We start from the raw sequence: 245,928 nt of genomic DNA on the forward strand, positions 1-245,928 counted from the left end.
GACTCCTTCAGGTAGAGAAAAGTGGCACCTAAGAACCAACTGTTCTTCTTCTTCAGTAATATTAGGGCTTTCTCAGCCTCTCCTCCCTCACAGGGTGTCTGTTGTCGGGAGAGGAAAGGGAAAGCGATTGGAAGCCTCTTTGAGACTCCTTCGGGTAGAGAAAGGTGGAGCATAAAAAACAATTCTTCTTCTTCTTCAACCCAAGTGACATACAGCTCTGGATTCTGCTGTGATTATTTAGTAGCTGAGCATTTCCTAGCAAACACGCGCCGTACGCAGCAACAGTATTGGAAGGGATGTTCCTTTTTGGCATGGGGACTACAGGAGAGGTGGGAAAGTTGTCATCTGCTGGGGGTTCCCTGCTCAGCAGGCCAGGTGTGCAGGCCAGGTATGCTGAACTCTACAGCAAGTTTCATCTAAGTTGCTCAGGGAGGCCTTCTAATAGTAACAAAATAGCCAGCATTTGCACCTGGCAGCTATATAGCATCCAAAGAACGAGCTAATGAAATGCTTAATAACCCTTTGGAGGAAATAAAGCTGTCCTATATTAAATTCCTGCTGTGTCTATGCACTATGGTAATATTGTCAGTTCTTCAATTTATTTATTTTCCTCATTACTTTCTCCACTTCTTCCCTCCCTCCCACCCTTCCTTTCTGTCTTTTCTTCCCTCCCTTTCTCTTTTTCTTTGTTTTCCTCCCTCCCTCCCTCCCTCCCTCCCTCCCTCCCTCCCTCCCTCCCTCCCTCTCTCTCTCTCTCTCTCTCTCTCTCTCTTTCTTTCTTTCTTTCTTTCTTTCTTTCACTCCCTCCTTCCCTTTCTCCAGCTTGGTATAGTGGTTAAGAGCAGCAGCTTCCAATCTAGAGAACTGGGCTTGATTCTCCACTTCTCTGCATGCAGCCAGCTGGGTGACCTTGGGACAGTCACAGTTCTGTTAGGGCTGTTCTCACAGAGCAGGTCTGTCTAAGCTCTCTCAGCCCCACTTACTTCACAGCGTGTCTGTTGTGGGGAGAGGAAGGGAAGGGGATTGTAAGCCAATCTGAGACTCCTTTGGGTACTGAAAAATTGAGTATTAAATCGAATTCTCTCTCTCCTTCCTTCCTTCCTTCCTTCCTTCCTTCCTTCCTTCCTTCCTTCCTTCCTTCCTTCCTTCCTTCCTTCCTTCCTTCCTTCCTAACATTTCACTAGCTTGGCAAATGAGAACCTGAGTGTCTTGGATTCAATTAATTCTATAATTGGCCTAATTCCATTTACCCGCTGTTTTGACCCCATGTACATGGAGCCTTTGAACTTTTGTTCATTTCACTGGGAGAGCTTTTTAATTAGTCCATGCTTTGAAAAGAAAGAGACTGTTCCCCATGTTTTCACGGATCATCTACTGGACATATCGCCGAGGCAACCGCACAACTAGCTGCGTCTTCATTGGGTTTTGTCCGACACTTTCTTTAAAAAAGAAATCAGGAACTCACATTTAATGTTCATCATTCTCAGGAGCTTCTGAAGTAGGTTCCGTCAAATGGGGGTGTTGTTTTCTGGCAGAGAAAAGGTTCCGGATGGTGTGTTCTTTAGAACCAGTGTAGTCAACCCATGGTCCTCCAGATGTTCATGGACTATGCTGGCAGGGGCTCATGGGAATTGTAGTCCATGAACATCTGGAGGAGCACAGGTTGACTACCCCTGCTTTAGAATGTGCCTTATAACTCTGACCAGCAATGGTCAATTCCTTTCATGTTGATTGGCTGAAATCTCTCCAATCAAATCCAAGGTGTTAATAAACTTAAACCAGGGATTCTGGTGGCAGAGGAGGCTTACTCCTTGCTCCATCTTGGCAACTTTCTCAACTATTGGCACTGCGACATCCAATCCTAGAAGAGATCACGTGCTCATTGGTGTAGGTCATGTCCTAATAGAAAGGCAGAGTGGTGTCGGGGGTTAAGTGGGGCGACCTCTAATCTGGAGAACCAGGTTCGATTCCCCACTCCTCCATGTGCAGCCAGCTGGATGACCTTGGGCTAGTCCCAGTTCTCTCTGAGGTCTCTCGATTTTATGAAAGATGCTTGTCATTGATGCTTGAAGCTGATCCTGCATTGAGCAGAAGGTTGGACGAGATGGCCTCTTCCAGCCCTAGGATTCTAACTGGGTGACACTGGGCTAGTCACAGTTCTCTCAGAGTTCTCTCAGCCCCACCGGCCTCAAACAAGGTCTGTTGTGGGGAGCGGATGGGAAGGTGATCGACAGCCACTCTGAGATGCCTTTGGGTAGAGAAAAGTGGGGTATCAAAACCCACACTTCTACTTGTAGCCACCATCTGTGGTGGTATAGTCCAGAGAGGGAGGATATGGCCCATTTGATTTTATGTGCTTGCTCCTACCTCAGCCTTATGCCCCTACATGCCCCTAAGCTCCCACCAGTGGCTTCCCCATTGTCTCCCAGCAGCGAGGAGAATTTCCCCTTCTTTGCTTACTTGTTTTGCTTTTCTTGCTGCTTATTTTCTTCACCTCGGGCTTTTAATGATAACCTGTTGCTCATCGCGATGGAAAGAGGGTGTGCGTGTGCAGGGAACCTTAATTGCCATTTTGGTTTCTCATTAGCAGTGCCCAAATGGAAACCATCTGCCTTTGTGCTCAGGAAGCGGCTCTTTAAGGCACAGTTACATCAATTAATGAGTTACATATGAGTAACATGATTTCCCCCCCTTCCCCCCTCCCCACCCGTGGGGCTCACAGGTGCATCTCTTCCTTGTGCCAGGAATATATTAGCAAAGTTTATTTATCCCGTGCATTTTATGTGCCAGACCTAAATGGGTTTTGAATGACTAGTTTGCTTTAGGAAGAAAAAAGGAAGAGATAGCCCTGTCATTTATTTTGCATTAGCTTAATTAATAATCCTATATCCATTCTTATTTAAATGGTCTTCGACCAAAATACAAGAGTAGAAGAAAGGAAAAAAATGTGTAGTACTTTAGGATGAAGGATCAGTCAATAGGAGTGTTAAATTTTAAACTGAAAAAGGTATTATTTTAAAATATTAAAAAGAAACATTATGAATTTTAAAGAGGTTCAAGGATCAGTTTTGGGAACTTTGTGCATGTATCCCAGGCTTTCTCAGCCAGGGTTTTGTTAAACCCAGGGGTTTCTTGACAGCCCTGGAAGGGTTGCCCAAATGGATGGGTGTTAATTAATTATTTATGTATTTTTTAAAAATTTGTTAAACATCTATTGGGTGATATGACCATATATGGTCATGGCAAACCCCCCCCCCCCACACACACACACACACACCATCCCAGAATAGCCAGTGATGGGCTTGGAGGGGGTGGAAACTTCAGTCCCATCCAAAAAAACTCCATCCGGACAACTGAGGCAAGACCTGGCACCCCTCAGCTGTTTAGGGAGGGAAAGAAAGAAATCTTTTCTCCCTCCATACAAGTAGATGACTTCTGCTATTGCCAATAAAAAAACAATCAGCAGTAAGCCAAAAGAGGTCACAGAGGTGGACATATGCAGAACAAGGGGGGAAATCCCCATGAGAAATATAGTAATCCAGAGGTAGTTACCTAAGGTTTCCAAATATCAGTGCAAGGACTGAGTTTACATTATTAAATACAAAGCCATCAGATTAAAAGACCCTGGATTAAGTATCAAGTATTAAAACATTGCTCAAACAATCAGGAACCACTAAAGGCTGAAAGCATAATCTTATCTCCGGAACAACTCTAGTGTAAAAGCACAAAATCAACTACTTAATTGCACTTTTTAAGCTGAAACACGTCTATCGTTATAATATTTGTTCAAATACTTGTACACGGTTTTGATACAGTCTGCCCAGGTTCCTGTTGCGACAATATCCTGCTAGGTTCAGTTTTTAATTTTTACAGTGTCCCAACTGGCAAAAAAAAATGATGGGTTTTGTGTTATTCTTTTCGTATTTATCCTATGTTTTGTATTTAATCGTGTAAACTCAGTCTCTGTACTGATATCTGAAAACTTTAGGCAGCCTTTCTTACCATTGAGAAACCCCCTGAAACATTCTTCAGGCTTCAAAATAAATCCGGAAGTGGCACCAAAATGCAGAATATGGTTGGGAAGCAGAGCTGTGTCCATGACCACCCGGGGCCCCTCCTCTTCCCCCACCAGGTCGGTCATTGGCCCCTGGGGGAGAGTGTCAACATGACCATATCACCAAATAAATGTGTATATATATATAAATTATTGTGACATGATCATATATGGTCATGTTAACTTGCACCTCTCCCCCAATAAAAATGGCCAGTGATAGCCAATGATGGGGGTGGGAAGGGACTCTGGGTGGGCATGTGCACAGCTATGCTTCCCAACCATATTCTGCCTGATCACGTTTCAGGGTAAGAAAGTTGAGAAAGGATGTACTAGGCCTATGGTTGAGGCCAGAAGAAAAACATCTGGGCTTCCCCGCTGAAAAATCCACCCAAAGATTATTTTTTTAAAACCCTCCAAGCTCTGTGCAACCCCCATAGAGACAAAAAAGGAAGGCTTTATTGTTGTTAACTGCCCCGAGCACACTACTATGCCACAGTGGGCTCCAGGGCCAAGAGCCTGTGCAAGGTGAGCGAGAGCTCACCACTCCTGATGGCTCCTGAAGCCACCACTGTGAACCACTGGCCTCCAGCAGCCTGAAATGGAGGGGACCTGTAGCTGCCAACAAGAGCCCCCCCCCCCCATGGATTGGTGGGAGCCATGGCAACCCTGCTCCTTCCCTTCTATCTGTTGGGGGGTGGGCATGACAGGGCCAGGGCATAGCCCCTTTTGTTTCCCAGTCCACCCCTGAGCAGAATTCAATCAGAAAGGTGTACCCAGGATCCCTTGCAGGGTTCTAGGAGCTGCACAACCAAATGTCATCTCAGCACTGAAGAAGAAGAGTTGGTTCTTATATGCCACTTTTCTCTACCAGAAGGAGTCTTAAAGCGGCTTCCATTCACCTTCCCTTCCTCTTCCCACAACATGCACCCTGTCAGATAGAAGAAGGAAAAGAGTTGGTTTTATACCCTGCTTTTCTCTACCCAAAGGAGTCTTAAAGTGGCTTACAAGTGCCTTCCCTTCCTCTCCCCACACCAATAAAATCTTTGATTTTATTGTGCTACTTCAGACCAACATGGCTACTCATTTGAATTTCCCCACAACAGATTTCCCTGACAGATAGAAGAAGGAGAAGAGCTTTTATACCCTGCTTTTCTCTACCAGAAGGAGTCTCAAAGCGGCTTACAGTAGCCTTCCCTTCCAACAACAGGTGCCCTGTGAGGTAGGTGGGGCTGAGAGAGCCCTGATGCTCTGTGAGAACAGCACTATCAGGGCTGTGATGAGCCCAAGGTCATCCAGATGGCTGCATGTGGAGGAGCAGGGAATCAAAACCGGCTCACCAGATTGGAAGCCCCATCTCTTAACCACTACAGCACACTGGGCCTCTGGGCCATGTCTCTTAGATCACGCATTACAGCCATTCAGTTTAACAAATTATCTGCAGCAAATTCTGGCTAAAGTCATTTTCGGGCTTCCTTTTTTTCTTTTTTCTTTTTTTTTTTGGTACTTGGATTTGTACTTTCCTTTTTTATTCCTTTAAAAAAAAAAAACCTTCTATCTTCTCGGGATGACTGTATCTTCTCTTCCTGCTTTGAGGTTCCAAGAAGTTCAGCAAAAACCATTTATTAAAGAACTCATTTATTACAGCGCAGATAGCAAAGCGATTGTATCTTCTGAGGAATTCATTTAAGTCTCTCTTTTTTAGCTTTCCCTTTTTTCATTTCAGTTAAACTTGTATTATCAAAGGGATCCAGGCACACAGAAAATGTCTTGCTCCCTTTTTGTCATGTGCTCCCTTCTGGAAAGGTACTTATAACTGACAAAGTACAATGCGGGTCTATAATTTGTGAAACCAGACATTCTCGCTCGGAATATTGTCTCATCTTGGCTGGGGAACGCTTTAGCATTTTAAATTAATTTTAAAACATGAACCAAGTTCCTAAGAATGAAAGAGGGGACGAACTTCCAAATGCATTTTTAAAACATCCTACTGATGTTCTTTATTGTTAAGGAAGTTATTTGTGTTAGGGTTGCCAGCGCTGCGTTAGGAAATAACTGGAGACTTTGGGGGCAGAGCCAGGACTGGGTGGGATTTGGGACAGGGAAGGAACTTGGTGTCGTATAATGCTATGGCGTCGACCTTCCAAAGCAGCCCTTTTCTCCAGTGGAACTGAGCTCTTTCGCCTGGAGATGACCTGTAATTCTGGAGGACTCCCAGCTAACAGCCGTGGACTGGATGGCTCAGCCTAGCTTGATCTTGTCAGATCTCAGAAGCTAAACTGGGTCATACCCGGTTAATACTTGGATGGGAAACCACCAAAGAAGTCCTATGCAAAGTCCGGCAGTGACAAACCACCTCTGTATGGCATTCTTCCTGACCTGGATGGCCCAGGCTGGCCAGTCTCATGAGATCTTGGAAGCTCAACAAGGCTGGTTGATACTTGAATGGAAGATCACCAAGGAAGTCTTGGCAATGGCAAGCCATCTTCCAAACCTTATGAGATCACCATGAGTTGGCTGAGACTTAATGGCCCTTTCCCCCCTTCGACAACAGCCATGACTTCCCACAGAATAATAGGAAGAATCTTCATTTGGCCAAAGCATGCTGCTGGTGAGTCTGCATCAGATCCTTCATCCCTCCTCCTCCTCCTCCTCCTGAGGACCAAGCATGGCCTGGTCTACAAGAAGGCATCAAACCACCTGCCAAGCACAGGAAGCTATATTTATGGCTGAAAGCCGTTGTTTTCATTTCCCACTAATTTTCACTGGTGCTAAACATTTCAGGCTTGCGAGACTCTAAAAGTAAGTAAGTGAGACATGGAGGAGAATAGAAGAGCCAAGGGCTAAGTTTATTCTCCCTCTCCTGGGTGAACTTCATGACTGCTCAGAGGAGGCTGGCTTGGACAAACTATTAAATGGTCTTTTTCAAGCCAAGAGGCCAAATTCTGTGCTTATTTGTGCAGAGCCCAACATAAGATAATGGATTATAATAGTGGCTAGAGCAGGGATAGTCAACCTGTGGTCCTCCAGATGTGCATGGACTACAATTCCCATGAGCCCCTGCCAGCAAACGCTGGCAGGGGCTCATGGGAATTGTAGTCCATGCACATCTGGAGGACCACAGGCTGACTACCCCTGGGCTAGGGCACATTAAGATGTTTTATGCTTACGTTTCATATTCTTTTAGGTGATTTTAGTTTATTCAGATGGCTTTTTACTGTTTTTATCTGTAATTGATATTTGACGGTCCACGGCCACAATAAAAAAAAGTGCCACTAAGTGAGACGTCACACATTTCAACCCAGATGTATTCCCACATCGCTCGTGAGTCACATGCTAACGTGGTCCCCCGTTTGCCTCTTCCTCTTTCAGCATCCAACCTTCCGAAGGCTCAGGTGAAGACAGCATCCCTCGGGCTCGCCGGAAAGGCCAGATCCCCTCTGCTACCTGTCTCAGTGCCGACAGCTCCAGAAGCCTCAGAAGAGGGTCACAAACCAGCAGAGGATTCAGCTAATGTAAGGGCAAGTTGACTTCTGTTCTGGGCATGAGATGCTGGCAAGGCAAAAATGGCATTGCAAAAAATACATCCTGGCAAGCACTAGCAACTAAGTCACACCAGAAGAAAGACCTTTCCTCTATGCACCTTGTATGTCTGTGGAAGATCTTCCAGATGTTCTGTTCTAGTTGGAGAGGAATGGGAAGGCGACTGCAAGCCGCTTTGAGCCTCCTTCGGGTAGGGAAAAGCGGCATATAAGAACCAACTCTTCTTCTTCTTCTTCTTCTTCTTCTTCTTCTTCTTCTTCTTCTTCTTCTTCTTCTTCTTCTTCTTCTTCTTCTTCTTCTTCTTCTGTTATGGGGAACCCAACCATGCATATCTGGCGGTGCAAGCTGCCCATGAGGCTTCTGGTTGGCACCGTTCACATCTTGTCTGTTCTATGGAAACAGGCATGTTTTCAGTATACACAAACTGACAAATACATTATTTCAGGGACTGGTTTGTCCATGGCAAAGGCGAAAAGCCCCGCCTGTTGTCCTATTTGGGCAAAATGGAGACCACATGGAACAGGAGCTTCATGGGTTACTTGCCTGGTTGGATTACCCCAGCTGTATCGTCTGACATCCAATTAAGGTTTTCATTTAAACCTGAAAGTATCAGAGTTTCTAAGCTGTAAATATAAAACAAATCTCTTTCCTTAAGACTTTGTCTTTTGAAACCTTTCCACAATTCAGAATTCCTTATTTTTTAAAAGAAGCTTCAAAGAGAAGAACAAGAGGAGAGCTGATTTTTGTATTTTTAAAAAACCCTTTTCTCTACCTGGAGTATCAAAGTGTCTTATAATCGCCTTCCTTTCTCCCCACCCTGAGTAATAGGTGGGGCTGAGAGAGCTCTAACAGAACTGTGGATGTCCCAAGGTCACCCAGGTGGGTGGGTGTGTAATAGGAGCAGGGAATCAAATCCGGTTCTCCGGATCAGAGGCCACCGCACTACACCATGCTGGCTCTCTCAGAGAAATGGTGGACGAGCAGGGGCTGCATATTCCCAAAGCAAGCCGATTCCAGACCTTGAGTTTCATGCAAGGTATTTTGCCCTACGGAAGTCTTTGTAGCACCCTCTGCATGAAGGGTGTTAGATTTTAATCATCATCACCACCACCACCACCATCATCATCATCATCATCATCACCACCCTCATTTGGTTTCTAGGCCCCCTCTCTCCCATGGGGCTTGAGGCGGTTCGCAGCATATTAAAACATATACTTACACATCAAAATGCTAACATTCCAAACACTAAGAACACTAAAACACTAAAATAATAAACTCTCTGTCAAGTAGCAAATATAACTAGCTAGCTATCCCCTGCACCCTTAATATTTCCGCCATCGTTTTGTTCCCCACCTGTTGGACGCGGCAGGGACCTCTGTAGCACTGAGGAAAGTAGTTGGGGAGAACTGTAAGGATCATAGGGAGGCCCTTCCGTCGATCACCCTGGCCTCAGCCATTGGCCCAGTGGAAGAGCACCGCCTTACAGGCCCCGCAGAGCAGCCATAGCTCCATCCGGGCCCCGGTCTCATGCACTCCCGTGCTCCGCAAGCTTCACTGTCGATGTTGCTTTCTTTCCCACTCTGGCTCCAGCCTTCATCCGCCAGAGCCTTCACTCAACAAGTGTCATGCCAGCTCCGTGATTTGGAGGCCACCTCCTGCAAAGCAGCACCGCGGACTGAAACAAATGATAATTGACAAGAGCGGGAAGCACAAAAGGCGGGCTCACCTGTGGGCAAAATCCATTCCGACACAATGGCGTCCCTGGGCGGCCTGTGGATTATCGCCAGTCCTCCTTTGCCTCTGAAAGCTTTCCAAGCCTCAGCGGCTGAGCTGCAGGGAGAAGATAAGGCACTGCAGCCCTGTGCAGTTGGGAAGGGAGCAAGGAAATGAAAATGACCGCTTTGGCGGAGATGACGGGCACAAAGAGCCATTGACTGCGGAACGGCTTCAGCTCCGAATGTCTTACTTTAGAGCAGCGGGGCAAATTATTTCCCAAGTGGGCCGCGTTTTAGGCACTGCGGGTGGGGGAGCACTTAGAAGAGATAATGGCAGGGGAGCCAATGCAGCTCTTCAGGGGATCGGAAACCAGACTCTCAGTTGCGCTCACGGTCTAGACGTCGGAGAGTTAACTCTGTCAATCCCCTGTCCTCAAGTCTGGTCCTTTCATGCATGTTTCCCATTCCAAAGGTCCCTAAAGAAATACGTTATTTGTAGGATGTCCTTCTCACATCCTCCTGGCTGACATTACTGTTGCTGTATGCCATGGTTTCTCAATTGTTTTCCCAGTGAGAACCGCTGAAACGTTCTTTGGGCTTCGAGAAACCCTAGCAGTGGCACAATCATGCAGGATATGGTTGAGAAGCATAGCTGTGTACACGCCCACCCAATTCCCCTCCCCTTCCCACCCCCCAGGTCCATCATTGGCCATTTGGGGGGAGAGAGAGAGAGAGAGGTGGGCATAACCATATATGGTCATACCACCTGATAGAAACCCTTCCAGGGCCATCGAGAAACCCCAGGGTTTCCCAAACCCTGCTTAAGAAAGCCTGATGTCCACACATTCAATGCCATCATATTTTGAAGGTCTAAGGAACTCCATCTGGTCCAAAATGTGGAAGTGTGGGGCCTCATGGGGGCCCAGTGGATGGCACACATGACACAGATGCATTGGCTCCAGACTGATGACTGAATCAGGTTCAATTCCTATAAAGCAGGAATTCCCAATTTGCAGGAGCTCCAGAGAGGCTCCGTGGCCTTTCCCCTCCTATCTTAGTGGACATGGCCATAAGCTAGGGAACTGGCCATTTCCATTGGTTCCCCTCCCACATCCCAAATATGAGTTCTCTCATGGTTTCTGCACCTGGGAGGATGAGCCTGCATACCTCCTCCCACTTTAAACTGTCTCCTGACTCTCCCCTCTTGAGTCTGCCTGTTGACACATGTGATGATGTATCTTCCAGTGACATGTCACTTCCAGGAGGCATGGCAGGGAGGCGTAGCCAGCTGACATTACTTCCAGGGTTCCTCAAAGCCTGAACAATTATTTCCAGGGCTTCTTCATGGTCTGGGTCCCATTGCGATGAATGGGAACTCTGTTACTGGCACCTGGCAGTGTCTTATCTGAGAGACAGCTTGGTGTAGTGGTTAAGAGTTGCAACCTCTCATCTGGAGAACTGGGTTTGATTCCACATTTATTCACATGCAGCCAGCTGAGTGACCTTTGTTTAGTCACAGTTCTCAGAGCCCTCTCAGCCTCTCCTACCTCACAGAGTGTTTGTCGTGAGGAGAGGAAGGGTAGATGGTTGTAAGCTGCTTTGAGACTCCTTCGGGAAATAAAAAGTGGGGTACAAAATACAGCTCTTCTTCTTCCTTGTCAGGGAGTTTCTCTGGGGCCACCACCAGGAAATCCCTGTTGTTTGCTCCATAAAACTAAGCAAAAGGCCTTACTGTGAGGAATATTATCACCGAACTTTATCTTTTATTTACAGTATATTATTATTATTTATTGAATTTATAGTCCGCTTTCCTCCAGGGACTCAAGGTGGATTACAATAGCAATCTAAACCCCATAAATACCCCCAATCCTTAAAACAAAGCTGGAAGTCTCACAATTATGTTAAGTATCAGATGGCTATGAGAAACCTCCTACCTCTCCACATTCATCCACCAGGGGTTTTGCACATTGGTATAGCACAGCTACAAGAGCCTCTTGTGGCGCAGAGTGGTAAGGCAGCCATCTGAAAACTTTGCCCATGAGGCTGGGAGTTCAATCCCAGTAGCCGGCTCAAGATTGACTCAGCCTTCCATCCTTCCGAGGTCAGTAAAATGAGTACCCAGCTTGCTGGGGGGGTAAACGGTAATGACTGGGGAAGGCACTGGCAAACCACCCCGTATTGAGTCTGCCATGAAAACGCTGGAGGGCATCATCCCAAGGGTCAGAAATGACTCGGTGCCTTGCACAGGGGATACCTTTACCTTTACCTTTATAGCACAGCTGGGGGGGGGGGTATTGAACTTAAGAACCTGGCCTCAACGAATGTTTGAATTGTTACCCACCCCAATCCTTTTGAACTGAAAGTCATACCCAAATTCAAATGTATAAAATGAACTGAATGATTATTTCTTCACAGGTATACGAACAGGACGATCTGAGTGAACAAATGGCTAGTTTGGAGGGGCTAATGAAGCAGCTTAATGCTATCACTGGCTCAGCCTTCTGAAAGATATGGAAGAGAAGACCAAGGGAGCAACCCAGGAACATTGCAGCATACCAGCATTTCACATGTACCACCACCTGACACCTGTTTCAACCACAAAGCCAACTACTGCATCATCCAGTCCCATTCAACACAGCGATCTCAGCATCCCAACAGGACTGTTGTTCATTCCAATGGATCATGCCACAAACCTCAAGCAGAGATGAAAGGGCACCCACAGAAGCTAGAAGGAAGACATCTTCACAGCAGAATGGAGGAGAGTGCCTCTTGGTAGTTGATAGTGCTCTACCGATGAGCCAAGCCCACCGACTCGACTGAAGTTCAGGCCCAAGTCATAACAAGCTCACCCGCTGCACCAATTCTGCCACTATTCCCTCACCAATGCAGGATTCCACTTCCCCTTTTGTGAGGGATGGGGAACCTAGAAGTTATGGAAGCCTTGCAGCAGCAGGAAATGCCTCATCTTTAAGGTCTGGCTGTTTCCACAGAGCACCAGGAAGCCTTTGAAATGGAGTTCCGAATAACTCCTGGTTCATAAGACTCAATGGGAGCGTCCTCTCCCTCACTCCCTCTACATTAATCATTCATCCTTACTAGCATAGCATCTAGACCAGGGGTAGTCAAACTGCGGCCCTCCAGATGTCCATGGACTACAATTCCCATGAGCCCCTGCCAGCATTCGCTGGCAGGGCCTCATGGGAATTGTAGTCCATGGACATCTGGAGGGCCGCAGTTTGACTACCCCTGATCTAGACCTTACAGAAGATGCGTCCACTGCTGCCTGCACTCTCCACCAATCCTTACTGTTGTCACCTCTTTCCAAAGACTAATTTTGGGGATCCATGAAAAGGGTGGAGGGAATTCCGACAGGAGTGCCAATCAGGTGCCACCAGACTCTGAGTGAACTAGGGAAAAAAGATGTCTTTATCTGAGAGTTCACAAAAGTTTGGGAAGAGCAAGTAAAGTCCAGGGTAAGCGGAGGGGATCTGTACCATCACTCTTTGTGACTAGATTTCCCCTAAATTTAAACAGGCATTCCCAGAGACATTGCTTTTGGGGGTTCTGCATATCACTAATGCATACCCCCAACATTGTTTGAGCCATGCTGATTTTAACTCTCTTGTGGCAAAAATAAATCTGAGCCATTTGGGTGTGGCCTCACACAAGGTTGTAACCTTGTGCAGGCAGGACCCAAGTGGCACCGACTCCAAGCCACAATGATGTCATGTGTAAAATGGGCCTATGATCACACATTTGACTTACTAGAGAGGTTTGCAGGGTGTTCTATGAGTGTGTGTCTGTGTGAGTGTAGACCATCAAAGAACATCTTGATACATGTTACATGCCACTGTCAAGTTAAGAATCCCTCTTATTTCTTAATCACTGCAATGCAAAAGCATTACCACATAGCACCAAAGGGTCAGAAATATCGTAAACAGCACAAAATACGGGGAAAATATTATTGACAATACTCATGTTTTGGAAAAAAATATATATCATTTCAAGCACTCATCACATTGCACAAATGGTGGAAAAGAGCCATTTGCTGGCAATGTGCAACGATTTGTTGGTAGAATATAGCAAGTATTTGCTAATCCTTCTGTTGTTAAATGTCTGGCTAATCAGAGCAAAAGAAGAGTTTAATTTGCAATCAGGGTATATCACCAACTTCTAGGTCCTTCGGAAATTGGAATCTGCAATGACATCATTTTGTTCATAAGCTAACACAGAGGCAATTCTAAATATGTGCACTTTTCCGTATAACGATAAACTATTTTCCGCCTAGTGGGAAAGGAATCCCACTGTGAACTCCTGACACCCCACAAGGCTGCAGAGTGCCATAAACACAACTGCCGAAGACGATCAATTCATGCACAGGGGGTGCTGCTGAGCTTGGTCACCCACAAACCGATCCCTCCTTCCTGAGAAGAGCTGGCTTTGGGTAATGATGAAGGTAGCCTATGTTCTAAGGCACAGCCAGCCAGCCGAGAGGAAGAAGCAGCAGCCTGCACCTGAGATTTTCTGCCATGCCAAAGGATACATTTACGGCACCAAGCAACTGAGCTGGCTACGCATCGCCGACTTTGGCATTTTGTGAGCGCTGTGGAAGTCTTACTCCGTGTGCAAATGTTTACAAGCCAGTTTCTGGATTTTCTCTTAAATAAAAGAAGACATTTTGTTACAATCTTCAAAATGGCAAATGTCAGTCAGTAGAAGCAGAGTTGGTTATTATACCCTGCTTTTCACTACCCGAAGGAGTCTCAAAGTGTCTTGCAATCGCCTTCCCTTTCTTCTCCCCACAACAGACACCTTGCGAGGTAGGTAGGGCTGAGAAAGCCCTGATGTTACTGCTCTGTGACAGCCGCACTATCAGGGCTGTGACCATCCCAAGGTCACCCAGCAGGCTGCATGTGGAGGAGCAGGGAATCAAACCGGGCTCTCCAAATTAGAAACCGCCACTCTTAACCCGTACGCTGAGCTGACATTAAAATTAAGCCGGAACAGTTGCCCTCATTTCCATCAGGAGGCTCGCTGTGAACCTAAATGACGCGTTTTTAAGTCTTTCCTCCCCATTCCAGGATTTCATCTTTTCTTTTTTTGTTGTTACATTGTTTAGTGACATCCCAAACCGGTGACATGAACCGAGAGTCGTGTGCACTTTTCACATGACCCAACTTTTGGCATTCATTCATAGCTAATCCCTGTTTTCACAGGCAAATCACCAAAAGGGAACTACATTTGCATATTTATCAGTTATGAGGCTGCAAAAAAAAAAAACCCAATGAGAAGGTTTCGGCTGAGTTACTGCATTCAGCACTGCCTTTGATTTCAAGCTTGAGTAGGTCATAATTTTAAAAGAGCAGGGAAAGGAGAAGGAGATCTTTACATCCTAATAGCTCTTTTTATTAGGAAGGTAATTATATGTGAATTCCTGAATAAAATATTTGGAGTAAAATGGCGCGGTATCAAAAGTAATAATTCAGAAAGCTTTTTTTTTTTTTTTGGACAAAAAAGAAAGTCTCACGCTGAGGTTGAAGAGAGAACTCAAATGCTTTTTTTTTTTAAATGCTGGTGTCGCAGAGAAAGCATCCCCCCAAATAATGCTCTTTATTCAATTTAGCCCAAATGCAAATGCTTTCTAATAACTAGGAAGTCCCGCTTAGTATGAAAGGCTGACTTTTGAGAAATGTTCTAACTCGGTTTCCGGTGGGCACCCGACTGCATCTAGTTTTGGATGCTGCACAAGTCTACGTCTTGCTTCAACAACAGTCAGACGGGAAAGATTGCATTCCCACCTGACGGAGTGCAGAAACTCTCTGAATTTTGAACAGGTTTGCAAGGCTAGTTTTGCTTGTTACTTTCCCAGGAGAATTTCTTTTCCTAGATTTTTCAGCTACCCAGCATTTCAGTTATGGCTAGATTGTTAAATAGGATGCGTTCTTCCTCGGTCTTCAGGGTCTCTGTGCATCTCACGACTGAATTCATTGTTTCGTTATTTAGCCAAGTTAATGATACCCCTGTTCATTCATGACATCTGAACTCGTTCATAACACCTAAACTTTCTGGAGCTTGAAACATGGAAATGGCACTCGTGCCCCGGTGGGCAGTCTGAATTTTTCTTTTTTCACATACTTTGAGGACCAGAGCCTTCCGGTTCAGTTCTGACCACTGTGGACGGAACGTTAGTGAGAACTTTTATGGATGATCTCTCTCACTTCTGCATTCCTTTGTTTCTTCTCTTCCTTTTTTCGTAGTTTTCCTCTGGCCCATCTTACTCAACAACCCATGTGCCAATGACAAAACAGGTTCTCTTTGTAACAGTGCTGCACATTAACAGGGAATGCCTACTTCAGATGAACAAGACCATTGTCTGGTCTCTTTTAATAAAAAATTACACTGTAGTTACGGCTAAAATTCACTAATCGAGCCTAAAGGAATCAAGAGCCATGACACATGTCCTCTTTCCCACAAGGCATCCTATATCCAGTTATGGAATCATAGAGTCATAGAGTTGGAAGGGGCCATACAGGCCATCTAGTCCCACCCACTGCTCAATGTAGGCTCAACCTAAAGCATCCGTGAAAAATATCTGTCCAGTCATTGCTTAAAGACTGCCAGTTGTGTGGCATTCCTTGATGGACTCAGAAGCATTTCAGATAGCCAGTTGTCACCAAAGTTCATGCAGTACCATTCCTCAGCCTTATATGACTATCTTTTCTTCTGGAGGATTGCTTCAGAAAATGAACTTTTTTCTAGGCAAGGAAGGTCCTGATTCCATTCCTATGCGTGAGCATTAATACAAATTCAAGTCCCATTTCTTCAGTGACCCCTGTAAAAGGTACATTCAGGCTCATCCTGAATCTCTGGGTTGTCCAAACATTTATGTGCCCCAAAGCTGGGATGGCCTTTCTCACTGATAGTCCATTTCCCAACGAACTTCATAGATCCAGATCCCTAGATCTCATGTGCCCATCCAAATACAATGCTACTGATTCCTTCACTTAGCCATCAGGACAAATGCTAGCAGCATCAGGTTCTATCATTCATATTCTCCATGGCACCAGGTGTTCTCACAACATATGGCAGCCATAGGTGAAATTCTCCATTGAATGGATCTATCCATGTTTATGGGTCTCAATGGCTTGGCTTTACATAGGGGTTTGATATTGGGTTGTACAGATGGGTATTCATTCTACTCTGTGACTGCATTAGTCTATATCTATATGGATAAATCACAAGGCATTCCATCAGTATACTGAATCCTTTATTGATGTGCTTCACCTCCAGGCTTTTTAATTTTGGGACTGAATAGCTAGAACCATAGTTCTTCCATGCTGCTTTGTCAGCATGCAATACAAAAGGCTGTTTGGATCCAGCAACTCCTTGGATTCATGTTTTCGGTCTCCTTTCCCATCAAGCAGAAGAGTTGTTTTTTATACCCCACACACATTTGAAGGAGTCTCAAAGTGGCTTATGATCAGCTTCCCTTCCTCTGCCCACAACAGACACCCTGTGAGGTTGGTGTATTGCCAGCTTGGTATAGTGGTTAGGAGTGCAGAATTCTAATCTGGCAAGCCAAATGTGATTCCCCGCTCTCCCACATGCAGCTAGATGGGTGACCCTGGACCCACCATGGCCCTAATAAAGGTGTTCTGACCAAGCAGTAAAGGGAAGACAGTTGTAAGCTACTTTGAGACTCCTTCTGGTAGAGAAAAGTGGCATGTAAGGGCCAGATCAGAAGCCACCACTCTTAACTACTACGGCAAACTGAATCTCTTATCTCCACATGAAATGACCCATCTAGTAATCCCATCGCCACATGACATGACCGTAACTAGGGTTTTCTTCTCGGTTCCAACAGCACCAAGACCAAGCATTCTCACCAACACCCTCAGCTCACGACAGTGGTGGTTATTTAATATCCTTACTCTTCAAGCAGTATAGGTCAACCTTTCAATCAGCCAGTATTACTCTTGCAACCAAAAACACTTGTGTAGAGCTGGAGCTGGCAGGGCTATGCCATTAATGTGATACGCCATGCTCTGACAGCACATATCATTGTAGTTTAAGTAAACATGGTATAATGAGGACTGGTGCCTTTTCAACCTCTGATGAGGAAGAGAATTGTCCTGATGTCAACATACAGTATTGTTACCAAGTTCCTGGGTAACTGTCCATGGTGCTGATGTTGAAAAACAATCAGCAGATACTTCGGCCAACTCCAAGAGGCTGTAGACCGACCCTCTGTCAAGAATGGTCAAATTGTGGCTCTCCAGATGTACATGGACTACAATTTCTAGCTGGCTCATGGGAATTGTAGTCCATGGGCATCTCGAGAGCCACAGTTTAGCCACCCCTGCCCTATGTAGTATATGTATGTCCCCACCATGTTCTGGATGTCCCTGATAGATTTTTCACACTGTGAGTATCATCAGATACAGAAAATTGTGCTCCAAGATATGCAGAAGTAGGTTGTCTAGGGGATAATGATTGCTTTTGTATGAATTCCCCCATGCCTCTTATACCTCGAGTACCTTACAAAATTATAAGCAGAGCTATTTGTATTTACATAGAACCATGGTGGCCCCATGCCAACTGTGCTTCACCAAGCCTAATCCATCCTGAAGAAGTTTTATAGAACTGTGTGTGAGACCAGACCTTGTCTCTCAGTGCCAGGAAAGGATACAGCTAAATCTTTCAGCAACCTGACAATACCAGACCTGTTTTTTGACTTTATTAGGTCGTGGCTTATAAAAAAAGTATGAAAGTCCACCATTAGATGACTTGGCAGCATCAAGTCATCTAATGGTGGGTTTATTTCTACTTTTTTTTTTTGCACGGGCCTCTGTCCACATCAGGGATCTATTCACTATCTCAGTTGCAGACTTTTTGGGGTATGCTGTTTAGTTTTGCTATGACAGACTATCCCTGTATCTTTAATTCTGGTTGACATTTCAGCAGTTCTTCCATATATTCCACAATAGAGGAACATCATACCTTATCTCATCAAGCTCTTCTGGAAGGGATGGCCTACAACCTTAGTTCTTCTTCAATCTGCACCTTCTTCCTGGCTTTAACTCCAGGTATGGGCAACCCACTTGAACCAATGTCCACATGCAGTCCGTACTTCCTTTCCTTTAAGGCTACATTTGTAGTGGAAACAATCTCTGAATGCAAAGCAAAGAAGCTGTCACCTTCCTTTTGCTGATGCACAGGGAAGGCACAGTACTTTCACCTGACATTACCTTTCTCCCTAAGGTGGTATCTCAGTTGCACTTGTGACAGGTTATAAAACTCCCCAACTTATCTCCAGAACCTTGAGATGACAGTCGACACACTTTATTTACCCTGGATGCCCAGAAGATCCTAGCTTTCTGTCCTCATCAAGCTGCAAAGATTTGAACAGACAATAAAAACCTGTTCAGGTATTATTCTTTCATCTAAAGGGCAACGGGGTGACTACATCCTGCTTGTTTTCATTTTTGTCAGCCGGCAAAGCAACTTTCTTCTTATCACTGTAAAGAGTTATTCTATCCGAGGATCTGTTATCATCAGGTTGCTCTGGCAGTTCCCCTACCTGAGTTGCTCAAAACATCCATGTGGAATTACCTGCATCCATCATGTAGTAGGCTCTTGAAGGGTTGCCACTACCTTTCAGTACAGCAGTCATACAGAAAAGATTTCATTGATAAACTTCATGTATGCTAGTCCCACAGTTATGGGACTATACACAGACAGACACTTGCCCCAAAAGAAGAAGGATATATTGCTTTTCTTTGACTGGTGTTCTTCAAATGGACATCTGTGCCGTCGCACAACCCATCTTCCTCTTCTTACTCACTGGCAGTCTTCAAGCAAAGGTTGGATACACACTTTTCTTGGATGCTTTAGGATGCTTAGGGCTAATCCTGCTTTGAGCAGGGGGCTGGACTAGATGGCCTGTATGGCCCCTTCCAACTCTATGATTCTATGATTCTATGATTCATTTTGTGGCTTTGCAGAAGGAACTGAGCAAGAAGGCATTCACTCCACCTTTTGGTATGTAGTAGAGATGGGTAGATGGGATTGCTTCTGTGTAGCTGAGGAAAGGGCCTGTTCACTAGCTTCCTAACCAGAACTCTGGAAAGTTTCAGATCTGCTCTGCATGGTACGTTGGCACAGTTGACCATAAGGACCACTTGTAAGCTTATTTGTGGTCATAGAACACCGAAGGTCAAGTGTCTGGCATCTGGAAAATCAAAAATTAGCTTGCGCTGGTCTGGATCTTCTTGTTGATCTCCCATAATCTCTTGTGATTAAGCATCCCTTCCCTATATGTCATCCCTAAGTATTGTAGGGTGTTAAATTTTGGCTACTCTGCGTTCACACCTCATTCTTACAAGTGGGAATGCACTGAATTCCCATGGCAGCAAAAAATGACGCACACTCTTGAATATGGATGGTGGTGAATTTGGAGGAGGAAGTCCCGAAATGGACCGCAGCTTAGTACCACAGGCTTCTTACAAGCTCAGACTAACTTCTGTTGAGTTCAGGCCTAGATTGTGATGGTCCTAGACCCGCATCAGCCCTCCTCATTAGACCTGTCCTCTTTCACACTCAAACGTATTGGGCAGCTCTAATAGGATCACATTACACTGGTACCGATATTAGACCTTCTATGATGTCACAGCAGCATTCCAGATACAATCAGGAAATAAGCAGTTCCCATACATTCGAACAACCTCATAGGATCCTCGGGATCTTGAATTGCAAGTGCACAAAAACCAACAGTTTCCCATGGTTTCTCCTAAATTTACTGGGATGTCAGGATCTAAGAAATCACAGAGCATCTTGAACAGGGGAGATATTGAGAGGCCTCATTGCTGCCAGTTCAGTTTTGAGGAAGGGCAAGGAGATGGTGGTTGGATTTGCCACACCTGGCTCTTACCCCTGTCTACTAGGGTAGATGGGATTGGTACTAGGGGTTTTTAAGAAGTGGAAAGGGAGCAGCTAGGACTTTTTGCCCAGCAGGGCTTTTGGTTTACTATTGGAGTCTTGATTGGCTGTTTAGATTTGTGTAAAACATTGCTTTAGCAACACAAGGATATGCATTCTTTTAATGAAATTAAAGCACAGCAATCTTGTTGTGGCTGACTCTGCCTACTCTGGCCGCCATTTTGTTGCTGGACCCACCATGCCACATCTGAATCCCAAATATGTCCACGTGCTCAGAAAGGTTGGAGACCCTTAGGCAGTTAACTTCTGATTATAGAGTCGGTGACTCTAATATGTGCTCCTTTCCCTCTGGGAAGAGAATCAGAAGCCCTTGTCATTACTGGAACTGGATTGTTGCCAATGTAATTAGTTCCTGAATATCTCATCTTACCAAGCTTTCCTATTCTTACGGATCTTCCCTAGTCCACACTCTTCAGAAGGTTCAGGAGTTTAAATGTAGACTGCAGCCCGAAAATTGCTCAGTTTTTCTTCCGCCATCTTGCATGCAGTGCTTCAGTAAATACATCTCCATGTCAACTCACCCCCTTATATTCAGTTGGTCATCTTTTGCAAGCCCCTGACCACCACCCCTTAAGTGTCCTGCTGCAAATGTTCTATCAAACCACAATGAGGTCCATCAGCAAAGCCAAAGCTCTTGTCGCTCTGCTGGGTGTAGGAACAACTTTGGGCATGACCTGTACATTGATGCACACACTGGAAAGGGAGCAGAAACCCACAGGTCAAGTGTCTGTTTTTTGGAAAATCCAAAATTAGTTTCTACTGATCTGGATCAGCTTGTTGATTTCCCATGCATGTTCATCGAGATGAATGTTTCACAGTGACATTGGGTGAGACATTACTTATCCACAGTTGCCCCTCCCCTTCCTTCCTCATGCTATAAAACGATTCAGGCAAGGTAGACCAGTCTCTGAAATGGCATCTTTGGTATCCCTATTAGCCAGTTGTCTTGTTCCATTCCGGACACAATTCTATACTCTGAGTTTGCGTAGCGTTCCTGTTCCTACGTCAGCAGACATTTTGCAGCGGTTTGCTCTTTCTTTGTTTTCCCTGCCTCTTTGCCGATATCCGCGATCACCAGAAAGGTTAAAAAATACGCCACAAGTTGCCCAAGCCAATGTGATCTCAGTGTATGCTGTACATGTCTTTTGATAAAGATGGAGGAAGCGAAGCCGGTAGTCGGAAGGAACAATACTGTTTTTATTATTGTAAAATAGCCCTGGCAATTCCCACCTTTGTGAATTGTCATCCTGTTTGGGGGAGGGGAGGGGAGGGAGGGAAGAGGGTACTTTTTTATAAGTAATATTTAATTTATTATTTAGAGTGGTTTCTTTGGGATAATTTATGGTTGGAAAACAAAAGGGATACCTGGTTGGAGACCTGGAGCAGGATGTTAAAGTTGTGGTGTGTTCTCATGTTCTTGTTGTTGGCCTTTAGAGCTGAAATGCATACCTCTGATTTGGAACCCCATCATCGCTGTAGCTATCTGCAGGATAAGAAAGAGACCTTCCTTGGCGATATTCTCGATATTCTTGGCGACATTCTTGGCGATCTTCTGGCCAAGTTCAAATGGGCCATTTAATGAAAGCTTCACTGATGTGAGCTTCAGGTTTTTAATTAAATCGTTATGGGGAACGCCTTTGGGCACGACCCAGCTGAAGTGAAGCCTATTTCAGCCCAAGATGTTTACATGAAAGGGGTTCAAAATGCTATGGATGGTTGACATTTGCATTGATTGTACCCGTAGTAAGGGCGGGCACCATGTAAGGGGAGGCCCCCATCCTGAAAGTCTCTCATTTAACACCTCTCAGGAACTTCGGTGGGAATTCCTTTACCCAAATTCTGCAAGGAGAAATGAATTCACAAATGAATGTTGTGTGCGCATCTCCCCTAGTTTGTAAAAACTTACCCAAGACACAAGTGGTACAGTTAAACTCAGAAAGATCTCCTTGCAGTTCAAGGAGATCACCATTAAGCCCTCTAGTCTTTATCCCTTTTGTCCCTAAGCCAACTGAAGATCTTTTGACCGGGGCTCCATACCTCCAGTTTATATATCTGGCTTTTTAAGAAGCTAAAAGGAAACCCATCTAAGGTCAGTAAAAACACTTAGCCACATCTTCTTGCTGTATTGTGATAGATCCCTTTTTATTTTTTGATATATATAATTATTTCCAGCTCAGTTATGTCCAGCTTCACCTACCTTCCAGGGCATGCTGGAACTAAATGAATTGGAAATAACTGTATATATCCCAAAATAAAAAGGGATATACCACAACGGAGCAAGAAGATGTGTCTAAGTTTTTTTCATTGACCTTACATGGGTTTTTTTTTCCTCCTCTTTCTTATATAATTGTTACCATGTACTCCTCCTGTTTCTGTCCCCCCCCCCAAGAAACTGGGCATAGGGCCATGTGCGCCTCTCATTAGATCATGACTTCCATATTCTTCACTACCCACTGAAAAGGTTCATGATCACAACTGACTCTGAACATCTTTCATGCTGTCCCATGCGCTTCTGAACATATAAACACCACGTTGCAGGATCTAAATGCTTGGGCACAATGTTGCTGATGTCTCTGGTGGAGCTTTGTTAGAAAGCCTGAGCCATGAGCCTGCCAAAGAGAAGTGCTCTTCAGTATCACTGACTTTATCCGAAGCAAAAAGTGTGCACTTAATGACTAGTTCTTGGCCCACTTAATGGACAGTAAGGCTAATTGAAGGCTGATTAAACAGCTCCCCCATTACGATCAAACATGATACTTAAGGCTGTTTAACTAGGCTAGGTCATGGCCCATCATTTTGATGGTGTGGATGAGAAAGGATAAATCCAGTTCCTATATTAGCATATTTATCCTGTTCCAACGAGTCCAAGCTTGTATCCATGAGATATTCTCATGTTTATCTTCCTGAGGACCTTATGGAGGGAGGGAAGGCAGCATGGGATAGCTCAATGTCACCAGACTTCAGAAGCTAAGCAGGGTTAACACCTGGATGGGAGCTCACCAAGGAAGGCTCCGTGGAGAAAGGCAGTAGCAAGCCATTTCCTCTTCTCATTTGTCTTGAAAGACCCTTGTTGAGGATGTCATAGGTTGCTTGCGACTTAACCACACATATGGTAAGGACCTTATGATGTGAGTCAGGCTATAAGACAATGAGCAATCCAAAGGCACCCATTTGTGGCTCTGCAGGAACAGGCATTCAGGTTTCTTCAGCCCACATACCGCACTCTGCACAACACATGGCTTGTCTGGACTCACTATGTCTGTTCTGCTTATGGAGCATACCTTGACAGGTATGCACATGGAAATCCATGTGGTGTTCTGGTCAGGCTTCCACCATTTACATGGCAGTTGGCCCAGTGAGGCATTCTTAGGTCCCTTTGAACATACTATGAGTTCCAACTCAACACGTAATTCTCATCCATTTCAACAGGGTTCAAGCACTGCTATGTAATTCTGGATTGTGCTTGTTGAGAACGCAAGAGGAAAAAGAAACTACAAATCCAGAACCTTTTCTCTGAGCAAAGATTTCAGCTACTTCCCATAGCTCCAAGTCACCATCTCTGTGTCCTTACAGTTCTTGCTGCCAGCTCTGTTGTCTTAGTATGAGAATGTCACATCAAAGAGCTTTTTGGCACCTGACCTGGTAGCAGAGCTCTGAGATCTCCCTGGTCATACATTTTATGAGACCCATCTTTAGCTCATTCCCCCATTGCATTTGTAGGCATACCCTTTAAATGAGATGTCAGTCAAACTCTAGACACTGGAGTGCAATTGTGTGCTATATGTATGTTACCAATACCATCACATGCATTGTGCCCAATTTCCCAATCGTTCTTTTGTGATCTCAGCATCTGGCTTGCATAGTTGCAGTTTGGGAGATGGTTTTAGAATCGATTCCCAGAGCCCTAGATTTCAACAGGAGAGGATTCTGGGATTGGTTTCTGAAATTCTCAGTTTCGTGCACAATATCCAGTGATCTTTCTTAACCAGCCTCATTTTGATTTGCACTGCATAAAATTAATTAGTAAGGCCAGGTTGCTCCAAGTCATCCGACAAGAACCCCACACTGAAGGAGGAGATATGTAGTGCTTTGCACAGATTTCATTTCAGCTGGGTGTGTCCAGAGGACTTTGAGAATGGACTGAACCCATTCATGTAAAATTTCCGGTAACTACGTGATACACGAAGTTTCGTTCCATTGCCTTCCAATGGCACACGGTAAACAGAGGGAGAAAATTGAGTAGATTGTGCCCTTGTGCACATTGCAGGATTCGGCCCTGGATGCATTCCTCTGTTATTAAACTTAAGTTGTTTTTTTCCTCCAAAGATCTTTGAGAGAAAATCCATACGAGTCCTTAACCTACAGGGGATGCATTTATCAAGAAGGAGTCACACCACAGCTTTAACGAACCTTAAGGGAGAGACAAAAATAATCTTGTTGTTACAAAAAGCCTAAAATTAGGCATTTTGTGCCTACAAAGGTTTCCTTTGAATTGTGGGACTCTAGCATTGTTAACCAAATTAGACTAGTGATTGCAATATTTAAGTGTAAATCTTGTTCTACGAGGAAGAGAACTTGCTTAGGGTTTGGAAATAAATGACTGTTTCTACACACAATCTTGTATTCTGCTACATGATGGGGAGGGAAGGGGGTTTTGTAATGTACTGTAGAACAGTCTCATATTCATTTTTTTATAGAAATGGTATTCCAATGGTGCATTTTTTGTTTAATAAATAAAGTTTTGATACAAAATTTCTCTCTCTCACTCTCTCTGTCTGTCTGCTGGTGGCTTCAGATGTCAATTAGATGTTCATGCGGTGATACTACAGGAGGTCACTTCTAGAAGGGCATAGGTTGAAAAGGGTGGCCACCAAGTATCCTGTGGAATGTTCTTGCTTCATTCATTCATTCATTCATTCATTCATTCATTCATTCAGTTTCACTCCCAGCCTTTCTACCACACTCATTGCAATACATGCATTAATAAGAGAACACACCATTGAAATCTTGGCAGTCTTTGGAACAGAGCTAATGGCTGACATCTTCATGCATTCATTGATTGAATTTGGTATATTACAGCTCTTACTCTGGAGCTTTTATTGACTGCTATATATATTTCATACAAGCCTCTTGTGGTGCAGGGTGGTAAGCCAGCCAACATACTATCTGAAGCTCTGACCATGAGGCTGGGAGTTTGATCCCAGCAGCTAGCTCAAAGTTGACTCAGTCTTCCATCCTTCCAAGGTCGGTAAAATGAGTACTCAGCTTGTTGGGGGGTAAACGGTAATGACTGGGGAAGGGAATGTCAAACCACCCCGTATTGAGTCTGCCAAGATAAACGCTAGAGGGCGTCACCCCAAGGCTCAGACATGACTTGGTGCTTGCACAGGGGATACCTTTACCTTTACCTTTATATATATTTTATATATGTAAGGCCATGCATGAGTAATTTACCATTCTGACATTGACACAGCATCAGGGAGAGCATGCAGAAGGTCCCAAGTTCAATCCCCAGCATTTCCAGTTCAAAGGGTCAGGCAGTAGTTGGAGTGGAAGAACTCTGCCTGAGACCCTGGAGAGCCGCTGCCCGTCTGAGTTGACAATACTCAATCTTGTTTGCTTTACAGAGCTGGAGGCAGCATACAGGCAGTGTCCAGGAGGTCTCCGATCCAAATACTAAAGAGCCCCAGATCTGTTGGCCTTCAGCCAGGCTGCCTTTATCACGAAACCAATCTAAACTTATGGAGACAGCAAATTTCCACAGCAATCATGTTTGACTGTTGAATTTATTTCTTTAATTTATTCAGTTGATAGAGTTTCTATTTGCTACGCACCCAGAGGGTCTCACGGCAACTTCCAGCACTTCACACATGGAGAATGCCTCAGAGCGCAAGCTACAGCAAATAGAACGTGTATCAAAAGTAATATTTTTTTTACTATAGAGTGTACACAATAATGTAATTAAAAACATAGGGCCTGAATACCAGGCTGCATGTGAAGTCATCGAGAATCAGTTTGACATGAGCTATTATAAATTTGGCTGCAAAGGCCTTCTTCGATGCTCAATAGTACAAGAAGTAGTAGTAGTTCTGGTTTTTGTCCCCTGCTTTTTACTACCCAAAGGATTCCCAAAGCAGCTTACAATCCCCTATGCTTCCTCTCCCCACAACAGACACCCAGTGAAGTAGGTGGGGCTGTGAGAGCTCTGGTAGAACTGAGACTGGCCCAAGGTCACCCAACTGGCTGCATGTGGAGGAGGAGTGGGGAATCAAACCCGGTTCCCCAGATTAGAGGCTGCTGCTCTTAACCACTACACCAAGTTGGTTTTTACTCACACATCCAGAAAGTAAGCACTATATATTAACCCTGACCAGGTGAACACCTATTTAGTGTGGTTTGATGTTATCTTATAAAGCAAGTCCTGTTATATGGTAGCCAAGCTCACACACATATCTTTCATTGATTCTATAATCTGGCACAGAATTTCAAGTCTTTCCAGATGCCCATGTCGTTAGCAATGAACTACAGCGGTGATGGGACCCATGGTTCACTTTATAAACTAACACCAATGTGTTATAAACTAACACCAACCCAACGATCTGCACTTCCATTTTATTTCACAGACCATGCCCAAGTCCTGCCTTCTTGCTCACTGTCCCACGGCATTGCGTGACAAAGTGCTTATATCTCATGGAGTCCTTCCAAACCAAAGAGTGATAAGAATCATGTCAACTAGACTAGGAGCAAATCTTTTATGACCTAAAGGTCAAGGCTTGGAAGGAAGGAGACTGTAGAGAGCAGGGGTGGCCAAACTGTGACTTTCCAGATGTCCATGGACTACAATTCCCATGAGCCCCTGACAGGGGCTCAGGGGAACTGTAGTCCATGGACATCTGGAGAGCCGCAGTTTGGCCATCCCTGTTATAGAGCTACCTACAACTCAAAAGACCCAGAGTCAATCAGTTTCTCCCCTCAACCGGAAAGGTCCTTGCATGGGACACAGCGAAATACTTCTCTATTGTATAGCAGCCAGATGATGAGGGTGGAGAAGGTGGCTGTTATGCAGTTGCAAAGCTGCCATTGTTGATCATTGTCTGTGGCAGTGGCATGCATTCTGCAGCTAACATGGAGCGACATGCACCATTGCCATCAACCCATTCCTGGCATGTGTCCTAGAAGGGCACTTCAGCTGGCGAGTTTCTCAAGTGCTTCTGTAGTCTTTATTTTTACACGCCACCTCTCAAAGGCAATCCCTGTAGTCTTCTTCCAGCATTGGCAAATAAGCAATCTAGCTGCATCAAAAAGATAATTAATAAGCATTCTCTGTTTACATTGGGAGTTTTCATTAAGATTAAGAGCAGGGCCAATTCAGCAGTTGGTTGTATTCAGCAGTTGGTTGTATTTGCTCCTGGGTGATTTTAACGATCTCTGTAAATACCAATTTCCAAAATTGGACGATAATTGGACAGGACCACCACATATGCATACATTCATTCCTCTGACTCAGATGGACAGCAATGTGTTAGTTCTGCAACACAAATATTAACCCCAAGTATTCCCAGAGAGCCCTGCCTTAAATGGCCCATACTAACCTCTTCTTGCCAAATCTCAGAAGCTAAGCAGAATTGGCCCTGGTCAGTCTTTGAATGGGAGACCACCAAGGAAGGCTAGAGCTGCAGAGGAAGGCAAGGATCAGCCACAGCTGAACGCCTCTTGCCTTGAAATTCCCATGTATTTATTTATCTTTGGATTTCTATACTCGCAGTGGTTTACAAAAAAAAACAATAAAATAGAATAAATTCCTGAAAACCCCTTAATAGATTAACATTAAAACATTTAAAAGATGGCGATACCGTCAGAGTTCTAAATTTATGATTCAACTTATATTCTGCCACTCCTGAGAAACCAGCTCATGCTGGCTAGCAATGTATGAAACCCCTCCTTAAACCCCACCATAAAATCCCTTACATCTAAAACATAACCAGTTCAAGACAGCAGCAGCCAACACTCCCTCCCCCAGCTCATACAGAGGGATAACACCTCATGGGGGAGATTAAAGGGAGCCACACCAATCTATTTTGCTCAAGGGGAGGAGCCCAGATGTTAACCGCCCTGGACTCAACCCAAGCCCTGGTGGAAGAACTCCATCTTAAAGGCCTTCCAGAATTTTGAAAGCTCCATCAGGGTCCTCAGCTCAGCTGGGAGTTCATTCCACCAGGTTGGGGCCAGGACTGAGAAAGCCCTTGCCTGGGTTGAGTCCAGGTCCACTTCCCTCAGGCCAGGGACAACCAGTAAATTAGCCCCCACAGAGAGAAGAGATCTGTGAGGGACATAAGCAGGCAAGTGGTCCCTCAGAAAAGTAGGACCCTGACCATGGATGGCCTTAAAGGTTAGTACCAGAACCTCAGAATCACAGAATCATAGAGTTGGAAGGGATCTCCAGGGTCATCTAGTCCAACCCACTGGACAATGTAGAAACTCACAACTACCTGTTTACCCACAGTGACCTTGAACCTGATCCAGCCGCAACTGGCAACCAATGCAGCTTCCTCAGCACAGGCTGGATATGGGCCCTCCAAGACGTACCAGTGAGGACCCTAGCAGCTGCATTTTGCACCAGTTGCAATTCCCGGGTCAAGGACAAGGGTAGGCCTGCATAGAGCGACTGACAAAAGTCCAGACGGTAGGTGAGGGCTCGCCATACATTGGCTGCATTTTGATGGCACTTCACATACCAGGGTTGGCTCTGGACAGACTTTTGATGGGAGACCACCAAGGAAGACCAGGGCTGCAGAGGAAAGCAGTGCCCAGCCACGGTTAAATATCTCTTGAGGACTCACCATACACTGGCTACATCTTGATGGTGCTTTACATGCAAACGTCCAATGAATTAAGTTATGGAACCAGAGTTTGTTCTCCCTTCAGAGGTTATTTCTTTGGCTCTTCTTAATTAAAAGCCACCATGTTTGTGATCTGTTTCTCTTTTGCTGCCCACTGGGAATTCTGTCACATCTCTTCCTTGGCCTGAATTTAATACCTCTCTGCTTTGTAGTCCATTGTGCCTGTTTCTTTTTACCCCATGCCAGGGCAATATTTTAATTCCTGACTCTCCCAAAATGTTTTTGTAGCCGCCAAAGCTTTTCAACTTCAGAATCAGACAAGGACCGCGGGACGCGTCAGCAGATGCCTGGACGGTTCTGGCAGCTGAAAGTCTGATCTCCCTTCCGTCCATCTGGCACATGGCTTGAGCTCTCAGTACAGTTTTCTTTCCCCTTCTTCTGCCTTCCAAAAATGCATTTAGACGTCTCGCCGAAAACAGAACGTAATCCTAGCGTTCAGCGCTACATGCAAATCCAATGTTCCTTTCTCCTGCTGACAAGATTCTCTTTTAGGAATGCTCCAATGAGTTACCGTGTTTGATGTTTTCTTCCTGACGAGAGACCAAAATCCCCTGCAGAACAAAGAAGCCACCTCCGTGTAAAGTAAGGGAAGTGTGCTATTGAATCAGAACTGACACCTGGCCCCCAGTCAAGTCCCACCTCCTGGGGCTCTCAAGGCAAGAGATGGACAGAACTTCGTTTGGCCATTGCCTCATTTGGCAAAGCCACCTGGGCTGAATCTGCACAGAGCTTTTATTCCAATCCCAGGTCAATTCAATCCCTGCCATCTACACTGAATGCAATTTCCATTTTGATTTTGAGCAATTTAAATTTTCCCTCTGCAACAAGCAGGATTGATCTGGAGTGACATGACCGGTTCCTCGCAATATCCTGGAGTGGATATAACCCTCGATATTTGAATAATCGCCATCAGTAAGTATGCAGCTGTCTGCTTTCCCCGCAATAACTTGCTGCCGAGCCTCCAACGCTGTTGAAAAGCCCTGATTGGCCAGGATGTCAGTTCAAAGGCTTCCTTGTTCCCAGGTTGCAAAGCTTCCCTTAAAGAAGAAGCCCTAACTTCTCTCGGCAGAAGCTCCAGAAGGCCTAACTTCTCTCTGCAAAGATTTTCCTCTTGGATTTATTCCCCCTCTTCTGCTGTCTCCAATCCTCTCACCCCCCTCCCTTCAAGAAAAGAAAGAGGATCCTGCTGCACTTGGCTCCCCCCCCCTTCTGAGCTTCCCTAATTACATGCAGAACACTTTTCTGTTTCAATGGGGAGGGGGGATAGAGGAAGACCCAAGTTCAAAACGATCTGAATTCTGCAGGATCCACAATGAATAAACAAAGTAAGTGCAGAATTAGCCCTGTCTTATTGGGTGACTCCATCCAAGTATTCCTTAGTGTCTGTGCTTTGAGAGGTCAAGGTAGGGTGGGCTAGTAGGACTGTTACCAAATTTGTATGTGTGTGTGTGGGGGGGGGGTGGATCACATTCTTGCCTTCTCTCCTACACCTAGAATACCTGCACCTTTAATATCCATATTCCCATTGCCAGCTCAACCCTGTGAAGCTGGCAATTAGAAAAAAGAAGAAGGGTTGGGTTTTCAGACCCTGCTTTTTGCTGCTAAGTCTCAAAGCGGCAGCCATGAATTCTTGGCAGCTAAGCATCCCAGTGAGCCACACTGAGTGCGGGAAGTCTTGTTGACTTGCTGCCATGTTGGCAGGGGCTCCTGGTAATTGTAGTCTACGGACTGGCAGTCTTCAAGCAAAGGTTGGATACACACTTTTCTTGGATGCTTTAGAATGCTTAGGGCTGATCCTGCGTTGAGCAGGGGGTTGGACTAGATGGCCTGTATGGCCCCTTCCAACTCTATGATTCTATGATTCTATGGCCTGTATGGCCCCTTCCAACTCTATGATTCTATGATTCTATGGCCTGTATGGCCCCTTCCAACTCTATGATTCTATGATTCTATGGCCTGTATGGCCCCTTCCAACTCTATGATTCTATGATTCTATGGCCTGTATGGCCCCTTCCAACTCTATGATTCTGTGATTCTATGACTTCTGGAGAGCCACAGTTTGGCCCCCCCTTGCTATAGATCATATCCTTTTGCATTGTCCTGAATTCTCAGATTTGAGAGCTAAATTCATTCCCTCCACCTTTCTCTAAGTGGAACTCAGTCTCCTTAGAAGCCAATCTTCCTGGTTCCTAAGAGATGAACATAAACAAGTAACCTTGTATGTGGCTAAAGTGTTGGCAACCGTAGCCTAAACCAAGCTGCAATTCAAGGAGCCCATCTTAGGCTTCCTTTGTATTGTGGAATGGCTCACTGCTACGACTCTGCTGCAAAAACAGAGATTAAGAAGATAATATTGCTGCACAACCTCCGGCTTAAATCATGTCCTACTGATGAAGGATTATACACCAAAGCACCCCATAGGAGCTGACCCCCTTTTTTTGTTGTTGATGATGATGTTAGCTATTCAATCATATCCAAAACTTGGCGGTCCTAGGGGTCAACTGTTGCCAAGTTTCTTAATTTTGCACTGCTTCTTTTAGTTGCATAATGCTCCAACCGGTGTCCATTTGAATCGTACCTAACCATTGTGTTATTTGTCAGCCCGGTTTCCTTTTACCCCTGATCAGTCATAGAATCATAGAATCATAGAATCATAGAGTTGGAAGGGGCCATACAGGCCATCTAGTCTAACCCCCTGCTCAACGCAGGATTAGCCCTAAGCATCCTAAAGCATCCAAGAATAGTGTGTATCCAACCTTTGCTTGAAGACTTCCAGTGAGGGGGAGCTCACCACCTCCTTACGCAGCCTATTCCACTGCTGAACTACTCTGACTGTGAAAAACTTTTTCCTGATATCTAGCCTATATCGTTGTACTTGAAGTTTAAACCCATTACTGCGTGTCCTCTCCTCTGCAGCCAGCAGAAACAGCATCCTGCCCTCCTCCAAGTGACAACCTTTCAAATACTTAAAGAGGGCTATCATGTCCCCTCTCAACCTCCTTTTCTCCAGGCTGAACATTCCCAAGTCCCTCAACCTATCTTCATAGGGCTTGGTCCCTTGGCCCCAGATCATCCTCATCGCTCTCCTCTGTACCCTTTCAATTTTATCGATGTCCTTCTTGAAGTGAGGCCTCCAGAACTGCATGTAGTACTCCAGGTGTGGTCTGACCAGCGCCGTATACAATGGGACTATGACATCTTGTGATTTTGATGTGTCCCCCTTTAAGAGAACCCCCCCCCAAAAAAAAGGAACCTTTGAAACTTTCCCTCAAGCAGAGAGATAAGCCTCGCTTGCCAATTCTGGGTGCAGGAACAAAGCTTACCAAAAAGTAGCCAATGTAAAGCAAGGAAGGTCCTTCGCTCCCCACCCCCACCCCCACCCCTAGGGATAATTTAGAATCATCACAGCTGTCTGTTGGTGTGATTCTGCCTTTCATCCCCAAATCAGTCCGTGGCATCAGAGAGCTCATTGAAGTGGGAGAAAGGGGCTGATCTCCCCCTACGTCCCCGTGTGTGCGCACACACCCACGCCTTTGTTGCAAATTGGGCTGTTTGTGAGAATAATGCTCTGACATGGCAGGGCTAAGTTAACAAAAGGGGCTCGCTGTTGGGAAGAGCATCAAATGAGGAAGAGGCCTTGCTTTGGAAATGATTGTCTTTGCTTTGCCTTTGATGTTTGGATCTATGACTTCCTTGCCGTGGATCCCATTAAAGAGGACTGTGAATTTTTCATCCCTGTTATTTTGACTTTGAAAGAGAAATCCTCACTTGAGTCTTCCTTCTCCTTTATATAAATCTTGTGATCGCTTATTTTCAAGCTGACTTCTGTGCCCTTGATCCCATGTTCTCCGGAGCATGTACACATGGAAAGCCCGTGTGGTGTTGCGGTGAACAGCGGCGGCCTCTGATCTGGAGAACCAGGCTTGATTCCCCGTTCCTGATCTCCAGAGAACAGAATTCAGTTCACTGGGGGAAATGGCTGCTCTGGGAGGTGGATTCGATGACATTCTACTCTGTGGAAGTCCCTCTCCTCCTCGAACCCTCCCCTCCATAGGCTCCGCCCCCTAGTTCCGGCGGCCCTGATTAAATAGCATAAGTTGTACTTACAACCAGCACATCGAAAATCCAATGAACATGCATGCGCAATGAAATAAATCCACCAAACAATCAGCAAGATTGTCATCTGTGGAGCTCTGTAGAGCCATAGGCTGGCCGCAGAGTTGTCATGGAAAGAGACAAACAGAGGTGGTTTTCCATTGCTTAGCTCTTTGTAGTAGCCCTGGACTGCATTGGACTGTTTCCGCACTAGGGATATCATTTGGGTTTGCATTTTTTAAGTGTTGAGTTTTTGGTGGTCTCCCATCCATGTACAAACCAGGACCAACCCTGGCTAGCTTCCAAGATCTGACAGGATCAGGCAAGCCTGGGTCATCCAGGGCCCATTCTGCACATGCTAGGTAATGCACTTTCGACGTAGGTAATGCACTTTAGAAATCCAGCTGCAAAAGCACACTGAAAGTGCATTATCCACTGTGTGTGGAATGGGCCCAGGCCTGAGCAGGTCGGTCTCTGAAGGACTCCTAAAAAGGAAAACATTAAACTTTGCAAGCATTAAAAACTCTGTGGATCGGCTGAAATGTGAGATGCACGAAACAGCCCCGTATCCAAGTGGATGTCCAAGAAGATCTGTCTTTCAGGAGGACGAGGTGTGATCTCCTGTGAGATGATCGAAAGAAAAAAAAAATCTGTGAAAGATGGCCCAGGTGCAAATCTGCTCTGGAATTTTTTTCTATCTGTGTTGTTGGAGTCCTTGAAAAATTCTATTTGGGGATGTCAGAAGGGATTAATAGACGCCGATTCCATTATATCACATTTAAGCATAGAGAAAAATGACTGTGGGGTAAACCGATCCATGATGAATGGTCTACGTGTTGAGGTTTTCATTTTGAATGGAAAATGGCGGGACTCTAATAAATTTATCATGGTTCAGTATATTATCGGGCAAGAGGGAATATTTTACTCAGTAAACAACAAAGATCCTGTCCTCCCTCGGGCCTCGTAAATTAAACCCCCCTTTGAATTTCTCAGGTAACAAAATAACGTGAGACCCAGCCATCAATCTGCAGGGACTTTGCAAAGGAGCGAGAGGGGGGGGGGGAGATTCGCTACAAGGTGTTTTTGCACCGGGAAAGTCAACCTGATGGTTTCAGAAATGTGCTTCAGTCGGACGACCTTTGTGTTTAATATTTCTGCCAGCAGTGATTTATTCAAATGGAAATAAAAGCTCACGGTTTGATCACCGCTGTTGAGGTTGGGTGAATCGACACGGATTGAAGTGTTGTGTACTTTTCCCCATGACAATATTGCCAGGAATATGGGGACAAAAGTCCAATAGAATCTTGAAATCCCAGCATCGGAATCCTAGAGTTGGAAGCGGCCTCCAGGGTCGTCTAGTCCAACCCCTGGCAGAAGCAAGAAATCTACAATTACTTGCCCACCCACAGTGACCCCAGTTTCTTGCCCAGATGATGCCTCCCAACCAGAATCCCTGGCCAGTCTGGCCTGGAGGACATTCACCTCCCAACTTCAAAGTGGCAATGGGCATTTCCCTGGGCATGCCAGGAAGGGCCACAAGAGACGAACCTTGGCACAGCCCTTCCTGCCCACCCACTCACAATCGGCCTAAGTTCATAAAAACTAGCATTTCTGTCAGATGACTATCTAGCCTCTGCTTCAAAACTTCCAAAGAAGGAGAACCCACCACCTCCAGAGGAAGCCTGTTCCACCAAGGAACTGCTCTAACTGCCAGGAACTTCTTCCGGATGTTTAGCTAAACATCTTTTGGAATCAATTTCAACCTACTGGTTTTGATCTGACCCACTGGGGCAACAGAAAACAACTCTGTCCCATCCTCTATGTCAGGGGTAGTCAACCTGTGGTCCTCCAGATGTCCATGGACTACAACTCCCATGAGCCCCTGCCAGCGTTTGCTGGCAGGTCCTCATGGGAATTGTAGTCCATGAACATCTGGAGGACCACAGGTTGACTACCCCTGTTCTATGTGATAGCTCCTTCAAGAACTTGAAGACGACTATCGTATCACCTCTTTGTCATCAATGTGATCACGGTTGCCAACCTTCAGGTTGCACCTTGAGATCTGCTAATACAATTGATCTTTCGATGGCCGAGATAAGTTCTCCTGGAGAAAATGACTGCTCCGTAGCATTACACCCTCCTCTTCCTGAACCCCACCCTGAAAATCTCCGGTGTTTTCCAAGCCAGAGCTGGCAACTCAAAGTCTTTGCCCCAGAATCATTGCCCACGGAGCCCCCTCCACCGCCCCCCTGCCAGGGCCAAGCAGCATTCCTATTGCAGACCCTCCAAAACGATCTTTGCAGCTGACAAGACTCAGACCCAATGAATGATCTCGCTCCAGAAATAGACGGTAACTAGTCCTTTGTCCTAATGGGAGCAGAGGGGGGAATTATATGTTCCACTAGAATAGACCAGGTGTCCTGCCAGCCTCGCAGGGTGGAACTGGAGGTCCATTACCGAGTTATTTTTAAAGTTCCCTGGGTAAATACTTCTATGGCGCTGGGGGACGGGGGAATTAGTGAGGAGTCATTATGACCTGAATCCTAATGGGATTTCTTTGTCCCTAAAGCTTCGGTTTTTCACTGATTGGAGCAGAATTGTTAGGTCGTTGCCTGAATGAATGATGGTTATAGACTTCAACAGTGCCGAAGAATAGAACATTGAGCGTTCAATTGGCCATCTATCCCCCCCCCCCTTGTGCAAAAGTCTTCATTATTCATGTGTGCCGGGAAAATAATGACTCAGACGTTTTGCTGGCATGTTTGGGGAGGGGGGCTTGCACAAGCAGAGCATAACGAATTAGTCCTGGATTATCTCTCATCAATTTTATATGGAGCTTTCCAGGAGAAATGCTTCTCTTTGCATGCTGGGCTCTGTTCATTTATAACCGTCCGAGGCAGCTGGGTTTGTAAGCACGCGGAAACCATTTTGTCACGCCGAGATCAAGGGGTTTCTGTCGCGAGGACTCTGGTTTACCTGGCTCGCGGAAGAGGTTCCAAGGAAAGTTCTGTAGCTCCTTCAGAGCATCTGGCTCACTTCATCTCTGTTAGCAAAGAAGCTAATTTAAAAGAAAAATGGGTTGCGAATAACAGGGACAAAAAAAAACCCCACAACTTTTAACAGGGACATGTGCTCCGCTTCTAAATACCAAAGCCAGGCAAAGCCAATATATACGTTCCATGGTGCTTATTTTCCTGGAGCTTCCGTGGGTGGACAATATAATAACACTATGCCCCCTTGAAGGATGGGCACTGCAAAATGGTTATATTGAAAAGAACAAGCCTGCAGGCTTGAAAATCTTAAAAGCAGAGAGCGATTTGGTAGGAGGGAAAAGACGCAAGAGGAAGAGAGCAGTTGAAGAACGGATGAGACGTCCCAGCCTTTTCCTCAGAGCTGCTTAAGCAGATTCAACAATGGAAAGCAACCAACATGGCATGAGACGGTGGAGAAAAAGGGGGCAGTGCTAGAGGCTGAGCATTGGTTTCAGGAGGGGCGGGGCTCAGTGAAAGATTATCTGCTTTGCATACAGAAGGTCCCAAGTTCAGTCCCCGCCATCTCCACTTAAAAGGACCAGGCAGGAGGTGATGGGAAGGACCTCTATCTAAGATTATGGAGAGCTACTGCCAGTCTGACTCAACCAGGGGTGTCAAATATACAGCCCCGGGGCCAAAACTGGCCCTTGCAGGGCTCTTTTCAAGTCTGTGGACAACTGGTGTGGGTGGCCAGAGGCCGCTGAAGGGAAGGGGAGCAGGCAAGCAGGTACCCAAAGTCAATCTACTGCCACAAAGCTCTCTGGATGACCTAGGCCCACTCGAACTAGCATCAAGTAGCTTGTCTCCCATCGTTGATGCGAGGCTAGGATGGGACACGTGAATTGAGTATCTTGCTCTGAGCTTATTAAAACATCACAAGTGTAGTTAAGGTATTTCTGTTCTGTTTTTCTCCCGATCGACAGGATCACGAATGGCTTGGCAATTTAAAAAGCAAATACAATATTGCACTGCTGAAAAACGTACCAAGGGAGAAGCAGCCCACACCTTACCTAGCTCACCAAAGCCATGAGGAACCCAGGGGGCTGAACCAGGATCCTGCTCTGTGGGCATGGATTGAACATGCAAATTCATCACATGTTGGCAGCCTCAGGGTATAATTTTATGGGCCCAAGTCACAGGGTTGCCAACCTCAAGGTGGGGCCTGCAGATCTCCTAGAATTATAATAGGCCTCCAAGCTGCAGAGATCAGTTCCCTGAAGAACATGGCTGCAATGGAGGGGGGCCTCTATGGACCCTGGCAGCCGCATTCTGGACCAATTGCAGTTTCCGGATCAAGGATAAGGCCTTCTGAGATCCCGCCCCTTCGTAAACCCTGGACTCCTCAGATTTTACCAGAAACTTCCAGAAATTTCCCAACTCAGAGCTGGCAATCCTATCAAATAAAGGCAGCGGTATTCCTTGGGTGTCCTTCACTTGCTCATCCTCCAATTAAAAATATGCCCTCATGCGTGAACAATTTATTTATTTACAAAATTCAGACCCTGCCTTTCGGCCCTCAGAAGGGCCAGAGAAGTGACTGACAATTTAAAACATTTTTTTTAATCATAGTTATAACCATTAAAAATGTTATTCAAATCATTCAAAACAGAGCAAAAATACATACCCCGAAGTTAAAACGTTGGGTGAGGATGGGAGGGGTCCTAGAAGGATTGCGAAATGAAACCAAACAAAGTTGTCATGTGTTGGAGGGAGGCAGCAAGAGATAGGACAGGCAGAAGAAGAAGAAGAAGAAGAAGAAGAAGAAGAAGAAGAAGAAGAAGAAGAAGAAGAAGAGTTGGTTCTTATATGCCGCTTTTCCCTACCTGATGGAGGCTCAAAGCGGCTTACAGTCGCCTTTCCTTTCCTCTCCTCACAACAGACACCCTGTGGGGTGGGTGAGGCTGAGAGAGCCCTGATATTACTGAAGAAGAAGAAGAGTTGGTTCTTAGATGCCGCTTTTCTCTACCCGAAGGAGTCTCAAAGCGGCTTACAATCGCCTTCCCTTTCCTCTCCCCACAACAGACACCCTGTGGGGTGGGTGAGGCTGAGAGAGCCCTGATATTACTGAAGAAGAAGAAGAGTTGGTTCTTAGATGCCGCTTTTCTCTACCCGAAGGAGTCTCAAAGCGGCTTACAATCGCCTTCCCTTTCCTCTCCCCACAACAGACACCCTGTGGGGTGGGTGAGGCTGAGAGAGCCCTGATATCACTGCTCCGTCAGAACAGTTTTATCAGTGCCGTGGCAAGCCCAAGGTCACCCAGCTGGCTCCATGTGGGGGAGTGGGGAATCGAACCTGGCTCGCCAGATTAGAAGTCTGCAGTCCTAACCACTACACCAAACTGACTCTCAAAACTTCCTGAGGAGAGAGTTTCAGAGTTTGGGTGCCACAACCAAAAAGGTTCTCTCCTGGGCTTCCACCGTCTTAGTCTCAAAAGGTAGGAAGAAGCACTACAGGGTAACGTGAAAACAATATAGCAAGGCAAAAGAAACAACGAATCGTGTGGCCGACTATATCTTCGGAGCACAAAGAAAAAAGGATGAAAATAAAGTCTCTTTATAGTGTTTCCTTCAAGCAATTAAGACAGTTGATGCTCAGAGCCAGTTTGGTGTAGTGGTTAGGAGTGCGGACTTCTAATCTGGCTTGCCAGGTTCGATTCTGCGCTCCCCCACATGCAACCAGCTGGGTGACCTTGGGATCGCCACGGCACTGATAAAACTGTTCTGACCGAGCAGGAATATCAGGGCTCTCTCAGCCTCACACACCCCACAGGGTGTCTGTTGTGGGGAGAGGAAAGGGAAGGCGACTGTAAGCCGCTTTGAGCCTCCTTTGGGTAGAGAAAAGCGGCATATAAGAACCAACTCTTCTTCTTCAGTAATATCAGGGCTCTCTCAGCCTCACCCACCTCACAGGGTGTCTGTTGTGGGGAGAGGAATGGGAAGGCGACTGTAAGCCGCTTTGAGCCTCCTTTGGGTAGAGAAAAGCGGCATATAAGAACCAACTCTTCTTCTTCTTCAAAGCTGAGCTGAACGAGGTTCCGATATATCCTTGTTTCAACTGTATTCATCAACAGCAAAAGCCTACACAGCATAGAAAACAGCTGTAGAGCATCTGTCCTCTAGGCTGCAGCACCTTAATCCAGGGGTAGCCAACCTGTGGTCCTCCAGATGTCCATGGACTACAATTCCCATGAGCCCCTGCCAGTGTTTGCTGGCAAGGGCTCATGGGAATTGTAGTCCATGGACATCTGGAGGACCACAGGTTGACTACCCCTGAATCTGATCGCTCAAGCAAGGCAAGCTAACACAGCCACTGAGAATTTCGAAAGGTGATGGCACCTGAATTAGGGCTTTCCAGAGAGGCCGCAATAGACCTTGTACCCACTACTTTGGACAAACAGTAAGAACATAACAAAATCCCTGCTGGGTCAAACAATGGTCCATCCCGTCCAACAGCTTGTCTCACGCAGTAGCCAAGCAGTTCTTTTAGACAGTCAACAGCAGGACATAGTGGTGGAGTCATTCATAAAAACATCAGGAGAGCCCTGCTGGATCAGACCAGAGGTCCATCTAGTCCTGCATCCTGCCTCACACAGTGGCCAGCCAGTTCCCCTGGAGGGCCAACAACAGGGCATAGTAGCTGAGACCTTCATAAGAACATTAGAAGAGCCCTGCTGGATCAGACCAGTGGTCCATCTAGTCCTGCAACCTGTCTCACACAGGGGCCAACCAGCAAACAGGATGTAGACCAAGACCCTCCCTTGACATTGCCTCCTGACTCTGGGATTCGGCGGATTAATGCCTCTGAGTATGAAGGCTCCTCTCAGCCACCATAGCTAGTAACTATCAATAGACTCATCATCCAGGAATCCATCTAATCCCCCTTTAAAGCAATTTATTCCTGTGGCCATCACTACACCCTCTGGCAGGAAATGCCACACTTGACTTGCTATATAAAGAAGTATTTCCTTTTGTCTGTTCCGAACCTATTGCCCATTGGCTTCATTAAATTCCCTTGAGTTCTAGAATTTTCATAGAATCATAGAATCATAGAGTTGGAAGGGGCCACACAGGCCATCTAGTCCAACCCCCTGCTCAACGCAGGATCAGCCCTAAGCATCCTAAAGCATCCAAGAAAAGTGTGTATCCAACTTTTGCTTGAAGACTGCCAGTGAGGGGGAGCTCACCACCTCCTTAGGTAGCCTATTCCACTGCTGAACTACTCTGACTTTTTTTTCCTGATATCTAGCCTATATCGTTGTACTTGAAGTTTAAACCCATTACTGCGTGTCCTCTCCTCTGCAGCCAACGGAAAAAGCATCCTGCCCTCCTCCAAGTGACAACCTTTCAAATACTTAAAGAGGGCTATCATGTCCCCTCTCTCTCTTTTAAGACAGGGAGAATTTTGGGACAGGCATCCACCCCATGCCTAATGTTATAACCCTTGTCTATGTCCTCCCTTAGTTATCTCTTTAAAACCCCAAACCCTTTGGCCTTTCCTCCATCCCTATGCACAGGAATAAACAGTAAAAATCAGACAGTAAAAATTGCAGTGTTCAGAAACCAGGGTGGGGGTGGGGGTGTTATGTGAACAATTTCATCTTCCTGGAACATGCTGTTGCTGATCTGAAGGTGACTGTTCTCCTACCAAAATCTCCAAAGGGAGAATCCAATTACTTGACAATGGGAAAACACAGAGCCTTCAGGGGGGGAAGAGAACTCTTTTTCCTTTCGGTTTGGTGACAGATCAACAGAATATTCACTTTCACTGCAAAACTACAAGCCTGTCAAATAGCAATGCTGATGTTACCAAGACGACATTCCCAGGGAGGGGGGAAAAAAGGTAAATAGCTTTAGGTACAAGGCTGGTATTATTGAAAAACAGAAAGCCTTCTTCCTGTACTGTTTCCAGACTCATTCCACATAATCCCTCCCTCCTCTTATCCCCTGTGGAAAATCATACTCAGTGAAGTATTTTTTAGCATAGCACAGTGTTCTTGATATTCTCATGGATCGGTGCTCAAGTCAGCCTGGCTAGGATTTTCCACTCCAAGAGGTATTCTGCATGGAGCCAAATAAAACAGTTTTATAAACAACCAGTTTAGACCGCTTTATTATATTACAATCATTGTTCTGCATTGAATATAGTCTGTTGAAAAACTACGTTGCAATGCTCTCTGCATGGAACAATTAATAGCCCTGCTCCCCTGTAGTTTTGCCAACTCCGCTTGGTTCTCTAATGCAGTGGTCCCCAACCTTTTTGAGGCTGGGGACCGGCAGGGAAACTGCCCGCCCGCGCAAGCCGCGCATGCGCGGCTGGTCCCGCACATCGCGCGTGTGCGGCCCGGCCGCGCATGCGCACATGCTCCATGCGCGGCCAAAATCACGCATGCGCGGCCCTGATTCCCTCTCCCCCCCTCCCGCAGTAAGAAGCTTCCCGGGCCGCAAGCTTGCGGCCTGGGAAGTTTTTTACTGCGGGGGGGTGGGGAGAGGGAGCCGCGGCCCGGTGCCAAGGCCTTTGCGGCCCGGCACTGGGCCGCGGCCCGCGGGTTGGAGACCACTGCTCTAATGCAGTCACTAATCTGCATAACTAAAGAGCTTCTCTGCATGGCTAATAGGCCTTCTCACGAAAAGAAAGGGATGGTTCAAAATTATTGTAACAGAAGAAGAAGAACCTATCCCGGGCTATATTAAACAATTTAACAATAAATACAAATAAACGTTTTTTATCTCTTCTTATATTTTTATGTGTATAAGCACAACCAAGAAGAGATAAGAAACGTTTATTTGTATTTATTGTTAAATTGTTTAATAGGCCTTCTCAGGCAGGCAGGAGAGAAATGAATCGGTGAAAAGCATCTTTCAGAAACAACACTTAAAAGACGTTTAAAGCACTGAAGAGGCAGTTCACCATGCAGAGCAAAATCAGTTTTGCGGAGTAAATTAACTCTTCTGTGCAGAGATCAGAAAAACAACGAGGTATTTAGTGAGTTCATCAGCTTATCCATCATGCAGAAGAGGCCCAGGGCAACTGGCCAGTCCTGAGGCTTCCTAGCTGATGTGGCCTCCAGAATAGCCTTTGATACCACCCACATTATAGCCACGATTCCAAGAGGCCTAGCCTGTGAGAGCCATTTGACTGCTTTTATGGATTCCATGTAAGGAAGGGGTAGAGAAATACCTGGAAATTGGGAGGGGGGGAGCCCAGGGAGGGCAGGGGTTGAGGAGATACCCCAGTGGGAGGGTTTGTGCATATGTCCCTCTTCCTTGGCAGCAGAGAGCATCTGCCTTGATGGTCCACTGGTCCATTAGGCGCAAGCCTCATGGCTCCAGATCCCTAAATAGGCCAATCTCTAGGCCAAGGATCAACATCCCTATAAATGCACCCTGACTGCAAAGAGTTTTACATCTGGTTGGCCACTGTGTCAAACAGTATAGTAAACAAGGTGGATCACTCATCTGATCTGCCAAGGAACTTTCAATTTTCTCATCATAGGTCATTTTGACATGGATTATCTGGCCCAGCTTCAATGGTACTGGAAAGTACCCATGGCATCATGGTGCATTCATGTACCTCCTATGGCAGGTTTCTCAATCAGGGCTTTGTGAAACCCTGTGGTTTCTTGACAGCCCTGGAAGGGTTTCCCAAATGGGTAAGAGTTAATTAATTTTTATATTTTTTTAAAAAATTTATCAAGTGATATGACTGTATATGTTCATATTGACCCCCCCTTCCAAAATGGCCAATGATGGGCCCGGAGGGGGTGGGAAGGGGAGGGACCCCAAGTGGGCATGTCCCAGCTGTGCTTCCCAACCACATTCTGCACAATCACGCCACTTCTGCAATTTCTCGAAGCCTGAAGAATGTTTCAGGGGTTTCTCAAAGGTTAAAAAAAATGGGAAAGGCTCTCCTAGTGTTTCCCCAGCTTTTTTACAATCTTCCTCTTCTTTTAAGGAGGGGCAGAGCATCTACTTGGCATGCCAAAGGCTCCGGTTTCAACCCCTAGTCAAAAGATCTGGTTGTCAGTGAAAATCTCAGCCTGAGACCCTGGAGAGCAGCTGCAGTTTGTGTAGACAATGTTGGCTGTAATGGATCAATGGCCTGGCTCAATATGAGGCAGCTTCATGCTATATGTTATATGCTCAAATCTGCTTTACTCTGAAGCTTTGGGAAAGATGCCATTCAAACTTGGGTTACTTCTGTGTGGGTGGCGGGGAAATCAGGGTTTCCTTCCCACTTGGTTCCATATTCCTTGATACAATCCCATCTTTGTGTGGCAATTAATACAATTACAATGAAACCATAATTTCCATGTGATGGAGAAGAGGTCCATCCGTGGTTATCACCCACAAGGTCTACATGGGGCTTGGATGTTCTGTGTTCTTGGTGCTTGAGGGAGGTCTGCTAGAGTTCTGACCCAGTTGGTGGATGTCCTGGTGGCGCCATGGTTTTGGCCACTGTGTGACAGAGTACTGGACTGGATGGACCATTGGCCTGAACCAACATGCCTTCTCTTATGATCTTATATGGAGCAGAGGTCCATGAATGGCTATTAACTCCAAGGTCTACATGGAACAGTCTGTCTGTGCTTTTGATGCTTGGAGTGGTAAAAGTTGAAGGGCTTTTGGAGTTCCAGTCTGGCTGGTGGACCTCCTGATGACCTTGGGTTTTGGCCATTGACTGGCAAAGAGTGTTGGACTGGATGGGCCACTGGCCTGATCCAACATGTCTTCTTTTCTGTTCTAGATGTCTGACCCAACCCTACTATACACAAACACTGACCAGAGATCCTTCCGGTACCTCCCCTGCCAAGTCGAGCCCTAACTCTCCCTTCCCTCTTACCCCATCATCACAGCAAGTCAGGTTTCCCTCCATTTCCCAAATGCATCAATGTAAACGTTTTCCTTTTCCATACCCTCGGGCTTTCAAGAACAGAGTCAGATTAACCTTGAGCAATTTTGCCTCTTTCCGATGAAAGTGAGTGGTGTAATTGGGGCCCTCCTGGAAAAGCCGCAACCTTCATTTCCAAATTAATTTCTTCCCCTCCATTTCACTAGGCGAGATGTTCGCATCATAGGAAAAAAGGTTCTTTTGTGCCTCTTAAAGGAGGGAGGGGGGAATCTTTGAGGGAGGAAAAGCTGTAGTGGCAAAAAACGTGATAGATGGCTCTCTCCTGACAGTGTGAGGAATTACTTCCACTTTGACTGGGCTTGCATACAGATGATGACAATATGCATTTATTTACAATGAATCAGCGTGGAAGAGATCAGGCCTGTATTTAGTAGTGTAACAGACAGGAGGCGAACGGCAGGCAGGCTGGAGCCCGGAGGCTGCCTCTGGTCCCTGCGATCCTTCTTGGGTTATTTAGACGGGGAAGTACAAGCAATGGCAGCGGTTTTGCGTCTGGAAATGAGGCTCATTGCCAAATAAAGTAGGGTTGGGAACCAATTTCCAGAGGAGGAGCAGTCTGCAGTAGGATCACCAGGTTCACCTGGCCAACATTAGGGGATGGGGACAGTGTGGCCCAGATTCAGGTTTGGAGCCCAGGGAGGACAAGGACTTCAGTGGGGTACAATGCATCCATCCCCTCCAGTACAGAGATACAGGACGGGTTTATCCATGCAGCACAGGTAGTGCGTGCTACAAGCCACTACTTCCAGGGGCCCTGCACTGTGCCTTTTCCCATGGATCAGGTCCATAGCCTCTCTCTTCCTCCATTTCCCCTCATTAAGAACCCCTGTCTACTGTGGGGGGCCCTCCACCACTCCCCGTCTGGCCTCTCCCACTGCAATTGTACTCTGCTAGGGTCCCGCAAATCCTTAAACCACTCCTCTGGAGCCAGTTTGGTGTAGTGGTTAGGAGTGCGGACTTCTAATCTAGTATGCCACATTCAATTTTGCACTCCCCAACATGCAGCCAGCTGGGTGACCTTGGGCTTGCCATGGCACTGATAAAACTGTTCTGACCGAGCAGGAATATCAGGGCTCTCTCAGCCTCACCCACCCCACAGGGTGTCTGTTGTGGGGAGAGGAAAGAGAAGGCGAATGTAAGGGCATTTAGTCCATCTTGGGGTGTCAGTTTTTGTTTGGGAAATAACAGGAGTTTTTTTGGGGTAGAAACTGGACAGGGTGGAGTTTGGGGAGAGGAAGGATCGTACCAGGGGAAAGCACCAAAGGGTCCACCCTTCAAAGCAGCCATTTGCTCTTGGGGAACTGATCTTGGTTACCTAGAGATCAATTGTAACAGCAGGAGATCTCCAAGTATCAACTAGAGGTTGGCAGCCCTATATCAGTCCCTGGAGTGGGGGATGCGAGAGGAACAGGGATGGTGGTTGCATTTTTAAGCACTGAGATTTGCACTTACTCGGTTGCCTCCTGGTTTACTCAAGAGTCGACCCACAAGCCTCAACATCCATTTGGGTCCAGTGGTTCCACATGTTTTCCTGCCCCGGCATTTTCACAGCTGTGGAGTGAGATGATTTCCTTCCCCACTCCTCCACATGTAGCCTGCTGGGTGATTTTTGGGCCAGGCACAGTTCTCTTAGAGGTGTTCTCACAGAGCAGTTCTATCTGAGCTCTCTTGGCCCTACGTACCTCACAGGGTGTCTGTTGTGGGGAGAGGAAGGGAAAGGTGACTGCAAGCCTCTTTGAGATTCCTTCAGGTAGTGAAAAGCAGAGTATTTAAAACAGCTCTTCTTCCCCCCTCCTCCTCCTTTTTCTTCCTCTTCCTCTTCCTCTTCCAGTCTGCCTCCTCAGCAGCACGGCTGGAAATTATTTTGCTGAATATCGCCACTGACACTTCACCTTGTCCTTCTAAGGTGGGCAGAAGGCACAAGCCATGGTCTGTCTTGGTGACACTTGATTTCTGGTGCCATTTCCGTGAAGTTGTTATAATGAGGCCTTCCCTTCTTACTGCCAGACCCGCCCGAATGAAGCTGGAAGGAGGCTGGTGAATGCAAACAGCGCACGGAGCATATGCTCCTCCGCATAATGTTCCTCCTGCTGCGGCTGCATCTGTTTGCTCTCGTGGATGCTTTCAGGCTGAAAAGGGGAATCCACAGAAGCCATACCCCTGAGTTGCTTTTTCCCCCATTGGCAAACATAAAATGGTGACTTTTTTCCCGAGGGAAAATGCTGTCCTGAAGTTGCTGCACGCTTGGCACAGCCCCAAGCAGATGGGCACTTTGTCTCAGCAAGTCAGTGGGCGTAATTCTGCCACCCACCTTGGACAAATCATACTGGCCTAAGCAGAAGGGGAAGGTGGCTCTCCTGGGCAGGTGAGGCATTGGACCAGGAACTGGCTGAGACCCAAATGAACGTTCAGGTTTGGGCATATTGATGGGACGGCCATCTGCAATCTCCCTGAGGAAAAGGAGACGGAGTTGCAAAAGCAGAACACTGGAATCAGAGAAAAGGAGAAGGGCCGGCATCTCACCCCCAAGCATTACATTAGGCCTCGTCGCAAGAACTTCGGGGGATGCATACAGAATGCACAAGGAAGGTCGCTGGGTCTTCCCAGCCATCAGTGAGAGATAGATCCAGGTTGGGAAAGTCCGCAAGATTTGCGGTTGGAGCCTGGGGAGGACAAGGCCTCGGTGGGCTACAATATCTACATTCCAAAGCATCCATATTCTCCAAGGGAACTTTATTTTCGTGATTTTTTGACCTTTGTTTCAGTATTTTGTGTGTGTAAAATGCAAGTGTGGTGTAGTGCTTAGGAGTGCAGACTTCTAATCTGGCATGCCGGGTTTGATTACCCGCTCCCCCACATGCAGCCTGCTGGGCGACCTTGGGCTCGCCACGGCACTGATAAAGCTGTTCTGACTGAGCAGTAATCTCAGGGCTCTCTCAGGCTCACCCACCTCACAGGGTGTCTGTTGTGGGGAGAGGAAAGGGAAGGCAACCGTAAGCCGCTTTGAGCCTCCTTCGGGTAGAGAAAAGCAGCATATAAGAACCGACTCTTCTTCTTCTTCAGTAATCTCAAGGCTCTCTCAGCCTCACCTCCCTCACAGGGTGTCTGTTGTGGGGAGAGGAAAGGGAAGGCGATTGGAAGCCACTTTGAGCCTCCTTCAGGTAGAGAAAAGCGGCATATAAGAACCAACTCTTCCTCTTCCTTTCTTCATCAAGGTCCAATCCACCCATGGAGACCCCAATGGTTCTCAATCTGGGAGTCGGGACCCCTTTGGGGGTCAAATGACTCTTTCACAGGGGTTGTGGCAGGGCAAACAGTTTGGCCTGGGGGGGGGCACCACCACTGTTCTCACACCTTCTGAAGGTGCCTGCCAATTTACATACAATTTATATACAATCATGAACAATGGATCTTCACGCCATTAGTCAGTCTTGGTTCTGAAGGGCCTGCAAAATTGTGCTGTTCCACCAGGTATATGTCTGTGGCCAACCTAAACATAAGAACACCTGAGCTGGCTTCCCGCCTCTCTTCTCCCCTGCCGCAAGACGTCAACTGGCAATGTGGTGCTATTAATATGCTCCTATTTTTAGTAAATTCATAGAAGCATAGTTGGATGGGGTTTCTAGGGTCCTCTAGTCCAACCCCCTGCACAATGCAGGAACTCACAACTACTTGCCCAACCACAGTGACCCCAATTTCATGCCCAAGTGATCCCTCCCCCAAAAATCTCCAGAAGCCAGCCTGGCCTGGAGGAAATTCACCTACAATCACACAGTGGTGATCAGCAATTCCCTGGGTATGCAAGGAAGGGCCACAAGAGACAAACACCAGCACATCCCTTCCTGCCCACCCACTCACAATCTGACTACGTTCATAAAATCAGTATTTCTATCCGATGATTATCTAGCCTCTGGTTAAAAACTTCCAGAGAAGGAAAACCCACCACCTCCCGAGGAAGCCTGTTCCACTGAGGAATTGCTCTATCAGGAACTTCTTTTGGTGTTTAGCCGAAAATTCTTTTGAATTAATTTCAACCCATTGGTTCTGGTCAGACCCTCTGGGGCAATAAAAAACAACTCTGCTCCATTTTCTCCAGACTAAACAGACCAAGCTCCCTCACAACCTTTCCTCATACGTCTTGGTCTCCAAACCCCTCACCATCTTTGTTGCCCTCCTCTGGACATGCTCCAGTTTCTCTACATCTCTACATCTTTCTTCAGTTGTGGTGCCTGAAACTGAACACGGTACTCCATGTGAAGTCTAACCAGTGCGGAATAAAGCAGTAATATCACTTTTTGTCATCTGGACACTATACTTCTTTTAATTCAGCCCAAAATCCTGTTTGCCTTTTTAGCTACCGAGTTACACTGCTGACTCATGTTCAGGGTCTGGTCTACCAAAAACCCCAGATCCTTTTTAAATGTCCTAGTGCCAAAACAAGTCTCAGACATCCTGTATTGATCCATATGATTTTTTTCTACCTAAATAAAGAGCTTTACATTTATCACTATTGAAATTCATTTTAGCCTAGTTTTCTAGCCTGTCAAGAACATCATCCTGATTCTGTCTTCTGGTGTTTGCTACCCCTCCCAGCATAGTGTCATCTGCAAATTTAATAAGGACCTCCTTTATTCCTTCATCCAAATCATTTATGAATATGTTGAACAACATAGGACAGAAACCTGAGGCATTCCACTCATCACTCCTCTCCAAGAATATGATGAACCATTTACAAACACCCTTTGGGTGTGATCTGTCACCCAGTTCTCACTTCGCCTAACTGTAATAGGATCCATACTGCATTTTACCAACTTGTTAACAAGAATTTCATGTGGAACCTTATCAAATGGCTTGCTGAAATCAAGGTAAACTATGTCCACAGCATTCCCCTGATCTAGCATGGTAGAAACTTTATTTTAAAAAGAGATTATGTTAGTCTGACATGACTTGTTCTTGTAAAAGCCATGCTGACTCTTAGCCATCTGCTCTAGCTGCTCAAGGACCAACTGTCTGATGATTTGTTCTAAAATTTTTGCCAGCTATAGACGTCAAGCTGATAGTTTGTTAGTTACCTGGAACCTCCTTTTTCCCCTGCTTGTAGATGGGGACAACATTTGCCTGCCTCCAATTTTCTGGCACCACACCTGTTCTCCATGAATTGTCATAAATAATGGACAGAGGCTCAGAAATTACATCTGCAAGTTCTTTAGATACCCTTGGATACAATTCATCTGGCCCAGAAGATCTGGTTTCATTTAAAGACATATAGCCTTGCTTCACAATGAAGCAAGGCTATATGTCTCTTTTTATATGTTGGAAACTGCTTCAAGACTGTGACCAGATAGGTCCATCTATCAAATAATAAATCAAATTAAATAAAGATAAATGTGCATACTGAAGCAGTCGGTGCAAACTTAAATGGACTCCAGGGAATGGTAGAGGACAGGAAGGCCTGGAGGATCATTGTCCATGGGGTTGCAGTGGGTTGGACACGACTTCACGCCTAACAACAACAAAAATGTGCATAAATGCAGATGACTGGAAAACCTTGTAAAGAAGGCAACTCGCTGTCCTGTTGCCCCTGGCTCATGCCATATCTTCCTTGACCAAAGTCCCAGAACCCCTCTTAGGGCTGGCCTCAGATAGCTTCTGAGATCTGATTAGATCAGATTAGCCTGATCCATCCATGTCAGGTGAAAAATTATGTACATAAGTGCTGGCATATCTCCGTCAACTTACAGTAACTTCAGCACATGGCTTTCAAAGCAAGTGAGAGGCTGAGGAGATCTGCCATGGCCTTCCTCTGCAAAGTCTTCCATGGTGGTCCCTCATCCCTCAATGAGTCGTTGCCAAGAGTGGCAGGCTACAAATCAAATAATAATAAATAAATAAATAAAATCCAAGAATTGGCCCTGCTTGGCTTCTGAGAGCTGATGAGCTTGGGCGACACCATGCCGCCTTCTCTTCCTCCTTTCAGCATTTTGCAGATGTGTTATTTTAGTCACTTGGCCTCTTGCTTAAGGGAATTGGCCAGTTGTGAACAAAAATGCAAGGTCCTTTAACCTGGGGGATCTTGGTTGGTGCCAATTTCCCAGTGTGTCATCTGCTGCTTTAAAACTTATCGGGAAATTCAGCATCAGCTTGACCGTTTATGCACTGGGAACTTCACTGCCCCGGCTCCTGTGCAAGAGCACAAATCGGGGGCGGATGAGGTGCACCAGGCCAAATGCTCCCCCATGCAGGTGCAGGAAGAGGTGGGGCAACCTGCCACAACTAAATCTCCAGCCTGCAGCCCGGCATGAAACCTCCAGTGCGTAAACGGTCCTTGTGATACAAGATGGGTCTTCTGGGCTCAAGATTTCTAGGATCTCCTTAAACCAGCTTTTGCCTACTAGATAGAGCTTAGCTGAGACACGATCTCAAGAGGGGACTTTCTGACCCCCCATTCCATCTCTCAGCCAGTCTGCACCCTCATTCTCTGCTCGAGCTCTTAATAACTCTGAGGCATGAGATAATCTTATGTGAGGACCCCTCCTTCACCTGGGAACTCATTAACATTTGGATGCTACATGCCAGGAATATATTATGCACGACCCTGGAGAAAAACCTCTTAAAACATTCTGTAAAACCTCCTGTTTAACACCCGAGGCTTCCAAATGGCACCTCTTGATGGTGTTCACACATCTCTGCCTACAGCCTGGCCTTTTCATTCAGGACCCAAGGCTGTCAGTCATTTCTGATTTGCACCTCCTACTTGGTTTTCCAACTGCAGAATCTCTGCCTGGTTTATTCTGGGCATTGAATTCGCCACACTGGCTTAGATGCTCCACAAGCCTTTCTGTATATACACTCATGGAGGACAGCTTAAGAACATCAGAAGAGCCTTGCTGGATCAGACCTGTGGTCAACCTAGTCCTGCATCAAGTCCCACATAGAGGCCAACCAGTTCCTCTGGAGGACTAAAACAGGACATCCATGAGAACACCAGAAGAGCCCTGCTGGTTCAGACCACTGGTCCATCTAGTCCAACATCCTGTCTCCCACAGTGGCCAACGAATTCCTTTGGAAGTCCAAAAAACATAGTATAGAGGCCAAGGCCTTAAATGAACATAAGAAGTGCCCTTCTGGATCAGACCATTTGTCCATCTAGTCCAACATCTGGTCTTACACAGAGGCCAACAAGTTCCTATTTCCCACCTCCCTTTGGAGGGGGGGGGATGCTCCCAGGAACAAGATTTCAGGACCATTTCAGGATGTTCTGGGATGTGACAATGCAAGAAAATTGGATTCCGAGAGCCATGTCCTTTTGAAAACAGAAATATAGTGCTTATGAATGTCTTCCAAACATCCTAAAGTTAAAAGCTTTGCTCAAGGCTTGCACACTGAGGGCTATGATTTCCTTCAGTCTAGCTCGTGTTCGGTCTCTCACCCTCCAGACCACCTATTTTCAACCTTTTGACCATGGAGGATTACAACAGAAAGCAACGGGGTTCCAATTCTTGGAAATTTGCAGAGTGAGCTATGGGAAACACCTGGAAATTCAGGGTGGTGAACTCTGGGGATAGTGGGGTTTGTATCCTCAGCAGGATACAAAGTCATATAATCTATACTTCAAAACATTTGTTTGCCCCCAAAGGAACTGGTCTCTGTCACGTAGAGATCAGAACTAATTCTGGGAGGTCTCCAGTCCCCACCTGGAGGTCGACAACTCTAGAAGGGAACACTCTGCTATGTGCCACCAGTGTGCATGAATCTATGAGAGATTTTCTTTGCTGTAGCATAGGCCCTGTTACTTCCCTGGGAAGATGCATACTGCATTCTCAGGCTGCACTTGGAATTTGCAAGGCATTAATACATGGCCAAAGAAATGCCTCATGCAAACATCAATCTTCTAATATATATCTGGTGTGCAAGCCTTGACATACCTTCCATTTATAAGCAAAATCCTTTTAAAATAAGTATCTGATAAGGAAAGGGACTATTACATGGAGACCTATTATGCACGGGTGTTTTCCCTTGCTTTCACCGTGCGTGTCTGCCAGGTTTCCTTTAGCGTTCAGCATAGATTTTCCTCCCTTCAGTGCACTGTTTGCTTTCTGGTCACCGCTCCCTGATCGCTGTTTTCTGAGACTGCTTTTGTGCCAATTTCCCTCTTGCTTTGCTTCCAAGTTGAAGGGCATTCAAAAGGATATAGATTTCCTTGGATTCCCCACTGCCCTTTTCCTGCTCCTTGAAGGTGATGCCCCTACCTGAATTAAGGTTGTCCCACCCACTCTCCACTCTCATCCCCCCATCTATGTACAATCTCTGTTCCACCCCTGTTTTTAATTTTCTTTGCAAGCAACATGAGTTTAGCAATATGAGACTATCGCTAGTCTCAGATACTGAATTAAAAAATTTAAATGACGGGGGGGGGAGTTTAAAACGAACTGCGTGAGATTTAGTTTCCTTCTGGTATTGACTTGAAAGGGAGAGGAGGCAAAGACAGCATCCCCAGTGCAAAAAGGGAGGGGAGATTTCACTGCTGCTTGCGAACAAAATAAAGGGGGGGGGGTGAATCATCAGAATAGAATCAAATTGACCTAAGATGTAAAGAGACACATACTGGGATGGGAAGCCTAAAGCTAAATATGTTTCTTTGTCATGCTTTAGTGAAGAAAGTTTTTTTTAATGGGGGGGGACCATTTTGGCAATCTCTGGAAGCCTAAAATCAAAATGGCGGCTGAGCCACATGGACCTTCTGTAAACCGCTTAGCTTAAGAATCAATCCATCATTTGGAATCAAACCATTTGGAGGACAGAATGCAACCTACACAGGATTGGCTCTAAAAAGCTGCCAATATTAGTACCAGTGTGCAGGATCATATCAGAGAATCACAAAAAAGGGAAACCATACAAATTTACAGGGGGAAAGCTTGAAATTAGAATCACTAATGCAGCTCCACTAGGACATTGGCAAAAATACCCTCCCCCCCCCCCAATTTTGTTTCAGTTCAGTGGGACAAGACGGAAAAAGCTCTCCAGAACTTCTGCCAGAGCACTCACCCCCCCATGCAAATTGCAGCCCTATGCAAGGTGTGTTGGAACTGCAGCCAAATGCACACACAAATGCACACTTTGTGAACTCTTGCAGCTTGTAATGCCAGAGTCAGTGAGTTCTACCATGCATTCTGTACACCCAACATGTTCCGCCATATTTTGAGAGGAGGTGGCTCTTTCCTGTTTTTCACAGTGGCTGATAGCACAGCAGAGAATTCCCCTAGTGCTCTGCAATAATAAATGAGATGAATAAAACGGACGGGTTTCCTTAGATGCAGAAGGCACGCTCTGATCATATGCTAACAGAATGAAAGGTTCCGCACTGAAACAATCTTTCAGATGTATGCAAATAATCCAGAATTTATGTTAATGCCGTTCCTTTCAAACAGCTTAATTCTGTTCTGCTCCCCCTTCCTCCATGTATTTAAATTGTATTTGCAAAGTTTATAGACTTAACAGCAGGAATATATTTGGAAACAGCCAATGTATTCATTTAGCTGTTGTAATGCCCTAGCCCATTATGCATGCACATTTTCCCACAGAGTTTCAGAGCAGTAAACTGTGGCATCATCCATGTCTTGTCCACACTGACTCCTCAATGAACCAGGCTTGGCATGTCAGCAAAAGCAGTTTACTGATAAAGTGAAACGGAGCTCATGACAGTTCTTGTTGAAACTGAATTGTTAGGTACATACAGATCAATATATTCCCTCTCGCCCCACCCCCAATGTCATGCCAACATGCCCAAACTTGGAAAAGGTGAGTTCACTACTTTCCCACGAGAACCAATGGCTACTTTGAACACCTAAGACCGAGTTGCAGATTACAAGCCAGCTTTCTCCGTCTTCCTTCACTATCCTGTCCAGGTAACCTTATCAATCAACCATGTCAACGTAACCTTTGGCTCTTGCAGTCCTGTCTTGCATGCCCAGGGAAATGCCTATTGCCACTTTGGGATTGGGAGACCAATTTCCTCCAGGCCAGACTGGCCACGGATTCTGGTTTGGGACGGGTCATCATCTGGGCATGGAATTGGGGGCACTGTGGGTGGGAAGGCAGTTGCGAATTTCTCGCATTCTGCAGGGGGTTGCAATAGATGACCCTAGGGGTCCCTTCCAACTCTATGATTCTATTATTCTAATTAGTCTATATCAGGGGTAGTCAACCTGTGGTCCTCCAGATGTTCACTAACTACAATTCCCATGAGCCCCTGCCAGAAAATGTTGGCAGGGCTCATGGGAATTGTAGTCTATGGACATCTGGAGGGCCACAGGTTGACTACCCCTGGTCTATACAACAGATCAAAGGCACCGCACAAAAATGAAGCCACACAAATGACCCAAAGTCTTGAGCAATGGAACTCCCCACACACTGAAACCATGACAGGATCCTGCTATACTCACAGATCCTTGACAATCCAGCATAATAAAATCAGAGGCCAGTAGCACCTTTAAGACCAACAAAGATTCATTTAAGGCGTGAGCTTTCGAGTGCAAGCCCTCTTCCTCAGACTATGAACTTCCATCATGACAGTGGGAACATGAAGCCAAGGTTAATTCTATTAAATCACAACATCCAAATACAGGCACATGATAATTCTTTGCTAAAACAGCCAATCAGCCCCCTCAAATTCAGTTGTAGTTCACAAAAGCACAGGCTGTAGGTCCTTAATAATGTGTTGAACTGGTTTGAGTTGTGGGATGCAGGGGAGAGGTCAGTAGTTTTCTATTGGCATATAACTTTCCATGTCAAGTTTTAAAGGTTCCATGTAAATCGCCCAGAGCTGTAAAGAATGGGCGGTATAAAAATCCAAATAAATAAACAAACAAATAAATAAAGACCAATTTTCCTCCTCCTCCTCCTCCTCCTCCTCCTTCTCCTCCTCCTCCTCCTCCTTTTCCTTCTCCTTCTCCTCCTCCTCCTTCTCCTTCTCCCCTTTCTCCTCCTTCTCCTCCTTCTCCTCTTCCTTCTCCTCCTCCTTCTCCTCCTCCTCCTTCTCCTTCTCCCCTTTCTCCTCCTTCTCCTCCTCCTCCTCCTCCTCCTCCTCCTCCTCCTTCTCCTTCTCCCCTTTCTCCTCCTCCTCCTCCTCCTCCTTCTCCTCCTCCTCCTCCTCCTTCTCCTTCTCCACTTTCTCCTCCTTCTCCTCCTCCTTAGCAATGGCAAACCACTTTTAACATGAAAACCCAACACTTTCCACCACCCCCAGAGCAGGGGGAGGGAGAGTATAGGTTTTCCCAATCCACTGGGACTGAGAGCACCAGACGGGTCATTTCTGATTGGTTAATAGTAAGGGAGGAAGCGTTAACGCCCTCTTCCCTAGCGTTTCCTCCAGGTTGCTTTTAAGGCTCAAACAACACCTGAAGCTTTCCATTTAGAGAATTCCAGCTTCATATGTTTCTTGGTCCTCTCGAACTTGAGAAGCTGAGCGCCAGACGTTCTTTCAAGGGCTTTGTGGCTCAGGGCTGCAGGTACCCGATGCGTTCTTCCTTCCCAGACGGGCTTTTGTTAAAATGCTACATTCTTTTTGAGAGAATAAATGAAATCTCTCTGATGCTCTCGCTCCGCTTCCCCTTGCTAAGCCGTTCGGAAATTAATAGCCTAAGGAGAACGTGTTTTATATGTATGAATCGTCGCCGGCCTCTGTCTCCATGTGAATCGCATAAAAACCATTCAGTGGGAGGTTTAGGGCAGGGGCTCATGGGAATTGTAGTCCATGCACATCTGGAGGACCACAGGTTGACTAACCCTGGGCTAGGGCATATTATAATGTTTTATGCTTAAGTTTCATATTCTTTTAGGTGATTTTAGTTTATTCAGATGGCTTTTTAATGTTTAGGGCAGGGGTAGTCAACCTGTGGTCCTCCAGATGTCCATGGACTACAATTCCCATGAGCCCCTGCCAGCAAATGCTGGCAGAGCATCATGGGAATTGTAGTCCATGGACATCTGGAGGACCACAGGTTGACTACCCCTGGTTTAGGGAATAGATTCCCAAGCAGGAGGCATGGTTCTTTGGAAAACTGAGACAGGGATACACTCATTAGCTGCCATCCAATTTCCCCCAAACTGATCTTTGTAGAGAACAAGGGTCATCTCCAGCCCTCAAAGCGGAATTGGAAATCCAGGCGGGAAATCTTTTTAACGCACAGCGGACCTTCATCTCCTGCTTAATTTTTCCCCCCAAGATTAAAAAAATAACAGATATTTCAGATAAATACGATGTTCAACGGCAGAGAAGTGATTCTGTGCTGTGTTATGATCATTGTTAGGTTTTGAGGGGAGGGGATGCCAATTTTGAGATTTAGATGGCCCTATAATTAATCTGCAAGGGCCCACCCGTGGCGAGAAAAGAGCTGTTTTTTTGTACCCCGCTTTTTACTACCTGACGGAGTCTCGAGGCGGCTTACAATCGCCTCTCCTTCCTCTCCCCATAACAGAGACCCTGTGAGGTAAGTGGGGCTGAGAGAGCTCTTAGAGAACGGGCCTCGCCCAAGGTCGCCCAGCTGGCTGCCTGTGGAGGAGGAGTGGGGAATCGAACCCAGTTCTCCAGATTAGAGAATGCTGCTCTTAACCACTACACCACGCTTACTGTCTACAGTGAGAGGTAGTTACCAGCTCAGGTTTGAGAAATATCTGGAGATTTAGGGAGGAAAGCTTGGGGAAGGTGGGGTCTGGGGAGGGGAGAGACTACAAAAAGATACAAGGCTACAGAGCCCACCTTCTAAAACAGCAATTTTCTCCAGATCTTGGTCATCTGGAAATCAATTGTAATAGTGAGAGATCTCCAGGAGGGTGGCAAGCTTGGTGTGTTGGCCTAATGGATCTTGTCCCCTCCCCCTATTGCCTTTTCAAGTTTTGAGAAAGCTGGTTTGGTCCTTTAGAATCATAGAATCATAGAACTCATAGGAACTTGAGATCCAGTGTGGTGAAGGGGTTAAAATGTGGCAGTTGACTTTCCATCTCATGCAATGTTTGCAATTTGTCTCCACAGTTTAAAGTTAATACAAGGACTACCAAGGGATTTGTGTTTCCTGCCTAAAAGGGAAAGCCATTGTTGTCTCTTGATCAGGAAAACGCTAAGTACAGCCTACAACCGGCGTCATTTCAAATTTGCAACCTTGTAGGGGCATTCTCTGTTCTGTAGCCAGCGGCAACTTCAAGATCGACAACACTACCCACGCTAACTTGGCAGTGAGCACCCCTGAACTTACTGGCAGACATGCTTGGGATCGTAGCAAACACAGAGCCATGTGGCAGAACAAGCTGGGTCAATGAAACATAACAGGAACAAAGACCGGGTCCAGGGGGCTCCTTTAAGGCCAACAACAGTTTATTCAAGGGAGAAGCTTTTATGTGCATGCACGCTTCATGAGCTATGGAAAGAATGGTTTGCTTTTCAGCACAAGAGGAGGTGCTTTTGCATGAAGCTAAATCCTCCCGTTCTTTCTTTTATAATCTCATGGGGAGGGGAAGGCAATAGGTCTCTGTACTCACAGGAGCACAAGTTATTTATTGCAACCCAACTCCAACCGACATAGGAGCAGAAAGCTAAGGAAGAAGAACAAATTCACAGGATGGAATTGTCCTCCACTCCTAATCAGGTTCCATTTAACTCTCTCCTATCTATTTATCTGATTACTCTTTGACCGTTTACATACTGGGAACTTCACTGTCCCAGCTCTTGTGCAGGAGCACAAATCGGGGGTGGATGAGGCACACCGGGCCAAATGCTCCCCATTGTGGGTGCAGGAAGAGGTGGGGCAACCTGCCATGACTAAAACTCCAGCCTGCAGCCCGGCATGAAACCTCCAGTGCATAAACGGTCTTTCTTTTGCTGGTTCAGAGGGAAACACTGGACAAAAGCACACTTTAAGGAAATTCTTCAACACAAACAGTGATCATTGAAACAAATGCCATGGAGGGGCACTTATCCTGCCCTCAACCCCCAGCACTTGAGCATACCACTTTTGTTCAGTCCCTAGATGCAGTCATTAGTATTTACTGCTGGAATAGAGAGCAGAGCACTACAAGGGAAGTGAGATGAGACAGCAGCACCCGAAGGAAGACACATGCTCATGAGGAGACCTCTGGACTTCTTGCTTTCAAAGCCACAATAGAGATTACTGGTGTTGAGGAAGGTGTCTGGGATGCAGGTAGCCATCTTGGGGCTCTTGTTATTGATCCCCAGGAGAGTGCAAATGATAAATGTGTGTGTGTGCACATGCACTCACACGTACTCTACTGTCTCCAAGCAGGCATGAGCTGGGGGTTGGGAAGGAAGGGAAAGAGTGTGCATCAGAGGAATGAAGACTGGTGCCTCTGAAATCTCCATCTCACAGCAACAACAAGGCTGAGAAGCCTCACTCCTCAGCTACCACATTCAATCAGGTGTTGAAGGTAGTAATGCAGGCCATGTCTTTCCGCACACATCAGGATAATGCAGTTTAGATGCACTTCAGAAGTAGATTTTCCTGTTTCGCACAGGAAAATCCAGTCGCAATAGCACATCGAAAGTGCATTATCCAACTTTTTGCCAGTTTTGCAGAAGGACAAAAGCAATCAGATAGCCCTCTTGATTAATCTTCTCTCCAGAGAGAAGGCTAAGGAGAGCAACCTAAATATGCACCGAGTCTGGTCACAGACAGAGATGCCAGCACTGGTGACATTGGAGGTTGTGGGGGAAGGAAGTCAAATGACACTTTCCTATGAGAATTTAGCATGTGATACTCTTATCATGTGCCAGCTTGCCCCTCCGGATGCGAGCTTTGCTCACATGATAAGAGGGCCGTAAGCCACGATTCATAAGTTATCTTGATGGAGTGGAGAGCTGAGCTGGGAGCAGCAAGCAAAGATTCCAGCCAAGATGTATTGAAACTGCTGCACCCGGTAAAGCACCACCAAAAGCCTCAGTGGGTGGCTGGAGATAAGCAGGTCAGCCCATGGGCGTGTTCCTGGGGAGGTGCTACGTATGCTACCCATGGTGTGCTAACCCAGGCCACAATGCAAATGAAGGAGGGCAAAATGGCCAATCAGTGTTTTTGGCTGGAGTTTGGACTTAATAAAGAGCTGACAATTCTTGAAGAACTGTGTCTTGGTCTACCGAACCCACAGATGTCATAGGAAGACAGGAGAACTGGGAGGGTTTGAAGCCCAACCCATAACCAAGTGAAATCAAAGGGACTTTAACGGGTATGTGGCCCGGTTGTCAGAATGGGCCCTGTTTTCGTTCAGCTTGCATTCAATTAGAATGTTAGCAGTTGTGTGCTTGTTTTTAAATTTTTTAAAAATTCCTTTCAATTTCAAAAGCTTGACTCACTATGGTGATGTTTGTTTGTGTGTGTATAAAGGGCCGTCGAGTCAAAGCAGACTCACGGCAACTCAATAGGATGTTGGGGACAAGAGAAATTCAGAGGTGTGGATGGATGGATGGATGGATGGATGGATGGATGGATGGATGGATGGATGGATGGATGGATGGGTGGATGGGTGGATGGGTGGATGGGTGGATGGGTGGATGGGTGGATGGATGGATGGATGGGTGGGTGGGTGGATGGGTGGATGGATGGATGGATGGATGGATGGATGGATGGATGGATGGGTGGATGGATGGATGGATGGATGGATGGATGGGTGGATGGGTGGATGGGTGGATGGGTGGATGGGTGGATGGGTGGATGGGTGGGTGGATGGGTGGATGGGTGGGTGGATGGGTGGATGGGTGGGTGGGTGGGTGGATGGGTGGATGGGTGGGTGGGTGGGTGGATGGGTGGATGGGTGGATGGGTGGATGGGTGGGTGGATGGATGGATGGATGGATGGGTGGGTGGGTGGACGGACGGACGGATTGGGTTGGACTGGATTTCCTCACCACACCCTTCCTGCAAGCAGGCTCGGGGCAATTCACAACAATATTAACATTTAAAACCAACTCTATGTAAAATACAAAAATACAATAAAATTATTGAAAAACATTATCATTTTAAAAAATACTCCTCCTTCTAGCCTTCCCTCATTTTATTCAGACCACCATTGTCTTGCTGGTGATTTTTGCCATGGTCTACCTTTGTGTAGCGACCCTGGGCTTCCTTAGGGGTATCTTGCCTAAGTACTAACTGGGGCTGAACCTGCTTAGCTCCCAAGATCTCATGAGATCAAGCTAGCCTGGGTCCTCCAGGTCAGCATTTTGTTGTGGATTTTCCAGTGAAAATAACAAAGAGGGCTTTTTTTTGATGAATTGTCAAAAGCATTCACGGCTGGAGTCACCTGGATTACGGTTTGTGAAGATGCCAGCCACAGTTACTGGTGAAATGTCAGGGACTAAAACTACCAGATTGCAGCCACCAAGCCCAGGAAATCCACATTCACCAGGGCTTTTATGGCTCATGTTTCCATGGGCTTGGAAATGAATCTGCCTCCCAATTCTTGCCTTTTCCAAGATCTGTTTGACTTTGAGGACTGGAAAACTCCCTGTCAGTTTTATGGCATCTCCTGCTCTCCAACTCTTTCCCTCTTCCTCTAACTTCTTTGAGCTCCCCAAACCAGTCTGCCTTTGATGCTTATTTTTCCTTTTGCTATCAGCCTGAAATATAAGGGACGGGTCTTTGGGGATGGCTTGTTTTTCATTAGTTTGGAAACAAATACTCCTGCCTAGAGGCTAATAGTTGTAAAATAAACCATTGTGAATTACACAAACGGAAGGGAAGAGAATGAAGCCGAAATAAACCAACATGATTCTTTTTTTTGGGGGGGGGCATGATTAATGACCCAGCAATGGGACACAGGAGCACCAAAGGTTTGCAAAACAAACAAAACCCCAGCTAATCTATCCATTGACTAAATAATCCTACAGCATAGCCGTCTTTGGGCTGTACCACGTTAGGCTGCAAAGAGGGGGCTGTGTGTTCTTAATGCTTCTCTGCTTATTGATTTTAGTCATTTTGCAAGTCTTGAGTGGAAAGGAGGTGCTCCGGCCTGGAGGGCCCATGCTAGCCTGAGATTATCAGATCTCCGAAGGCAACAGCTAACCACTTCTGTCCTCTCCGGCCCTGAAAACTCTATGGGCTTGGCCCAAGTTGGTTGCAACTCCAGGGCCCTCTCCACAAACACTTAAGCAAGCGTGGAAGAGGGTGTTGAATTAATTCTGTCTTGTGCAAATTGAAACCACCCCCTCAAGACTTCCTGTTGTTGGCTGGCATAAAGAAGAAGAGCTGGCTTTTATAGCCTGCTTGTCTCGACCTGAAGGAGTCTCAGAGTGGCTGACCATCATCTTCAGCTCCCTCTCCCCACAACAGGCACCTGAGGCAGGTGATTTCTGAGAGAGAGCCCAAGGTCACCCAATAGGCCGCAGTGTCTTAAGACAGCTTACAATTGCCTTGCCTTCCTCTCCTCACAAGAGACACCTTGACCGCTTATGCACTGGAGGTTTCATGCCAGGCTGCAGGCTGGAGTTTTAATTGTGGCAGGCTGCCCCCATCTCTTCCTGCACCCACACGAGGGAGCATTTGGCCCGGTGCACCTCATCCGCCCCCAATTTGTGCCCCTGCATGGGAGCTGGGGCAGTGAAGTTCCCAGTGCATAAATGGTCCTTGTGAGGCAGGTAGGGTTGAGAGATTTCTGAGAGAACTGGGACTGGCCCAAGGACACCCAGCAGGCTCCATGTGGAGAAGTGGGTAATCAAACCCAGTTCTGCAGACTACAGTCCACTGTTCTTCGCCACTACGTCCCCCTGGAAAGAGGGAAGGGAAGTAACGCCCCTGCCAGGGCAGCTTTGATCAGCATTTTAGAAACGGGACAAAAAAAAGATCTCACTGTGAACTTCCAAGCGGCTTGCCTGTAAGAGTGAACTCCACGTGCCACAGCAGCGAAAAGAGAATCAGTGCAAAGAATGATTAGGAAACAGGTCAACGGTCACTGAGCAAGGACGGCCATCCCGCTTTAGAACAAAGCACATCCAAAAGAACTGTGTCTTTCTTTCCATCCCCGCCTCCAATTTGGAGTTTAAAAGCCACTGACATCTAGAAGAACAGGTTCCATTGCCAAAGTATTTGCACAGTATTTTTAGGAAGAGATTTGGGCGCCCCTGAATGCCTTCTGCATGTGTTACTCACCCGACATCCGAGGGACCTTTACGCCCAGGTATTCGTCAACTTGCGGGGTGAAGACCTTGGGGTCTGCAGTTAACCTTTATGAACAAAGAAGATGCAGCGGGACTGTTTTTCAGGCCTGCAAAATTTCACAGGGTTCCAGAGGGCAAGGCGCATAATGTTGTGCCAGAGAAACTAAGAAGCCTTTCCATGTTCCCCATGTTCAGCGGGGAACACTTTTCAAAGGTCAATGAAAGAGGCACTCGGAAAAGTGAAGTGAAATCCTTCCGCCACATTAGTCAGGAGCTGAAAACGGGAGGGCTCAGCAAAACTGCTGGGCACCTGATATACCTGCTGCTGTCCTCCCGCCCTTGGTGTAGTGCTTAGGAATGCAGGCTTCTGATCTGGTGAGACAGGTTTGATTCCACGCTTCTCCTCCACATGCAGCCAGCTGGGTGGCCTTGGGCTAGTCACAGCACTGATGAAGCTGTTCTGACCGAGCAGTAATCTCAGGGCTCTCTCAGCCTCTCCTCCCTCACAGGGTGTCTGTTGTGGGGAGAGGAAGGGAAGGTGACTGTCAGCCGCTTTGAGACTCCTTCGGGTAGAGAAAAGTGGCATATAAGAACCTTCTTCTTCTTCAGTAATATCAGGGCTCTCTCAGCCTCTCCTCCCTCACAGGGTGTCTGTTGTGGGGAGAGGAAGGGAAGGTGAATGCAAGCCACTTTGAGACTCCTTAGGGTAGAGAAAAGCAGCATCTAAGAATCAACTCTTCTTCTTCTTCAGTAATCTCAGGACTCTCTCAGCCTGTCAGAGTAGACAACACTGACCTTGATGAACCAGGGGTCTGATTTGTTATCGGGCAGCGTCCTGAGTTTACCCAAAGGACTTTGAAAGCAGAGAGCCAGCATGGTGTGGTGGTGAAGAACAGTGGCTTATGATCTGGCAAGCTGGGTTTGATACCCTCCTCCTCTGCATGCAGTCAGCTGAGCAACCTTGGGCCAGTCACAGTCCTAGATCTGCTCTCCCAGAGCAGTTCTGTTAGAGCTCTCTCAGTCTCACCTCCCTCACAGGGTGTCTGTTGTGGGGAGAGGAAGGGAAGGCAATTGGAAGCCGCTTTGAGCCTCCTTCGGATAGAGAACAGCAGCATATAAGAACTTCTGCATCTTAAAGGACACTGCCTCTTCTCTCATCCAAGCATCACACTTGCCCTGACTCATGGGCACATGAGTATTCAGGCTACATTCTGAATGACAGGGTAAAAGTATGTTCACAGTCATCTGTAGGAAGCTACCGGCAGACGATATATCATTTGAAGGATACTTGTGTCTTCTCTCATCCAAGAATCACACTTGCCCTGACTCATGGGCACATGAGTATTCTGATGTTCCTTATATGTACCAGTTCTTCTCCTTCTCCTCTTTCTATCATGCCAGTGTTGGGCAAGGAATACCATTGCCAGCTCTGGGTGGGGAAAAACCTGGAGATCTGGGGAGTGGAGCCAGCAGTGGGCAGGGTGTGTGGTGGGGAAGGACCTCCACAAGATATATCACCATTCCTCCCAAAGCAGCCATTTTCTCTTGGGGAACTGATTTTGGCCCTTGGTCCAGGAGAACTGATCTTGGTTCTCCAGTTGCCACCTGGAGGCCGACAGTCCTAGTGAGGAGAGGGCTAGACATGAACATGGAATTCAAGGCCTGGCTGTCTGATGGTGTCTGCGGCTGCCCTGGGAACCAGCAGGCAGTTTTAAAAATATCGAGCACAAAACTCACTGTGCAAAATGTGCTGATGTCTTCTGCTGAATTTCTCCCAAAGTCTTCAGAGATGGTCATAAATGACCAGCACTGACCGCATTCTTGCCCTTTCCTATAACATGTACATTTTGTAGTATAGTATCGAAAATGTCAATTAAACCCTCTCCAGTACCCGGCCAAAATCGATGCCTCTTGGTTGTTTTGCATTTAGCAAGCTGCAGAATGTTCAGCCGGGCCAGGAATCTATGCAACTCAATGATGTTTTTTTCCCCCCTCCAGGATTTGTCCAGAGCTGAACCAATAACAGAACGGTTGGGCTATTAAGAAGCTTTGCACCTTGTCTTATTGTCTGCAGATTCACATCCAGAATGATGTAAAACAACTCGGTTATGATGCTAATGGAGCTCAAGTTGGAAATACAAGCGGCTCTTCTCAGAATTTTCCAGCCACAACTATGTACTTAACATTTGCATAGAGTGATTCTCTGGACGCTTGGGCTGTTTAAATACTTCAGAGATGGTTTCTGGCGTACTGCTCATATTCTCCCCTTCATTTTAAGGTTTGTCAATGGTCTCTTTACCTGGAAGTAATGCACTTGCAATGAAAGCAATCAGACCTTGGCCCTATGAGAGGCCAGATAAGTCAAGGAGGAGGAGGAGGAGGAGAAAAAGAACAGTTTTTATACCCTGCTTTTCACTACCTGAAGGAGTCTCAGACCAGCTTATAATTGCCTTCCCTTCCTCTCGCCACAACAGACAACCTGTGACAGAGCTCTGACAAAACTGCACTGAGGGAACAGCCCTAAAAGAACTGTGACTGGTCCAAGGTCACACAGGAGGCTTAGGGCTTAATAGGAGTGGGTAATCAAACATGGTTCTCCAGATTATAGTATGCCACTCTCAGCCTTGACACTGGATTGAGCAGCAACCTTTTCCAACAAGACGTACCCACACATTATTCTGAGGAACTGGTTGGCTGCTGTGTGAGACAGGATGCTGGGCTAGATAGACCACTGGTCTGAACTAGCAGGGCTATTCTGATGATCTTTGAAGGCCACGGGCTCCATGCCCTGTTGTTGGCCGTCCAGAGGAACAGGTTGGCCACTGCATGAGACCAGATGCTGGACTAGATGGAGCACTAGTCTGATCTAACTCACTCTTCTGAAGACCTTTGAAGATCATGTTGGGATCAGATGATGATCCATTAGGTTCCAAATATGTGACCCCATGGTGGACTTGCAGTAATTTCCTAACAATGTTCAAGAATAGTAACTCGTGGCCATTTTTATGACTATGTCAGGAAGCTATCATGCCACACCAAAACATGGGCAAGGTGCTGCCATACAGAAGTGGGCAAACTAGCACAACAAGCAAAGCTGAATATTCCTGTAGACACCCCAAGGAAGGCAGATATTCAAGAATGATGCTGCAGACCAGTCTTCCAATGCAACATATATAAGGCTGAGCCTATCAACTGGTAGTAGTGTGGGAGAAGGGTTCACCATTGGCTGTGTTTCGATGTCACTTCTGGGGAAAATCCAGAGGTCAAATGGAATAGCTCTAGGAATCATTAGGAACTCTATGGTATACTATAGAGTTTCATGTGATTCCTAGAGGTACCCCACATCAAAGCTCTTCCTGGAAGTAATATAGTAATGCAGCTGATGTCTCTGTTTTATCTCACTACTTCTCTGAGTGGTGGCAGATAACTAGGTCTGGCAGCAAGAGGCCTCCCACCACAGCAGGAAGCCTAGCAGTCCAAATCCTGTCATAGAATCATAGAACCATAGAGTTGGAAGGGACCTCCTGGGTCATCTAGTCCAACCCCCTGCACTATGCAGGACACTCACAACCCTCTCGCTCATCCACTGTAACCTGCCACCCCCTTGAGCCTTCACAGATCAGCCTGTCATTGGGCCTACAAATTCCCTGATGTAGGGACACCATCAAAGATCAGTTCCCCTGGAGAAAATGGCTGCTTCGGAGGGTAGACTCCATAACATTATACTCCACTGAGGTCCCTGGCCTCCCCAAACCCCACCCAGTCTCAGCTCTACCCCCAAAGTCTCCAGGTATTTCCCAAGCCAGTGGTGGCAAAGCCTTCCTTCCAGACCTCCTGCAAGATTCCTCTGAGGATATGTCGACAGCTGCCCTATTCTTTGCTGGCAGCACAAAGCAAGGAGAGTGGTGTTTGTAAAGAAGTTCTGGGCTCAGAAGGCAGAACATTTCTTTTAAAAGCCCAGGGCTTTTGAGCTGCCTAAAGTGCTGACAGAAGTAGGCCAGAAGCACTGGTGCATTACAAGAGGGAGACCATCTCTTTCTCCAATCACTCACTCACTTAACCACAAGTAATCTCTGTGTCACAGCGATGTTCCCAAAGAACTTCCCTGACCCGGGCTTCAAGGTCTCGTTCAATGAAACGGAGTCTCCTTATTATATGGTCCATTGTTTTTATAGCCCCGGCTACAAATGGCCACATAAAATACCTTGACTGCCGTGGCCAAGCACGGAGTGCCCTCCCCTCCCTCAGCTCTAATGCAACGCTTCCCTTGGAGATTTCCAACAATCCAGAGGAAGGCAGGCCTCGTTATAGCCTCTCCTAGCAACATCCACATGAACACGGGCAGAAGGCCCACTTCCGTTCTTAAATGAGCAGCTGGTGAAGAAGAAGAAGAAGAAGAAGAAGAAGAAGAAGAAGAAGAAGAAGAAGAAGAAGAAGAAGAAGAAGAAGAAGAAGAGCTGGTTCTTATATGCTGCTTTCCTCTACCTGAGGGAGTCTTAGAGCGGCTTACAGTCACCTTCCCTTTCCTCTCCCCACAACAGACACCCTGTGAGGTGGATGAGGCTGAGAGAGGCCTGAGATTACTGAAGAAGAAGAAGAGTTGGTTCTTAAATGCCACTTTTCTCTACCCTAAGGAGTCTCAAAGTGGCTTACAATTGCCTTCCCTTTGTATATAAGACTTGGTAGCCTACCTGAAGCACATCCTTTATATGACTCCATTGGGTCAAAATGCATCTTGCTTTACGATGCTTTGGGCTGATCCTGCATTGAGCAGGGAGTTGGACTAGATGGCCTGTATGTCCCCTTCCAACTCTATGATTCTATGATTAACATTATCTGAGATTTCTGGCAGGGACAAGGATCCTGTGGTGTTTCTTTCAGCAGAGTTTTCCCATCTGTTACCTGAAAAGTTACCAGTTTTATGTTCTCTTCTGTAATTATTAGGAAAAGATTTGATTCCAGTGTTACCGACGACTTCCATTAACTGCCTCTACCTAATTTTGAGCTAAGGTTAACTCCCGCTTCTATTTTATGTGCTTCAATGTCATATTTTAATACTTTGTAGATGATATATGCTTCTGGACATTCATTTTGTTTGTTTTTATGGTTGTTATGGTGTATGGTTTGAACATTAAACCTATACTACTATGACATGGTAACACAGTTGGAAAGACTGTGGAAAGTTTAAGTAAGGCTTCACAGAGACATGTAGGATGTGTGTCCTGATTCCTCATCAACATAAAGGGGCTGGGTGCTTATTTGAAGAAATAAAACGGATGTGGGCTAGCACCCATTGCCTTCCTGGGTGCAATGAACTTAGTCCCTAGTTGTTAATAAAATTAATTGGCTACGTTAATATCGTCAGAGGAGAGAACATTTTCTCTGGTAGATGGATGAAACCATTAGCACCCCAATATCTGCACCCTCTTCAATTTCTGTTTTATTCTGCAGAAATGTTCAATGTGTGTGTGTGTTTTCCAAAATAGTTAGCTCTTCTTTTACTTTGTTTTACAAGGAGCTCAGAGCACTGAGAGCGAATGACAGGGTCAAGATCAAGCAATCAAGTTGCCAGCCTCTAGGTATTTAATGAGTTCTTCAACAAGGACAATGAAATTATTCTAAAAGACTAACTTCCTATGTTTGTTGGAATTTATTACCTCTCACGAAATTCAAAGTTTTTTGAAATAATAATTTCATTTTCCTTGTTGAAGAACCCATCAGATACTTCCAAGCATATCTTGTTTCTTGACTCAAACAGTTTTTCCGTTGCTTCAACCTGTCTGTCCTGTTTGGCCATTGTTTTCTTATGGACTCCAGGTATTAGCTGAAGATCTCCCAGCATAAAAACTGATCCTCAGTCAACAGACATCAATTCACCAGGAGGAAAGGCGGATTGTATGTCAATATAACCCCCACTTGCCTTCCCTCCCCAGAACAGACACCCTGTGTGGTAGGTGGGGCTGAGAGAGCTCTAACAGAATGGCTCTGCAAGGACAGTTCTAAAATAAAAAGTGTGACTATCAGCTCTTCTTCTGGCAGTCTTCACTGGCAGTCTGGCAGTCTTCAAGCAAAGGTTGGATACACACTTTTCTTGGATGCTTTAGGATGCTTTGGGCTGATCCTGCGTTGAGCAGGGGGTTGGACTAGATGGCCTGTATGGCCCCTTCCAACTCTATGATTCTATGATTCTCAACTCAAGAGGTTCAGTTAATTTGACAGGTGTTCAACCACCTTGTATTCCATGTTATGCTTTCTTCTCTCCCAGGCTTTCTTCTCCTCAGACTTAGAGACAGTCAAATGTCAGCATTATAAACACATCTCAGACCGTGTGTGTGTGTTTAAGGGCCAGAGATATATTGTTTGTTTGTTTATTATTTAAACTTATTACCCGCCATTCCTGAATCTGTCACCTGAATTGCTTGGACACGTGTCCTAGGACAGGGGTAGTCAACCTGTGGTCCTCCAGATGTCCATGGACTACAATTCCCATGAGCCCCTGCCAGCAAATGCTGGCAGGGACTCATGGGAATTGTAGTCCATGGACATCTGGAGGACCACAGGTTGACTATCCCTGTCCTAGAACACGTGTCTTAGCGCTTGTGGGGAAGTTAGCTCAATTGTAGTGAGAGGTGGGTAACTAGCGTCAGGATCGCTGCCTGATTATTTAAATGTATTACCCACCACTCCCGAACCGGCTCATGGCGGATCACAATCTCTCCATAAAAAACCCAGTAAAAACCCCATTAAAACAAATGCAGGCATACATATACATACAATAAAATACTCCTAAAAAATCATGGCGGTCTTCAGTCCCACCAATCCCCCAAAAAATCTGCATAAGGGAGAGGAGTGGGAAGAGGGAGCATAGATAACCTAGCGAGAAAAACCCGACATGATGATGAAATGTCTTAAGCTAGGTCCTTTTTAATCAATTCAGATTACATGATTTCCTCTGCTCTGTATTTACCTCATCTGTACTCTTGCATTTCCTTCATCATCCCCCCCTGGTGCAATAAAAGGGAGCTGATGGCTCCAGGAAAGGGTCTCTGACCCTGCCTCAGCAAGTGATGGGAGATATTGAGGCCAGTGCTGAGGAAAGGCGGGGCTTGAAAAGGACATGACATCACTTCTGGCTAAAGACCACAGATTCATGAGGAAATTCCTAGAGAGTCACTAGGGAGGCCATTTTCTAGCCATTTATTCTCTTGCCCCTGAATTTCTTGAGGCAGGGGGATTGGGTTTGTGGGCAGGATAATCACCAAACCTGATCAGGGTTTTTATTTATTTATTTATTTATTTATTTATTTATTTATTTATTTATTTATTTATTTATTTATTTATTTGTGTGTTCATTCATTCGTTCGTTCAATCGTTCATTCGTTTATTTATTTATTCCTCACCTCTCTCTGGATGACCGAGGCAAGTTACAGCCATATAAAACCCCCACTAAAACCATACAATAAAAAGATATTAAACGTATCATATACAAATCCCCACATAGTAAAACAAGATGTGGCAAAAACACAGCTCATATCTACCCTACCCCTTAGTAACCCATTATAGACGGGGGGGGGGAGGACAGAGGGTGCCACATGGGCCGCGCTACTGCCGCCGTAAGGGGGGCCAGATTGTCCATGCGGAAAATCCACATATGGTCATATCGCCCTATAAATGTTTAACAAATTTTAAAAAATCAAAAATAATTAACTTCCACCCATTCAGGAATGCCTTCAGGGCTGTCAAGAAACCATAACATTTCACAAAACCCTGGTTGAGAAAACCCTAACTCTAATCACTACACCAAATAGTTCACCTTCACAACACACTGTCTTGTGGAACTTTACTGCACCCCCCAATTGGAATCCTTGAGCGTCAAACTCTACAAGACTCAAGATCACTGTTTACTGGAATTGGCTGGTTTTCAATGTCGACAGAAATCATTGCCAAGGAAACACATGTAGGTCAGTGTATTATCCACGATGCCTCTTCACATGGACAAAGGTATAATTACGTGCACCAAAGAAACAGCTGTGGATGTGGGGGAGGCCATTTTACAGTTTGAAAATACCGAGGGCAAGATGCCCTGGGCAACAGCTGTTTCATCCAGACCGGTGATAGCAAATGAATTCTCCGAAGGTTTGGCGTGCACACTGTGATCCAACTCCCAAGGAACACCTGCTGGCAGCTCAGAAACGAGACCTTACCTCTGCCACAATTCTTCCGTCTAAGGCTTGGAACGCAGCTAGCCACGGACACAACAAAGGATGTCGAATCTCCTTTCCTGGCACCCGCTGAATACGAACTAAGATGGATCTTTTACTGGAGGAAACAAGTTGAGAAACTAATTTTGACCGAACACACATCCAGACGTCGTGATGCTGAACGGCTTGCAAAATTGCACCGAAAGCGCGGAATATTTGGCCGGTCATTTGGGAGTGGGTAAAAAGCTTGGCCGTGCCAAGAACAAGACTGGAGATGAGATTAAAGGCCATCTGGTGGGGAACGGAACAGAAAGGTGCAGACTACAAAGGAAGAAATTCTTCACTCGACACACAATTTCACTTTCAGGATTTTCTGTTGCGAGGAGTGAAGACGGCCTTTTGGCTTTCGTTCTCTCCTGTTCTTCTTTGGGCCCATTTTCACTCCTAAGGGTTTCCGAATCATTTATTTCTTTGGAGCCGTTTCATCTAACGTAGACTCATTTTTACACCATTTTACACCGCTGATATAAAGGTAAAGGTATCCCCTGTGCAAGCACCGGGTCATGTCTGACCCTTGGGGTGACGCCCTCTAGCGTTTTCATGGCAGACTCAATACGGGGTGGTTTCCCATTCCCTTCCCCTGTCATTACCGTTTACCCCCCAGCAAGCAAGCTGGGTCTTCATTTTACCGACCTCGGAAGGATGGAAGGCTGAGTCGACCTTGAGCCAGCTGCTGGGATTGAACTCCCAGCCTCATGGGCAGAGCTCCAGACTGCATGTCTGCTGCCTTACCACTCTGCGCCACAAGAGGAAATATCAAAGTCTACTAGAGTCTATTAGACCAGCTCCCACTCACTCCTAGTGGAAGAAGACTCGGCCTCCATCTGTACCATCTGAACAAGGTGGGATGGGATAGATTATTGGTGTTTTTGGCCCCTTGCTTGCTTTATTGTAAATTGGGGTTTGATGGGGTTTTATTGTATTTTAATGTTTTATTCTGTGAACTGCCTAGGAAACGCGGGTTCCTAGGAAACGCGGTGGTATATAAATTGAAATAGTAAATAAATAAATAATTACACAACAGAAAATTGCATAACAGGGGAGATTTGAAGAAGAGCTGGCTTTTGTACCCCACTTTTCCTTACCCGAAGGAGTCTCAAAACAATCACCATTCCTCCCTCTCCTCACAACAGACACCCTGTGAGGTGGATGCAGCTGAGAGTGTGTTGAGACAATTGTGACTGGCCCACGGTCCCTCAGCTGGCTGCATGTGGCGGAGGAGCGGGGAAGCAAACCCAGTTCTCCTTATTAGAGTTCACCACTCTTCACCACTAGGCCAAACATGGCAGGCGGAAAGAGACATGCCTTTGATTCCCACAAGAGAAAAGTGAAAAGGAACGAAACATTCATGATTAAAAGATCTGACAACTGCCGTTGTTTTATGTGGCTTTACATGACTCTAAGATAAATCCATGTGTCCTGAATGTCAGATTCTACCGACTTCTTTGATCTCAAGTGAATCCCCTATGGCAGGGCTAGTCAACCTGTGGTCCTCCAGATGTCCATGGACGACAATTCCCATGAGCCCCTGCCAGCAAACGCTGGCAGGGGCTCATGGGAATTGTCGTCCATGGACATCTGGAGGACCACAGGTTGACTAGCCCTGCCCTATTGCAGTGGTTCTCACCCTGGGGGTTGGGACCCCTTTGGGGGTCGAATGACCTTTTCACAGAGGTCGCAGCAGGGTGAGGGGGCACTGCTGGTGGGGGGGGCACTGCCACTGTTGCTGCTTTTCCTGCAGGTGCCCGTCCTCATCTGCCAGCTGCTCCAGCTTGAATCCTGTTTACTTTAATGGGTTCACCCCTTGTCCTCTTCTGCATAACATTTTCATCTCCCACCACCGTCCCCTGCTTTAGCCCTCTTCTTCCTCCATTATTATTCCTCTTGCTTTTAGAAAACGAGGACTCCATGAGCTCTTTGTTCTCTGTTCCGTCCACGTCTCGTCTGTAATTTAGATAATTTCTCACGCTTGGCTTCATAATGACCAGTTGTGTACATGGCCTTATTTTTCCCCGACCCCTCCAACAACACCAAAGAGGTTAAAATAAATAAAGCGTTCCCCCTGGTCTTTTTTTTTTTTAAGGAGGAGGCTTGGGTATTTCTTGAGTGGCTTTCCTAAATAAACTCTCAGCTTTGCAGAGCAGAAGGCCGAAAGGTGAGGTGAGCATTTATAAGAATAAGAACTGACTTTCCAAATGGGTTGCTCCTGAAACAGAAGCATGCTGGGAATAAGCGAAAGACAGGGCAGACGCAGTCATGCAATTTAATCTCCTAAAGAGTGCAGCGGGACTCCGAGGCTCAAGTTTCAAGTGAAGAAGCCAAGGTGCCTTTTACCGAGTTTCTTGAGAGCTGCAATTGCATTGAGACAGGGAATGAACTAGTAAGGCCTGTATGGACTTTTCCAATTCTATGATTCTATGAATTGTCTCCAGAACTGGCAGAGGTGTTCTATGGGTCTCAAGGACCGTTTACGCACTGGGAACTTCACTGCCCCAGCTCCCGTGCAGGAGCACAAATTGGGGGCAGATGAGGCTCCCCTATGTGGGTGCAGGAAGAGGTGGGGCAACCTGCCGTGACTAAAACTCCAGCCTGCAGCCTGGCATGAAACCTCCAGTGCAGAAACAGTCAAGCAGAGCTTTTTCTCAGCACCTGCAGCTGGATCCATTGAACCGAAGCGGCTGGGTCTATTTCCCCAACCCAGTGTGAAGAGCTGCCCCAGGCACAGATTTGTATACGGTTAGCATAAAGGTAAAAGGTAAAGGTATCCCCTGTGCAAGCACCGAGTCATGTCTGACCCTTGGGGTGACGCCCTCCAGCGTTTTCATGGCAGACTCAATACGGGGTGGTTTGCCAGTGCCTTCCCCAGTCATTACCGCTTACCCCCCAGCAAGCTGGGTACTCATTTTACCGACCTCGGAAGGATGGAAGGCTGAGTCAACCTTGAGCCGGCTGCTGGGATTGAACTCCCAGCCTCATGGACAAAGCTTTCAGACAGCTGCCTTACCACTCTGCGCCACAAGAGGCTCACGGTTAGCATAACACAGCCCAAATCAGGTTATTATCTAATCAGCGGCTCCTGTACAATCACAAATAAGCATCACCCATTCAGCTCAAGGTAGATCGATGGCCAGGAGCTAGACCTGGCATTATGTTATTCCCTTGTCTTGGGTCTCCTGTCTTAAGCACATGCTGCCAGCCTTACTCTGTACAATGCTATAGAATGGGCCAGGATACCTGCGGACATCTTACTCTGTACAAGGGTCAGTCTTCAGGAGCTCTTGCTCTGTACAGAGGTTTGGCTGGCCTGTTTCCACCTGCGGGACAGCTGGGCTTCAATGGGCAGTGGCCAAAATTGCTAGGAGGCCTGCCATAAATGGGTACCAGTCAAGCCAAGTTAGTTCCTGAACGGTGCACTGACATGGATAGTCCAGGCAAGCCTGATCCCAGCACATCTCAGAAGCTCAGCTGATTAGTACTTGGATGGGAGATCTCCAAGAATGTGGGTGTTAGTTGCTCCAAAGAACACCAGGGGTCATGACATGGAAGCAGGAAGTGGCAAACCACCTCCAAACCTCCTTTGCCTGGCTGCCAGAGGGACTACACTACACTACACATGCCAGGCAATAAATAAACAGTCCTAATTGTAGAGGTAGAAGAGTTGTTTGGTATACCCTGCTTTTAACTACCTGGTGGAGTCTCAAAGTGGCTTACGCTTTCCGTCCTTCTCCCCACAACAGACTCCTTGTGAGGGAGGTGAAGCTGAGCATGCTCTGGGGGAATTGTGACTGGTCCAGGGTCACCCAACAGGCCTCATGTGTCTTAAAGTGGTTTCCAATCACCTTCCCTTTCCCACCCCAAAACAGACAGCCTTTTGACTAAGAGCAGTCTTTTGACTAAACATCCCCATACCTTTGGGCTAAAGGCCAATATATATTGTTAAAACAGAAGTAGAGAATAATAGACTATAGAATCTGTGAAGAATTTGATCCTTGTTACATATTAGTTGGATACCTATTGGAACAATAACATTTGATTACTCTATGCACTTAACTACAAAGTGGGAATTACTGTATACCTGTTCTATTTGTATAATTAACTTGATATTTGACATTCCATTGTGGTGAGTTTATTTATTCCTTGTTAAATTTGCTACAAGGTTCCCTGCTCTTTTTTGTTACTTCTTGACAGAAGCCAGACAGCTCATGGACCAGGGACCTTCAACAAGATGAAGATCGGATGAGATGGGGAGGATTTTAAGACCATCAGAAGAGCCCTGCTGGATCAGACCAATAGTCCCTCTAGTCCAGCCTCCTGCCTCTCACAGTGGCCAACCAGTTCCTCTGGAGAGATAACAATGGGGCATGAAGGTCAAGGCCTTCCCCTAATGTTGCCTCCTGGCTCTGGGGATCATAGTGCTTCCAAACATGGAGCTCAATCACCATGGATAGACTTCTCCTCCACAAATCTATGAAATCTCCTTTGAAAGCTGCTTCTTTCTGTGCTGGGAGAAGTGGTCCTGTAGGGATCCAGCTATCTGGTGTTGGGGGCCGATGGGAAGGATCATAGGTAAAGGTAAAGGTATCCCCTGTGCAAGCACCGAGTCATGTCTGACCCTTGGGATGACGCCCTCCAGCATTTTCTTGGCAGACTCAATACGGAAGGATGGAAGGCTGAGTCAACCTTGAGCCAGCTGCTGGGATCGAACTCCCAGCCTCATGGGCAGAGCTTTCAAACAACATTTCTGCTGCCTTACCACTTTGCACCACGAGGCTCTTCCAGGAAGGATCATACTGGGTCCCTAAAGAATCTAACTCTCTGCTAATTAGAAGCCTGCTGACTGCCATGGGATGCAGAGATACTTTTTAGTTATTCTGGCTAACGCGACCACCCCAAAGCCGCGGAGTCTTTTCTGCGAGTCCCCTACGTTAGTCGCCTTGCATTCCACCAGTTAATTATGCATTGGTGTTTGGACAATAACGAAAAAATATTGCCTTGGAGCAGGGTGGGGGAAGGGACTGGTTATCTGGAGCAGTGGTGAGCCTGAGAATCAATTCTTCCCTTCAGAAGTTCTTACTCCACTGAAAAGGGAGCTTGTGAAAACAAGCTGTCGGATTGCTTTGTCAATAAAGGGCATGGGGAGGTAACATACATTAGCACCAGGCTTATTATATTATTTCTTTTGTGTTTTCTCCCATTCTGCAATCTATTTATTTCGGCACTTTACGCCTGGGGTTTTTTTTTATTAGTTGTTAGCACCACTGGCGGGAGAGAGTTTTTTTTAATAAAAAAAAATTCTGTGTAATAGCATCTGGCGTCCGCGTGGGGCCATTTCTAGATTGATGGTTTACTCTGTAGCATGCTGACTTCTAAACCTCGGCAGGGTCTCCCGAATGCCCCCCCCTCTTTCCTCTGTCTGTTCCTCTCCCTTCCTTTTGGTGTTTTGTTTTAATCAGGCTCCACCGTGGCTTCTGTTCCCGGCTATTCATCATTGCCTGTGAATCCGCATGCGGTAGCTTTTCTTTTCTGTTGAGTGAACAGTGGCCCATTATCTCTCTTGCTTCCCAGGAGAAAATACAGTAATGAGTGAGCTGGTGAGCTTTCCAGGGGAGAGTTCGTGGGTGGGAAGGGGCTTAGCCATCTCGCCACTACCAAGATCTAGCGTGGAGTAGTAGTGGCGAGAGGCAGACTGTAGTCTGGAGAACTGGGATTGAGTCCTCACTGCTTCTCCACATCAGGCCTTCTGGGTGACTGTGGAAGAGTCATGGTTTTCTCACTGGATGGTCTCAGCTCATTGGCTGTGTTGTTGGCTCCTCCAGAGCAACTGGTGGGCCACTGTGTAAGACCAGATGCTGGACCAGATAGACCACTTGTCTGATCCAGCAGGGCTCTTCTAATGATCTTTGAAGGCCTAAAGCTCCATGCCCTGTTGTTGGCCCTCCAAAAGAACAGATTGGCCACCGTGAGAGACAGGATGCTGGACTAGAGGGACCACTGGTGTGATCCAGCAGGGTTCTTCTAATGATCTTTGAAGACCTCAAGCTCCATGCCCTCCAGAGGAACAGGTTGGTCACTGCATGAGATCAAATGCTGGACGAGATGGACCACTGGTCTGTCCAGCTCACTCTTCTGATGACCTTTGAAGGTATCCGTCTCTGTGCCCTGTTGCTGGCCTCTCCAGAGGAACTGGTTGGCCACTGCGTGAGACCAGATGCTGGACTAGATAGACCACAGGTCTGATCCAGCAGGGCTTTTCTCATGATGTTTGAAGGTCTTGGCATCTATGTCCTGTTGTTGGTTCTCCAGAGAGACTGGTTGGCCACTGCGTGAGACCAGATGCTGGACTAGATAGACCACAGGTCTGATCCAGCAGGGCTTTTCTCATGATGTTTGAAGGCCTTGGCATCTATGTCCTGTCGTTGGTTCTCCAGAGAGACTGGTTGACCACTGGGTGAGACAGGATGCTGAGCTAAATTAACCACTTGTCTGGGGTTGGACTAGATGACCCAGGAGGTCCCTTCTATGATTCTATGACCTCTCAAGGACAAGCCTTTAGTATGAAACAGGTGTTTCCTCTGCTGACACACTAAACCGTGCACAGTCAGCTGGATTTCTCAACTGGGCCCATCTGGACCTTATAAAGATGATATAAACTCTCCCCACCACCACCACCACCTTGAGAGTTTGAGCAGCAGCATGCAGGTTGTGATTTTACAGACCCCAATGTTAACAACATTGCATTCTGCACTTCCACCTGCCAGTTTTGGGCTGATGCTGTTCTTAAATTAAAATGAAAATTTGCAGCCTGAAGCAAGGCGCGGCAGATCTGACAGCTGTTTGCAGGGTGTTTACAGCCTGGTGTTGGGGACTAAGGGCATGCGCATTGCAGAATTTGTACATATCCCAGGGAGGAAAGCATGCAAACAGCCTGGGTTTTATACCAGGGGTGCATTCTGTCAATTTCAGCAGAAGAGGTGAGAATTTTGCATGACGTTATCTCTAGCGCTTCTCTCCCCACATACCTCCGGTGCGTAATTACCTGGGAGGGATTTTAAAGAGACATCTCAAAGATGTCCGACAATGAAAATGTTTCTCGGATCAATCGTGCATCAGTTTCTTGGTCCTTTTCTTGCAGAGGATTGCTGTGTTGGATTGCAGCCGATCAGTAAGATAGGAGTCCATTAGCAGCTTAGGGGCCAACAAGAGTTTCAGGTATAACCCTTTGAGAGTCAAAGCTCTCTTTGTCAGACGTTTCTACTGTACTGTGCCTGACAAAGGAAGCTTTGACTCTCAAAAGGTTATACCTGAAACTCTCTAAGGTATTACTGGACACAAATCTAACGGGTTCCTTAATGAGTGTCAGAACACCACTGGACTTTTGTCATCCTTTGCCTCTCTTGGTGTTGATCGAATGGATCCCTTCAGTAGGAGGAAGGAGGAGGAGGAGGAGGAGGAGGAAGAAGAAGAAGAAGAAGAAGAAGAAGAAGAAGAAGAAGAAGAAGAAGAAGAAGAAGAAGAAGAAGAAGAAGAAGAAGAAGAAGAAGAAGAAGAAGAAGAAAAACTTGGTTTCTATGCCCCACTTTGCAGTAACTGAAGGAGCCTCAAAGCAGCTTACAATTGCCTTCCCTTCCTCTCCCCACAACAGATTCCAGTATAGAGGAGAGATTGAGCCATGTTTGTCTGAAGCAGCAGAACAAAGTTTGAGTCCAGTGGCACCTTTAAAACTAACAAAGTTTTATTCAAGGTACAAGCTTTTGTCTCTGAAGAACTATACATGCACACAAAAGCTTACACTTTGAATAAAACTTGGTTGAAGGTGCCACTGGACGACAGCTGTATAGAAGGAGAGACAGAGGAACTGTATTTTACCCGTTTCTTTTGAATCCCTTTCTCAATTTAGTGTTGTGCTAAAAGTATGCTTGTGAATACTTTCTCTTAAATAAATACTTTGTAATGTTTTAGCCTGGTAGCGGTTCTCTGTGCCATATAGACCTCCACCATCCTGCACAGGCTGTTTTAAAAGGAGTGCCGGGAGGGAGAGAAGGGCAGTCATTTGACAAATAGCTGCTCCCAGTGGCACACAAGGCAGTAATCTGTCCCCATGGTAACTAGGTACTAGGTAGTGCAGGGGTAGTCAAACTGCGGCCCTCCAGATGTCCATGGACTACAATTCCCAGGAGCCCCTGCCAGCATTCGCTGGCAGGGGCTCCTGGGAATTGTAGTCCATGGACATCTGGAGGGCCGCAGTTTGACTACCCCTGAGGTAGTGGGAAATGCCCCGGAACTTGGAAAGGAAGCTGGAAACTCTGACCCTCCAAGTGAGCAATTCCTAGAAAGGTCAGGTGGTGGCAGTACTTGAACTGAGAAACAGAAAAGCCCTTCCAGGCAGGGGAAAACCCAGGAGAAATGGGACCTGCAGTCCAGAGGAGGACTGTTCTGCCACATATGTAAACCAAAGAAATAGATGGGACTTCATTTCATTTGTACAACAAAAACCCAGTTTGGTTGTCAGCATTAGACATATTGCTTTCCTCAGAAAACTTTCGCGATCACTTGGCACACTTGCTCATTTGTCTTTCGGTCCTGTTGAGATCAGCCTTAATTACCTTTCAGAGTTGTCTCCCCCCCCCCCCCTCTGTGTTCAAAAAAGTTACTCGTTCTTTGGTTCTGCATGACAGTTTCTCTGGCATGGCTCTGCAGGCCATAATTCCAAAGGGGATATCGATCCCCAGAACTCATCCAAGCTATAAATTCACTTCTCGGTGATCTCAACCTAATTGCGATTCAGAATTACAGCTTCTGGTGTTAGTCCCTTGACCTGGTTAGCCCACGTCAAAATGAGGACTGGGAAACAAACAGAAAGTGTGGTTTAATGGCTTGTTTTTTTTTCTTTGTGCAACGTATCTCAGAATTATAGAGTTGGAAGGGATCTCCAGGGTCATCTAGTCCACCCCCCTGCAGAATGCACATTCTTGAAAGACAGAGAGAGCACTAAGACTGATGGGTAATAATGATAGATCCAGCACCCACATTTCTTTCAATTTGGATCCAGGACCGTTCATCCCTTGAGCTTGATCATGTATGGTCAGCTTTTTCTTCAACACCTCGAAACACTGAATTGACGTCTTAAAATCTAACAACGCATTGGAACAGCTGCTTCTGCAAATCAGAGTAAACTCGATTAGAAGTATAGTTACTTGTCACAAACCACAGCTACTCTCTCATAAGATACAAGACGACTGAGACATTCTTCATAAAAAAGAGTTCAGAGTTGTTTTGCTATATCCATGAGGGCACATCTGAAGGGGTCGATATAGAAGTCTCTTGCCAGTTTGGTGTAGTGGTTAGGAGTGCGAATGGTGGATTTCGCTTTGTTCTAGCTGTACTTTGAAGATAAAAGCCTTTCTGCCATGGGCATAGCTAAAGGCAGGGAAAATGGTGTATTGGCAGGGGAAAGGGGGATGTCCATATGTACTTCAAAACTGCCAATGTCAGTTGTTCGAAGAAGAAGAAGAAGAAGAGTTGGTTCTTATATGCTGCTTTTCTCTAACCAAAGGAGTCTCCAAGCGGCTTACAGTCGCATTCCCTTTCCTCTCCCCACAACAGACACCCTGTAAGGTAGGTGAGGTTGAGAGAGCCCTGATATTGCTGCTTGAACAGCTCTATCAGTGCTGTGGCGAGCCCAAGGTCACCTAGCTGGCTGCATGTCAGGAGTGGGGAATCAAAAGCTTTTGACTCACTGGCTTGCTGGTGCAGGGATGTAAGGGACAGCCTTACAGTGACTGACCTCCTTTCTCTAAGGTTGTGGACAGAGGGTTGCTATTGGGGAGAATCAATTGCATCACTGTGAACTCCTTTTCATTTAAACCCTTATTTTCGGCTCTTCACACACACACAAAAACAGCTGCACGGCTCCGAGCCATTTGAACTAGTGCCTTCTCCTTCCCATGAAATATCATGGTGAAAAGAAAGCAGAAGTTTAAATGGCTCTGAGCCATTTCACCCCTTGATTTCTTTTCACTATTAACAGTGGTGGCAAGAAGAAAGCAGAGAGTAAAATAGCTTAGAACCATTTAACCCCCTGCTTTCTGCTCCCTACCGGTTTCAGTAAGGAGTAGAAAGCAAGGGGTTAAAAAGGCTCGTCCAAACCGGTTCAATTTGCAAACTGCGTATTTCTTTGTGGTTAAGTTTGTCGTTCATCCAGGAACCATGAATTTAACCAGACCACAATATTACAGTTCATGCACATCCCTATGGGGCATATTGATTATAGAACAGTTGGAAGGGGCCATCCAGGCCATCGAGCCCCACCCCCTGCTCAATGCAGGATTAGGCTATTTTATAGGCTTATTCTAAGAAATACCAGCTTAGAATAAGCCACCTCAGAGAATGAGGTGGCTGGATGGAGTCACTGAAGCAGTCGGTGCAAACTTAAATGGACTCCGGGGAATGGTAGAGGACAGGAAGGCCTGGAGGATCATTGTCCATGGGGTCACGATGGGTCGGACACGACTTCACACCTAACAACCACAACAAAGAAATGCCCTTACAATATGCAAAAATTTGCAATTCATTATTAGGTTGCTTTGGCCAACTAATGAAGAAAAAAATATTAACTTTAGCCCAAAAGCAATTTAGTAGATCAAATGTTCCAGGGAAGTTTATGCTCCGGTACAGATAAGCCACATAAAGAAGCTTGACTATAGGTTTAAATGAACTCGAATTGTTTGTTTTTGATGTGAATAAGAACCTCTGGCACATTTAAATGCAAAGATCCAAAAATAAAAACCCCACCCCTTTTTATTTCCAAAAAAAGCTTCACTCCAATGCATGGCTGTAAAACATCCTATATCCCAAATACCCAAAACAACACGGGTCCTTTTCTGATTCAAACTGCTGCCTCCTTGGATTGCAGCTCCGTACATACATAATAAAAATTCCGCACGCACGAGGCTCCGATTCATTTCCCCCGCTTGCTTGTTTGAGGACTGTGTATTTTAATTGGACGCCGACGATAAATCCTATTTAAGAGCTCTAAAATAATGTTTTCACAAGCCTACAGCAGCCAATATTTTATTCCGAGCAAATGAACAAATCAATTGGCCTATTCTCTCCCCCCCCCCATTTTCTCCCCCCCTCCCCCAGTAATGTCTTTCCCTCGGTCTGCCTTTCAACGTTGTTGCCTGAATCAACATTTCGACAAAAGCCAATTCATGTAAATTGCACATTGAACTGGACCGGCCTTCGCGATAATTTTCTGTGGGACTAAAGATGAAGCGACCCGGTGGTCTTGTTCATGGGGGGCTGATTCGTGACCTTTCTTGCATTCATCCAAGAGTCCTCTGATATTTGAGAATGCATGTCGTGTAACAGATCAATCTTCTGCTCCATCGGCTGAAATCAGTAGGTCCCTTCTATTTTTAGAGGACCCGAAGGAAGAGACCCGAAACAACCATCTTGGACGAGAAGACCGCGTCAGGAGACGCGGATGAACTTTGCCGCTGGTTGGAGCAACTGACGAAGAAGGACAACTGTCAGATACGGTTGGGTGCAAATGTTCCTTCTTCCATGCGGAACGAGATTATTTTCTCCCCAATTGATTGCATTTTCCATCGGATGCAAAATAATGCTTGAGAGCTTAAATATGGTGTAGTTCTTATTGACGTGGTAAAACCAGGGGGTGGGGCTGGACTGGATGGCACTCTGCAATCTTTTCCAGCCGTGTGTGATTCTGATCCCATCCGACTGCTATAGACAAGCCCTGATGACTTGGGCATCTCTTCCATGTCCTTAGGAATGGCTGTTATGTTTCTAGAAACAGGTTTCTTGGTCTAGTGATGAAAGACATGGGGACTCTAATCTGGCAAGCCGGGTTTGATTCCCCACTCCTTTGCATTCAGCCAGCTGGGGGACCTTGGACTGGTCACAGTCCTATTGGAGCAGTTCTCTCACAGCAGTTCTATCAGAACTTTATCAGCCCCACCTACCTACAGAGTAATTGTTGTGGGGTGAGGCAGGGAAAGTGATTTTAAGCTGCCCTGAGATGCCTTTGAGTAGTGAGAAGTGGGATATAAAAACCAACTCTTCTTCTTCTTCTATGATGTTCATTATTATTATTATTATTATTATTATTGTTGTTGTTGTTGTTGTTGTTGTTGTTGTTGTTGTTGTTGTTGTTATCGTTATTATTTCTTACCTGCCACTCTCAGCATGCCAGCTCATGGAGGGTTACAACATAAAATTCCCCCAACAATGTTGTTGCTGTTGTTAGGTGCGAAGTGGTGTCCAACCCATCGCGACCCCATGGACAATGATCCTCCAGGCCTTCTTGTCCTCTGCCATTCCCTGGAGTCCATTAAAGTTCACTCTGACTGCTTCAGTGTTTCCATCCAGCCACCTCATTCTCTGTCGTCCCCTTCTTCTTTTGCCCTCAATCGCGCCCAGCATTAGGCTCTTCTCCAGGGAGTCCTTCTTTCTCATGAGGTGGCCAAAGTATTTGAGTTTCATCTTCAGGATCTGGCCTTCTAAGGAGCAGTCAGGGCTGATCTTCTCTAGGACTGACCGGTTTGTTCGCCTCGCAGTCCAAGGGCCTCGCAAGAGTCTTCTCCAGCACCAGAGTTCAAAAGCCTCAATTCTTTGACGCTCGGCCTTCCTTATGGTCCAACTTCCACAGCCATACATTGCAACTGGGAATAGCAAAGCCTTGACTGCTTTAGGATGCTTTGGGCTGATCCTGCGTTGAGCAGGAGGTTGGACTACTTGGCCTGTATGGCCCCTTCCAACTCTATGATTCTGTGATTAGACGCACTTTTGTTGGCAACAATAAAACCCCATTAAAACAAAACAGAAAGTGTAGCAGTTCTCCATGGTGGGCAAAAGGTGTCCCTATCTAAGACAAGGAGATAATTTTTGTTCTTTTTCTTTTGCAAAAGATCCCTGCAAAAGAAATTTGCTACAATGAAAAATAATGACCCATGCTCCTATTGAGCATGCCTCAATTGGCAGTGGCTGATCAAGAAAGAGAGCTTGGGGTTACGGTGGACTGATGAATGAAAATGAACTTCGTGTACTGCTGTGCTGAAATCTCATGCCTCTGCATGTGTGCAGAGGGGAGGCAGTCCCTTTATGGTGTACAATCTGCTTTCCATGCAGAAGAGCCCTGGTTTAAATCCCAGCCTCCCCAGTTTCAAAGGATTCAAAGTGACATGAAAGATTTCCAGCTGAGATCCTGGAGAGCAACTGCCAATGACAGTATACAGTTCTGGCACATAATGTGATTTCCAATCCAAATCCTGGCCAAACTAGGAAGCTTTCAATTGTGATCTGTGCACAGAAAGAAGTAACAGAGGAGAGGGAGAATGCAAGCTTTGCAAACTAGCTTTCGTCCTGCCCATAAGCAGAAATTTGCTGTGACGCCCGAATGACTCACATTACAGGCTGTCACTCAGATATACACAGATCAAAGTGCACAAACGTTTGTACTTTGAATAAAACGTTGTTGGTCTTAAAAGTGACACCGGTCTCAGACTTCGTCTTGCTGCTTCAGCCCAACACGGTGACTCACCTGGACCTATCAGATATAAGCAGTTATTGGTATGGTTGACAAGAATACAGTGTCGTCCCCACCCACCCACCCCTTTGCACAAACCATTCGTATCTCTGCTGGCTAAATCTAGATATTTTTAAGTGCAGAAATTCAAACCCAGCACAGTATACGTTCTAAAGGCCAGTGATTATCAGGAAAGGAAGTGAAATTGGAGTGGCTTTTAGCCTAGTCTGATCTCATCAGATCCTGGACACTAAACAGGGCAAGCCCTGGTTACACCTGGATTGGAGACCACCAAGGAAATTCAAGGTTACTACACAGAGGTAAGTCCTTCCAAACCTCCCCTGAATGTCTCTTGCCTTGAAAACTTAATAAAGTATTTGTAAGTTGGCTGTGGCTTAGAATCCTAGAACCCTAGGGCTGGAAGGGACCATACAGGCCATACAGGCCAGTGATTCCACTGCTGAACTACTCTGCCTGTGATAAAATGTTCTCCCGATATCTAGCCGGTATGATTCTACATGTGGTTTAAACCTGTTAAACATAGTTGAAAGCCATGCGGTTGTCTGGCCGTATGGTACAGCAGTGTGAGGAATACCATCTTGGAGTGTGTCACACAGAAAGAAGAGGAGAGGTGTATTGTTTCCAAGCGGATATCGTAGAGCTGGGGAAAAGACAGAAAGGAGCTGCCCAGGTAATCCTGGGTTGCAGCACCTTCCCTGGGAAGAAAGAAACAAAAGCATGGGAGATTTTGAAAGTTAGCAAACAGAGGACTTGTGGAAGGGGAGAACATGCCAGAGGTTTACCAAAGTATGCATGGCATCGGGGCAAGGGGATAAGGAGAGCTTTTTTCCTCTTTACCCCCAAATCCTAGAACTCACAGACACAGAACTATAGTGATAGTAGGTTCAGGAGAGGGAAAAGCAAATATTTTTCACAATGCATAGATCACAGCACCAAAGAATAGAGTTCTGGAGAGTCATTGAGATGGTTTAAACAGGAATGTTCACAGTGGATAGATTCATCGCTGGCTGTTTGTTTGTTTGTTTACTTATGTATGTTTTAATCAATCATTAATCATTAATTAATTTGTTGTCAGCCCTATTTGGGGGAACACGGGGTGGATTACATTTTATAGTTCAATACAATACCCAAGTCAAAGTCAACATTAATTCGGATTAAAACAGCCACCCGAAAACATTTAGTTAAAAATCTTATACATTAAAAAAAAACAAACAAAATCAGCCAGAGTAGCCAAGGCGATGTCAAACCAGAGGATCAGAGCAAACCGCATCATGCAACGAAGGCAAGGCCAAAGAGCCAATTTCACACCTTTGACTCCAAGCCCAATCAGCCTTATAAGCTGCTACCAAGCCCTGGGAAGAAGAGAATAACACAGACACACAGTAAAATTAAAGAAAAGCGATCTTAACATCCTTGCCCCCAATATTCCCAGTTATTCCCAAATAGTGGCAGAATTTCTCAGGACCAATTTACGGGAATCTCAACAAATCCCAGATCCCACCCTAGACACCCAGATATATCCAAAAAGCATTAATAAGATCTTTTTCAGATAGATATTTGGACTGGAAATATCCAAATGCTTGTCCCTAGTTATGGGAAACTCGCCTATTAAAATGGCTTGCAATACAATTTAGAATAATTTGACAACTTAATATAAAGCCAGTTTTTTAAACTGTGCTGTGTCATCCATGAATGTGTCATCCAACCCTAGTTTTTTTTATTTTTTATTTAAAAAAAAAAAACATATAACCTGCAGACTCTTTAAGATAGCGATCCCCAACCTGTGGGCTGCGGACCACATGTGGTCCGTTGACTAATTGGAGGTGGGCCGCGAAGGACACCTTTCCCCCCCCCCGGCCCTTTACTTCATCCCCCCAGCCCTTTACAACACACTTTGGGTATCATTGTCTCCCATCACTCCCAGATGGGACTATCTCGCTGCAGAGAAACAATCTCAGGGTTCCCATTGATTTGTCATTGTCATGAGTTAAAATTTCCATGAAAATAAAATGTTCCTTATGTTCATTGTTGTGGCGTGTCTGTGTCTTATTTTGAAGGGATGTTTAAACGTTACCATAGCGATCAGAGAGCGTTAGGGCAGTGGTTGAGAGTAGAGGAGTAAACTACCCCCCCTCCCCACCGGGCCTCAGTAAAATTGTCAAGCGTTGAGTGGTCCCCGGTGATAAAAAGGTTGGGGACCACTGCTTTAAGAGACAATGAAGACCAAAAGCAGGGAAGAACTCGATTCCGTATACAGATGCGAATTAACCAGCCAATTACTTGGTTGCTGGCTTTCAGCACAACACATAATGATGGAGGAAGGGCATGTTTTCCCATTTAATCTCACTGCTCCCAAGTTTTAATTTGGCGTGATTAAAAGGGGGACAAAATAGGAGGGAACAGTTTCCGAGCCCCATCCTACTCAAGAGCGTGTGGCTGCCCATCCCATTCTTCTTAGCCTTGCTAATGATCAATAACTCATTAGCTGACACCACTTTGCCTTCAGCATACCTTATAATTAATATCACCAGAATGGGGAGCCTCCACACTCGCTCATTAACAGCAGCAAGTTCTCTGAGTCGCAGAAGCCAACAGAGGGAGTCAACTTCTGGAACAATTTGCAAAAGGTTGAATTCTCCTACTGCTGTTCGTACTGAAAGCAGAAGAAGAAGAGTTGGGTTTTATACCCTGCTTTTCATTCCCACAAAGAGCCTCAAAGCAGCTTGCAATCGCCTTCCCTTCCTTACCCCACAACAGACACCCTGTGAGGGAGGTGGGGCTGAGAAAGCTCTGGCAGGTCTGGTCTGTGAAAACAGCTCTAAAGAGAACTGTGACTAGCCCAAGGTCATCCAGCATGCAGAGGAGCAGGGAATCAAACCCAGCTCTCCAGATTAGAGGCCGCCACTTTTAACCACCACACCGAGGGTGTGAGAGAGCATCACAACCTGAATCCACCCCTTCCAAGGTTCTTCTATAGAGCAAAAGGGTATCAGGAGCTCCAACTCTGTATGGGCATTTATTTATTTCAAAGATTTAGACCCACGTCATAGAATCGTAGAATCATAGAATCATAGAATCATAGAATCATAGAATCATAGAATCATAGAGTTGGAAGGGGCCATACAGGCCATCTAGTCCAACCCCCTGTTCAACGCAGGATCAGCCCAGCATCCTAAAGCATCCAAGAAAAGTGTGTATCCAACCTTTGATTGAAGACTGCCAGTGAGGGGGAGCTCACCACCTCCTTAGGCAGCCTATTCCACTGCTGAACTACTCTGACTGTGAAAAATTTTTTTCCTGATATCTAGCCTATATCGTTGTACTTGTAGTTTAAACACATTACTGTGTGTCCTCTCCTCTGCAGCCAATGGGAACAGCATCCTGCCCTCCTCCAAATGACAACCTTTCAAATACTTAGAGGGCTATCATGTCCCCTCTCAACCTCCTTTTCTCCATTTGGTATTCAAAATGGATCACAACATAAAACAATCCACATTTTCAGTACAGAATAATAAGGAATAAAAACAACACCCATACCTAAACTGATATTTGACAACCAGCACTTTCTCCTAAAATAATGTTGCCCAATTAACATCCAAGTTGGGTTGCTAGGCCAACTTGCAGGAGGAGCTTAGAGAGTGAGAACACAGGTGTGTTGTGTTCTTGTGGCAAAAAATTGTAAGTGACATCAGGTCAGTCTAGGAATCACCATAAACTCTATGGTGATTCCATACAGCTTCTACCAATCACTGGAGCAATGTGGTCTCACCTATAGGTTTCCCTGGAAGTGACATCACACTGCATGTGAGATCCGTGGGTTCAGAGGCCAGGGCACTGAGAGTTCATAAAGTCATAGAACCATAGAGTTGGAAGGGCTCTCCAGGGTCATGTAGTTCATGCAGGAACCCACAACTACCTGCCTACCCACAGTGACCCCAATTTCATGCCCAAGTGATCCCTCCACCAAAATTCTCAAGAATCCAGGCCGGTTCATTTCAGCTCTTTATTGTGATCTCATTTCCAAGGTACAAGAGGCAAAACTGAACACAAGAACCCACCAAAACCCCAACTTATATACATGCACAAACTAAGGTGATCTTTCTGCCACGGTGTGCTATAGGTCAGTTTAAATTGACTGGATCCTGCAGTCAGGATCTAGCCACACGTTGGCAGCCATAATTGCAGAGTTCCAATCTTGCCTTGGACTTCAAGATCGGTCCCTTAGCACAGTGGTCCCCAACCTTTTTATCACCGGGGACCGGTCAATGCTTGACCATTTTCCTGAGGCCCAGGGGGGTATTCTTTTGCCAAGGGACGGCGCCGCCTAAGCCCCTGCTCCACTTGCTTTCCCACCAGCACCCCTGACTTCCTGCCACCCACTGGGGGGTGCAGCCAGCAGCAGCTGTGCAGTGCCACGCCGAGGGGGAGCCCCAGCCATGGCGGCCGCTGGAGAGCACCAAAGGTGAGCTGGCAGCAGAGTGGCAGGGCAGCCCCCGAGGCAGCAGCCAGGGAGGAGGATGAGGAGGAGGAGCCAAGGAGGAGGACGAGGAGGAGCCGTGGCCCAGTACCGACTGATTCACAGACCGGTACCAGTCACAGGACCGGGGGTTGAGGACAGCTGCCTTAGCAGGTCTATAGACCCAACAATGACATCATGAGGTTGAGGTCAAAATGTGCAACAGAACATCTCCTCTCCTCTCCTCTCCTCTCCTCTCCTCTCCTCTCCTCTCCTCTCCTCTCCTCTCCTCTCCTCTCCTCTCCTCTCCTCTCCTCTCCTCTCCTCATTTCTGCCAAGGGAAACTAGAATTGGAAACACCAATTTAAATGATGGAGCTCAATGCCGATCTGTTATTAATAACCACGACTGGTCGATGCATTGTTTTTATGATCATGTTTTATGATTTGTGCAAATGTTATGTTGTAAGCTGCCTTGAGGTGTGCAGGGAGGGGCGGCTTAGAAATTAATTAAATAATAAAAAGTATAGGATGCTGGAGTTTTTAATTCACACACACAGACACACACTGTTCACTGACACAGTGGTAGGCCTGATGTCCCTAATCTGAGCTCATCTGCATCCTTCATACCTACACCATTATATAACCCCACAAATCCTCTGGAAGTTTAATATCCCATGCAGGTTGACCCTGATTTTTTTGATTCGCCTGCAGTCTAAATGCGTTGCCAGGCATGCTCCAGAGACCTCTGCTCTTAAAAGGTACAAGAAACCTAAAAGATGTGAAACCTCCAAAAAGCAATTCCAGAAGAAATGGAAAGCGACCAGAGCTTTGAACCCAATTGGATCCTGAAATCCCACAGTGAGCTTTCTTGGATTCACAGCCAAATCATTAATCTAAACCCATCGTTAATCTAAGCCTTTCGGAGCACCGGCTCCATGTCGCTGTCATTAGAACAGCGCAAGAAATGCTCTTACATTGCCCAATTAACCTTGATAAAAACGCCCTGCAAAATCCACCAACTCAGTGACTCCCTCCCCCCCCCACACACACACACACAAGCATTTTTATCGTCTCCGCTCCAGTGTGCATTTCCCCCTCGCCCATCACTTTGAACTGTGACAGATTCCCTTTGGTCTCTCATTAATCTGCCGGTCTGTTTGCTTAATCATTTCCTGCCTGTTGGGGGAGGCGGGGGGGGGGGGAAGCACCAGTCCTGACAGTTGTTTTAGGTCCATTTCTAATGGCAAGCCTAATAGGCACGAGTGAGGCCGTGATGGAGAGCACAGCAGGGTGACAAACGGCAGACAGGGTGCCAACGTGGCAATGCTGATGAGCAATTAGCCGCAGCTCTCTTTCAATCAAGCAGTGGAAGGGCGAATCTCAGGTTGAATGGGGAGCTCCCGGGGACGGCTGAGACAATTGACCGTGGGGAGCTCCGAAGGGAACAGGAAGATGGGCTGGGAGCTTGGTTTTCAGGATGCTTCTATATAGCCAGCTTGGTGTAGTGCAGGGGGGGGTGTGGCAAAAGCTGGCTCTCCAGAGGTCCATGGACTACAATTCCCATGAGCCCCTGCCAGCATGGTGCTAGGTCACCTTGGGCCAGTCAGAGCCATCTCAGAGCTCCCTCAGCCCTACCATCTCACAGGATGTCTGTTGCAGGGAGAGGATGTATTCAGTGATATCTTCTGTTGGGTCTCTCCTGGTTAGATCATCACTGGGTTAGACCATCGCCTGGTAGTAGACTGCTGGCACCCATGGAGTACTCCCATGATGCACTGAGAGGGAGCTAGTTGATCTGCAGGTGGGGCAGGATAGGTCTTTGCCACCGGGATATATCATTTTAAAGGGAGGATTAATAATATTACTGTATTTTATGTGGGGTTTTATTATTATGTAACCCGCAGCAAGATGGCTATGATGATAGGTTGGATACACACTTTTCTTGGATGCTTTAGGGTGCTTAGGGCTGATCCTGCGTAGAGCAGGGGGTTGGACTAGATGGCCTGTATGGCCCCTTCCAACTCTATGATTCTATGATTCTATAGCGGCGGGTAATAAATCTTATCATCATCATCATTATCTCCGGATCTCCCTCTGTTTGAGTTTGGCATGTGTCATCATTCCAGCCAGGAAAGAGATAAACTGCTGTTTTGTTGTTTAGCTCATTAGCCTAGGGCCTGGTAGGCATAGAGTAGAAATTTCCAGCCAGGAAAGGGAAGTCCTATTCATCATGAGATCCTTTTAGGGTTCACCATTGGGTGATCAGTGCATTGGGCACTGATAGCATGAGTTTGGTCATGTGCACAGGTGCAATTTCCAGTGTCTTTGTTCTTGCTCATGGTCTCCAAGAAGAAGTCAACATGGTCTGGGATTAGCTAGCCAGGATGTTATTTTCTTCTATCCTTCAGGTAACCCTTCCTGAAGTTCTCTTTGTAAACTCTTTTATAGAAGTCAACGCACATGTCTTCCATGATCATTTATGTGCACCCCAACACCTTCCCATCCACAAACTCCATCCTCACCAAATATTGCTCTCAGATCTCTACGTATCTTGCAAGGTGCAGATAGAGCTCCCTTCCTGCTCTGAAGCCACCCCCAGATAGAGTCACCAACTTCCAAGGAGGGACCTGGAGATCTCCTGGAATTATCACTGATCTCCAGACTACAGATATCTGTTCCCATGTCTGCTTTGAAGGACAGACCTGGGTGGACCAGTCCCACAGGGCCCTGATCTCTTTCAGCAGAGCATTCCACCAGGGGGAGGGGGCCAAGGCTGCAAAGGCCCTGGTGCTGCTCGAAGCCAATATCACCTCCTGCGGTGTTGGAGGAGAAGGTTACGGAGATCACGGACTGCCAAAAAAGTCAAATAAGCGGACTTTAGATCAAATGCAGACGGAAGTCTCCCTAGAACAACTAAACAAAGGCTATTGCATTTTGATCGCATTTGGAGAAGAGTCACTGGGAAAGAGAATTATGGTGAGGAAAGTGGAAGGCAGCAGGAAAATAGAAAGACCCAACATGAGACGGATGGACTCAATCAAGGAAGCCGCAGTTGTCAATCTGCATGACCTGAGTGAGACTTTTAATAATAAGCCGTTTTGGAGGTCATTTTGTTGGTCAAACTGCCATAAGTCAGAGGCGACCGGATGGCCCTTCACACAGGTCCGTGATTGCTGCAAGATTTCACCCGCTTGCACAGAAGCCGACAAAATGATGCCCTGCTGCCCCAGGAGATCCGATTAGGTCCTGTCCTTTTGGGACAATGGCGGATGATCTCATTAGAGAGCAGCGAGGAAACAAACATGTCACACATAAGAGGACGCTTTCTTCTCTCGTCTCCGTGCAAAGAGCCATAACCGCGGAAGCCCAAATTGAGATGGCTCCGGCAGAAGCCAAAATAATGAGCTTTGAAACGACCGGCACAGAGAGGAGACCCTCTGCCAGAAGGGAAAACAACAGACCAACCAGAGACCGGACTTCAGAGACAGATCTGCCTTCGTCTCTTGGCAGGGGGGGGGGGGGAGACTTCAATGCAGAAACAAGCTTATAGGGGGGAAGTGAGCAAACAGCCACAAATCCAGCGAGTTCAAAGTTCGGCAGAAACAGGCTTCCTTAATGGCTCCGCACAACATCCAGCTAGCGCCACGAGACGTCCAGTGCAATTACTGCCAAAAAAGGCTAGGTGCGTTGCTACAAAAGAGTCTTGCGGGACCTTAGAAAGGAACATGCCCATGATGGAAGCTTTCAATGGGCTACAGTCCAGTCCATCAAAAGCAAGATAATTTGATTTCGGTTGATGTAGGCAGAGCCAAGATAAGGACTCCTGGAGACCATAGCACCAGACCTGGTTTAAGGATTTGAAGGCCTGAATAGAGCACAGCTGTGGTAGGAGCAACCAGACTGAGGGCAGAGGTGGAAGGGGGTGTCACTCTGAGCGTCCTTAAAGACCTCCATCAGCCAAGCTCGCTTTTTAAGAAAGCCCCTTGCTAAGTGTGTGTTGGAAGGGGGGGGCTCTGACTCATCTGCTGCTGCCTCCTTTGCGATCCCGGCCAGGAGTGGGGAGGCAGTGGAGGCAACATGAGTGCAGGGCATAGAGCAGTGGTGGCAGCATGGTGGCAGCAGGCAAGAAAGGGACTGGGCATGGATGGAGGAGGACAAAGTGGGCTTTTTCTTCTTGGAAGGGACCTCATGGATCATCTAGTCCAACCCCTCCTGCACTATGCAGGACACTCACAACCCTATCGCTCATCCACTGTAACCTGCCACCCCCTTGAACCTTGACAGAATCAGCCTCTCTGTGAGATGTCTATCCAGCCTCTGTTTTAAAATTTCCAAAGATGGAGAACCCACCACCTCCTGAGGAAGCCTGTTCCACTGAGAAACTGCACTAACTGTCACGAACTTCTTCCAGAGGTTTCAATGGAATTTCTTTTGAATTAATTTCATTCCATGGGTTCTGGTCCGTTCCTCCGGGGCAAGAGAGAACAACTGTGCTCCATCCTCAATATGGCAGCTTTTTAATACTTGAAGATGGCTATCAGATCCCCTCTCAGTTGTCTCCTCTCCAGGCTAAGCAAACCAAGTTCCCCCAACCTTTCTTCATGTGTCTTGGTCTCCAAACCCCTCACCACCTATGTTGCCCTCCTCTGGACACGCTCCAGTTTGTCTACATCCTTCTTCAACTGGGGTGTTCCTTCCGAAAATGGCATGATGCAGGAATTTAAAAGCAGACTTTCAAAAAGAGTTTGTTTTGACCCCTTGTCCCCTCCATACAATATTCAAAAAGCAAAAGCGATTAGTTTTAATTCCACATGTTCAGGAGGTGAGTCATTCTGGACTTGAAAAATGCAACTTCATAGCAGAGGCCAGGGTCTGTGATTTCATCTGTTTTATACTAACAGGAAGGCTGTGGCAATACTTATGTTTAATTTTGAATAAGGACCCCGAGATACCTTTAAATAGAGCAACTGTTATTTAGAAGTGGGTTTCTTTTTAGTTGCTCAGCAACTTGATGGGGAGGAGTGATGTACTGCTGGAGGGCTTTTATTTTTTGCAGCTGTAAGAAACTTGAACATCATTATTTTTTTGTTTAAAGCACAACATTATTTGAAGCCAGGAAATGAGGCTACAAAACAAAGTAGGAGGGAAGGAGGGAAATGATCATTTTGGGGGGTAGATTTTAGTTCATTTGGCAGCAGTAGAAAATAATCTCATAAAAGCTCCGGATACAGGCAGTCATCTTGAATTTAGGGTTGCCAGCCAAATGAAGGGGAAAATCAGCCTGTTTTGGATTTACTTTGGAATTGTGTTTATTTTGCAACAAGCTTTTTCAACCAGGGTTCCATGAAATCCTGGGGTTTCTTGATGGCCCTGGAAGGGTTTCCCGAATGGGGAGTTAATAAAATTTTAATATATATTTTAAATTTGTTAAACTTGTATCAGGATGATATGACCATGTATGGTCCTGTTGACTTGCCCCTTCCCCAAAATGGCTAATGATGGGCCTGAAGGTTGTGAGAAGGGGAGGGGCCCCAAATGGTCACGTACATGGCTATGCTTCCCAACCATATTCTGCATGATCATGGCCCTTCTACAGTTTCTTGAAGGCTGAAGAATATTTCAGGGGTTTCTCAATTGTAAAAAAAAGTTGAAAAAGGCTTTTTTACAGGGAGATGAACTAGGAGCTACAGTATGAGGCCCCAAGGTTAGAACCATATTGTCGGTCCTGAGCCTTCGGGGAGGGCAGTATATAAATGTGAGTGAATGAATGAATGAATGAATGAATGAATGAATGAATGAATGAATGAATGAATGAATGAATGAATAAATAAATAAATAAATAAATAAATAAATAAATAAATAAATAAATAAAAAGTCCATCTGAATTTAACAGCTCTTCTGGGTCAGACCAGTGGTCCATCTAGCCCACCATTTTGCTTCAGACAATGGCCAGCCAGTTGCCCTGGAGAGCCAACAAACTCTGATGTTGCCCCCTAGCTAGGGTTGATGACTCTGCATTGAGAACTTCCTATAATTTGAGGGTCTGGACTCGGAAGGGTGGAGTTTGGAAAGGGGAGAGATCTCAGCAAAGATGTGATACCATGGAGAACACCCCCCTGAAGCAGCCATTTTTATCCAGGGCAACTGATCACTATGTCCAGAAACCAGTTACAATTCTAAGAAAATCTCAGAATCATATGAAAGCTGGCAGCCCTACTCCTAACTACTCAGCCTGGAGAAAAGGAGGTTGAGAGGGGACATGATAGCCCTCTTTAATTATTTGAAAGGTTGTCATTTGGAAGAGGGCAGGATGCTGTTCCCATTGGCTGCAGAGGAGAGAACACGCAGTAATGGGTTCAAACTACAAGTACAACGATATAGGCTAGATATCAGGGGGGGAAATTTCACAATCAGAGTAGTTCAGCAGTGGAATAGGCTGCCTAAGGAGGTGGTGAGCTCCCCCTCACTGGCAGTCTTCAAGCAAAGGTTGGATACACACTTTTCTTGGATGCTTTAGGATGCTTAGAGCTGATCCTGCGTTGAGCAGGGGGTTGGACTAGATGGCCTGTATGGCCCCTTCCAACTCTATGATTTCTATGATTCTATGCTTTGGGCTGATCCTGCGTTGAGCAGGGGGTTGGACTAGATGGCCTGTATGGCCCCTTCCAACTCTATGATTCTATGATTCTAACACCAGTACTCTGAGGTCTGTTGCCTTTATATGTGTTGGTTCCCTTTAATCCCCTTAGGCAGTGTGTAGCTCTGGATGGATCTTTGCTCCATAAGAACCTGCGGGCAAACAGAACACCAATTGACAAGGAAAGCTATGTGCATTCCTGCTTCAAGTGCCTCCCTGCTAGGAGCTGACACCAAAAGTTGGAAGTTGCCTCACTGAACTGGAATATAACCAGTTAAAGGTAAAGGTCAAGGTATCCCCTGTGCAAGCACCGAGTCATGCCTGACCCTTGGGGTGACGCCCTCTAGCGTTTTCATGGCAGACTCGGTACGGGGTGGTTTGCCAGTGCCTTCTCTAGTCATTACCGTTTACCCCCCAGCAAGCAAGCTGGGTACTCATTTTACCGACCTCGGAAGGATGGAAGGCTGAGTCAACCTTGAGCCGGCTGCTGGGATTGAACTCCCAACCTCATGGGCAGAGCTTTCAGGCGGCTGCCTTACCACTCTGCGCCACAAGAGGCTCTTATAACCAGTTAGGCTCTCCTATTTTTCCACTAGGGTCTTTTTCAGCACACTGAATTTTCATCACACCGAATATTCCGCAGTCACAGCAGTTGGTTGATGCTCGTTCTAAACCCATTTCACAGAAATAGCATTTAACAGATCAATCATATAAAGCGGGTATAATTCTACAGGGGTGTCACAAAAGGTACAAAAAGAATCTTCTGCGAAGACAAAGGAAATGAGCCAAACACTCCGCGAAATGACGAAATGCAAAGGGCCACATGGGCTTAGCCCAAATCCCTGTTGAAAGCTGAAATAGACGGCTGATGCCAACTGAAAAAACAACAACAAAACCCCAAAAGCACACAGCCCGCTCCTGAGTTTTGCTTTCGTATTCACAACTCTTTCGTGCAGCTTTGATGTTAACACCCTAATAGAAAAGCGTGATACAAGTTGAACGAATGTTATGGACTTGGATAAAGACAGGAAGCTTTCCCCCTTCCCCTCCAGCTAAATGACAGTTTGAGGGAGATCAACGTGTGGGCAAAGCGTAACCTCTCCGACGTACCACAGCCCCAACCTAAATCTTCTCCCGGTCTGATAAACCCAACCCAAAACTGAAATAGATCTGAATACAAGCCACTGGGTAACCCGCTGTTTGGCCATAAGCTCACCTTTAATCCCATTTTAACAAGAAAGCTGTGGTTCAAGGGGGTAAATGAGGGGCATTTTTTCTTCTCTGTTTTGAAAACGATCAGCAGACAGGGAAGTGGAATCGGAGAAGGCATAACCCTGAGCCGATAATGACCAGAGAGGGATTAAAATTCAGCCTCCATTTCCTGGAAGAGAAAGGAGAGGGGGGGGGGGCATCTTTCGGCTGGTCTCCCAGCCTGTACACAATATGAGTTGGCATTAAAAATCCATAGCAGACTCACTGTCTGATGATGAAGCATCTTGGGCAAGAGAAAATATCCTGCTGCCTTCTCCGTGAGAGGCAGAATGTGCCTGGCTTTCACATTAGCTCTCCATTCCTGAAGAAAGGAGAGGAGGGAGGGATTGTTCAGCAGCCTCCGAGCTGTCATCTCCAATGAGGGATATCCTTGTCCCTTCTAATCAGAGATTCCCACCCATTTTTCACTTAGGCAACGAACAGACAGAGCGAGCATTTATAGGGGCATGTTTTACAGCCGGAGAGGTGTACCCGGTCATTTTTTAAAAAGCCATTCTGCACCCCTCGTCCTGCAGCCTGCCAAAAAAATAATAATCAGGGAACAAGAAGTTCTCCTCGACACCCCTCCGATACCAATCTTGGGAAATTGCAGACAAGTGCAGGCTGCCCGAAAATATTTTCGGCGCTGCTTCTCAGCGGCCGTCGTAGCGAGATAGAGTGGGCCACGAGGTTGAAAGGAAAGCGAAATGATGGATTTGTAGCACTTTGTTGAAAAGGAAGTCGGTGGTGCGGTGGGCAGGCACAGAGAGCTTGTCACTTACCGGTTTAGAAGGTCCCAGGTTCGATCCCCAGCATCCCCATTTCACAAAACTCAGGTATCAGAATGGGGGGGGGGGCATTGCAAATGGGTTCGTCTAACATTGAGGAGTCATGGCTCAGTGGGAAAGCTGTGCTTCTCATCCAAGGTCCCAGGTTCTGGACCCTGAATCTGTCAAGACGCTATCCTCAAGTTCACATGTTCTTGCCGTGAGCTGGTTTTTGTGTTCTGTATTGACCTGTGATTTTGATCTGTCTCTTTGGTTCTGTCACATGATGCATGACCCCAATTAGCTTTGGAGTGATTCTCCACCAGTCCTTTCTTCCCTGTTATCTCTCTGCTCTGCCCTTGAGAAGCTGGAGGAATGGTTTCAGAATGTTTTGCAGACTAGGACCGATTTCCATAGGCCATTTGATGTGGGGACACAATTAACTCTTTATACACTTTTAATTCTTTTTATTGTCCTTGAGCCCCGAGATTTGATTGGAGGGGCTGGGGGGAAAGGGCAGCGTTATAGCTTTGCTGGCTTTGCTGTAATTCAATTTCAGCAAGAAAACTCCTTGCACCTGTACATCTGTTTCTACAATAAAGACAAGAAGTTAGTTTTTATACCTTGCTTCTCACAGCCTGAAGGAATCACAAAGCTGCTTACAGTTGCCTCCCAGCTTGGTGTAGTGGTTAGGAGTGCGGAATTCTAATCTGGCGAGCCGGGTTTGATTCTACACCCTCCCACATGCAGCCAGCTGGGCAACCTTGGGCTCGCCACAGCACTGAGAAAACTGCTCGGACCAAGCAGTAATATCAGGGCTCTCTCGGTCTCATCCACCTCACAGGGTGTCTGTTGTGGAGAGAGGAAGGGAAGGTGATTGTAAGCCGCTTTGAGACTCCTTAGGGTAGAGAAAAGCGGCATATAAGAACCAACTCTTCTTCTTCCCTTCCTCTCACCTCAACAGACATCCCTGCCTCAGGTTATAGAATCATAGAATCATAGAGTTGAAAGGGAACTCCTGGGTCATCTATAGTCCAACCCCCTGCACTATGCAGGACGCTCACAACCCTCTTGCTCATCCACTGTAAACTGCCACCCCCTTGAGCCTTCACAGAATCAGCCTCTCCGTCAGATGGCTATCCAGCCTGTTTAAAAATTTCCAAAGATGGAGAACCCACCACCTCCTAAGGAAGCCTGTTCCACTGAGAAACCACTCTGTCAGGAAATTCTTACGCATGTTGAGACGGAATTTCTTTTGAATTAATTTCATCTCATTGGATCAGGTCCATCCCTCTGGTTCCCTTCTAATGTGAGTATAAAGTGAAACATGCAGAATAGATTTTGCTGAAATGGATAGAATAGATTTTGCTGGAATGTATTGTTGGGTCACCACTAGAAATGGCAGGGAAGGATGGCATCAGGATACTTCACCACCACAACTGTAGGAGTTTATTTTACTGTTGGGCAACACGAAACAGCCACAGCGACACGTGGTGGTAAAGAATGGTGAATTTGAATCGGGAGAACTGGGTTTGACTCTTCACTCTTCCACATGAAGCCTGCTAGGCGACCTTGGGTAAGTCCCAACTCTCTCACAGTGCTCTTAGCCCCACCTACCACACAAAGTTCTGGGGAGGGGAAGGGAGAGAAAAGCAGTGCATAAAATCATCTTCTTCTTCTTCCCTCTTCCTCTTCCTCTTCCTCCTCCTCCTCCTCCTCCTCCTCCACCTGAAGCCTGTTGAGTGACCTTGGGCCAGTCACTTTGCTCTCAGAACTCTCTTAGACCACCTGCTTCACAGTGAAAGGGAAGGTGATTGTAAACTGCTTTGAGACTCAAAGCAAGGTATAAAGACCTCTTCTTCTTTTAGGGACTCAAGGGAGTCTCAAGTCTTGAACTGTGGTTCACGTCACATGATCCTTCCGTCTTCAACCGAACTGCTACAATTAAAGCTACAATTAAAACCCTCCTAGCTTAAGAAGCCTCTGCTCTGATTTTGGTTCTGTTGTGATGTCCATAGCAAGACAACCTTAACAGACTGAAGATTGTTTCTCTCCCTTCAATCGGTATTCTGACTGGGAAAGAAACTAATGCAATGTCAGGGTTCCCTTACTCAGCTGTCATGGCACATAGAAATAAGATTTTAAAGACTTCCTAAACCAGGATGTCTTCAGTTGTGGTTGGTTCTGAGTTGTGCCTCATTCACAGCACAAACAAATGGTGGTTATTAGTTTAGAACAGGGGTAGTCAAACTGCGGCCCTCCAGATGTCCATGGACTACAATTCCCAGGAGCCCCCTGCCAGCGAATGCTGGCATTCGCTGGCAGGGGGCTCCTGGGAATTGTAGTCCATGGACATCTGGAGGGCCGCAGTTTGACTACCCCTGGTTTAGAATTTCTGAACGCAGCCTAAAGGAAGCAAATAGTATTTTACTCAACCTCTTGTTCCTACATCCAGAGTCAATACTAGCCTGCTGTCTACAAAAATGAGAAAGTTAAAATCACTGGATGGGGATTTTCCATATTTATTCCTTTATTAGGGAAAAAGCCCATTGCATTCAGGAATACAATGGGCGCTAGATTGGGAGGGGGGGAGGAAGAACTCTGCAGATGGCCTCCCCCTCCCCCAAGGACCTGGAATGGCTGCAGGCGGGAGGCCTCTGGGAAGGGAACTCACCGGCAGGGGCAGCTCTCATGCGGAAGGGATCTGCAGCCTCCGAGCCTCGGCGGGAAGTGGAAGGAGGAGGGGGTGGTCAGGGATGGAGGACAGAAGGCGATTGGCTGGCCACTGGACAGACAGGCAAGCTGGTTGGAGGAGGAGGTACTCAGGGGCATGACAACTATGCTGAGTGGATGTTAAGCACTGAGTGGCACTTAAGCCATGAGACCAGCTCCTCCTCCTGGGCTTTATCAGGAATATTAAGTGAAACAGATCTTTTGATTTATAATTTGACACTTATAACGACCGTCCCTGCAAGCAGGCTTGGGGTGGCTGACAGTAATAGTACATCCACAGTGTTAAAAGCATAATAACCCCATTAAAACGTGATAAAATCAAATATAAAACCACCCTTCCTGCCATCAGCACCGATCCTGCCCACCAATAAAGTCATCAACGTAATAAATATGCCCCCATGAGAAGAAGGGGGGGACAGGGATGTAACATGAAGATTGTAATTTGGAGAAAAACATTATGACAGAAATTTATTACATTTCGGGAAGAAATGCCATGGGAATCTGTGACCTTCTGGATCAAAAGCAACGGTCATCAAACAAGCAACCGATCTCAAGAAATGTCCCCAGATTTCTTTACAGACCCACAAGATTTCTGAAGCAGAAGAGACAAGGGTTTTGACTCTCAAAATGTTGTACATTTAAAATATTGTAAGTCTCCAAGGTGCTCCTGGGTTTGAAGCTCGGTGTTCTGTTGCTGACCAACACAGCTATTTGATTCGGGGAAAAATATATTCCAGGGGATTCAGCCAGTGAACAAATCTGTAGATTATTTCGTCCTCCCCTTCCACTCTGCAAGCAAGTGGTTCAGTGCTACAGGATTTCCATTAACGTTATTCAATTTCTCTATTAACTTTACTCCAGCAACATAATTTAAAAGCAATTAATTCCAATCAACATTCCGAAGAGAATACTAAATTAAATCAGAACAGAACCATTTTATACAGCAAGAAATTCCCAAAAGGAAGAGGGGGGAAAAAAAGAACAACGTATCAGAAAACTACCCATAGGCTAATAGAATTCATAGTTTTAAAGGAGCTCAGGTCTGGGGTGGTGTCAAACAAAGCAATTGAATGGGCTGCATTTCAGTTCAGAGGCTTTAATTTATTTTGTTTGGAAATAAGTTTATGAGCTGGACTGAGTGAACCCAGGAAGCTACCATATACGGAATTAGATCCTTGGTCCGGCAAAGTCAGTATAGAATCATAGAATTACAAAGTTGGAAGGGATCTTCAGGGTCATCTAGTCCAACCCCCTGCCTAACCACACTGGTCCCAATTCCAAGCCCAGATGATGCCCCCCCCCCAAAAAAAAACCCAGAATATCTGGCCAGTCTGGCCTGGAGGAAAGTTGCCTCCCGACCCCAAAGGGATGATTGGCATGCAAGAAAGAGTGAAGCATGGACATAATTCCAGCCACTTACAATCTGCCTAAATTCACAGAATCAGCATTTCTGTGAGGTGGCTATCTATCCTCTGTTTTAAAAATTCCATGGAAGGAGAACCCACCACCTCCCAAGGAAGCCTCTTCCACTGAGGAACCACTCTGTCAGAAACTTCTTCCGGATGTTTCGCCAAAAATTCTTTTGAATTAATTTCATCCCATGGGTTCTGATCCAGCCCTCTGGAGCAACAGAAAACAACTCTGCTCCATCCTCTATGTGACAGCCCTTCAAGTACTTGAAGATGGCTATCATAGCACTTATTGCTGTCCGCTCAAACCAATAGTGGTTCTCCCGGGTCTCAGGCAAAGGTCTTTCACATCATTGATATTGATAACCAGATCCTTAACTGGAGATGCCTGGGATTGAACCTTGGGCCTTCTGCTTGCCAAGCAGAGGCCTTTCCACTGCGCCACAGCTCCTCCATAAGACAATCAATATTCCAGGCAAGGGAGTCTTAACCTCAAAGAGTTAATCGTTCCATTTTCCAGTGGTGAGGCTAGCATTTCATAGGACCATTACCATAAGCCAGATGGAAAAGCTCTGTCTTGCAGGCCCTACAGAATTGATTGAGTTCACACAGAGCCCTGATCTTCTTCAGGAATGTGTTTCACCAGGCTGGGGCCAGGGTCAAAAAGGCCCTGCACCTGGTCAAGGCCAATCTCACCTCGTTTGGTCCAGGGATCCTGAGCAGCTGTTGTTCTGAAGATCTAATACTCTTGGGGGAATATAAGGGAAGAGACGTTCCTACAGATATGCCAGCCCCAAACCATTTAGGCTTTGAAGGTTAGCACCAAGACCTTGAACCTAATTCAGTCTCCAATCTGGAGCCAATGCCGCTGGGAGATCACCTGTGTCATATGTGCCTAATGCACCATGCCACCAACAGGCACCAATTTGGGGACCACTGCTATACAGTGACAAAAATAGACCGCCTAACACCAGCAGCCAGGAAAATCATCCACAGAACAACAAGGTCCATATTCCTTCTCCCCTCTTCACCAGAGTGTAGCTGGAACTGCTGAAAGTTTCTTGTCCAAACAAAAGAATACACCCTCTTGAGACCTGTCCTGACCCCACCTCAGTGTAGGAGGGAGACACTTCTCACATCAAGGTGTGGTCAGGTCAGGTTTAGATGCTCCCCATGGACAGACAAGACAAACACAACACACATGATAACCATCTGGTGATCTTTCTCTCAGCGTGTAAAGTCACAGCTGGCTTAGGACAACCCCAGCAAGGGCCTTTCAAGGCAAATGAGAAAGGGATGATTGGCCATGACCTTCCTCTTCAGAGACTTCCTTGGTAGTCCCCCTCCCAAGTACTGATCCTGCTTAGCTTCCAACTTAAGCTGACCCCAGCAATGGGCTTTCAAGGCAAGTGAGAAGCAGGGGTGGTTGGCCATCGCATTCCTGTGTAGGTCTCCCTTCCAAGTACTGACCCTGCTTAGCTTCTGAGATCCCATGAGATCTGTTCCATGCAGCCTTCCCTTCAGTAGTCTTTTTACTTTGTTGTTGTTTTTGTTGTTAGTTGCAAAGTTGTGTCTGACCCATACAACCCCATGGACAATGATCCTCCCAGCCTTCCTGTCCACTACTATTCCCCGGAGTCCATTTAAGCTTGCACCAACTGCTTCATTAACTTCACCCAGCCACCTCATTCTCTGTCGTCCCCTTCTTCTTTTGCCCTCGATCGCTCCCAGCATTAGGCTCTTCTCCAGGGAGTCCTTCCTTCTCATGAGGTGGCCAAAGTATTTGAGCTTCATCTTCAGGATCTGGCCTTCTAAGGAGCAGTCAAGACTGATCTCCTCTAGGACTGACCGGTTTGTTCGCCTTGCAGTCCAAAGGACTCGCAAGAGTCTTCTCCAGCACCAGAGTTCAAAAGCCTCAATTCTTTGACGCTCGGCCTTCCTTATGGTCCAACTTTCACAGCCATACATTGCAACTGGGAAGACCATAGTCTTGACTAGATCTTTTTAAAGGTGAAGAAAAACCTGATATTTTGATTCTCTATGGGAAATTCTGGAGCAGAAGGGTTACACTGACATAAAAGGCACATTACGTGTGCTAGTGAAATGTTTTGGACATATTTTCATATTTGAATCATTGGACTCCGACTGCTGATTTCTTCAGAGTTTAATTATTACTTGCAACTGGCGTTTTGAAGTCTGGGTGTCTCCAGCATCGCTGCAGCTGTTCAAAATAACTTTTCAAGTTGCAATTTTTTTTTTATTTGCCTTGAACTGATTTTTTGAGAGCGGAACATCAACAAAAATCAAATTATAAATGACAAGGTGTCATCTGAGATCTGTTACTTGACCTTGCTTTGCAAAAAAGCTCCTTGGGACTAACGCACATCTTCACACCCACCGTATTAGAAATCACTGAACTACTCAAAAAACCAAGAGTTCCTTTTGTCTCTTTGTCCCATGTCCTTTTCTGTCGAGGTTGTCTTTATTATTATTATTATTATTATTATTATTATTATTATTATTATTATTATTATTATTAGATTTATATCCCGCCACTCCCTTGCGGCTCGTGGCGGGAAACAATATCACAAATCCTCATTAAAACCCCATAAAAACAATAATAACATTGCCAATATTACCGGCACGGCAAGAACGGCAGCTCAACTTCCCCCCTCCCTCCCACTACTAGCGGGTGGAGAGGAGGTCCTGATTATGTTTTGCTTCGGGTCCGGAACCCGAGTCCCTGGGGGGGCATAGATCTATTATCAGCCCCGGCCTCAACCATAAACCTGGCGGAAGAGCTCCGTCTTGCAGACCCTGTGGAACGTTGAAAGATCCCGCAGGGCCCGCAGCTCTCCTGGGAGCTCATTCCACCAGGTCGGGGCCAGGACCGAAAAGGCCTTGGCCCTGGTCGAGGCCAGGCGTGCTTCCCTAGGGCCGGGAACGACCAACAGATTTTCACCCGCAGAGCGGAAGGCCCATTCCAGTCTCTGTCATTCTAGATAGACTTTCTCAACCAGGGTTTTGTGAAACCCTGGGGTTCCTTGAGGGTCCTGGAAGTGTTTCCTCATCCAGCTTCCAACACTGTGGGTTGAACCTGGGACCTTCTGCCTCCAAAGCAGACACTCTACTACTGAGCCATGGCACTCTCCACAAATATGCCCTCCTCAGTTTCTTCAATGGTGTACCTCGAAGAAGGGAAGCCCAAGAAGGAAGGGCCCCCTTCCCGCCAACCCCCCCCCCACCGGCACCTGGGTGCAGTGTTAGACTGTGCCGGGAGCCTTACGCCATTCTTATCTCCCAACCATAACTCCATTGGCACCAAGACTGATACTCCGGAATGTAGGGAGGGTTTTCTCTTAAGTCATATGAGATACCGCCATTTTGTGTGTTATTAAGGACTGTTTTTAAGGGTTTATTAATTACATGTTTTTATTGGATGTCATAATGTCTTTCTTTTGTGAGCTGCCATCAGCCACATTGCTGGGAACAGTGGTATAAAAATGTAAACATAAATAAATTTAAAAACCCCTAATAAATAGATAAAAATCTAATAAATAAGATACATTTCCATGTGCGGAAGAAGAATGTATGCCTTTTAATACTGTTTAGCTGTACTGAAGTCAAAGAGCACCTTAGAGACCAACAAGACTCGGGGATATGAGTTTTCTCTAGGGCACTAGAGGACTCAAATCAAGCACTTCTGCTTCAAACCAACATGGCTGCCCTCTGAAAATACATAAGAATATAAGAGAAGCTATGTTGGATCAAGCCAATGGTCCAACCCCCTATGACATACAGTGGCCAAAACCAGGGAGCTATCAGGACAGGGCCCGAACTCCAGAAACCATTTCATTGTTGCCCCACAAGCACCAAGAATACAGAGCATCACTGCCCCCAGGCACAAGAACATAAGAGAAGCCATGTTGGATCAGATCATTGGCCAATCCAGTCCAACCCCCTATGACATACAGTGGCCAAAACCAGGGAGCTATCAGGACAGGGCCCGAACTCCAGAAACCATCTCATTGTTGCCCCACAAGCACCAAGAATACAGAGCATCACTGCCCCCAGACACAAGAACATAAGAGAGGCCATGTTGGATCAGGCCAATGGCCCATCCAGTCTAACCCTCTGTGTCATACAGTGGCCAAAACCCGGGTGCCATCAGAAGGTCCACCAGAAGCCCTCTCACTGTTGCCTCCCAAGCACCAAGAATACAGAGTAGCCCCAGGTTGGATTTCCCACTCCTCTAAGCTGCCGAGTGGTTGAAACGTTCAGGGTGCTACATTTCTGTGCCACGCAGTGAATTGCAGACTTGCATACCATCGCGAAAGTCTCGCTACCGGCCTCCTAACTGCGCAACAGGGCCAGAGGCCTAATAGGATTTTGCGAAACAAATTGCCTTCCTGTGCAAGCAACACTGCCTTTCTAGTCCTGCATAATACCCTGTGCTTCCTTTTGTCACCGGAGTGACCTTTGGTGATACTGTAAATTACGGCAATCGGAACAAGACAGAACGATGCAGCAAGCTGTATTTCACAGGGCCTCCTCCCTGAATCAGCTGTGTGCATTTCCAGGCTATGATTCCAGGGAGCATAAAGCAGTCTTGAGACAGCAAAATAAGTTGTTTTATGGCACGCGCCAGTGAAACGACCCGAAATGGTAGTATATATTTCAGCCGGTACTGAAAATAGCAAATAAATAAATTCCTTTCTTCGCAGCTTCGCGAGGAGCCAAGAAGCATTCTGAGAGCTCAGTGGCAGAAACGTCTGGAAATGAGCAAAGGAGGGTGGTCTCAGAGTTCACCTTCTTAATTGGGATTGCATTTCCATCCCGTGTTTGCCCAGAGTGCTAGATCTGCACGCTGCAAAACCAGTCCCTACAGAACAAGATGGAGAAGTTGTTCCAGGAGGAGAGATGCCCGGGCTCCCCCTGAACAGGCAGCTGCTATAGGCTTCTATAGTCAAATCTGTTTCATTTATTAGTGCAATTACCTGTCTAATTGAAGTCCAATGAAACCTATACTTAAAATTGTAAGCTGCCTTTGGGGGTATAAATGTAAAATAAACATGTTGTTGTTGTTAGTTCAAAGTCGTGTCCGACTCATTGCGACCCCATTAGACAATGATCCTCCAGGCCTTCCTGTCCTCTACCATTCCCCGGAGTCCATATAAGTTTGCACCGACTGCTTCAGTGACTCCATCCAGCCACCTCATTCTCTGTCATCCCCTTCTTCTTTTGCCCTCAATCACTCCCAGCATTAATAAAATCATAGAATCATAGAGTTGGAAGGGGCTATACAGGCCATCTAGTCCAACCCCCTGCTCAATGCAGGATCAGCCCAGAGCATCCTAAAGCATCCAAGAAAAGTGTGTATCCAACCTTTGCTTGAAGACTGCCAGTGAGGGGGAGCTCACCACCTCCTTAGGCAGCCTATTCCACTGCCTAAATAAAATATTTATTTTATTTCCACAACATAAATAAGTAGAGTGCTTATTTTCTCCAGGTGAACTATCCTGTATTGCCTGTAGTGACAGCAGGTGATCTCCAGCCTAAAGACTGACTGCCCCTGAATGTGGAGGATCCTTTATTATGTACAATGATCTACATTTACCAGTCCTCATTCTGGAACCCCAGAAAAGCTTCCAAAGAACTCCAGGGAGGGAAAAACAATGCAAAATATCTTGATGACCATGAATGATTCGCAGGCCCAAGCAAAAGAAAAAGAAAAGGGCAGAATAAAGAGAAAAGCAGCATCTAGTTATTTGCTTCCTTAAAAAAGGCAAACGAATGAGTTTATTAACACCTTTGATGTTTGAAATATATGTCGGCACGAAATGTCACACACCTTCCCCGACAATCAGGCGACAGCAGTCGCAAGGCAGCTCCCTTATTTATTTATTTTTATAGGTTGCCTTTTTCCGTAATCAAGAATTACAGTAGAAGGAACTGATTTCCTGAAGCATGAAATGGATATATAAATACAATTCTGTGACCTGTAACATCCAATTTCAGAGTCCTTTGTCGAGGAGCGACTATCTGACGGGGAAACTAAAGATTCTCTCTTCTTGGACAGTCAGATGTAAATATTCAAACGGCATTAATCATGCCATGTGAATTCGGGAAGCAGACTTCTGCTGAGGCTTAAAAGGGGGAGGACTCCAAGCCATAAATTCTTTTCAAAACCCTGCTTTTTATAGAGGCTTTCTAAACGTCCCCTCCCTGCGGAGCCCTAAATTTCCATTATGGTAGTCGAAACTAAAGAACACCATTTTAAAACTGTGTTTCAGCCAGATCTATCAATGTTTACTCAGACCTAAGTGCCTGATTTCAGGAGAACAGGAGTAGGTAGGTATAGGCTAAATTCCAGTAATCATAGGGTAATACTGGAAAGATGGTTCTCAACCTGGGGGTCAGGACCGCTTTGGAGGTCGAACGACCCTTTCGCAGGGGTCGCAGCAGGGCAAGCAGCTTGGCCGGGGGGGGGCACCATCCACACAACAGCCTTGCGGGGTAGATCGAGATAGAGCGTTCGTCTGTCTGGAGCAGTGGAAAAGAGCAAGATCGGCATGGTGAGACAAGAGGCAGAACTGAACTGAGGAACCCTGGAAAAAATGTTTATACACAATCATGAACAATGGATCTTCAACGCCATGGATCTTCACGCCACAACGATACAATGTCACCCTTGAAAGTAGCTGTTTCCTCCGGGGGGGCTGATCTCTGTAGTCTGGAGATGAGCAAGGATTCCTCAAGTCCCACCAGGTGGGTGGCTGGGTGGCTTGGTGACTGGGTGGGTGGGCTGCCTGCCTGCCTGCCTGCCTCCCTCCCTTTCTGTCTTTCACTTGCTTGCTTGCTTGCTTCCTTGCTTCCTTTCTTCCTTTGGATTTATATCACCATTCCTCCCGGCAAGCTGGCTTGGGGCAGTTAACAACAGAATAATTGAATATAAAATAGAATTCAGAACAATGAAAAATCATGAATTAAAGCCATTTAAAAATCATTTAAAATACCTCACAGTTCCGCTACCGTGAATGCAATCCCAATGAAAGAGAACAACTGCAAATCTGTTCCACTTAATTTTTCTGGTAAGGCCTTGGTCTCATGGCTTAAATGCCACTTAGAGTTTAACACACATTCATGGCACCTATCCCACCCCTGAGTGCCTCCTCCTCCAACCAGCTTGCCTGTCTGTCCAGCTACCAGCCAATCGCATTCCGTCCCCCACCCCCGGCCACCCCCTCCTCCTTCCATTTCCCTCTGAGGCTCGGAGGCTGCAAATCCCTGCTGCATGAGAGCTGCCCCTGCTGGAGAGTTCCCTAACAGCTGCCTGCAGCCTTTCCAGGTCCTGGGGGGAGGGAGAGGCCATCGCAGAGTTCTCCTACCCACCCACCCGCCAATCTAGCACCCATCGTATTCCTGAATGCAACGCGCTTTGTCCCTACTAAAATGAATAAATGCAGTTATTTTAAATGTTGAATCAAGAAGAGATTGATATGTTCCTACCACATGGATGCTGTTAAAAAAAATCCAGAATCATAAAGACGCCACCCTGAAGTGTCCATAATATAGACACCGTAGTCTTCTATGCAATTGAAAATTTAGGATGCTTAGGGCTGATCCTGCGTTGAACAGGGGGTTGGACTAGATGGCCTGTATGGCCCCTTCCAACTCTATGATTCTATGAAAATTTGGTGCCCCCTCCAGGAAAGTTCTAAGTAGCAGCTGGCCATCTCAGAATTTTCAAAGCCCACCAGTTACTGAGTCTTCGTGGTTTTTGTAGATCTCTGTAAAACACCTTTTTAAAGGCCTCGTTTAATTATCCTTAAAAAAAAAAAAACAAGCACCCAGTCATGCTTCCGATAATTGAAATGTAAATTCCGAGTTGTATATCACTTGCATGCCATATATATTGTAATCGAGTCTCCTCTAAAGTCAAACTCGGGTGCCAGATACTAATGACATTTCCTTTTTTGTGCAAGGTCGTTGGCAAAGCATTGGGACAAGGCGGATCTTTGCTGAACTGCACACATTCCTCAGATAATAAGCTGACCTGTCATATGAGGTTTAATCTCATCGGCAGGGAGAAATTGGGTCAATACTACAATACGATTATGTTAAAGGGGAATGGACTTTTCATCCATGGCAATTAACTTCATTTCCTCAAGACGGTTCACCATGGGTATGAATCCACGTTCAAGACCAGGTGTCTAAGCTGGCCAGCTTCCTAGAATCATAGAGTTGGAAGGGGCCACACAGGCCATCTAGTCCAACCCCCTGCTCAACGCAGGATCAACCCTAAGCATCCTAAAGCATCCAAGAAAAGCGTGTACCCAACCTTTGCTTGAAGACTTCCTGTAAATAGGTAGGGAGGGTGAAGTTTAGGGAGGGGGTGGGACTTCAGAAGGGTATGATGGCATTCTGCCCACCCCCCAATGTAGCCATGTTCTCCAGGGGGACTGCTCTGTCATTTAATTAATTATTTTAAAAATCGGAAGTCAGCTGTAATTCTGGGAGAACTCCAGGTCCCACCTGGAGAATGGTGGCCTTGCATGGATCCCATCTCCATTCCTGGATGCAAACATCCACCTACGTTTGAACACATTTACATTTTCAGACCCAAATCTCATATACATGTGTGTCATGCCCTGTCCTCACTACCTTGTTCTGATTCTGAAGAAGTGAGCAGTTACTCATGAAAACTCACACGCTGCCACAAATTTTGTTGGTCTTTAAAATGCACCTGGGCTCTTGCTCTTTTGCTCTTGTCTTTGCTACTTATTTTGATGGTGTTGTTATTTCGTAGAGTCATAGAGTTGGAAGGAGCTATCCAGGCTATCTAGTCCCACCCCCTGGTCAATGCAGGATCAGCCTAAGGCAACCATGAGAAGTCTCTGTCCAGCCACTGCTTGAAGACAACCAGTGAGGGGGAGCTCACCACCTCTTTAGGCAGCCCATTCCACTGCTGAACTACTCTGACAATGTGTTTCCTGATATCTAGCTGGTACCATTTTACATATAGTTTAAACCCATTACTGTGGGTCCTACACTCTACTGCCAACAAGAATCACTCCCTGACGTCCTCCAGGTGATAATCTTTCAGATACTTCAAGAGAGCAATCATATCCCTTCTCAACCTCCTCTTCTCCGGGCTGAACATTCCCCAGTCCCTCAGCCTTTCCTCACAGGGCTTGGTCCCCAGGCCCTGGATCATCCTCATCATTCTCCTCTGCCCCCTTACAATTATGTCCACATCCTTTTTGAAGTGAGGCCTCCAGAACTGCACACAGTACTCCAAACAGGGTCTGACCAATTCAGTATACTGTTCCTCCAGAGGGTTCCTAGCAGCTTACATGGTTCTCTTTTCCAAACTTTTATCTTTACAACAACCCCCGTGAGAATGTTTGGGCTGATAATGAATGGCTGGCTCGTTAGGGAGTAAATTTGTTAATGCCCGTGGAGTTGAATTGATTTACTACTGAAGCCTAGAACAGTGGTCCCCAACCTTTTTATCACCGGGGACCAGTCAACGCTTGACAATTTTACTGAGGCCCGGGGGGGGGGGTAGTCTTTTGCCAAGGGACATCACCATCGCTGCCTGAGCCTCTGCTCCACTTGCTTTCCTGCTGGCACCTCTGACTTCCCACCGTCCACTAGGGGGGCACTGCCATTAGCAACTGTGCAGTGCCATGCCAAGGGGGAGCCCCAGCCATGGCAGCTGCCGGAGAGCACCAAAGGTGAGCCGGCAGCAAAGTGGCAGGGCGGCCCCCAAGACAACAGCTGGGGAGGAGGACAAGGAGGAGCTGCGGCCCGGTACTGACTGATCTACGGACCGGTCCCGGTCCCCGGACCGGGGGTTGGGGACCACTGGCCTAGAAGACCTGAAGCCAGCAAGGACTTGGTGCACCATTGACCAGAACTCTCCATCATGTCCTGGGGAATTATCTCTTTTTTTAGTCGTATTACTATCCGAATACTTAGATTGTTACTCTGTTTGTAATGTTTGGAAACCCTTTGCCATAGTTCTGTGCTAATCCCAGAAAGGCCAGCTACCTTGCTTGCTTCGAAACGAAGATAGTCCTGAATGTGGGAAAGCTTCTCCCATGATTCTCAAGGCCTCATATGTCTCAGGGAATCACTGTTTGTACTAAATGTGAGAATGCTGTATTCATTTGCATAAATGGTGCACAAGCTGTTTTGCTCCACCTTAACACCCTGATGTAGCCATGACGTACATCTTAGTTAATTGACCTGTGCTTGAGGTGGCGTCTGCTATAGCAGGGGTAGTCAACCTGTGGTCCTCCAGATGTTCATGGACTACAATTCCCATGAGCCCCTGCCAGCATTTGCTGGCAGGGGCTCATGGGAATTGTAGTCCATGAACATCTGGAGGACCACAGGTTGACTACCCCTGTGCTATAATATAAAAACCTCATGTAAGGGCGTATACCCTTGACTCTGACATCCACCCCCTGCTCGTGTATACTCATCTAGCTCCAGTGTGGATTTACAATAAAGCTTAAATTTGGATTTTTCACAATCTCCTTGGCTTCGTGGGGTTTAGCCATCCTGAGCGCTAGTTATGAAACATGACACTTCCTTAACTGAGTCCATCCATCTCATCTTGGGTCTTCCCTCTTTCCCTGCTGCCTTGCTTTCCCCCCTACTACAAATAACTCATGAGACTCATACAGCAGTATCTTAGACTTATTCTAATCCTTAAGGTCCATTGATCATGGAGCTCAGAAAAGCAAAACCCCAGAACGGTTCTACTTCCCCTTTTTTCCTTGTCAGGTCACAGTCGATATATGGTGACCCCATAAGGATTTCACAACAAGAGTTATTCAGAATTGGATTAGGCCATTCTTTGCTTCCATGTCATGACCCTGATATTCCTTGGTGGACTTCCAACCACATCAAGCCCTGCTTAGCTCCCAAGATCCAACAAAATCAGCCTAGCCAGGGTTCCCTAGGTCAGGGGTAGTCGACCTGTGGTCCTCCAGATGTCCATGGACTACAATTCCCATGAGCCCCTGCAGGCAAATGCTGGCAGGGGCTCATGGGAATTGTAGCCCATGGACATCTGGAGGACCACAGGTTGACTACCCCTGCCCTAGGTCACGTCATCGCTTCCTTGGATCATTATCCCGCCAACTTCTGTGAAGTGCCAGAGGAATTCTGGTCCATAAACAAGGCACTCTCGCCATACCAAACTTCCTGGCTTAACTTGGCTCCTCTGAAACCATCATTGTCGCTTTCTTGTTAAAATTTCATTTTAGTGAACGTTCAGTTCTTGGCTGCAGGTACGATTCTGTCGGTGTGTGCTCTTCAGCAATTGGGCTCCAGAGAGAGAAACGCACCAGCTGCGCACAGACTGGCTCAGCAACGAAGCGACTCCAGACCCGTAAGTGGCAGCTGCAGGACCCCGATGGAACATCCGGTTCATGAGAGGGAAGGGAACTGGTAATGCATGCATGAGCAACACCTGTTCCGGGGGGCAAGAGAGCTTTCCTAGCATGAGATTGGGAAGTGGGGAAGCATCTGTTCTTCTGCTGTTCCGGTTGAAGAGAATCAGGCGGGTAACTATTAGGAGGAGTTCGTATCCGGAAATCAGAACTAAACTACATTTTGAGAACCGTGATATGGTAATGGTAGGAACTGTGTGGTTATATATGCACCCATTTGAGGAAAATCTGTTCCCATAGATAGACATCTTGATAGCTAGCATGGTTAAGAGCGGCAGACTCTAATCGAGAGAACCAGGTTTGATCCTCCATTCCCCCACATGAGGCCTGCTGGGTAATCTTGGGCCAGTCACAGTGGTCTCAAAGCTCTCTCAGCCCCACCTGCCTTGCAAGGTGCCTGTCGTGGGGAGAGGAAGGGAAGGTGATTGTAAGATGCTTTGAGACACATGAGGCCTGCTGGGTGATCTTGGGTCAGTCGAAGTTCTCTCAGAAGACTCTCAGCCTCACCTACCCGACAAGGTGCATGTCGTGGGAAGACGAAGGGAGGGTGATTGTAAGCTGCTTGAAGACACCTTAGGATAGAGAAAAGCAGGGCATAAAAACCAACTCTCCTTCCCTTTCTAGGTATTAGGGAGAAGGTAAGATGAAGTCGTTCCTCTGTGGCATTCCTCATTTGACCTCACCAAGTGCTTCCTGAGGCAAGGATCATCTCCAGAAGGTGTAGATCAATTCCCACCAACCAGAGATTTAGGGAGTACTGCTAAGCAGCTCTACTTGGAAGAAAGTTGCATATTATTCTCTGGGACATATTCCCTGGAAAGCATTCTTAGGACTGCAATTTATGTCTACGGATACTGAAAATGAAACCAAAAGACTGCTGGGTTGTTGAGCACCACTCGAAGATTTTGAAGACTATTTAAGGCTGTCCCAGATTTGAACACAAAGCAAAATGGTACAGTGATTGCCTGGCTTGTTTAAGCATTGCAAAGAGACCCATGACAAATTTGCTCTGGTCTCCACTCATTAGGGTGGGGGTGGTGCTGTCAAGTTGCAGGCAACTTAGAGAGACCCCATGCCATCATGTTGTAGCAAAGCTACATGAATGAGCAGCCTCCGCTGACGAACTGCCCATGACTGGCAGGGATTTTTCTGCCATGGTGATCAACTGGCCGCCATGGATAATAGTCGTGGTAGGAGAAAAGGGGGCAGGAAACAGCATCCATCACATAACCCTTCCCGGACCATCAACAAATCCTAGGGTTTCACAAAAACCTGGCTGAGAAAGCCTAGTCTAGCTAATTAACCATATGAATGTCTCCAGCTCCAGGCACCCTGCTTCAAAATGCAATGTGTCTCAGCGATCTTGTGAAACATGTCAACCATCTCAAATTTGTGGGGGGGGGGAGAGGAAGAAAACTTTTTAAACAGTTGGGCCACCTTCTGATCATGAGCAGTTCATTTTGCTACTCTTTTGTTGTTGTTGTTATGTGCGAAGTCGTGTCCGACCCATCGCGACCCCATGGACAATGATCCTCCAGGCCTTCCTGTCCTCTACCATTCCCCAGAGTCCATTTAAGTTTGCACCTACTGCTTCAGTGACTCCATCCAGCCACCTCATTCTCTGTCGTCCCCTTCTTCTTTTGCCCTCGATCGCTCCCAGCATTAGGCTCTTCTCCAGGGAGTCCTTCCTTCTCATCAGGTGGCCAAAGTATTTGAGTTTCATCTTCAGGATCTGGCCTTCTAAAGAGCAGTCAGGGTTGATCTCCTCTAGGACTGATCGGTTTGTTCGCCTTGCAGTCCAAGGGACTCGCAAGAGTCTTCTCCAGCACCAGAGTTCAAAAGCCTCAATTCTTTGACGCTCGGCCTTCCTTATGGTCCAACTTTCGCAGCCATACATTGCAACTGGGATTACCATAGCCTTGACTAAACGCACTTTCGTTGGCAGGGTGATGTCTCTGCTTTTTAGGATGCTGTCTAGATTTGCCATAGCTTTCCTCCCCAGGAGCAAGCGTCTTTTAATTTCTTTGCTGCAGTCCCCATCTGCAGTGATCTTGGAGCCCAGGAAAATAAAATCTGTTACTATCTCCATTTCTTCCCCATCTATTTGCCATGAATTGAGAGGGCCAGATGCCATGATCTTCGTTTTCTTGATGTTGAGTTTCAAGCCAACTTTTGCACTCTCCTCCTTCACCCGCATCAACAGGCTCTTTAGTTCCTCTTTACTTTCTGCCATTAGAGTGGTATCATCTGCATATCTGAGGTTGTTGATATTTCTCCCTGCAATCTTGATCCCAATTTGTGACTCCTCTAATCCCGCATTTCTCATGATGTGCTCTGCATACAAGTTAAATAGGCAAGGCGACAGTATACAGCCTTGCCGAACTCCTTTCTCAATTTTGAACCAGTTAGTGATTCCATGTTCAGTTCTCACTGTTGCTTCTTGACCTGCATATAAATTTCTCAAGAGACAAATAAGATGCTCTGGTATTCCCATCTCTTTAAGAACTTGCCACAATTTGTTGTGCTCCACACAATCAAAGGCTTTAGCATAGTCAATGAAGCAGAAGTAGACATTCTTCTGGTACTCCCTAGCTTTCTCCATGATCCAGCGTATGTTGGCAATTTGATCTCTAGTTCCTCTGCCTCTTCGAAATCCTGCCTGTACTTCTGGAAGTTCTCGGTCCACATATTGCTGGAGCCTAGCTTGTAGGATTTTGAGCATAACTTTGCTAGCATGAGAAATTAGTGCAATGGTGCGGTAGTTTGAACATTCTTTGGCATTGCCCTTCTTTGGGATTGGAATGTAAACTGACCTTTTCCAATCCTGTGGCCATTGTTGAGTTTTCCAAATTTGCTGGCATATTGAGTGTAGCACTTTTACCGCATCGTCCTTTAAGATTTTGAATAGTTCAACTGGAATGCTGTCACCACCACTAGCTTTATTGTTGCTCAGACTTCCTAAGGCCCATTTGACTTCACATTCCAGGATGTCTGGCTCCAGGTCAGTAACTACCCCATTGTGGTCATCAGGGATGTTAACCTCACTCTTGTATAGTTCTTCTGTATAATTTTGCCACCTTTGTTTAATCTCTTCTGCTTCTGTGAGGTCCCTACCATTTTGGTCCCTTATTATACCCATCTTTGCATGAAACGTTCTCTTCATATCTCCAATTTTCTTGAAAAGATCTCTGGTCCTCCCCATTCTATTGTTTTCTTCTATTTGTTTGCACTGTTCATTTAAGAAGGCATTCTTATCTCTTCTAGCTTTTCTCTGGAATTTTGCATTCAATTGGGTGTATCTTTCTCTTTCTCCCTTGCCTTTCACTTCCCTTCTCTCCTTAGCTATTTGTAAAGCTTCCTCAGACAGCCATTTTGATTTCTTGCATTTCTTTTTCTTTGGGATGGTTTTAGTTGCTACCTCTTGTACAATGTTGCGAACCTCCATCCATAGTTCTTCAGGCACTCTGTCTATCAGATCTAATTCCTTAAATCTATTTGTCACCTCTACTGTGTATTCGTTGGGGATATGATTTAGTTCATACCTGAGTGGCCTAGTGCTTTTCCCTACTTTCTTCAATTTAAGCCTAAATTTTGCAACAAGAAGCTCATGATCTGAACCACAATCAGCTCCTGGTCTTGTTTTTATTGACTGGATAGAACTTTTCCATCTTTGGCTGCAGAGCACATAGTCAATCTGATTTCTGTGTTGACCGTCTGGTGATGTCCATGTGTAGAGTCGTCTCTTGGGTTGTTGGAAAAGAGTGTTTGCTATGACCATTGTATTCTCTTGACAAAATTCTACCAGCCTGTGCCCTGCTTCATTTTGTACTCCAAGGCCAAACTTGCCTGTTATCCCGGTTATCTTTTGGCTTCCTACTTTAGCACTCCAATCCCCCATGATGATAAGTACATCATTTTTTGGCGTTGCTTCTAGAAGGTGTTGTAGGGCTTCATAGAACTGATCAACTTCATCCTCTTCAGCAGCAGTGGTTGGGGCATAGACCTGGATCACTGTGATGTTGAATGGTTTGCCTTGGATTCGAACTGAGATCATTCTGTCATTTTGGGGATTGTATCCCAAGACTGCTTTTCCTACTCTCTTATTGATTATGAAGGCTACTCCATTTCTTCTGCGAGATTCTTGTCCACAGTAGTATACCTGATGGTCATCTGAATTAAATTCACCCATTCCTGTCCATTTTAGTTCACTGATTCCTAAAATGTCGATGTTCAGTCTTCTCATTTCTTGTTTGACCACGTCCAGCTTACCTTGATTCATGGATCTGACGTTCCAGGTTCCTATGGAATAAAAATCTTTACAGCATCGGACTGTCTTTTCGCCACCAGTTACTTCCACAACTGAGCGTCCTTTCGGCTTTGGCCCAGTCGCTTCATTCATTCTGGCGCTACTCGTACTAGCCGTCTGCTCATCCCCAGTAGCATATTGGACACCTTCCGACCTGAGGGGCTCATCTTCCGGCGTCATATCGTTATGCCTATTGGAACTGTCCATAGAGTTTTCATGGCAAAGATACTGGAGTGGTTTGCCATTTCCTTCTCCAGTGGATCACCTTTTGTCAGAGCTCTCAGCTACTCTTTTACTTCCCCTCAATCCTTGCTAATCAAAAAGCAATCAAAAGATTAATTACCAGTCAGATAAGCAGAGGAAGGATCATAGATTACACTGGAATTAGCATCTTTCAAAATTCTTAACTTCAAGGCAACTTTCCCATCACTCCTGGCCTTGGGAGTGTTGATGGGCCCTCCAGATGGGTCCTTTCCCCCCTGGCCCATTTAGACCCAACCAAAACATTCAAGGTTGTAATGAGAAAACACTATTCACCACCAGTCACAGCCATTGATGTCATATTGGATCCCATTTTCTTGCTCTAGGATTGACCAGCCCTGCTTTGTAGACAGATCAGGAAAATATTGATGGGCTTCAAAAAATCAAAATGGCAACCACCAAGCATGCATTGCACTGGTTTCTCCATCTCTGTTTTAATTGCCACATTCTGATTCTGAACATCGCTGTGAACTTGGTATTCCACCCCCTCCTTGCATGGCTAAGTGAATCTTCAAAAATAATCTGTGTACATGTGAGGTGCTGTCGAGTTGCCTCCAATTCATGGTGACCCTATGAATCCATGTCCTCCAATGTGTCCTATGGTCAAGAAGACTTGCTCAGATCTTGCCGAAGGAGAGCTGTGTCTTCCTTAATTGAGTCGATCCACCTCATGCTTGGTCTTCCTCTTTTCCTGCTGCCTTCCACTAGAATGTTTGTCATTTCCAGTGACTCCTGTCTTCTCACTAGGTGACCAAAGGACAACATCCTCAGTTTAGTCATTTTAACTTCTAGAGAAAGATCAGACTTGATTTGCTCTAAGGTACTGTCTGCACGCATTTTTTTTTCTGCTGTTGGTCCCGGCGAATTCTGACCGATCTCAACCTAGATCTTGCAACAGATCTGCAACATTCCTTTTTCCTGACTGAAAACAGCTTTTACTAAGTCGCTGCCTTCTGCACAGGAATCGTTCCAATTGTCAGTCTCCTCTCTCCTTCCTGCTCGATGGAGGGGAAGGAGAAGCCATGTGCACTTTCGTCTCCCTTTCCAGCCAACTCTGAAGCTGGAGTAGGGAGGGAGGGAGCTCAAGCCAGCATTCAAGGAGCACAAGGCTGGAGAGGGCTTTATTTCCAGCCTTTTGTCTCCCAACTCTACAACCACAGCAAACCGGGGGAGGGGGGGGGAGGGGGAAGTGTCCTACAGTCTTTGAACTGACACCCTGACCAATCAGTGATGGACTACTGTGCTACATCAGCAGTGAAGTTGCGAGGAAGAGAGTGGAACTGGAAAAAACGCAGACATCTACATTTGCAATACTAATCTTTCAGAGCGCATTTCTCAGATTTAGCAGATAATATCTGTTCCCGGATAGCCTGGAGAAAAGGTGGTGTCACTGTGAAGTCAATCACAGATGTTGTAGATGGAAAACTTAAAGGGAACAAAATCAAAATAGAAATCAGTAAAAGGTACAGATTGCTTTTTAAATCCAGGCTGATAGAGGATAAAAAGCCCAGTGCAGATAAGACCAGGGGGGGGGAGGAACCTAATAGAACCTTTTCAGCTGCCTGCTTCATGCAATAGGTGTCATCAGCTGAGCAACAACACAAACCCAGATCTCCCCAGTTCAAGTCAACACATCAGCTTCTCCACCCGAGAACTGCTATAGACTGACGTTGTTCTATGAGGATTTCAATTTCCATGTCCTTCACCAAACTGAAAGGAAATTTACCTGTGCTTTTTTGTGACATTTTTTTTCCAGTTCACATCACCGCTATGGCAACTCTATAGTGTTTCCAAAGCAAGAGCCATTCGGAGGTAGTTTGCTGTTGCCTGCCTCTGCATAGAGACCCCAGGATCTTTTGGTAGTCTCCCATGGAAATACTAATCTGGACCAACCCTGCTTAGCTTCCAAAATCCAGGTCAGGGCCTCATGCAGGCATGGTGGAAAGGGCCACTAAGTCTCAAGCAGGTTATGGTGACCCCATAGAGTTTTCAAGGCAAGAGATGTTCAGAGGTGATTTGCTGTTGCCCATCTTTGTGTCGTGATCTTGGTGGCCTCCCCTCCGAATACTGGTCTCCGCTGACCCTGCTTAGCTTCTGAGATTCGATTCGGAGATGTGACTCACTCGGACATTCTAAATCCAGGCGTTCAGATCATCCGCTGGCAAAAATGGGCCTGGCACTGTTCAAAGTTGAGATCCGCTAATGATTTACACCCATGCCCAGACAAATCCTTGCCCATACAAAATGAAAAATGATTGCATGGGATGGCTGGATGAACAAATCAAGCGAAGTCTTCATTTTCTCTGATTCCTGGTGTGTTTATGATCAATGTCCTCCATTCTGAAAATGATTCATAGCCCCACTCATTACCTTTTGTGGATGGAATTGTGGACGTATCCGAGCATGAGCCAGCTTCTGCTGTCTCATTGGGTGGCAGCTTTTGAAGAATGGTGACTTGTACAGGGACGATTCTGACCTTTTCAACAACCTGCTCTAGGACTCCTCACGGTTCATCTTTTGTCCTTTTAGTGAATGCAGTTTCCTTCACCCAAGGGCAGGTTGACTCTTTCTTCATCTTCCTTTCTGCCACCTAAAAACAGATGACCGAAGAAAGAACCTTCTCTGGGATTCAGAAGAAAAAGGCGTTCATTATATACAGGGTGGAGGAACCATGTTTTTTTTTTTAATGTTCTTTTCATGCTAACAGCCATGGCAATCTGGTGATGTTGCCTTCCTCGGCACGTTCAGGACAGACAAAAGGAGATATTACTTTATATGGAGCATGACTGAAATGTGGAATTCGCTGCCAGAGGCTGTCACGATAGCCCATAGGTATAAACAGCTTCAGAAGAAGAAGAATTTGCTTTTACACACTTTTTTTCACTGCCCAAAGGAGTCTCAAAGCAGCTTACAATTGCCTCCCTCCCTCCACAACAAACACCCTGTGAAGTAGATGGGGCTGAGAGAGCCCTGGAAGAACTGCTGTGTGAGAACTCCTCTATCAGGACTGTGACTAGCTCAAGGTCATCTAGCTGACTGCATATGGAAGAATGGGGAATCAAATCTGGCTCACCAGATTAGAAGCTGCCAGTCTTAACCAATACACCAAGCTGGGTGTTAGATAGATTCATGGAGGATAAGTCTTTCAGTGGCTACTCGCCATGGTGACTGAGGGGAACCTCCATATTCAGAGGCACTAATTCTCTGAGTCCAAGAGCCAGGTAGCAGCATCAGGGGAAGGCCTTGGCCTCTATGCCCTGCTCTTGGCCCTCCAGAGAGAGAGGCTGATTCTGTGAAGGTTCAAGGGGGTGGCAGGTTACAGTGGATGAGCGATAGGGTTGTGAGTGTCCTGCATAGTGCAGGGGGTTGGACTAGATGACCCATGAGGTCCCTTCTGACTCTATGATTCTATGCTTCTATGATTCTATGAACTGGATGGCTGCTGTGTGAGACAGGATGCTGGACTAGATGGACTACAGGTCTGATTCAACAGGACTCTTCAACAGGCAACCCTAAATCATGGTTTTTGCCTTGACTGAGAGACCCTTTTCCAGACCTTTCCATGCTGGTCCCCCATTCTGCTTCTGTCCCTCTCGAACAGGCAGCACTCTGCTTTTGAAGGCCTCTTTTGGAAAGACAAAGGTGACTCCCATCTTTTCTCAGAACAGGTTAAATGCTAGAGTGCTTGACACAAGTGGGTTTTAATAGTCTAATAAAAAGATTCCGCTCTGCAGAGGTAAATCTCTCCAGGTGTTGAGCTGGCAGGGAAAGGCACTGCCAGGAAGGGGCCGTTTGCTCAGGAGAAATGTCTTCAGAACTGTGCAGCAGGCGAGAAAAGCAAACTAGGCGAAACAAACTGCAGGTTCAAAGGGGTAAGAGTCACTGTGCACACATTTGCCAATGCACACCACGTCCAGTTAGGGCACTGGTTCTCAACCGGGGGTTGTGATCCCTTTGGGGGTCAAACGACCCTTTCACAGGGGTCGCCGCAGGGCAAGCAGCTTGGCCGGTGGGCGCCATCTACACAACAGCCTTGCGGGGTAGATCGAGATAGAGCGTTCGTCTGTCTGGAGCAGCAGAAAAGAGCGAAATTGGCATGGTGGGACAAGAGGCAGAACTGAACAGAGAAACCCCGGGGGGGAAACAGTTTATATACCATCATGAACAATGGATCTTCATGCCATGGGTCAGTTTCTGTTTAATTTCTCTGAAAGAACGCTTGCATAATGTTATGGTTGGGGGTCACCACAACATGAGGAACTGTATTAAAGGGTCGTGGCATTAGGAAGGTTGAGAACTACTGCGTTAGGGAATTCAATACTCATTGGCAACATTGGGAACAAGGTGGGAAGGGTGGGCATCATACCTGGGCATCATTCCTGTATTCCTTGCTTGCTGCCTTTGTGATGAAGGTGCATTTTTGATCTTCTGTCTGGAAGCACCTTTTGACCCATAGTGGGTCTGCAAAGGGATATGACTAGGGCTGTGAGGTCTGGGTTGAGAACTGAAGACCTCGCTTCAAAAAGGACGTGGACCAAACTTAGAGGGTGTGGAGGAGACTGACAAGGATGATGCAGGGACTGGGGACCAAGCCCTAGGAGGAAAAGCTGAGGGACTCGGGAATGTTCAGCCTGGAGAAGAGGAGGTTGAGAGGGGACATGAAGCATTTGAAAGGCCGTCATTTAGAGAAGGGCAGGGTGAGGTTCCTGTTGGCAGCAGAGCATAGGACCCACAGTAATGACTTTAAACTACATGTAGCACGATACCGGTAGATATCGGGGTGGGAGGGAATCACAGTCAGAGTAGTTCAGCAGTGGAGTTGGCTGCCTAAGGAGGCGGTGAGCTCCCCTTCACTGGCCGTCTTCAAGCAGCAGCTAGACACATACTGATCCTGGATGCCTTAGGTTGATCCTCCTTGAGCGGGGGGGGGGGGTAGACTAGGTGACCTCAATGGGCCCTTCCGACTCTAGGATTCTATGATAAATCCCTGGAAATGTTGTGGGTGCAGCCTGAGGAGGGCAGGATTAAGGAAGGGGAGGGACCTCAGTGGGGTATACTGCCATGGAGTCCACCTTCCAAAATGACCATTTTCCCCAGGCATTGATCTCGGTCATCTGGAGATCCATTGTAATCCCAGGAGTTCTCCAGCCACAATCTGGAGGTTGGCAACTCACGGTCATACATCTTAGAAAGGTGTCTACCATATGATTTTTTGTGAAGTGTGCTCTTAGAAGCAGGGCCTCCCCTCTGCTACCCAGGCAAACCCATGGGCCTCTGCTGTAGACACCACAATGGAAGCAAGGCCTTAGACCTGCAAGGCACCCACTCCTCTGAAAAGAAGTTTAAGTCAAGGTGGGAGCATTCAGGGGTATGCTGCACAATGACACGGAAACCACCAGGCTACATATAGCACCATGTGGTCTGGTGGTTTCTCTTTCACTTTGTCCTGCTGCTTCAGACCAGTGCAGCTTCCTACCTGAACCTCACGCCTCTGAAATGATCCCCTTCAGCTCAGGGATAGAAAGGGCGGGGCCGGATTATTCATGAAATACATGTAGTACATGCTACGGGCCCCTCACTTCCAAGGGCCCCCACGCAGTGCCTTCCTCCCCATGGATCAGGGCCATAGCTTCTCTCTTCTCCCTTTTCCCTCTTTAAGGACACTTGGAATGCCACCCCTATCCACTGAGGAGCCCCTCTGCCACCAAGCGAGCTGCCCCCACTGCAACTGTACTCCACTGGGACCCCCCATGAATCCTTAAAAGGTTCTGGTGTTTTGTTGCTGTTGTTAGGTGCGAAGTCGTGTCCGACCCATCGCGACCCCACGGACAATGATCCTCCAGGCCTTCCTGTCCTCCACCATTCCCCGGAGTCCATTTGAGCTCACACCGAATTTAAGCTCTGGTGTTTACAGGCCTGCAAATCCTTAAATCCCCCCTGAGGAGGGGCCCTCGGTTTCCTCCTGTCACTCTCTCCTCTGACCCATCCCTGTATCCTTGTTGCCAGGCCAGCTCAACCCAAACTGTGTTCAAAGAGCTCTCCTTGGCCTCAACAGCATGGTTTCTAGAACAAACACCTCTCCATCGCACAGGACACCAAGCAACATGGAGGGAGGCAGGATGCCTTTGGCATGGAGGGAGTAAACACACACACACACACACACACTGAGCTTCCCAAATTTTACGCATTGGCTGCAGCTCTCGAGGACTGAAAGTCGGAGCTTTTTTTGGAATCCGTTCAGCTGAGTTCATTTCGGTATTCAACAGCCCGTGTCATTTTTATTTCCCAAGCAAAGCTGGCAAGGCTCAGAGACCGTCCCCCCCCCCACCACACACACACACACACACACACCTCCTTCCCCCTCCCTTAGCTCGGAGCATTCCAAATGCAGCTAAATCAACAAAGCGACACACAAATCGTTGTCACTTTCTCAGAGTCGTTTATCACCCTCAAAATAAATGAATATTCCGGTCGGTTTGGAATGACATGCATTAGAGATAATGGCCCTTCTTAAAAATTATATATATATATATATATATATATTTAAAAAATCAGGTATGCAACTGAACCACTCTCACTGCCTGAGAAAGGACTTTGATTTTGCTGTCCATCACAACCGAGGAGACAATTCCTCCAGGGATTTGCTAATAAGTTTTGGGGGCTTTTTTTTTGGGGGGGGGGAAAGAAACTGATTAAGCAGAAGAATTGGATGCCATTCTAAAAGTCTTCTCCCCATGGTAGCAAATGAGTTGCAAACAGATTGGCCTTCTCTCTCCACGAGAACCTGCAGACATCCAAAATTAATTCAAAGAGGTGGAATTCCAAATAAGCCAATCTATCCAGAGGGAGAGGAGGAGGGGGTGGCTGGTAGATCCCAGGAGATCTGGCTTCGGCGGAGCAAGATGAAGGAGAATGGAGGTGGCCGGAGAGCCCAATTGTTAGAGGGCTTTCACTCTAAACTTTCACTTGCAGGAGAATATTTGGTGATCCGGGGTGCAATAGAGCAGGGGTAGTCAACCTGTGGTCCTCCAGATGTTCATGGACTACAATTCCCGTGAGCCCCTGCCAGCAAACGCTGACAGGGGCTCACGGGAATTGAAGTCCATGAACATCTGGAGGACCACAGGTTGACTACCCCTGCAATAGAGGGTGAGCCAGTATGTTTAGTGAGTTTAAGGAGTTGGCACAACCCACCTACATTTTTCTGAAGGGATGGTGTGAGTTCCTTCCTCTCCCCCCTCCCCAGGTAAAAAAGGGGAACATCATAAATCTGTGATTCTGTGAAGGTTCAAGGGGGTGGCAGGTTACAGTAGATGAGCGATAGGGTTGTGAGTGTCCTGCATAGTGCAGGGGGTTGGACTAGATGACCCAGGAGGTACCTTCCAACTCGATGATTCTATGTCCAGAAACAAACCTATGTATGTGTACTAGAGTTAGGGTTGCCAGCTCTCAGTCCAGAAATTCCTAGAGATTTCGGTAGTGGAAACTGACAAGGAACTTTTAATGCCATAAAATCCACCACCAAAGCAGCCATTTTATCCAGAGGAGCCGATCTCTGTAGTTTGGAGGTCACTTGTAATTCTAGGAGATCTGCAGGCTCCACCTGAAGGTTGGCAACCCAAGTTGTCATTCAAGTACAACAGAAGAAGAAGAAGAAGAAGTGGGAGACTCAGGGGAAGATAGAGAAGTGCAAATCACCAATGTCATGTCCCTTATGAACCCAGACGTGATGTCATTGCATTGAGGTGACAATCTAGGATTCCAATGAAACTCCATGGGACCATAGGGTTGGTATCGGAACTGATGGCACACCATGGAAATGCTGGCTATTTTCACTGCCTGTTTCCCTCACCCTCCTCCTGAGTGGCACTTGGGGATCTTGGGGCTGCCATCCAGAGTAGCTGGCATGCCTGATATTGAGGAGGATTGTCTCACATTCATACTCAGCTTCCTTTTCAGTACATAGGTGGTTCTTATTATCCTGGATTTACATTCAACTTTTGGAGTCTCAGTATTGCACCTTGACTCAGACTGATGTCGTCCTCATGACAGAGGCCGCCATCTTGAAAACACTTTCCTGTGAGTAAGTCCCATTGGGGGGAAAAATGGCATTGACTTCTAAGCAAACTGCTTAGGCTTTCTTCCGACTTGCTAGATCTTGACATCCTAGGTACATAGAGAGGACAACCTGGGTCTGTGTTTGGAACACAGGTCACTTAGAGCAGGGGTAGTCAACCTGTGGTCCTCCAGATGTTCATGGACTACAATTCCCATGAGCCCCTGCCAGTAAACACATTCTGCCTTTTATGTCCTAAATTGGGGCAGTTGCTTGGACGGTGAGCAACATTGCTGCAAGGAGGGGCTGGAGGGCCAAATTAGATGCAACCTAAAGGTCCATGTATTATCACTAAGTGGTATTAAAGGCAAAACATCATGCCATAAGTGGGAAAAAGTAAAAAATGGCCGTCGGGAAAGAGAGCATTGACATAATTTCAAATGCATTCCAGATGCAAAATCCTCCCTTCTGTGTCCTAAATTGGGCCAGTTATTTATGACATTGATTAAACCAGGAATATTCTGGTTGTGATTGACCTCCAGACATGGGCATTATGCCAACAGTATGTAGAATTGCCCTTGCGGTACCAAGTTCCCAGTATATGCCATCCATCAGACCCCGTAGCGTGCCACCCTGAGGAGCCTGTCTGACTCAGAACGCCAAGCCAGTCATGGAGAGATGAATGGGTTTTTCAACTCAAACTAGAAAGGGAGGAACATGTCACACCAGTGTACTCCTTTCACCTTGATAATGGCCAGATGGTTGGTGTAAGCCCCACCATGACCTTAAGAACATCAGAACATAGAAAAGCCATGTTGGATCAGGTTGATGGCCCATCCACCTCAACACTCTTGTGTCATACAGCAGTCAACACCAGGGGCTATCAGGAGGTCCACTAGTGGGGCCAGAACTCTAGAACCCCTCCTACCCTTGCCCCCCAAGCACTAAGAATACAGAGCACCACTGCCCCAGGTAGAGTGTTCCATCTGTACCTTGTCCAGGCATGGACCTCTGCTCTTAAGAACATAAGAGAAGCCATGTTGGATTAGGCTAATGGCCCATCCAGCCTAACTCTTGGTGTCACACAGTGACCAAAATCATGATGCCATCAGGAGGTCCACCAGCAGGGCTAAAACACTTCAAACACATATTGCGTGGTGGGTTGCCAGATCTATAGATGTAAAGGCTAGGAACTCATCCTAGGGAACTACACATCCTAGAAACACAGAAATCTCACTCTGGAAGGGATCCCAAGGGTCATCTACTGCAACTGCCTTTGCACTGCAGGAATTTCTCAACTACCTCAACACTCCCAAAAGAAGGTGAAACATTTCTAGGATTCCTGGGCCAATCATTCTCCTCTTCTATCAAAAATTATCCCACCGGGCGCCCTCTCTACATATGTGTGGCCCAACACAACAACCCTGAAGGGCTTCTTCCATCACAGACCTAATGGCACCAACAGGACAGCCATCTTGCTTAACACCACAACACACAAAATGCTTGCGCAAAGAGTCCGTTCATACATTCCCCTTGCCAGTCATCAATGGCGCAAGAAAGAGCGCATAGAAAAATGGTTCTATTTGAGTCCAGTAGCTCCAGAGAGACCAGCAGGAGTTTCAGGGTATAATCTCTCAAGAAGCAAAGCTCCCTTTGTCACATGACAAACGGCGAGATTTGAGCCCAGTGGCACCGCTGAGACCAACAAGAGTTTCAGGTTATGAGCTTATATGCTGAAATTCTTGTTGATCTCAAAGGTGCCATTGGGCTGAAATCTAGCTGTTCTAATGCACACCCTGCACAGCTACCCTCTGAAACTACAGAAAAATGATGCAAATGCATCTGGGAACCAGCCTTCTGGTTGACTATACTTAGAATCATAGTGCTTGAAGGGGCCACACTGGCCATCCAGTCCCACCCCCTGCTCAATGCAGGATCAGCCTCAAGCATCCAGGACAAGGATCTGTCCAGCTGCTGCTTGAAAACCACCAGTGAGGGGGAGCTCCCCACCTCCTTAGGCAGCCCATTCCACTGCTGAACTACTTGGACAGGGAATTTTTTTCCCTGATGCTGATCTGGTACACCTAGTTTTAAGCCATTACTGTGAGTTCTCTCCTCTGCTGCCAAGAGAAACTTTTCCCTACCCTCCTCCAAGTGATCATCTTTCCAATACTCAAAGAGAGCCATCATGTCCCCTCTCAACCGCCTCTTCTCCAGGCTGAAACCCCCAAGTCCCTCAGCCTTTTCTTGTAGGGCTTGGTCCTCACAGGCCCTGGACCATCCTCATCTCACTCCTCTGCACCCTCTCCATTTTGTCCGCATCCTTTTTCAAGCGAGGCCTCCAGAACTCCACACCGGACTCCGAGTGTGGTCTGACCAATGCAGTTCGCAGCAGGACGATGGCATCTTGTGATTGTGAAGGCACGCCTCTGCTGTTACAGCCCATGATTGCACGAAACATACTTGTCCCAAGTGCTTTTCAAGTGTATCTCCAATCCCTTCCTGTAGTAGCTGGCAGATCAGAGCAGGATAACCATTTTAAAAGGCCAGGCAAGGACGTTACCTAGATCCAAGTGTCTCTACTACTGATGCTTATTCAGAGTCAGACGGAACTCGACTCTTGGTTCTTCAGCCTCGCTGAACAGTGACTCTTGAGACGCTCAACTGTTTTGGCAACCTCTCCACTTTCTCAGGTCTGTTGCCGGGCAAAAGCAAAGCGAGATCTTGTACAGCACAGGTCTCCTTCCTGATGAATTCCCCGCACTACCAAAACCAGAGGAAAGGGATAGTCACGAGAAGCAGCGAGGGTTGCAAATGGTCTAATGTGCATCTATGCCGTTTCCGGAAAAAGGAACGCAAGCCATCGGAGAGACTGGAAGGTAGCTTGGATTGCCGCTAGGCATGTTGCAGAACTGGGTGTGTATGGCATAGACAATGTTCTCCCAAACATCTCGTATTACGTAAATGTCATTGCCCATTATGACTTTCCGTCAGCTGGTTGCCTAAATATTTCAGCGGCTCCCTTGTATTTCCGCGTGCGCTCGGCTTCTTTACCATGACACTTCCAGTCACTGCCTTGGCTGGCCCAGAAAGACTCGTCCCATCAGGTCCTCAGGAACAGGGTTGCCAGCTCGGGGTCGGGAAATACCTGGAGACTTTGGGGTGGGTGGGATTTGGGGCACGGCGGGAGCTCGGTGTAGTCTGATGCTATGGAGTTTTCTCCAGGGGAACTGATCTATTTCGCCTGGAGAGGAGATGTAAAACTGGGGGATTCCCCAGGTCCTAGCTGGAGATTGGCACCCCTACTCTAGAAGGATCACAGCAACGGCTCAAGGAACACTGCAGTCCACAGGTAACAGTTGAGCGACTGGAAATGAGTATGAAGGTTTATGAGATCAATTATCCTGCATTTCCCTGCAGCTCTCTTCTAGAACATCAGAAACATAGCTAGAAGGGTCCTCAAGGGTCATCTAGTCCAACCCCCTGCATCATGCAGGAAAGTCACAGCTATCCCCCTCCTCCAGTGATCCCTGCCCTATGCCCAGAGGAAGGCAAAACACCTCCAGGATCCAATCTGGCCTGGAGGAAAATTCCTTCCTGACTCCCAAAGTGGCAATGGGCATTGCTCTGGGCATGTATGAAGGGGCCACGAGAGCTGAGCACTGGTGTCATGGGCAAAAGATCTTCACAAGTCTATTAATGGGCTGGATATCATGAATCTGTTCTGCCAGCTGAGATGCTTTCCTGCAGTGGAAGGAGTCTTCCCCTACTGTAAGAGCTTTTGACTATCTGAGCATTCTGCACCAGGGAAAGCTCCTTATCAAGAAGAAGAGTTGGTTCTTATATGCCGCTTTTCTCTAGCCAAAGGAGTCTCAAAGTGGCTTCCAATCGCTTTCCCTTTCCTCTCCCCACAACAGACACCCTGTGAGGGAGGTGAGCCTGAGAGAGCCCTGATATTACTGAAGAAGAAGAAGAAGAGTTGGTTCTTATATGCTGCTTTTCTCTAGCCAAAGGAGTCTCAAAGTGACTTCCAATCGCCTTCCCTTTCCTCTCCCCTTTCCTCTCCCCTGTGAGGTGGGTGAGGCTGAGAGAGCGCTGATATCCCTTCTTGGTCAAAACAGCCCTATCAGGGCTGTGACTAGCCCAAGGTCACCCAGCTGGTTGCATGTGGGGGAGCACGGAATCAAACCTGGCTCTCCAAATTAGAAGTTCAGACTCCTAGCCACTACACCAAGCTGGCTCCCTCTACACCTGCCAAGGGAAAGCTGGTGGAATGGGGCTATGGAATCCAACCCAATGTTTTTCACAGTGTCACCTATATCGCATGGGGGGGGGCATGTGAATGTCAGTCATATGGCGGCCTCCTTTGGAAACAACTGACACCATCTGGTCTGGCAACTTTGCGGTGAACAATGGCATGAGACTGGCTCTCTGTAGGACTGAATTTCAGGAACCTAGCTAAACTGCAGTGAACACGTCCATACAAGACAAGGAGGAGTAGGAGGATGGGTTTTATATCCTACTTTTCACCTCCTGAAGGAATCTCAAAGCGGCTTCCAATCGCCTTCTCTTCCTCTCCCCACAATAGACACCCTGCAAGGTAGGTGGGGTTGAGGGAGCTCTGACAGGACTGCTCTATGAGAACAGCTCTAAGAGGACTGTGACTAGCCTAAAGTCATGGAGCTGGTTGGCTGTGGAGGAGCAGGGAATCAAACCCAGCTCTCCAGATCAGAGGTCACCACTCTTAACCATGACACCACAGTGACTCTCTTGAGTCCCGCTAGATTAGACCAGTGGTCCATCCAGTTTAGCATCATGACTCACACGGCGGTCAACCAGTCTCTGGAGGTTCGACAGCAGAATACAAAGGTCACGGCCTTCCCCTGACATGGCCTTGTGGCACTGGGATTCAGAAGCTGATTGCCTCTGAATGTGGAAGATGGAATTACCTGCTGTTCAACCAGGAGGAGATCTGCTCCTGACCTCCCATTATCTCCAGTCAAGCTCCACAACATCTGGCACATGAATTTAGGTACGTATAAGACTGTATAGAGCCTCTTGTGGCGCAGAGTGGTAAGGCAGCCATCTGAAAGCTTTGCCCATGAGGCTGGGAGTTCGATCCCAGCAGCCGGCTCAAGGTTGACTCAGCCTTCCATCCCTCCGAGGTCGGTAAAATGAGGACCCAGCTTGCTGGGGGATAAACGGTAATGACTGGGGAAGGCACTGGCAAACCATCCCATATTGAGTCTGCCACGAAAACTCTAGAGGGCGTCACCCCAAGGGTCAGACATGATTCGGTGCTTGCACAGGGGAAACCTTTACCTTTACCTTAAGACTGTATAGAAATGCAGCCCAGGGCCTTAACCAGCTGCCCATTTTCTACGATAACACTTAGGATCCTTATCAAGCACCGCTGAAATCTCCTCTCCGGTGCTTCACGGTGCAAGCTCGCTGATGGCCCATCGAGTGTGACAGCCAGCGTACCCGAGTGTAAAGAGACACTCTGTTCCAGGGCGACGCCGCTGACACAAATAAGGGAATTTAAATGCCACTAGCATTTTGTCAGGTTGCCTTGGTGGCACAGGCATAATTCACATCCCCAGACAATGGCAGGCGGCTTATCGGAGGGAAATCATCAGGGGGCAACCTACAGCGAACGTATCGGCCAGCGAGAGGACAGCGCTTCGGTTCCAAAACCCGCTAATTTTGCAGGGCTCGGTGACATTCACTCAAGCTCTTATTCCCAGAAAGAAAGGCTTGCCATCACCGTTCAAGATCAGGTAAGCATCTGACGTTGCCATGGCAATGTAGGATCTGCCCAGTTAAGGAAGGGAGGAGAAAGTTTAAGTGAGAGCTTGGGAAATATTCCCCAAGTGCATAATATGAGAACCCAGATCCTGCAGGCTTATTGGGATTTGGGGGTTTCTTTTTATTTGACCGTGGTTCTCTTAAGGATGAATGAACCACAGGGGCCATGCAAGCCATCTAGTCCAACTCTCTGCTCAATGCAGGATCAGCCTCTAGCAACCATGAGAAGTCTCTGTACAGCCATTGGTTAACAGGTACTTATCATGGATGCCTGAGGTCAGGCTTTCTCAACCAGGGTTTTGTGAAATCCTGGAGTTTCTTGATGGCTCTGGAATGGTTCCCCGAATGGGTGGAAGCTGGTCTCTCAAGGACAGCATTGTCTACTCAGAATGGCAACCACTCTCCAAGACTCAGATCCGGATCTTTCACATCATCTGATCTCTTTACCTGGATGTGCCCAGGACAGAACCCAGGACCTTCTGCATGCCAGATGTTCAACCAAGTCACGGCCCATCCTCTAAAGGTAAAGGTATCCCCTGTTCAAGGACCAGGTCATGTCTGACTCTTGGGATGACACCCTCTAGCGTTTTCATGGCAGACTCAATAGGGGGTGGTTTGCCAGTCATTACCGTTTACCCCCCAGTAAGCTGGGTACTCATTTTACTGACCTCAGAAGGATGGAAGGCTGAGTCAACCTTGAGCCAGCTGCTGGGATCGAACTCCCAGCCTCATGGGCAGAGCTTTCAGACTGCATGTCTGCTGCCTTACCACTCTGCGCCGCAAGAGGCTCTAAAAACATGTAAAAACAAATTGGACGATCTTGCCACAACAGAGGAAAGTAATTACCTTTCCCCCCCCCCACTGGTATCATAGTTTTACTACTACATGTTACTGTGATAGCCACTAACTTGGGTGCCATTAAAAGGGATCAGACCAACCCATTGACAGGAATGGGTTCCTCAGTGGCTATTGGCCATGATGGATAACTGGAACATCCATGAACGGAGACAATCACCCTCTCAATAAAAATGGCGGAGTGCATCAACAGTGGGTTGGGACTCTGTGTTTGTTTAATGGTTTTAAAGAACGTAAATAATTAACTTTGTTAGAAATTTGCCAAAAACTCTCATGGCAGCCTGAAAGATCCCTTCATTTATCGTATGGCCTGTGCTCAAGAGACCCTAGGATGGTCTGCCAGCCCAACAAGAGACGCTTGGAGGTAGTTTGCTATTGCCTGCCATTGACCCCCAGTGTTCTTGGATGCTTTAGGCCACGTGTAGTCAATCTGTGGTCCTCCAGTTGTTCATGGACTACAATTCCCATGAGCCCCTGCCAGTTTTGCTGGAGGTCCACAGGTTCATCTGGAGGTCCACAGGTTTGGTGTAGTGGTGTAGTGGTTAAGAGTGGTTAGGAGAGCCAGTTTGGTGTAGTGGTTAGGAGTGCGGACTTCTAATCTGGCATGCCAGGTTCAATTCTGCACTCCCCCACATGCATCCAGCTGGGTGACCTTGGGCTCACCACAGCACTGATAAAACAGTTCTGACCGAGCAGTGGTATCAGGGCTCTCTCAGCCTCACCCACCCCACAGGGTGTCTGTTGTGGAGAGAGGAATGGGAAGGCGACTGTAAGCCACTTTGAGCCTCCTTCGGGTAGGGAAAAGCGGCATATAAGAACCAACTCTTCTTCTTTACTACCCCTGCTTTAGGCTGATCCTGCATTGAGTGGAGGCTGGACTAGATGGCCTCTGCAGCCCTCTCCAACTCTATGGTTCTATGATTCTATAATGCAAAAGAGAGAACTGGGAGCAATAATTTTAAATGCATTAGCAAAGGTGAGTGCTGACCTGGCTAGCCCAGGCTAGCTTGATCTTCTCAGATCTTGGAAGCTAAGGTGGGCTGGGCCTGGTTAGTATTGGGATCGGAGACTGCCAAGAAATTAAAGGACGGCTATTCAGAGAAAGGCATTGGCAAACAGCATCTGGATGTCCCTTGCCTCAAAATCTCCCAGGTTTCCCATGAGTCACTTGTGACTTGATAGGAAAAAAAATGTAAAGACGTATTCCCAACAGAATAACGTGCCGTAGCAGAGATGGGAAACTCCGGAATTCACCGTCCTGTTTAACCACATACTCTAGAGCAATGAAAACATGGAATATTTTGAACAGCTGTGTGGTTGCAGATGGTAAGAGTTGAAAATGTAACAACAGAATGAAGCACCAGCCAAGAGGCAAGAGAGAAGAGGCAGAGGCAGATGGACTCCTTGTTTGAGGAGCCAAGCAAACAAATATGGGGGAACATCTGCCAAGGAGAGCATTGCCGATAACCTGACATCTTGTCTGGTGCTAAATGGCTTCAGTAATTTCACAGGGATTCTCCTGTTCGAAATAGGATCCAAGATCTTTGGCAATGCCAGGTGGGGCGTGCGGTCATCCCTGGCCACTGGCTCTGCTGCTGTGAGGTCACAGAAATTCGACATGTCCAAAAGAGAACAGGGCTAAATGAATAATTTTGACAATGATATTGGGCTGTATCAACAGGAGCATCACATCAAAATCGCAAAATGTCATAGTCCTGCTGTATACCGCATTGGTCAGACCCCACCTGGACTCCTGTGTGCAATTCTGGAGACCTCGCTTCAAAAAAGATGTGGACAAAATTGAGAGGGTCCGGAGGAGAGCGACCCACTGCAATGGGTTTGAACTGTATGTAGAATGGTACCAGCTAGATATTGGAGAAGGGGGATTTTTCCCAGGCAGAGGAGTTCCGCAGTGAAATCAACTGCCTAAGGAGGTGGGGAGCTCCCCCTCACTGGCGGTCTTCAAACAGCGGCTGGACATATACTCATCCTGGATGCTTGAGGCTGATCTTGCACTGAGCAGGGGGTGGGACTAGATGGCCTGCATGACCCCTTCCCACTCTAGGATTCTAGGAGTCTAGTTCAGCAGTGGAATGGGCTGCCTAAGGAGGTGGGGAGCTCCCCCTCACTGGCGGTCTTCAAGCAGCGGCTGGACAGAAACTTCTCATGGGTGCTTGAGGCTGATCCTGCATTGAGCAGGAGGTTGGACATGTGATGCAAACGGGAAAGTCTAGTTGAAACTCTGTCCCACTGGGAGGAAAGGAAACATGACGTAGGGATTGCGTATCATAAATAGAGGATAAAAAGACTGCTCTGTCCTTGGAGACAGTTGTTCTCCCCATCGGGAAACTGACTCCTTTGATTTGCAAATAGAATCACCTTTCTTCTTTCACCCATTTGTACTCAAGCCTCTTGTCCGAGGTGTTCCGGACTTAGACTTAGAGAGTTGCAACAGAGAATTAGTCCACTGAGCCAGGACATTTCCAACAATTCGACAGGACCAAGATGAAGAAGAAGAGTTGGTTCCTATATGCCATTTTTCTCAACCCAAAGAAATCTCAAAGCGGCTTACATTCGCTTTCCCCACAACAGACATCCTGTGAGGTGGGTGAGGATGAGAGAGCCCTGATATCACTGCTCGGTCAGAACAGCTTTATCAGTGCTGTGGGGAGCCCAAGGTCACCCAGCTGGCTGCATGTGGGGGAGCAGGAAATCAAACCTGGCTGACCAGATTAGAAGTCCACACTCCTAACCACTACACCATACTGGCTCACCAGCCAGAAATCGATGCCAGCCAGAATACTGCACAGCTGAGGGAGGCGGTGCAGGATCGGGGATCATGGCGGCAGCTGTGCCATGGCATCGCCAGCCGTCGGACATGGCTGACTGGCTGACGACGACAACAACAACAATATAAAATCACGGCGGTTTTTACCCTGCTTTAAGTTAACATTTATTGAAATCAATGTTAAGCTGAATTGCCTCTGATGTTATTGTCTATTTTGCATCTTTCCACACTGCCTCGAGGGCGGCCTAGAAATGTAATAAACATAAGCATACCCACCAGGAGGTTGGCCTCAGTAAGGGAAGTTTGACATGGAAGGTTAAGGACACCGCCGATTTCTTAATGGCCTTGCGCTAAGCTAACGTTTGAGGCATAGTTACAGGAGCCAGAGCAACAGTTGGCAGCCCTCTCTGGCAGGTGCATGATAACTACCTTGCATAATAAACATGTGATTAAAAAAAAAAACACACACACAGATGGAAATTGGCCCTATTCAAAAGCCTTCCCTATAAATTGGCCTATTTTAAAAGGTGCTCCGAGGCCTTGAACCCAATTCTCAAGGAATTAGTATTCTTCCCCCCCCCCTTTTTTTAAATGCTTAATCACCGCAACGTTCATTTGAAATCCCTTCATTAATCTAGCCCGCTAATTTGCAGGTTGATCTAAATGTCAAAAAGTAAAAGATAGAAATCCCTGATTAGCTAAGCACCTAAAGTGGCTGCTTGCCTTTTGCATAGAACGAGTCAAGCAAACGAATGTGCCACGGCGAGGACGATATATCCTCCCGGAGCCAAGAACGCTTGTAGGGACGAGATAAATAGGCAATTACAACTGGGAGAGGAAACGGCATGTTTAGGCTTCTTCTGAAAAAGGAGACAGGGAAGCCCCTGGGGACTATTGACTTCTCACCAGCTTCCTTTTTTCCCCCCAGTGAATCCTTGTTGTTGCTGCTGCCTTAATTTGTGGAGCGTCTATGGCAGGGGTGGCCAAACGGAGGCTCTCCAGATGTCCATGGACTACGATTCCCATGAGCCCTGCTGGCAGGATGTCGTGGGAACTGTAGTCCATGGACATCTGGAGAGCCACCGTTTGGCCATCCCTGGTCTATAGGGAAGCCACTGCCAGGTCTCCTACTCTGGCAGGAGTCCTCCAGTCCAGCAGTCTCCATGCCCAGAAGAAGAAGAAGAAGAAGAAGAAGAAGAAGAAGAAGAGTTGGTTCTTACACGCCGCTTTTCTCTACCCGAAGGAGTCTCAAATGTCTTCCAAATGCCTTCCCTTCCTCTTCCCACAACAGACACCCTGTGAGGGAGGTGAGGGATGAGAGAGCTCTGATATTATTGCTCTATCAGAACAGATTTATCAGTGCTGTGGCGAGCCCAAGGCGGCTTATCGGAGGGAAATCATCAGGGGGCAACCTACAGCGAACGCATCGAGCCAGCGAGAGGACAGTGCTTTGGTTCGAAAACCCGCTAATTTTGCAGGGCTCGGGGAGTGCGGAATCAAACCTGGCTCGCCAGATTAGAAGTCCGCAGTCCTAACCATTACTCCAAGCTGGCTACACCAACCACCACACCAAGAGCAGGGGAAGGCAACATGGGGGAGAAAAGTCCATAATCCTAGCATTGCTCCAATCTGCAGTGTCACTTCTGGCACAAATCTGGAAGCGACATCATGGTTTCAAGGCTACGTCTTGGATTCCATTGTTTCAATGCCTAGAGGACAGTTCCAGATAGCATGGCGTTGAGGACTCCAGAAGTCACTGGGACTAGACTGGCAACCCCAAGGGCCGCTAATACACATGGGGCTGTACTGTGTAATCTAAGAAAAGACAGGGCCTTGATTCACAGAGCTTGAACTGTGCATCATCTGGGCATGGAATTGAGGTCACTGTGGGGGGGTGGGTAGTTGTGAATTTCCAGCATTCTGCAGGGAATTGGACATGGTGACCCTGGAGGTCCCTTCCAACTCTAGGATTCTCTGTTGCTATGCTCAGAATGTCAAGTCCTCCTACAAGGCTCACCAACCTCCAGGTGGGGCTTGGAGGTCTTCTGAAATTACAACTGACCTCCACCCTAGAGAGATCGACTCCCCTGGAGGAAATGGCTGCTTTGCAGGGTGGACTTTATGGCTTGACCCTGCTGAGGTCCCTCATCCTTCTCAACCCTCCCCCCTCCCCTGGCTCCACTTCCAAATTTCCAAGGATTTACCAAACCAGAGTTGGCAACCAAGTTTCCCTCTTTTGTGGTCTCCCCTCCACTTCTGCGACACTTTTCTGTTGTATTTGGTGAAGGACAAAACACCCCTGGAGGGGCTTTCCCTCCTCCTCCTCCTCGTGTTCGGCAAACACGAGCCCTCCAATGTTTGCTGTTTTCAACCCAGAGCCTGGTGGAAACTCCACATTGAAATGAGATAAATCTTTGAATTTGATTTCCAGCACCCTTAGGCCACCGGGGCAGGAGTGCTTGTTTTTAAATTACCGCCCACCCATAATGGATTCCGCTTTCTCGTGCTGCGGCAAACAACAGGGAGCAAAGCGTACACGATCAAAGCCCCGAATCTCCAAATCTCTGAAAACTAGTTAATTAAACTTTAACCCAGAAGATATTGGGGAGAAAAGAAAAGTTAAGAGTGTCTTTAAAAGAGCAGACGTTAATCTTCTGATCTAATTTGCGGGCCTTTCTGTTGTCGGGATTTTTTTTAAAAGAACACAGAGAAGTGAGAGTTGAACCGGGAAAAATGAAAATGTTTTGCCGCTTGTTGGTTCAAAGGCAAACTCCCCCACCCCCTCCCCTGCTTGGACTTCTCCCATTGCAGTTAATGGAAAGTGCTTCACCGCTAGGCATGCAGAAGGCTCCAGGTTAAAATCCCCGGTTTAAAGAATCAATAGGTGACAGGACAGACCTGCCTAAGACCCTGGAGAATCATAGAATCACAGAATCATAGAGCTGGAAGGGGCCATACAGACCATCTAGTCCAACCCCCTGCTCAACGCAGGATCAGCCCTAAGCATCCTAAAGCATCCAAGAAAAGTGTGTATCCAACCTTTGCTGGAAGATTGCCAGTGAGGGGGAGCTCACCACCTCCTTAGGCAGCCTATTCCACTGTTGAACTACGGTGACTGTGAAAAATCTTTTCCTGATATCTAGCCTCTATCGTTGTACTTGTAGTTTAAACCCATTACTGCTCGTCCTTTCCTCTGCAGCCAACAGAAACAGCATCCTGCCCTCCTCCAAGTGACAACCTTTCAAATACTTAAAGAGGGCTATCATGTCCCCTCTCAACCTCCTTTTCTCCAGGCTGAACATTCCCAAGGCCCTCAACCTGTCTTCATAGGGCTTGGTGTAGTGGTTAAGAGCATCGGCTTCTAAATCTAGTGAGCCGGGTTTGATTCCCCACTCCCCCACATGCAGCCATCTGAGTGACCTTGGGCTAGTCACAGCCCTGATAGGTCTGTTCTCACAGAGCAATAATATCAGGGCTCTCTCAGCCCTACCTACCCCACAGGGTGCATGTTGTGGGGAGAGGAAAGGGAAGGCAAATGGAAGCCACTTTGAGACTCCTGGTAGACACTTTCTTCTTTTTCTAATACTTTTTCTAAGGCTGGAGTAGACAGCAGAAACTTTGATTGACCAATGATCTGATTCCGTATAAGGGAGTTTCATGTGTCCTTGTGTCACAGGACCTGTCCCTGTGTTGCTAGATCATGCCCACAGTACAGAAAATGAACATCTGCAACACTTGGCAAAAGTATTGTATGTTTTTTTTTGTTTTTGAAAGACATGGTTCTGCCTGTTGAATAAAGGGAATCATTTTGTTGAAAGGGGCCGTACAGGTCATCGAATCCAACCCCCTACTTAATGCAGGATTCGCCTCAAGCATCCAGAATAAGCTTTTGTCTAGCCCTGGCTTGAAGACCACCAGTGAGGGGGATCCCACCACCTCCTTGGGCAGCTGATTCCATTCCTGAACTATTCTGATGGTGATTCCCCCCCCCCCCCCGATATCTAGCTCATACTGTTCTACATGTAACTTAAACCAGTTACTGCAAGTCCTCTCCATTACTGCCTATAGCAGGGGTAGTCAAACTGCGGCCCTCCAGATGTCCATGGACTACAATTCCCAGGAGCCCCCTGCCAGCATTTGCTGGCAGGGGGTTCCTGGGAATTGTAGTCCATGGACACCTGGAGGGCCCCAGTTTGACTACCCCTGGCCTATAGGAACCTTTCCCTGCCCTCCTCCAAGTGACAACCTTTCAGAGACTCCAAGAGAGCCATCCTGTCCCCTCTCAGCCTCCTCTTCTCCCTGCTGAACATTCCTAAATACCTCAAAGGGCTTTCAGTTACGCTTCTTTCTTGCCTCTTGACTGCAGCCTGAATGTGAACTGGAGACTTTGGGGGTGGAGCCTGAAGTGGGTGGGATTTGTGGGAGGGAGGGACCTCAATGGAGCATAAGGATATAGACTCCACCCTCCAAAGCAGCCATTTTCTCCTGGGGAATCGATCCCTGTCACCTGGAGATGAGCTGCAAAACTGGGGGATCCCCAGGTCCCACCTAGGCTGGGCATCCTTAAGGAGCAAGGTAACATGGGTGGGATTTTGCCTGCCAATAGCTGTCAAACGGCTGCTCTAATTTTACTGGAGATTGACCAAAGTGAGATTTTATTGGATCCCACTTGGCACCAATCACTGACAGGACCGTTCCCCCCTCCCCTCATCGGCTCCCCCTAACACTGGCTGGCTCTCAATTCTATCGTGTCGGCAAGACGGAGCATCTGGCCTTGCGCTGGAAACATTTCTCAGCCCGATTGGCCACAATTTATGAGCGCGTGAGAACCGAACATGAGAATGTATCGCCGCCTGGCACGGCCGACCTAATAGGATAAGTTGGAGAGTCATACTCAATCTGCTGTTTTTGTTTTATGGAGCTCTCCGTAGAAGGAGCGCGGCGGGCATGAGCCAGTGAGTGGGCGGGGAGGCTCCGGCAGATGCTTGCATGCGCTCCCCCTTCTTGGAGTGCCGTGAATGACAAGAAGCTTGTTTGGAATGCAGAGATTTGGTTTAGAAGGAGCATCTGTAGGAGGGGGGAGGCAACGAGAGGGCACAAGGGGAAAGAGAGCATTGGCAGGAAACGCGGCATCCGCAGCATCTAACTTCAGCTTTGGGTCAAAGGGCAAAAAGGACAGGCAGGTGGATAGTTTCTCCCGCAGATACAAATAACCCTTTTGTTGCCACGCCACAAAGAGAAACCTGTTCCCAAAGGGAGGGGGGGGGGATAAAATCGAGACCCTGTTTTGGATTTGCGTTTTTCAGATGGTTAATCCAAAAAGCGGCAATTCGATGGTGTAGAAATAATGCTACTATGGTGTGCAGTGGTTAACAGCGGCGGCTTCTAATCTGGCAAACCGGGTTTGATTCCCCGCTCCTCCTCCACATGCAGCCAGCTGGGTGACCTTGGGCTCATCACAGCCGTGATAATGCAGTTCTCATAAAGCAGTTCTCTTAGAGCTCTCTCAGCCTCACCTACCTCACAGGGTGCCTGTTGCGGGGAGAGGAAGGGAACCCCTGGAGATTTGAGTGGTGGAGCCTGGAGGAGGGCAGGGCGTGGGGATGGGAGGGCCTTCAATGGGGGATAATGCCAACAACAACAACAACAAGCCTTTAATAGCATATACAAATACAATATAAAGAGGGAAAGTGCAAAAGGATCCACTGCCAGAGAAAACAAAGGCAAAGATGATGCTTTAGAGGAAGACATAATACATTCACGATGACCTAGAGTCCACCTTTCAAAGCAGCCATTTTCACCAGACGAACTGATCTCTGTAGCCCAGAGATCAGTTGTAATCCCAGTAGATCTCCCTCCACCACCTGGAGGTTGGCCACCCGAGTGACCCTACTCCTGGCCCTTCCCACAAGGGATTAAACAAGCCAGTTTGGAGGGGAAGTTTGCACAGCTTGTTTCCAGTCTGGGTAAGTTTCAGCTAGGTTGCAAAGGGACAAAATAGCCATATTATAATAGACCATAGAATCATAGAGTTGGGACCTCCAAGGTCAACCTCCTGCTCCCTGCAGGAAATGACCACAAGAACCAAGCACCTGCACTGTCCTTTTGGCCCACCCACTCACAATCTGCCTAAGTCCATAAAATCAGCATTTCTATCAGATGGCTATCTAGACTCTGCTTAAAAATCTCCAAAGAAGGAGCACCCACCACCTCCCGAGGAAGCCTATTCCACTGAGGAACCGCTCTAACTGTCAGGAACTTCTTCCGGATGTTTAATTGAAAGTGCTTTTGAATTAATTTCAACCCATTGGTTCTGGCCCGACCTTCTGGGGCAACAGAAAACAACTCTGCTCCATCCATCTCGCCATGATCTTTTCCAAGTTGTGAAGGCCTTGGGTCTCATTGGCCCCAGACTGTGATTCACGAGCTTCTCTTGTGCCTTTCCATTTGCTTAATAAAATTGCCCCTTTGTTTATCGTAATGACTAGGGCCAGGCCTATTTATCTGAAACATGCTGACAAAGGAGCGATAGCATGAATGCCCTGCCCAGGAATTACAGCACACAAAGCCCTTGCTGGGATAAGGACACACGAAACGGCCTTCTGTCTTGTCACATCACTGGCCCATGACTGAGGATAGTCCTCCAAGGGCACATGCAGGGATCTTGCTCCACAAACTCCTTTCAACTCATGATGGTGAACTCCTCAGTTCGGTTCCAACATGGGCTTAGCTAGTCTGAGTTATTGCCCACAATAGCAGACCAATATCTGAGCCCACCAGACTCATTTTGTGCTTCCAACGACCTTGCTGGGAGTGTGATAGAGACAAAACATCCCCACAACTAAGTCCTTAGCCAAGGGGTAGTCAAACTGCGGCCCTCCAGATGTCCATGGACTACAATTCCCATGAGCCCCTGCCAGCGTCCATGGACATCTGGAGGGCTACAGTTTGACTACCCCTGCCTTAGCCCATTGGGGCTCAAACCTGGGACTCGGTTTAGGCTGACCAGGTCTTCCCTGGCCACCAATGGGGTAGAGAAGGTCTGGTGGCCAGATCCAGGTCAGGAAGCTCCTGTAGATTTGGGGATGGAGCCAGGTGAAGACAGGGATCTCAGTGGGGTGCAATGCCACCCTCCAAACCACCCATTCTCTCTAGGGGAACCAGTCAATGTAGTCCTGAGTGGAGCTGTCATTCCAGGAGATGCCTAGGAGATCACCAGATTTGTTATATATAGCCCTCTTTAAGTATTTGAAAGGTTGTCACTTGGAGGAGGGCAGGATGCTGTTCCCATTGGCTACAGAGGAAAGGATGCGGACTACAAGTCCTTAAACTACAAGTACAACGATATAGGCTAGATATCAGGAAAAAGATTTTCACAGTCAGAGTAGTTGAGCAGTGGAATAGGCTGCCTAAGGAGGTGGTGAGCTCCCCCTCACTGGCAGTCTTCAAGCAAAGGTTGGATACACACTTTTCTTGGATGTTTTAGGATGCTTTGGGCTGATCCTGTGTTGAGCAGGGAGTTGGACTAGATGGCCTGTATGGCCCCTTCCAACTCTATGATTCTGTGATTCTGTTATATGCAAAGCCTCCCTCAATGAGCCAGGATGGATTCCATTCTTTTAAGCAGTCTCTGAGCTTTGGTACTTTTAGTGCTCAAGGCAGATGGTGACCAAGCGAGGTGAAGGTTCACCTACTTTCAAACAAACCTGCCCACCGATTGATATATTCCTCGGAGGCCATTATATTGATGAAAAGGGAATATCTGCAGTCTTAATAAATTTGCGCATATTGCCATAAGTTTATGGGAAATAGAGAGACATTGTGTCAACTGAACCTGGGTATAAACGAGGGTCCTTCCATTTCATGCTCAGGAGATATCTGGTGATCTGGAGGGTCGAGCCTGAGTGGGGCAGGGTTTGGGGCATAATGCCATAGGAGTCGGCATGGTGTAGTGGTCAAGTGTGGCAGCCTCTCATTTGGAGAACCGGGTTTGACTCCCTGCTCCTCCACAAACAGACAGTTGGGTGACCTTGGCCTAGTCACAGAGCTGTTCTCACATTGCAGTTCTCTCAGAGCTCTCTCAGCCCCAGCTACCTCAGAGGGTGTCTGTTGTGGGGAGAAGAAGGTTGGTCCTTATATGCCACTTTTCTCTACCCGAAGGAGTCTCAAAGCACCTTAAAGTCACCTTTCCTTTCCTCACCCTACAACAGACACCCTGTGAGGGAGATGAGGCTGAGAGAGCCCTGATATTCCTGCTCGGTCAGAACAGCTTTATCACTGCTGTGGTGAGCCCAAGGTCAACCAGCTGGTTGCATGTGGGGGAGGAGTACAGAATCAAACCCAGCTCACCAAATTAGAAGTCCATACTCCTAACCACTTCACCAAGCTGGAAGGGAAGGCGATTGTAAACCACTTGGAGACTCCATTTGTAAGCAAAAAGCGGGGTATAAAAACCAACTCTTCTTCTCCTTCATAGAGTCCAGCTTCCTCGGTGGCCACCTGTCGCCCGCAGGTCTGTTGCCATAGCGGGAGATCTTCAGCCACCCCCTGGAGGTTGGCAAGCCCCTAAAGTACACACCACCCCAACTCATTCCCTTTAACTCCTGTACAGTTTTTCATCTAGCACCTTAGCTCACCCAGGACTGGTCCCGTCTAGCTCCTGAATAATTGAAACTCATGCATCTTTCAAAGTTGCGGGCGGTCATAACTCACCCTGGGCAAGCCATAGACAAATTGGGGGGGATGTCTCTCTGTGCCAAGTTAAACTCCCGAAAGTTGCTCGCTTGCTTTAGTGTATCCTTTTAGAGAACCCGCTGTAAATCATCCAACTTCCCCGAAGTAACAGTAGAGGCCTGGCCTCTCCAAACGCCTGCCCTCCTGCGACAACTAATTCAAACAAATTGAAAGGCCGTAAAGAAATCCTTGAAATACACCCTACCTTTCTCGCGTTCAAAAAACCCTCAGCAGCGGGACAGAGAAAAAAGAGAGACTTGTGGAAACAGCTGTTATAAATGGCTGCTCAGGAATCTGACTGCTATTTACATACATTCATAGGTAGTGAACTTTATAATATACCCAGCCATGTTTTGTTTAGCATCGAGGGACCAGATTTTGGCACCTCCAGAGCCCGAAGAAATGCAATCTGTTGAGGTGCCTGCCGTTTGCTGCCTTTTCAAAGAGTGCCCGGGGCAGTTCTAGAAAGTATTTCACAAACAAAGACACACGCGCACATGCGCACACGCACACACACCCCATCAAAAACTTAGTTTGATTGAAAGCCTCTTTTGATTTCTCACCTCTCCGAGAGAATGGAGCAACTTCAAGATACCGACCGATCGGCAGGAAGGTTTGAAAAGGAGCACCTGATCTGCATATGGAAAAATATACCTATGAAGGATTGGGGATGGGGGGGGGGATCCTGATTGATATTCATAGGAGAGCTCCCCTGGCAATGCAGCTTGTGCAGGATTATCAGCCCGTATCAGGGAAAATATTTGCATGCCATGTTTTTTCCATCGGTCTCTTGGTTTTTGTGCGGAAGGAAGACTCGCGCACTTGTGCACCTGCCCACAGCAGAGTGAAGAAGTAACCTGGGCTTGTAGGGATGCCAGCCTCCAGTTGGGAACTGGGGATCGCCCAGAATTTATAGACATCTCCAGACTGCAGAAATCAGTTCCCCCAGAGAAAAGAACTACTTTGGAGGGTGGACTCAGGTTTTCAGTTTTGAGTTGGGAAATACCTGGAGATTTGGGGGGGTGGAGCCAGGAGTGGGCGGGATTTGGGTCCGGGAGGGACCTCAGTGGGGTATAATGCTATGGAGCCCCACCCTCCGAAGCACCGATTTTCTCCAGAGGAACCTGTTGTGTCTGTAGACCTGCCAAGGACCAAGCTTGAGGTCCAAGGCAGGTTCATAGCTTGCAGTGTAACTGACCAATGCACGGCTAAGATCCCATCTGCGGGATCCAGTCAGTTTAAACTGAAACTGACCAATAGCACACACTGGCGGGAAGATCCATTGTTTGTTTGTATATATAAAGTTGGGTTTTTCTGGTTCTGTTTGTTTCAGTTCAGTTCTTCTTTGTGCCATGCTGGGGTCCTAATAAAGAGCTCAAACCACTTTGAGTTGTCTGTATCCAACTCTGGACCCAAGGATTTAACGGAACCGATCTCAGTCTGGAGACGAGCTATAATTCCAGGGGATCCCCAGGTCCCACTTGGGGACTGGCATTCCTAACTGCAGCACTATAGCCCACTGGGATCCCTGTCCTACCCAGACTCTACCCCCAAATCTCAAGGACTTTACCAATCTGGATTTGACAGGCCTGCCCCCTGCCAGGTGGTGGTTTGAATCTCCAGTTTACCTGTAGAAAATGATTGCTTTGAATGGTGGACACAATGGCATTATGCCCCATTGAAGTCCCTCCCCAATCCTCACCCTCAAAATCTATAGGGAGTTCTCAACCCAGAGCTGGCAATGCTAGTTGCCAACCCCCCCTCCCTTCCCCTGTCCGAGCTCTGCCCCCTACAGCTAATCAGCTGGCTGGTGGGGGGATATAACTAAGAATGGAACGTCATACAGTTTAAGTGGCTTGTTGGTTCTCGTAGATAGGTGGGGAAGGACAAATGAACAGTATACACCTGTATACAATGTGATCCAGTTTTACAGAATGTTCCAAAGCAGGGGTAGTCAACCTGTGGTCCTCCAGATGTTCATGGACTACAATTCCCATGAGCCCCTGTCAGCGTTTGCTGGCAGGGGCTCATGGGAATTGTAGTCCATGAACATCTGGAGGACCACAGGTTGACTACCCCTGTTCCAAAGGATATGAGCCTCGGGGGAGGGCAGTAGATAAATACAATAAATAAATATAAATATAAATATAAATATAAATATAAATATAAATATAAATATATATATATATATATATATATATATATATATATATATATATATATATATATATATATATATATATATATATATATATATTAAAAATACCCTTTAATTTAAAATCACCAATATAATTTACAATCACCAATATAATTTACAATTATCAAGAAAAGAAATGAATATATAGAGGAGGGCCCGGAGTGTTCTTCAATCCGTTCATCTGGAAGGTGTTACTCTTTGTTTTTTAAACTTTACTCTTCAGATTAATCAACTCCAGTTTGGTAAGGGCCAATTTTAATCAGCGCGAGCCGATTTTAGCTGGAGGAAGTGTGAATGGAGAGGGCCCTTGCATAGATATATATTTATTTATCTAAGACTCTCTTTGAAGAGTTTCTGCATGGATGAAAAAGAAAAGGATGAAAAATGGCCTTTTCCTCACACATGGCACGATCACGCACCCTTCATTCCGCACTTCAAAAACTGAACTTTTGGAGATATGCAAATTTATTTAAATTCAGCCAATTAACTGATTAATCACTTTAAAAGCAGGTGACTCTTCAGCTATGAATCCTTCATTGCGCTATAATCCTCATGGCTGTACTCTGTTTCCAAAGCCAGGGAGAAAAAGTTTCTGCTGGGGACTTCAGAGAGATTTCGAGACCGGGGGTCCCCCAAATTTGTGGCTCCTGCGGGCACAATTGGAATTCTGATGCGGTGGGATGGAGGAAGCAGAGCCCACATGACAAGGCTGCCACAGATTGCTGACAGTTACGCAGGGAACAATTTTGTGCATCAGTGGCCTGTATAGCCCAAGCAACCTTTAAAAAAAATCTGCATAGCCAATCAAATCTCCTGGGTTGAATCAGAGGATTTGTTGGGCAAAAGCTTGGTGTAGTGGTTTGGAGTGCAGACTTCTAATCTAGTCAGCTGGGTTTGATTCCCCGTTCCCCCACATGCAGCCAGCTGGGTGACCTTGGGCTCCCCACGGCACTGATAAATCTGTTCTGACCGAGCAGGAATATCAGGGCTCTCTCAGCCTCACCCACCCCACAGGGTGTCTGTTGTGGGGAGAGGAAAGGGAAGGCAACTGTAAGCCGCTTTAAGACGCCTTCGGGTAGAGAAAAGCGGCATATAAGAACCAACTCTTCTTCTTCAGTAATCTCAAGCATCTTTCAGCGTCACCTCCCTCACAGGGTGTCTGTTGTGGGGAGAGGAAAGGGAAGGCAACTGTAAGCCACTTTGAGACGCCTTCGGGTAGAGAAAAGCGGCATATAAGAACCAACTCTTCTTCTTCAGTAATCTCAAGCATCTTTCAGCGTCACCTCCCTCACAGGGTGTCTGTTGTGGGGAGAGGAAAGGGAAGGCAACTGTAAGCCACTTTGAGACTCTTTTGGGTAGGGAAAAGCGGCGTATAAGAACCAACTCTTCTTCTGACTGAGCAGTAATCTCAAGGCTCTCTCAGCCCCACCTCCCTCACAGGGTGTCTGTTGTGGGGAGAGGAAAGGAAAGGTGATTGTAAGCCGCTCTGAGCCTCCTTCGGGTAGAGAAAAGCGGCATATAAGAACCGACTCTTCTTCTTCACCTGGCCTCACTCACTCTCTAAAAACACTTGCAGGGTACCTGGAAAGGACTCAGTGGGCAGCCATGGTGCTCCCGGGCACAACCTTGGGGACCCCTGTTCTGGGCATTTCCCTGACCCTAAATATCATCACCATCTCTTTCTCCCACCTTCTACTTACTCACCCCTCCCACACACACACACACACACACACACACAAAACCCCATAATATCTTTCTGTTATTCCCCACCTGTATCTAAAACATTTCCCCTGGCCGCCCACGGACATCTTTATCAAATTGCAGTCATGGGATGCAGAGTTTCCCCTGCTCTCTTTCATCTGTTGTCACCATCCCAGCAATTCTACATAAAATATGAACCGAGGTGCCATTAAAGGGCGTTAAATTTCTGCAATCGTCGGATAAGGGAAATAAATGGTGCCGCCCAAAATAATGATTTGCTTGCTTCATTTTGGCATCGCAGGTTCTGCTCAGCCCTGATTTCTTTTGCAAACCAGTAGGAAGCAGTCTGGTAATGACCGAACGCTGATAAATGAGATGCTATACATAATAAAACTATGAATCTTCTCCCTGGGTCTTTTTTCAGGCTCACAGTTTCAAATAATTGCTTTTTAAAACTTTTTTTTTTTAAAGTCACCCACCAAGACTAAATAAATGCAAAAGTCCATTTAACTCGCTGCTGTTTGAGATTAATTTCGACCAAGTTCTTCAGTTTTTCTCTTTCTTTCCCCCCCAGGAGTCTTCAAACAAAACAAGCCAGTTTGCAAGATATATGTAAAATATATTTTAAAAAAACCCAAAAAGGGCTCATTAGAGTGAGGCCTCATTAATTACCTTTGAAATTAAGTTATCCTGGCTATCACAAGCTCAGCTCTTCGGGAGTCAGCTAGCGTGAATTTGTTTTTTAAAAAAAAATCTTATGAGCTTGGCAGAGAGTTTAAAGATTAGTAAACTGAAAGCAAGACCGAAAACAAACTCCCCGACAAATTCTCCATAAGGAATTAGAGTGATTTATTTATTACATTTTTTGTCCTGCTTCTTAGTTTAATAGCTGCTGATAACCAATTAAATAGCAGCAGCGCATAAACTATTTTCGAAAAGCTGCTCAAAAGAACCCATCACTAAAATGTCACTGCACCATAGAGAAGATTGGTACAGAAACACCATCAGTTTTCCCACCCCACAAAATGACCTGGCTCGAACCGGTGTGTTTTAACCAGTTTCCTGAATGAGAGGACTGGGGTGGTTAAGAAGAGCCAGTGTCGTGTCCTGGTTAGGAGCAGCAGCCTCTAACCTGGAGGACTGGGTTTGATTCCCCGCTCCTCCTCCACATGCAGCCAGCTGGGTGACTTTGGGCCAATCGCAGCTCTCTCCGAAATCTCTCAGCCCCAGCTGCCCCACAAGGTGTTTCTTGAGGGGAGAGGAAGGGAAAGTGATTGTACACTGCTTTGGGGTAGTATAAAACCCTGCTCGTCTTCTTCTATGTGAGTTTCTCTGGCCAGGGAACTCAAGAAGAATGGGCCCACCACCAAGAAGACCCTGGCAATATCACATTTAAAAAAACAAAAAAACTCTCAGTTTTCCTTAGGGTTGTCATCTCTGGGTTTCCAAACACCTGGAGATTTTTGGGGGTGGTGGATCCTGCGGGGGGGGCAGATTTAAGGTTGGGGAGGGACTGCAAACCAAAAAGCAAATGACACTTAAAAAGGCATTCGATACACGACCTGATTCTGATCCATGTGATACTCTGGACTGCCGGAAAAAGACAAATCCGTGGGTTCTTGATCTTATCCCTAGAAGCAAAAGTGACCAGACTGAGACTATTGCATGTTATTGACATTAGGGAAGACAAGAGTCACTGGAGACAACAGCAATGCTGGGGAAAGTGGGAGGCCACAAGAAAGAGGAAGACCCCAAAGAAGATGGACTCAAACAAGGAAGCCAGAGGAGCCAAAACAGGAGCCAGGCTCGTAACAGGAGGTTGCTCATTCAAAGGGTTGCCATGTTCAACATCAGGCCAATGGGTTGAGGAATGGATAAGAATATAAGAAGAGGCCTTATGGATCAGAATTTAAGAATGCAAATAAATTAGAAGAAGAAGAGTTGGTTCTTAGATGCCACTTTTCTCTACCCGAAGGAGGCTCAAAGCGCCATACATTCACCTTCCCTTTCCTCTCCCCACAACAGACACCCTGTGAGGTGGGTGAGGCTGAGGGAGCCCTGATATTCCTGCTCAGTCAGAACAGCTTTATCAGTGCCGTGGCGAGCCCAAGGTCACCCAGTCACCCAGCTGGCTGCATGTGGGGGAGTGGGGAATCAAACCTGGCTCACTAGATTTAGAAGCCAATGCTCTTAACCACTACACCACGCTGGCTACACCAAGGGACCAAGCCCTATGAAGATAGGTTGAGGGACTGGAGCCTGGGGAAAAGGATGTTGAGAGGGGACGTGATAGCCCTCTTTAAGTATTTGAAAGGTTGTCACTTGCAGGAGGGCAGGATGCTGTTTCTGTTGGCTGCAGAGGAGAGGACACGCAGTAATGGGTTTAAACTACAAGTACAACGATATAGGCTAGATATCAGGAAAACATTTTTCACAGTCAGAGTAGTTCAGCAGTGGAATAGGCTGCCTAAGGAGGTGGTGAGCTCCCCCTCAGTGGCGGTCTTCAAGCAAAGGCTGGATACACACTTTTCTTGGATGCTTTAGGATGCTTAGGGCTGATCCTGCGTTGAGCAGGGGGTTGGGCTAGATGGCCTGTATGGCCCCTTCCAACTCTATGATTCTATGATTCTATGATTGGTTGCCCGGCACGCAGGGCCTCATGGATGCAACTAATGATTCCAACTCAGGAGTCTATCCAGATTCATCAACAGCCTCGTAAGATAGGCACTTCATTTTTCAACATCATCCTCGTGTTCCTCCGCTCACATACATCACTGGAGGGATGGCACTCGGAGCGATCCATCACCAAAGCACGTCTCCCCACTGACGGATTATGCCCCGAGCCATTCTTTCCCAACCTGCGCAGCATTCCTCTGGGTCAGAGGGAAATCATAACTATTGTTGTAATTAGAAATGAAAGATTATTTAAAGATTGCAAAATGCATTTAAATGTGACTTTCACTGGCAGGGTCGGGAGGATCCCGCAGCTTCCCCAAAACTTCAAAGCGGCGAGGAGATTTGTTGGCGGAGATGCTCAGCAGAGCTGCCAAAGTGTCAATATTTATGTTTGGGTAGTTTTTAGAAGGAATGGCATGGAGGAATTTACGGTGTTATGATTACCGGTGGATGAGTCCTTTGTTAGGTGGATTGCTGGTTAAAAATCTAGGCTAGCTGGTTGATCATTTGTCAGTGGGTGTTAACGGTTGGGGGGGGGTCTCCTGATAGCTGGAGCTCTACCTCCGTGTTTTTAAATGAGATGTCTGCTTAGCTCAGACTTTCTCGACCCTTTTACTATTGAAAGCCCCTAGAAAAAATGATTCAGGCTTTGAGTAAACCCAGAAGGGATGTCAGCAAGCCACACCTCCCTCCCACAACCTCATATGAGAGCCAGCTTGGTGTAGAGGTTAGGAGTGCGGACTTCTAAACTGGCGAGCTGGGTTTGATTCTGCGCTCCCCCACATGCAACCAGCTGGGTGGCCTTGGGCTCGCCACGGCACTGATAAAGCTGTTCTGACTGAGCAGTAATATCAGGACTCTCTCTTTATTCTTCTTCAGTAATCTCAGGGCTCTCTCAGCCTCACCCACCTCACAGGGCGTTTGTTGTGGGGAGAAGAAAGGGAAGGCGATTGTAAGCCACTTTGAGACTCCTTCGGGTAGAGAAAAGCAGCATATAAGAACCAACTCTTCTTCTTCTTCAGTAATCTCAGGGCTCTCTCAGCCTCACCTACCTCACAGGGTGTCTGTTGTGGGGAGAAGAAAGGGAAGGCGACTGTAAGCTGCTTTGAGACTCCTTCGGGTAGAGAAAAGCAGCATATAAGATTCAGCTCTTATTCTTCAGAAGTGAAAATACCCAGATACTCCCACGAGATGTGACATTACACTCCATCATCCCCACCTCCCCAACAAGAGAATGGCCCAGCAGGGATCTGCCCCTCTGTCATCCTGTGCCCCCCTCCCCAAACACAGTTAAGTTAAAATGCTAGTTACTCTTTTGCTCACCCTAAGCTACTTCAAACGGTTGTTATAAGGAGAAAATGGGAGAAACTACCATGAACTCCTTAGAGGAAAGAAATTTAGAAGACAGATATAGACTGAAACCTGAAACATGCTAACAAATATGTTTAAGGGTCTCCTCAGAATTTCTCTCTAAACTGGGAAATGGCTTTCCAGGGGCTGTATATGACTCTTGTGGCACAGGGTGGTAAAGCAGCCAACATGCTATCTGAAGCTGTGACCATGAGGCTGGGAGTTCGATCCCAGCAGCCGGCTCAAGCTTGACTCAGCCTTCCATCCTTCCGAGGTCGGTAAAATGAGTACCCAGCTTGCTGCTGGGGGGTAAACGGTAATGACTGGGGAAGGCACTGGCAAACCACCCTGTATTGAGTCTGCCAAGAAAACGCTAGAGGGCGTCACCCCAAGAGTCAGAAATGACTCAGTGCTTGCACAGGGGATACCTTTACCTTTATATGACTATATGAACAAGAATTCAAGTGTAACATAAAGATTCCAAACACTGCCAATTTCGTAGTCAGTACAGAAGTTAGGAAGATGAATGGGTGTTAAGGAAGACATTCAAAGATTTTTCTTGTTATAAGAAAACAGAACTGTAAACATAGACAGAGTCCCATTTTGGAGTTGATGCACCATTTAATTGAATGCTTTTTGCCTGAGCGTGGCCTCCAAACGGTGCCACATCCAGGTTAGCCTGCCTGTGAAATCGGAGCTGTCTCAATTGTTTCCACTAAAGGTGTTCGGGCATATCATGATAAATTTGTTATAGGAAAGTCATCTAAATGTGAAGTGTTATACGATTACGAAATGTATTATTTGATTTCCTATCAATAATTTAACTGCCTGTAGTTTTAATTTCACACACTATCAAGTTCCTTTGCAACACGTACCGAAATTTGCATCTTAATATTTCACAGCGAAACAGAGAAGGGGGGCGGGGGGGGGGGAGAGCGAGATGCCATGGGAGACTGTTTAGGATAGGATAATACAAATTGTTTGGAGTTGATCTGAATTACTGAAGAGGTGCGTCTTTTGTCTTATTCGGAGCTGAGCGGTTCATGCCGTGACGTTTCCAACTCTGGTTTGCCTTTAATTTAAAATGTATTTGCCCAATAACTTCTTGCAGCATATTCTAATTAGGGAAGAGACCAAATTTCACAAGCTTCCCGGTTCAATGGAATACCGCCCTGTTACCACTCAATTCTTCCCTGGTGCCCAAATGAAGTCACGGGTCATTGTCTTCTCCCTGGTTTCTGCCTCCTTGCCCTAGATTGTCCCCGTAAAAAGGGTGCTCATATTTCTTTGTGCATTTAGGTATCAGTGGTGCGAAAAACAGCATGCGGCTGTAAATAAATGCTGGATAAGTGGTGGGAAAAAATGGCATTGCAGTTGCATAAATGAAACAAAAGAATCACCGAGGGCAACACAAATGAGACAGGACTAAATCAATGGCAATCCCATTTTAATGAAAAAAATTGTAAATCCACATACTGGCATTCCCAAACTATAAGAAAGAGCCAGCCGATGGGATCGCAGTTAATCAGGTTAATGGTGTTACCACCAGCTATTGGAATATTGTGGAAAGCGCTGCTGTTACTGTTGTTTTACTCGACGCTATTGTTGGATTATACTTACTCCTGTGTTCTCCCATGTTCTATGTAAACCGCCCTGAGCCGCAAGGGAGGGCAATATATAAATTGGATGGATGGATGGATGGATGGATGGATGGATGGATGGATGGATGGATGGATGGATGGATGGATGGATGGATGGATGGATGGATGGATGGGTGGGTGGGTGGGTGGGTGGGTGGGTGGGTGGATGGATGGATGGATGGGTGGGTGGGTGGGTGGGTGGATGGATGGATGGATGGATGGATGGATGGATGGGTGGGTGGGTGGGTGGGTGGATGGATGGATGGATGGGCGGGTGGGTGGATGGATGGATGGATGGATAGAGAGATAGAGACAGACAGACAGACAGACAGACAGACAGACAGACAGACAGACAGACAGACAGAGTCACAAGAAAATGCTCACTGGTAGAGTAGAAGGCTTGATGAGTCTCTGTATGGGCCAAAGGTCTTCTTCAAAGCAAAAGAGGCGGCAGGAGGCAGCCAATTATAAGTTGCACGTGGAGCCACAAGGGGAACTCTGGGTAAAAACTAAATCTTTGGCAACACGGCTAGCCAATTTTATAGCAGAGCAGACATTCTCAGCCAGGGTTTTGTGAAACCCTGGGGTTTCTTGAAGGCCCTGGAAGTGTTTCCCAAATAGGTAGGAGTCAATTAATTCTTAATATATTTTTAAATTGTTAAACATTTATTGAGTGACATGACCATGTATGATGATGTCGATCCACACACCCCCTTCTCAAAATGGCCAGTGATGGGCGTGGAGGGGGTGGGAAGGGGAGGGGCCCCAGGTGGGCGTGTCCACAGCTCTGCTTCCCAGCCATATTCTGCACAATTGTGCCACTTCTGAGGTTTCTCAAAGCCTGAAGAATGTTTCAGGGGTTTCTCAAGGGTAAAAAAGTTGAGAAAAGCTGGTTTAGACCATTTCACGTACTACACACAGCGTTCCTCCCCCCCCCCCAAATTTACATATACAGTTTGAGTCAGTTATTCTTTTCCATTTCATTTTTACTGCTCAGTACAGTGTAAAATTACACTCCACTCTCTTCTAAAGTCTAGTATTAATCTATTGTGTATCCAATATGTAAGTTTTGTCATTGTAGCACATTCAGTCATTTTGTTTGACCGTTCCATAATATCCAGTAAGGTTTCTTTTTTCCCCCTACGGTTCCCCTACAGTTCCCCTAAGGTTTCTTTTTTTCCATCTTGATGCATAGAATCCTAGAGCTGGAAGGGGCCAGACAGTCTAGCCCGACCCCCTGCTCAGTGAACGATCAACCTATTAAATCCTAGTAGCACTTACCATGTAACAAGCTCTCTACCTATTTTAATATTATGATCACATCATACAATTATACAATTAAATACAATTAAAACACAGATAAGTACAGCATGTCACACAATTTAAATTTAGGGTTTCAAATCAATGCATTAAAATACCCTTCTGTCCCTGATCCCATGTTCCTTCCTTTTTATATCCATCACTGGCGCTACAGAGGAGCTTGAAAAAATGCTCTTGCGGCAGCAGTCGAGGTAGGTTGGTTTGTGAGGGAGGTTAGGCCTGTCAGACCCCTATTGCCTTTCTCAATGAACATTCTTGGCATTAGCAGCAAAAACAGGTTTTTGAGGGAGAGATCTCAAGTTCATGATCATTCTTGCTGAAACTAATTTAATAGGCAGTACACTGATGAATAAAGAGCCTCTTGTGGCGCAGAGTGGTAAGGCAGCAGACATGCAGTCTGAAAGCTCTGCCCATGAGGCTGGGAGTTCAATCCCAGCAGCCGGCTCAAGGTCGACTCAGCCTTCCATCCTTCCGTGGTTGGTAAAATGAGTACCCAGCTTGCTGCTGGAGGGTAAACGGTAATGACTGGGGAAGGCACTGGCAAACCACCCCGTATTGAGTCTGCCATGAAAACGCTAGAGGGCGTCACCCCAAGGGTCAGACATGACCTGGTGCTTGCACAGGGGATACCTTCACCTTTACCTTTACACTGATGAATAGAACCCACTCCCCAACTGGCAAGAGGTGGATTTGCCCTGTTCCCAGGAAAAAGCTTATGAACTAGTCCTGTGTCTGGGTGCACAATACATCAGGCAAACACGGCTGACTCAAGGCCAGCCTCGCCCATAATGTCCATCCTCCCAAAAGTAAACTGGCAATTAGGCTACACATACAAGGGAACAGTGCAAAGAAATAAAGCATTTAACTCCCCCAGGCCTGCTCCCTGCTGGCAGAAGACAGCACCCTAAATCAGGGGTAGTCAACCTGTGGTCCTCTAGATGTTCATGGACTACACTTCCCATGAGCCCCTGCCAGCAAATGCTGGTAGGGGCTCATGGGAAGTGTAGTCCATGAACATCTGGAGGACCACAGGTTGACTACCCCTGCCCTAAATGACAAGGGAACATTGACATGATCATGGCAGGAGGTTGGCAACTAGACAGATCCTGACAAGGCTGAGAGTGCGTGACTGACCCAAGGCCACCCACCAAGTTTCCACGGAAGTGTAGAGACTCAACCAAGATTTCCCAGACCCTAGTCTGGCACCTTAACCACTATGCCATCCTTCCCCGTAAACCAAAGCTAGGCCCATAATGGGAAGAAAAGGGAACCATGCAGAATGCAAGCGAAGGTCTAACAGTGTGATTCTAAGCTGAAGTGGTGGTGGAAAGAACTGTCAAGTTATAGCTGACTTACCGGTTTTCAAGGCAAGTGATGTTCAGAGGTGATTTTGTAGGGGCTTTTGGGCTTGGCTCGGTCCTGACCTCCTCCAGAGAAATAGAGCTGCAGAGTAACAGTGTTTTGAAAGCATGCAGTTATTAGCTACCTTTGTGGATGCACAGATCAAGACCCAGAGCTCTTTTAGATTTAAAAGAGATAATCTTTACTGGAAAGGTTGTACATGAAAATATATCATATTCATTTGCTTCAGTCTCCTTACTGAAGCAGAGTACAAAAGCTTCAAGAGTAGTTACGAAATCAGCACGTTGCAAGCCTCTGATGGCTAGGCTGCAGGCAGACTACATGCCACCCATCCACACATGGAGACAGGAGAGAACCTAATGGAAGATGCTTCTGCTCCTTGCTTCGGAAACAGGAAGTTGGCAAGAGCCTAGCTTAAACAAAATTCCAGGCTTGTGCTGGATTTTTTCCACTGCAACCACAGAATAAGCACATAGGTACGGCTCAGCTGCTTCCACAGCTCAACAACAGCCCTTCAAGCCTGATTTCCCCAAATTACTTGCTGATTGCCATTCCAACACTCTTGCCATTGCCTGCCTCCATGTCACTATCCAGGTACTCCTTGGTGGCCTCCCATCTAAGGACTGGCCAGGACTGATCCTACTTAGCTTCTGAGATCTGACAAGATTGGGCAACATACATCTCGAGCCAGGGCTCTTTAAAAAATGCAAGGCAGAAGTCAAGTTACCAATAGCTTTTTTGCTTCCAGTCTAGGGTGGGACAAAATAGCACGCTTCACATTTCAGGAGATTGATTTCGCCGAGCCAAATTTTAAAAAGGAACAAAACAAGACATTTGCAGTACAACACTCGAATGGTATTTCACACGCGCTTGGCGTTGTCAGACATCATAGAGAAGCCAGTAATTGCCCAAAATGTTTCTTTCTGTCTCGCTGGTATATATTTTTAAAAATCTCTCTCAGATCCCTATTTTTTTGAAGGTTAATAGCGATCTAGCGACTTTGAATATTCCGTCTGACATTCAGGGAACTTTTGTATGAGCGCATTGTATTTAGAATGCAAAACCAAAAGAGAGACATTATGGCCCAGACCTGTAATGCCAGGGAATGAAAATATGCTCATTTAAAATAAGCTCACCTATAAGCAAGGAGAGGGGCACAGACTGTACACCGGCAGGTATTCTGTGCGGTCTTCATGCCCTATTTTGGGACTTTTTCAAAAATTTTCACAGTCAGAGTAGTTCAGCAGTGGAATAGGCTGCCTAAGGAGGTGGTGAGCTCCCCCTCACTGGAAGTCTTCAAGCAAAGGTTGGATACACACTTTTCTTGGATGCTTTAGGATGCTTAGGGCTGATCCTGCATAGAGCAGGGGGTTGGACTAGATGGCCTGTATGGCCCCTTCCAACTCTATGATTCCATGATTCTATTCCTGGTGTCATTTCTTGAGCCCTTGCTGGAAACAGGATAGAATCGTAGAGTCACCGAGTTGGAAGGGGCCACACAGGCTATCTAGTCCAACCCCCTGCTCAATGAAGGATCAACCTAAAGCGTTGTACGAAAATTTGAGGAGTCCTATTCTCTGCTCTGAGCATAAGGCCTTAACACCAAACCCTTGAACCCAATTTGGAACTTGACTGGGAGCCAATGGAGCCGTTGCAGTCTTGGTTTCATACGTGTCCTCTATCCTGAAGCCATGTGCAGTCACTAAACAGTTGCTACAGCTCTGAACCCTATTAAGTGACTTATGGTACAGGAACATGCACGAGGATGCATGCACATGAAGGCTTATGCCTAGAATAAAACTTTCTTGGTCTTAAAGAGGCCCCTGGACAAAACTTTGTTCTGCTGTTTTAGGCAACGCAGCAAGCCACATGCATTTCCCACAATGCAACAGAGATTGAGAAGAAAACCCAGGCCTTTTATGTCCATTTGTTAAGTGTCATCAAGTCACTTTTGACTTATGGTGATCCTATGAATGAATGACCTCCCAAGGACAGGTCTTGTCATTGAGTCTTCCTTGAGTGAGTTGATTCATCCCTTATTGGGTCTCCCTCTTCTCCCGCTGCATCCCAGTTTCCCTAGCTCTCTTGTCTTTCCCAGCAGTAATGGCCTTATGATGTGACCAAAGTCTGCTAACCTCCATTTGGTCATTTTCACTTCTATGGAGAGTTCAGTCTTGACTCTTTATACATGAGAGTAAATCTATTGTGGGTATCTGAAACACACAAATTCCATTTCAGCAGTACTTCCTCCAACTCAAGTTTATTTAATTATTTTTGTGGGATTTTTAGACCACCTCTCTCCAAAAATGGTGGCTCGCACCAAGGCCTAAAAACATGTAGAATACAGAATCAGATAAAAACAAGCTTTAGAATGAAACAATATTAAAAATTCTTGCTGTAATCGCTCCGTCCCATAAATCACCTGATGAGTCATGCATGCTAGCTATAAAACCTACTATATGGCCTGGCTCAAGATGGGGGAAGGGGCTCACAATTGGGAAGTCACCTCGGATGCAGGGTAGGTGGGGGGGGGGTCCATTTAGATGTTAGAGGTGCAACCCTGGGACTCATTCCATGTATCCCCCTATGATGTTGTATGTAAACTGCCCTGAGCCATATGGAAGGGCAGTATAGAGATCAAATCAAATAAATAAATAAAATAAATAAATGCTTGATGGAAAAGGGTGATCTTTCAGGCCCTCCTGAACATTGAAAGTTCCATGACGACCCACCTGTCTGTCGACAGCTCATTCCCCCAAGGCTGGAGCCAGAGCCGAAAAGTCCTGGCTCTGGTCAAGACCAGGTGCACCTCCTTTGGGCTGGGGATCATCAGCAGATTGGAGCCTGCTGGACAAAGAGCTCTTGGGGGGGGGGGGTATACAGAGAGATACGCCAATCAGGGGATCTTGTGTTTCTCCATAAAGATCCACATATCCCTCTGTACCTGAGTGTTAGCATATTCTAGATCTCAGACATCATACTGTTCAATGATCGAGTCGTGGGTGATGGTTGTATCTGTAGTGCCATCTTCTGGAAACGAAGGAGAAATTAAGAAGAATTCATCTCCAAAGGCTGAGCAAACAATCCTAAGGTTTTACGGTGCGTCCAGAAATGCCAATGGTTCTCTAAGCCAGGGGTAGTCAAACTGCGGCCCTCCAGATGTCCATGGACTCCAATTCCCAGGAGCCCCTGCCAGCATTCGCTGGCAGGGGCTCCTGGGAATTGTAGTCCATGGACATCTGGAGGGCCGCAGTTTGACTACCCCTGATCTAAGCTTTCGAATGTTTCTTCAGCCTGGAAAATGGAGCTGGGAAGAATTAACTGGTCCTTAGTGGTTTATACGAAGTGCAGATACCTTGAGCCTAAGGATAGCCTTCCCCACAAATTCTACCAAAGCAGTGGCAATCCTTAATCAAAGGAAGCTGCAATCGGAATGCCCATATCTATGTAAGCATATATAGAACGGATGAAAATGTGCAGTATATCTTCTCAACGGGATACTCCGGGGTGTTGAGGAATGATCTACCTGCGATGAGCTAGCTAAGACAGATGGGAAACTTGTTTCTCCAGCGTAGTTTTCTTTTGGACTTTTATATTTGGTTTTCATGAAACTACGCAGGGCTTGTGAGGATCCCTCCATCAGAGTCAGAAACTCTGGCCCAAGACAGCTAGCTCGAGTGGGGTGAAATAAAGGTCAAAATGTAAATTTTTAAAAAATCACACAGAGCTGGAAGAGACCCCAAAGGGCCATCCAGACCAGCCCCCCACCTTCTCAGAGACTTATTATTTTTGTTGTTGTTGTTGACATTTATATTTGTATGACTGCTGCTTTTGGAGAACCGGCTCGCGGTGGTTGACAATACTTCATACAAAATCAATACATTAAAACGTTATAATTCCCCATTAAAACCGTCATAAATTCATTACAGCAGGGGTGGACAACTGTGGCCCTCCAGATGTTCATGGACTGCAATTCCCATGAGCCTCTGCTGACAGGGGCTTATGGGAATGGAAGTCCATGAACATCTGGAGGGCCACAGTTGCCCACCCCTGCAGTACAGTGATGGTGATACAATTTTAATAACTGTTCCCCATCCATGCTCGCTGGATGGTCCAAAAAAGCAGGCAGATGAATAATTGGCACAAGAAGGATCAATCTGGGAATCTGGGCCAGTTTAGTACTGGCCCTAGGGGAGAGGGGGCCCGATCTTAACCCCTGACCCACCACCTGGCCTCAGACAAACGCCTGGCAGAAGAGCTCCGTTTTGCAGGCCCTGCGGAACTCAGAGAACTCCAACACAGCCCGCAACTCTTCGGGGAGCTCATTCCACCAGGTAGGGGCTAGGACCAATAAGGCACTGGCCCCTGTCGAGGCCAGGCGTGCCTCCCAGCCAGGTATTCCTCAGAGACTTTAAAATCACCAATTCCTAATTGGTGCTCATCCAATCTCCTCCTAAAAATTTCCAATAAAGGAAACTCTTCCGAGGCAGAAGATTCCATCCATGAACAGCCCTCACCATCAGAAAATGCTTCCTAATATTTAAGTGGAAGAGACGCGAGGGCGATCTGACTGCAACTTCTGTCACCCCATTGATTGCCAGGGTTGATTCGGCTGATCTCAGCCAGATCTGCACTGGGCTTTTTATCCCCGGTGACCCCGAATTAAAAATACTCATCTACACCTTATTCAATTTCAATTCTGATATTTAGCGCTTTAAATTTTCCCTGTGCAATGTCTAAGATTGGTGACACTACCTTTCTCCCGTGATATCCAGGAGGGGATATAACTCAATACATTTGAGAAAACTGCTCCCTGAGCCCCAGTATTAAGTTGGCAGTAATATATGTTGCTCTATAGAGTGTAATATTACTGGCAACAGCTCTCCAGGTCCTTTCCAAATTCTGCTAACTAAGATTTACGACTTGGAAATTGAGCTTGGGAGACCTTCCACATACCAACCAAATGTTCCATTGCACAGACACAGAAAATGCAGTGAGGTAAGGATGGCATCTCCAGACTCTCCTCCTCTCCAAGGTCCTAGCTTCCTTTTGATTCCTCCACCTCCTATAGTGAGCAGGCCCCAGTATTATATGAGGCAGGCTGTGAAGGTGTGCATGCACCTAGAATCATAGAGTTGGAAGGGAACTCCTGGATCATCTATTCTAACCCCCTGCACTATGCAGTACACTCATCCTCTGTAACCTGCCACCCCCTTGAACCTTCATAGAATCAGCCTCTCCATCAGATGGCTATCCTGCCTCTGTTTAAAAAGAAGAGTTGGTTTTTATACTCTGCTTTTCACTACCTGAAGGAGTCTCAAAGTGGCCTCCATTCGCCTTCCCTTCCTCTCCCCACAACAGACACCCTATGAGGTAGGTGAGTTTAGGAGAGCTGCTGACAGAACTGCTCTGCAAGAATAGCACCAACAGGCCTATGACTAGCCTAAGGTCACCCAGCCAACTGCATGCGGCAAAGCAGGAAACTGAACCCAGTTCTCCAGATTAGAGGCTGCCACTTTTAACCACTACAGCAAGCTGGCTCCTTGAATCATACAGTGAGTTGTATGTCATGAATCAAAAGCGTATCTTTGTCCCAGGGTTATTTTTTTTCCCTCCACAAAAAGAGAGGTAAACTGTTACTAATTACAGCATTATTAATAATCTGACTAATTTAATTAATTTAGAAACTCCCGTGCTGCACCCGATAATTATATAACTCGTTAATATCGTCCCACATTCCTCTCCTAAGATATCAAAAGCATCCTAATCAGTGCAAAAACACTTGTCAGAAACAGTTAACGCAAACGAAAAGACGGACTGCACGGAAAACACCTTTAGGGAATTGGCTTTAGCTTTTGCGCAGCCTGATCCAGAGCGACGTTACCGCAGAAGCCTATGTTATATGTTAGTTTATTCCATGTATTTTCCTGTGGTGTAATATGCAAACCGCCCTGAGCCGTGTGGAAGGGCGGCATAAAAATCTAATAAATAAATGAATTCAGTCAATAGGCAGTGTGGGGATTTCATAGAATCATAGAATCATAGAGTTGGAAGGGTCCATACAGGCCATCTAGTCCAACCCCCTGCTCAACGCAGGATTAGCCCTAAGCATCCTAAAGCATCCAAGAAAAGTGTGTATCCAGCCTTTGCTTGAAGACTTCCAGTGAGGGGGAGCTCACCACCTCCTTAGGCAGCCTATTCCACTGCTGAACTACTCTGACTGTGAAATTTTTTTTCCTAATATTTGAATATACACATCAAGGAGTTTATACTGAATCAGATCATTCATAATCAGAATCGCACAGCGCTGGAAGAGACCAGAAAGAACCATCCAGTCCAACCCCCCTCTTTTTGGGGACTTGAAAATCAGCCACTCCTGACAGATACACATCCTAAAACCTTCCAATGAAGGAGCCTCCATGCCCTCCAAGGCAGTATATTACATCTACAAACAGCTCTCACCATCAGAAAATGCTTCCTAATTTTTTTAATGGAATCACTTTCCCCATACTTTGAACCCTCTGCTCCTAGTCATTGTCTCTAAAGCTGCAGTAAACAAGTTGACCCTCTCCTCAACACATTTACGTACTTAAATGCAGCAATCCTATCACCCCTTGCCTTCTTCTGCAAGTTACACAATCCTGACTCTTTAAACCTCTTCTCGTAAGGCCTGGATTCCAACCCCACAACCATCCTAATCACCCTTCACTGAACATGTTCCAACTTGTCAAGATCCTTCTTGAACCACAGCACCCAGAAATGGACACACTATTCCAAATAAGGTGTAACCAATGCAGAATAGAGGGGTATTATAACTCCCCTTGCTCTTGATTCTATGCTCCTCGAAATACAGCCCAATATTGCTTGGGCCTTCATAGCTAACATATTGCACTGCTTTCTCACGTTCCACTCATGATCCATCCCAACTCCTTCCACATTTGGTCTATCAAGGTCATATTGTCTACTTCTACTGAGAGCAGCACTCCAAGTTCTCATTAAAAGCCTTTCACATCGCCTACTGGCAGATCCTTTTAGCTGGAGATGCTGGGGATGAAACCAGGGGCTCTTCTGCATGATGGATAAGCTGATGAAAACTTACTAAATACATTGTTGTTTTTCTGATCTCTGCACAGAAGAGTTTATTATTATTATTATTATTATTATTATTATTATTATTATTATTATTATTATTATTATTATTAGATTTATTTCCCGCCTCTCCCGATAGGCTCGAGGCGGGTCACAACAACTAATCCCATTAAAATTCCCATTAAAACATCAATCTACTAACATGACGGCTAAAAATCCCATCCCTCCCCCAATTATCAAAGAGGTGAAGAGGAAAGGATAGGGGAGTAGCGTACACTCCAACTCCTAGGGGGGGAGCGATGTCCCTGATTCGCTGACCCCAGCCTCAACCATAGACCTGGTGGAAGAGCTCCGTTTTACCGGCCCCGTGGAAAGCTGACAAATCCCGCAGGGCCCGCAGCTCACCCGGGAGCTCATTCCACCAGGTAGGGGCCAGGACTGAAAAAGCCCTGGCCCTGGTCGAGGCTAGGCGCGCTTCCTTCGGGCCGGGGACGACCAACAGATTCTCACCCGCAAACAGGTTCTTTACTCCACAAAAGTGATTTTGCTCTGCATGGTGAACTGCCTCTTCGGTGCTTTAAGCATCTTTTAAGCATTGTTTCTGAAAGATGCTTTTCACGAATTAATTTATCTCCTGCTTGCCTGAGATGGCCTATTAGTCATGCAGAGAAGCTCCTTAGTTATGCAGATTAGTGACTGCATTAGAGAACAAAGCGGAGTTGGCAAAAGTACAGGGGGCAGGGCTATTAATTGTTTCATGCAAAGAGCATTGCAACGTAGTTTTTCAACAGACTATATTCAATGCAGAACAACGATTGTAATATAATAAAGCGGTCTAAACTAGTTGTTTTTTAAACTGTTTTATTTGGCTCCATGCAGAATACCTCCAGGGATCTTCTGCATGACGTGTAGAAAGTAGATGCTCTCCGCCTGAGCCGTAGCCTCACTGATTAATGGAAGATATTTGGAGATCTATGCGCCCGCCATAATTGGCATCACAGAAAGCAACACAGACAATGTACTATGTGCTCTTTCAGTGGTGAACAGCACTTTCCCATGCTCTGGCACATATTTTCTTAAGTATTATTTACCATTCCGACTTTTGCCCTTGCTCTTTCAATGAGGTATGGGTAGATGCCAGAACAATGAAACACTTTTTACAAACACCCAAAACATAGACTGGAAAACGGTGAACGTTCAGAGAGCGGAAACACATACAACATTTAGCCTCGTGTTCTCTTGCAAGAAAAGGCAGTACACACTGTTCTCAAAGCCTGAAACGTACGCAAAAGAGTCATTGTGAATAGCTTTCAGCGTCATGAAGTGCTTGAAATCGGGAACGGGCATGTGGCAGCGGAGAATATCGAGACAGTTCAAGTATTTTGTTCAAGCCGTGTCCTTTCGCAAACAGGCTAGTAACAGGCCTTATTGAAATTTGGCGTTTCAGTTATTTATTGAAACATTTGCGCCCCACCATTCTGTTTGGCTCAAGGTAGATAGACAGATAATGTGTCACGGCAGCCTTGGGAAAGTGCATCATGAATGTTTTATCGATATGAACTAGGGATCATAGAATCATAGAGCTGGAAGGGATCTCCTGGGTCATCTAGTCCAACCCCCTGCACTATGCAGGACACTAACATCCCTATCGCTCATCCACTGCAACCTGCCACCCCCTTGAGCCTTCACAGAATCAGCCTCTCTGTCAGATGGCTGTTTAGAAATTTCCAAAGACCTCCTGAGGAAGCCTGTTCCACTGAGAAATGCTGTGGATTTTGTGGCGATCACACGTGGCAAGCAAACATGCCGGGTTCACACAGCTCAAATAGGCCATGGGCCAAATAGCCAGCCAGTTTTCCTGTTCACCATGCACCCTCCATGCCTGCCAAACAGTTTTGTAGCTGGGCAGGAGCTGTGGTGCTGGAGGTTCATCTCCTGGCCTCATGGGGACTTTTGCATCTGCACAGTAGAAGAGATGGTCCCCCACCCACCCAAGGTCCTGGGAATACTGCTGGGTCAGGCGATGCAAGGATGTGAGTGGGCGAATTGCACCTACATATATGGCTGTGCAAAAATGTGCGTGTGCAAAATAAAACTGGGCTAGTGTGCGAGCTCTTGGTGGCGAGATGTGCCAGCAAGTCTGCTTGCAGCTGAGCTGGTTAGAAAGTAGCCGTGGTCGAAGAGATGCCTCAGAGCCAGGAAGTGCTTAGAAAGCAGGCCGATGTGGTCAAGATCCGGTCTGGGTCTGAGGCATCTAACAAGCAGGCAGGAGTCAGGAGAGGTGAGAGTCAGCACACAAGCTGTTTCCATGCCACTCACTCATTAAGCTCTTCAACAGGGGCCTCCACTGGCTTCAGCCTTCACCCTGCAAAGACTTATTCTCTTGCAGTGGTTGGTGCCAGGCTAGCAAAGGCACATTCGCCTTTTAGCCACTAACTCACCCCGAAGACACCTTCTGCAATGACCCACAGCTGTCTCGGGGGATCTGACTGTCTGGTGAGTTCCAGCTGGTCTCAGGCAGGCCTGTTAGCTGGTCTCCATGCTGGACATCATCTGCTGGCACTTCTAGCTCAGGATCCTGAGCAGCCTGCTCTGCTGCTGAGCTTGGACTGACCAGGCTGCCTAGGGCCCCTAGGTAAAAGAGCCTCTTGTGGTGCAGAGTTGTAAGGCAGCCGTCTGAAAGCTTTGCCCACGAGGCTGGGAGTTCAATCCCAGCAGCCGGCTCAAGGTTGACTAAGCCTTCCATCCTTCCGAGGTCGGTAAAATGAGAACCCAGCTTGCTGCTGGGGGGTAAAAGGTCATGACTGGGGAAGGCACTGGCAAACCACCCCGTATTGAGTCTGCCATGAAAACGCTAGAGGGCGTCACCCCAAGGGTCAGACATGACTCGGTGCTTGCACAGGGAATACCTTTGCCTTTACCTAGGTAATCTCCTTTGTCTTACAACCATGACTCACACTAGGCCAATCTGCCAGAGGAAATCACTTCCCCCATGTCCATAGATAGACACATTGACATGATGGTTCCTTTTGTATAGACCCATTAACGCCTATATCCGGACCTGGCTAAGCCATTTCCCAACTTCCTACTCATGGAAAATTCCATCATGCGCCCACCATGCCCCTGTCATGCCCCCATGATGAGCTCAGCACGACCTCCTCTCCCCCAAAACCTATATGCCAAGCCAAAGTGTGCTTCTGATTCGAGACCCATTCAGTTCACCCTACACGCTGGCCGTGTTGACTTGTTCTCTGACCTCTCTGCTCTACGGGATTGGGATTGCTTTCGGATGCTTTGGGCTGATCCTGCGTTGGGCAGGGGGTTGGACTAGATGGCCTGTATGGCCCCTTCCAACTCTGTGATTCTGTGAAATATACCGTTTGCAATTCTCTGTCTCACTTTAGTTTCCTATCCACTCAAAGGCTAGTTTGCTAGATATGTTTTCTGCCTATTTCTTTTTGTTATTTCCCTTCTGATAAAAGTTGTTATTATTTTACTATAACTCTCCGTTGTCTGCCTTGAGTTCCAAAGGGTGTAATCACCTCGTAAACACCGGCCAGCGATCCAATTGCTATGTTACCAAACCTCTTGCAAAGCAATTCCCCACCGCTAAATATACACATGTCTTAGACACACGTGTGTGTTTCTGGTAACAAGCTGAGACCATGGCAGAACAAAATTAGATAGGTCTCTCTCTTCCCCCTGGCTCCCCCCCCCCCAATGCATTCCATACCTTCTGGGTGGCCAGCAGAGGATTTTTAGGTAGGGGGGAGAAAGACCCTTCCTGGCTCTTCTGAGATCTTTTTTCTATATTAAGACTTTTCAGTTGTTTTTTCAAATTTGTTGTATTATGGCCTTTTATTACTGTAAACCTCCTCAAGTCCACTTGCAGGGAGAGTAGGTATAAAAATCAAATTGAAAAAATGCATTTCCCAAGGATTTCCCCCAGCCAGAGTTGGAAACCTGATGGTCTAGACACCAGAGGTACAGTCTGCTGCAGTCTGGAATCTCTTGCCTGTAACATAACGACGAACTGTAACATAACGACGTGAAAGTGCTTTTACTTATGTGATAAGTCCAACAAGCACATCCTTGTTATAATTAATGTAAACTCCAACTTGATTAGTTTATAACGGCGCAATTAGCCACTTTACAATGGAAATCACAGGTAGAAGAGGGGATAACGGACACCTTAGCTGCTACTTCAATTACTGACTGACTGTTCCCAGGTAATTGAATTAACTGTTACCAGTGACCACAGAAGACCATCTGGTTGTTTATAACATTATATTGTTCTAGGAAGGTTTTTTAAAAAAAGAAACCTTGCACAATGCATCAGATGGTTTGTACATATTTCTCCTGAGCCCCATTGGAATTCAAAAGGCAGGGGGAGAGGAAGGAAGTTGGAAGATGCAGCAGGACACTTTCAGTCAAGTATTCCCAACCAAGGTTTTGGGGTTCTGCAAGCACTCCCCGGGGGTTACACAGCCTTTCCCAAAACCTCAGATGGTCACTGACATCACTTGACATCAGTGGAGCCTCCTTGCCCTGTTTATTTGCAGGCCTAGTCACTTTGTCCACAACAGAAAAATGGTAGAAGAAGAGGAAGAAGAGTTGGTTCTTATATGCCGCTTTTCCCTACCCGAAGGATGCTCAAAGCGGCTTACAGTCGCCTTCCCATTCCTCTCCCCACAACAGACACCCTTTCTCAGCTCAACGGTGTCATCTCTCACAAGCTAAGCAAAGTTGGCCATGGTTAAGAAGAGAAGGAGAAGTAGAGTTGGTTCTTATATGCCACTTTTCTCTACCCGAAGGAGACACCCTGTGGGGTGGGTGAGGCTGAGAGAGCCCTGATATCACTGCCCGGTCAGAACAGCTTTATCAGTGCCATGGCGAGCCCAAGGCCACCCAGCTGGCTGCGTGTGGGGGAGCGCAGAATCGAACCCGGCATGCCATATTAGAAGTCTGCACTCCTAACCACTACACCAAACTGGCTAAACAATCCATCGATTGATTAGCTGGCTCCCATAACTTACTTCCACACCCAGTACTCTGAAGGGTCACATCACCACTTCCAGGGGTCCTCGAAGCTTAAAAAATATTTCAGGGTTTCTTCCATGGTCAAGAGGTTAGAAAAGGCTGCTGTGGGCAATTTGCAAAAACCTAAAGCAGAGAATGAAGCAGGAGTGGCAACAGGAGCAGGAAGAGGAGCAGGAGAAGAGCTGGGGAGCGTCCCCCACATTTTATTAATCAAAGGAGTCTCAAAGCAGCTTGCAATTGCCTCCCCTTCCTCTCCCCACAACAGGGACCCTGTGAGGGAGGTGGGGCTGAGAGAACTCTGAGCGAACTGTGAGTGGCCCAAGGTCACCCAACAGACCGCATGTGGAGGAAGAGTGGGGGATCAAATTTGGTTCTCCAGATTAGTGGCCAGCACTCTTAACCACTACAGCAAGCTGGCTCTCCTAGAGTTGGCAACCTTCTTGTAGAGAACTACACTCAGAAGTGAAAGTTGGATCATAAGGAAGGCCAGGCATCAAAGAATTGAGGGTTTTGAACTCTGGTGCTGGAGAAGACTCTTGCGAGTCCCTTGGACTGCAAGGCGAACAAACCGGTCAGTCCTAGAGGAGACCAGCCCTGACTGCTCCTTAGAAGGCCAGATCCTGAAGATGAAACTCAAATACTTTGGCCACCTCATGAGAAGGAAGGACTCCCTGGAGAAGAGCCTAATGCTGGGAGCGATCGAGGGCAAAAGAAGAAGGGGACGACAGAGAATGAGGCGGCTGGATGGAGTCACTGAAGCAGTCGGTGCAAACTTAAATGGACTCCGGGGAACGGCAGAGGACAGGAAGGCCTGGAGGATCATTGTCCATGGGGTCATGATGGGTCAGACACGACTTCCCAACTAACAACAACAACCCCCCCAAACCCCCCCACATACACACATGAACACAAACACACACTTCAATAGTAATAAATTCCTTTCCCCCACAAGCATAGATGGTATCTCAAGATTCTTCACAAGAACATAACTACCTGGGATCTCATGCTGTGCCGATTGAACCCACTTAGGTCTGAGGACTGAAGGAGGGACCAGTCCATTGAGACGCATGGGAGTCGCTGAAGATGAGGCCAGCTCCTTCCCTGTTTAGGCCTCCTGCCGGTTTGTGTTTCTTCCCCTCTCTTCATCATAAACACTGTTAACACCGCTAGGGACCAGTTAGAGAAACACCAGAGGGGAACGTTTTATTAAAGCACGGTATTTATTTATGACTCATTTATATGATTTGCGGTTGATTTAATTGTCTGCTTAAGCAACAGCCTGCTGATAAAGCAGTTATGCGGCAAGGGTGGGGTGGGGGATACGAGAACCTGATTGGGCTGTGTGAGGTCACACGTGTGTGAAGAGCCGTTACGCCAAACAGCAGGGCAAAGAAGGAGTGCAGGGACGCAACCCATGGGCAGGTCAAAGAACAGTTGGACCAGTCTACAAAAGATTTCAGCTCGCTCTTTGCAGCCAGAGGGTACGATGTCAGCTGAATTGATGGGCATTTGAGCATACCGGGGAGCTAGTGGGATCACGGAATCATAGAGTTGGAAGGGGCCAAAGAGACCATCTAGTCCAACCCCCGGCTCAACGCAGGATCAGCCCTAAGCATCCTTAAGCATCCAAGAAAAGTGTGTATCCAACCTTTGCTTGAAGACTGCCAGTGAGGGGGAGCTCACCACCTCCTTAGGCAGCCTATTCCACTGCTGAACTACTCTGACTGTTAAAAACTTTTTCCTGATATCTAGCCTATATCGTTGTAGTTTAAACCCATTACTGCAGCAGGGAAGAGTGGCAGAAGAGAGCCAGTTTGGTGTCACGGTTAGGAGTGTGGACTTCTAATCTGGCAAGCCGGGTTTGAATCCTTGCTCCTCTACATGCAGCCAGCTGGGTGACCTTGGGCTCGCCACGGCACTGATAAAGCTGTTCTGACTGAGCAGTGATATCAGGGCTCTCTCAGCCTCACCCACCCCACAGGGTGTCTGTTGCGGGGAGAGGAAAGGGAAGGCGACTGGAAGCCGCTTTGAGACTCCTTAGGGGACAGAAAAGCAGCATATAAAAACCAACTCTTCTTCTTCAGTAATATCAGGGCTCTCAGCCTCACCCACATCACAGGGTGTCCGTTGTGGGAAGAGGGAAGGAAAGGCAAATGTAAGCCACTTTGAGACTCATCTTCTAAAATGGAGAACTGGGTTGTGTTTCCCACTCCAAGTGCAGCCAGCTGGGTGACCCTGGTCACTGTTCACAGTTCTCTCAAAATTCTCTCAGCCCCATCCACCCACTTCAAAAGGGCACCTGTTGTGAGGAGAGGAAGGGAGGGCGATTGTGAGCTGTTTGGAGACACAGGAGGCTTGTTGGGTCAGACAGCGTTCTCTCAGATGCCAGTCTCCAAGTGGGACCTGGGGATCCTCTGGGATTATACCTCATCTCCAAGTGACGGGGATCAGTTTCCTTGGAGAAAATGGTTGCTTTGGAGAGTAGACTCCATGGTATTATACTCCACTGAGGTCCCTTTCATACATCAAATCCTGCCCACTCCCTGCTCCACCTTCAAAGCCTCCAGGAATTTCCCAACCCTTGGCCAACCTGGGTGGCCAAGAATAGGGTGAAGAAGCTGAAGCTGTCATAAAAAGGTTAGAAGAAGAGCAGACTATCTAGTCCATCGCCCTGTCCTACACAGTGGCCAACTAGTTCCTCTGAACAGCTAACAGCAGGGCATCGAGGCCAAGGCTTTCCCCCTGATGTTACCTCCTGGTTCTGGTATTCGGGGGTCCCCCTCAGCCACCATGGCTAGTAACCACCGACAGATCTATCCTCCATGAATCTATCTAATTCCCTTTTAAAGCTGTTTATTCCTGCGGCTATCACGACATCCCCCAGCAGGAGATGCCACATTTTAATTGCTCTATGTAAAGTAGTGTTTCCTTTTCCCCCGTCCTGAACCTACTGCCCATCAGCTTCAAGGGATGCCCTTAAGTCCCAGTCTTTTGCTCCGTCCACTGTTTCTGCTGCAGCTGTTGCTGCTGTTGTGGCTATAAAGAATTCTAAAACATTGATATCCCCACACAAGAGATTTGCCGGTGCAAGAAGAGCTCGGTCAATGAAACATTACTATGGAGAAACATTCCTATAGAGAGTTGCACGCTGTAGGGAATTCCGGAGCGGTGTATCTCGTCCGCTTGTTGCATACTGATTCCAGATCTGGTGGACAGGGAAGGCGCACACTAACAAGCTACAGGCTGCCTGCTTGGCAGCATAAGTCCACATAAAATTAATATTTTATTGCGGTCCTTAAGAATTCTACAGGCCATTATACAGCCGGCCGGGATCCAGACGCCAACAAGACCTGCTTCGTGCCCAAGCAAACAAACGAACAATCTGACTTCTGTTGAGTAATTTGGTCATTGGAAAAGGTTTAATGTGCTGTAAAGTGCATGTGTGTGGGGGGGGGGGATTATGTTGTCTACTAATTATAAACTCCGCGCCGGAGCGTTGTGGAGAAAGAAATTGCATGCGCGCGATTGCATTGCTGATGTGCATTGACTGATGGGAGCCGGTATCCATCACGGCCACAACAAGGCAGATGCTCAAGATCGGTGACGTTGGCCTCAGTCCGGTAAGGGAGACACTTATGCAAGACAAAGTACATGACTCCTGCATTTAGATTCCCTGCCGGGTTTGGGGAGACATGAGCATAGACATGAGCACTAATAGTGCACAATGTGCACTCCTGGGAGGTGCGTGGGAGGATTCCAACTGGGACCCAGGATGTGGGGAGAAGGGAGTTGCCAGGCTGTCATTCCCCCGTGCCATTTTCTGAACCTGAAATGGATCCACTGGGAAATGGTGGCCTTAATGGGGATTGGAAACCCAAGAACAGGGGTAGTCAAACTGCGGCCCTCCAGATGTCCGTGGACTACAAGTCCCATGAGCCCCTGCCAGCATTCGCTGGCAGGGGCTCATGGGACTTGTAGTCTACGGACATCTGGAGGGCCGCAGTTTGACTACACCTGCCCAAGAGTACTCCCCACCCTGAAACAATCCAAGGGAGTATAAATAATATCCCCCACTAGGTTGCCAGCTCCAGGTCAGGAAATGCCGGGAGAGTTTTGGGGCGGAGCCTGAGGAGGGCGGGGCTCAGGCATAATGCCATAGAGTCCAGCTTACAAGATGGCCGTCTTCTCCCGGTGAACTGATCTTTGTCGCTGGGAGGTCGGGTGTAATGGTGGGAGATCTCAAGCCACCACCCGGAGACTGGTAGCCCTTCTACCAGGGCAGCTTTAGGCCAGCCAAGAACAGTGTAAAGGGGAAGAAATCTCTTCTCCTCACATCGATCCACAGCAAGCAACACACGCGCAGGACGTAAAGTGAACACACAAGTCATGGATGACAGAAAGACGGGAAGGGGAACGCAGCACGCCCTGAAAACTCCAAAATGTTTGAATATGAACCCATGGATCAGACCAGTGGTCCACTCAGAAAAGTATCATCTGCTCAGACTAGCAGCAGCTCTCCAAGAGCTCAAAAGGAGTTCTTTCCCTATGGGCAATCGGGTCCCACCCCCTGCTCAATGCAGGGTCATCCTCAAGCATCCAGGAGAAGGATCTGTCCAGCCACTGCTTGAAGACTGCCAGTGAGGGGGAGCTCCCCACCTCCTGAGGCAGCCCATCCTACTGCTGAACTAGACTCCTAGAATCCTAGAGTGGGAAGGGGCCACACAGGCCATCTAGTCCCACCCCCTCCTCTAGGCAGGATCAGCCTCAAGCATCCAGGAGAAGGATCTGTCCAGCCACTGCTTGAAGACTGCCAGTGAGGGGGAGCTCCCCACCTCCTTAGGCAGCCCATTCCACTGCTCAACCACTGACTGTGGACATTGTCCTTTTAAGAATTGGCATAATGCTGGGACGTGAAGAAGCTGCCCAGTGCATTATGACCCATACGGAAGACGCTTTCTGATTCCACTTCCTTGGTGCGCTCCATGACGAAAACAATTGCGATTCATATTTGGGCCAAACTGTGAACCTGAAGCAACCTCTCCCACCATTACACCACCAACCCCACCCCCTTGTGAAGCTTCCCTGTTTTTCTCATTGTGGCAACATTTGCCGAGGGACTTAGCGAAATGCCGAAAACATGAGACTTGGATTTAAGCACCATCTGTTCCCCCGCATATATTTATCTAAATATGCAGGACATGGATTTTCCTTTTCCCATTTAACTCTCCGTGTTTGAAAAACGTAGCCGGGGATTTATGTAAGCATCGCCAGCCTTCCGGTTTCACTCTTCAGGGACAGCGCGATCGGCCCCCCTAAGATTTAACAGGCAATATCCAGGGATTGCTATAATTCTTCGGGTGCTGCTGACATTTTCAGACCTCTTGAGCGAAACTGCTTTTTTACAGTTTAGTGGCATGTGTAGCACCACTTGAGAGAAGGACTAATCAGATGGGACTGAGGAATCTTCTCCTTCAGTCACCGCATCTGCCCATCTAGTTCCATCTTGTCTCAGGCTTTCTTTCCAACGGGATTGGTTTGTATCAAATAATGTTTAATCCACAGGAAAGAAGAGTGGGAGTCCCCCCCAAAACAATAAATTTTGGGGGCTGCTTTGAACAGCAGAGGGATCTGAACAGCTGACAGGATCAAGACTAGTTGATCACTGGCAGCCTTCAAGCAAAGGTTGGATGCACACTTTTCTTGGAGGCTTTAGGATGCTTTGGGCTGATCCTGCGTTGAGCAGGGGGTTGGACTAGATGGCCTGTATGGCCCCTTCCAACTCTATGATTCTATGATTCTAGTTCCACAAGGACATGTAGCTACCTAAGTAGCCCAGCCTAGCCTGGTATCACCAGAACTCCGAAGCTGTGCAGGTTTGGGGTTACATCCCACCTGCCCTCGGACCAGGGAACCCCTCTGGACCAACCGACAGGGGTCTCCCTTCCAGGTTCCTCATTGGTCACAAATCTACATTGATTTGCTTCATAAACAATACATTATGCTAGTCCTCAGTATGGAGCCCTGTGACCTCCTTGCCTCAAATCCCTAGCCTTAGAGCTGACTCCCCTTGGTATTAATTCCCTTTGACAATTCCCTGCCAAAGAGTGTCCTCAGACCAAAACTTGTCTGGATCCTCAGCTCAAAAGACATGAGGAGGAGGAGGAGAGGTAGAATTGGTTTTTATACCCCAATGTTCTCCACCAGAAGGAGTCTCAAAGCGGCTTACAATCACCGTCCCTCTCCTCTTCCCACAACAGACACCCTGTGAGGGAGGTGGGGCTGAGAGAGCCCTTATGTTACTGCTCTGAGAGAACAGCCCTATCAGGGCTGTGACAAGCCCAAGGTTACCTAGCTGGCTGCATGTGGAAGTGCAGGGAATCAAACTCATCTCGCCCAATTAGAGACCGCCACTCTTAACCCCTATAACCATACTGGTTCTCTACACCAAGCCGGCGCTCTGCTTGGCCCTGGCCCGGTAGAAGTTCTTCTGAAAGAGATCAGGACCCTGCAGAACTTTGGCTGGTTCCCCAAGGCCTGCAAGAAAGAGCTGTTCCACCAGGCCTATGGTGGAGGCCAGCCAGGACAACAAAAATGCTGGCCTCACTTGCCGAAGTAGAAGGAAAACCTGACTCTCCAAGAAGATCGGGGATACCCCTCCCCAGTTGCTACTGAATGGGTCTGAGACACTGCAGTATATAAAGTTTTAAAGAATTCAATGGTTTTTAAATAATTTGATTGTTTAATATATATTGCCACCCGCCCTGAGCTACTAGGAAGGGTGGGATACAAGCAAGAATGATTTATTTAAAGATTTAAGGCTCCCCAGAAGCCAGTCTGCCTCTTTTCAGCTGAAGCTACCCTGGTGAGGGCTCTACTACACTGGCTTTCTAGTCATTGTTGCCCAGGCTTGAGATCATAGAATCATAGAGTTAGACAAGGCCATACTGGCCCTCTAGTCCAACTCCCTAGAATCATAGAGTTGGAAGGGGCTATATAGGCCCTCTAGTCCAACTCCCTAGAATCATAGAGTTAGAAGGGACCATACAGGCCCTCTAGTCCAACTCCCTAGAATCATAGAGTTAGAAGGGACCATACAGGCCATCTAGTCCAACCCCCTGTTCAGCGCAGGATCCGCCTAAAGCAGTCATGAGACATATTCCCCAGACTTTATCCTCAAATCTCCAGGGATCTCACATCCCTGAGGGGGCAACCCTCTTTACTTTCAGACCTCACACCATTCACAGTGGGTCATGAAACTAGATTCCGGCCATAGGGCCCCTATTCCACCCTGCCCAGCCTTTTGTGAAGTAACACCCTGCTCGTGTTCTAGAGAACACTACCAGCCTTGCTGAACTATCCCTGGCGTTTTCCCCTCATTATTTTCCCCCCAACTGTTCCTTGCTGGAAAAAAAATACAGTGCTAAACTTCAGGATTTGAAACTCATGAATCACCTTTAATGGGCCTGATTTGTCGTTGAGCAACATCAGAAGAGCTTGAGCATGAAGAAAGGGGTGGGAAGGGAGGGGAGGTCTCAGTTCCGGGCCGTTGGCTTCCCCTAGATCAAGGCCTTCGAATTTATTGTTTGGTTGCTATAGAACGTTTCACAGATGAATGGCCACGTGGCTTCAACTAAAAGCTCCTTCCATCTCCCCAGCCGTTCCAAACACCAGAGGCACAGCGAGGAGACGTGAATAGCTAAGGGAAACAGGAGATTTGGAAGCCGGCCTGGCCCAGTAATGAGGTTTATACTTTTAAAGCATATGCATGAGGCGGAGGACGGTCGTCCGCTCGGCATCCTGTGGAAATTCAAGGCAAGGTGGGAGGGGACGTGTGAAATCCTGCAGGGCTTTATGAACACCTGACGCTGCCTCATACCAATCAGGCCCTCGGTCTATAGGATATTCTAATCTTTGCTACTCATTTCGTGGAATCATAGAAACAGAGGCGTTGGAAGGGGCCATACAGGCTTCCGCGTCCAATGCCCTGCTCAAAGCAGGATCCGCCTACAGCAGCGGTTCTCAGCCTGGGGGCTGCAACCCCTATGGGGGTCGATTGATCCTTTTCCCAGGGGTCGCCAAGGATTCCGAGGCTGCTGCCACCACACCACCATGACCACCACACCACCGCCGCGCCCTTGGCAACCCAAAAGGGGTCGTGGCATGTTGAGAACCACTGGTCTAGAGCAGGGGTAGTCAACCTGTGGTCCTCCAGATGTTCATGGACTATAATTCCCATGAGCCCCTGCCAGCGTTTGCTGGCAGGGGCTCATGGGAATTGTAGTCCATGAGCATCTGGAGGACCACAGGTTGACTACCCCTGCTCTAGAGCATCCCCAACAAGTGTTTATCCAGCCACTGCTGGAAAACCGCTAATGAAGGAGAGCGCACTATTGCCCTAGGCAAGCCGATTCCACTGTTTACTGTAATTTTTAACCCTGACATCCAGCCAGGGCCTTTCTGGCCAAAATTTTAACCCTTTAATTCAAGTCCTATCCTCTGCCACCATCAGGAACAGCTCCCTGCCCTTCTCTAAGCAACAGCCTTTCAGATACTTCAGGAGAACACTCATGCCTTCTGCAGTGGGACGAACTAGATAACCCTGGATGTCCCTTCCAACTATTATTTGATTCCAGTTATTTGATTCTATGATTCTATGTTTCCCCCTCAACTTCCTCTTCTCCAGACTGAACATTCCCAAGTCCCCCAGCCTTTCCTCTTTGGGTTTGTTCTCCAGGCTATTTGTTGGAATTGCAAACAGCAAGTAATTTGGTAAAATCTGCCTTGAAGGAATGTTGCTGAACTGTTTAAACAGCTGAGGTGTACCTATGTGTTCAGTAGTGACGCCTGATGATCACTCTGAAGTTGCAGTGAAAAAAAGCCAAGCACACGCTCCTGGGATTGCTTTGTTTAAGGGGGGTTCCCACCTACATCCTGCTTCTTCAGGAAGAGAAAGAGCTAATGTGTGTGCTCTGACTCCATTACACTCTCTGCTCTCTCCATGTAGTCTGCCTGCAGCCTGGCCACAAAAGGATTCCAAGGAATAATGGGGAAGGGAATGGCAAGACACCTTTGAGCATCTCTTGCCTAGTTGCCAGGCAATCCTCAGATATCCTGGCTGTCCACACATGCCATGTGATAAAGAGGTCAATGGATTCACAGAGGTAGCAATCCAGAGCGTCACTGCGATGCATTGGCCCATTATGCACGGAGTGGAAGGTCCGCATTCGGGGTGGAATGGCGGTGGCTAAAATCACCAATTATGCACGCTGCAGGCGGCAACCGGGCGCAGAGTCAACATATGCCGCTGAAAAAACAGCATTAGTGATATACGGAAGAAAGTAGAGCTTCCCGGGACCAGGGCGCAACCAGAAGCGACTCCAGAGTAGCTGCGTGCATAATCGGATACTCTGGGTTTTGCCACCATTGCGTTCCGTCCCGTGCATAAGCGGTTTGCTTCGCTTTTTCCTCCTCCGCGTTCTCCATGCCGCTGTTTCAGCGGCCGTGCATAATAGGCCATTGTCTTTTCCTTTTGAATTTGCTTTTCAGTGGTTAATCGCATTGATGTTGAGCTCACTCCCCCCTCCCTCCCAAAAAAGGAAGAGAAAACGTTAAGAGAAAAGCCAAAAGAAAACATAAATGAAAATAACGGTTGTTATAAAAGATTAGTTTATCTAAGGAAGTAAAGAAGTACCTGCTGCTATTATTGGCGTTTTCATGAAAATGTCAAGCAATATTCATATCGATATAGCTGCCAGGCCCTGGATGTTGGAGCCCTCTTTCTGGAACATTAACATAAGGGATGGGAAAAACCACTACTGTAATACACATTTTTAAGCTTCATGGGAAAAGACTACCTTTTTTGCTGAATAAAGGTGGGGATGATACTCCTTTTATGAACAGGAACACTTCTAATCCAGTCTCTGAGTACCAAGACTTAAGGTAATAACATTGACCTTTCAATGTCCCCAGGTTTCAGGGATGCACCACTTCAATACATAGAGTTTCCTTTAAGGTAGCACATCTTCCATGATTTGCTGAGTGCTTCTGAAAGGCCCACAAGACTTCCAGGGTATTAGCTTTCAAGAGTCGAATCTCCCTTCGTCTGATAATATCAGATCTGGCAAAGGGAGCTGTGCTCTTGAAGTTTTGTAGATGCCCTTCTCTTCTCAAACCGTTATTTCCCATTACATTATCTCTGGAACCTTGTGCCTTGACCTGGATTGCTCAAGCTAGCATGATCTCATGAGAACTCAGAACCTAAGCAGGGTTGGTCCTGGTTGTGAGATACAGTAGGAGACCACCAAGGAACTCTAGGGTTCCCCTGGCACAGAGGCAGGCAATGGTCAGCCAGCTCTGAATGTCTCTTGCTTTGAAAACCATATGTGGTCACCATAAGTCAGCTGCAAGGCTTTTGGTTGGGGTCAGTGAAGCAATCACCACCTACCCAAGCCCTCCCTACTTTAAGATGCCCTCAGACCATAGTCTAGCCCCAGAAGAACTGCAGCACCGTCTAACAGGGGCTGTTGTTGCAGTTATCATATTCTGTTTAAATCAAATTTTTAATTTCGAACCATATTCTGCACGATCACGCCACTTCTGTGGTTTCTTGAAGCCGAAAGAATGTTTCAAGGGTTTCTCAATGGTAAAAAAATAACTGAGAAAGACTGGAGTAGATTGATGGTGCTGGAGAAATGGTCTAATTCAGTATAAGGCAGCTTCGTACAGTTCCGTCTGCTTTTGGAATGCAGCTTCCACTTCAACCAAGTCAGGTGCTCTAAGAACATGGACAGATATTTTGCCCAATGTGGCCATGGCCAATGAGGAGAGACCAGTGGCTCAGTGGTAGCAAGCTGAAGGTCCAAGTCGAGTCCATGGCAGCTCTACTTTTTTAAAAAGGGCCAGGTAGGAGGTGATGCAAAGGACTCTGGAGAGCAGAGGCTCATGGGAAGTGTAGTCCATAGACATCTGGAGGCCCACATTTTTGCCAACCCTGGTAGGGAGCAATGGCCAGCCTGAATACATTGATGGTGATGGAGCAATGGCCTGATTCAGCGTAAGGCAGCTTCATAGGTTCATGTGATGGCATGACCTATTGGTGAGCATGACTACATTGTGACTTGGAGCTACCCATCCCCCAATTTACAATGAGAAAGTTTTGTAATTTGAGATTTCTATGTGCTCATTTTTAAAAGCTGGAGAGGCTTTCTCAACCTCCGGATTGGTTATAGATCATTACTCTCCGGGCGGATTTGAAATATGCTTTTTTCACTTACCCTTGTGGAAGAGATGATCTACTTGTACTTTGCATTGGCTTGAAATATAGCCTCACAACTCAATCCTAAATTTCACATTGTGGCAGGAGCTGGCTGGAAAAGGTTCTTAGCTGATTCTCCCTCCTCTGCAGTACCGTCCCTTTAAATAAAGTCTCACTTCTTGTCAGGAAGCGCTGTGGCTCAGGGGTAAAGCAGCTGTTTGGCATGCAGAAGGTCCAAGGTTTAATCCTAAGTATCATCAGTTAATTAACCTGACAGTAGGTGATGTGAAAGACCTTGAGCTGTGACCCTGGACAGCCACTGCCAGTCTGAACAGAATACTGACTTTGATGAGTATGTGTTCATGTGTTCTCCAAAACCTTGCATCTTCCTTTCCTGGAGTGCTTGAATCCCTAGGCAGAGCTCCATTTAACCAATTCAGATGGATTGAATGTTCTGGAGATTTCATGTGGTATCATGGTTAGCCCATCAGACAAGGACTGGAAGGCCCTGGTTGAAATTCATTCTTTGCCTTGAGGCTTCCTGGCTAACCTTAGGCCAGTCCCTTTCTCAAGATTATGGAATCCAATTTAGGAGTAAGGACCACACTTGTGGCCCCAAGGAAGGGTAAGCTGAAAATTGATCTGCTTTTCTATGTCTCAAGACACACATGCTTACTTAATTGTCCTATCAAGAAAAGGGTCATGGCTCAGTGGTAGAGTATCTGCTTAGCATGCAGATGGGGTTCAATCCCCCACATTCCAAGTAAGCATCAGATTGTTTTTTGATGGGAAGGATCCCAGTTGGAGAGCTGCTGCCTGTCTGAGTCGACAATACTGAATTTGATGGACCAAGTGTCTGATTCAGTATAAAGCAGCTACAGGAAGCTGCAGTTGGCCTACTTCTAAACCAGGAATCCCCATCATGGTATTCATGCCATCCACAACATGTTTTCTAACAAATGTTTTTTAGGAAGAGGGTGAGTCCAGGCAGGGCTTTTGCTCAATAAGGCTTTTGATTGGCTGTCAGAGACTTGATTGGCTATACAGATTCTTTACAACGTTGCTGTGGCAACAGCTGCCCCCACAGCACAAGGATCTCCACTTTGAGTTGCTGAGGTTCTGTAATAAGAGCTTTTCTTTTTAATATAGAATAGTTAAGAAAGAGATTATAAGAAAAAGAACAAAGCACAGACATATTATATCTCTTACATTACTGAAATTAAGCTCCAGCAATCCTTTTGTGGCTTGGCTCCACCTCGGGCGTCAGCCATTTTCTGGCCGCCATTTTGTTGCTGTGCCCACCATGCGATATGAGAGTTCCAAACATGCCCTCTGGCTCAAAATGCTTGAGGACACCTGATCTGAACCACTCTGGCTCACTTGAACCAGATGGTCATTGCCCTGTGGTTATCCCAGGGAGCATCACTACTGATTTCAGAGATTCCCATTCCATATGTCACATGTTTCATGTGACGTTGCACATGCTCCAAACATATAAGGGCACAGAAGTCCTTTACCAATAAAACAAACCTCACGCCATTGCTCCAATCACAACAGGAACTCACTTAATTGGCATGGTTCTTAAAGGTCAAGCTGGAGTCCCAGATTATGCTGTCCACGTAGGCTTCCAAAGGCAATAAGCTCGTTCCTGGATGCCAGGACGAGCCATCCAGACGTAGCAATTTGTAGCCAGCTCTGGACACTGTGAATGACAGCCAACAGCCCCGTTAGCTGGCCCAAATGTACCACATTTAAGCTCCATTTTGCGTTGAAAGAGAGGAGGGCAAGACAAGCAATTATCCTGCTGTCTGACTGCAGGAGAGCGGGCTTCTCTCGGAGTGAGCAGTCAATTAGTCGCCCACAGCTGAATCCCTGGGACTTGGTGTCCACAGATTTTAATAGCTCAGCAGAAGGGAACTTCCCAATGCAGACTCCAGTCTGAAAGTTGCAACGTTCTTAGTGCTACTCCGCTGGGCATTCCCGACTCTGCACACAGGCACGCCTCCATTTGAAAGCTACTCATTTTCTCAAGGAAGATCCCATAACTGGTTTCTCTCCCTTCCTTTTTGACATAACAGGCAAGAATTCTTTCACCCCCTCTCCAAGCCATTCAATAACCGTGTCGTTTCCAGGCTGTTTCCAGTTGCAAATGGTGGTGCTGTCATTAGGCAGAGGCAAGAAAGGGACACCCCTAACATTAACTAGGGAGCAATGGGACAGATTAATGCATGTCTAGGCATATTGGACCCTAGCCAGGACAGTCCAGAATAGCCGGATCTTGGCAGATCTCAGAAGTTAAGCAAATACCGGCCCTGGCTGGTAATTGGATGGGAGCCCCTTAAGGAATATCAGAGTCATGACATGGAGTCAGGAAGTGGCAAAAAAAACACTAAGGCAGGGGTGGCCAAGCCTGTGCCTCTCCAGATTACCATAGACTACAATTCCCATGAGCCTCTGCCTGCCCAAGAGCAGGCATTCAAAAAAATAATAATATGAAAGTCAAGGTTCAGTGAGGACAGGAAATATTGATTTTCAAGACAAAAGATGACAACAAGGTCAGTGCCTACAGTAAAATTGTTCAAACTGACTAGTGCAGCTATGTTGCACTAGAATCCTTGAAACAGATGACTTACTATCAGTCAGAAATTCATGGAAGCACAAAGTAGACAATATCATGGAGAATTATAAAACAAAGATTCTGTAGGACTTCCAAGTGCTAACAACTGGAGCGAAACACCCCTGATATCATAACTGTAGGGGAGAAATGAAACGTAGGGTTTGGATCATTGACATTTCAATCCCACCAGACAGCAAAATAGAAAGGAAAGAACAAGAGAAGATCACAAAATACCAAGGCATATGAATAGATTTAGGGCACCTCTGGGAGAAGAAGGTTACCATTATGCCAATTATCACTGGAGTCCTTGGAGCAGTGTCTTGGTCTCAAGGAAAACCAGGATATTCTACACACCAGCCCAATCCAGAATACAGAGTTGCTTGGAACAGCAAGAATCCTCCAAAGACAGATCTGCATTTCCCAAGAACTTGGCTATATGTCAAATTGCAGAACACCATCTTCCAGTCTAATATCTGACTGTGACAATTCAGCATGATCACAGTAAGGAAAATTATTTCAAAAATTCAAATCAAAGTGTGAAATAAACAAGTAGTAAGATTGATCAAGCTACCTAATAGCTCAGCATAGCTCTCTCTTGTCAGAGCTTGGAAACTCAGTTGGCCATGGTTATGGTTGGCCATACTTGGGTGAGAGACAATTAGGGAAGACCACGGTTGCTACACAGAAGCAGGCAACGACAAACCACCTCTGGAGAGCTCTTGCCTCAATACCCCGCATGGTTCTAGGATTACTAAGAGTCTGTTGCAACTTGGCAGTAAGGTAAAGGTAAAGGTATCCCCTGTGCAAGAACCGGGTCATGTCTGACCCTTGGGGTGACGCCCTCTAGCGTTTTCATGGCAGACTCAATATGGGATGGCTTGCTAGTGCCTTCCCCAGTCATTACCGTTTACCCCCCAGCAAGCCGGGTACTCATTTTACCGACCTCGGAAGTATGGAAGGCTGAGTCCATCTTGAGCCAACTGCTGGGATTGAACTCCCAGCCTCATGGGCAGAGCTTTCAGACTGCATGTCTGCTGCCTTACCACTCTGCACCACAAGAGGCTCAACTTGGCAGTACATAATTGCTATTAGTTTTTAAGACAGAGCAATGTCACTAACCTTCAATGTCATGGTTGCCAGTTGAAAGAAAGAAAGGATGTATATAAAAATCTAAAAGACACGAACAAGTTTCAGCATAAGGGGGATATCTTTCAAGGGAAAAGCAGTAAGTGATAGATTCCAACAGAATGATCTCACCTGCATAGGCGACACATCACCTTGGGTCTATTTGAAAGCACATCTCACCTACCCACTTAGTGGCCGATGTGGGTTTTGGCCAAGGCAAGCGCTGTCCGTGGTGCTACATTTTGCCACATCCTCTATTAATTTCTCTGACAGTGGGAGGAAAAATATGCAAAAGGGATTATGTCAAAGCCACAAAAATCAATACTCTGATCATTGCTGAATGAGAACACCTTGCTAATAATAGAGGTAGGTAATTAGAAGTACATTTCTTTCTTCTCTATGCCAGGAATGCTCAGGCAGGATTTTATCCCCCCCTTCTGTGAGCACATGGAATGTTTTTTGTGTGTGTGGTTATATTTAAACTTACTTAAGAATTGCTCAAGATGAAGTTCGCAAAAAAAAAAATCTAAGCATATGGTATATTTTAACCACCTGTTTGGCATGGCCACCCATCTTGTTCACACACAGAGAGTTGGTATAGTAATTTCTCAATCTTAAAACTACAAGGATGATGAAGAGGTCTAATTTAACACTTCGGTACAATTAATTTAGAATCACCCTGTGGCAGCCCCTGTGAGCAGCTCCCCACCCCAAAAAAATTAAGTTGAGAAAGGCCACTCTATCATGCCCCCCTCCCCCAGTCATCTCTGTTAAACTGAGAGGTCCCCAATTCTTCAGCCTTTTCTCATAATGAAGATGCTGCAACCCCCAAATCACCTTGGTTGCCCTCCTCTGTCCTTTTTCCAGCTCATTTGACAGCAATGTCCTTTTGAGATACAATGACCACAACTGTACACAGTATTCCAAATGAGGCTACAACCATGGAGCTATACAGGGGCATAATATTATTAAATCAGGCCAATAGCCCAGCTAGGGCCCATTCTGCACACATAGGATAATTCAATATGCGTTGGCAGCTGGATTTTCCTGTGCAGAACAAGAAAATCTACTTCTAAAGTGCATTGAAAGTGCATTATCTATTGTGTGCAGAATTGGCCCTGATGTGACTTCATAGCACTTCTCCACCACCAGGCTAATGCTATTTAACATTCATCCAGACCCTCCTAGGAATGTTTGGAGGCAGCGTTGTTAAAGCTGAGAAGACACACATCTGGCCATGGCTTGAATGGAAAGACCTCCTGGGAACCGATGCTTATCACCTTGAGTTACGCGATAGAAGAACACGGGAACGCCACTGCCCTAAGTCAAAGACCATTGTGCTACTCCCATTGAGGGCTGCAAAAAAATATTTGCCATCCACTTTATTGTGGCTCTCAACCTGGCTTCTTCTTTCTGCTTGGCCTGTCATAAATTCCATGTGCGCCATTTATGGCCCTGCATTTATGGCCATGGCGCAGGTTTCTTATTTTTCATGATGGGGCATAATACATTCTCCAGACATCTTAAACTGGAGCACAACAGCTGTCTCTCTAGGTATTCTTTGCAGTCTGGTGCATCCTAAAAAGACACTTCGGTTGTGCTTAGGGGACTTATTAGTCGTAGCCGACCACGGCACTCTCAGCCTTCCTTCAGACACAGGGCCAGTTGCTCCAAGGCCAAGCGGCGAGCAGAAAGCATTCCTCCTGCCCCCCAGGACAAACGGCTGCCTAGGAACGAAGCAGCCCAACCCTAAATGACAACATCTGTATTTGAACATCATGTTTGCAATTTGGATGAACAGAAATAACACATTTGGAGGGAACTTTTGAATGCAAATTGGTATGTTGTGCAAATGGTGTGTTCAGCTGCAAAAAAAAAAAAAACCCTGATAAAAGCAGGGAACTGTTTCTTTCACTCACTACATTTAGATGCCACTGCAGTATGCAAATCTAGAAAAGGATGCACTGAAATATCTCACACCCAGTGAGAGATGGCGAAGGGGTTCTGGTTCCAATCCTGGCTCTGCTACAATGGTACCAGGTCAAGAATCCACAATGCAGATGCCTGTCCCCAAGTGGCATCTTGGGGGAATATTTGGGGACTGTTGTCAATACTAGTGGGTATAACTTGTAAGAACTGCGATCCTGCTATGAAATTTTGCATTGTTTAATGTGTCATGCAAATGCTTATGCTTTGCTTCAGTTCTGTTTCTAAACTTCTGGTGGGTTCTGCAGCCCTGATCTTATGGCATTGGTTATTGCACATCCCATCCTCTCAATTGCATTACATAAGTTCCGTCGAGTCACAACTGGCTCATGGCGATCCCAGCAGGGGGCTTTCAAGGCAAGGCATAGGGGGTCTGCCATTGCCTGCCTCTGCAGAGTCTTCCTTGGTGGTCTCCCTTCCAAATATCGGCCCTGCTCGGCTTCTGAGATCTGACAAGTTCAGTCTATGCCAAAATATTCATTCATTCATTCATTCATTGCTCATGGCAGGTTGCAATCATCCAACAAACCCCACTAAAATCCCATTAAAATGGACATAAAAACATAAGAACCATTTACATATAAAACCCTTACGATACAGCAGTAAAACTCACCCAGCACAAACATATCCCAATATTTGAGAGGGGAGACAGAGGGAAGAGGGCGCAGATGGAATTTGCCACCGTCACATCTATGGGAGGGGTCCAGAGCTACCTGGCCACCTAACCTCAACCATAGACCTGGCGGAAGAGCTCTGTTTTGCAGGCCCTACAGGAGGCCAAAAGCTCCCACAGGGCCTGCAGCTCCGCTGGGAGCTCATTCCACTAGGTCGGGGCCAGGACTGAAAAGGCCCTGGCCCTGGTCAATGCTAGGTGAACCTCCCTGGGGCCGGGAATGACCAAAAGATTCAAACCTGCAGAGCGAAAAGCCCTACAGAGAGCATAGGGTGACAGGCGATCCCTACCTTCCCTCACCAAGGCAACATGCTGAGTGACTTTTGCACACAAACCATGGGATCAGTAAATATATGTCCACAGTCCCAGAAATGTTTACCATCCCTCCGGTCATGGAAAGAATCCAATGAAGTATCTGGAATAAAGTTCTGGTGTAGGGAAGGGGGTGGGGAGACTCTCCATCAGCCAGAACATCATGCAGAGACTTCTGCTTCGGTGAGAAGGATTGCCAGATTCCCCTTATAACATGTTTACTTCTCCGAGAATGAAAACAAATACCAAATCACAGCGCAGCTAACAGAGAGATAATTAGGTGCTTTATATACCTATAATCAAACAACTTCCCCATCTGTACACAAATATGTCTCCCCTTCCGGCAAATGGGAAGCTTCTAATCAAGGGAAGGGACGACACATTTGTTCTCCAAATGGCTCTTTGTTGCTCTTCAGCTGATGCTTTCAGCCGGATGCTTTCCAAACAGAGGAGGGCAAAGGGCAGGTTGCCGTTGGGCCTGGAAGGAGCTGGAGCACTGCAAGAGCTACAAGAGCCGATTATAACCCGGGCACCGCAGCCACGGATGTTGCTAGCAAAGGGAAGAATCTTCGGCATACTCAACACCTCCGGAGAACTGATAAACTGTTGTAATGTTATAGCAGAGAGGACAATGGCGAGTTCACGCCTCTAAAATGGCAACAGAGGTCAATTCCCTTGGGAATATGGCTGCTTTGTAGGGTGGACTCTGGGGCATTCAGTGCCCTCCCCTCCCCATACTTTGCCCTCTGCCAACTCCACCCTAGAGACCTTATGGGACCTGAGAATTCCCTGGAATTACAGCTCATCTCCAGGCTAAACAGATCAGTTCCCCAGGATATAATGGTGGCTTTCAAGGGTAGACTCCATAATGATATACTCTACTGAAGTCCCTTCCCTCTCCAAATCATGCCCAATCCTGGCTCCACCCCCCAAAGTCTCCAGGCACTTCCCAATCCACAGCTGGCAACCCTACTCTACCCCCAAAGTCTCCAGGTTTTCCCCAGCATGGAGCTGGCAACCCTACAGCAAAATGACCAATAAAAACGTGATTTGGGTGGCAGGAAATGAGGTGTGGGAGGAAATAGCCAGTCATCCAGTGTCTGAAAATCCATGTCACGCTGCAGCAGAGAACTCCAGAAGGATGTCCACAAACTTACATTAATGGACAAGTTGGATGCCTGTTACTGATCCTGCATTGAGCAGGAGGTGGGATTAGATGGCCTGGGTGGCCCCTTCCCACTCTAGGATTCTAGGAGTCTAGTTCAGCAGTGGGGCTGCCTAAGGAGGTGGGGAGCTCCCCCTCACTGGTGGTCTTTAAGCGGCAGCTGGACAGATCCTTATCCTGGATGCTTGAGGCTGATCCTGCCTTGAGCAGGGGGTGGGAGTAGTTGGCCTGGATGGCCCCTTCCCATTTTAAAATTCTATGATCTTACGTTCAAGCTTCAGCTGATGGGGTCTGAACTTTCTGACACTGAGAAGGGAGAAGATCTCAGGGCCATAGTGGATAGCTCAACAAAAGTGTCGATCCAGCGAAAAAGACAAACTCTACGTCAGAGATTATTAGGGAACAGATGGAAAATAAGACAGCTGCTGTTCTAATACAGGGGTACACATCAATGGTGCAGCCTCATTTGAAATGCTGTGAACTGTTCCATCTCTGCAGAGCCTTCCTTGGTGGTCTCCCATCCAGGTATCGGCCGTGCTCCTTTCCCAGTGACACTGACATCACAGGGGGTGGAAGGAGCCCTCTTGATTGAACATCCAAGAGCCCCAGATGGAGGCATTTGAAAATATAAATCACATAATTCTTCGTAAGAGGATCCACCTAAGTCTTCCTCCTCCTGCTGCCTGTTGCCTGGTGTAGGGTAAGCAGATATTGGAGAAGGGTGCAAAGCCGAACTAGAAAGCTGATGTGCTGAATTGGATCAGAGGACATAGTGGTCATAGCATCTACCCACTAAAGTGTCCATTTTCTCCAGGGGGAACTGATCTCTGTTCTCTGGAGATCAACTGTAATAGCAGAAGATCTGGAGGCTGCTAACCATGTCCTAGACCAGGGGTAGTCAACCTGTGGTCCTCCAGATGTCCATGGGCTACAATTCCCATGAGCCCCTGCCAGCAAACACTGGCAGGGTTTCATGTGAATTGTACTCCATGGACATCTGGAGGACCACAGGTTGACTACCCCTGTCCTAGACAACTACCAGTTGCTAGCCATTGGCGACTCTAGGTAAAAGTCATTTCCCCCCAGTCGCAGTGGTGAGGAAAAGAAGCTATGGGTCTCTAGTTGTACATCATGGAAAGCTAGGCTGTTAGAGCAAATGGGGCCAGGCCTGCCCCAAAATGGCTTCCCTGCCCCCTCTCGCGTACCTCGTTCCACTGTGGCCGCCTGACATCATCTTCCAGAAACATTATTTCTTTTTACCCCATTATTGTGTGCCCTAAGGTTTCTCAAAGCAGCTTACAATTGCTTTACCTTCCTGTCCCAACAGCCATCACCTTGTGAGGGAGGTGGGGCTGGGAGATTTCTGAGAGGACTGTGACTAGCCCAAGGTCACCCAGCAGGCCTCATGTGTCTCATAGCAGCTGACAATCACCTCCCCTTCCTCTCCCTGCAACAGAAACCCTGTGAGGGAGGTGAGGCTGAGAGAGGTCTGAGAGAACTTGGACTGGCCCAAGGTCACCCAACAGGCCTCATGTGTCTCAAAGCAGCTGACAATCACCTTCCCTTCCTCTCCACACAAGAGGCACGCTGTGAGGCAGATGGGGCTGAGAGAGTGCTGGGCATGAATAAGTACCCATTGCTCCATTGCTCTACCAGCTGATATTGCAATTCTTGGGTTGAACTGTATCTAATTCTGCACGGTGCAGTAGCCCAAATGTGTGTCATTTCAACCAACCCCCTAGTCACTCCAATATCTAGTTTTTGCCCTGTTCAAAAACTAAAAGCCTGAGTGTCAGGGGTATTTTTCCCCCTTCCCTCCCATCAAAGACAGGAAAGAAAATCAGACTGTAAAAGAAACTTCAGGAACTGAGATTAATGCTGAATGACAATCTGAACCCGGGAAAGGAATTGGCTTTTCATACTTCTTCAAAGACGCTTCCAGGTGCCCATTTAAAGAAGCCATGAAAGCAGAGATAGAAAAAAGATAGTTCTAAAAATGAAAAAAGGGTTTTTTAAAATATATATATACATATTCTCCTTCATTCATTAGGCGGATCCATGGATGTGAAAGCAATTAACGGAAGAGAAAAGGAATCAATGACTTCAACACGGTGCCTTGTCAGCTTTAAAAAGTAAAGAATAGGTGCATTTATCTGGCGGTGGGAGTTTGGCCTGCAATAATTAGCTTGGCGAGATCGGTATCTGCTCCTGATGAATCCTGCAAGATAAACGAGTTTGAATCGCTTCATTGTCTCAAATCAGAAATGTCGTATTTCTTGAAAATGGTGAGCTCCTCTGACAGGTGAATGGGCATCCAAATGGCATAAAGCCGGGCAGGGTGTATGGAGAGCTGAGGCATGCTTAGTGGCTTCATAGAATCATAGAGTTGGAAGGGACCTCATGGGTCATCTAGTCCAACCCCATGCACTATGCAGGACACTCACATCCCAGTCGCTCATCGATTGTACCCTGAAACCCCTTTGCCTTCACAGAATCAGCCTCTCCGTTAGATGGCTATCCAGGCTCTGTTTAAAAATTTCCAAAAATGGAGAACCCACCACCTCCCGAGGAAGCCTGTTCCACTGAGGAACTGCTCTAACCATCAGGAACTTCTTCCGGATGTTCCTAGATCCTATGGCACTTTATTTGGCTGCTTTTGGCACCATCCAAGGTCCATTGTGTTCTGTGGACTTAGAAAGCTGTAACTCTGTTCAGGGTGGCACTGTTAGAGTTCTGCTATTTATTCGTTTCATTTCTAGCTGGTCTTTTTAGCCAGGAAATGGGCTATTCTTGAAACTCATTTCTCCAAGCCCTGGCTATATGCTTTGGACCATGCCCATAGGGGGTGGGTGATTCGGTTCGGATAAGTCAAAACGGATTTGAATCACTCCTGATTTGGGTACTTTTGGGACCTGAGCCAAACTGTGCTATCCTTGCCCCATCCCCGCAATTTAAATAGCCTAACCAGAAACGCAATTCAAGGAATTAGTCACAATTCAGCCAGGTTAAATGTGCTGCCTGAGAAGCAAACGCTGGCAGGGGCTCATGGGAATTGTAGTCCATGGACAGCTGGAGGACCACAGGTTGACTACTCCTGCTCCAGAGCATTCCAACAGGCCTAACAGATGCAGCTGGGTTTTGGGGGGGGGGGTTTGTAGAAGCATCTTACGTGTTGAGAAAATAAGACAGAGCATCCCTTGTGCAGTCCACTGGCATACTGATGAGAGTTTGGCTTGCTATTGTTAAGGTTCTGCTTTAATTATAAATGCACAGAACACAGAAAAGAGCCAAACAGGCTCTGGGAGAATATTTCAAAATGCAGAGAAGATACCCAAACCACGAAGCTACAAACAGGGAGCTGCAAAATCTGTCCCCCTCCCGTTCCCTTCCTAGCAGTGCAACCCTACACAGAGTTACACCCCTGGGATGGAAACAGTGCCGTGGCACTCTGCTTTGGATTGTGTCCTGATGGTGGTCAATCAGCGTAATTGAAAGGAGGAGGAGATCCATGCAAAATAAATACAATTCCCTGGGAAATATGGAAGCAGAGCTATGGATTGTCCGGGCAAAGAGAAACCAGGGTTGAGCCGATACTAGGTATGGCAGGTGGGGAAACACCTAGAGTCTGGGGGTGGACCTTAGAAAATGATGATCTGGGGAGGGAGTAACCTCAGCAGATTGTGTACTCCTAAGCAGCCATTTTCTTTTGAGTAAGAACAGGTACACACTGGGGAAATGTTGCTTGGTTAAGTTCGTGGATTGTTACATGCTTTGTCCACAAACCACAGACCACCACGAAATTTGAGCCACCTCCCAAATGGGCTCATTTCATGAGCTTTGTGACTCAATAGAACAGGTCCTGAGATATGAAGAGAACGTTTCATGCAAAGATGGGTATGATAAAGGACCAAAATGGTAGGGACCTCACAGAAGCAGAAGAGATCAAACAAAGGTGGCAAAATTATACAGAAGAACTATACAAGAGCAAGCTTAACATCCCTGATGACCACAATGGGGTAGTTACTGACCTGGAGCCAGACATCCTGGAATGTGAAGTCAAATGGGCCTTAGGAAGTCTGAGAAACAATAAAGCTAGTGGTAGTGACAGCATTCCAGTTGAACTATTCAAAATCTTAAAGGACGATGCAGTAAAAGTGCTACACTCAATATGCCAGCAAATTTGGAAAACTCAACAATGGCCACAGGATTGGAAAAGGTCAGTTTACATTCCAATCCCAAAGAAGGGCAATGCCAAAGAATGTTCAAACTACCGCACCATCGCACTAATTTCTCATGCTAGCAAAGTTATGCTCAAAATCCTACAAGCTAGGCTCCAGCAATATGTGGACCGAGAACTTCCAGAAGTACAGGCAGGATTTCGAAGAGGCAGAGGAACTAGAGATCAAATTGCCAACATACGCTGGATCATGGAGAAAGCTAGGGAGTACCAGAAGAACGTCTACTTCTGCTTCATTGACTATGCTAAAGCCTTTGATTGTGTGGAGCACAACAAATTGTGGCAAGTTCTTAAAGAGATGGGAATACCAGAGCAGCTTATTTGTCTCTTGAGAAATTTATATGCAGGTCAAGAAGCAACAGTGAGAACTGAACATGGAATCACTGACTGGTTCAAAATTGAGAAAGGAGTTCGGCAAGGCTGTATACTGTCGCCTTGCCTATTTAACTTGTATGCAGAGCACATCATGAGAAATGCGGGATTACAGGAGTCACAAATTGGGATCAAGATTGCAGGGAGAAATATCAACAACCTCAGATATGCAGATGATACCACTCTAATGGAAGAGGAACTAAAGAGCCTGTTGATGCGGGTGAAGGAGGAGAGTGCCAAAGTTGGCTTGAAACTCAACATCAAGAAAACAAAGATCATGGCATCCGGCCCTCTCAATTCCTGGCAAATAGAAGGAGAAGAAATGGAGATAGTGACAGATTTTATTTTCCTGGGCTCCAAGATCACTGCAGATGGGGACTGCAGCAAAGAAATTAAAAGATGCTTGCTCCTGGGGAGGAAAGCTATGGCAAATCTAGACAGCATCCTAAAAAGCAGAGACATCACCCTGCCAACAAAAGTGCGTTTAGTCAAGGCTATGGTCTTCCCAGTTGCAATGTATGGCTGCGAAAGTTGGACCATAAGGAAGGCCGAGCGTCAAAGAATTGAGGCTTTTGAACTCTGGTGCTGGAGAAGACTCTTGCGAGTCCCTTGGACTGCAAGGCGAACAAACCAGTCAGTCCTAGAGGAGATCAGCCCTGACTGCTCCTTAGAAGGCTAGATCCTGAAGATGAAACTCAAATATTTTGGCCACCTCATGAGAAGGAAGGACTCCCTGGAGAAGAGCCTAATGCTGGGAGAGATCGAGGGCAAAAGAAGAAGGGGACGACAGAGAATGAGGTGGATGGATGGAGTCACTGAAGCAGTAGGTGCAAACTTAAATGGACTCCGGGGAATGGTAGAGGACAGGAAGGCCTGGAGGATCATTGTCCATGGGGTCGCGATGGGTCGGACACGACTTCGCACCTAACAACAACAAGAACAGGTCCTAACTGGTGTGCCAGAGACACCAAATTCACAGGGGATCTCCACCTGACTCTCCCCTACCTGCCCTCCAATTGTATGAAGATTGGATTGATAGAGTTATGATGTCACCTCCAGGAAAGTGCTGTCTGGGGAAATGATGCTCATAGCATCAGTGGGAAGGGTCCTGAGTGGACAAGGGAAGGAAGGACACACAGGTCATTGGGGATGGGGGTAGACTGAGTGTCAGGCATGAATAGGGGTCCAGGGGGCAGAAGAGAAAAGGGAATCCTTAGGCATTCTCTGCCTGGGGCTCCCCAAATCTGGAACAGGCCCTGTCTGGGGGCAATATCTAAGGCAAGGATGCCAGCCTCCAGATGGGACCTGGGGACGCCTTGTAATTTTGGCTTCATCTCCAGGCTGCAGACGATCCCAGACCTATTCTGCACACAACAGATAATGCACTTTCAATGCACTTCAGAAGTAGATTTTCCTGTTCCACACAGGAAAATCCAGCTGCCAAAGCACATTGAAAGTGCTTTATCCTATCTGTGCAGAATGGGCCACAGATTCAATCAAAGATCAGTTCCCCTGGAGAAAATGGTTTAGGGTTACCAGGTCTGGGTTGGGAAGTTCCTGGAAATTTGGAGGAGGTGGCTCAGCCTGAGAAAAGTAGGATTTGGACAGGGAAAGGACTTCAATGGGGTCTAAAGCCATAGAGCCCCCCTTCCAGAGCAGCCATTTTCTCCAGGGGACCTGATCTGTGCTGCCTGGAAATCAGCTGTCATCCCAGGAGACCCCAGCCCTAAACAAGATGCATTAGGGGGTGGCTACTGTCACAATGCAGCCCACTGAATTATTCCCTGTCCTGCCCTGTCCCGTCCCCCAATTGTCACTTGAGTTTCCCACAAGGACCAGAAGGGAGCTGTCAACTTAAGCTGCCTTCAGTCTACAATTTTCACTCTCACCAGTTTGGTTTGGTGGTTAAGAGCAGGAGCCTCTCCACTCCTCCTCCACATGCAGCCAGCTGGGTGACCTTGGGCCAGTCACAGTTCTCTCAGAGCTCCTTCAGGTTCACTTACCTCACAGAACGTCTGTTGTAGGGAAGGGAAGGCTAGGAAATTGTAAGCCACTTTGACTCCTTTGGGTAGTGAAAAGCAGGGTACAAAGGACAGGACTTCTCTTTCCACTGTGTTCATGTATGAACCTCTTCTCACTCTATCATGGACACCTGTTCAGTATGCAGTCAAACACCTGTGGTGGAGCATTGCCACGTGCAGTCAGCTGGGTGACCTTTGGCTCACCACAGCCCTGATAAAACTGTTCTGACTGAGCAGTGATATCAGGGCTCTCTCAGCCTCACCCACCTCACAGGGTGTCTGTTGTGGGGAGAGGAAAGGGAAGGCGACTATAAGCCGCTTTGAAACTCCTTCGAGTAGAGAAAAGCAGCATATAAGAACCAGCTCTTCTTCTTCAGTAATATCAGGACTCTCTCAGCCTCACCTCCCTCAAAGGGTGTCTGTTTTGAGGAGAGGAGAGGAAAGGTGATTGTAAGCTGCTTTGAGCCTCCTTTGGGTAGAGAAAAGTGGCATATAAGAACCAACTCTTCTTCTTCTTCAGTAATCTCAGTGCTCTCTCAGACTCACCTCCCTCACAGGGTGTATGTTGTGTGGAGAGGAAAGGGAAGGTGACTGGAAGCCGCTTTGAAACTCCTTCGGGTAGGGAAAAGCGGCATATAAGAACCAACTCTTCTTCTTCAGTAATATCAGGACTCTCTCAGCCTCACCTCCCTCACAGAGTGTCTGTTGTGGGGAGAGGAAGGAAAGGCAAATGGAAGCCGCTTTGAGATTCCTTCGGGTAGAGAAAAAATCAGCATATAAGAACCAACTTCTTCTTCATCTCTGATTAGGATTTCCCAGGTAGGTCACTGAAGATGAATGACAAAAGGATCTTTTCCCCCTATTGGCAAATAAGAGCCAATGCAAATTTAATCATCCCCAAACATGGAAACAATTTCGTGCACTGCTGTGAACATCGCGGAATCAAAGTCTTTCCTTGTTTTTTTGTCAAGGAACAAGAGCGCGAACGAGGCAACATCTGCGCATACCAAAATAACCCCTTCAAGCTTGTTCCCCCCCCCTTTTGTCAGAAATCTATTGTTAAAGCAGAACGTTTTGAAAGTCTAGAAAACCGCTTCCCTGAATACTAAACCGGAAGATGAGAGATGTGCCTTCAAATGCCACGGTTTGTTGATAACAACAAAGCATTCAAGGAAAACTTTGTTCTCGGCATTCAGTTCGGGAAACGCACAGCTCTCGTTGAAGAGGGGAGGGAGAGAGGAGGAGGGGGGGCACTCTACCTTTCTGCCCAAGTGGCATGCCTGGGGCAGATCTGACAATCATCTGGTGTCTGCAGCATGGTGGTACTACAGCAAACCCAGTTTGCATATGCTACGTGCGTGCTGTGGATCTTCCAGATTAAACCTGGAAATTGCTCTTGCAAGTGGAGACTTGGGTTCCTTTGGGCTAGCCAAATCTAGACATGATGCCACTGCGGGGATGCAGTGGAAATGGGGATGACACAACAAGACGGAAAGATGATACACTGGTGGCCACCTCCCCCAAGCCATGCAGAAGATCCCGGATTCAATCACTGGCCTCTCGACCTTCAAATGACCTCAGGTATCAAGGCTAAGAAAGTCCCAAGCACCTGGACAGCTGCTTCCAGTCAGAGTATATAATACAGCTAGGTAGGCCAATGGTGCCCAGAGCTAGCTGGCTCAGGCTGGCTTGATCTCGTCAGATGCCAGAAGCTAAGCAGGGTCAGCCCAGGTTAGGACATGAGAGGAGACTTCATGACCCTTTACACACTCATAGAATAATAGAGTTGGGAGGGACCTCATGGGTCATGTAGTCCAACCCCTGTACTATGTAGGACACTCACATCCCTATCACTCATCCACTGTCACCTGCCACCCCCTTGAACCCTCACAGAATCAGCCTCTCCGTCAGATGGCTATCCAGGCTCTGTTTAAAAATCTCCAGAGATGGAGAACCCACCACCCCCCGAGGAAACCTATTCCACTGAGAAACCGCTCTGTCAGGAACTTCTTCCTGGTGTTTAGACTGAATTAATTTCACCCCATTCGTTCTGGTCCATCCCTCTGGGGGAACAACTTTGCTCCATCCTACATATGGCACCCTTTTAAATACTTCAAGATGGTTATCTTCATACAAGATGTGTCTGCAACAGTATGCCTCTAACAACAATGGGGCTACTGCCTAATGAACCAGCTGCAATTTCTGGTTTTAGTTGGTCCTAATAAGATACATGCCCTATCTTAGGTCAGTGGTGTCATACCTCAGAAGCTAAGCAAAGTCGGCCATGGTTGAGAAGAAGAAGAAGAAGAAGAAGAAGAGTTGGTTCTTATATGCTGCTTTTTTCTACCTGAAGGAGACACCCTGTGAGGCTGAGAGAGCCCTGATATTCCTGCTCAGTCAGAACAGCTTTATCAGTGCTGTGGCGAGCCAAAGATCTCCCAGCTGGCTGCATGTGGGGGAGCGCAGATTCAAACCCAGCTCGCCAAATTAGAAGTCCACACTCCTAACCACTACACCAAACTGGCTCTCTTAATACTTAGATGGGAAACCACCAGGAAAGTGTGGGGTTGCAATCACAGTTCTCAGAGCTCTCTCAGCCCCACCTACCTCAGGGGGCATCTGTTTTGGGGAGAGGAAGGGTAGGCACTTTGCAAGCCACTTTGGGAATTTGTAAGTCACTTTGAGATCAACAGAGGCGTCACATTAAAATGACAAGTTGTCCTAGTTCCACTGTATGCCGCATTGGTCAGACCCCACCTGGAGTCCTGTGTGAAGTTCTGGAAGCCTCACTTCGTAAAAGGATATGGACAAAATGGAGAGGGTTCACAGGAGAGTGATGAGGATGATTGTGGCCTGGGAACAAGCCCTAGGAGGAAAGGCTAAGGGACTGGGGAATGTTCAGCCTGGAGAAGGGGAGGTTGAGAGGGGACAGAATTGCTTTCTGTATATATTTGAAAGCTTATCACTTGGAGGAGGGCAAAGAGTGGTTCCTTTTGGCAGAGGAAGCTAGGACCCATAGTAATGGGTTCAAACTACATGGAGAATAGTACTAGCTAGATATTGGGGGGGGGGGCATGCACAGAAGAGTCCAGCACTCTGAGACTCTTTTGGGAAGTAAAAAAGCAGGGTACAAAGGGGGGGAAAGCTCTTCTGTATTATTCCCTTTCTCCAAATAATTTTAGCTAATAGATTTCATTGGTTTGCAAATGCCATAGCTTATTTGCCTAAGAAGAAGCTTAAGACTGAGCATCTCATTACAGGGTTTGGGCATTACTTGCACCCTTCCTTTAGATTTTGTGCAGGAGCCATGGAAACAATAACAGGGCCAGAATGTGTTTGTTTCGGTTCCATTTGTCACAAACCTGCTACCACCCAGAGAGTTAACAGGCACCATTGTTCAGCCTGTGCTGCTCTCTCAGTGGAGCACAAACTGGAACAAGTTCCTGTGGATGTGTCAGAATTGGAATATTTATTAGAACAAGGGTCTTTTTACATGAAGCTGTTTCAAGATTAGCTTTTCTTCTTCTTCTTTTTCACCTACAGCCTCCCAAATAGCCCAGCGGAGCCTGAGTTTGTCAGAGCTTGGAAGGTAAGCAAGGTTGGTCACCGTTAATATTTGGAGGAGAGACCACCAAGAGGAAGAACAGAAGGTTTGGTACCCCACTTTCCTGTACCTGAAGGCATCTCAAAGCAAACTTACAATTGTACCCCCTTCCCACAACAGGCACCCTGTGAGGCAGGTGGGGCTGAGAGAGTGCTAAGAAACCTGAGGCTGGCCCAACGTCACCCAGCAGGCCTCATCCCTCAAAGTGGTTTCCCTTTCGATCCCCACCATATATGCCCTGTAGGCAGGTGAGGCTGAGAGAGTCCTGAGAGAACTGTGACTGTCTCAAGGTCACCCAGATAGCTGCATATGGAAGAGGAGTGGGGAATCAAATCTGATTCTCCGGATTAGAATCATCTGAGCTTAATGCCTACACTACACTAGAGGTCATTCCACGTACATAGGATAATGCACTTTCAATGTGCTTTGGCAGCTGGATTTTCCTGTGCGGAACAGGAAAATCTACTTCGAAAGTGCTTTAAAAGTGCATTATCTATTGTGTGCAGAATAGGCCCAGATGTCAGGAAGCTGGGGCGGGGGGACTATGCAGAAGAAAGCCATGCCAAACTACCCATCTTCATCTCTTGTTTGGAACATCCCAAGCATAGGGTCACCACAAGTCAGTTAGGATCTGACTTAATTATTTTCTTCCTTCACCCGTGGAGATGATGTCATCTGTTCATTGGCCATTTGGGGACATCGGCCTCCTTTTCGGTGCCCCAAGGGCTCGCACCAAAGGAGTTCATTCTCATGTGGGGTTGGATCCCGCATTTCTAAGAATAATTTTTGCTGATTTCCACCCCTCACCCCCCTCCCACTTCAGACTACTGAAGTGTCTTTTCTTGGAGGTCTCTTGTCTTCCAGGCACAGTATTGGTGAATATTTCAGGGTGCAGCAGAAAGGGCAATGTGGGAAGGTTTCATTCCAGTAGTCAGAAATCCCTACCACCAGGGGGGATTTCCTGCAAGATACAAGCCATGGGCCGTACATATTAAGCTGCTTTATGCTGAATCAGTCCTTTGGTCCATCATGGTCAGTATTGTCTACTCAGGCTGGCAGCTGCTCTCCACAGGTCTTTCACATCACCTGCTCCCTGGTCCTTGACCTGGAGATGCCAGGGATTGAACCTGGAGCCTTCTACGTGCCAAGCAGACACTCTGCCACTGAGCTATGCCCTCTTTCCAACGTGGTGTGGAACACAAGGATACTGATGAAGTTGCCTGGAAAATCCCCACTGGATTCCAGTTCCCATACAAACTGAATTTGGGTGTCATTTTCGATGTCCTTGAAATGACTTTTCCCATTCTAGAATGATGGTGTTTTTCAGCTTTATTTGCCCATTGATAGAAGAAGAAAAAAAGCACTTACACACAACACTTATAAGATTACTGATATGAATTGTACATATAAAATAATAAATGTTGCCGATAAAAACTGCACAGCATGCATATAAAATACCGTGAATATCAACAACAAGAAGGGGGGGGGGCAAAACCACTGGGGGAAATATGCATAAATTTTAAAAATGAAATAGGAAATATTCACCCCTTAAAGAAAGGAGAGAGATTGCTTAGGAGGCTTTCAAGGATCGTAATAGAAGCTTGGTTGAACAATCTATTGCAATGCTAAACTTTCCATAAACTTTGAGTTGTAAGTGGCTAGCAAATCACATTGGCCTTGGATCAGAGATACTCATGTATCAGTCTTCAGTGTAGCCATGAAGCCCAGGAGGTGACCTTGTGAGGATTGTTCTCCTGAATTTTATGGTTATTGTAAAATAAGAAAATATGACCAATTATGCATGGGGCGGAATGTCCAGGCTGGCTTATCCCTGATTATACCCGACATCGCCACCATCTGGGGTGTCACCGAGCCCTGACCCGACTCAGGCCCTTGGATGCCCCGCGGTCCGCATTCCATGAGATGCTGCAGTGCCATCGGGGCCTAGGGTGGGCCAGCCCTGTGCGTAATCTTACCCTGACCTACGGCGTCCATGCAGGGACACCACACACCCCTGCCAGCTCCGCAGAGCCATGGAGCTGGATGGGGCATTCCCCCTGCCCCACCTAGGGGGCCCCCTGCTACCCTGCCCCCTGCTCTCCTCCAATATTGCTGCAAAGCTGCCACAACTGTACCCTGATAATGTTTGAAACACCACCCTGTGAACTTCCTTGCTGAATGGAATTTGAATCAGGCTCTGCCACTTAGGGGTGCCCGGCCTCCCAACTGATCACTGCTGTTGCCTGCTGCTTTAGGCCTCTGAGCCAGCAAACCACTTCCGGGTACAACCATAGAGTTCCCAGCCATTCCTAGAGCTACCTATTGTCACTTCCAAGTCGCACTCAGAAGCGACATCAAGATGCTGCCCCCATCAGTAACAGCACCTGCCCACCATGTTCCTTTCCCCCACATCCTCCGGCTGGTTGCCAGGCAACCCCTCATCCAATGTCCAGCAATGTCCTAGTTGCTCATCGCCGCCATTTTGTTTACTGGATTCCCCACACCCATCTCTCTTCCTCCTCCCTTCATACATCCCTAAGAGTTCATCACCTTCCCTGTTCCTGTATTCCCTCCAGCCCAAACCTTCCCTCCCTGTACAATTTGACTCTTTCCTACTAAATAAAGGTGTTAGTTTAGTGAATAAGTAAATGCGCACACCGACAGGAATGGAGGGAATTGCCTGGCTGTCACCTTCCAGTCCAAAGCCAGGCCGTTTTGCTTTTGCGTGTCTCCTGTTGCCAGGCAACATCTGGTGGGTGATAATAGTACATTTCCTCCATTGCTTTTCCAGCCCTGGGCTGAAAGCCATTTTAAGGCACCCAGTCCGGTGCATATAAAGGCAGGATTAAGTGGCTCTTCCAGCAGCTGCTGTGTGCCATATGGAAGGATGGATTCTCCTGGCAAACAGGCATCCTTCTGCCTTTCGGAATGTGAAATGCAGTCCAAGAGTTCCCACTTCTGCAGGCAGTCAGAATTGTGTTCTATAGGCCCCCCACTCCACCCCCTTAGAGCTACAGCAGTGACACATTATTGCATTGCGGTTCTCAGTTATACCCTGCTTTCTTCTTTCCAAAATCAGTAGAAGACCTTGCAGTCTCCTCTTCCTTTTTCCTTGTATCAGTCACAGGCCAGGCTGAACCAGCTGACCTGGGTGGGGTTTCCAAGCCCCCAACATCTTGAACTGCTGTCCCCAGAAGCAAAAATAGAACCTCAGCAGGAAGGAGCAGAAGTTCCTTCAAGGCCCTCACTGGCTGTCCTTAAAGAGGGATGGGGCAGGTACTTTTCATAGATGCTTTAGGCTGATCCTGCCTTGAAGAGGGGGTTGGACTAGATGGCCTCTATGGACATTCTACTCTGTGATTCTATGATTCTAACTCACCAAGATCATGTAGTCACAGACTCCAAGAGATTCCACCTGAAGCTCTCTATCTTGATATTTCACTGGGGATACTGCAATTATACTTCCATTACACTGGGGGTTTCAATTTAGCCGTTCATGCAGACTGAAATGAAAAAATGTTCAATACATTCCATTCCTTGGCTCTATCATCAACCAAAAGGGGCACTGCAACCAGGAAATCAGAAGGCGATTGGGAATGAGAAGGGCAGCCATGAAGGAGCTGGGAAAGATTCTTAAGTGTAGGGATATGTCACACACAACTAAGAATGACACAGAATTCTGTTACAATGACAAAAAGAACCTGACTCATTTAAAATGTGGCATTGAGGACAGTTTTACGAATACAATGGACTGCTAAGAAGTGGGTTCTAGGTCAAATCAAGCCTAAACTTTTCGTAGAACTGCCTTTCTCAACCAGGGTTTCATGAAAGCATGGGGTTTCTTGACAGACCTGGAAGGGTTTCCCAAATGGGTAGGAGTTAATTATACACACACACACACACACACACACACATATATATATAAAATGTTAAACAACCTAATTAACAACCTTTCAGATACTTAAAGAGGGCTATCATGCCCCTCTCAACCTCCTTTTCTCCAGGCTGAACATTCCCAAGTCCCTCAACCTATCTTCATAGAGCTTGGTCCCTTGATCAATCCTACTTGCTGCAGAGGGGAAATTTAAATTGCCCAAAATCAAAATGGAAATCGCATTCAGTGTAGACAGCAGAGACTGAATGGGCCTGGGATTGGAATAAAAGCTCCATGCAGATTCAGCCCTAGACAGACAGTGCTAGGCCGTAAAGAAGTATGCATTCCCTCAGTCTTCTTGCCAGGTCTTTGCAAGGCTTCTGTGTCCCTTCACTGGCTACATTCCAGGGCCTAAACGGCCTCTCTCCAGCCCTTTACATTAGTAGGTGTGACCACGCTCCAGAGCTGATAGTCTTTGATGGCAGTAGCTATCAATAACAAGGACCTTCTAGACATCATTATCCACTGACAAGAACCTCTTTATCTCTTAATTGTACAAAAGTGTTGAGGAAAGAAAAGTCATTTAATTCGGTAGCTCCCGTAATAATATGATGTCATTCACGATTTTCCGCTGCCTATTTACTCTTGAGCCCGGATGATTCATGAATGTTAAAGAGAACTATGGCTTCTCAAATACCTGCCATTTGAAATTATGCCTTGCTTGTTAGAATGATATAGATATAATCTATATAGATTTCTCTTTGAATGGGATGCTTTCTTGGTCTTAGCCCAGGAGCTGCCCTCTGACCCCTCCTCTCTCACACTTTGTCCTTTCTCCTATTTCACATGGCCTTCCATGGAGACACCTGTCCCTGCTGGTCCCCTTCTGCAGAGGTGACGCCCTCCTACTTCCACAAACATGGTACCAGACAAGCTGACCATTTATGATAGAGAAAAGTACTCTTCAGATTCAGCTTCTTTCTCTTCTTTTGACCGACCACAACCTGAATGTGGACTGGATTTATTTGAATAAATGCAAGTTTACCTCTTTTTGCAATATATTTCTTGGGAGATTTTTTACTGCACTCGATATCACATTGCTATCAGTGGACAGATCTCTGCTACATTAAATAAATATTCCAATAGACCAGCTTGGTGTAGTGATGAAGAGCGACAGCTTCTAATCTGGCAAGCCGGGTTTGATTCTCCACTCCTCCATGTGCAGCCAGCTGGATGACCTTGGGCTCATCACAGCCCTGATAGGGCTGCTCTCACAGAGCAGTAATATCAGGGCTCTTCCAGCCCCACCTACCTCACAGGGTGTCTCTTGTGGGGAGAGGAAGTGAAGGCGATTGTAAGGAGCTTTGAGAGTCTTCTGGGCAGTGAAAAGCAGGGTATAAAAGCCAACTGTTCTTCAAGACTGCTCACCAGCTGCAAACAACAAACCAATTTTTTGACAGGCTGATCATTAGCTCACAAATCCATTCATGACTTTTCAGCAGGTTCCTTCCTCATTACTATCCCATTACCCAAAGAATGGTGGGCCCACAAGAAAGGGTCTTTTGAGTGGCCGTCCCAAGATTATGGAACCATCTGCCCAGGCAGGTACCCCTGGCCTCCACACTCTCAGCCTTTAAGAGGGAGCGGAAGACAGTTTTCTTCAGGCTAGCATTCAATTGGTTTTATTTCTCCACCTATCCTCGGTTTTATATTGTGCTTTTAATTCATGGCCTTTTATGGGTTGTGTGTATTTTTTTGTTTTACGTTCTATCCACGTGGTAATTTACCGTGAGTTCCATAAGGTGGGCAGGTAGCTGATAAAAGTTTTTTAATGAATAAATAAATAACAACACTGCTGCACAGCAGGCTCACCTTAATGATGGCCTAGACTAGCCCCATCTTATCAAAACCCACAAGCTAATCATAGTCATCTGAGTCTGTATTGGGATGGGAGACCTCTGAGGTGTCAGCCCAGTCTGAATAGGCAGAGGGAGAGCTGAGCACCAGACTGCCTGAAGAATCAGGAGTATGTATAGAAAGAGAAAGCTAGAGACCTCTCTAGCTAGCTTACACACATTCAACCTTAAGTATTTGAAAGGTTGTCACTTTGAGGAGGGCAGAATGCTCTTTCTGTTGGCTTCAGAGGAGAGGACACGCAGTAATGGGTTTAAACTTCAAGTGCAACGATATAGGCTAGATATCAGGGGAAAAAATTTCACAGTCCGAGTAGTTCAGCAGTGGAATAGGCCGCCTAAGGAGGTGGTGAGCTCCCCCTCACTGGCAGTCTTCAAGCAAAGGTTGGATACACACTTTTCTTGGATGCTTTGGGCTGATCCTGCGTTGAGCAGGGGGTTGGACTAGATGGCCTGTATGGCCCCTTCCAACTCTATGATTCTATGATTCTATGCTTAGGGCTGATCCTGCGTTGAGCAGGGGGTTGAACTAGATGGCCTGTATGGCCCCTTCCAACTCTATGATTCTATGATTCTTAAATGGCATTACACAGAAGAAGTATCTAGCTAGCTTTTGTCTGCAGCCATTCAGTCAGTTCAACTGCTATTCAGTAGTGAAGTTGGGAGGAAGAGTGCTCAGGCAAGCAGGAAGTCCCCTTTTGAGCCAATCAGGACATGGAAGGAGATCCTTTGGAAATCATCCAGGAGTCCCTATTCCAACTATGCTAAATTTACATCTCCTCCGGTGCCCCCTGCAGGATACCCTTTATATTCTGCTCAGTTATTCACACTGCAGATCTTGCATATTTCAACACAGGGAATCCTAAAGTTGCTATGCATTGGGAAGCCATATTAAACCACTTCTGATCATTTTTTTTATTTGGAAACCTTGCGGGGTCACCCTACGTTGTTGGTGACTTGATGGCAAAACGCACACAGACACACACCAAAAACAAAACAACTGGGGGTGGGAACCAGCATGTTCTTCTTCTCACATATGCACCCTCTTACATGTTCAGCACAGAGTTCTCCACATGCACACACTGCTCTATTACTTTAATTAGCAGGAACTGGTTTAAAGTTAAATCCATCATAAATCATTCCTGTGGTTAAGGATTGCTGCGTTAAATAAATATCCAACAGGACCTCCTTGGCGTTTCTCTAAGTAGCCCATAGCAACAGTTTTAAAGAAAACCAACAATTGAGTGCTAACCAAACAGACCAAGGGAGCGGCCCGGCTCATCTCTGCTTATCACAATTGAACATGACAAGTTCAATTGCCCGACATAATTTTGCAGCAAAATTTGCAGCATCCCCAGAGAAAACTGGCTTCGTCTCCCACTGTTTACTCTTGTAAACACTGAGGTTATTTCTACAGCCTACTTTGTGATTTCTAACTTCTGACCAGACCATTTATGAATTATTTGATTATTAAAACATGATTATCCCACCTTCCTCATGCTTCAAGGTGACTTACAGTAACAGCTTAAAGACATTTCCAGACAGCAGCAGCAGAAGCAGAAGCAGAAGCAGAAGCAGAAGCAGAAGCAGAAGAAGCAGAAGAAGCAGAAGAAGAAGAAGAAGAAGAAGAAGAACCTTAGAGAGGCTGCCAACCTCCAGGTGCATCCTGTGTATCTCCTGGAAATATAACTGAGGAGGGCAACAAAAATGGTGAGGGGTTTGGAGATTGTGACGCATGAGGAAACATCGAGGGAGCTTGGACTGTTTAGCCCGGAGAGAAGAGGAATAAGAGGTGATATGTTAACCATCAAGTACATCAAGTACTTCAAATACTTGAAGGGCTGTCAGAGAAGATGGAGCAGGGTTGTTTTCTGGTGCCCCAGAGGGTCGGGCCAGAGCCAATGGGTTGAAATTAATTCAAAAGAATTTTCCACTAAACATCCGGAAGAATTTCCTGACAGTTAGAGCGGTTCCTCAGTGGAACAGGTTTCTCAGGAGTTCGTGGGTTTTAAGCAGAGGCTAGATAGTCATCTGACAGCAATCCTGATTTTATGAAGTTAGGCAGATTGTGAGTGGATGGGCAACAAGTGTTTTTGTCTCTTGTGGACCTTCCTCACATACCCAGGGAAGGGCTGATTGCCACTGTGAGATGGTAGGTGAATGTCCCACCATTTTGAGTGGTGGGGGGGAGGGGGGGTTCACTTGGGCATGAACTTGGGGTCACCATGGGTAGGCAGGTAGTTGTGAGTTCCCACATTGTGCTGGGGGTTGGACTAGATGACCCTGGATATCCCTTCCAACTCTATGATTCTACGATTCCCAACTACAAAAATCAGTCTTCCTGGAGAACTTTGCTGCTTTGGAGAGTGGACTGTGCCAGTTTACCCTACTAAGGCCCCTCTCTTCCCGAATCACACCCTCCCCTGGCTACACCCCCAAAAGCTCCTGGCATTTCCCCGAACAATTTGACCACGTTCTTTTCACCTACTAAAAACTGAGACTGAAGTGAAAGAAGAGAGCTGGTTATTTGTACCCTGTTTTTTACTACCCTGAAGGAGTGTCACAGCAGCCTACAATTGCCTACCCTTCTTTTCCCTGCAACGGACAGCCTGTGAGGCCGAGAAAGCTCTGACAGGACTGCTCCGTGAGAACAGTTCTAACAGGCCTGTGACTAGCCCAAGGTCACTCAGCTGGCTGCGTGCGAAGGAGCGGGGAATCAAACCCAGCTCTCCAGATTAGGGGGCTGCCGCTCTTAACCACCACATGCAACTGGCTTTCCGTGAGACGTTTGCCGAAAAGGAGGTGCCCCCCTGGGTACCGGAGAGTCCAGTCTTGTAGGAATGAGATGTCGTGCGTGAACGGACCCCAAGATAAACTCCCTCCATATAAACTCATCACGAGGGCAATAAGGAAGAAGAATAGCGAGGAAGTTCCCCCTTGCGCATTTACGAGCGTGACAGGGTGGTGATAAACGCACTGCTTGCCTGCCCTCCAACGGGGAAAGCTGATTGACTGAAATGGCAAATAAATAACTTCTACAAACAACAGCGCCTGATAGCAGCCATTGGAAATGACCCCGGGAGGGCCCGGCGCTTTGGAAAGGGGAAAGACCGAGATGCAAAACTGCCTCCAAAAGACGCTGCCAGGGCTGGAGCGGCGTTTTATTATTTAATCGAAAGCCTCAGATTGACAAATGGCGGGAGCCGGAATCTTCTACCGTGCAGGGCGGCTGTCAGCCTGAGACAAAATGGAGGGACGGCCGCCTCATGATTTGTGAAATCCGGGCTATTCATTAGCTTTTGGCCCTCAGCAATTTTCGGAGGGAGACCCGCCATGATGAAAGCTCTGCCGTTGCCCCCATTTACCGCTGGCCTGGGGTCGGTGGGGAACGAGGCCGCCCGGTTCTGCCACTCAAGGATCTCAGTTGTCATTTTGTCTTTTGAGCCAAAGCGCAAGATGTCTTTCTCCGTTTCCCTGCCTAAATTTTTAATGCCCCGTGCCGCTTCTTCGACTTTTATAACAGAGCCTGCTCCCTTATGTTTTATAACGCTGCCATTAAAATAAGGAGCGCGCTAGACAAGAACTCGCCTCCCATTTGGAGGTATCGATTTTTATAAAATTGACTCCATTACAATGAAGAAGAAAAGGGAACATTCCACAAATAACTCACCGAGTAAAGTTCTAATATACCTGCGGCCTGCCAAGCTGTCCTTTCTGCTTCCAGAAAGAAAAGTACGGGCTTTCGTCTGCTTTTTTTATTGGCGGTAAGAAAAGGAAGAAGAAGTTTTTTATACCCAACTTTTCTCTGCCATAAGGAGTCCCAAAATGGCTCACAGTCACCTTCCCTTCCCCTCCCTGCAAAGGGCATCTTGTGAGGCAGGCAGGGCACAGAGATTCCTGAGAGAATTGGACTGGCCCAAAGGTCACCCAGAAGGCCTCATGTGTCTCAAAGCGGAAGGGCTGGTTTTTTATGCCCTGCTTTGCACTACCTGAAGGAGTCCCAAAGCAACCTACGAATGCTGAGAGAGCTCTGACAGAACTGTTCTGTGACAACAGCCCTAAGAGAACTGTGACTGTCCTCCTCAGGCTCTGTCCCTAAATCTCTGGGAGTTTCCCCACCTGGATTGGGCAACCCTACCCCCAAATCCCTCACTGGTGGCCAGAAGGGTTTTGCCATCCCTACAAGTGACCTCAATAAAGCGACTTTATAGCCATGCACCAGCAGTATTCTGCATAGCTCCCTCTGAGACCCCTGGATGAGCAGAGTTCTAGAAAGCTGTTTCTCTAATTCTGCTCTCTGCCTCCATTGGTAGCTCTGTGGATGATCCACAGGCCCCAAGTCGCACGGGGAAATTTAAAAGCAGAAGAATTGCAGAAGTCGATCCAAGAACTGAGCTTGTTGGCTCAAGGAATACGAATGCTGTTCTGTTTCTTGTGAGCTGCTTAACAATCTGCTGGTAGGCTTTGAGTTTCGATATGGACATTGGTCAACACAACAAAACTTAACGTTAAATTAATTGGCAAACCCTCCCGATGTATCCACATAAGCCTCGGAAATAGTAGAGAGCCAGCATAGTGTAGTGGTAAGAGTAATAGCCTCTAATCTGGAGAACTGAGCTTGATTTTCAGCTCCGCCACATGCACCCAGCTGGGGAAACTTGGACTAGTCACAGTTCACTTAGGGCTGTTCTCACAGAGCAGTTCTCTTAGAGCTCACTCAGCCCTACCAACCTCACAGGGTGCCCTGTTGTGGGGAGAGGAAGGGAAAGGTGTCTGTAAGCCGCTTTGGGTAGTGAAAAGCAGGGTATAAAAAAACAGGAAACAAAACAGTTTTTCTTCTCTCCTCTAGCGTGCCAGAGCAGAACATAATCTGACGTATAGTTGAAATTAAGAGAAAAGCTCTTTTGCCTACAGGAGTTCAATGAACCCATTATTTTAGGAAGAGCACCTGCAGGCCGTAGCTCTGCAGTTCAAAGAAAAGAGAGCTCTCACCCAATTGTAAGGTATTTATTTACTTATTTTTGGATTTATATCCCGCCCCTTCCAGGATTGCCGGTTTACAACAAAAGATAAAACAATACAAATAATGGGCATCTTTACAGAAATCCAGCTAAGCATGTCAAATTAGGGATTTCAGAGAAAACTGGATGTTTTTGTTCTGCTACTTCAGTCCTGCCTGAGTCTATCTGAATGGAAATTTCACTGACGTTTCCATTCGTGAAAGCGGTTCTCACTTAAACCAAGTCCCAGACCACAGTGTAGTTAGCACAGCAATTCACCTGGTGGTAGAAAGTGCCATCAAGTCCCAGGTACCTTATGACAAACCCTCGTGTGGATCCTGAGTCAAAAGACAAAAATCATAGAATCACAGAATCATAGAGTTGGAAGGGGCCATACAGGCCATAGAATCATAGAATCATAGAGTTGGAAGGGGCCACGCAAGCCATCTAGTCCAACCCCCTGCTCAACTCAGGATCAGCCCAAAGCATCCTAAAGCATCCAAGAAAAGTGTGTATCCAACCTTTGCTTGAAGATTGCCAGTGAGAGGGAGCTCACCACCTCCTTAGGCAGCCTATTCCACTGCTGAACTACTCTGACTGTGAAAAATTTTTTCCTGATATCTAGCCTATATCGTTGTACTTGGTGAGTTCCCATTGGCTGGCTCTGCATAGTCCCATTTATTTATTATTTATTTATTTATTATTTGTTAATTGCATTTATAGCCCGCTGCTCTTGGAAACCGGCTCATGGCAGGTCACACAAAACAATCCAGACAATAAAGCCCCAATTTCTGCTATACAAAATTGGGGACAGAAAGCAAGAAGAAAACAACCTAATTAACAACCTTTCAGATACTTAAAGAGGGCTATCATGTCCCCTCTCAACCTCCTTTTCTCCAGGCTGAACATTCCCAAGTCCCTCAACCTATCTTCATAGGGCTTGGTCCCTTGGCCCCAGATCATCCTCGTCGCTCTCCTCTGTAACCTTTCAATTTTATCTACATCCTTCTTGAAGTGAGGCCTCCAGAACTGCACACAGTACTCCAGGTGAAAATAAGCGAGGGGAAAACAAACAGTGTGGTGGTAGGTGTCTGCTACCGACCGCCTGACCAACGAGAGGATGTGGATGCTGCACTTTGTGAGCAGCTTGAGAAAATATCCAAACGGCAGGACCTTGTCATCATGGGTGACTTCAATTTCCCAGATGTGTGCTGGGAAACAAACTCTGCGAAGCGTCCTCAGTCATGCAAGTTTCTGACCTGCCTGGCTGACAATTTCATTTATCAAATGGTAGATGAACCCACAAGAGGTTCAGCCATACTGGACTTAATACTGACCAACAGGCAAGAGTTGGTGGATGAGGTGAAGGAGGTGGGGACCCTAGGGGGAAGTGACCATGTCCTCATAGAATTCCTTTTGAGATGGGGAGCCAAGGAAGCTTGTAGCCAGACGCGGATGTTGGATTTTCGTAGGGCAAACTTTAATAAACTCAGAGACATGATGAGTGTCATACCATGGACGAGAATGCTGGAAGGGAAGGGAGCATGTGAAGGGTGGGCGCTACTCAAACAAGAGCTATTGCATGCTCAATCAATGACTATTCCAGAAATACGAAAACACTGCAGGAGCTCTAAGAAGCCTATTTGAACAGAGAACTTCAAGAGGAACTAAGAAAGAAAAGGAAAATGTTCAGGAAATGGAGGGAAGGATAGAGCTCTAAAGAAGAGTACCTACAGGTTACTAGGCACTGTAGATCAATCATCAGAAAGGCCAAAGCTGAGAGTGAGCTAAGATTGGCCAGGGAAGCCCATTGTAACAAGAAAAGATTTTTCAGTTACGTGAGGAGCAAACGTAAAGTAAAGGAGGCAATAGGCCCGCTGTTGGGTGCGGATGGACAAACTCTAACGAAAGATGCAGAGAAAGCAGAAAGGCTTAGTGCCTATTTTACATCTGTTTTTTCCCACAGGTCAAAGTGTTTAGGCACATCTAGAGATGGCTGTAGCCAAAGGATAGTGTCTGGGTGGCAGGTTAACATGGATAGAGAGGTGGTCGAGAGGCATTTAGCTGCACTGGATCAGTTCAAATCCCCTGGTCCAGATGAAATGCACCCGAGAGTACTCAAAGAACTTTCCAGAGAACTTGCACAGCCCTTGTCCATCATCTTCGGAACCTCTTTAAGGACTGGAGATGTCCCGGAGGACTGGAAAAGAGCAAACGTTATTCCGATCTTCAAAAAAGGGAGGAAGGATGACCCGGGAAACTACAGACCAGTGAGTCTGACCTCTGTTGGGGGGAAGATAATGGAGCAGATATTAAAGGGAGCGATCTGCAAACATCTGGAGGACAATTTGGTGATCCAAGGAAGTCAGCATGGATTTGTCTCCAACAGGTCCTGCCAGACCAACCTAGTTTCCTTTTTTGACCAAGTAACAGGTTTGCTGGATCGGGGAAATTTGGTTGATGTCATTTACTTGGATTTTAGTAAAGCTTTTGACAAGGTTCCCCATGATGTTCTGATGGATAAGTTGAAGGACTGCAATCTGGATTTTCAGATCGTTAGGTGGATAGGGAATTGGTTAGAGAACCGCACTCAAAGAGTTGTTGTCAATGGTGTTTCATCAGACTGGAGAGAGGTGAGTAGCGGGGTACCTCAGGGTTCGGTGCTCGGCCCGGTACTTTTTAACATATTTATTAATGATCTAGATGAGGGGGTGGAGGGACTACTCATCAAGTTTGCAGATGACACCAAATTGGGAGGACTGGCAAATACTCTGGAAGATAGAGACAGAGTTCAACGAGATCTGAACACAATGGAAAAATGGGCAAATGAGAACAAGATGCAATTTAATAAAGATAAGTGTAAAGTTCTGCATCTGGGTCAGAAAAATGAAAAGCATGCCTACTGGATGGGGGATACGCTTCTAGGTAGCACTGTGTGTGAACGAGACCTTGGGGTACTTGTGGATTGTAAACTAAACATGAGCAGGCAGTGTGATGCAGCGGTAAAAAAGGCAAATGCCATTTTGGGCTGTATCAACAGAGGCATCACATCAAAATCACAAGATGTCATAGTCCCATTGTATACGGCACTGGTCAGACCACACCTGGAGTACTGTGTGCAGTTCTGGAGGCCTCACTTCAAGAAGGACATCGATAAAATTGAAAGGGTACAGAGGAGAGCGACGAAGATGATCTGGGGCCAAGGGACCAAGCCCTATGAAGATAGGTTGAGGGACTTGGGAATGTTCAGCCTGGAGAAAAGGAGGTTGAGAGGGGACATGATAGCCCTCTTTAAGTATTTGAAAGGTTGTCACTTGGAGGAGGGCAGGATGCTGTTTCTGCTGGCTGCAGAGGAAAGGACACGCAGTAATGGGTTTAAACTTCAAGTACAACGATATAGGCTAGATATCAGGAAAAAGTTTTTCTCAGTCAGAGTCGTTCAGCAGTGGAATAGGCTGCCTAAGGAGGTGGTGAGTGCCCCCTCACTGGAAGTCTTCAAGCAAAGGTTGGATACACACTTTTCTTGGATGCTTTAGGATGCTTAGGGCTAATCCTGCGTTGAGCAGGGGGTTGGACTAGATGGCCTGTATGGCCCCTTCCAACTCTATGATTCTATGATTCTATGATTCTATGATTCTAGGTGTGAGTACATAGCCCTCCTTAAAACAGGAAGGCCCTTATAAGAGCAGCATGGGGGGGAAGAACCAAGTTGTTTGGCACCAAAGCAAGGAGGGGCCCGTACCACCTGCTCTAGCACTAGCCCCGACTATAGACCTTGCTAAGAGCTCCGTTTTGCAGGTCCTACAGAAGGCATAAAGCTCTCCAAGGGCCCACAGCTCCTCCAGGAGCTCATTCCACCAGGTTTCGTTTCTGAGATCTAAGGAGATTAACCTACACTGAGCCATCCAACTAGGGCCAACCATTTGCCTAGCCCTGCAGATCTTTAATCTTTATTGATCTATTGATTGATTTGCTCTTGGATCACTCATTTGAGTTTTCTACCAAGATCTCTGTTGTTCCCAAAACGGGGCTCAGAGGTTTAGACCCAACTCCCTTGACAGCTGCTGAAAATTCAGCTCGTAAACCTTTCCCGAATACGGATCTCGCGTAATTTATCTTCGGTATTTGTGCAAAGTTCCCAGAACAAGTTTGGATGCCCCCTGACAATTAATAAATAATCACAACGTAATGGCGGCATCCCTTGCATTATTAAAATTCATACCAATCACCCACGTTGCTGCTCATTTGGCGCCCTGCAATGCCTTGGATTAATAATCCAGACGCCCGAATTACAATTTATATGACAGTTTCCTAAGGGGGCCTGTTACTGTCATTTTGGGTAAATGATACTCTTTTAAAATTGTATAAATAAAAACGGGCTTTGCATAACAAACAACAATAGCTCCAGAGGGGCCGTTACCCTCATCAGCTAAACAATATGCATGTTTAAAATGTGTCTGGATACATTTTTAATGCATTTTCCCTTTTCCGAGAGGCGCTCTAATGGCTCTCAACAAGCCGCGATAGTTTATGGCATCAATTTTCTTACATACGTGGGGTGGGGAGATTTCGGTTCCTTTTTTCCATCCTGGTAAAGTATTAAACTGAATGTTTGCTTGCATGTGCGCTAAAAAAAAAAAATCCCCTCAGATAAGAAAGGTTGGGAACCACTGCTCTAAAGGAAATGGCTGGCCAGTCTGTGAGACAGGATGCTGGACTAGATGGCCCGTTGGTCTGATCCAGCAGGGCACTTCTGATGTTCTTATGGAGGCCTCAATCTTCATGCCCCATTGGTGTCCCTCCAGAAGAACTGGTTGGCCACTGTGTGAGACAGGATGCTGGACTAGAGAGACCACTGGTCTGATCCAGAAGAACCCTTCTGATGTTCTCTGAAGACATCGGCCTCTATGACCTGTTGTTGGCCCTCCGGAGGAACTGGTTGGCTGCTTCATGGAACATAATGCTGGACTAGATGGCCCATTGGTTTGATACCGTAAAACTCTTCTTAAGTTCATGTGTGAACAATGGAAAATATAATAAAATATTCTTGTTCTTCTATTAGGGTGTTAGCCATCCGTTATTTGTATTTTAGTTATGGAAATAAGCTTGGGAGTTCTTTGGCTTGAGGTGTCTTCCTTTAAAAAAAACCTCAAATAACATTATTTAATATTATTAACGCCATGCGGGAAAAGCTGATACATGAAAGCGGCTTTTGTTTCAAACCAGAAGCTGCTACCGCCAAGATTAAGATTCGAAAGCAGCGCGCGATTAAGCCGGTGTTATTCTTCGCCTCCGATATCAAGGTAGGCAGACGCAGGAGCGGCTTAAGACCATTACTCTTCCAACAAAGCCCTCTCATCTGCCATCACTTAAAAAATTAACACGTACCTAAGGAGTCTATTCTGAATGGAAATTAATGTTACCTTTGACCCCATTCCCCATCACTCACTCGAGGCACAAAAGAACCTCATTTTATGCAAAAGAAATATTTCCTCTCTCTCGTAATTGAAAGCGGCATTACCTCAGAGTTTCCCGTTAAAGAAAACTTATCGAGAAAAAAGTTGGGCAGGGAGGGGGATTAAGCAGAAGCAGACCAAGGCATCAAGATTTGTAAATTGGTTGCAAAAACTACCGGTCTCTAGTATGTTTACTCTGGTGCCCTCCCAAAATATTATAAAAGAGCTGACGGAGCATGGGGAAATCCTCAGAAAGCAAAAGGATGTAAATCCATCAAGCAGAGACCAGGAAAGATTTACCGGTGCGGAGTGGCGACATAAATTGAGGCAGGTGAGAGATTAAAACACAGAGAAGACTGAAATCCTGTCGGCATTAAAGTCTCTGAGCTGCCGTCGCCATCCACGAGAGGGAACGGTGGGCTCCTGAGATTCGGCTGGCAACATGGCGGGAGACAGACTCCGCGAATTTTCGCCCTCCACCCGCAAAAAAGGTGCTCTAAATACATTTCCCAAGGCACCGCACGGAGGGGGGGATGATTACATTATTCAGTTCTACTCAATTCCTGTTCAGTAATGATCCAGTTGATTAGGAGCTTGTCATGCAAAAAAGCCAGAAATTAAGAGAAAGTCATTACCGAATGGGGAATTCGGGAGGAGCATTGCCAAGCTTTGCTCTCAATGCCCACGGAGGGCCTCTTGTCTAGATTAGCTCACTGCAGCCATTGAAGAACAGCTCCATCAGTCACGGCTGCTGGGGGATATCTGAAAGTGAATATCCAAAGAAGGAATCATGCTAGGTGGGACCTAGGGATTCCCCCGAATTACAGTTCTTCTCCACTCTATAGAGAATGGTTCCCCTGGAGAAAATGGATACTTTGGAGGGTGGGTTTTTTGGCATTGTACCCCACTGAGGCCCTTCTCCTTCGCAGACTCCATCCCCAAGGCCGTACATGGTCATGGCCTGGCATACCTGTGGGCCTCTTGGCTAACTATGCCCCCTGAAAAGACACTAAGACCATCCAGTATGAACAAATTAGTGATTCCTGGCTGAAAATAAGTACATCTGGCCTCCACAGCCCCCAAAGCTCGAGGATTTTCCCAACACAGAGCTGTCAGTCCTGTGCATTCATTCCTTTGAAATGTTTATATGAAGTACTTATATACCGCTTCTTCAGTGAAGCACTTGAGAAGGGCAACGGCAGTTCAAAGCAGTCAAAAAGAACACTCAAGTACAGTATCAACATTCATAAACACAAAAGCTGACAAAATATTTATTTTTTACTTCAGAAAAAATAAATAAATTCATAAAACAGAAGAAGAGTTGGTTCTTATATGCTGCTTTTCCCTACCCGAAGGAGGCTCAAAGCGGCTTACAATCGCCTTCCCTTTCCTCTCCCCACAACAGACACCCTGTGGGGTGGGTGAGGCTGAGAGAGCCCTGATATCACTGCTCGGTCAGAACAGTTTTATCAGTGCCGTGGCGAGCCCAAGGTCACCCAGCTGGTTGCATGTGGGGGAGCGCAGAATCGAACCTGGCATGCCAGATTAGAAGTCCGCACTCCTAACCACTACACCAAACTACAGGGGTAGAAGTCTCTCAAAAGAACAACACAAAACCAGTCATGACATGATATGGGGGGGGGGGAAGCCTCAGTTAAAAGCACACTATAATTTTTAAAAGTCTTGGCTGGGTGGAGAGAGAGAGAGAGAGAGAGCGCCACAGGGGTGGCCACTGAAAAGGACCCGTCCCATACGGCCACGTGGCTCACCACAGGAGGTAGCAGGACTTGAACATGGGCCACAGTGCAAAGTGCCTATGGAAAGATTGGGGGGGCAAACTATGGATGGGATAGAGAAGTGGTCCTTATAATAATCAACAAACTTCTAGAATGCTGTCATAAAGCCTATGTACGTATATCAGAGGCCTTAACATGATTGTGGCAGACAATAGCATGCACACAACCCCAAAGTACTGAAGACGGAATTGCACAGATTGGGGTTGCCAGCCTCCAGTTGGGGGCTAGGGATCTCCGGGAATTACAACAGATCTCCACACTACACGAATCACTTAATTATTTCAAATATTTATCCCCCTTCCCCTGGAGAAAATGGCTGATTTGGAAGATGGGTTGCATGGTATTGTATCCCACTGAGGTCCCTCCCCTTCCTAAGCCCCTCTCTTGTCGACTCCACCCTCAAATCTCCAGGCCTCTCCCAACCAGGGGCTGGCAACCCTAACTTATGCCTTCAGAACAGGGAAGAAGTGGTTGCTGACTGTGGATCCCCCTCTCTGACTCCGGGCCCCCCACTTTGACCTTAGCACCGCCACTGAAGATCTACTTATCCCCAAGAACAAAGTTTCCAAGGGTAGAGCTCAGTGGTATTCAGGAAAAGAGAGAATTGGGGAAAGTCCCATTCTATAGATGGCTGGGTACACAGCCGTGTCATTTAACCTATGTCTGCACCAACCGTGTATACAGTGGGGATTAAGGGTAGCCAAGTCCCAGATGATTAAGGGTTTGTAACCCCTTTCCCATAATTCACAGATTCTGAACAATGGATTCCCCAGGGATCAATGGGGACAGAGGATTCTGATCTCAGTACAGATGCTAGTTTTCTGTCCCGCCCCCAGCCTTTCCCTCTGCTGCAATCAGCTGATTACAATATGAACGGTACCTTTGCATTCTTTACAAGTATACTCTACAACAGGGGTAGTCAACCTGTGGTCCTCCAGATGTCCATGGACTACAATTCCCATGAGCCCCTGCCAGCAAATGCTGGCAGGGGCTCATGGGAATTGTAGTCCCATGGACATCTGGAGGACCACAGGTTGACTACCCCTGATGTAAAGGGAGGGAGCAACAGGAGGGTGAATATTGCGGGCATTTATGTCACTTTCTGGGGGCATCCTTGAAGCCTGAAAATGTATTTCATCCATGATCAAAAGGCTGAAAAAGTCTGGCTTTGACACTGAAATTCTTGATAGTCTCCTGGATGCCACTGAACTTGAATCTGTTCTACTCCAGACCGACATGACTAACCTTCTGAAATTTTGCTATAGGGAAAAGCTAAAGAAGAAGAGGAGCTGGGTTTTCATACCCCGCATTTCACTACCTGAAGAAGTCCCAAAGCGGCTTACAAATCCCTGTCCCTTTCTCTCCCCTCCACAGGTGGGGGTGAGGTTGGGAGAGCTCAGAGAGATCTGTGACTTTCTCAAGGTCACCCAGTTGGCTGCATGCAGAGGAGGAGTGCAGAATCAAATCCGGTTCTGCAGATTAGAGGCTGCCACTCTTAACTGCTACACCAAACTGGCTCTTGTCCATCTCTGCCACTAACACAGGGATCTTCACTTTGGAACTGAAGTTAAACTGCAGCAACCATTTTGCAGCTGGCTCCACTTCCTGTAGTGGCCATTTGATCCAAGGCTCCAGAGAATCCAAGGCAATGCAACACAGTTCTCCAGATTAAAGTCCACCACTCTTACCCACTAATCCACACTGACTCTCAATAAGGGATGTTGACAAACTGGAATGTGTCCAGAGGAGGGCAACAAAGATGGTGAGGGGTTTGGAGACCAAGACGTATGAGGAAAGGTTGGGGGAGCTTGGTCCGGTTAGCCTGGAGAGGAGACGACTGAGAGGGGATCTGATAATCATCTTCAAGTATTTAAAAGGCTGCCATGTAGAGGATGGAGCAGAATTGTTCTCTCTTGCCCAAGAGGGACAGACCAGAACCAATGGGATGACATTAATTCAAAATAAATAACATCTAAATATCCAGAAGTTCTTGACAGTTAGAGTGGTTTCTCAGTGGAACAGGCTTCCTCAGGAGGTGGTGGGTTCTCCATCTTTGGAGATTTTTAAACAGAGGCTGGATAGCCATCTGATTGAGAGGCTGATTCTGTGAAGGCAAAGGGGTGGCAGGTTACGGTGGATGAGCGATAGGGTTGTGAGTGTCCTGCATGGTGCAGGGGGTTGGACTGGATGACCCATGAGGTCCCTTCCAACTCTATTATTCTATGATTCTACGATTCAAGACTTTTCCATTGAGGGAAGATGGAGAAGACACGGTAGAGTTTTCTAAAATGAAACCGTGGGGTAGAGGAAATGATTACAGAGAACTTTATCTCCTTCGCCATGCTGGGGGAACACTGCATTAATAGTTTCACTGGATCTGCTCATGCTTACAAATTCACTTTGTATTAGCACTCTCATTCAAAACCTGCAGGTGTTCTTACTGAGGAAACGGCACCCCTTTTACAAAAGAGGGGCTGTGAAAATGTTATCGTGTTAGCTCACCTGCTCCCTGTTATCCCGGCAGCGTGTTCTACCCATCACCTGAAATGGAGCCTCAAAGCATGTGGATTCGGAGCGCTGAGAACTTTTCCGCTGCCCCCGAGGCAGGGAGAGAAAGTTGGAGAGAACTGCAGAGCCGCCAACCCCCTTTCCGTGGCCTGCCTGTCGATCACGGTTCATCTCGTTCTCTCCGTTAGAGGTCCACTGTCTCTACTCTCCCCCAAATACCTCCAAAGGACATGAATAATGAAACAGAGAAGGATCGTCAAATTCTCTGCGAGTTCTTCTATCTCGGGGGACAATTAAGAATGACCCGGAGTCAGAGCTCGACTTAGACATGGCTGCTGTTCATGGGATGTTGCGAGATTCTCAGCCGGACCGAGCCGTATAATTAAATTGGGTATCATCTGCCTCCCACCATCAGATCATCGGATGAGCGGAACACTCCTTGGCCATCTTTCCTGAAACTCCTCTAAGCACTTCCGCCGTGTAATAACCCTTTGGGAGATAGTAAATTAATTCCATTCAAATCTGCCGCTCCGTGGCTATCTAGAAAGTCCTTTTCCGGGTATCTTTCCAGAGGATGGCAAAATTAACACAAGCAATGCCCTTCTTCTGAAAGCTTCACCTTGGCACGGCGGTGCCTTGTCTCTTTATCAGGCTGCTCTGCTTATCACAATTAAGAGCAAACATTTGGCATAGAAAGGAGAGCCTGCTGTCTTTTACACCTGGAGCTCTGTGGGATTTCTCTTCCACCCCCCTCGCCGGCTTCTATGCTTCGTTTCTGAAAGGCCCGAATGAATGGATTCCGCTTCTGCATTCTTGCTTTCCCCAACATCAAGGCCTTCCCCACTCCCCTTTATGATTTGGGGGATTCAAAGTATGCAGCAATGAATGAGTGGTTCATGCAATGGTCCCCCCAGTTAAATATACTAGCTGGTTATTAATGCCGGCAGGCCCATAATAAATGTCAGGGCACCCTCGGAACATTTAAGTGTTGCATAAGGTAAAGGTATCCCCTGTGCAAGCACCGGGTCAGGTCTGACCCTTGGGGTGACACCCTCTAGCGTTTTCATGGCAGACTCAATACGGGGTGGTTTGCCAGTGCCTTCCCCAGTCATTACCGTTTGTCCCCCAGCAAGCTGGGTACTCATTTTACCGACCTCGGAAGGATGGAAGGCTGAGTCAACCTTGAGCCGGCTGCTGGGATCGAACTCCCAGCCTCATGGGCAGGGGTTTCAGACTGCATGTCTGCTGCCTTACCACTCTGCGCCACAAGGGGCTTTTATGTGTTGCATACTAATAAAATAAAAAAAACAAAGTGGTTTTACGAGGGGCAGCCACTATTTATTATTTGACTATCCAAGACTGGACCTAGAAAGTACATTTGTGGATGACCTGTGCTTCCATCAATAGGGAGGCATCCAGCTGGCAGGGGCTCATGGGGACTGTAGTTCATGGACCTGTGGAGAGCCACAGTTTGGCCACCCCTATGGTCATGTTGACCCCCTCCCTTCAAGATGGGCAATGATGGGACTGGAGATGTGAGAAGGGGAGGGGCTCTGGGTGGGCGTGTCCATAGCTCTGCTTCCCAACCATATTCTGCACGATCGTGCCACTTCTAGGGTTTCTCTAAGCCTGAAGAATGTTTCAGGGGTTTCTCAACAGTCAGAGTTTTTCAGCAGTGGAATAGGCTGCCTAAGGAGGTGGTGAGCTCCCCCTCACTGGCAGTCTTCAAGCAAAGGTTGGATATACACTTTTCTTGGATGCTTTAGGATGCTTTGGGCTGATCCTGCGTTGAGCAGGGGGTTGGACTAGATGGCCTGTATGGCCCCTTCCAACTCTATGATCCTATGATTCAATGGTAAATGGGTGGAGAAAGGCTGGGCTAAATTAAAGAGAAGGCTTTGTTTTTTTAAAAAAAAATACTGGCTGAGATCCTGAACTCCTTTCCAAAAACCTAGAAGAAAAGAGAGACTAAGAGAGAGGAGGGGAGAGCAACCCTGCAGGCTTGCAGCAGCAGGCAAAGAGCAGTCTGGGAAATATTCACTAAATCATCAGGCATATAAATTCGCCAAGCACCACAGCTTAACCTGGCAGGTGTGTTCAGAGGCAGCACGTGATGCACCGCCTTGAAACTCTCTCCTTGTGGGTGCCTGTTGCACTATAAATACTCGAGCTTAGACAAATTGATTTGCTTGGATAGGTAGCGTCCTAATTATAAAATATTGAAAACATTACATAAATAACAGCAGAATTAGCACGCGGCGCTTCTCCTGGGGCAGTCCGCTCGAGAGCTCGAAATTCCTCAGTGCAGATGCACCGTGTGCGGCAGCTGTGCTGCTCTGTACGCACAAGACAGAATGGAGGATTGCATCATTTCGCTGTGCGCTAAAAGCAATTGGTTTGAGGACACTGTAACTTCGCGGGTCTTTCTAGGCCAGGGCAGGCATGAATTCCCCACGGGTGCAGGGTAGCAGAACTGAATGTGGCTGCACAGGGAAGGTCCATATTCAACCTGCCTCCCATCAGCTTCATCGATTGGCGGTAGAGTTCCAGATGAAGCTTAACCTTCAAGGCCATACACGGTCTGAGCCCTGCCAACTTATGGGATCATCTCTCCTAGTCTGTCCCCCAGAGTAGCGATCCCCAACCTGTGGGCCACGGACTACATGTGGTCCGTTGACTAATTGGAGGTGGGCCGCGAAGGACACCTCCTCCCCCCCACCGGCTCTTTATTTCATCCCCCCCGGACCTTTACAACACACTTCGGGTGTCATTGTCTCCCATCACTCCATGAAAATAAAATGTTCCTTATGTTCATTGTTGTGGTGTGTCTGTATCTTATTTTGAAGGGATGTTTAAACATTACCATAGCGATCAGAGAGCGTTAGGGCAGTGGTTGAGAGTAGAGGAGTAAACTACCCCCCCCCCCCACCGGGCCTCAGTAAAATTGTCAAGCGTTGAGTGGTCCCCGGTGATAAAAAGGTTGGGGACCACTGCCCCAGAGAACATTACAAGCTGCAAATACAAGCTGCTGGTGATCCCTGGCCCCGGATAAATCTAGCTGGCCTCGACTTGCCTCCCTCCTGGCGGAATGAGCGACCAACTGAGAGCCAGGCTTTGAGAGGACTCACAAAGTACCACAGGGCCTGTAAAATTGTGTAAAATTCCACCAGGCCCATGTTTGAGGCCAGGATAAATGGACAAAAAAACCCCAAAAACCCTTTATGGGCCTCCCTCCCCAGTTCCGCAGGGAGCTCTTCCACCAGACATTTGGTTGACCAGAATCAGCAGCACCCGCTGGGCCCCTGCACCTCCCTCCCAGGAATCCATGGACTGAATGGAACCATGAACCTGTTCGATTTTTGTCCTGCTTAAACTGTTATCTCCTGTTGTTGTAATTATAACTATTGTTGTATTCTATTTGACTCAAAAACTCAGTTCAATGTATTGTTTCTTACGTTCCCTGTGAACCAGCCTGAGCCTCAGGGGAGGGCAGTATACAAATATAATAAATAAAAGTATAATACATTTTCCACATCTCACGTCCCTTCCGGCTATGTGGCTACTCCCTGCACCGCAGGAGATGCTCTCGCCATAGTCTCTGAACAGAACAGCCAGTGGAACTATGGTGGGAATGGAGCAGCGGTGAGTTCGCAAGCTAGTTTGGGGCTCCTTTGAGTAGTGAAAAGCAGGGTAGAAGAAGAAGAAGAAGAGTTGGTTCTTATATGCCGCTTTTCCCTACCCGAAGGAGGCTCAAAGCGGCTTCCAGTCGCCTTCCCATTCCTCTCCCCACAACAGACACCCTGTGAGGTGGGTGAGGCTGAGAGAGCCCTGATATCACTGCCCGGTCAGAACAGTTTTATCAGTGCCGTGGCGAGCCCAAGGTCACCCAGCTGGCTGCATGTGGGGGAGTGCAGAATCGAACCTGGCATGCCAGATTAGAAGTCCGCACTCCTAACCACTACACCAAACTGGCTCTCCTAACCACTACACCACTCCTAACCACTACACAAAACTGGTATAAAAAAAACCCAGCTCTTGTTCTTTCTTATGTCACAGTGTGCATTTATATAATACTTTCACTACTGAGATAGACATAGGATTTAAAAAACACATCTGGTCCTGTGGTAAGATGGTTTAAGGTTATCTCCCGAGATATTTTTGTTGGTCCTATTTTAACAGTTCCAGGCTCTTCACCTAGAGATATTGAATTCTAACATGTTCTATAGATCCAGGACTTCTAAGTTCATATATTCACTTCTTCAAGAGCAGAATGTGTCTAGGATTTTAAAGCCAAGTTTCAGAGCACTTCGTGATGAATATATATAACTCTGCTTGACAGAGCTACCTGGAGTCCTTTAGGATGCTTAGGGGGTTAGGATGAGCAGGGGGTTGGACTAGATGGCCTCTATGGCCCCTTCCAACTCTATGATTCTATAATTCCTTCTCCTCATGGCCCACAGGGGAATATTTGCAGTTGGTGCCATGCAGCTCCCACCACACCAAGCCCAGTTAATGAAGAAAACCACCACTCTATTGACATGCGCGCAAACTGAGCCAGGTTGCACCCATCCAGACGTCAATTACAAACCCTCCCCTTGCTCAAAACTATCACAATCCCGGTTCACAACCAATCTCACACGTTCCTCCATGCCTGTAAACTCCTCTTATGTCAGGTGCCAAGGTGGAAGCTCTCAATGTATGCCATCAAACAGGACATCAAGTTTTTGCCAGTTCAGCTCACTTCCCATTTGCCAGTAGCCCTCAGGCTGCCAGTTTTGGGAAGATCTGTGCAGGCTACTTACAATTGTAGTCCAGATGTCCATGGACTACAATTCCCAGGAGCCCCTGCCAGCATTCGCTGGCAGGGGCTCCTGGGAATTGTAGTCCATGGACATCTGAAGGGCCGCAGTTTGACTACCCCTGCCCTAGGAAGTCTGAGAGTCCCATAAAAAGCTAGGCAACAATGAACCACTTGGCCTTGAAAACCCCACAGAGTCACTACATATGATCATAGAATCATAGAGTTGGAAGGGGCCATACAGGCCATCTAGTCCAACCCCCTGCTCAATGCAGGATTAGCCCTAAGCATCCTAAAGCATCCAAGAAAAGTGTGCATCTGAAAAACATGTTGGCTGAGACTTGACAGCTAGAGAAATACACACAAAACTGCCATCCCATCAGGACACAACCTCCCCCATCAAGTTCACAAAGGTGAAATACTCAGCTTACCTGGAAACCGAGGTGGAGAGAAGAATAGAAGAAGGTCCATCAAGGCAGCAGCTGAAAACAACCTTCCCTTGGCCCAGGGCTGAGGAACAGGCTTGAGGCAGCCTAGAGAATCAGCTGTAGCCTTTTGGGATCTGATTAGAGAGGCGCACCTGGGCCAAGGTAATCAGCAGGGCCAGGCTAGACCCAGGTGCAGAAGCAATTAGGTTAATGGGGAAGGGTAGCTGATGGGCTCCTCAGAGGTGGAGGACATGGGGCAAGGCCAGAAAGGAGAAACAAAAGGAGGGCTCCACAGGCATAAAGGACATAGCTCAATGAAGAGAAGAAGAGAAAGAAGAGTTGGGTATTTATCCCCAACGTTTTAACTACCTGAAGGGGTTCCAAAGTAGCTTAACAAGCACCTTTCATTTCCTTTTTCTGCAACAGACATCCTGTGAGGTTGGTGGGACTGAGAGAGCTCAAAGAGAACTGTTCTGGGATAAGAGGTCTAGGAGAACTGGGACTGGCCCAAAGTCACCCAGCTGGCTGCATGTGGACGAGATTGGCAACCCTTCCTGTAAGTGGGAATAAGCTCTTGTTAAAAAAATCCTGGTTGCTAGGGAAGCCCATAATTTGAAAGGTTGTCACTTAGAGGTGGGCAGGAAGTGGTTCCTGTTGGCAGCAGAGGAGAGGACTCCCATTAATGGGTTTCAACTATGTGTAGAATGGTAGTGACTATGTATCAGGGGAGGGAAATTTCCACAGAGTGCTTGAGCAGTAGAATGGGCTGCCTCAGGAAGTGGTAAAGTAAAGGTATCCCCTGTGCAAGCACCGAGTCATGTCTGACCCTTGGGGTGACGCCCTCTAGCGTTTTCTTGGCAGACTCAATATGGGGTGGTTTGCCAGTGCCTTCCCCAGTCATTACCGTTTACCCCCCAGCAAGCTGGGTACTCATTTTACCGACCTCGGAAGGATGGAAGGCTGAGTCAACCTTGAGCCAGCTGCTGGGATTGAACTCCCAGCCTCATGGACAAAGCTGTCAGACGCTGCCTTACCACTCTGCGCCACAAGAGGCTCTAGGAAGTGGTAAACTCTCCCTCAAATGGCTGTCTTCAAGTTGTGTCTGGACAAAGACTTATCCTGGATGCTTGAGGCTGCTCCTGCATTGAGCAGGGGGTGGGACTAGATGGCCTGGATCGTTCATCAGTGGAATAGGCTGCCTAAGGAGGTGGGGAGCTCCCCCTCACTCGCGGTCTTTAACCAGCGATTGGACAGATCCTTCTCCTGGATGCTTGAGGCTGATCCTGCACTGAGCAGGGGGTGGGATTAGGTGACCTGCATGGCCCCTTCCCACTCTAGGATTCAACAGTTCTAAGATTCTAATCTAATTTGGATGGCAAGGCTAACCAAGACTTCCCCAAATTTCCCCCACAAGGTTAACATGAATGTTAGAAGGCCTAGTACAGCTAACAGGGGTTCATAAACTCAGGGCAGCTACCATTATTATCTCTTTCAAGGCCAGACTCAAGAATGTGATTATTGGTGTGCTGTTGGGAGCCCATGGTTTTTCAGGGGTTCCAAGCCAGGAATAAGGTCAGAACCTGTGTTCAGTCGTATAACCATATGAGAGGGGGAAATTAGGAGCAGCTGTCAACATTCTCTGGAAGATTCCTCAGGAGAAGAGCCCTAATTGGACCGGAGAGAGACCATTTGATTACATAGTGTAGAATCATAGGATTTTGGAGTTAGAAAGGATCTCGAGGCCCAACCCTCTACATCAGGGGTAGTCAAACTGCGGCCCTCCAGATGTCCATGGACTACAATTCCCAGAAGCCCCTACCAGGGGCTTCTGGGAATTGTAGCCCATGGACATCTGGAGGGCCGCAGTTTGACTACCCCTGCTCTACATAATGCAGGCAACTCACAACTATTTGTCTACCCACACTGACCCCAATTCCATACCTGCTCTCCCCACCACCACCACCAAAAAAACCTCCACAGAATCCCTAGCCATACTAGCCTGGAGGAATTCAAATGAGTAGCTGTGTTGGTCTGAAGTAGCACAATAAAATCAGAGTCCAGGGGCACCTTTAAGACCAACAAAGATTTATTCAAGGCGTGAGCTTTCAAGTGCAAGCACTCTTCCTCAGACTATGAACTGAGGAAGAGTGCCTGCACTCAAAAGCTCACGCCTGGATAAATCTTTGTTGGTCTTAAAGGTGTCACTGGACTCTGATTTTACTTAGCCTGGAGGAAGTTCACCTCCTGACCCCAAAGTAGCAATCAGTATTTCCCTGGGCATGCCAGGAAGGACCAAAAGAGCCAAGCACTGACACAGCCCCTTCTGCCCACCTACTCAAAATCTGCCTTAAGTTCCCAGAATCAGCCTTTCTGTCAGATGGCTATCTAGCCTCAGCGTAAAAACTTCCAAAGAAGGAGAAGAAGAACTATAATAAGCCAGGGAAAGTTATGCTGATGCCATTCTGGTATACTTTGATATGCTGTGCTTCATTGCCATGGTACAGCTTGGATCTTATACCGGAAGAAGATTTGCCATCTAATACCCAGGCATAGAATGTATTAGATAGAAACGTTAGCTACTTTGTCTTCTTGTTACTAAACTGTTCCGATTGTACTGCAAAGTGAATTCTCTTGACAATTGCTTAAATCTTTACATGTGTTCACAAGGTCTGGTTTTCTTGTGTGCAGTTGCGGGTCCATGGTTTTTCAGGGGTTCCAAGCCAGGAATAAGGAGCAAGGATGCTCTGTGCGGATCCTGCATTGAGCAGGGGGTTGGATTAGATGGCCTGTATGGCCCCTTCCAACTCTATGATTCTGAATCACCCAGGGAGACCTGACCATGATCTCTGAGAGTCTTTTAAGGTGCTAAAGGATACCAATCTTCACTGTTTACAACTTCTAATCTGCTTTCATCCCCTCCTGTGCAATCCTTGTGGGCAAACCTAATATTTTGTCAGAACTCTGAATGCACGAAAATTGTCAAGGGAGTCAGTCTACCTTGAAAGTCAGAAAGCAACCTTATCAAAGGATAAGAACCCATTTGCTTGCTCCAAAGACTGTACTGCTACTGAACTACAGTCACAAAGAAGGTAGCAAGATCTGAGCAGCGATTTGAAGAACCAAGCAGGCAAGGAGTTGGGTTGCATTCGGCTCAATCTCCAGCACCCTCGTGCGGTCTCTGATAAATCTTGCAGGGGTCCTCAACACCAGCCATTCTCAGAGGGGGCCATGGGGCCACCTGGGAGCCCTGGAACATCTGAAGGAGGCCACAGACTTGAAAAATGTGAGATGGGGAGCCCAAAGGGTCCTGCTGGTAACCGAACCGATGAAATCCCCTTCTTGTTGTGTATGATGTCATTAATTGCTAAGGTCGGCCTATCAAGGGAGAGAAAAAGAAATCATGTGATCCATTCCTGCAGAATGGACCCAATAAGGTCCTGGTCTCAATGGGCAGAGTGTTCCACCAGGCCTCCGTGCCCCACCATTGCAAACAGTCTGTGGGTGAGTCCAGATATAAGCAACTAAGAATATTGACGTTTGAGAGGGAACACTGCTGTCAGGTAATGGGGAAAACCGTCTTGGACCTAGTGATGTGAGACCAGGACCTCACAGAAGGTTCTTTGCCCGAATCCCAGTAAGTTCTTAGGACTGCACTGTTAGTTGGCACAATGCATTTTTCTTTTCTATGCCGCAGCTACCCAAAAGCTCCAAAAACTTTCCTCCATTTAATATCCCGCCGTTTGATAAGACTTTTACAACTTTTCGAACACTTCCTGAGCCCTTAAAGCTCAAAACCTTGTTATAAGATTCCCTTGTCCTGCCGCTATGCAGTAAAAGAAGTCTTTTTTTGCAGTATCTGGCTTCATTTGAATAATGCCGTAGTTATTGGCCAATAAGTTTCCTGGCCATGAATTGCAAGTGTGAAAGAGAAAGGGAGGAAAAGGCTCTCCAAGGTCTGATCAATAAAATGAAAGGGATGCAGGATGGTGGTGGTTGTTTTAAGCCATTGGGGCGCCTGTCCCTCTTGTACTCTATCAGGGACGATGCATCAAATTGGATTCTGCAGATCTGACAGATCGGATGTAATCTTATTCCGTTCCTTAACATGCTGGAAATATTAACAGCTTCATGCCCGCACTTGATTTGTGCTGGAAGATCTTTCTTACCCCCTTCGGCATAAAATTTAGCGATATCGCTAACGTAAGAAATATGGCTGATCTGTATTTATACCATAAAATCATACCTATTGGGGGAACCATTTGTATATTGTTCTTTCCGAGACCACAGTACATTTCACCGTCATCATTTAATAATATATAAGAATTCTCTGCACAATCCCTAATCAAACTCCCCCCCCCCCGTTCCCTCAAGTATCCTTGCACCAACCCAGCCCCTTCCCAAATCAATTTATTACCCCCGTTGCTCTCCCTCCGGATCGTAAACTTCTTTAAAAGCTTTCCCAGATTGGATTATTGTTCTCTATATTGTCACATAAGCATGGGAACAGAAAGGAGACGAATTGGGGGGGGGAGGATGTATACCTTTAAAAATAGTGTGCACAGATTAGTGTAAAAGCAGTTAGGGTATGATTATACCTTCAAGATTGGCACTGAGATTATCAACAACCCTGTTAAATGTTTCATGCTATGACAGTCTGTGCTAAAAGACAAGCTGGGTATTAGGCACAATGCATGACTAGTCACAATAATGGCGGACAGATATTTCACTTAAAAGTAAAACCTCTGTGTGTGCCTTGGTTCTGGATTTCTCCACTGCCTGTCGACCACTTCTGTTTTACAAATTTTTAAGAATATATTAAAAACCCTGGTGGAGAAAGCATCCATGAGAACTATCTGTCCAGCCTCTGCTCTGCATGCAGAAGGTCACAGATTCAATCCGCAGCATCTCCAGTTAAAGCAGATCAGATGGTAGGTGATGTGAACAATTTCTACTTGGACCCCAGAGAATTCCTACCAGTCTGAGTGGACAATGCTGACCTTCATGGATCAAGGGTTACATTCAGTGTAAGACAGTTTTGTGTGCATTCATCCTGTAAGCCAGGCTTTCTCAATCAGGATTTCGAGAAATCTTAGGGTTTCTTGGGGGCCCTGGAAAGGGTATATATAAAGTTAAATGTTTATTGGGTAACAGGAACATATATGTTAACCCAAAATGGCCAGTGATGATGGACCTGGAGAGGATTGGAGGGGAGGGGCCCTGGGTGGGCAAGGAAGCTATGCTTCCCTGCCATATTCTGCATGATTGCACCATTTCTGGGACTTCTTGAAGCCTGAATAATGTTTCAGGGCTTTCTCAGTGGTCAAAATGTTTAGAAAGGCTGATGTAAACAGTCCACTGTTTAATTTTTTGTTAAGGTCAAGCAATGGTTTTTGTCGTTGATGTCACAAATACTAGCCAATAGTTGCCCTCCACCACCAGTTCTAATTGACTAACCTGGACATTTGCAAAGCTTTTCTTTCCCCTGATGACAGATTCGTTCTGAAAGGGATGAAGAAACTTAAAAACTGACACCACTATTGTGAAACGTTAATTCAGTTTGCACCCATCCTTTAGCAAAAAAGAGCCCGTTTCATGGAATCCTAGAGTTGGAAAGGGGCCAAAGAAGCCATCTAGTCCAGCCTCCTGCTCATTGCAGGACCGGCCTAAAGCATCCAGGATAAGACACAACCAGGGAGGGAGGGCTCACCACGTCCTTGAGCAGCCTATTCCTATTTCATTTACTAAGGTCTCAGTGTGCAAAATTGTCTGCAAAAATGCACATACCACCAGTCCTCGGCCATTTAGGAGAGGGTTATACTCGAAAGGGGAAGCAAAGTAGTAGCTCTTTATGACAAAAAGTTCTCCAGAGATTCACTTCTGTCAATACAATAGAATTCAGGAGCAAATCTGCCCCAACTGAGGCGGGAATCAATACTTCTCTTGGAAGCCTCATTCAGAAAGCATCAGGAACAAAAGGAACCCATGAAATATGAGATATTAACAGTTTATCATCTGTTGGCTGACAGTGTGGCAAAACATTTCATAAATATTATTTTTTTTCCTGACGCCTCATGCGAAGATATGTGGCAGACAGTGGCTTCATTATCCTGATATTAGAAAAGGCCATTTCTCACTTTCTTGTGGTAAAGCACGGGGCAAAAGGAATGAGTCCCACAACGGCACCCAGGAAAAACAAAAGATATAACTCACACAGATGGTTTCCCTTTTGTTGGCTTCAGAGTGACAACACTGGGAAAGGGAAGTTTGCTGGATGTGGTAATGAGGGAAACTGAGGCAGGGACAGAATACATAGGAGCTGATTCCCACGTTGGAATTCCGCACAAGCAGATCTGGGTGGTTGAAGGCAGCTCTGTGGGTGTTCGTTGTATAAGGTAAAGGTAAAGGTATCCCCTGTGCAAGCACCGAGTCATATCTGACCCTTGGGGTGACGCCCTCTAGCGTTTTCATGGCAGACTCAATACGGGGTGGTTTGCCAGTGCCTTCCCCAGTCATTACCGTTTACCCCCCAGCAAGCTGGAGACTCATTTTACCGACCTCGGAAGGATGGAAGGCTGAGTCAACCTTGAGCCGGCTGCTGGGATTAAACTCCCAACCTCATGGGCAAAGCTTTCAGGCGGCTGCCTTACCACTCTGCGCCACAAGAGGCTCTATTCGTTGTATAAACAGGTCATTAAAAAAATTTTTAAAGGCAAACTAACAAACAATATGTGACAGAGGAGTTTTGCTGTTGATGTCACAAAAACGAGAAACGTGCCTACTGGGTGGAAGATACGCTTCTAGGTAGCAGTGTCTGCAAACAAGATCTTGGGGGGCCTTGTGGATTGTAAACTGAATGAGCAGACAGTGTGATGCGGTGGCAAAAAGACGAATACAGTCTCGGGCTGTATCAACAGAGGCATCACACCAAAATCACAAGATGTCAAAACTCCACTGTATACTGCATTAGTCAGACCCCACTTGGAGTCCTCTGTGCAGTTCTGGAGGCCTCGCTTCAAAAAGGATGTGGACAAAATGGAGAGGGTGCAGAGGAGTGAGATGAGGATGATCCGGGGCCTGAGGGACCAAGCCCTAGGAGGAAAGGCTGAGGGACTTGGGAATGTTCAGCCTGGAGAGGAGGAGGTGGAGAGGGGACAGGATGGCTCTCTTGAAGTATTTGAAAGGTCGTCACTTGGAGGAGGGCAGCAAAAGGCTCCTGTTGGCAGCAAAGGATAACCCATCTCCCTCAAAGGGTGTCTGTTGTGGGGAGAGGAAAGGGAAGGTGATTGGAAGCCGCTTTGAGACTCCTTCTGGTAGACAAGAGCAGCATATAAGAACCAACTCTTCTTCTTCTCCAGTAACCTCAGGGCTCTCTCAGCCTCACTTCTCTCACAGGGTGTCTGTTGTGGGGAGAGGAAAGGGAAGGCGACTGTAAGCCACTTTGAGCCTCCTTCGGGTAGAGAAGAGCGGCCTATAAGAACCAACTCTTCTTCTACTACACTGAGCTGGTTCTAATCTCATGTTAAAACTGCTGTTAATTCATGCTGTTAATTAATGCTGTTCATTCAGGAGGGTGCATGTACCGCTTTTCATTTTGCAGACAGAAATCACCAGTCAATTATTTTGTTTCAATGATTTGTGCGAGAGATATTATGAAATGACAGTCATAAAAAACACAATTGAGAATAATAAGCAATTGATTCGGCAGCAAAGTGAAAACCGGAACTTAAGCCTGCATACCCCCCCCCCCAACGAGAACTGATAATTAACTATTGATTTGGGAATGTTGCAGCCGCAAGAAATAACTAATTAAGCTGTAAATAAGGGAATAATTGCAGGAGGGAGCAGAACCTTCATTTAATGGGACTTACTTCCATTGGCCTATAGAATAGGATCCTCCTTATGGGGGAACAAACACCACGGGATCATTACATGAAAGATGCCCCAATATTAAGGGCCAGGCGGAAGCCCAGTTGAAATTCGGCTTGCGGTTCATTGTTGACCCGGAGCCATTCAACATTAAATGAGCCAAGGGCCAAGAGCCAAACATTCTTCACGTAAGTCGCTGCAGAGCATGATTATCGACAGCCACAGGAGAGAAGACCAAAATGGAATGTGCCACCAGCCCTGGCAATATTTCCACCACCATGTATCATTTCCATGAGACATCCCGAGTACAAAGTTATCAGGATTTTATGCTCTCAGTCGATGGGCCTGAATAACAATCGCTGCATTTTTTATTATTATTCTGGTTTGATCATGATAATGAGAAAAAATTAAGATAATTACAATGATATGTTTATCACAGCTGCCGTTGCCCCCTGGCGGTCTGTGTCCTAGGCAAGATACACGACAAAGATGAACTAATTTGAGCATTGATCCCATTTTGGGGGAAATATTTAAGAAGAGAGGCTAGAGACGGGAAGTGGAGGGGGGAGAGAGATAAGCAAGCTAATTATGCCAGCGCATGATGCGTCCAGCCTCTTGGGACGGACAGAGTTTAGAAACCAATTCCGGGTAGGGATGAGACCGAATTTCAAAAGCTGGCTGGTTCATTTCAACTCTCCCCCCTCCCTACTTTCATTTCCCCCTTGAATGAAACAGACCTGAGCTTTTGCTTTTGTACCAGTTTCTCTCTTCCCTTATGCGGAATTTTTCTCATTAAAATGAACACATCATGCCCTGTAATTTTTGGCATGAATTGCATAGCATTGTCATAAAAGAAATGAAAGGAACAGCGGCTAAATGGAGGCAGGATGAAACAGATCATGATGGTGAGGTGCAAAACTTAAAAGATTCTTAAAACAGTGACATATAAAATAAAATATAAGCTAAAAAACGCCAAAGAAGTAGAGTTGGTTGTTGTACCCTGCTTTTCACTACCTAGAGGAGTCTCAGAGCTGCTTACAATCCCCTTCCCTTCCACACCCCACAACAGACACCCTGTGAGGTAGGTGGAGCTGAGAGAGCTCTAAGAGAATTGCTCTGTGAGAAGAGCTCTAAGAGAACTAGGTCACCCAGCTGGCTGCATGTGGAGAAGTAGGGAATCAACCCCAGCACACCTGTGTAGAAGCCGCCACTCATATATAGGCTAGATATCTGGAAAAAAATTTTCACAGTCAGAGTAGTTCAGCAGTGGAATAGGCGGCCTAAGGAGGTGGTGAGCTCCCCCTCACTGGCAGTCTTCGTTGGATACACACTTTTCTTGGATGCTTTAGGATGCTTAGGGCTGATCCTGCGTAGAGCAGGGGGTTGGACTAGATGGCCTGTATGGCCCCTTCCAACTTTATGATTCTATGGTTCATAACCACCACACCAAGCTGTAGGGGTTCAACCCCTGATTGTATAGTTGTCAGACATTATTGGAAAATGAGGGGACTAAGAAAGTCAGGATATGCAAGATCTACAGCAAGATCTACATAACTGAGCAACTCTGTGATTTGAGCCTACGTCCTCCATGCTTGCCCCCAGAACGATCAGAATGAATGCAGGACAACAGAACAGTTAGACAGTTAGTTAGGACTCTCTCTCTCTCTCCTCTCGTTTACAAAGCTTTTTTTCTCTTCTAAATGAAATGGTTTTATTCTTTTAAGCAGCTAGGCGCGTCTGTGCTCTCTTTCCACATTTAAACTGCCTACAGAAAGGTGGGATGTAAATGATTTGATAAACATATGATTTGAAAAATGATTTCAATGTCTCTGTTTTTTCTTTTTAAAGAATGCCTGTTGAGAAGAGCAGAACAAATCTGAAGTCCAGCTGCACCTTTAAGAGTAACAAAGTTCTGAGTTGAGTAGAGTAGCTATGTAGTAGAATGTATGGCTTGATCCAACTGTGTGAGAATGGGAGGGGGGGCTGGAGGATACCATCAACTCACCACCAATTGTAGGGACTCCCTAGGACAGGCTTTCTCAACCAGGGTTTCGTGAAACCCTGGGGTTTCTTGATGGCCCTGGAAGGGTTTCCCAAATGGGTGAGGGTTAATTGATTTTTAATATATGTTTAAAACATTTATCAGGTGATATGACCATAGATGGTCAAGTTGACCTGCTCCCTCCCAAATGACCAATGAGGTGCCTGGAGGGGGTGGTGAAGGGAGGAGCCTCAGGTGGGCATGTCCATAGCTCTGCTTCCTAACTATATTCTGCACGATCGCGCCACTTCTAGGGTTTCTAGGGGTTTCTCAATGGTAGACAAGTTGCCCTAGGATTTCCAAGGCAAGAGATGGTTTGCAATTCCCTGCATCTGTGAATCAGCCCTGGACTTTCTTAATGAAAGGAAGTCATATGAAATACAGTAATTAGTTCTGGATCTCAGTTGCTAGGCGTGATATCTTGGAGCAGCAGTCCCCAACCTTCTTGTAGTCAGGGACCGCCTCCGAGGGTGAGAGAGAGCCGGCGGCCCAGCCGCCACAGCTGCCTGTAAACGCGCACGCGCAGTCGCTGCACATGCATGTTTTCGCCACTAGGTGACACTAATGTGCAAGCGAGGAACTGCCGTGCATGCGCGTTTTCACCAGCAGGGGGCGCAAACACGCATGCGCGCCGGCTCCGCGCGTGTGCGCGTTTGTGTCGCTGGCATGCCAGCGGCCGTGCCTGCCTCTTCCCCCCCTCTCGCTGTGGGAGGGGGGGGTGCGGCTGCTGGCGGCCCGGTACCATGGCCTTTGCGGCCCGGTACCGGGCCGCGGACTGGGGGTTGAGGACCCCTGTCTTGGAGGACATAAAATCACAGATAGCCCAGAGAGATTTGAACATCGGAAAAAGAGCCGTCTTTAACAAATTAGATCAGTGTTTTATTTGAGAGATGCCAAATTGAGACAACATGTAGTCATCATCTGAGGGGCAGAGAAAGGTTGGATTGCAAGAAGCTGTGTGGATTTGTCATTAAGGCCAAGGAGAAAATTCACAATTGGAAGATAGGGTCACATTTCAAATAGCACCCATTGTTAAAGTTGCAGTGACCCCTAGTGTCTCCTCTCATCATTTAGTTCAACGTTACAGCTTCTGAATCTAGATTTCTGAGCTCACTTAGGACCTAATCGCTCTATGTAGACACCAGAGCCTTATATCCGTGCTCTGGCTATTTCTATTTCATTGTCTGACCAAATGTCCATGGGAGTTTATAACTTGAATAAAACTTTGTTAGTCCTACGATGCCATTGGACTCAAATCTTGTTCTGTCTCTGTGTTTGTCACCTATTTCTGAAGGTTTCCACCTACAAAATGGGCCCACATTTCTTTTTTTCAGCCCTAAGAAGATTCAGCGTCTTCACTCAAAAAGATGACCACCCCCCTTTTAAAAAGACACACACACACTGCCCATCCTGTAACTTGTGCATGAATTTAAGACAACCCCCACTTTTTCTGGCCAACACACCTGGGTGAAAAAAAAACTAGAATTCCTCTGAGTAAATGTTGACAGCCATCAAGCAGAGGCAGAACAGTTACTTATCCTGGATGCTTTAAGCTGATTCTGCACTGAGCTTTAGGCTATTGTGCTTTGGGCTGATCCTGCGTTGAGCAGGGGGTTGGACTAGATGGCCTGTATGGCCCCTTCCAACTCTATGATTCTATGATTCTATGATTTGAGCAGGGGGTGGGACAAGATGGCCTGTACAGCCCCTTCCAACTCTGGGATTTATTTATTTTTATTTATTTGATTTGATTTCTATACCACCCTTCCATATGGCTCGGGGCAGTTTACATACAACATCATAGGGGATACATGGAATGAGTCAACATACAACATAGTCAATATACAACAATAACAACCCAACAGAGGTTCTAAACAACTTCAGTCATCCCAACAATAACAACATACAAGCTATACTCCCTAGAGAGGTCAGGCTGCTTCAGGCCATGGAGGGGATGTCAGGGGTGGGGGGGACCTGTGGTCGGTCTCAGACAAATGCCTGGTGGAGGAGCTCCCTTTTGCAGGCCCTGTGGAACTGTGAGAACCCTGATCTCTTCTGGGGGGGGGCAGGATGGAAAAAGCTCTGGTCCTCGTTGAGGACCGACGTGCTTGTTTTGGGCCAGGCATCACAGTTGGCAGTGGGGGAGCGTAATGCTCTTTAGGGGGTATAGGCAGAGAGACGGTCTCTCAGGTACACTGGGCCCAGACCGCGTATGGCCTTGAAGGTAAGAACCAAAACCTTAAGCCTGATCCAGAATTCAACTAGAAGCCAATTGAGTTGTTGAACTATAGGCCGGATACGAGATCTCCACGGTGTGTTGGTGATTTACTATAGCATTTTGCAGTTTGTATATAAAAATAGAGACACAAAAAAAGATATAGCATACCTGGAAGCGGGGCCAGGAAAGGTACCTCCCTGATACTGCAGGGAACCCGCACCAGTTAGAGGAAACAGTAACAGCCAAGATGAACTCAAGCATAAGAAAGCTTCATAGGTTCATATTTTGCTTTGAACTTTACAGGTCTATTTTGGTAGGAGCAGCCAACCATTTACCCATCCCCTGATCTTTTTAAAGGTGAAAATGGAAAGATCCATCATCATCCCTTTTCTGCTGTCCTCCTTCCAGCCCCGATGGAGAATCAGTGCAAAGTGGATTTCCCTTTCAAAATAATCTGCAGTATCTAGAATCATAGAGTTGGAAAGGACCTCCTGGGTCATCTAGTCCAACCCCCTACACCAGGGGTAGTCAACCTGTGGTCCTCCAGATGTCCATGGACTACAATTCCCATGAGCCCCTGCCAGCAAATGCTGGCAGGGGCTCATGGGAATTGTAGTCCATGGACATCTGGAGGACCACAGGTTGACTACCCCTGCCCTACACTATGCAGGTCACTCACAACCCTAACAGGATGCTGGAAATTACCACACACATAAACACACACCGTTCAAGAAGAGGGGATCACAATACAACTGGTAGTCTGAGCACCTGAAACTCTTTTTTAGGTATACAGTCCCTTGAGGCAAAAACTCTACCACACGTTTCACTTAAGCTGTTTGAGTGATGTCACAGGAGGACCTTTCAGGTTTGAAGTTGTCAGAGATAATGAAACTTGGCAAGGCAAACATTTCCATTGTCCTTTCGACAGCGGGGACAGACCTGATTTTCTGGTACCTGTCACTAGTAAATCACTATTTTTCTGTTTTGCCTTTGGGGGAGATCTGCAGTTTATAACTTCATTGTTCTACAGGCACGTACACAAACTTTCCCACACGCCACACAAACACCAGTTTCAGCTCCTTATCCGTGGGCTCCTAAAAGTTAGGCCACTAAGACGTCACCCTCCCCTAATGGGAGAAATCCAGCCCAAGGTCCCAAAGCTGATTCTGCACACATTAGATAATGCACTTTAAATGTACTTTAGAAGTAGATCTTCCTGTTCCACACAGAAAACCCTACCTGCAAATGCACATTGAAAGCGTATTATCCACTGTGTGTGGAATGGGCCACAGTTTCACAGCAGTGACTTTCCAGAGCAGCTTTTCTCAACTTTTTAACCATTGAGAACCCCCTGAAACATTCTTCAGGCTTTGAGAAACCCCAGAAGTGGTGCAATCGTGCAGAGTATGGCCAGGAAGCAGAGCTGCAGATATACCCACCTGGGGCTCCTCCCCTTTCTAGGCCCATCATTGGCCATTTGGGGAAAGATGGGTGGGTTGACATGACCATATATAGTCGTATCTCCTGATAAATGTTTAACAAATTTAAATATCTTTCACCGCTCCTGAGGAGCGGTAATAATAAAGCCGTAAGGGCTAAAGGGGAGGAGAAAGAGGCGGGCCAAGTCCGTGACAAAAACTCCAATCAGGAGCCTCAAAGCAGCTCCTGATTAGCCCCTCTGAGTATCATTCCAGGGCCAAGTGGCCAATGGGAACCACGCACAGCGTGGCTCCCCATTGGCTACTTGGCACGTCCTCGGCTGTACTGTCCGGGGAGTCGCCAGGGGAAGTGTCCAGCGAAGTAGCCGCCTTGGCCGGGGAGGGGCCCACAGGAAAGGAGCAGGGATGCTGCATCGAAGACACGGCGGCCCTGCTCCTTTCCCGCCAGTCAGTCAGCCGTCTGGGACGGGGGGGGGCACAGGAACAGAGCAGGAATGCCGTGTCAAATACGGGGGAAGGAGATCAGCCCTGACTGCTCCTTAGAAGGCCAGATCCTGAAGATGAAACTCAAATACTTTGGCCACCTCATGAGAAGGAAGGACTCCTTGGAAGAGAGCCTAATGAAGAAGGGGGACAACAAAGAATGAGGTGGCTGGATGGAGTCACTGAAGCAGTCAGTGAGAGCTCAAATGGACTCTGGGGAATGGTAGAGGACAGGAATGCCTGGTGGGTCATTGTCCATGGGTTCGTGATGGGTCGGACATGACTTAGAATCATAGAATCATGGAAGGGGCCATACAGGCCATAGAATCATAGAATCAGGGAGCTGGAAGGGACCATACAGGCCTTCTAGTCCAACCCCCTGCTCAACGCAGGATCAGCCCAAAGCATCCTAAAGCATCCAAGAAAAGTGTGTACCCAACCTTTGCTTGAAGACTGCCAGTGAGGGGGAGCTCACCACCTCCTTAGGCAGCCTATTTCACTGCTGAACTTCCCAACTTGTATTCACAACTAACGACAAATGTTAACCTTGAAATACAACCTTTGGCTGAGATGGTACATGTGAGCCAGTGATTAACCCCCATTCATTCGTCCTCCCCGCTTTTCCCTGACCCCTGCATTGACATTTCTGGCTGCTGTTCAGCCAGGCAGATGTTAGCCAGCCAGCTGGTAAGCCCGTGAGAAAGCAGAGTGTTTTTTGTTCCCCTAAGGTTTCCTTCTGCCTTCCCTTGGAATCCTACTCCCCGGGGTCTCTTATATTGTCACATGACCAACATTTCCCAGAAGATACCAAGGTGTGGTTGTGGGGGGGATAAGTTGGCTGGAGATGAAAAAATAGTAAAAAAAAACGTTGCTAAATTTATGGTGTAGAGGCTTTTACTTAACTATTTTGATATGAGTTTTGCACTCGATTTTCAGAGATTTTTTTCTCCATTTGTAAAATGCTTGATAGGGGGTGCAGTTTAGATATAAGGAAACAGTTTTGAACCTTGTAGAAATATATTATTTAAATTATTTTTGCTTTTTGTTTCCAATGTTTTTTGACTTTTTTAGCCTGTAGGAGGAGCCTGGAGATCTTCCCCTATTACAATCTCCAGACAACATAGACCAGTTCCTCTAGAGAAAGTGGCTGCTTTGGAAGGAGAATTGTATTGTGTTATACCCCTGATGAGCTCCCTCCCCTCCCCAAAATCTCCAAGTATTTGTCACATCTAATGCTAAGCCTGGTATTTACTAGCACAGCCTCTGGAATGCACACAGGAAAGAGCAATTAATACAATGCTGTGTTCAAAGGTTATAAAAGAAAATGGATTAAAATAAAAGATGATATCGATGGATAAAATGGGATGGAAAGAACAATGGATTATATTATAAGGCAGCTGTCCCCAACCCCCGGTGGGGTGACCAGTACCAGTCTGTGGATCAGTCGGTACCGGGCCGCGACTCCTCCTTGTCCTCCTCTCCGGCTGCTGCCTCGGGGGCTGCCATGCCACTCTGCCGCCAGCTCACCTTTGGTGATCTCCAGCGGCCGCCATGGCTGGGGCTCCCCCTTGTTGTGGCACTGCGTAGCTGCTGCTGACAGCGCCCCCCAGTGGGCGGTGGGAAGTCAGGGGCGCCGGTGGGAAAGCAAGTGGAGCAGGGGCTCAGGCGGTGGCAACGTCCCTCGGCAAAAGACTACCCTCCTCCCCAGGCCTCAGTAAGATTGTCAAGTGTTGACCGCTCCCCGGTGATAAAATGGTCGGGGACCACTGTAGGCATCAGTTTTAAGGAATCAAGGCTAGAAACAAAGCAAGGTCAGCAGCCCAGTCCACAGAGGTCTGGGAGTCAAGAGTTCCACCGAAGGGTCAAGGAAGTAGGGAGGACTGAGGTTCAGGGTCCAAAGGTGAGCAGCCAGGCAGGGATTTAGGTACTGGTTTCTCTCTGAATAGCAAGCACAACATTAGCAAGCAGGATACAAAGCAAAACTCTAATCACGGAGACTCTGGTTACAGAGCAGTGTGCACTAGATAGCTCCCACATTGAACTCTGTTCAGCGTCACCTTTTTATCAGCCTAATTAATACATTAATACATACATTCGTTTTTGGCATTCTGCAGGGCTTGCAAGACCGCGCTCTTTCGCCAGGTCTATGGTTGAAGCTGGGGCCCGGAAGATCAGGTGGTCCCCTAGAAGATATCGCCACGGGCCAGATCATTGCCACTGCTGGACCGCCGGCATTTGTAGTCCCCTATGGTGCACTGAGAGGCAGCCTGTAATGGTTGAGGGGGTTGGAGATAGTTTTGCTGCCTGGGTATAGATTTTAATGGGGATATTGTGTTTTATGTTGGGTTTTATTGTGTAACCCACCACAAGACAGCTTGCCGAGAGCGACGGGAAATAAATCGAATAACAACAACAACAACAATAACAACAACTGGCTCAAGGCCAAGGCCCAGGTGTGACAACTCATTGTGTTCCTGCTCCTGTAAACATCTCTGCTGAAGGAGCTAAAGTCATCCATTGCGGTTCCAACCGATGGACACCTTGTTGTCTTTCTTGGGCTATCAATCTCCCCCTCCATCTTCTATGCTGGCTCAGGAGACATTGGGGGTGAAGGACAAACTGGTTTCTGACTTCTGCCCCTTTGTCCCCTGCCAGTACAAGCTGCCTTCATCCCCTGATGCTTCTGCTGCTGCCTCGGATTCTAAACTCAGCTGCTCAGACAGGGATCCCACAGGTGCAGATCCTGACTCTTCCATCTCCTTGTCATGCACCTGGCTGATTCACAACAGTGTTTCTCCATCTTGAGCAGACAATGCTTAGTGAGTGAAGCGCTGGGAAAAGAAAGGTATCTGAGCGTCCTGTCGATTGCATTGACTCCCTGGGTGCTAATCCATCTTGAGTCCAAGTGAGAAAGGTAGGCTATCAGTCAATCAATCGGAAGGCTTCCAAGTGTCAGGATTGCTGCTGAACCCTGCCATGAGTTAGCATGAGTTTCTCCATGATTATTTGTTTAACCTTTTTCCCTGCTTGGTTCCTGAGGCCCCAGGCCCATATATTATGCTTGCATGCTTGAAACTGAAACTATGTTGCTACATCCTGTTATCACAGGGAGCTGTGATTTATTTGTCTTTTGAACCTCCCGGCCCGGTCTGCCTTTTGTAACCATAACATCTTATCTTGTCCGGAGACGACCAAGGACGTGAGAATTGTAACACTATGGTTTATGGCACCTGCAGCCTCCTTTCCCCCCTCCCTTGGGAACTTTCAAGTTTTAGGCGGGAGAACTGTATTGATAAGGGGAGGCAAATCTGTCCTCAGGCAGATTTGACTTCTTTAGCTTAGGTGTATGAAGTAACTTCTCAATAAACGCTTTCTTTATTAAAGAAGCTTGTTGTGAGTTCTTGCGACGCTTGACACCAAGGATGGAAGGACTAGGAGACCTCCGACAACAGCTGTTGCAAAGGAAGGCACTAGGCAAGGTACCTTTTGCTGTAACAGCCAGAAGTCAGATGCAACTTGATGGTTCTTCACGCACATACGGTTCCAGTAGGTTACTTCCTTGGGAGTAGGTTACTTGCCTGACCTTGGGACAACACAGCAGATTTTACTATTTGTGCTCTTTTGCTCCAGCCTTCCCATTTGAGGGATGTAGGTCCTTGACGTCACTGTGTCACACGAGGAACCTCCCTGATCTTTAAGGTTTTTAATAGAAGAAGAAGAAGAAGAAGAAGAAGAAGAAGAAGAAGAAGAAGAAGAAGAAGAAGAAGAAGAAGAGTTGATTCTTATATGCTGCTTTTCTCTACCCAAAGGAGTCTCAAAGCGGCTTACAAGTTGCCTTCCCTTTCCTCTTCCCACAACAGACATCCTGTGAGTTGGGTGAGGCTGAGAGAGCCCTGATATCACTGCTCGGTCAGAACAGCTTTCTCAGTGCTGTAGTGAGCCCAAGGTCACCCACCTGGCTGCATGTGGGGGAACAGGGAATCAAACCTGCCAGATTAGAAGTCTGCACTCCTAACCACTACACCAAGCTGGCTCAGCAGATCTTGGCTGTTACGTAGGTTCAGCCCAGGCTAGTCCTTGGATGGGTGACCACCAATGACGTCCAGGGTTGCTTCACAGAGGCAGGCAATGGCAAAGCCTGCCTGTTTGTCTCTTGCATTGAAAGCCCTACGGGGTCAACCTACCACGGCTGCCCCTTGACCACACTTTCTACGGCCATCTCAGTGAAAGTGTTTAGGAACTGGGTGTTCTGATTTTCAGTGGAAGTTTGGACTTCAACCCTGTGGGAGACGCCCCAGCATTGGCCGCTGGAAGCAACACGATGACCTCGGAGATGTTTCTCCTTCCTGCAGCCGGAGTGTCAGCAATTACATAAACAGCTGTAATAATAATTAGCATTGCCGCTGAAGTATAACAGATCATTAGGTTTTCCAGCTAGGAGGTAAACTGCTTGTGAATCAGCTGCTCAGCCTGTGGCCTTGTTATTTACTGTTGAGCCTTTTTATCTTTCCCTAAGGGGGAAGGGGAAGACAATTATCGCTTAATTACCTTATCTCATCATTGGAAAAGGATGCACAAGTCGTGTTCTCCGAGTTACAGGCGTACGTCGGGAAATATGTCTGACAACTTGCAGGGGGAGATTTTCCTCCCGTGAAACCGGAGAAGAGGGAAGGAGGCCTGGTGGAGCCCTGTCCCATCAGATCTCAGAAACTAAGTAGGGTCAGTTCTTGGACGGGAGACCCCCCAGCAAAGTCTCTGCAGAAGAATGCAATGGCAAGTCACCTCTTGCCCTGAAATCCTCTTGCTGGACCAGCCAGAAGTTAGCGCAACTTGATAGGACTTCACATCTAAGGGACCGCTTGTCTCCTTATGCCCCCCGCAGGGCTTTTTGCCCTGCGGGTGCTAATCTGCTTATGGTCCTTGGCCCCCGAGAGGTATGCCTGGCCTCAACCTGGGCCAGGGCCTTTTCGGTCCTGGCCCCTGCCTGGTGGAATGAGCTCCCGGAAGAGCTGAGGGCCCTGACGGAGCTATCTTAGCTCCGCAGGGCCTATAAAACGGAGCTCTTCTGCCAGGTGTTTGTTTCCGCATGACAAATGCAGCCATAAGGCCACACTTTGCGGTTTCTCCCGGACATGCATACAGTACACTAACAGAACAACTTTTGAGTCCACCTTGGAGACGAACAAAGTTTTATTCAAGGCAGAAGCTTTCATTGGGAATGCCAAAGATTGTGCCTGGGACCTTTTGCCTTCCACACGCATGTGAGACTCTCTCTCTCTCTCTCTCTCTCTCTCTCTCTCTCTCTGTAGTCTAATTGCTAATGTTCATCTAGGAAGATGAGCCATGGGAGAGGAAGGTTGGACGTTAATGGTGAGTCTGGCTTTGGGGCAGTCTTGCAAGAGTGATGTCACATGCACCTGGATGCAGGGCTACTTTGGGTGCTTTCTCCTGGGAACAGGGGAAGACCACCTTTACCTAGTTGGGGCATTTTCATGGGTGTCTGGGGGGAGGGTGGATTTTGGGGTTGTATTGCTCAGGGCAGCCTTTCTCAGCTTTTTTTTTTTAATCATTGAGAAATCTACCAAAGTTTTAAGACCAACAACGTTTTATTCAAGGTGTAAGCTTCCCTGTGCATGTACACTCCTTCAGATGCCAAGGTTTTAAGACCATCGAAGTTTTATTCAAGGTGTAAGCTTCCCTGTGCATGTACACTCCTTCAGATGCCAAGGTTTTAAGACCATCGAAGTTTTATTCAAGGTGTAAGCTTCCCTGTGCATGTACACTCCTTCAGATGGCAAGGGTTTAAGACCATCAAAGTTTTATTCAAGGTGTAAGCTTCCCTGTGCATGTACACTCCTTCAGATGGCAAGGTTTTAAGACAATTGAAGTTTTATTCAAGGTGTAAACTTCCCTGTGCATGTACACTTCTTCAGATGGCAAGGTTTTAAGACAATTGAAGTTTTATTCAAGGTGTAAGCTTCCCTGTGCATGTACACTTCTTCAGATGGCAAGGTTTTAAGACAATTGAAGTTTTATTCAAGGTGTAAGCTTCCCTGTGCATGTACACTTCTTCAGATGGCAAGGTTTTAAGACAATTGAAGTTTTATTCAAGGTGTAAGCTTCCCTGTGCATGTACACTTCTTCAGATGGCAAGGTTTTAAGACAATTGAAGTTTTATTCAAGTTGTAAACTTCCGTGCATATGCACGCTTCTTCAGATACATTAAAACCATTGTGTTTTCACAGACCCACACAGGACATGGGGCTAATAGAACAGGTAACTAAATCCCCAGTCATGGCCAGTTCAGGCCCTGGCCACTTTATGGAAGAGCTTCTCAGAGGAGAAAAAGGAGAAACTTTCCATCCCCAAGAGGCCCAAAGCATTCCCATTCTCCAGGGTCTTTCATTGATGCTCAGCTACGAGACGGGAATTTTAAAAAGCCAGCCTTGGGCGTCGAGTAGGCGATTCAGTCCCTGAGTAAATATGACAGATAGCATAATGTTAAACAGTGTTTGAAAGTCCATCAGCACAGCCCGATGGGAGCTCCGGGATGGATGAGTGCCACCTGGTCTTCGAGGCGGCAATCTGCGAAACGCTCTCATCTCTTTCGAACCGCATCAGCTCCCGGCTCACGCCAAACTCATCTTCCCAGACCATTTCTTTGCAAAGCTGAGGAGTCCTCGTTTAATGCTCTTCCCGCCACTGCTCCATGCGTGTCTAACGGGCTTCCGTCTGTGTCTCTTTAACCAGAATGAATGGCCCGGCAGCTCGGGGGAGGCAAAGGCAGGGAACAGGGCTGCTTTTCGCGACCGGAGGAGTCCGATGATCAATGGCTTATTTGGAAACAGCTTAGCCCAGGAGAGACTGCTGGAAAACGGCGGGCGCCCGAGATGAACGGCGCTGGCTGCGGGAGTTCAATGCACATTATTATAAAGCCACTAGAATCTATTCGCCGCTGCGTCCTAATGGGCGGCTTTTATGAAAAATCACTGTGCAATGAGCAGATCTTCCGTGCGACCCAGAAATCTCAAAAGGCTCATCTGATGGGGCCTCGGCTAGATGGATGGGTTTCCTTGGTGTTGGCGTGCACCATCAGCTACAAGCCGGAGTAAAATTGGTGAAGCTCTTCAAGAGAGGCGTTTCGGGAGGGAGGCACAAAGCTGGGGCTGGAAGGCCCATTAAAGTTAGTAAGGAAAGGCCCTCTTCTAAAGTAATAACGTTGCTGATTTTAGAGAATTCAGCAGTCTTGGGGGAATCACAGGAATGGACTGGACGATTTAGGGACATTCCATTAAATTGTAAGAATGCCAAGGAACTGGAAATGTATTTATTTTGCAGCATTTATAGATTTATTTGCTTGTTTATAATTTGATTTGTATACTCCCTCTCTCGGAGTAGCCACCTCGAGGCGGAGAACAGCAAGCGCATAACAGTGCTCAGAAAAACACAGAAAACATCATAAAACCAAATGCATGGATAATTTAAAGTTAAAAATTATTGCCTGTAGCAGAACTATTTGTCAGAAAACTCACTTCAGTCACCGGCAGCCAAGCTGGAGGAGTTGGGGAAGGGGGGGACGAGAGGACGGAGGCCTGGTTACATGTAGATCTCCTTGGCCTCAACCATAGGCCTGGTGAAAGAACCCCACCTTGCAAGCCCTGCAGAACATCTGTCAGGCCCCTGATGTTTTCAAGGAGCTGATTCCCCCAGGCAGGGGCCAGGCCCAAGAATTGAGATTAAGTTTCCCACTGACATTCAAAGCAGTTTGAGACAGTATTGGTCCATACGACGAGAGGGGTTGTAGCTCAGTGGCAGAGCATCTGCTTGGCATGCAGAAGGCCCCAGGTTCAAGCAGCAGCATCTTCACATGTGATAGTCGGTGGTGTGAAAGACCTCTGCCTCAGACCTTGGAGAGCCTCAGCTACTCTGAGTAGCCAATGCCGACTTTGATGGACCTAGGGTTGGATTCATCACAAAGCAATTTCATGTGTTCATGAGACATAATCACTTGGTTATGTATAATGCTACTGTACAAGATTGCTATTTTTTAAATTTAGAAGCAACACTGTAATGCGATCAACTTTTTTTAAAAAAAGGGCAGGTTTTTCAGAACGGAGGGAGGAAAATGCCTCAAAACGGCAGCTGCACTGAACAACTCCAAATTAGATCCTGTTAGATCCCGCTTGAAAAGATGAAATCGGGTTTTCTGGGGATTCCTTTGCTATGGGGCAGGCTCCCCTGACTCCTGGCAAACGGCTTCTGACCACGCATCTGGTAATTGGACTGGCTTTGTTGATTATCCGCTTATCTGGACTCTGACCTTGGCTTTCCCTTCGACTACTCTTTGCCTCGCCCTTCACTCTGCTTGCTTTGATTCCTGATGACTCCGACTGAACTTTGACTTTGCTCCAGCTAGGCTCTGCAGCCCAGGCACCTCCTGCACAGCTGGCACTGGGAGTGGCACCTGGAGAAACAGACTTCAGTGCATGAAGGGTTTCGCGAAGTCTGAAGAATGTTTCAGGGGTGTCTCGAAAAGTGGAGACAGGCTGCCCTCCAGGGTCACCAATCGCCATCAGCCAGCTGTGACTTGACGGCAAGTTCTACTACAGCCACT

General features: G+C 46.8%; 1 protein-coding gene and 1 long non-coding RNA gene across 5 annotated transcripts in view; one reads left to right on the forward strand and one right to left on the reverse strand.

The window, feature by feature from the left end:
- The window catches only part of DCC (DCC netrin 1 receptor), a 939,742-nt gene extending 914,721 nt beyond the window's left edge, over positions 1-25,021 (forward strand). For all 4 annotated transcript variants that reach the window (XM_077346794.1, XM_077346795.1, XM_077346796.1 and 1 more), the window contains exons 28-29: positions 7,424-7,566; positions 11,725-25,021. In XM_077346794.1, coding sequence (XP_077202909.1) covers positions 7,424-7,566; positions 11,725-11,814 — 233 coding nt within the window. In that variant the 3' untranslated portion in view covers positions 11,815-25,021. The remainder of the gene's footprint in view (positions 1-7,423; positions 7,567-11,724) is intronic.
- Positions 25,022-85,304: 60,283 nt separating this feature from the next.
- Positions 85,305-223,353, reverse strand: LOC143841723 (uncharacterized). Its single transcript, XR_013232759.1, has 4 exons — positions 223,271-223,353; positions 155,994-156,080; positions 86,735-86,876; positions 85,305-85,575 (listed from the first exon to the last, which is right to left on the reverse strand). It is a non-coding gene; the product is annotated as an uncharacterized LOC143841723 (long non-coding RNA).
- Between the last annotated feature and the right edge of the window lie 22,575 nt (positions 223,354-245,928).

Source organism: Paroedura picta, chromosome 7 (genome assembly GCF_049243985.1).
Source record: "Paroedura picta isolate Pp20150507F chromosome 7, Ppicta_v3.0, whole genome shotgun sequence".
Classification (NCBI taxonomy): domain Eukaryota; kingdom Metazoa; phylum Chordata; class Lepidosauria; order Squamata; family Gekkonidae; genus Paroedura; species Paroedura picta.